Here is a 288,358-nt window from a genome sequence, read left to right as displayed (position 1 = left end):
CCCCAAAGTACAAGACATACAACACAAGCTTCAATTCCTGCATTCTTTTCTTTTTCTCTTACACATTTAGGCAAGTCTGTAAGACACATATTGATGTCACGTATTGCGCGCGGATTATGCACCTGCCTCTTGTACGTCTATGCATGCCGTTATTAAATGCCTAACCATTTCTATGCTAGCTTACCCAACGAGAAAACCGTCCGTCCGTCCGTCCCGTAAGACGACCGCTTTCGATATAGCGCCCGCAGCAGCGAGCGAATTCACCTTCGCGCGGCCTCTCGCTTTAAGGCCAACGAATCAGCGGGAACACAGCGCTCACGGAGCCCTCAGCACACGCCTAACTCTGCCACTGTCGCAGATCGCTTTCAAGACCCACGCCCGTGCGTCTCCCTTCAACGCTAAGCGGCGAGAACACAGAGCGCGATCCTATCAGCAGTCGGCACTTTTTAGTTCGCTTTACTTCACTACGATTCACCTTAATTCAGATTAATTACCCGTAATTACTACTAATTAACGTTGTTATAGCATTTGCTAGCTTCTGTATTACTACAGACGTCACACAAGACGTATATACCATTTGCTGTCGTCTGAGTCGGTGTAACGTAAAACTATTCGGAAGTGATGTTATTCCAAATCTGTACTACCCCTTGATGTTGGGGCCAGATATTTCAGGCCGCGCCCATATTGCCTGTCTGTCAAGCGACATCGGAAATCCTCAAACAACGATACGTCAAACTGACGTTTACGCACTAATTATGCTTAAATATCCCTAACAAACTTGGCAATATCTTGGAATAACTGGAGACTGCCCCGTTCCGTTTGTGATACGAAATGGCTGCCTTCTTGTTGGTGTTAGCGGCGGCAGCTCGGCAGTTTGGGCGTTGGAGAAGGGAGCGCGAGGATGCGTTCGACATGCCAGACGACCTGTCTCGGCGGAACTTTCGCCTGAAGAAAGTAACTGTGCTGTGAATGTGCGACGAAGTGGCGGAGGAGGCGTGCGAGCAACAACAGCGCTGTCGGTCGAGCGAGAAGTGCGTGCGCGTTGCCGTTCTTCGCCACGGGAAGTTCTCGGGCGTCGGTAGGAAGCAAGGAGACGATTGACGTGACCCAGCTTGCGGTCAGCGAATGCGTGCGACGCGTGGCGGAGGCAACAGTTGACGCCAGAACCCACAACAAGTGGGTCCACTTCCTGAGGACGCCGTAAGAGAAGGCGGGCGTGAAAGAATGGTTCCTTCGACGCTGCGGCATTCGCGGCGTCATCGCGCCGAATGGCGAGCAGAAGGCGGAGTTCATGTGGCGCAAGAGGTGTTATGTGCCCTCAGCACCTTGGTCGTTAGTATCGGTGCTCACCTACTAATTTGGCCGTCATAGCAACGCTGTGCTGATGCTGTGCACGCTTTCGTCAGGTTTGTGACGCGGGCATCTGGATTCTTGCCGCAGACGATCTGCGACAGGGGTCGGATCCACGACGGCTACGTCTGGAAGACTACGTGGTCGCGTCGTCAATTACAGGACACATTGCCGAAGCCGGTGGGCGCCTCGTCGGTGAGCAGAAGAAAGAATTGGTACAGTTGAAATTTTAGCCGCCTATAGTAAAGTGTACTCGCGCCTTAACAGAATGTTGAAGTAAAAACATCAAAACTGAGAGCTGGTCGAGTTGGCGAGGATCCATCTTAACAAAAAACCAGCACGAGAAAGACGTGGACAGCAAAAAAAGCGACAAACGCGGACGCCCGTGTATGTCGCCCTTGAAGGCACGTTAAAATTTTCGAATGAATATCAGCGGGAAAATAAGTGACAAACACACATGCGCTGGGCCTTAACCTAATAGTTATTAGGCATATGAAGTTTGAAGTACAGCGCATGTGTCTTGCCACTTTATTTTTTGCGCTGACATTCATTGAACAATGCGGCACCAACTTGCCCGAACAACCACCTTGCTGGATGCTACAAATTGGCATTGAACTATGTACCAACTATTGTTACCTGTGCAGATCAAAACAGCGTCAGGTGTCTAGCCTGTATGTTCTTATGTTACAGTCTCTCTGTAGTAGGCATATGTCGCATAACGCATGCTTCATTCACTCAATCTTGTGCAGGTGATTTAATACCATTTTTATGATCTTGCAGCTGACAGCAGCTATCCTCTCGAACCATGGCTCTTGACTCCAGTCCCAGGCCGTTCTCCCACGCACATTGCAGAAGGTAAATACAACACAGCACACGCTGCCATGCGGTCAGTAGTGGAGCGGTGCATTGGGCTTCTGAAGAGCCGCTTCCGCTGCCGCGTGCCCTCCACTATGAACCGGACTGTGCAGCCAACATCGTTGCAGCGTGTGTAGGGTTGCATAATCTGTGTATTGATGAAGGGGAAAGCTTGTTGGGGGATATCGGTGATGACAGAAGCAAAGCAGCAGTGATGATGACGACGGTTTTCCGTAATTCCAGGTTGGCCATCCCATTGCCATAACGTCGTCATTGTCATACCATTGTTACCCGCCGTGGTTGCTCAGTGGCTATGGTGTCGGGATGCTGAGCACGAGGCTGCGGGATCGAATCCCGGCCGCGGCGGCCGCATTTCGATGAAGGCGAAAACACCCGTGTACTTAGATTTAGGTGCGCGTTAAAGAACCCCAGGTGGTCGAAATTTCCGAAGTCCTCCACTACGGTGTGCCTCAGAAAGTGGTTTTGGCACGTAAACCCCCATAATTTTTCATGCCATTTTTTCATTACAGCATCGTCACCCGTTGTCGCCATGCCGCGTAGTCGTCATACCACCTTCGTCACTATAGCGTCGTCATCTTGTTTTCATCGGGCCGTCGTCGTCATTTCATTGCCACGGTCATCCTCAAGCCGCCGTGGTCGTTCCAGGGTCGTCTTTCCGTCATCGTCATTTCGTCGTCGTCATGCTTGGGATGCGCATGATCAATAGCCACAAGTTGGGTGCTAAGCAGAGCGTTTACCGGGGAAAATTAGTTGCGTGCAGCATGCATGCAAAAATGGTCACTAAACAAGAATAGCGTTCTTCACGAACACCAGTGAAATTTTCGCTTGAACCTATTCTCAAAGCGCGTGGGATGCGCATATGTTTTTTGTTAGCTTGTTGCTATTATCTGAGAGCGGAACGCAATATCGCTTGACAAGGGCAATCTATTCGCCCAACGCACAACTAATGAGGAGCGGTGAGCTGTGGCACGTTTTAATGCAGTCCGTTACGTACACTCGCGGTGTGCGCACACGGAACAAAAGCATAAGCGGGAGCATCACATGCGGCATAAAAGTAAGAATGCATGGGCGCGGTTCGCCGCTTCTGTTCGCGCTCTTCGCAACAGATGCGGCGTTGCCAAGTAATTTCGCTAAGTGGAAGGGCAGGGCCGATCTAACCCCGGGCTCTGCAGAGCGCCCCCTGTCTGTAGGAGACGGTGTCTCCGAACGCTAGATGCTCGGACTCCTAAGTGGACGCAAGCAGCCTGTCATCCGGCTTGCCTGGGCAGCATGTTTGCGCGACTGCTCCATGCATCAGACGGCTCACTGGGAAATTCGCAGACTAGCGCTAGGTTTCACATGCTGCCCTACAGCTGGTGACTCTTGCGTGCGAGCAGCTCGATCTCAACGCACCAACGTGTGGGATTTTTCCCAGGTCTGATCCAGGATGACTAACTTTGACGGGCGAATGTGTAACTTCACACAGCGCAAGAGGGACGAAACACCGAGGAGCTACAGAGGTCAAGCACTGTGTATGACAAGCGCTTGTCCTGTGCATAGTTCTTCGGCTTACGTCCCTCTTGTGCCATCCGAAGTTATGGATCCGAACCAAACAATCCGGTCGTAGTGCCTGTTGGGCTAATATGTGCGTGATGAAAGCGCAAGTTATTCGGCGATGTGAATGTGGCTGCCGACATAACGGCGCTGCTGTTGCCTTTGTGTTGCACCAGAAGAAACAGGTATACGCTGGTTATTACTATTAAAGTGAACCGTGCCTGATGCTTGTTGGCACTTCTGCAGTCTTGCCCGTTAGCTCACGCACAGAAAATAAAGTAATGAAGTGTCCGATAATGAGATCGAACCTCGGTCTGAGTGAAAATAAAGTGAAAATAATAGTTAACTTTACCACTGTCTTTCGCGTCGTGTACTTCTCTGTGCATACATTTCTCCTCACTTTGTCTCCGTGACGTCACTGCGTTGACGTCTCAGAGTATACATAAGGGCTAAACCCCACGAGCGCGATATTGTGCGCGACAGCGACGAGCGACGGCTTCGAGCGACGTATCGGGCCGTCGCTTGAACAGATTCCTCGGTCTTGTCGCGCGATCGCTCGGTTCTGCAAATCTAGAATTCGTCGCTCTTCGCTCGGAAGTGCTATGAGCAACTAGCCAATAGCGCGAAACCGGAACTGGATGTACATCACTCAAGTACTACCGATTGTGACACGGAATGAGCAAACGAGTGAATTTTTATAGTTCGAGGATGAGAACCTACTGGAAGTCCTTCAGAAATATGTTATGCTGCTTTTTACAGTAAAACACGTCAACTTAATTTAATAAAGCACGCGTCACGCTAGTTTCCGCGCCTATATTGCTGCCCTCATACCGGCAACACTGGGGAGACGTCGCTCGACCTCATCGCTCGCATGGGGTACGACTTGTAGGAGACGAGCGAACGCGACAGCCATCTCCATCGCGTCGCTTGTCGCTGTTGCGCGCAAGATCGCTTCCATGGGGTTTATACTTAAGCATGAACTGCCGCTTGCATTTGAGCATATCTTATGAGTTGTGGAGTGAATAAGCGTAAGCATTGCATGTCATTAAATTTGTGACCTCTGTGCTATGTATATGCATAACTATTACACGGGATTCCAAGTTTCATAGGATGACAGTAACAGCAGTGCGCGCATTGCATTTGGTTCTACATAAATTACTTAACCATTTCACGAAATCATCGTTTCACATCGATCCCGATTTGTGCGTTGGATCTGAATAACTTTTCTTTCACTAAGAGCTAGAAGGGCAGTATCATGTTCGACGAAGTTCGACGAGGTTAATCACAAGGTCATGATCACAGGTTGGTAAAGCGAACGGAACGCATTCAGGAAGGAAGGAAAGAAGGAAGGACGGAAGGAGGGAAGCAGGAATAGACAGAAAGGCAGGGAGGTTAGCCAGTTCTCAGAACGCCTGGCTACCCTGTGCTGGCGAAAGGGTTAAGGGGAATAAAAGATAATAGAAAATAGATATTATAAAAAAAGGAAAGAAGAGCAAAAATTTTCCAAAAAAAAAGGAAAAGAGAATACGGCGCTGTTTAAAGTTTGTTTCTAAGACAAGTTCTCCGCAAGAAGCGCAACAACGCTTTCAAAGCCTTCTATGCTGAGGACGGTCTCGGCCAGTGTCCCAGGACCCCTTCCTCCCGAAAAGGGCGTTTATCCAGACTATCTAGCACTCTTGAAAGTTCTTTCCTGGGCGCACTGAAACGGGGACACTCACAGCAAAGGTGGGCCATTGTTTCCTCGCACGCACAGTTATCGCATGTAAGGCTGTTGGCCTTCCGATCCGAAATGAGTATGCATTCGTGAAATCCACGCCAAGCCACAAACGGCACAGAAGCGTCACCTCAGCTGTAGATAGTCCTTACGGAAGACAAAGCCGTACATATGAATTCAAGTTGTGGAGACGAGCGTTAACAAATTCCGTCAAGTTCCACTGTGAAAGTTCACGAACGAACGAAGACCTGTAGCAGCGTCTGTTCAGGATAACGGTATAGCTGCGTAGTGGAGGCCATCATGACCAGATCGGGCGGCCTCATGTGCAGGCATTCAGACTCGCTCACAAAATATACCTTTAGCATGCAACTCACTGAGACTCAGGTTCACCGATGTCTCACTCAAGCGAGCTGACTCGGACCTATACTTATTAAAAACCGAGCAAGCTTGGCTTTCGGATCGACCATCTTTAGCTATCTGGAGATCAGTTGATGCGTCTGTTTTGGTATACTTTAGTTAGTCCTCAGTAAAACAATGCGTGAAATGCTGGTGTTGAAGCCTTTCTCAGCCTCCTCCTCACAGTTTGGTGTTCCTTCCTAATCGCTATCGGCTTGCTGCGAGTGCATGTACTCCAGATGTGCACATTGATGCCGACTAGAATCTGTCGCTCAACACAATTTTGATTTTCTTCAGCCAGACATGCCCTCGTGGAGTGTGCTCGCCGCAAGTCGATAGGGTTTGGAAAGAAAGATACCACTAATCCATCCCTCTTCGCGGGAATACGATGGCACTATGATCCGGTCTAGGACTGAACACAGCAAAGTGAATAGAAACGGCTCAAGATATTCAAGGCGAAAAATTAAATGACACCGGAGCAAGAAAAACAGAAGAGAAGCACTGCAAAGCCGTGGCAGTATTCTCACATCACAAAGTCACATCGTGTCAGCTTTTACTGAAGCATAAAGGGTCCCCTTTGAATATAGAAGTCGTGAATGCCACCATGGACTTTTGCGAAAATATGCTTCAACTCTAAATTGCATAAGTGGTGGGTCAGAACAGCAAAGAAATGAGCGCATATCAGAGAGCGAAAAATAATGGGTCATACGCAAGTATGACCCATGGCCAGGGAAATCGCCAAGAGTTGACAAGCTTAGCGCTGCATTTACGCAAACATTTTCACAAGATTTAGCACCTAGAATACACGACGTGTACGATGATGTATTGGCTCCAGCGACATTCCTCGTTAGACAACTTCTCGTCATCACATCTACAGTGCCTCGCGAAAGGTGTTTATTGTTTTAATGCGAAAGCATTATGTGCCCATCACGCGGAAATCCGTCGGCGTGACCGAAAGATGGTACCAAAAATGGCCGACAGCGCAAAGAGTAAAAACTCTTCAAGAAAGGCTCGTGTTGACGTTAAATTTGTCAGTGAGGTTCCTGTAAACAAAGTAAATTAATACCTTCGAAAAGAAAGTTACTTTACGTTTTGGTCTGGGTGGGAATCAAAACCGGGTCCTCCGGGGTGCGAGACGAGCGCGCTTCCCTGACGTCACGTCGGCTCCACGGATCTGGCTGACTAAAGGTGCGGCCTAGTGCGTGCATCATTAGGCACGTGACGGAGCACACCAAGGGTAGGAGGAGGTGGCGCCACGTCATGGGCGTATAAAATGAGCGCGTTCGTGACGTTCCGGGGTCTGCAAACAGTATAATGCCTTCGCACTCCCACACGTAAGCATTCCTAAGTGTCTCTGCCGATTTTTTTTCTTCTTCGCTTCATTTTTTGGGCGCGCAAATATTTCTGCCTGTTCTTCCGGTGCATTCCGTTTTTTTTTTTTCGTTTTGCGTTCTTCTTGATTTTAATATTTAATTTCTTCTTTCATTGTACAGGGAAAGCACGCCGCATTATTACTTGTTTTACACCTTCAGTGAATGGTTTCTATAGCCATCAGTTACCCCGCACGCCCTTCAGACTGCATCTTGGCTTGTGAAGCCCTGAGCTTGAAGGGCGGACGAAATACAAGGCACTGGGGAAAACTTCACACTTTTCTAACAACTATTTTTTACCTTAACCGTCATGACTGCCACTTCACACTGTTTCCTTGGCTAGAAACACGCGCACCTGTTCGCCTGTAGTGGTCCTCGTAACTGACAACGCACGATGCCACTTTTTCGAGAACCAGCGATATATCTGACAATTTGTTACCCACCGCCATGGCTTCGCGGCTATGGTGTTGCGCTGCTAAGCACGAGGTCGCGGGATCAAATCCCGGCCGTGGCGGCCACATTTAGCTGGAGCAAAAACGCCCGTGTCGCGTGCATTGGGGGCACGTTAAACATCTCCATGCGATCAAATTTAATCCCGAGTTTCCCACTACGATGTGCCTCTTAACCAAATCGTAGTTTTAGCTCGCAATAACCAGGAATGCAATTCAACTGACATTATGCTGTGAAAGCTCACTACTGAAGCTTCGGTGTGTCAGCGGTGCACGCTCATTGGAGCTCTGAATGGTGCCACACTGATAATCTATAGGCAAAATAATATTTCTTGCGTCATTGAGTAAAGATATTTGTGGTTTAAAAATAATGGGGCTTCACCTGCCGAAATCACGATATAATTATGAGGCACGCCACAGTGGGATCACCGGAATAATTTGGACCACCTGAGTTTCTGTAACGTGCGCTTAAATCTTCGCATCTCGCCCCCGTAGAAAGGCGGCAGCCGTGGCCGGGATTTGATCCCGCGACCTCGTGCTTAGCAGCCCCACACCATAGCGACTAAGCAACCAGTGCGGGTTTATTTTCGTTTTTCCAGCTGGCATAGAAGGCATAAGTAATGAACCTGTTCCCACGTTTGTTTTACGCTGGAAGGTCTGTGAAGCTGCACATACAAGCAAGTGTGTGCTGCGGCAAAGCGCACTTCACTCATGTTTGAAACGAGCGTTCGTTTTGCTTTGCATAAGAAGTCGGGGAAATCTGCGCAACTTTCAACACCTACACGTTTGCAAAGCGAACAGTTGCTACACCTGAACGCCGAACCAATTGTTTGTTTTAAAAATGCGTTTTTATAAAATAAGTCTGCAGCTGACAAAATTCAGCTTCAGTTGATGAAGTACTTATGCTTACTCCTTTTTTTTAGCTGCTGGTTTAAGAACGTCACTACTTTTTGAGAGGAGGAAGTGTTTGCATAGTTAACTGCAATATGTGGTATTAGTGTTGTTCCTTGGCCGCGATGATTTTACTTAATACAACCACCTGCATTCTTTTAAAGAAGGCGTATAATGAAGTAAAACAATAATGTTGTCGTGGCAAAGTTTTTATTGCATTGCAACGCTGCGAGTGCAAGAGATGGAAGAAGAGGAGGAAGACGATTGTCCCTGCACCTAGCCGCAGTATTTCAACGGCAATCTTCCCGATTGATTATCCCTGCCCCCCCCCCCCCCCCCCACGCTTCATCTGTAAATAAACACACAATCATCCGTAACAGTTTTGGTGGAATTGCGGGGTATCGATCCCCGTACCTCTGGCACCTCCACAAATACTGTCACGGATGGCTGTGTGTTTATTTACAGATATAGGCTAGCAGAGAACAGTGCACTTTATTATTATTATTATTATTATTATTATTATTATTATTATTATTATTATTATTATTATTATTATTATTATTATTATTATTATTATTATTATTATTATTATTATTATTATTATTATTATTATTATTATTATTATTAAATGGATGTAAGGAGATGACGCCTCGCAGAGGCGCCGGCTGCTCTTCTGTTCCGACGTGTAAGAAAAGAAAAAGGAAAAACACATCACTATACAAAATACAAAGGCACAGCAATGCAAGAACCACTCAAGAGCGAGTTCCCGCAAAGTCGTGGCAAATATAAGCTACACGTTCACAATCTAAGTTCACCAGCTAGAACACTAGCCCAATGCAGTCTGCGTAAAAAAAAAACGAAAAATAAACATTGTCATCACTACAGTGCTTTTCATACACAATAATATAAGAACGTACATTGAACATACAAGAACACATCTCTGAAAGCGTAGGTTCTGTGTTGTCACAGGTGTCGCAAGCGTCGATGCACATGTCTGAATAAGTGTAAATGAGTCGTAAAAGTCAGCTAAAGCGTTCAGTTTCTGAAGCGAAGGATGGAGGTTCGATACACGTTGCGGTACCTTGTTTTCATCAAACGTTTACATTTCATTTTATCATCATCATTACGATCTCACGAGAACAGGTTCTTGTTGCGGACAAAACGTGGCGGCAAAGCTTTCGCGCTTAGTGCATCATTGAAGCTAGTCCGCAAATCATATTCTTCACTATAATTGCCATGGAGACAAGACGATGAGCACTTCTGGCTTCGTGGGCGTGACATGGCTGGCTAGATTTTGAGCGCAGTACGGCATCAACAGCTGTACGCCGTAGCATTATCAGTTCCGATTTAGTCCGCGGATTGGATCGGAGATTCGCTCGGTCGTAAGAACGCCCTTTATCGGTTGGAAGCTGCTTTATTCAAAGCAAGGTTTGGGCTTCGCCTGTGTGTTCAAGCGGTTAATGATTGGTTCCTCGTGACAGGCTATACGGAAGCGTGTCCGCAGTACCGGTCAATCGGGAACGCCAGTGGCCTACGAGACATCGAGCTTGTGGGGCCACAGGCATGAAGTTTTTTACGAAAGATGCGTGGATGGAAATCGGGGGCTATTTGACGTAATAGTTCTGCGGAAACCCGCAAGGTGGACAGAAGTAATTAATAAAGGGAAAATCAAACATTCACCCAATTCTAGTAATTGCTACAAAGGAGACCCATACGGGTTCTTCGAAAGAAAAGCCTCGCAGTTGAAGGAAAATTCGACCCGGGCGAACTTGAACCATCAGAGCGAACCTGGCGGCTAGCTAACCAGGCGGTAGACCCGGCATCGAGTCCCGGACAAGGACGAATTTTTCTTCAACTGGGAGACTTTTCTTTCGAGGAAGCCGCATGCGTTTCCTTTGTAGCAATTACTAGAATTGGGCGGGTGCTACTATATGTGTACACCACGCACGTGACTCATTAGCCATCGGAGGAGTATTATGAGCATTCTACGTATTTCTCCAAAGGTCGTTACCGTAGCCTCAAGGGGCCTTCTTGAAGCCAATTTATCATCAGAAATCTGTTTTGCCACAATGATCGGCCTCATAAATACCTTACAGTTTGTCATTCGACCTCTTCCAGAACATTACATACAGAAATAATCTTTCAGAAATTGTTCGTATTAATCTATGCGCTTGTAACTGCTCATCAGTATGACTTCGTTGTAAATCTTGAGCTGCTTCCAGCGTTAGGTAAACTTTGTTAATCTGACACGCTGCATGATTCCGCCGAAAATAGCAATAAATACAGCCGCAGTGCGATAAATTAACGAAGCCGTGCCAAATCGTATAAAAATACATCCTATCCCATGATTCCCGTGGCGGTTCAATGACTACAATGCCAAATTTCCCTCTGGTGTTCTTAGTATAAAACTTGTGACATCAATTTCCATCTACATTCCTTACTATGGAGCTCGTGTTTGCTGCTGCCGCAAAGACGAAAAAAAAAAAAACTTGTTCAGGAGATTAGCAGGTCGCGAGTGGAAGCAACCAACCCGCAAGGTGGACTCACTCAGTCGGCGTCAACGTCATGCTAGAACTGTTGGTCGGCGCCGCACTCATCTATTGTAATCCCCGCTCGGGATCGGCTTAGATCGGGTGGATGCGCGCGTCGCCCACGGTGTGCGACGCCATGCAATCATTCGAATACGCTTCGGCGTACCTGCGTTTATCCGAAAACTGGAAACGGGCTTTAAGGTGGCTCGGCCGGTGCCTGCTGCACGTGGAACGTCTAGCTGGGCTTTGCGTGTCCTCGTTGCCCGAAGCCAAACTCATCCTGCAGCCCTTTCTTTCTTTCTTTCTTTCTTTCTTTCTTTCTTTCTTTCTTTCTTTCTTTCTTTCTTTCTTTCTTTCTTTCTTTCTTTCTTTCTTTCTTTCTTTCTTTCCCTAAGCTCTGGCTCGACGGCACGCCCAAGAAAACCTTTCATTTTGATTTTATGCTATTTGACGAAAATCTACGATTAAATGCATTTCCTTCCGGAAATACAAAGCGATTTTCCATATTTGCTGGCTTGAACGTTGTCAGCGAACATATAAAGGACCATGCCTGCGTCAGCACATGTCACAAAGTGTTTACTCTGCTGACTCCATGGCTGTTTTGGGTTAAATCTATATCTACTATATGTAAATCTATACATCTACTTAGGGCATGTAGTGACCGGGGCTCCGGATCATGAGACTGAAATAATCAGAAGAATAAGAATGGGCTGGGGCGCGTTTGGCAGACATTCTCAGATCATGAACAGCAGGTTGCCATTATACCTCAAGAGAAAAGTGTATAACAGCTGTGTCTTACCAGTACTCACGTACGGGGCAGAAACCTGGAGGCTTACGAAAAGGGTTCTACTTAAATTGAGGACAACGCAACGAGCTATGGAAAGAAGAATGATGGGTGTAACGTTAAGGGATAAGAAAAGAGCAGATTGGGTGAGGGAACAAACGGGAGTTAACGACATCTTAGTTGAAATCAAGAAAAAGAAATGGGGGTGAGGGGGGGGGGGGCATGGGCAGGACATATAATGAGGGGGGAAGATAACCGATGGTCATTAAGGATTACGGACTGGATTCCAAGGGAAAGGAAGTGCAGCAGGGGGCGGCAGAAAGTTAGGTGGACGGATGAGATTAAGAAGTTTGCAGGGGCAACACGACCGCAATTAGTACATGACCGGGGTAGTTGGAGAAGTATGGGAGAGGCCTTGGTCCTGCAGTGGGCGTAACAAGGCTGATGATGATATATAAACAGTTCAGGGAAGCAACCCCGTATGAAGCTTGTGTCTCTCGTGTATTCCGGGACATGTATCTTTATTACGTATTTCAAGACTTCAACGATTTCATTAAAGGGACACTAAAGTCAAAAATGATTTCTTCTGCATCAGTAAATTACCGTTCTATAACACCAAAAACACCACTCTTACAACGATAAGACGTTTGGTAAGCCAGAAAAAGCGCAAGAACGAAATACGGGTGGCGACGCCTACTTAAGTTTCCGCACCTGGGGGCTGTGACGTCTTGGATTTGGATGACATATTCTAGGGCCTACTAATAATATATAGCGGCACAGATTGACTACATTGTGTTCTAAAGGAAGCAATTATTAAACATGGCAAGTTTCGGAAACCTTTATTCAGCCAACGCGGCCCAAATGCGAAAACATACTTTGGAATCCCTGACGTCACGCTGACGTACTGGCGCTGGGGTTTCGGCGCGAGATTGAAATACTGATACTTGGACCTTCATTTTCTCATCTAATAATCAAACTATCTTTTTGAAATGACTGCCTGCAGGGTTCTCAAACAATGCTTCATTAGTCTAAACTGATTTATTGTTTCGCTTTAGTGTCCCTTTAAGCGTCAGCTCCCGCCCCCCCCCCCCCCCCCAAAAAAAAAGCCTGAAAATTTTCGGCTCCTCGTCAAGCGCGGTGGCTAGGCTTAACCAGGATCCAACTAATAAGGGCCCATCTTAGCTGTCTATAAGACATGCTGCCCAGGAGCGTGAAATGCGTCGAGGCAGCGGGAATGATTAGCTCTCGCAAACTCCGGTCGATGTCGTATAAAGTTCAACCGCTTTCAGAGCCTAGCCTGACGACGTTCGTGGCGTGTCCGTTGGTAACAAGGGAAAGCTTCGCAGAGAATTAGGTTTTGCGGTGATGTTCTTTGAGATGTACCGGCTATGGCGTTCCTCTTGCTGAGCCCGAGGTCACGGGCTCGATTACCGACCGCGACTTCCTCTTTCTACGCGGGGCGGAACGCAAGAAACGCTCGTCCACAGAAAAATTTGTCCAGGTTAATTAAAGAACCACAAGTATTCAGAAACTAACCAGTAGCCCTCCACCACTTTGTCTCTCCCAGCCTTTCACGGTGATCCTATCTCACGTGTTGCTTTCTTTAAACTCATTAGAATAATCTCTCCAGGTACGGTTAACTTTTCTATATCGCTCTAAACTCTATAACGAACCAAGCAAAATATTTTTGAGTTCGAAATTTACGTCGGGTGAAAGGGAGACAACGCTGGTAGAGGAACTTGACCTACTTGGTGCATGTTCGCTGTAGTTGTCATGAATTGCCGGCAGACGCTTCTGTCTCTACCGATTATACACGAACGCACGCACGCACGCGCACGCACGCATGCCTACGCACAAAATGAATAACAAATAATATTTTAAGAAGTAAGCACTATCCACCATGCTTCCGCATATCTTTTTTTTTTTTACTTTTTGCATCAATGACGCGCAGTTCTGTGTATTTGTTCTTAAATGCACTATATAGTATGAAGACGCTGCGTTATGTGGAACCAGCGCTGGCCAGCAGGCGCAACGGCAGTTTGTACGCGCGACTAAAGTACGCTGATGCCGTCCGATAGCGAGGCCACGAAAATGGCACGACATTTTGAACAACAGACGCGCGCCTCTTTCAACGTTCGCTGCATCCCGGCGCACCCACAGCCAAGCTCTATCCGCGGACATGCGCATTGCGAGAAGCGCATATATGCACTCCTACACATTCTGACGCGCCAGTGCCGAGACACGTCAGGAGCCGGGCATAGGAACCGCAAGAAAAGCGGTGGATTCGCTGACGCGAAATCGCAGAACGCGCTGCTGAAAGATTAAAGAAAAGACGACAGACCTATACGCGACCTTGCAGAATCACGGTCCAACTCAGGACGACGACAACGACGACGACAACAACAACTACAACAACAACAAACAACAACAAAGCTTACAGCGAAGCTCTTTCTTTCGTAAAGTGGCAATAAGAACGTATATAGTTTGTGAATATATCACATTGAAACGTTGCCGGCATATAGAGAGGCCTTGTTAAGTAACTTTTACAAATGCAGTTATTTTCCCACACACATTTTACTCCGCCAGAACATCGACCACAATGGTCATAAGCAAGCGTTTTCTGCTACGCTCTTCCCTTTAGCGTCCTGTTTTTGTCCTACTCGCGTGACACTGTTAAAAATCAGGCTGATGGTACTGTTCTATTTGTACTCTGAGAAACATTGCCTTCCCCTCCCTCTCTTTATCTCATTTTTCTATTCCCGCCCCCCTGAGTATGGTAGCCAACCATTTCCGGCTAACATCCCTGCCTTCTCTCTTTGTTTCCTCTTCCTCCTCCTCCTGGGAAACATTGAACATAACGGCAGCATGGTACTCTTGAACGCTTCGTTAAGAAATTTTCTACAAAGGTTGTATTTAACCTACGCAAGTTAAGCATTCACCGATCTTCGCTCACAACGTTCTTTCCGCTTTGACGAAATGTAAACAACGTTCTTCGAAAGGTTCACCGTCGAGTCTCGGAAAGCCAACTTCACGCCTGGTGTAAGGCTTCCAAACGGATTGAAGGCGATTTTTCAATAATTATTTTCAACGCACGTAATTATTATACACGCTTCAAACTTTCTGTAAACGTCAAATATAATGTGGCCCCTATTTTCTCTAAATATGAGATCTCTGCCATTGTTGGTGCCCTCAGGTACGCGGGACAGCTTTGTAAGCGTGCCACATGACTACTCTGAATGGGCCAAAAGCGATGGCGTAGCAATTTTAATTGAATTTCTAATTAACCTACACACTTCAAACTTTGCCAGTACATTGTCCCTTACTTTGCCCACGTTTGCTCAACATATAAACTTCGTGAGTCATCCAGTTCTTTCAGAAAACAGTGAAAACTCGTATATTAAGTTTTTGAACGCTTCCAGTCGCAATAACAGCTTCGCTGTAAATTGATCTACTCGCTCTATGCTGCGTACTTACGGTGCTGCTGTTGGTGCGCGAAGTTTCAGCGCTGGTGGCGCATGAACAACAAAACGATGTCGCCGCGCGAATGTGTGAAGCAGAGCTTGAAGAAGCAAGAAATTGTACACGTGTGATTGTGCAGTTGGCGTCAAAAGTTTACGGACCGCTATGTTTTCCGCTATTTGTTACAGAAGCCAGTAAAACCGTACAGCACTGCGTCGTTCGAGTGTATCAGGTTGGAAGTCGAAATACGGAGCTGTTTGCCCAGGTTGCACAAATAAAAGCTTTCTTTTTCTCACTGTCCGCAAACTTTTGACGACGCCTATACATGCGTGCACGGTCATTGTGTGTGTCTGTGTGTGGCGGAGACCCATGTGTGAGCGCGGAAAATGGCCCTTTCCCTCCTTGTCCTGCACACCTCCCAGCTGCTCGCAGCGCGGAGTCGAATCCAAAGCCGAGATGGCAACGCTTATATTCTTCGTCGTTCGTGCGACGGCACGCCAGCGAGTGGAGCAAGGCCGGTTCTTTCCAGTGACCCCCCCCCCGTCCTTCCGCCCGTTCGTCTTCGTCCCATTGACGGGCCCGCCATTCAGGGCCCGCCCGTGGCTTCCTGCCCTTTTCATTCCTTCTTTTCTCGCGCGTCGACGTGCTGGACCGTCTGCGGCGCCGTGCTCGCGATCGCCGACCGAGCGCGCGTCTCGAGACTTTCTATGGGGCGTCCTGAAAGGGTTTCCTCCTTAGAGGGCATTCAGTGGCGCCGCAACGTATGCGCATGCGATAACAGGCGGCAAACGCCGGACCGCAATTTGTCGTCCTTCTCCGGAGGAGCGCCGGTCGAGTGCAGGCGGTTGCGCTGAAGCGCGCGGTCTGCGGTCAGCCGCGTCCCGAGTTTCTTCTGCGTGTGGAAGACGGGGAACGGCAGCACCGGCAGCTCGGTTTTCTTTCCCCGAACGGTGGAGCACTTGGCCGGCACATTTAATGCAGCACAGTTAATTTCTGTGGTTACTATGTGTGCGTATCTTATACGTTACGAAGTTACGAGAATAATTAAGGGGAGCCAAAGGGCGCCGTTTTTGTCAGTTGCAAACCATATAAAGCCAACTGGCAATGCAGCCACTGAAAGCGTTGGAGAAATGAATGAGGGCTTTTAATTCAACTACCGAAATGAGAAGTAAATGGAAATGAAATTGGACAAAAAGTTAACCTGTCGATTGTGGCATGCGGGAGCCGAAGCCACGTCTTGGGCATTGCGCGTACGATATGCCTCACCGCTGAGCTACCGCGGAAGTCGCGCTCCTGTAAACTGGTTTGGGTATTTGTGTACATGTACGAGATCTGCCCTTGGAGTGATAAACCGCGCCACTCACGCTCATGAATACGGATGTGGAACATCTTTTCAACCGCTGGCGTCACGTATAGTGCATGAACGCTGTCGCGTTCCACTCTTAAAGGCGAAGCTTAATCGTCCTCCAAATTTTGCCACACTCTGAACATACAGAACGCGGCAACGTTTATGGGAATGCAAAACAGGCCCCAGGTAACTAGTTGCGCCGCCTACAAGAGCCACTAATGAACCTTTTATATTAAGAAAACCATGCCGTTGATGAATATACACCTTTGAAATTCTACTTGTGCCCTGCATTTCGGAGGAAAGGTCAAGCATTCGTCAAACAAATAGCCGGCACAGCCAGAGTATCTCTGGTGGTTGTGTAAAATAGGATCTGCGCGATGCCGTTGCTGTTTGCTCGAAGGACCGGAACATTGCGTTCTTTCTTGCTCCGCGTGTGTGCCAACAGGTTACACATACCTTATCTGTGTGATCATCATCGTCAGCCTATCTTATGTCCACTGCAGGACGAAGGCCTCTCCCTGCGATCTCCAATTACCCTGTCTTGCGCCAAGCGGTCCCAACTAGCACCCGCAAATCTATTGATCTTACATATACATACTGGTTTTGTACGCAATGTAAACATTTCTTTCCGAACAGTGAACTCCAAGCAGCACACTTACAGTGAAAACACAGGACTCTCGCTTTGTGATTTTGTTACTTGCTTCACCGTTCGCATTTCTTGCGCAGCTCAGTTGAAAAGCCCGACCTCTAAGATTTCGCGCGATCAAAGCACATCGACAAATCTTTGAGGCAATGTATGCTTTAAGACTATTTCTTAATGTTCACGTACCCGGAAGTGTATCGGAGAATGTATACCGCGAAAGCTTATTAGTTTGGGAGACAGCGCTGCCAGATTGACGGAACCAGAGCGTTTGAAAATGCTGCTCGATTCCTATTGATTTTTTTCATCTTATATGCACTGGCACGTGACACTGGTCTCACTTCTACGCTTTGCGAAGAGAGAAAGCGCTTATGGTGAGGACGAGTGCACCATTTTCTGCATCCATTTAGAGAGCCAAGCTAAACTTTAAGATGAGGTATACTGAGTGCCCATCAAACATAGCAGTGAATAGCCAGCTTTTGCACCGCATATAAGTTCGTTGGTTCGTTCGTCGAGGGTTGCCCTTGTGGCCACTCCTCTCTTGCTGTGTCTTTGTTTCTAGAGCGCTGTACCTTCTGCCCTGCAGCTACAGTAGTCGCCCTGCGTCGCGCCAACATGCGCCAACTCGCACATAGAACACTGTTTCAAGGGTTCAAGCGCCAAGCTAAGCCTTCCTATTTGCTTTGGGATATCCTTTCAGCCACTGACGTCACGTAGTGCATGAACTTAGGAGACGACAACTGGCCACCTGACAACTGTGTGCTCATGCCATCGTGGCCTCAGGAGATATCAAGGCTGTCAAAGTCGAGGCCCCTAAAAGGAACCTGAAGACTAAAAGAAACCGAGAGGTTTGAGAAGCCAACAGACAATAAACGCAAGTAAAGCTCAGTGGAAATTGACTGGCACGTGTAACGTCCCTCGTCTTACGCACTGTTATTACGAGAAGGAGGAGGACGAAGATCGTACTAAGCCGAGAAGAAGTAAATCCAACAAGAAACAAGTCATTTGCGGCGCACTTTCAAGTTTCACCTTTTGGGCGAAGCTGACAATTTTTTTTGTTGCAAAAGCAATCGTACGGACGCTCGAGGAGCGTTTGCGCCGTCGCCGTTGTCGTGCTGTAACGGTATCAACGCCCATATAGGCGGGGCGCCCCGGGGGAGGGTCAGAAAGTCTCCAGAGACGCGCGGTGCATCCGGGTGCAAAAAGCGACGAAACCGCGTGGATGCGCCGTCACGCGGTCTTCAGTCAGCCCTGCGCCAGCCAGGGCGGCGTTCTGGTTTCCACTGCTGGTACGCGCACACAGTGGCGTTCCTGGTGAGCAGCTGTGTGCATAACCACGCCGTAGTGTGGTTATGCCACACTGCATAACCACACTGGTTGGGGCGGCACGGACAGTGAACAAGTTATAACGCTGTCTAGCTGATCCTGTCTTTGGGCGCCGACAAACGCTGACGTCTTTTGCTGGGCCTATTTATTGGCCGCGGGCCCATAAATCGTTGTTGCCTTATCGATCAGGTCGCTCTAAAGCGATTATGAAGTGATTTGCTTCCCGATGTTTGTCGTCACCGTTGAGAAATATGTGCGTTCGCGTTATGCAGGCTTGCTTCTTATAGAGCGGGGCTCCTATTCACAAAAATTCTCTTACGCTATATACTTGTTCGCAAGCACAAATTTCAACCGGTGCTGATGCTGGGCGTATTATTAGCGAAGGCGGTCGGTCGATGACAAATGACACTTACTAAGGAAAGCTCTAATTCTGGTCCCCTATTGGCGAAGCGTTCTTACGCTAGTACTGGTCGCAAGAACACATGCCAGCCAATGACGACGTCGGACATATTGTCAGCGAAGGCAGCTGGCCAATAGCAATCAGCAGCGAAAGGCTTTGTGAATTCGTACCCTGATGCTAAGAGGAGATTAAACCACAGTTGTTTGTTGGCGCTCGACCAGTCAATGTGTCCTGTTCTTGTGCGGTGGTGTGTTTTTCTGCAGGAAATAATTCGAACCTTCCTTAAAGGTTAGTTAGTTAGTTAGTTAGTTAGTTAGTTAGTTAATTAGTTAGTTAGTTAGTTAGTTAGTTAGTTAGTTAGTTAGTTAGTTAGTTAGTTAGTTAGTTAGTTAGTTAGTTAGTTAGTTAGTTAGTTAGTTAGTTAGTTAGTTAGTTAGTTAGTTAGTTAGTTAGTTAGTTAGTTAGTTAGTTAGTTAGTTAGTTACGTTCAGGATGTCACTGCCACAGCCGTAAGTGAAACTCGTGCCCTTGTTGTGCTCGGCAACAGAACGTTGAGCCAACGCGGTGCTTGGAAGGAAAGCGCTAAGTTCTGGAAGTTTAAAAATATTTAAAGTAAGAAATTAGTGCTATTATAGAACGAAACTAATATTGTAGAACGCGATATGTAGTACTGAAATAAGTTCCTTTTAATATATTCTTTAAGGTGAACGAAGTTCTTGAGACTCAACTTCAGAAAAGCTTTGCATCGCAATGAAAAGCACTAGAAGGCCCCAGAATTATAGGTAATTCGATAGTTAGTAATTCGTGCGCAGTCGTGGGAAGTCCCCACTCCCTTGTCACATGTGCATCTCGGAGTCCTCCCTCAAACCGGATCTCCGCTACTCGCGGTGGTCTACATTTATTATTATGTTTCATTTTATTTATTTATTTATTTATTTATTTATTTATTTATTTATTTACTTACTTATTAGCTAACTTATTTTGCTGGCAGGAAATGCCATCAAGTAACAGCGGGAGGGCTAAGAGAAAGAAGTACGATGAATAGTGCTAAAGTTAGGACTGCGCGTAGCACGGAACCCGGAGAAAGCCATTCGATGTGTTCGAAAATACGCAGTTGTGTACAGCGCTCATTATTTTCCCCGTTAAATCAATATCGGGAGGCTGACTCATACTGGCAGGAGAGAGAGCCGAGGAAACGCGCCGTGCTGCTGGCGCGTATACTTTGAGCCAGGACTGTTTCTCGCACGAGGCGGCAGCCTGTACACAGTTTCTCTGGCTGCGTGAATGACTGCGTCAATATATAGTACAGAGTGCAAGTACTCACATGGGGCAAGTGCTTGCGACATATATGCGCAGTAAGTCACGCAGCTGTAAAAGCTACGTAACTGCGAGATATGCAGAAAAGGCTGTCTATTGTAGGCAGCCGTATGACAAGCGTTGTTGCGTGTACGAGCGCTCGCGTGCGTCGGCATCACCTGACTTTTGTCACATGAGAAAACAGGGGCCCTCCGCTATATGGGCAATTCGTTTCTGATGGCACGACATGTTGCGCTTCCTGCGTTTCAGATGTCAGAGAGAGACCGATGCGTTGTCTTTATTTTCGTTGTGCGTTGTCTGGCGCAATTCGCTGTCTATGCACCAGGTAAAAGCACACTGCGCTTTTCTCTGCGTTTTTGCGTGCAGTCTCGTCTTACCATCCAGTGCTGTCCTTTATCGATGGCTCAAACCTACTGTATAGGTGATATGCCAAGAACAATGTGGTATTACAATTTATTTATTTATTTGTTTATTTATTTATCATATTAACTCAGCGTCGTGTGCGAAGTCCAGTGGGTTCCTGGCACAGGAGTTGGACTCCGTCCATGTCCGGTACACCTGTCCGGTAGACCGCTGACCAAATCCCCGCTTGGCCAAAACGGTGTTTCCTGTCTTTCCTGTCCGGCCGAATTTCCGGACTGCATGGTGTCCGAGATGGACATCCGGGATGTCCCCATGAGATGGTGGACATCCACGTGGATCGCCGGAGTCGTGCAAGGAGAGCGTGCTCGAGATATTCGCTTAAATGAAAGAAAATATTACGCAATGAATGTTGCGTGTTACGGTAGTCAGACTTTCATATAAAGAAGAAATAAAGAAGTACTTAAATATAATAATTAGGGTAAATCGAACGATTGAGGTCTCACGCCGATTCTAAATCATTTCTCTTTTAATAATTGGTCTCTTCTGTATTTTAATTTTATAATTTGATCAAGGAGAAATAAATCGCATAACTATGGTACATATTGAAATAAACAGGCAAATATAGAGAATATAGAGTCTTCATTTCTTCTCTTGCTTCAGCTTACTCGGTAAACAAGGACCTATAATAAAAACTTACTTTGCAGCTTGCGGCATAAGTATCTCTCATGCATAAGTGCGCATCTGCACCTTCATAGAACACGGGAGATTTCTGCAACAGTCCGTGAAGTTTGGCATCACATTTTGCTCTAACAGCCGAAAACCCATCTTCGCACCAGCCTGAAATCCCATACGGACATTTGGAAGCTTGTTTGGGTGGCTATTGCACACCTGCCGTATATTATCGATCATGAGTTGGCGTCTTCATGCTTTTGATTTTTTGGGAGGGCCACCCACTGGTGCATTTCACGGGACGAAGTTCTTCATTTTTTTTTTATATGAGGGCGTGGTTCTCCGAGTGAGAACGTGTCTTCATTCGCAGTATGCAGTCACGTGCGCGGAATGCATGCATGCGTTATTTTCACGCTACCGCGACATGAAGCATTCAGTCGCTCTCATTGCTCATTTCATGCATTGCGAATGAATTGTTTTCAAGAGATAAAAGAAAGAGAGAGAAAGAAAAAACAAAGGCAAACATACAGAGTCCTGTGACTTAATCCCTAACCTCAATTACAATGGGTAGCAGTATCAAGAAATTCGAAATAAATGTGCATTTGCGGGTCGCCAGTACTAGTCATTGGCTCGTACAATATTTGTATTTTTTAACGTTAGTTTTCCCTTCGACCTTGCCATTGAATATTACGACAGTTGTGATCAATGTATTAGATCCTTCCTGCTTACTCCATTTGCCATGCACTGAGCCAAGGCGCTATGAGTGAGAAAAATTACTTTAAAAATGCTGATTAACAAACAAAAAGAAAGAAAAAGAACGAAATCGCGGACAACGTGGTGTATTAGTGCTCGAAAAAGTAGTGCCCCGCATTTCTCTTTTTCTACGCTGAAGTAAGGCTAGTAACGTCCAAGCTTACGGTTTCCGGCGTCATTGTCTCCCGCGTGTGTGCGCATTCCATATTTGGAAACCCCTCAACCTCTTTTTGCTGGTTAGCTACCCTACTCCGGGCGACGGGAGAGAGGCAATAGAAAGATGAGATAGAGGGAGGCGAGGGGGAGGAAAGCTGCGGTGAGCTCCCGCACACGCGCGGAGGGCTTGAATGAGTCAAAGACGTTCACGTAGGACGGTTTTCTGGGACCCTGTTGTTGGTCATGGGTTAAGTATTATCAATAGATTCAATGCTCTTAATTAGCGAGCTTGCTTGTTTGACCATTCTTATTCGCTAGTTGAGACCGCGGCGGCTCATCGCTGAATAGACGCCGCTCTTATGACACGGCAGCCTTCCTGGCCACGTGCGCTGGCGTGTTGAAGACGGCTGACTAATCGCTACGATGGCGACCGTCCAGGTGGGCGCAAAGCGTATTCTCTGCCCCATGCCAGTAATTAGAACCGACTTTGTAGAGCGGTACGCAAAGGTGGCGTTATGTGGAAAGAATGAAACATCTTAAATACGGGATCGCTCTTCTGTCTAAAGGGCGTGCTGGGTTTTAGGGAAAACGATCGCATATGACGGTGAATGCCTGACTCCTGTGCAAACTCCCAGAGAGAGTTCCGCGTGACTCCGACTCGAGTTTCCTTGTTTGTGGGGATCCAGTTTTCAAAGGAAATGATATATCTAATCTCGGATATTCTTTCTGGAGGTATATTTATCCGAAACAGTCCCACAGCATGTGCTGTTACGGTTGGCGTGTAGTCCCCCGGGCAAAAGGGATGCTCGACCACCATGCCTAAGCGAAACGAAGAATGGATTCTTAATTTGCTATCGTTGTCTCGGTGGGCTGCTGGTCTGGCTGGCACCCCGCAGTGCTTACAGGACCCTTTGTGTGTGTGCGACTTTAGAAAAACCCTTTCTACGAACTGTCAAGCTCTACAGCAGAACTTCCGCGAACCAACGTCGCCTAGAACAAAGGATAAGCGACCTACGATCCCGGACCTGCCGGTTGATACCTGCGGAGGCGGGCCCGTCCAGGCTCATCTGAGAATGCGGGAGCAGCCGCAAAGCAACAACGGAGACATGCAACCTCACCCAGGAGAGAAGGAGCAGCCGCAAAGCACCGACGGGGACTCAGTGCCTGTCCCGTGGTGTTGACGTGGGCAAGATCCCGCCTACGACTTTAGGGGGCCTATTTAAAGGGCCCCGCAATGGTACTTTTACACTTCATTCTCTTCATCTTATCCTTCACCAACCATTGAATAAACAGTGCAAGTTTCGCACCAGAAATCGTCTCGTCCCTGCCTGGTCGCCACGGGCTACCGGACGCCTGCAGCCTGCCGACAACGCCACGCTACCCAATAGTAACGCCGGTCGAGGTTGAAGAACCAGGCGTCGCAAAAAGTGTCGGCAGAGGTGAGGTACGCTACCCAGGGAGAACGCAACAGGGCCTAGTGGTAGAACAGGTGCCCGTTGTACACCTGGTGCATGCTACTTGTTCGACGGCTTCTGCTTCTCGTCTGCTATCGTGGTCACTGTCGTCGGTCGTGCTAGGCCGGTGTCTCTTACGCGTCCGCCATTTACCGAAGACGTCTCCTGTCAGCGAGGCATCCCAGTCTGGGTCTTATTCATTAGTACTTGAGCACCGCGTGACAGTCTCTCTGATAGTGGATTCTCTTTTGAAGGGATCTTGAGCCTTGAGAGCGCGCTGTCGTTCCTGCCTTGGCACAGTAATTCTTGCTGCGGGTTCGGGGTCGTTGGCGTTGTAGTATCGCTCCCAACGCGACCAATACGGCTATTTCGGTCGCGTTTGGACTAAGCGTAAATAGCGTACCTCGTAAACAGCCTTGTACCTGAGTCTCGCGCAACATTGCAGTCTGTGTTGCAAGTACATGTCGCAGCTCGAGGCGCGACCGATGAAGTACACGCAGGAAATGGGAACGGAAACTGAACTGAAACTAAACGAAGTAGTTATACGCTCGTTCACTGTCATGAAGATCACACGTGTGCCAAATTCCCACGCTCTATGAGGCCCATGAACGGTGGGCACGGTAGACCACATTCTTTTAGCAAACAGCGCGAATAACGGGACGCAGAAAAGAGGCACACGGCACAGGCGCTAGATTAGATTAGACCACATCGTGAGGTATACAGAGCACTCGACGCTGTAAGAATCTCGTTTGCAGCGAACGGAATGCGTTACGAAACGCGAGTGACTCGCGACTTTGGCAAGCACAGCAGTGTAACGCGCTTGTAAGATTTTCAGCACAACTCAAAACGCACTGCGGTTTTCTTTGTCTCTCTTTCTCTCTTTCAGAACTTTGTTTCTTTTTATTCTTTTATTGCTCATATCCTTCGTGCCGCTCGTGCCACCCAGAAAGATTTAAATATACTGCGTCGCGCGTCCTGGCGTCACACCTTCGCTCGTCCGTTGTATGTTGCCCCGGCAACGGACTAGCGCAACCTGCCTGCAGCGTGAGAGCTGTTAAAACCGAGAGTAGGCGGGTGATTGAAAAAGGGTGATTTCTGTCTGAAGACACTTAAGACGTGAGCGGTAAAACAACGACGCCGGCAGAGTTTGTGTGGCGCGATGCGAGAGTTCATTGCACCACACCGCGATTGACTGCCCGGCTCGTAGGTAAGTCGTAGAAAGATATGATAGGCATACGGTGCCCGCCTGCTTCCGTTCCATCTGCTCACTTTATAAAGACAACGGGAATATTTTCTTTCTTTCTTTCTTTCCTTCTTTCTTTCTTTCTTTCTTTCTTTCTTTCTTTCTTTCTTTCTTTCTTTCTTTCTTTCTTTCTTTCTTTCTTTCTTTCTTTCTTGCCACAGTGAAAAGAATTCTAGACGCATTTCTAGGCACTTAGCTGTTATCGCATCACAAAGCCGTGTCGTAACGACAGAAATCGCTGCGATGCTGACGCACGAGCGCTCGGCCTATTTGACCGGCTTTTCTACAACGATAAGGCAGGACGCCTGACGTATTTTGTACTTATGCAGGCTTTATGTATTGTCGACAGTTGTACTGCGATATGACGAAATATGTTCTGCGATACCTTCAGAGGCTGAAGAAAGTTTATGGAGATGGCGAAAGTTTGCATTTATCGAAGAGTTGCGCGAACCTACGGAGGAAAATAAACGGATTCGTGAAAACGAAAGCTTTACGGTTGAGGCAAAAAATATTCTCGTCCGCTTGCGGAACTTGGGACCGCCACCTCTCTGTAGCAGCCGCTCCAGCAGGTGAGCTAATCTGGAGGTTCGCAGTTGAGACGCCGAAGGCTTTGTATGGCTTCGTGGCACTTTCAGATGGATGTCAATTTTACCTTTCGCGATTGGTTGCATCTTCTTAAAAACTTTTTGTGCGCTAACACACAGGGACGAAGAATAGAAGACACACAAGGACGAAGCGCTCGTCCTTGTGTGTCTTCTATTCTTCGTCCCTGTGTGTTTGCGCACAAAAAGTTTTAAAATGAATATTTTCCAACTAGGCCGACTCGCAGTTATTGCATCTTGCCGTCCTTCCTTCTTGGACCACCGTGCATGGTGGCTCTGAGGCTACGACGCTCATTCGCTGAACACGAGGTCGCGGGGTCCGCACCCAGCCTCGCGCTTGCATTTATATAGGGGCGAAATACAGAACGCTCAAGACGGCAAAAATTAATCCGTTGCCCTCCACTACGGCGTTTCTCATTACACCAGTGTTTATTTGTGACGTTAAACATTACGAATAATTCAATACTTCTATTTCCTTCCTGTGAAATATGTGTCTGTACGTGAGTCTCTCAACAAGGACGAAGACGACAATTGCGACGACGTGTAGGATTTCTGCTGGCAAGTGAACGTGGGAACGCACGCATCTTCTGTGTCGCCCTGGGACCTGTCCTCATGGCAGCGTCCAACGCACCTCTCTCCACACCACCTTGAAACGTCTGGGAGCCAAAATTACTGGCACGCTGTCCACATCCATTGCTAGTGCGATCCTCGAAGTGCATCGGCCTTGGCCGTTCATTGTCCTTGCGTGCTACCTGCGCGAATTGGCATCTCGAGATGGGACCCCATAGAGAGGTCTAGGGCACCCCTTGTCCATCCATACTTACGGCCTTGGTCCAGAGCATCCCTCTCGGCTGTGGGAGGTAGATTAGCGCTGCCGCCGGTTACCTACCGGCAAAATGGGTACAGGCGTGCTCCCGGCCCGGCGCTAGTCCATTACGGGACGTCAACGCTTGGAAAAGGGTGTTTCTCCCCAACCCGAGGGCGTCCCCACCTAATAGGTGCTTTGGAATGCCACGTAGGAAATTGCCGTCATGGGAGGGGCCCAAACCTCCAGGTATGCGCGTGCGGGTTGGCCTTTTCTTTTTGTGTGTGTGTGTGTGTCTGTGTTTATGTGCTGTTCTTCACGATAAAAATGTCAGATGTCAGTCGGCACCTCTCCTGCGGTGTACTCCTTTCCGTGTTTTTGTCCTCTTTGTGGCTGTTTCATTTACGAACCTTAAACATAACGGCCAGATGTCAACTTTGCCCTTTCCTTTGTGGGCGCTGTGCTCGCTCTCTCCCTGTCTCCATTTGTCGTACGCCCACTGTAGAATATCAAAGTGGATGGGGTGCTCGATCGTCTGGTTGGCCTTTCCTATGATTGTTTTCCCTCCTCCTTGTGCAACCTTTATGAACAAAAAAAGTTATCTCCCGAGGGTGATCCCTTGTTCATGCCTCTCCTGCCTAGCGACTTATGTTGTTGTTATTTTCGCACCATGAAACAATAAACAACAAATACATCTAGATTGGAGGGAAAAGAAGTAGCGAAGACCTCACGCAATACTTCGAATTCCTCTAAAATAGAACTGAAAAAAAAATAAACAAAACGGCAGAATTCAAAGACAAGGTTCGGGTTTATGTCGATGTGGTACCGCAAGCCAAGTTCGACCTCGTCGCTCGCCTCGCTGCGGAGCTTAGCTCGGAAGCAAGTGTGTGTATGCTATCTCCGAAAAATCTCGGCCCACGTTCCGGGCAGGTTGTAAATCAGCGAGCTATTTCTGCTCGATCAATTTCCCGGGTCGTTCTCTTTTCGATCACGTTACTCGGCGGCGTAGGCAGAGGACGCGCATAGGAAGATGGCTTCCCCTCGCTCAGCAAGCTCACGTACGTTCGCCCTGGAAGTGTCTACAGTATTCACAGCGCACGCCTCTAGTTTCGTTTTGATTTCGGGCGCGGAAACTTGTCGCAGTTTCGCCCAAGGTACATAGGCACTACTTTACTCGCGCAGAGTGAAAAACTTCCCTCGTTCTTTCTGTCCTGTCCAATATCAGTTTATTCGTAGTCGTGGGAATAACGTTGAATATATGGGTAAACAAGAGCTCGGCACCGGTGAACAGAAGGCTTCAGCTGCTTCTTCAGTGGCCTCGATGCTTTTCTTTTTGTTGTTGTTGTTCACTTTGGTCGCATTCAGTCAGCAGTGATTATTTATGTGACCATTTACTTATTCGTTTGTTTATTTTCTCATCCAGTAAACAGTGCGACTGCTACTTACTTATTCGAGGGCTGGCAGTTTGGTGCATAATTCCCGCATTCATACGTAGTACACAAACACACAACGTCATACAAGCATGCGCGGTAACAGGCAACCGGCGTAACGGTCTAGGCCATGGTCCCGGAGAAAAAACTTAAGGACGGCTTCAATGCATGTCACGCACCACGAGCGCTGACGCCAGGTCCAAACACGTGATGCAGTTCAAAGCAGTTTTCGCGTAAATTTAGAGTGCATATAAGAGTATATAGACGCAGCACACGGCGAAACGCAAAGACGAATGAAAGAAAGCTGCCTGGCACGCGCCATAGGTGCGATCTCTTCGCAACCATTTCTTGATAACCCGATCGGTGTGCTGTACTCAGGGAGCCTAAATGGACGCTTTGATGCGCTCTCTGCGGTCTCAACGTTGAGAAGAACGCTTCCCGTGCCTCGCTGATCGATCACGCGTTTATGTTTGGCTCGTTCTGCACATGCGAGGCATTTGCTGGCGACAGGTAAAGTGCGTAATGCCTGTCGCAATAAGCCGCTGCCCTAATAGTTTGTTAAGCTTCTCTTTCAAGTGGAAGGCGAGTGAGTTGAGCAATAGTGCAGATTCCGTAACTATCCTCATTTTTTTTTCTTCTTTTCCCGCACTTCCTACGGATATATAAACCAATTTTGCTGGAAAAATAAAAAAAAAGAAGATAAAGAAAATGATGCCCTTCCACAACACCTTTACTGTCATTTTACCTTCGTCAATCATTATTTAAAATTCTGCCGAACGCATCGTCTATAGGTCCATCACTCACCGGCAATCTTGAGGCAGCACTAGATAAGGTAGGAGGAGGACTCATTGCTTCGCTTTATCATGCGTTTTCTTGCATCCCTTCCTCACTTCTCTATGTGTATATTAATATTTTTTTTCCTACACGCTCGCTTAAAGCGGCGATGTTCCTAGGCGTTGTTCTTCCTTTTCTTCTTCTTTTTTTTTATTGCGCGCATGCATGCAGGTCGACGCAGCATGGTCCTCGGCATGCATGCATGCATGCATGCAGCAGCACTGCGCGCACCGAGACGCCGCCGCGGCTCTTCTCCGCCGCCGTCGGCCCGCCTGGCCTCGGTCCAAGATAAGCGCGGATGCAGGCTATAAAGGCGCCCCGTCCGGAAACTCGCCCGCACGAACTCGGCAGCGGCAGCTTGCCCTCGTGCGTCCTGCGCGTCACATTTCCCTTCGGCTCGTACTCCGCCGCCGTCGCTACCGCCGGGGCTGAACGCCTCGGTGTCCTCGAGGCCATAGAGCTTCTCGAAAAGGTTACACTAGACGGAGCTCTGACGCTGGGATCGTTACTCTAGCGTGGGAACCCCGATTGCAGTTACTTTTAACGATTATTTTTTTTTTTTAAAAACAATCTTACAGTTATTTTCAACGAATCATTAGAGCAACCGCGCCTGTTCCTTTGTTCGTGGCGACTTCACACAAATATGGTAATAAGCAGGTGTTAACTAACTACCCGCCGATTTGTGAAAGCCTCTGACTATTGCAAACTACTCAAATATATAAGTTACAAACATATCCCGGACTACCTGGAATCCAATAGTGTTTTAAATAATTGTCAGCATGGTTTTCGTCGTGGTGTTAGCACCGTAACTCAGCTGGTGGAATTCACGCACGACATAGCTAGAGCACTAGACCTTGGTACACAGGTTGACGCAATTTTCATAGATTTGTCCAAAGCGTTAGAGACTGGGGTTCACCACAAACTACTGTTTAAACTCAGCCTCATCCTAAACTCGTAGATTGGATTGCCAGTTTTCTCTCGACCGTTCCCAATGCGTGCATTAGAATGATTCTGACTCCCCTATCGCTACTGTTCCCTCTGGCGTGTCGCAGGGCACAGTCCTCGACCCATTTCTCTTTTTTCTTTACAATAATGACATGTCACAATATATAGTCGCTAACGTACGTTTCTATGCTGATGATTGCATCATCTACCAAAATACTCGCTCTCCTGAATATCATATTGTTCTTTATGACGCATTCTCACACTGCTGCTCATGGTGTGACACCTGGCAGATGAGTATAAACTTCACCAAAGCCGTTTCTATGACATGCACTAACTCCTTCCCTTTTCTCGTACATTTTCAATAACGTCTTGCTACTAATTGTACCCGAATGTAAGTACCTCGGACTTTTAATCACTCACAATTGATCTTGCAGCAAGCATATTGATCTAATATGTAATAAATCACTAAAAAATCTCGACTATCTCCAAGGCACCCTTCGTGTGGCTCCTCAAGAAACTAAACTGCTAACGTAGAAAACATTATTCCGCGAAATGTTTGAATATGCATCTATATTTGGAACCTTTTTCATAAAGCCCATAGGAAAAAGATTGAGTCTGTACAAACGAAGGCTGTTCGTTTATCTATCGTCGCTACGACAGGGATTTTTCAGCTTCTTTTAACCTCTCTATTCTGAACTTAACCACTCTAAAAAGATGTCGCCACAACAAAATATTAAAGTTCATGCGCACCTTAATTAACTACTTACGCTGTACCCGCCTAGATAAATACATTAAGTTTCCTGAACGTTCCCGTACTTGTAGCTCTCACAGCCTAAATTTCTACCATTGCAATCCACAAGTGACAAGTTTACATTGTTTTGTTTTTCCTCAACAATTAAACGTTGGAATGCGTTGCCCGGAAAAGTTCGTTCTTTGCCCCTGACCATTTCTTTTGTTGTCTGCAATTGACATGTGATGTCATCGCCACTCCTGCTATAACCGAAGATGAGACGTAGTATGTAAAAAAAATAAATAAATAAATAAGTAAATGAAGTTCTTTGACGTTGTTTATTGAGCTTTACCTTTCTCACTTTCTAAGCGTTCACAGTTTTCTAAACGCAGAAATGTCGCGGCTCGCAAGCTCAAACATCGCTAATTATTGCATTTATGACGCAATAATATATTGAAAATGCAATCTATTTGCAAAGTCACAAGGCCGTTTGAAACCAAAGGGATTAAATTTAGGTGAATATGCGTGTACTAACCACCTTTCCCATACCTGGCTGGCCACTTCCGTAGACCTAGTGCCATGCAGAGTTCACTCTAGTATTTATTGTATGAAACTCTATGCTCGAAGCCGCACGTCCTGGAAATGGCAGCCTGCTCGCCTCTTTACTGTTACAATCCCCCTTGTTGCATCCGCTGCCTTAATCTCTCACTTCCTTGTGGCTTGTCCCATATTTCTTTGCAGATGCCCGCTCTCAATCACGGCACTGTCATGACGTCAGCCATGACGTCAAATATCAGAGAGTGTGCTTCGTTTTGCTGCCTCGTTCGCCCGCCAATATTTTTTTGCTTTGTAATCTCAGTGCTGCTTTTTCTTTATCTTCATACGTCGTAGTCGCTTAGACCGCGCCTTCTATATATAGTTGCGAATGGGAAATAACAACGTCAATGTTGATGATAACACTAGCCAGAAATTACCCTCCCCAACGCCTTCACTTCAGAGGGGCTTGAATTTCACTGCTGAAGAACCACGGGGCATCTAAGCGCGTGACTTATGTATTTTCAAGTGGGGACTACGTTTTGAATATTTTGGGCCTCGACGCTTACGACTGTAATAGTAGCCGAAGGTTACTATGCCAAACCTTCAAACAGTCTCCGGTGAACAGCTCTAGTGGGTGGCCTCGTGCGCCATCAGTCGTGGGTTGTTTTCTCCACCCTCCCAAACACCCTCTGCAAAACAAACGGGCCCACTGCGCATAATGAGCGAACACGATTGCAAAATTTGACCATAAGACCTCTGCTAGCTGCAACGTACGTTCAGCATGTAAGCTTTCTAATGGGTAAATAAATGTAAGTTGTGTATTTCGCTATGTCCATTTGTGTACCCTAGTTCCGATACACTTGCAGCACGCGCAAGGCGTTTCACGTACTTCAATATGGCTGCGTCCCTGATACAGTCCGAAATATTTTTTCGATATGCCAACGTTAAAGAGGAAACGACTTATAAGGTGACAACAGTGTACTAATTCTAATTTTGTGTCATTGGGTAAGCTGATTTTACAAAGCCGGTGTTTTGCATTAGAGAACACAGCACTTTGAGAAATATTACGCTTGCTAGCATCAATTTTCTTATGTTTATGGAAAAGAAGCGCCAATGACTTCCTCATACGACAGCCGAAAACAGACTGTGCACAAGTATTCCACCGGAATTTGAGGGAGATGATGGCACCTCAAGAAACATCAGAAAAACCAACATAGACTTTACGTTTACTCCATATTCATATTAACTTTCACATTGCGTCGCTCTTAACGCTTTAATATGTAGCTCAGCGAGCGTGCTCGAAGACAGTTTAACCAGGGAACAAAATTCAAGGAGGGAGGAACCGATCGATCGACGGATTGATTAACTGGATATTTTTGGCTTCTGCTTGGTTCTTGCTGAACAAAGTCTTGCTCAAAAAAAATATCACCAAGAAATTGTGTAGTACATTATAGGTTGACTACAGCGTTAAACGCCTCTACCAACACTGTTCCCTTCCAGGTTTTTCGGTGTTCTTGTATACCTCTACACTATTATTCGTCTAGGCAATCTAACAACTTAAATGAGTGGTGGCTTTTATACCCAGTGCAGATATCTCGCTCCAGCGACCTATGCATCGCCCGACTGCGAAAATGATGTTAGGTAAGTGTGAAGCGTAGTTTATTTGTTATTGAGTAATCCGCATCTCAGAGAGCATGCGCAAGCGCCATGGTGGATGTACTTCCTGCCGCCATTTAGGTTAGCCCCGAGGACAACGGGAACTTATTATAGAGAAAAGGCAGAGAGGTCGGTCTGAGCTATTGCACTCAGGGCTAGAGTTAACATAGAGAATACACTAAGGTTACCAACATCGAATCGTATCGCAAGTCTTGCTCTGGAACACCTGAGATAGAAACTTAATAACACCATTTTCTTTCTTTCTTTCTTTCTTTCTTTCTTTCTTTCTTTCTTTCTTTCTTTCTTTCTTTCTTTCTTTCTTTCTTTCTTTCTTTCTTTCTTTCTTTCTTTCTTATTAAATATTAAATTCAGGAGTTTGACGTGCCAGAACCGCGCATTCATTATAAGGCAGTTTATTAGGCGACACAGGATTAATTTTTAACCGCCTGTAGTTCTTGCTAGGCAACGAGCATAGCATACGAGCGTTCTAGCATTGTGCCCACATCGGAATGCGGCCGCCGCGGCTGGGGTCCAACCCACGACTTCGTGCTCAGCCGCACATCTTTTTTTCTTCTTCTTGTTGACCGAACCAGCACGAGTGGCAGAAACTGTTGAATGCGTCGCTTGGCAGATTGCTTTTATAGCCATAAATGGCATTCTGTCTGATAAGAACATTGCCTACCTGCGGCATTTGCTTCAGCGGCAAGCGTACATGTTCTGTGAGATCGAGTGTATTTGGTAGCAGAGAAAAAATATATATAATCGGGTGAGTAGTATACTATATGAGAAAAAAAATATTACACGCAGAATCTCTTGTGGGAGTTATCTAATTTATGCGCATAAGCATTATCTACTAATCACCTGCTGTTTCGTCGTCGAATGCTGCTGTGTTTGGTATAATTGCGAGCAAACACCGCGAAAGAATCGTGAAACAGCGAAGCGCGGTTGCAACACCGAAATATTAACTGAGACCAGCGTAAGACGATGAAGAAGAGGCGCGTAGTAGCAATGTTCGCTCACGTTATAGATAACTTCCAGGGGATGTGGACGTGACATGAGATGACGAGAGAGATTTTGTAAACGAAGCAAATACATACAACATTTATTCTGCACAACATTTATTGTGTACAATGTTTGTTGTTGTTGTTGTTGTTGTTATTGTTGTTGTTGTTGTTTTTTCAAAACATGACTCGCTGTCTAGATTCTTCTTGTCGCGTTTCTTCTTTATCTTCAAAGTGGATGACGGTGGGTTTGGATGATGATGCTGCTTCGTGTAAGATGAGCACTGGCCGGTGCGTTCTGTAGTACGTGTCGTAATTGAACAGTGTCACGTTCGGTAGAGCTCGTACGTAGACGCGGTCGATGCTGCTGCCTCCTCTCGATGCTAACCGTGATGCACCGTACTCCTGCGACGGCTGCATATGATGCGCCCGCGCGGGCCCCATCTTGAAAGCAATCTGCGATGGGGACAGAGTGCGTCGAGTGCTGATAGCTTCGCGTGCGCTGTGTTCTCGCCGCTTTGTTCGCGTTGAAGCGAGAGGCAGCACGAAGGTGAATTCGCTCGCTACTGCGGGCCCTATCTTAAAAGCCCTATCTTTATGTTGCTCAATACGTGCTACATAAGTGTTTTTTTTTCCCGAGCGTGAAATAAGCTCGCGAATACTCGCATGGTGCCTCGAGCGGCCAGTCGCGCGGCAATTTTGCGTGTATTCACGGGCTTCTTTCACGCTCGAAAAAACACTTTTATGTAGCGCGTATTGAGCGACAGAAAGCTGTATCGGGATTTTTTTTCATGTTGCTCTGCAAGTTTTTCCTTGACACTTTTAATCTAACTATAATCTTTGATAACTTGATTAACTAATTAAGGCTAATTTGTAATTCGGCGGAATGCAAAGAAATAATCTGATTGTCTCCAAGCGACGGCAAACAACATTACCTTGGTTCTGTCCAGCTACGTGGCATTTGCATATATTTAAATATTGGTGCACGATGGTTGGGACACCCTGTATATATCCCACACTTCGCATACATAAAAACACTTTTTTTTCCACTTAGACACTCCTAATGCTAACGCATTAATAATAGTCAGTGTCGCCAAGAACTTGGCGGTGCACACGTGACGATGACGCGCCGAGTCCTGTCTTGTACCGCCACACTGGAGTTTGCGGCGACCCTCTTGCGGATCGATGCGATAGAGGAGGGGGCCTTCAGTTCCGTGAAGTCTCTCTGTCATACGAGGTTGATGCTGTGCATATATCAAAACGTTCAGAAGTGACTAAAGAGTGTCTCTTTCATCACCCTTATCGCGTGCTGGGGAGTCTTCTTCGTTGGTCTGAACTGCAACGGAGTGCGCGCAATATCGTCATCATTTTCGTCGCCTGCAACGCCGAGGTGTCGGGGTAGCCACTGGCGTGAGAGACAGCAAGGCTGTGCGACACTTACTTCTACACGGGTTGCCCCTATAGATAGGTTCATTCAGCGTACGTTACGTATTCTTAAATAACTACGTATCGTGGGTTTCTTCCGTCGTTTTTCAGTGAACAGCTCTCGTAAAAATGTCCCATGTGTATAGAATCTATATAGCTCCACAGCCGGGGCTTATAAGCTACGTGGCTGGTCTTGGGCCCCACGCCGGCGTTACCCTGGCATTCCTGAAGCGCCAATCGGTGGGGCAGCCTTTCGCGTTATTGCCAAAAAATAAAAAAAATAAAGAAGGACCTAAGAGAAAGGAGTCCAAGACCGGTGGGGTAAACCGAGAATGGGATTCCGAGAGCTGCCCCTTTATATCGAGAATGCACTTGGGGAGGGACGTGAGCGTAGTCTGCTCCCGCTGCCTCTCCCTTGTGCGGTCGGGCCGTCTTCGCCAATCGTGTGGTTGCTGAGCGGCAGCAGCTGCCTGCGTCCACATCATACCAAACTCAACGTGAACGAGTTTTTGTTCGATCGCAAGCTTTCTTTCTTTCTTTCTTTCTTTCTTTCTTTCTTTCTTTCTTTCTTTCTTTCTTTCTTTCTTTCTTTCTATCTTTCTTTCTTTCTTTCTTTCTTTCTTTCTTTCTTTCTTTCTTTCTTTCTTTCTTTCTTTCTTTCTTTCATGTATGTAAATAGATTTTGGTGCCTCTTCGAGAGTTGACGTCTCCTCTGCTCTGCCGTGTGATATAAACATAAATGAATTAGAAACACAAGAAACACCCAGAGACGATGAAGTAAGAGCTTAGGGTATGTATACGCGAATAATTTACTAACACCACTTTCAAAAAGTAAGTTGTATCACAAGTTCAGTTCAGCTAGCTTAGATGTAAAAAAAAAAAAAATACTTGGCGACAACTTGACTATAGACTAACAGAAGCGCTCACACGCCAATCATTTTGCTCATCATTGGATTATTCATCGAGCGTTCGTGGCAACATTAACATCTGGGTGACGATGAGTGAAGTGAGAGAGAGATAGATAAAAGCAAGTGAAAGATAGGGAGGTTAACCAGAGCAGTGTATCTCCGGTTGGCGACCCTGTACTGGGGAAGTTGATAACGGCTATGAAAGATGAGAGGGAGAGAGATAAGTATAATGCGCGCTATAAAACTGCCTGTGCGGGCGGTGTCGCACAGTCTTTTAGGCACCGCATGCTCACGCACAATGTCAATAATGTCCCACTAAAACATACAACGTCACACAGTGCACAGTGTATAACGGCTCGCGCTGAAGTCCATGAGGGCCAGTGTCCAAGAATGTTGCTTTCTGTGAGTGGGCGCTCGCCCAGCCGGTATATATAGTGCGGAGGGGAGCGTTGCTCTTTGCTGGACGAAACAATGGAACTCGGAAAGAAGGTGCGCGATCGTTTTGCTGCACCTAAAAATTTACAAATGGGGCTGTTGACCATTCTGATGAAAAAAAGGAGCACGCATTCGAAAATGCTACTCCACGCCGTAGACGGCCTAAAAGGGTGCACTCACGTCGCACGAAGCCGTACGGAAAACGAAGCTGTAAATCTGTATCGAAAGCGCAGGCGCCCGTTGCTAGGACAAAGGATGTCACTGCCTCACGCGCTGCAAATCCTACTCCGCAAGCGATTTTTTTTTACGTAAGGTCATAGAGTGGGTGATTTTCGTACTGTTTAGCTCATTCTGCGTATGTCACCGACGCAAATGCGTCGCAGGCGTGACCACACATGGCGACAGTCGGAGAGTGTCACTCGGTGAAATCTTATTGCCCAAATATTGCGAGACCTATCGTGCGATACGGGGCTAGCGCTGTCACGTGCGTTGAGTTAATATTTAAATTTCTCCCCCTTGTTAGTGGCCGCAACACCGTGATCCTGTCGCTGCGACTATCGGGGCTATCCAGAACCAAAATGTTTACGGAAAAGTGAGTGCGGCATCAGTGCGAATCCCGCCGTCACACACACGCCAGCAGAACAAACAAGCAACAGCTGGCAGCATGCAGACATATGCCGTGCCTATCCTTATGGGGATAATCAGTTGCGTAGGTACAAGAGTTTAGGCTTGAGTTTGAGCTTGAGTTTGAGTTTGAGTTTATTCAACCACATGGCAGGTACATGAAAGTGCACATGGACGTGGTTAGGTGTGATGGGAAAAAAGCTGCATTGAACAGCTTGACTGTTTCAATACGAGCTACAACACGGTGCCCGTGGTCTAAGAGGCCCCATAACAGCATGGCAGGGCCGACGTACAAAAAGGTAAAGAAAAAAAAGAACACCGTTCCAACCGCTATTATTTATTAAACCAATTTTTAGGAGGGGGGGGAGGGGGGTCAGCGCCACCAGGCAGTGGTCCGTGTTGCAGCTGATATTGAACGCGACTGTATACATTTTGATACAAAACCCCAAGGCCTCCAGCACCTACGCTCAAAATAAATGGAGCACTCGTAACTCATTTTCCCATGTTGATTACTTGTCTCATATAAAACTTCCCTATACTTTTTTTGTTATCGTCCACTTTGTCATCATGTTTAGTTATCATACAACTTTTAGTTCTTCCGGTCTGATTGGGCACAATCACAGTAAACCGACTCCGCCAGATGATTCGGGAACTTAACTTTCAAAAGTAAGTTAAATATATAGGACGTGCGATATGGTAAATGGGTTACAAGCTCTTCGACTGGTTGAACGCGAAACACTCCAGGGCCGTAAATTCGTCAACAACACGGAACCAAGTAAATCCTTCGCCTATCTCTCTCTCTCTCTCTCTCTCTCTCTCTCTCCTTTGGAAGCCTGGCTTTCTGCGTAATACAAATATATGTTTGCAAGTATACAAACATGTTTGTTTCGTAAAAGAAGTCCAAAATGGAAAGGTAGTAAAGCGTGCATAAATCCTGTCTTATAGGTCGGGAGAGTGGCCTGGGTGAAGGCCTGTCGCAGGTAGATGGATTAAAAATAACAAACAGCAAACAGTGAGTCAGCATTCTAGACTTCGGTGTGGTCCCTACATCTGTGTAGGTGTAGAGTTCATTTCATCCGCACTTACAACAGCGTTCGTAATTGGTACCTGAGACCCATTAGCAACAGTAACTACCTCGTTTAATTGGTAATGTTTCTAACTCTATCGTTACCCACTGCAGTTATACCAAGGTAGTAAATAGTGCGACTCTATGTAGTAACTGCTACGACATTCTTTTTTTAAAGAGTGTGTGCGTATTGGTACATAAATATCGGTGTGTACGGTATATGTGCCTGTGTACTTACCGTGTCTTCACGTATACAATGTATTTTACGCTGGTGCCGCTGCATGCTGCCGACCCGCTAACGTCGTCAAACTGTGCATTCACACCGATTTCACGCCTTAGAGAGAGAGAGAGAAAGTCATAAGGGAAATGCAGGGAGGTTAACCATGCGGATCCCTATAGGCTACCCTGCAATGGGGAAGCGTGAAGTGCGATCGAAAGAGGAGAAGGAAGAAAGACGGTCACAGTCTCCACTGTTACGCACACAAGCGCTCACCACTGAGTCACTGACAGGCGGTCATACATGCTGGTGCATTTCAAGAAAGGCACGAGCGCCTTTGTGGCCTTGCACATAGCAGACGCGCCAGGCAACGGGCCCAAGATCTTCTCCTCTGCGAGAGGACGGTCGCCTAGGTGTTCTAAAGCTGTACGAAGGGCACTGCTCTCGTCTTTGTATGTAGGGCAGTCACACAGGATATGTTTAGTTGTTTCTTTGACACCACATCTGCTGCAATTGGGATTGTCCGCCATTCCAGTTAGGTATGAGTAGGCGTTTGTGAAAGACACACCAACTCGCAAGCGGCACAGTAGCGTTTCTTCCCGTCAGTTACAGCCAATTAAAAGTTGCAATGTATGCGGGTTCATGGCATATAGGCGCCGGTTGGTGAACTCCGGTGTGTTCCATTTTTTTACAGCAATAATATGGGAAAGACCGCTGAGGTGCTGCGCTGCATCCGTTCTCGACGATGGTATCGAGGTGCTTTCACATACATCATGTGCCTCACGGGAAGCTTTGTCGGCACTTTCATTGCCAGCAATGTTGCAGTGCCCGGGTCGACACTGAAATACAATGTCGTGGCCTCCGTCCACCGCTTGATGGTAGCGTAATCGTATCTCTGCTACCAATTGTTCAAGTACGCTGCGGCGCAGAGATGGTGAGAGTGATTGCAGAGCTACCTTTGAATCACAAAACATAGCCCGGTGATTCGGTAGTTTTTGCTGCACATAGAGCACCCCGTTACAGATGGCGGAAAGTTCGGATCCTGTCGATGTTGTGACGCGGCCGATATTGACCTTCCTGCAGATTGACATCGACGGAATGACTACCGCACCAGTAGATCTGGTTAGAATCGAAGACTTGCCAACTTGTGCCCTGAATCAAGCCGCTCTACATCTACTGCATGACTCGTACTCCAATAGAGTTCAGGTTTATACAGATTTCACGCCAGCGAAATCAAGAAGCTAACGGTGGTAGTGTTGCACAATGGTGATGACGCTAGCTGTATAGGCGGACTTAGTCTCAGAAATTGCCTGCAGTGGCTCCGACCACCTTGAAAACTGTGCACCGGTACACGTTTTAAATTGAGCGTTTAAGATAGATTATTGTGCCAGACAGCGCGAGAAGCTAGTTAACGCCACACCCACTTATTGGATTTGGCTGTAAGGTCAGGATTAGATCCGCCTGTGCTGATAAATAGCTACATGTCGGTTTGCTAGCAGAGAAGCTAGAATTTCATCCCTCGCTTAAATCCCACTTATGCAGTGCAGCATTTCCCTTTGTTCAGCTCAGCCAATGCCACCGTTTTGGTGAGCAGGCGCAGTTCCAGCGTCACCCATACTATAGAGCGGCGTGCGCCACCTGGGATGCCTCTTCGCTCGCACGGAAAACCGTCCATTTCGACCGCCCGATTGCACTACAAATATGTGCGCCATACAAAGGACCAGGCGCAATAGAAGATCGCACGGGCCCAATATTCTACTATCTTTTTTACTCATTCATATTTCTCTCTCTTTTCCTTTTTTTCTCCTTCCTTGTTCAACTACCATTGGTCAGAAACGATGCGGAGCACGCTCGTCTACGCTCAATCGGACGGACGGTCCGGCTCCAACAATGCTCGCCGAGCTCATTCTAGGAGCCGCTTCCTCTTCTATATGGTCTTCCGACATTGTTCCCGTAATACGCACAGCCTGTGGCGGCAGCTTCGGCGGCCTGTGGCATCCCGACGGAGAGGCGAACGTCTCAGCCTCTCTCTCTCTCTCTCTCTCTCTCTCTCTCTCTCTCTCTCTCTCGGTCTCTTCGCACTCGTCTGCGATAAAGGACTCCGACTCTGTGTGCTTCCCAGCTCCCCGAGAATGAATTCAGTGCAGCGCTCTCGGCATTTTCTCAGTTCGAGCGAGGTGTGCTCACAAATTTAATTAAAGCTGTTGAGATGTTTGCCCGTCTGACGTCCCGGCATGCTACTACTAAGTGCTGGGTGAAAGATATCATATACAGAGTGATGGGACAGGCACACAAGAGCTACATATATCCACAGACATGCGCACGCAGTGAACCTGCTCATGTGATCCCGGCTGTTCACAAATGTGTTACAAGCGCTTACGCTGCACGCAATATTCAGACAGTTTTTCTGCACAGGCCAATAAGTTCTCATTTAGTACTGAAAAGGAGAGAGAGAGAGAGAGGGGGGGGACCGTAAGGGAATGTCCGGAAGTCAACCAGACGCACGTCCGGTTTGCTACCCTGCGCACTAGAAAGAGGGTTAAGGGATGATAATGATAAGAGAAAAAAAACACTGTTGAAAAGACATCAACATCGATACTGAAGGTGTCGCTTCGTCCGGTGATGCACATCGAGACTACAGTCACTCACCAAGGAACTATTCCACAAGCACCTGGGTCTCGGGAAAGCTGCCGATAAGCGCGTGCTCACTAACTCCGCTTCAGTACATTCCTGAACCTTGTCCGACAAGATATCTTAGCTACTTTGCTCTACAAACTTCGGGCTAGATCGACCCGTGCCCTCACAACATATACTGTGCTTTTGCGGGCGCGTGCGTCCAGTGTAATGCCTGCAAGCCAGGACGTGGCACATTTTATGCATCACTGCTCGACCTATCAGGTCCATGGACGTATGTCATTCAACGCCCTGAAGTGATGAGGTTAGTCACTTTGAGAGCCCGTCTTATCACCAATGTGGAAAGACGGGTAGCGGTACGATTTCTACTTAGACAAGGCGGGTCAGAGTTGCTCTTCTTAGACGATGGTAGCTGCTGGTAGCTGTTGGTGTTCTTAGTCGGGGGTACTTGGGGCTGGCTCCGTGCTTACGTGACGCGGTGACTCGCACAAAATCGGGTCAGCTCTGCCTAGTATGATCCGAGGGCACGTTTCGCAGCCCCACCAATGCAGCACCTTACGGAAAGCCGAAAAGACAAAAAAAAATCGAAAGTCTGGACGTCATAACCATTACAACTGTGCCGTACGAAGATTCAGCTGTGTCTAAGGAGTAAGACACTTCTGCGTCAATAACCCAAAAAATCACGGAAAGTGGCCAACGAGTAGCGAAGAGTGATTCACGCTGCCGGTGTGGTTCGCGTGCATGTGTGCATGGAGAGCGGGAGTGAGCGAGAGGGGAAAGGCAACGCAGGGAAACTATAGCCAGCGTCTCCTATATAACAGAGTTGGAGAGTAATATTGAGGTCGTGATGTCACGCTTTGGGGGACTGACAAACTACGCAACAAAAGGAGCACGCCACCAACCGCGCAGCCGCGGCTATCGCGTCCACACATCGTCCCGTGCTTTGTTGTTGAAACGTGTTCTTTCTAGCGTTACGTAACGGCACCCGTCTTCGAGGCCTCTTAGCAACCATCCCTGGATGCGCTCTGTGAAAGCGACAGACGCGCAAACGCAGCTTCCTTGGCACATGCGCATGTGGACCCAGAAGGCTACGCTTCGCGGTAGCGGATCTCACGTCGCGCCATGCTAAACCATCAGAGTCGGCGCTGCTGACTATTTCAGTTTGTTAAAGGCAGCAGAAAATCCAGAAATCTCCAAGAAAACATCCTCCTTTGCATAGGCCTTTGTGCATTCGCGCAACTACTTAAAATCTAGGAATCAACCAGCAGCTGCATTCGATTCGGCACACAGGGACGATACAGTGCGGTATATATAGTCGGAACAGCCGGCTGGCGAAGCTGGGCAATTGCACTGCATGCCATTTTCAGACAACCGACCAGCCTTCGTCGAAGCTCAAGGGGACGTTTCCGTCATTCTCTCGTCCGAGTCTGCGAAGGGCGACGCTTTGAGCCGAAGAAGGCGCTATTTGTTCCAAGGTGACCCAGCAAGCACTTCGAGCGCGCTCTCCCAATATCGAGCACAGGACTCGACCGCGACGAACACTTGAATGAAGAAAGAGGCTCCGTCCCCAATAACGTTCCTTTGGTTACCAGGCGCTCCATTCGGATTCCCTGTAGCAGACTTTCTTTCTTTCTTTTTTCTTTCTTTCTTTCATTCTTTCTACTTCATTCACACTACAGTCTCAAGTCATTTAGGAGCCGAGCCTCATTCACGGATTTTGGTCCCGTGTGTTCTCCAACTAAGTGAGACTTTGGTGGTCGCTATACAATTCAGTTGTCACTACGTTTTGCCTCGCAGATCTCTATACTTATTGGTTATTGCTTGAGTATTTGATTCCACCTCTTTTTTACCTTGCGTCTAAGTGTGACATCATGTCCTCCACCACTGGGTTCTCTTGGAATTGTTTCATGATAATTTTTATTTTTTTAGTGAGTTTCATCAATCGTAGTGTTTTAGCTTTAATATAAGTGAGAAGGGGTAGCAGCAGGCAAGTGCTTCCAGCCTCTCCGCCTGATCCCGTAGCTAAATCGGCCTGTCTATCTCTCTACTTGTTTATTATCTACGGTCATGGCTTCTGCCTATGCATTGTAGCGACACGCGAGCGCTTCTAAAATTCTCGGTTTGGCTTTCCTGAATAGAATTGGAAGCCGAGCGCCAATGTATCTCTTTACTCTCACTCGCTTCTCGCTTTTTTTTTTCTTTTCCTTTCCATCGACCCGTCTGTGTGCGATTCCACCCTATCTTTTCTCGGAACTTGTCGCTCTGCCGGCCTAACGTAATTAAATAACGTGTCGGGTGATGTGTTTATTTCTACTCTCCGTTCGCGTTTGCAAAGGTGCTCGTCGAGCCCTCTCGCTCACTTTCATAGATGCTAGATACGCTGAGCGTGTCCTCTCAGTAGGGACGACGATACTTCACAAATATTGAGGCTTTCTTGTCCTTCCTATTCAGACTACTCACTTTAACGCTCCACTGCTACCCACGGACTGTGAGAAATGCCGTTTGGGATGGGGAGGGGGGGTTCTCCGGATGAATTTCGACCACGTGAGGTTATGTAACGGGTACCCAAAGCGCGCTGCATTCCGACCGCATAAGGACACGGCCGCCTTGGCCAGGAATAGAACCTGTGAGCTCCAGCTCAGCAGCAGAAAGCCATAGCTACTTAGCCACCGGGGTGGTTTATAAGAGGCGTCAACATCATGGATGATGCCGTCTATTATTTTCGCTCAGCCAACAATGGATAGCACACAAGACGGCGAGTCGGATATTGAATATCGAGATATTCGGGGTTTGAATGTCAGTCAGAGATCTTACCGTCTTTCAGATTGATCCTAAAATAAAATTTTATATAGCCCGGCAGGGACACCTGTTACAAAGGCTGTTCGCGTCTGACCAACCCGACTTATGCAAAATAAATCATGGAACAATGACTGCTTCGAACCCTGCAGGGCACTATGCGGACAAACAAATAAAGTTAGAAGAAAAGAAAAAGGTTACTGCTCGAGAAACCGGCAGCCACCTTGGGACCAAGAAGCGAACGACGACCACGTATAAATCAAATCGCGACCAGGTCGGGGAGCGGGAGGCATTCACTTAACCGTGGCCCAACTGTAAGCGGTTCGCGTATAAGGCCTTGGGGACAGCGGGTAGGAGAAAAGAAAACAAAAATAAAAAACGACGAAGCAATGAGAACAAGAATGCACAAACGGAGAAACTGTAAGGGGTAAGAGGTGGACTAGATTCTTTCGAGCGCGTACTTCTTTCATTCTTTGTCGCTCTCCTTCGTATTCCCGAAGGCGACACCGCGTCTGCTATACCAACGTCAAGAGAGCCGGAGCAACGTTGGGACCCGAAGAGTTTTGAGTGAAGATCGGTAGCAGCGAGGAGGAGGGGGGGGGGCGCAGCCACAGACACACAGACACACACGCTCCACGTACGCACACAATACTACTGCTGCTGCTGCCGCCACCGGCGGCCTGGGATCGATACGACGACCCCAGGAGACGGGTGTCTGTCTTCCAAATCGCTGTCCCAGCCGGGCACCGTTGCCACGTGACCTCGAGCCCTCTACCCGCCCTCTGCTCCTTCATTTTCCAGGCCCCTTTCACCTCGTGTTTGTCCTTGTGTCCCTAGATATGTGCGTGTGTGTGTGTGTGCTGTCCGTCGCTCGCTTTCTAGCCTCACTGCGAACGAAAAGAAAGCAAGAAAGAAAAAGTCTTTCACAGAGCTCCTCCTCGACCCAGCCTCTTTGGAATCGCTCTCGACTCGAGCACACTCGCGGTATTTGCTCCCTGTTGTTTCGCGCCGACCGTTCGGTGGTCGGTTTCCTTTTGTTTTTCTCTTTCGTCTCTCAGATATCCTTCACCTCTCCTCACTCTCCAGCGAACAACCCCCGCCCCGCTTCCTCTCCCCACGGCCAGCGGCAAATCGCCTCACTTGTCTTCGGTGTACATATCCTCCCCTCTCGCTTTACTTTTCTTTGATTAAATCGAGCACTTCTTTCTCTCTTGACTTTCTCTGTGCGCCATCTTATTTCGTGTCGTTTGACACTGTATATATGGGGCCGCTTGCGCGAAGATCCTCCTCTATACCATTGTTCCTTAATCCTTTTTCTCGCTTCTTCACATTGTTTACGCGTCTTTATGCTTTGTCTGCGCAGTATTAAAGAAGGGCTTTGGAGGTCGGGAAAGGATGGCGCCTCTCTTCGATTAAGTGCGTGTAGGGTATGTGGAGTTAGCCCGACGGCCAGCGCCCGTCCGCTTCATTCTCACGCGTTTTGCACTGTCGCGCCCCCTGCGAAGCGGTGCGGACACAAACGACTTTTTCTTCGTTTGTTGCGCCGGCTGAACTCACCGCAGACAGCTCAGAGTGATTGTCTTTCTGTGCCGCCCATTCGGGCGGCGGGATCATATTAACTGAACCGCTGTGAGCTATTTCTCTGTTCTGTCGGCAGGTTGGAGTTGCTGTGAAAGCGAAATGGGCAGCACGCTTTTATTATTCTCTTTAGTAGGTTAAACAATGTGGTGTTCAAAAAGTGTAGAGCGAAGCGTTCTTGTGGTTGTTATGGTTCCTCATATTGATGCCTGTTTCGCAAGAGGCGCAGTATATGAATTAGTTCAAGTAGATTATTGATGTCACTGTAACCGAGGTGTGCGATGCTGTGTAAAGAAAACTCTTGTGTTCTAAGATGCTCTGTATTGCTTTGGTATTTTACAGCGGTGCTTGTTACGAAAACTCGTAAACAACAAACCTTCAGGGGCCCGGACTTGGGCCTGCAGTATTGAGTTTAAATAAATAAATAAATAAATACATAAATAAATAAATAAGTAAGCAAGCAAACAAATGTTCAGGTTATGACTTCAGATATTCGCTTCCTTGCTTCCAATAGGGTGACATTCCGCACTGTAGATGACATCATACAAAGCGTGACTACATTGTCAACGCGCTACGCTTAAAGCTACTTTAGAAGCAGATAAATAGTATTATATAGACCCGCTTAACCGTAGCTTAAAAAGAAAGTGTGAGACAAAGTGTGGAAAAGAAATAACGTGAATTGCTCCACCGAATAGCCACCAATGTGTGTTCGATCGCATCCTCCCAGAGTGCATCGGAACCTCTTGAAACCGTGGCTAAGAGTAACGGAATCAAATCTAGGGAGTAAGGCGTTTGTGCTGTGGAAGATCCGGAAGCAGCTGTAGGAGCCGCAAGCATGTCATGATGGCCATGTGTTGGACATCACCTATCGGACAACATAACATAATTTGACAGTGTTCAGGACAAAACGCTCCCACTGTGATCTAATGAAAAGCTTTCGCATTTTGACGGAGCAATTACCGGCGTGCTTTGGCGAGGCGGTGTTTCCTGTACTTCTTACGAAGCAAATTCACAGCGAGGAAACAAACGAGGACCGTAAGAACAGCACTTGTCTTCGTTTGCGTTTATTCCGTCCGCGTATGTTTCCGCCCTGTGGATTTCAATCCTGGATCATCAGCGAGCCTTGTCACGTACTTTGTACTAGTGCCTTTTCCCTGTCCTGCACTGAAACTTTCGATTTAAAAAAAAAGGAGTTGCTGTTTATCGCACCTCTCTTCTTGCTCAATATCGCATTTTGATCGCGAAATACAAAATCGCATTTTATCTTTCAGTATAATATTTGGTACCGTTAATTGCCGGGTTAAAAACGCAAATGCGAAGTTACCTTCATCTACGCCCCTTGTGATGACCGGGTCGCACTGCCCCACGAGCAGTGAAAAACCAATCTCGAAGGCCATTCTTCTCCGTATAGCAAACGACGGAAGTCACAAAAGGATTTCATTGCCGTCGCATTTTGTACATCACTTATCACAAGAGGTCTCGACGAAGGCAACTCGCCATACTTTTATTTTTTTCTTGAAAACCAGGCAAGTAACGGTGTCAGGTGTCATATCGAATGACCCGAACCATAAAATGCGATCCTGCTGCGAAATTTTACCAAGAACAAAGCAACGGTAAGCTTAAAATTCTGTTTGTTAACAATTTGTACGGGGGAATTGCGCGGGCATACGCCGCGCTAATTTGTTGTAAACCAATGCACTGCCCATCCAGCAGAAGCCACGACGAATGACTCGCTGAGAGCACATCAAGCACTCCCGTGCGTGTGCACGCAACGCGATCGGCTCCGTCAGCTTCCGCGCACACGCAAGCGCGGCAGTACTTGGGCAGATGTGAAAGTAGGAAAGGGGGAGGGAGTGGGATAAAGTATGCGATCTCGAGAACGGCTTTTCCTGGAACGAGACCAAATGTTTACTCGCCAGAGGACAAGGTCGGCAAAGGATCACGGGCGCCCTTTATCGCGAGTCAGCAGAGCGGCGACGCGGTTGCGCGAGCCACCGTGTTCAGCCTACGCGCAGTGCGCCTAAACGCGTCGCGATGCGGCATCCCCGCGGTACGTGCGATTGCGCAACGCGCACACGACTCGCTTAGTGGCGATGGGGGCACAGATAAGTGCACTCCTTGAAATTTTCGAAGGTAAAGAATCGTTTTCGGTTGCCGGCGTCTTGCTGCAAAAGGCGGCAACGGTGTTTGAATTCAATGAAGAGAGCACAGTTGGGGCGCGATCGGAGATATTTTGTTCGATACGCGTTCTGTTCAGTTGCTGCAACGTCACAGAGTTGCAGTATGCAAAATTTGTGACACCGGGGCGGAGAGAGCAGCCAATCAGGAAGCGGTGACCTCCCCGGAAGTTTACTTGCGTCGTTTGTCGTCTGCTTGCAAACAGTGTACTACAAAACCAAATGTTTCTCGTCTTCCAAGTGAATTAAATCTTTATCTAAAGAAATGTACTTTTTTCTTCTCAAGCACAAACACGTTTTCAAATAGTAGTACGTGTGACTACTGCAATTTATAACTATTAGGTTCTTTGCGTCGTCCCTAGGTGGTGTCGCGCACAGCGAGAAGGAAAAAGAAAAAAAAAAACGACGGGAAGAGTGGCGCACTTTTCAAGAGGCAGCGACAACATCCCAGTGGCTCGCTGGCACCGATGAACTTGTCGATTTCTCTGTACAACCAACGAATTATTTGTTTCGAGAAACAAAAACGACGCCGGAATTCACTTTCTGCCATCTCTTCAAACGCGTTTCGCACCGCCACCCGCTCTCCTCCTTCCTCTAGAAAAGCCAGCGCAACAACCTAAGTTTCCAACGGAAGCGCCATTTTCTAGAATTAAACTATGAATTGGATTCAAACCTGCCATTTCGCAGCCGAAAAGGCCGCCTGCTGGATCCAATCCAATCCACCAGACGCGCCATGCGAAGCCGTATGATCGCTCCAAACTTCTCAACTCCCGTCGCGTTCGGACGAAATGCTCGGTGGGCGGATGATTGACAGGAGCGTGTCGTCATTTTGACGTCACCAAAAACGGGGCGGCGCCCCGCGGCTGGCGACGTCGGCGCGGAGTAGGCCAATCGCGCGCGCCGGTAACCGAACGAACGCGCCGAACAACCATCTCCGATCGCACCCTTGTTATGCGGTCCATGAACGAAACCAACAGAAAGCGCCACCTCCACAAACGTTGACATGGACTACTGTTTGTTTGTTTCGTCCTTTAAAACCTCCTTCGTTTTCTTTCGGCTTATTGCTCATAACCACGTTGGGGGCCTAGCCAAGATTGGGGTGGTCGACAGTGAAAAAATTCCTGTTTTTTTTTTTTTATTGGGATTAGCATGCTTAGGATACGTCAGGCACTTTCCGAGATGTTTCTATGTTAGTCGCTAACCGATTTTTTTGCCATCAACTTGGGGCACGGGGTTGTCCATGGTTTAATGGGCAGAGAGCATCGGGCTCCTGCGCTCAGGGATCCGGGCTCAAAACCAATCACTGGACGAATTCGGGTCACCGAATATGAGTAATTGCTTCACATTATCGGCAAAACTAACTTTTTTAATTTTAGATTCATCGTCACTGTCATGTTATAAAAGCTAGTCTAAAGAGAAACGTCAAATTCATGTTCGCTGAAAGATTTCCCTTTTAACCGCCGCGGTGGCTTAGCGGCTATGGCGCTGCGCTGCTAAGCACGAGGTCACGGGATCAAATCCCGGCCACGGCGGCCGCATTTCGATGGAGGCGAAACGCAAAATCACCTGTGGTCCCGTGCATTGGGGGCACGTTAAAGATCCTCTGGTGGCCAAGAATAATATGGAGACCCCCCACTAGGGCGTACCTCATAATCAAATCGTGGTTTTCGCACGTAAAACCCCAAAATTCGATTCAAGATTGCCATTTCGAAATGTTTGCGTAATGCTTCGGCGAAAAATAACTGGGGAATGCAAAAATCAAATGTGCTTTCGCGAATTTCACGGCCATACCACGCCCCTACGTCGGCACGGTAACATTGCAGATTTAAAGGTGTTCTCGTGATTTTTACCTCCTTTCTCCTGCAAAAGCCCACAAAGAAGGCTGCACTGAGTTTTTGTTTTGAAACACAAGTCAATCCTTTTTTTTTTGTTCAAGCGCATTATTAACTTTTTTCCCGGCACATTGGGCCTGTTGCAAAAATTTCTAGTCACTCTATATCACTCCCTCCTCCACTGCGGGGAATCATAAACTGAAATGCCATAAATTTCACGATGACTTCGCCACCTAGGATTTTACTTTTACCTAAGAATACAGCCTTTATTTAAGCATGTGATTCTCCGGATTTTCCTGCTAAGCATGACGTGACAGAGATGTGGCGGAGCTGCCCAAAATTACGACGAGAGAAAATGAATGGCCGTCCTTTTCGAGTGGCGAAATCCGTCTCGAATGACAAGATCAATCATTTCCTCAGAGTTTTCAAACACTTTCGACCCTAAGATTACTACTTTTCTTAAAAGGAACATTCATTGCTGTCAACTTTACTAAAGGAGAATATTAAAAAAAAATGCCACGCTTCGGTATTAATCAATCTGATGCGCAGCATTTACACGCAGCGAGATGGTAAGGGAACAATTTTCAGCTTGAACTTTACGTCGTAACTGTTTGTTTGTCAATGATGTAATACAGATAGTTCAAAAGCGAGCGAGCGAGCAAGAGAGAGAGATATATATATATAGAGAGAGAGAGAGAGGGAGGGAGGGAGGGAGGGAGGGAGGGAGGGAGGGAGCGGAAAGGCAAGGAGGTTAGCCAGACGCGCGTCCGGATTGCTTCCGTGCCTTGGGGGAAGGGGTTATAGGGATGAAAATATCGAGAGATGAGAAAGAAAGCGCAGTTTCGCGCACATTTGAAGGCTCGCACCGAGTCTACAAACGGTTGCCAAGAGCTGTCGAGTTTAAGTACTGCAATAACGCTTTCGTGGCTTTCTGTGCCATATATAGATGCGTATGGCCATGGTCCAAGAATCTTTATTTCCGAAAGTGGTCCTGAGTCCAGCCAGTTCAATACTGTCCGGAGAGCTTCACCCTCGACCTCGTACTGGAAACAGAGACATAAGATGTGTTCAATCGTTTTTGTATTTCCGCAAGAGTCACTTATTGGCGCATCTCCCATTTCGATGCGGAATGAGTAGGCCTTTGTAAATGCCACCCCAAGCTACAGGCGGCATAATGCTGTCGCCTTAGAGCGGGAAACTTTTTATGGCGCTCGTAGCTTTAGGAATAGATCGAGTCTATGAAGATGACACTTCGGGAGGCTGGGATAACACCAATAGTTTTGTGTCATAGCTTTAGCAAAAAGGCGCGTGTTGACTGATATGTGTTGTGTTATCCCTTAAGGGCTTTTGATGTAGTTCAATATTGGAATAATTATTTACGCCAAAGGTACGCGAAAGACCGGAGCAAGTAAGGAAGTTGTTAGGCTAGGAAGTATGCTATAAAATTGAGTAACGTGCTTTGGCAACAAATTCTCTCAAGATTAACCAGTTTCGTTGGGCTTGTTTCCCGAAGGCATGTTGGTAGCGCTGGTAACGCCTACATTGTCGTGTGCGTTTCTCTTTCTAAGTGTTCGCGTCCTTACTTGCTTTCTCCATCACACTGTTGGTAAAGACTGTGTTTGGTTCGTGTTCAATATTTCTAATATTTCCGCGCCCATGCTGTCAAGTCGAGTGGCTGTCAATGTTTTAGCAGTTAGAGTTTGCACAAATTGAGCGAATGCAAACTGATGAGCTTATGTTAAGTTCTCTCAACTTATCTGCGACCGAAAAGAGATGAACAAGAAGCAATATTCAGATTTACTTTGAACAGTGAAATTCTTCTTGAATTTATCTATTCTTAGGGGCTCCTAACTCTAGTCTCTCTCTATTAGAAGCGTTATATGATTGAGCCCAGAAACCACGCTGCTTAATCTTTTAATGCGCTGTGATTTCTGCGAATAAAACATTTGTCTCAAACAATAAATTTGTTAGTCGTTTGGTCGCGCCACCAAAAAGTGAAATATATTCATTTCTTTATGTTTTAGACGTTTTGCATTTTTCGACAGTATTGCATTTATATATGCCACTTTCTTCCCAACCGTCGAAGCACCCAAATTACTGCGATTCAAACTTCTTTTCTTAGATTCACTTGGATAATAATTCTTAATTGCTTCGTTATCTTACAAGTTGCGCCGCATCCTTACTTTATTTTTTTTTTTCTGAGAGATGTCGTCTGTCACTCGCGACGATCATTTATCGCTGTCAGTTTCATAAGTGCGCAAACAAACGACCACAGAGAGAGAGCACACAAGAAGAGGCGCCGGTCCTTGTGTGCTCTCTCTCTGGGGCCGTTTGTTTTCGCAGATATAAAACTCTTCGCTAATATGCACCAACTCGCCCGACAAGAAGTTCTTCCAAGCTACATTTATTGCTGAGTCGCCTTGCGCTTCAGCCAGAGCTTTGGCCAAGCGCCGCGCACAACAACAAAAAAATAAACAAAAGCGTGGCCACCACGGATCAGTAGGCGCAAAAAAGACGTTAGCCCGGCTGCGAAAATGAGGGGGGGGGGGGGGGGGGCTCGTTGGTCACCACAATGTACAGTAACAAGATCGTCGGTCCGCATTTCAAGCCAAAGGCGCCTCTGTTTATTGGTGGAGAGAAGTCGGGCCCGCCGCGCCGAGCAGTCGATACGCGTCGATATATCGACGGCAGTGGTCGCCGAGTCCCGCTCCGCAGGGAGGCGTCCGATAAGCAGCAACGCCGCCGTGGTGCTTGCTCCTTGGCATCGCCGCGGCTCCCCGACGACCTTGGTTACCTGAGTCGAGAGCGAAGTGTTACGCGGCGATAAGTGGAGGAACGCGGGCAGCTCTCCTCTGCCATCATCGGCCGCTGCAGCGCGCCTCCTGTCGGCAGAGGCAGATTCGAGTAGGTCGTTTTACTCCTACCCGAAAAGAGAGAGGGAAATAAATAAATAAATAAATAAATAAATAAATAAATAAATAAAAGAAGGGACGTTGCGTTATCAGGCCTACACAAAGCTGAGGGCGACTTAAGTCAACGCCAGCGTTAGCTGAGTCTGAGAGAACCATTCAAGCACTGCTGTTGTGTGCTTGCGTGCGTAAATCCGTTCCTTTCCATTCCCCAGCTTCCTCCTCCCCCAGTGTATGGCAGCCGACAAAATTCAACTCGGTCAACCTCCCAGCCCTTACGCGTCCCCCTTTCTCGCGCTCTCTCTTCAATAGCCGCCCGAGTTTACAAATGTGATCTTTAGCTGATGATGTAGTCTTCGCGGTGATTACTCCAGTTCTGCTTAAGTATTACATGACGAATGTTCGAAACTTCGGAAAGGTCTGCCGGCTCCCACGGCGTCCGCTGGTGTAATTTATTGTAGCATTGAGGAGGATTACATTACGGGCTTTTGTATTGAAACACACGCGTTTTAGGGCACTCATCAGTAAGTAGGAGACGCATCGCTTCCTGCAAGCTTTCGCCCTCGACAAGTCTTCTCGCCTGCCTGACGCGATCGTTTGATGATACCTTATAGATGAGACCTTAGCAGGTAATCCTTGCACGTGCACACGTGCTAGTTGGGAAGGTAATTAGTGGAAAACCTAAAGAGTGAATTTTGATAATTTCTCGATTATGCATTTCTACTTTTTGTGCAAGTAATGTCCGCCTCTTCGAGTAGACCATCTCATGGACTTGAATTGTGCTATCTGCCATAGGCAATCCATAAAAATGTTTGAAAGTGTTCGCGGAAACATCCGGTATAAGTGTCAATGAGAAATTTGTAGAGCAACATGAAAAGTTCCCCGTACAGCTTTCTGTTGCTCAATGCGTGCTGCATAAAACTGTTCTTTCGAGCTTGAAAGAAGCCCGCGAATACACACAAAATTTCCGCGCGACTGGCCGCTCGAGGCACTTTTTTTGCATGTATTCGCGGGCGTCTTTCACGCTCGGAAAAACACTTTTATGTAGCACGTATTGAGCAGCAGAAAGCTGCATCGTGGGATTTTCATGCTGCTCCACAATGTTCTCATTGACACTTTTCGTCTAATTATAATATTTCACAAAGAGATAACTGATTAAGAATATTTATGTATTTAAGCGCATTGCAAAAATATACTCCGAGTATCTCTAAGCGACGGCGAACACAACATTATCTTGGTTCGCTCTTACTATGTGGCATTTTCATACTTGTAAATCTTGGTGCATGATAGCTGCTGCACCATATATATATATATATATATATATATATATATATATATATATATATATATATATATATATATATATATATATATATATATGTGTGTGTGTGTGTGTGTGTGTGTGTGTGTGTGTGTGTGTGTGTGTGTGTGTGTGTGTGTGTGTGTGTGTGTGTGTGATTCGTGTTAGTGTGTAAAGCGTGTAAATTTCAATTGTAGTCTAGCGTTTGTGGCGTCTGTGTCCCCTCTTTGTGTCCCGTTTTCTATCGCGCTGGTAAGCGGAATCAATAAACGAAAACAGACGCCTTCACGTTTCCTCGCTCTTCCTGTGCTTGGTGCACAGAACATGGACCACGGGCCTCATTCTCGACCGACAACTTCCGCGAACATAAGCGATTTACTGATCCAGCAGAAGTGCACGTATACAGTTGAAACACCTTCCTGCAGTGCTAATTTGAGCCCACGTAGTTCCCATGTGTATTGACAGCATGCCATTGGCCGTGGTCCGTGCGCTGTGCTGGACACGTTATGCCACGCCGAATGAAAGTTTCTTCTAAAGCTATTGATTAAGAATGCACCCGCAGCTACTCGGCGTTCTCGTGGTTCAATTCGTCCAACAAGCGAAGGTGGTGAAGGAAGTGTGCTTCTCCTGAAGGTGCCTCTTATTGCAGAGAAGCGAGCTCTTACGAACACCTTCTATATAAGCTTTGAGGATACGTGCCGTCTGGCAAGCGCGCGATTTCAGAGACATTGAAGGTATCACGCGAAGGACGCGTGTGCGAGATTTCAGAGCTGATGTCACGATCGACGTTAGCACATTGATAATTAAATATCTCTGGCAGTGGGCCTTTGTCCTTCGGATGACCCAATTACGCTTCGAAGCGTTTATGACAATGACGCAATGTTCGGCGATAAACGGATATTCTCGAGCACGTACGCGAGGCTTCCAGCACGCGGGTGACGCAGTGTCACAGTCCAAACGACGGGTGCTTCCGCCGTCGCGTTTATACATTCGAAACTCCAAATAACCGTGAGGACAGACCCTACTCATACGGAGCTGCTGTATCGTACCTTATCAGTTAGACAGCCTTGGCACTGGCTGGGTCATTGATCCGATTGTTTGCGCTAACATGCTGACACGCGCCGCGCAGTTTCTCCGACGTTTTCCTCCCGCCTGCGCGGACGATTTCGACTATTCCTCCGATCTCCTCACGCATAAACGCGAAAATTCGAGGGGGAAAAAAAGGAAGTGGTAGAAAGGAGGCGATGCCAGTGCTTTCCTCTCAATATCCTGCTCCGCTCATCCTGGCAATAACGGCTCGTCGTCCTCTTTTTCGATATCGCACCACTTTCTTTTTTTTTTAATCGCTTGCTTGCACGACAAAGACCCGGCCGGCGCAGCGAAAAAGCCGGCAGCCGCCGGAAAGGGTCAGTCGAGCGACCTTTTCCTAAGCGGCCCGCGGTGGTACGTCCCTTTCTGCGTTGTGCGCCTCCACTCCTTTCTTCCCTAGTTAATCTTCCTTTCTTTTTTAGTTCCCATCGCGTGGGCAGTTTCTCCCTCCCCCGCCTTCTCCGGCGTCGCGATGGACACGGGCCCGATGGACTGCTGCGCGCGTGGTTGAAATGCCCCGGCGTGCCCGAGGAATTCCCTCATTAAATCTGCAGAATCCGGATGACATCGAGACCCGCGAGAGGAAAAGAAAACGAGCTTCGACCGAAGGACGCTGCTGGCAAGGCGCACTAAGAACGCGAAGTTAAATAATATATAAATAAGTGAAAGGTACGAAGACACGGGAGATTAGAAAGCGAGCGTCGACCATCCGGTGTTGTTCTCTTCGTTTGGCACGGCTCTCCCAGGGCTGCTGGTGCCAATCGCACTGGCAAAGAAGACGGCGAGGAATTCGGGAATTGCGAGACAGCGCTCTGGTATATAGATACGTACCCGTGGCCTAGGTGGACATGCTCTGTATAGCTGTAGAAAGGCGACCATTAGAGAATGGTTTTGTTTCTCCCGTTGGTTCCGTTAGCCGTGGGTTGTATATACCGCTTTGAAAAGGCTCACGCCCATTTTGTATCGCTCATTTTATTTGTATTACTTATCAGTAGACTCCTCATTGTCGTCGTCACCGGCTCTGGCGTGCGCTGTAGAGTCGGAGTACAGTTATCTGCTCCCGCTTGGCAGCCTCCCTTCGTAGTGTAAAAAAAAAAGGAATTTATTTATTGTCGAGTTACATCTACTATTCCCATAGAACTGTGCTTTCCCTGTTCTGGTTCGTTTATGTTTACTAAAAAGTCGTAGCTTCAGAGACTTGATTTATGCGAAACGATTATTTGTTTGTTTTCATGTTCGTGCCGATGCGTCCGCGGAGATGACCTAGTGCCTCACTTGTTTTCGTGTTTACGCGAGTGATATTTTAGATGTGTGAGGACGCGCACACACGCACACACAGCCCCCTTACCCATACTGATGTATATACTGATGCAACTCATCGATGGTGGCACGCGTCCTGCAAAGGGTAGCGCAAGTAGCACTGCCCCAACTTCCTCTCTCTCTCTCTCTCATCTCTCCTCCTTTTCCCGCTGAAGACACCTTTGGGGAGTATTCTGCCAAAGGCGCGAAATTTGCCGCAGCTACGCCTATCGTCCAGCGCTGCCACTACACTCATACCGCTCAGAACAGCTGTCGTTACAACGTGGCTGCACGCAGCTTTTGAAAAGCACAGATGAAACCAAGCCACACCCACTACTCCCGTTCGCCTTGAGTAAAAAGAAAACGTTGCTATTTCAGAAGGCTGTAAAATATTCGGTGCGTCTAATGTTTCACCGCTATACTTTCTAGCGCGTGCCCGCGTCTTCTCTTTGAAGTCGCAGAACATGAACAAAACAACTGAGAACTCTTAGTCAAAAGCGCTTATTTTTTTTTCCTGCTCCAGCTGACTCTAAGCGGAAATTCAGTGTATCCATCTCAATGCGCAAAAGTAAGTGAGAAACTTATCCACAGATGCTCGAAGACGATGAAAAAAAATTTATAAGGAGAGGAGCTTCGTATGGTTTCGTACCGGGGGCACCCCTTTGTGTCCGCGATATTATTCAGTCTTTTCCTGGCGGGGTGAAATGACATCCTCCACGCTGACGTATCGTCTAGCACCTGTCGAACACTCTGTAGTCAGTAGAGCGAGACACAATGGGGGACCAAGAAACGTTGAAACGCCCGGAAAGAATGGTGTAGGGGCCGTGCATCCTTGGCATCAAATTTCACCCGAGGATTCCATCGATCATGGCAACGGAAACGAACGGACGCTTCCCCAGATGACACAGGCGCGCACCGCGGCGACGTTGTTATGCCTCGTGTATACTTCGTCGCGAAGTTCCCTTTGGCAAACTATGATTAGCCGCGGAATAACATGCGGCGCAAGGGGGATCAACGTTGCCGGTTATGCAAATATGTTTGCTCGGGAACGTGCGCCTCGGTGACGATCCGTCCACCTGCCTGTCGTTCAACTTTCTCTGCGCGTGCCGGTATAGTACATTCGAAGCTGGCTCGCTTAAGCGATATGTTTGTTGCACGAAGCGCGACACACGCTGTGGCAAGAAGCGCACCTGTATACTAAGTCCTTCTTTCTTTTTTTCTCCGCACTGAAACAAGCACATGTGTCCCATCTAATGCAATATATCCAGTAACGTCCAATGGGAATTTGGGGCACTGTGATGTAGCGATTCGGTTCGCTCGATAGTATCACTTTCTTATCCGCCACTCACGAATGCTTGATCGTGGTATAAAACAGGCGGAGCGCACTTTCAGACCAATAGTTACAATATTATCGTCCCTGGTTTATATGTGATCTCGTGGGATCATGCGGCGTTACTACATTTGTGGTTGTGGGGCATATCGGGTTTACGTGCATACTAGAAAAAAACAAAACGTGCAGGAACCATTGACGATGATTGTGAATGCAGGAGTACGAACGAAGGTTTTCCTTGCCGAATCTGACCATCGACCAACCACGAAGACGGCCGAAGGAGCTAAATAAAGATGTTCGCTTTAAATAATTTGCGGCGCACACTACAATTAACCACAGGACGTCATAAGCAAAGCGGATCGACGCATCTTGCGGCCTTTGCATGTTGGTCAGGTTTCAGGTTGATTTCTGTTCAGTGGCACAGATCATGCAGCTTATTCTGCCCATGGTGTCGAAGGAACAACAACAGTTTCGTGTCGTTTTATTCATATGAGGCCAGCCTTTGCTTCTCTAGATGACCAATAGCGGAATACACCTCATCTCAATTCACGGAGCAGCTGAATTAACGTTGAATACGTCTATAAGCTTTGCTGAATCACCAAAATAAAGGTTTTTTTTTAGCTGCACTAAACTTCTTCTAAAGTATGCCTATCGCAGGTAGCACAATTCTGACTCTTTCTTTTTTCTCCTCTCGCTCTTTGTCGTCTTTACAATCCCTGTATCACCTACGCCAGCACAGGCTAGCAAAGCGGAAACGCGCCTCTGGTTAACTTCCCTGCCTTTCATTTCTCTCTTTATCTCTCTCTTGATCTAAATTACTCGATAAGGTGGCCATTACTTCTACGAAAAATCAAAATGTTCAATTGGATAATTAACGTAATAGCTCATTAAACCTTTTAGTTAATTGCCTTGCGCTACATACTTCAATGTACGTATTATGCACGCTAAGTTCGCGCGGCGTATGCGCTTGGAACGAGTTAGCTGGACGGCACCAGCTCCGATATTTTCATTTTCAAAGTGTCCGACGAAATGCATTGGCGTTCCAGTTAATCTTTAAAAAACCGCTGTTTTCTGCATTGGAGCACAAGAGTAACTGGAACATCAATGCATTTCGACAGACACTTTGAAAATTAATATCTCGGAACTGGTGCTATCCAGTTAATTTCTTGTTTTCATGTAGAAGTAATGGTCGCCTCATCGAGTAATTTAGACCAAGGGTTAGAATTGTGCTATCTGCCATAAGCAATCTTTAAAAAATTTGGTGCAGATAAAAGAAACACCCTGTGTATGAGACCCTTGGCGGTTGTACATTGTTCTAGGTACACTAGGGTACACTGTTAATTGGAACACTTAACCTGCAATAATTAACCAACCTAACTGAAACAGCTATACTCGTCTTTTCCGCAAAGAAGGGACTGTTCTAATGAACTCGACGTAGAGAGAGAGAGAGAGAGAGAGAGAGAGAGAGAAAACAAGGATAGGAAAGGCAGGGAGGTCAACGAGAAGAGCATCCGGTTTGCTACCCTACACTGGGGGTGGGGGAGAGGGGAATAGAAAGTGGAAACAAAGGAGAAAGTAAGCACTGAGTGCGTGCTGGAGGGACACTATACACAGGGACACTATAAATGGTCTCTTAAGCCGATGCACTTCAAGTATTGCACTAGTGCACGAATTGCTTTTCGAGCCAGGGACGGGTGTGGCCACGGTCGAGTATCTTTGATCGGTGAACGGTCTCGAGTCCAGTCGGTGTAAAGTTGTCCGCGGAGAGAGGCGTTGTAGATTGCAGCGAGGCCATGTACACAATAGGTGCTCGATGGTTTCCTCGCACCCACAGGAGTCGCACATCGGGCTGTCGGTCATTCCCAAACGATAGGAGTATGCGTACAAACTAGACGTACGTAAGCAAAAAGCCTGGGGGAACTTGTGCTGTATCTGAGCGATAAATAGATAAGACACGAATTGCGTGTTCCTTTTAACAGTGAGTCGCACTATGCTTCAGCACTTGCCGTACATGCCGACCACAGTACACCTGCGCCACTGTATGGGACCAACAACGAGCCCACGCAGTGGGCTTTGCTTTTTGTATCCCAGCGGCAATTCATGTTGTCATAACTAAGTGCTGTACCACAAATTTTGTATGCTAGTTGGAGCTACTTTTGTCCCAATGGTTACATATTTACCCGCCATGGTTGCTTAGTGACTATGGTGTTGGGCTGCTAAGCACGAGACCGCGGGATCGAGTCCCGGCCACGGCGGCGCCATTTCGATGGCGGCGAAATGCGAAAACGCCGGTGTACTTATTAATAAAAGGAAAATGAGACATCCACTCAAACGTAGCTAAGTGCTACAAAGAAAACCCATGTGAGCTCCTCGAATGAAAAGTTTCGCAGTTGAAAAATTCGTCCTGTCCCGGGACTCGAACCCGGCACCACCGCCTTTCCGGGGCAGCCGCTCTACCATCTGAGCTAACCACTGTTGCGTACTCCAGGGTTGTGTACCGTACTGCTGCCGAAAAGTAGCGACGCCTGCCTATTCACGCTCGACCGACATTACTTATTGGGTAGGGTGGCGTTGTCGGCGGGCTGCAGGCATCCGATAGATCACGGCGACCAAGCAGGGGCGAGACGATTTCCTAGTGCGAAACTTGTACTGTTTATTCAAAGGTAGTTGAAAGAAAATAAGAAAAGCATGAAGTATGAAGTATGAAGTCTGAAGTATGAAGTCTCAAGTAAGGGGTATATCAAAGTACATTTCGGAGCCCCTTAAATAGCTCTCTACAAGTGTGGGCGGGATCTTGCTTCCATCGATGACACGTGACAGGCACGGAGAGAGGGCCCCTCATCCTGCAATACCAAACACGGGAAGGAGAGGTCGATCCTCTCATCGACGAATCCGGGGAGAAGGTCGGGTGAATGACCCTTCCGGTGCACGTGGGCTCCGGTTCAGAGAAGGTCGGGTGAATGACCCCTCCGGTGCACGTGGGCTCCGGTTCAGAGAAGGTCGGGTAGGGTGAATGACCTCTCCGCCACGTGGTATCAGACGCCAACCCTAACACCACGCAGCTAGCACCTTCTCTCCACTTTGAGGGTTTCCTCAGAACTATTACGTCAAACCTGCGTATTTATATTTAGGTGCACGTTAAGCAACTCTAGGCAGTCCAAATTTCCGGAGACCCCCACTAAGGCGTGCCTCATAATCAGACCGTGGTTTCTGCACGTTACAACCGATAATCTAATTTTTTAAACATATTTGACACATCAGCGCTTTGATAGAGCACACATTCATAGTAGGGTTCGTTACAGCGCAACACAAGACACGGACAAAGGGAAGGTATAAAACGACGACACGGCGCCATGTCGTCGTTTTATACCTTCCTTTTGTCCGTGTCTTGTGTTGCGCTGTAACGAACATTTCTATGAATCCTAACCAACTGGCCCAACTTGCCGTCTTGATAGAGCACACTTTGATTGAAGAACCTATGTAGTGGTCGCAAATTGTTGGAAGGAAATTATGGTGTCTCGCAGGAAGCAAGTTGCTCGGCTTATTAATGGTTTTAGTTCTATTCTTTCTTTTAATCGACGTTTAAGCTTACTATGCCCACGTCTCGAAGAAGAAATGTCCCAAGATGTCCCTACGCTGCATTTTGAGGTAGTCCAGCAGTAGCAACTTCTTGTAGTGTACTGAATAAAGCAACGTCCTCAAATGTTGCTACTGTGAAGCTGGTAATGTCACCTGCATTAGCGGAACTCTAAAACGCGTAAGTGGGCTCATGTCATAGGACAAGATAAAGTATTCTATTGTCCTATGATTACTGCCAGCCGCGGCTTGCGTTAGATAAAGTGCAGTCTCTTCTTGCGCCAGTCGCCAAACGATTAACGTCAGTGTCACATGCTCGGCTGTCCGCGCTCTGCTGTTAAATATAGTCCTAAATTTGTTTCACACCGTCCATTTTGAACCAGTTAGATATGTTCTTTGGTTCCAATAAATACAGTGATTTGAGGCAGAACGTCTAACTCAAATACTAAATACAGCTAAAAACTCTCAGCAGCTACTACACAAATCTGGGAGCGATGCATTCTTTGTCAGACTCGTTTTCAGCCTATCATTTCCCTTTACTCGTGAAATGCTTCGGTAACGAGAACGTGGGCATCCATTACTGGCTGAGGTACTGGCAAACAGACTAGGTTTCCACCAACTCCAGCGCCAGTCTTGTCACCGCGCAGTAACTGTGATGTTTGCCGGAACAAAGAGACGGAAAAAAATAATAGAGAGAGAGAGAGAGAGAGAGAGAGAGAGAGAGAGAGAGAGAGAGAGAGAGAGAGAGAGAGAGAGAGAGAGAGAGAGTCACGTCACTGGGGGTCGCGTATCGCACTGGCACAATCCTCCTTCATCTACACCATAAGAACTTCGTCGTTTCGCTGTGTGCAGCAAGCAAGTCACATCAGTGCCTTGTAGCAAACCAGAAACTCGCATCTGTGTGTGTGTATATATACATATATATATATATATATATATATATATATATATATATATATATATATATATATATATATATATATATATATATATATATATATATATATAGTAATATTTGGGGTTTTACGTGCCAAAACCACTTTCTGATTATGAGGCACGCCGTAGTGGAGGACTCCGGAAATTTTGACCACCTGGGGTTCTTTAACGTGCACCTAAATCTAAGCACACGGCTGTTTTCGCATTTCGCCCCCATCGAAATGCGGCCGCCGTGGCCGGGATTCGATCCCGCGACCTCGTGCTCAGCAGTATATATATATATATATATATATATATATATATATATATATATATATATATATATATATATATATATATATATATATATATATATATATATATATATATAGAGTCATGTCATGAGAAGCCAACGAACACTGACATCAAGGACAACATATGGGAAATTACTTGTGGTTAATAAATGAAATAAAGAAACGATAATTTAATGGAAATTAAAGTGGATGGCAAAACAACTTGCCGCAGGTGGGGTACGTTCCCACAACCTTCGCATTTCGCGTGCGATGCCCTACCAATTAAGCTACCGCGGCGCCATTTCCCCATCCGCTTTCCTTTATCCACTTAAAAATTAATATATATATAATTTAATTATTTAATTAAATTTAATTATATATATATCTATATATCGAGTGCGAAGAACGCGTACGCGAAGCTCTCCGCGCAAGGCGCACGCAGGCATGCGTTGAGAACGAGCTTGTTGAAAGATTGCGTAATGCTTAACCTTGTGGAAAACAGACGCGCACAGCTGAAGTAGAGCGGCTTCCATGTCCCGTCGTATTATCGCGCTCGTCTGCGCCAGTTGTAAAAAATTGATTGATTGATTGATTGATTGATTGATTGATTGATTGATTGATTGATTGATTGATTAATTGATTGATTGATTGATTCTAAAGCGAAATATATGTTAAATAGTATTACTAAATTACGTTTTCAGAATACCGGAAAGGTCACTATTACGTGCGCGGAAGCTATAGGCTTGCCTCCCGCGGCAGTATAGCCAAGTGGCTATGGCTTCGCGCTGCTGAGTACGTGGTTGTGGCGTCGGTCCTGGCCACGGCGGCCGCATATCGATGGGGAAGGAATGCAGTCATGGTCATGTACCATGCACTGTGGGCACGTTCAGAGGGCGACGGGTAGCAACATCTGGTAACACGCTATTTATTTATTTATTTATTTATTTATTTATTTATTTATTTATTTATTTATTTGTTTGTTTGTTTGTTTATTTGTTTATTTGCATACTCCCAAAGTTCGAGGGCATTACAAAGAGGAGTGGTCTAACAATAAATTATTAATCGCAACTTTGAAGGAGGCAGGCCGGGTCTACGGTTGAAGCGATGGAAACTGGAAGATGGTTCCAGTCAGTGCGCGTCTGCGGCAAAAAGAAAAAAAGAAGAAAAATGAAAGAGGCGTGGCAGCTGTTAGTGTGGCGTAACGGAATTTCAACCTTGAGTTTGTGATTGGTCCGCGAGGACACGTAATCTGGAGGGAGCAAAAGATCTTATTTTTTTTAAGTGTGGGGTTAGTGAAATAAATTTTGTGAAAGAGGTTTAAGCCGAATCATTTGAGGCTTGACTGGGAGTGTTGGCGCTGGCTAACACTCCCAGGGTTCGTTCTAGAAGTAACACACAAATACCCCAAAAAGTGGATGGGAAGACGGCGCCGCGGTAGCTCAATTGGTAGAGCATCGCACGCGTAATGCGAAGACGTGGGATCGTTCCCCCACCTGCGGCAAGTTGTTTCTTCATCCACTTAATTTTCAGTTCCATTAATTTATAATTTTTTTATTTCAGTTAGCAAGTACAAGTAATTTCCTTAGTATGACAGAAAGCTGAGCTAGTTGGTAAGGAATCATAATGCAAAGGGGTAAGGCGTGCAGACACGGACACAAGAGTAGAGAAGTGGACAACATGAGCGCCGACTATAGGATAGTCGGCCTTCGTGTTGTCCGCTTCTCTTGTGTCCGTGTCTGCACGCCTTACCCCTTCTTTGCATTATAAGTAATTTCCTCTGTGTTGTCCTTGGTGTCTTTGTTTGTTGGCTTCTTAGAATATGATTAATAAAAATCGGGCCCCTCGGTTAAGCCCCTTTCTTCTCGTTTTCTCAAAACATCGCTTTTGCGGACAAAAGGAACATTTTCTACACAACCGTTGTACTTTCCATACAGATCTTTCGTGAGTTCTTCGGGAATGCTTGTGGCACCTAGTGCACCAAATAAAATACGCTGCCACTAGGGGCGCTATAACGTAAAACTATTCCAAATGTTTCTATTCCTTTTCTTCAATCAGCCCTCCACAATTCGTCAGAAATTTTTCGTACCACCCCGGCTTCGCCTGTCAGTCAAGCGATGTCAGGAAAACCCCTATCTCCTATGACGTGTTCACACTGATTATGCATGATTAAACCGAACAAAATAAATATAGTTAATTCCGGTTGTACGACTTCTTTGACATTGGCCTTCCGCTATTGGGCAAAAATTTTCGCGCTGCGCCCACTACGCCTGTCTGGTCACGTGAGGTCCCAAAAGCGCCAAAACTCACCACGTCAAAGGAATGTGTACGCATTAAAGATGCATTATTATGCCGAACAAAACTATGCTCTTTTTTTTTAACAGTAGAAGACTGCCCCGTTGCGAAAAGTATAGAACGTTGCTGCCCGCCGACCACTATGGCACTGGCTGCTCGAAAATGCCGGGGAGAACGGATTTATTTGCGTATAATAAAAAAGTATTGCGTGGCACTGTAATGTTTACGAACCATTTCGCCACCTATACGACAACTCTCAGACAACTCTAGTTTGGTGAGGATCCGTTTTAGCGGCATTTTTAATCTTCCGTAGCGCGCCCCGGCGATTTTTCGGCCAGCCACCGCAAGTTAAGTAAGGGGAAGCGGACCAATCGCGGACGCCCGTACCACCCTCCTTGTCCGCTTCTCTCCATTCACTGCTCTATAGCTCGGCCCCACCGGAACGCTCGCCACTTCCGCGTGTTCCTCGCCTCTTGTGAGCCAATTAGACGAGAAGAATCCGTCAAAGAAGGCAACGCTATTCGATTTGATAACAAAAACAAAAGTGACCTCCTCTAAACGACGAGGGCAATTAATCGGCCGGTTCAAACAACGCTGCGAGTCACCAGCCATTGTTTGTGTCGGCGGTTACGTAAATTTGACGGCAGGAGATTGGAATAAAAGCAGATTGGAATAGTTTTACCTTACAGGGCGCCAGGAGTTTGTTTATTATTATTATTATTATTATTATTATTATTATTATTATTATTATTATTATTAACCGCTTTTCCTGCGAAACTGGCTTAAAATTTGAGTCTTTCGTATGCAAACTTTTTTTTTGCTATACAATGGTTCAAGCTACAATTATTACTTTGGGTCGCAACAAAGACCAGTGCATAGAAAACTACCAGAAGAACTTGGAGCTCTTTGCCTGCATAAAGATTTTCGAAAAGGTTTCTTCAAGAAAGAAATATACGGCTAAGACTGCGAGAAGAAAACGCCATTTTCCCTCCGGAGGGAGCAAATTGCTTAAAAGTAGCAGTGCGGATGAGTGAGGAGGAATTCCTAGGACTTTGCAAGAGCAGCGCTCGTTTTTTTGTCGTCTCGAGAACAATTCATGTTTCTTTTCGTATTATTTATTTCTTCGCCCAATGCCGGCAAAATTGTAAAATAAACCAAATTTATTCTTCCTTCGTCAAGTGTCAGCAAGCTTCAACACCCAACAACGTCTCTGGACGGAGAGCGTTGGAGGTTTTCGGACACCAACCCGGCAGAAAGCGTTACCCGACAGCTCGGAGGGAACTTCCAACCTCAGAAATCCAACAAGGCATGTGAGTGGTATTCGCAACCCAACATCGTACTAGTTTTTATTATTATTTTTTTTTACCATATCGCACGAAAGAAACAAATGCGTCCTAGAACCTGCAGACACTGCGGCGCAGCAGTCACAGTATCTTTCTTTTATTTTTTTTAACGCACTATGTGTGCGTGTAACATTAACAGCAAAGTACGGATATTGTTTACAAGTTGTCAGAGCAAGTCATACCTTGCTAAACATTTTGAGAGGCCCAAGAAAGCGCTAGAAAGGAAGCCGAGCACGAGACTAGAAATAAGAGTGCAACGAAAGCGAAGCTGCCTTTTGCGGTTCGGGAGGTGAGCGTTACAAAAAAAAAATTATGCAGACCTCACGCACTGTGTGAATCGAGGTAAGCGAAGCTTTCTGTGCTGTTTGTTTTGGTTGGCTATAATTATGTTTAATTTTTTCAGTGTTTAGCGCAATACCACAGAGGTGAGTTGATATTAAACGTTACCTCTTGTTTGGCAGGGTGTTGATGGAAGAGGTAGTCATAAGCGCTTCTGCGCTATGCCAGTGCGGCTTTAGCAATTCCAAATATAAGTGCAACTGAATTTAGAACTACCTCAATGAAAGAACAGAGATATTTCCACGTTAAAAGTGCGACGAAAAAATCGCATGCCTAAATTTCACGTTTTTCTTATAGACAACAAACTGCCCTTCTGCCTTGAATGGATACGTAAAGCCACAGCGATACGGCTAACGAGACACCACCATGTATATTCGTTGGTTCCGTTCAGCACTAAAAACTGTAGTATAGTTCAAATCGCTACATTTCATCTGCCTCGCTCTCTCTCAGAATAGAACAGTAAAACTTGGTCAGCACTAAGTAGCAGGTGACTCTGTTGTATACATAGAACTCCGAGTGGTTAGTCGTTCAGAGAGTCTGTTTGAAAGTTGTAGAAAACGTTTACGCAGATACAGATTGTTTGTTACTGCATGGTCTACATAAGTTTCCTTGTTCAGTTTGGTATGACTGTCGTCCACACTATTGCGGTTGTTTATTTTTGTTGCCACTAACAAATATTTTCTGTACTTTATGCCCTTGCTGCATGGGCCCTTTCGGGGATGCAATATTTTTTTATAAAAAGTATATGAAATAAAAATGTTACCTTGCCGCGCGTTTTCACGTCGTAAGAACATGGCATTTCGATGGAACACGGCCACCGAATAGAAGCGCGCGGTGTGGTTTCTGATCGCACGTCTGTTCGCTATGCGAGATTCGCGTTATGGCGTTGAATAATTTATGAAGTCGGACGCTTTCTCTGGAATGGAAACTGTTCAACGGCGAGTGAGCACTTTTAATGCAGTGACATCAAAACAAGCACTGCCACTATCTTTGACCTGTATTCACAATGACACACACACACACACACACACACACACACACACACACACACACACACACACACACACACACACACACACACACACACATATATATATATATATATATATATATATATATATAGAGAGAGAGAGAGAGAGAGAGAGAGAGATTTCCATAGAAAACACGACGAAGTTCTTATACCAGAACAGTTATACCAAACAATACCAGAAGTTGTTATACAAACGGAGAAGCTTCATAAATTCGTCCCCTGATTCGGATATTTTCCGACAACTTCGCCAACGAGCATTCCTCGCTGCTTTTGTCGGTGAAAATAAATAATCAGGAAAGGCAACCAGAATCCAGAACACCGTCCACACATCGCTGCCGTTCGGACAGTGGGCGCGCACTGCAAGATTATCTCGCTTCGGCAGTCGGACAGCCGTAATCTGTTGAAAAAGACTCCGCGCGGCATCCTGTCGGCTGGAGGTTATTCGGACTGCTGCGTGCGGACTGTATCGGCGGCGGCTTAGCCGAATCTCAGAGCCCACGCGGCCGCGCATGCGCGTATTGCTTCGTATCACCGCCACTGTTCAGCTCGGATGATATGTATACTATATAAGCATGATGAAATGCCCGTCTCCGGAAGGTAGCGATGGTTTCTGGAGAACGCTGGGCGATCACTTGCAGTTGTCTGGACACGTAAACACTCGACGATTTCGCCGTATACCTGTACAGTTTCGTTGATGTCTCGATACATAGGTGCCGGTGGGCGGTATAGGGAGGTCATCCAGACGAGTGTGCGGTTTGCGACCCTGCGTAGGTGTAACCGTCACGATAGCCTAATGGCTATGGCGTTCTGCTGTTAAGCACGATGTCACGAATTCGCTCCCGGTAGCGGCGGACGTATTTCTATAGAGACGAAATGCAAAAGAAAAAGAAAAGAAAAAGAAAACGCCAAGTGTACTTAAATTCTGGTGCACGTTAAAGGACCCCAGGTGGTCAAAACAACGGCGTGCCTCATAGTCATCGTCGTTTTGCGGGGTTATGGTACGAAAAGAGCAAGGAGAGGGATGGAAGAGTTGGCAGAGCAAACGCGTGGGGCTGCCCATAACGCCTGCAACTTTTGTGAGAGACCAATAGCTTTCATGCAGTGAAGTAACGGTTTGCAAGCCTGCGACGCACGGGGCCGCTCCGAGAATCTTTGCCACAGAAAATGGTTTGCGGCCTACAGCCCGCGTTTAAAAAGCAGTCGGAAGAAGGTCGCGTTCGGCGTCATAACGATGACAAAAAACGCAGCACCATGTTCGACTGCCCTCTTCAGAGTTTCACAATTGAGTCACAGATAGGTAGGCCTGTCATTCCGATAAGGAATGTGTATATAGCTTTATCAAGGTCACCCTTAACCAGAGGTGGCACAGCAAATTTGCCTCACTGTGGGAAAGGCACAGAGCTCTGGAGTGCTCTAGCAACCGTGAGCATAAGTCAGCACTGCTGGTACGCCATTTGCGGCAGGATATTTGGTGGGAAGAATTGGGAATCAGAGTCAATGGAGAATATCTTAGTAACTTGCGATTCACTGATGACATTGGCTTGCTTAGTAACTCAGGAGACCAATTGCAATGCGTGCTCACTGACCTGGAGAGGCAAAGCGGAAAAGTGGGTCTAAAATTAATCTGCAGAAAACTGAAGTAATGTTTAACAGTCTCGGAAAAGAACAGCAATTTACAATAGGTAGCGAAGCACGGAAGTAGTAAGGGAATACATCTACTTAGGACAGGTAGTGACTGCGGATCCGGATCATGAGACTGAAATAATAAGAAGAATAAGAATGGGCTGGGGTGCGTTTGGCAGGCATTCTCAGATCATGAACAGCAGGTTGCCATTATCCCTCAAGAGAAAAGTTTATAACAGCTGTGTTTTACCAGTACTCACGTACGGGGCAGAAACCTGGGGGCTTACGAAAAGGGTTCTGCTAAAATTAAGGACGACGCAACGAGCTATGGAAAGAAGAATGATATATGTAACGTTAAGGGATAAGAAAAGAGCAGATTGGGTCAGGCAACAAACGCGAGTTAATGAGATCTTAGTTGAAATCAAGAAAAAGAAATGGGGAGGGGGGGGGGTCAGGACATGTAATAAGGAGGGAAGATAACCGATGGTCATTAAGGGTTACGAACTGGATTCCAAGGGAAAGGAAGCGTAGCAGGGGGCGGCAGAAAGTTAGGTGGGCGGATGAGAATAAGAAGTTTGCAGGGACCACAGGGCCACAATTAGTACATGACCGGGGTTTTCGGAGAAGTATGGGAGAGGCCTTTGCCCTGCTATGGGCGTAACCAGGCTGATTATTATTATTATTATTATTATTATTATTATTATTATTATTATTATTATTATTATTATTATTATTATTATTATTATTATTATTATTATTATTATTATTATTATTTGGTGGCCCCCAGCAGTGAGACTACGCGCGATGGTGCGACTTTAATGGGGGGGGGGGGGGGGGTTAGGTTAGCGGACGCAAGCGGCTTGCGTACGCAAGAACTAGGGGCGATGGTACTGCGCATGCGCAGACACAGACGTAGGAGTCTGCGCATGCGCGGTACCGTGGCCCCTAATTCTTGCGTACGCAAGCCGCTTGCGTCCCCTAATCTAAAACTCTCTAATGACTATACAATGTAGAGAAACACCATTTTTGTCCTTAAACCACGTGACATATTCTCGAGATGCCTTGAAATGGTAACGGCGGGCGTAGTTCCATTGGAACAGAAGGTGTAACATAACGCCGCCTCTTTCGTTTTAGAAAAAAGATGAAAGTAGAAGGGCACGGGCAAGGCTCACCGTCAAGTTATCAAAGTCAACACTGCGATGTTGATGCTCGCAAAATCTTGCGCCCCGTCGCACTCAACAAGACACCGCCGCTTTCTTGGGCGAAAAACGTAAGTGAAGTCCCTTGCCCAATTAATGAGTGATTGAGCCTTGCGGTTCTCACGGATATCGTTGGTCACCGCAATGCACTCAGCATGACTCAGCATAATGATAACCATCTCATTTTGATCGCGACGACCCTGTATTTGTGTTCCGAGCAAAATTGCGCTACTTCATACCTGAACTCCAACCTTTCGAGCCTGTCAGAGGTCAGTATATCGCGTAGAGAATATTGGCAGTTCCGATTCCTGGCATTCGAAGTTGGCAAACGGAGCTCAGAATCATTTTCCTTTGACCCCGTGACTCGAGAATGGGCAGCTTCAGCTAGACTTACAACCTACCTGAGAACCTACAGAAGAAGGACGTTCCACATACGTGCCTGCAACACCTTGTGTTTCCAGAAAACCAGACGCATTTGTGGTTAACATCCCTGCCTTCTCTCTTTATTTCCTCCCCTCCTCCTCCTCATTCTCCTGAAAACATGAAGCCCGCAAAAAAGCTTCATGTTTTCTTCTTACATTTTTCAAGAAACATTGATTTTCTGCACGTGGGGTGAATACGCCAACACCAGCACCACGGCTGTAAAGGAGTACATACTATTCACGCAATCTTGGCGATGCTGCAGAGCTGTTAATTGTCTAATTTTCTTGTTAGGATCATGTGATTAGCACCTAAGTAAAATACGCGCTCGGCTGGTGGTTCGGATACGACGCAAATCCGAGACCATTGCATTCGAGATATTCAGCGCACCGCGGGTGCCGCGTGATCACAGAGGTAGCGTGCCGAGGCAACACCACCTAGATAGCAGAAGGCCTGTTCACTACGCTCCATGACGTCATGTTACTTGGCCCGAAATTTCCATTGCCAAGGCTGGCGTGACGAAAGCGGTGACGTCAAAGTCACTGTTGCTTACTCGGGAGCATCCCCATTAGATTCTATGGCAGTCGGACCAGGTAGCATGACGTCATGGATAGGAGTGCACAGGCCTTGTGCTATCTAGGTGGTGTTGGCCGAGGAGCCGCGCCGGTTCTCAGCGCTCCGAGTTTGACGTCATTTCGGGCGAGTTGTAAAAGCGGCGTTTTCTATTTTCATTTTTCTTTCTTTCAGATTTGGCATGAAAAAAATTCTATTTTTGCGATGTTCTTGCGAAGCGTCCACTCGTATATTATGCGTAAATTTTTCAACTGAATGTGCCGTACATCTACCCTATCTGAAGGTACGTTTTTTGCGCTGTCCAAAATGTATTTGCAGCTGCCCTTTAATATAAGTGTAAGTATTCAAAACCTTGTACTTGAAATGATTCTGGCGACATACTGGTTTCGGACGTTTCCGGTAGCATATAGCCAAATAATCAGCCAGACGACTTCATCGACGACAATGCGGCGAGCGCCCGTCGGCGAGCGTCCCCAGCTTCAGTGGCAATACTCCGCCTTCTGGCTATAGTAGTGGGCCGTCGTTCCGCAGCTGCTGGAATGTTTCATTCGTTCATCCTGCTTTCCCAAACCTCGCCTCTGCGGGTATTCCTCCTTACAAGGCAAGCAAATTCGATGGACAAGTTCTCAGTACTTGTCCTGCGCGCATATTCGACTTAGACGAAATACACTGTGACCATCCCCACAGACGTAGAGTAGGTACAGTAAATACGAATTGGCTTTGTTACGATTGGCTGTGCGACGAGAAAAAGGGGTGCAGGCGGGTGTGTACGTCCATGTGTGTGCATGCGCGCGCACAATCTTTAATTTACATATTGCATTTCGGTGCACTGTGAACGGCTGTTGTGCGTGCGCACGTTTCAGTACTTCTACTTTCCTTTTATTGCGATGACAATTAAGTGGACAGTCCAGGCGAATTTCCGCCGTCGCCGTGATGTTCCGCATAGAGTGCAAGTAACCAGCGGTGGTTGCTCGGTGGCTATGGTGTTGGGATGCTGAGCACGAGGTCGCGGGATCGAATCCCGGCCGCGGCGGCCGCATTACGATGGGGGCGAAATGCGAAAACACCCGTGTACTTAGATTTAGGGTCACGTTAAAGAACCCCAGGTGGTCGAAATTTCCGGAGTCCTCCACTACGGCGTGCCTCATAATCAGAAAGTGGTTTTGGCACGTTAAACCCCATAATTTAATAGAGTGCAAATACGATAGCATCGCCGCCGCGCGCTGTGGGTACGAGTGAAAGCGTGCGAGGGAGCCGAGAAGAATGGTTGCTAGTTTTCGTGCGCGCAAGGGAGCACGCCGTTTTCCAACGCGCGCAAGCCAGCAGGTGGGGAGGGGGGTGAAGTCGTTCTACTACGGCGGTGGCAGCATGTGGTGCGGCTGAGTGCGGCCGCGCGGGCCTCATCTTCAAAGCGATCTGCGGTGGGTATAGAGTCGAGGCGCGCCAAGAGCTGATGGCATCGTGTGCGTTGTGTTCTCGCTGCTTCGTTCGCGTTCCAGCGAGAGGCAGCACAACGGTCAATTCGCTCGCTACTGCGGCCGCGTTTTCTCACTCCAGCGTTTTGACAGCGAGCGTCCGCGGTCATCGAGTGAATTGTGTTCATGTTTGTCTCTGCGGACGTGACACCATGCTTGTTAATTTAGTTAGTAAGCGAACGTTTAGGAGCTTATAGAGCGGATAAAACTGCTTTCCCTACTTGGTATAGATGTGTACTAATTTGCTATCGCAAGCGATACTCCGCCTTTCGAGTGAAACGGCATGCGACATTTTTTGTTAATATACTCTCTTCTTTCTCATAGAGTAGAGTAGCAAGCCGGGTGTAGCCTATAGTTAATCTTCCTGTGTTTCCATTCTCTCTCTCTCTTTTCGGTCTCGGGCGCAGTCCGATATCGGGGGCCATGCTCTCACTAAGGATATATCATCAGCTACATTCGCAGGAACTTCGGATTTTGCCTGTTCTTGACTGCTCCTTCATGTTGATCATAAGTTCACCTATGAGTGGCATGTGAAAAGAAAAAAGAACAGCCAGCCATCCGGATGTTTAACATTTGGTTGAACTCTGATGACACAAGCACCTGTTGCAGGCACCCACCACGGCGTAAAGTAAGCGCTTATTACTGCAGTGATTGAGGTCACGACGACGCTGACGTCACATGCAAACCGGACACCTAGTGACAGCGCAAGATCGCAACAATGACAAGACCGTCCTGCAAAGTGTCTTCTACGCGATTTGACAGGTCCCATAAGCTATAGACGACGTGAACTAGTTCGAGTATAACTTGCTTTGTCTCTTTCTTTTTCACCTTACAGAGCTTATACAGTACCTAATCGCGATGACTAATGACCTAAAGTCCAGGCATTTTCCTCATCGACGGAGTTCCTATCGCATTTCTCACCGGACACGTTGCAGGCATAGACTGGAAATGGCCGTTTCGGAATTGATAGCTCAGCTTCCTTGCACCCTTACGTTCTTTTTTCTTTAATTTATGAATTGTTTGAGGCTATGTTCTGCAGCTTAAAGCAGGTTCATTTCATTTCAGAACGCCGCAGAAAATCACAAGTCTTATCTCCCATATACCTGAGCAAGATGGCGTCTCTCAATACCGCGAGCTCGGCAAAGCGGCGCGATCTTGCGAATCGGCTCGCTATAAAAAAAAAAAGAAAAAAAAAAGAAAAAGAAATGAAGAGAACGACAAAAAAAGAACGTCTTCGCCTTCAATGACTCGCCCGGCGCACTTTGTTGCAATGGCGTTGCACGATCGACGCAACTATTTCTTTCCAGATATTTTCTCACAAGCCGCGAGTCAACGGCAGGTGCGCATGGCATCGGCCACCGCAGTGGCGCCGACAATGTGCGCCGCAACCAGCGCGCCATCAAAAACGAAAACGCCAGAAAAGCAATGCGCGCGCGCGCGTCGATTTTTCATTTGTCAACCGCCGCGTATTGCCGCCCGGGAGGAGGCCGCTTACGGTCGATGCCGGATTAAGAAAAAAAAATATTGAAATAGAAATAAAAACTCGATACTCGCGTATCTCTATGTATGCAACTCTGAAACCTTCCCCTCCACCCTCTTCAATCGTCTTCTGTGCGTTCGGTGCGGAGGTGGACAAGAATTGAAAGAAAACAAGCCGAGAAATCAGAGAACGGAAGAGGGTGTAACTGGATAATAAATGTCGCAACTCCTTCGGTGACGCACACGCCGAGACGGTGGCTTCTTCGGCCAGCTTGTATGTGTTTGTGCGTGCGCGCGTGTGTGTGTGTGTTCGTGTTGCGAGCACAGAGATATCGCCCCATTCTTCGGTCCGAGTCATCCATAATTCAGGACGCGGGCATGGGTCGGTCGGTCCCGTCCGAGTATAGGACCGTCGTTTTCGTTTTACAAAAAAAAAAAAAAAATCGCCTCCGCTTTCTCCTGAAAATTGAAGGCGTGTATACGGGCTTCGAAGGCTTAGCCGTGGCGCGAGCCAGCGAACTCGTGGAAAAAGATAAATTTCAAATTTGGGGTTGAAATTAAAGTGTCGTCTCTCAGAATGCGAGAGCGTTATAACGAGGATATTTAACGACAGTAGTGAATGAAAATATGTTAAGTGAAATACGTTGTTGTTTTTTCTTGCTACGTGGTTATCTGCAGGACAGTTATCATTTGTATTGTTCGCTGAACCTGCAATAGTGTTTGATCGTAACTGTTAATTGCTTTTTTTCGCTGACCTGCGAATAAGTACGGTTCGATATTGGGACCATGCGTTTTACCACGTATTTTTTGTTTATACTTGTTCTATCTAAAAACGTGTGTTTTGCCTGTGTCATTTAAAAATGTAATTGCGGTTATGAGTGCATCTTACTACCCCTCCCGCCGTGCCCCTATGTAGTACACTCGTCAGATGGCTTTGCAGGGGTACTTATAAGAATTGCAAAAAAAAAACTCTATCGGAAAATTGCATTCAATTCTCGAATGTCTGACCTTCGCTTTAGTTGAGTTGTTGAGTTGAGTTGTTGTAGGCTACTGGTGGGATTAGCCTTGCAGTTGCTGCCGGCAATTGATCCACCGTAGCGACACTTAAAATAAACAAATCACATAATCAGACACAGACCTCATAATTACAAATGCTCACTCCTCAGTTCGCCATGTGGAGGCCAAATCCGTGTCCTGTAGGTAATTTAAAAGAAGGCGAGAGACCTCCTTCCTACACAATCGGTTCCCGCGCGGGAAAACAATGTCCTGAACAGAACTGTGAGGAACTCCTGTCTTCTTGAGGGACCCGAATAACACCCTCCTTTCCGCGTTATACACAGTACAGCACATTAGGTAATGTTCTATGTCACCGCACACACCACACGTTGAACATAATGGTGATAACGCCAGGCCAGTCTTATACGTCCACGCAGGGGTACGAGCAGAGCCCGTACGAATGCGGAGCAGTAAAGTAGCTTGGTTTCTTTTGAGACCCTTAGTCACACATAGCTTGTGAGGTGAGCTCACACCCTTTCACACATCCTTCACACCCTTTCTTTTTTTCTATAATAGTGCGAGCCGAACTGTGTGTATTGGTTTCTTAGTTCTAGAAGAATACATTCAACGAACTTACTGGCCGCCGAACACAGCGCAGAATAAAAAAATAGCATGCAACACTTGTTCAGTGCCTTATGTGCAAATCTCAGCCCTCTGAAGATTGTTACAGTGCCTAGAGGACTATACTATTTGTTTTGTGTTTTATTTTATATACATTGCCTTCTATTATTTCGGACAACAATCCCTTGAGTATACATTTGTGCGCCTTTGCGTGTCAGGAATTTTTTAATAATACTAATCAGAAGATCGAAAACGGTCCGTTACAAAGGACACAGAAAGAAGCATCCCACAGCTGACGTCATTCTGGAGACAGTACACATTTCGTTTTTATATACAACGGGGCCGCGAAGAAAGTTGTGAAATATTTAGAAGACAAAATTGAAGCGTTTTCTGAAAATCTTTTGGTAAACTTCGATATAGTTCATGCAGTGAGAGCGAGAGACATTAATGGAAATTGAAATAGCAGTGAAGCCCTGAAAAAAGGTGCCCGAAACTCTGGCTACGACGTTTCTCTTTCTGCGAACGAGGTCGTGGGTTCGACTGCTGTCTGCAGCGGCCGCCCTCCAATGCAGGCGGATTGTAGAAACGATCGTGTGCTTAGCATAGGATGCAAGTTGAGGTACTCCATGTGGTCTGACTTTCGTCTTAAAAATTACGACTTTAACCTTTACAACTTTCCTGAGGGCTACGGAGGATCCTTCTGGATACACACCGGCGCACGTAGAAGACCTCTCCTTGTAGGCTCTCGAGAAGCAGGCGCCTTCGCGCCTGCTTTGCCCGAGCATGATATAAGAATGCGTTCCACGTCTTCTGCCTCCTCCGAAGATCTCCATTTGGGCAGTTAAATTGCGACGATAATAAACCACAAGTGCTTACCGCCTAACCACAACAAACAGTTCATCCTGGGTAACAGTGCAGTAAAAAAGGCCAAAGTCAACTAACAAAGGTATATAACTGCACTAGTTATTCAAGCTTCCTTGTGCTGTCTATGCAGGAAACTGGAGTATCGTATAAGGAATGTACGCGGAAACTGTGGAATCGAAAAAGAAAAACTAACTTCCTCTCGTACAAGCCAATTCGAAAAATACGGGAACGCTAGTAAAATGAGCGTGATTCTATTCTCTCAATGACGCTAGTAAGAATTAAGTCACTTGAATGATTGTCGCACATGAAGACACTTTTCATGCCTGATCTTTCCTCATCCCCTGTTGCTACGCCTGTTTCTCGAACCTCGACCGGCGTTACTATTGGGTAGCGTGGGGTTGTCGGCGGGTTGCAGGCGTCCGGTAGACCATGGCTACTAGGCAGCGACGAGATGTTTTCTAGTGCGAAATTTGCACTGTTTATTCAACGGTTGGTGAAGGATATAGAAGAAGATAATGACTGGGAATTCTACATTGCAGAGCCCCTTAAATAGACCCTCTAACGTCGTAGGCGGGATCTTGCTCACGTCAACATCACGTGACATGCACTGAGCCCCTTCGGGGCTTGGCGGCTGCTACCACTTTCCTAGGCGACGTTGTACTTGCTTGCCTCCACTGGCGGCAACCCGCGGGTCGGGGATCGTAGGCGGCTGATCCCTTTTCCCAGGTTAGGTTGCACGTACTTGCCTCCTCTGGCGGCAACCCACGGAGTCTGGTCGAGGATGGGCGGCTGATCCTTTCTTCTAGACGACGTTGGTCCTCCCCTAGAGGGCCTCCCTTAGAGTCGGACAGTTGGCGGAAAGGGTCTCCCCTTGAGTCACACAGTTTGTGAAAAGGGTTCTGCCCTTGGTCGAACACACACTGCGGGGCGCCCGTCAGACCGGCAACCACTCGAGGCAACCATAGCAAATTAGGAATCTATCTTCCGTTTCGGTTGAGCAGGGTCCTTCGAGCATCCTTTTTGCTCGGGGTGTTACACTCCAACCGTAACACCTTGTACATTTCCCGCCGGTGTAGGCTCTTCGTACGTATCCCTTGGCTGCCTGACTCGATGCGAACCTTCCACTGTGCGCGAAGCTGTGCTTTCTCTGTCTCTCCATCCCCATACCCCCTTTCCCCAATGCAGGGTATCAAACCGGACGTGCGTCTGGTTAACCTCCCTGCCTTTCCTGTCTTCTCTTTCTCTTTATATATCTCTCAGAGGGTGTCAGCTGCACAACAAGGTGCGAGAAGGTTGCGGTATAGCGGGGACCTCAAAAAGAGGCCGTCCTTATAGTTTCGTATTCGATGTTTAGACAAATATATCGGCCTGTAATTCGAGCAAGTGCGGTAAGCGCCTCGTTCTTATCGTTGACATATGGGCCACGATGTAGAAGATATTTATTTCACGAGCGCCATCTGTGAGGCCTCTCTGCTACGAATGCAGGAAAACCCACTCGGCATTCCGGATTCCGAATTCAGTCAAGTACGACAGCGCTCGTTCGGTCAACATATGCACATATCTCAAAACTTTTCCGTTGGCAGCTGCGGCGTTCGGTATCACGTCGCGGATGGGTCGTACTGAATTCGCGATAAAGATGAGCTCGGCTCTTTGTATCTACTCGCGGCTGCGAAGTCGCGCACCGCTGTCTTCGTATTTTACAGGAGGAGAATTGCACGTAAACAACTACGATTCTCTTTGCATCTTTTTTCTTAGCGAGCGCCGCACGAAGGAATCAAGCCAGGAAGGAATTTTTCACTCCGCCCGCCGTGTTTGCAGGTTGCGTTACTGAAATCTTGATTGCAATTTGCTCTGGCAAGCAGAAATGGGTTTTCAGAATCGAATACCGCGGCGCTGAGCACCTCACATTATTCAAACATGGCCCTATGGGGCCTTCCGTAATAGCACCTACAAAGTTCACCAAAAAGAAGGAGTAAGGAATACGTTGCCACTTTGACTGCATCCATGGGTAATATAATGCAATAGCTTCCTGGTGATTCTTGTTCTGGTCTCTGTTTTCACTTTTTCTCTTAGCTCCGGCTCCCGTTCAGTCTTTGCTGTTAGCTGACAATGTTCTTTTTTTTTCTCTTATCTCGTGTCGTTGCCGCTTCGGCTTGCCTATCGTCTGTCGTGCTCTCACTTTCTTTTTTGTTCGGCGCTATAAAGCATGACTGGTCCCTTGAGCCAACAGCTGTAAAGCAGCAGTTTGGCGGGACCCAGAAGACCAATAGAGGGCAATGTATAAGACGGGCGCATATATTTGAAATAAAAAACAAATCATATGTCAATGCGCGCATCAAGAAACATGGTAAAATATTGCCAGAAATCGCGCGCAAGTGCCCAGAAAGAGTGGCAAAGAGTAGCAAGTACGAATCGCAATGATATAATACTGTGAATACATACCGGACCCTTATTCAACATGTCTGCTACAAGTTTAGAAAGGAGCACGAGGACGTAGTCTTTGTGTAGCTGGACTTCCGTGTGACGTATTCCTGCGGCTTCCTTCTTGGCTCTTGGTGGGCGTTTCTCACACTTTGGCAGCGGTAGCAGCCTGTGCGCACGCGCGCACACAAACTACTTGCATCAATCTTTCAGGTCAGTGTCAATTTTCTCGAGTTTCGCTACGATGCATATGTGTCTTCGCTGCTGCCGCTGTCACGGTTGTGCCTAATGCTGATATTGTCGCGTTCTTGCATGAGTCAGTACACACTCCTTTCAATAATCTTCCTGCTACCTGCGTCCAGCGGGTTGTTGTGACATTTGTTGACAATTTTCAGGCGATTTGCACTGCTATGTCTGATCTTGACACCGAGATCTGCTCCTGCTGCACATGTTCGTGCTCAGATAATGAAGGCTTGATCTGTGAAGGGTGTAGCTGTCGCTACCATTTTGGAAAATGTTCCATAGCTCTAAATACATATAAGTCAAAGGGTGAAGTGTGGCGCGAGTCATGGCGATGTCTGACTTGCAAGTCAACAAAGTCGAGAGGTGCTCAGGCTTCCAAATATAATAGTGACGATGTAGAATTCGCATGCTTGTTTCTGACTGTTAATGAAAAATTTGATCGACTATTGATACTTAAGGACACGGTGGAAAACATTGAGGAATCGGTAAAAAATATGTCTAATCCGTAGGATGAAATCCTCAGTCATATCCATCGCCAGGAAAAAGAAATTGCATATATAAAGAACAGAGTACAGAAAATAGAAATGCACGCAGCAAACCTTGAGTCAAATCAAGTCACACGGGAGATTAATGAACTCAAGTGGCACAGTAGAAAGTTAAATCCTGAATTCCACGGCATCCCAGTGTCCCAAGATAAAAACATTTTGCTAAAGGTCAATGAAATAGCTCGAAAAAGCAGTTTGCCTCAATTCACCTACAATGGCATCCTGTCGATTACACAGATTGCGAACTGATCGTGACAGAGTGCCAGGAATTATAGTTCATTTCGCAAAGCATTCACTGAAGGAAAAACTTTTCAGCAAAAGACATGAGCTGAGAGAATTCATGGAACAGTGTTACATTCTTGAGAATTTGACGAAGGCTAACAGAATTTTGCTTGGAACGACGAAAACCTGGGTCAGAAACAATGGCTACAAGTGTACGTGGCGCAAGAATGGAAAAGTATTCATCAGGAAAAAAGGTGGAGACAAGGCAACCATTGTGCAGAATGTTGCCGACTTAGAGAAAATAAAATACTGCCCCTTGCATTCTAAGAGTTACTGCGGGGAATTTCAATTATGGCATCTCCTGATACACAGAACCGCAAGAATTCTAAAGACTGTGTAAACATGAGTGTTTACATTCTACGAAAATGTTCCATTTGAATACACCATCTGCTGTAAATAAATGGACACAATTAGAGGTACTTTTCCATCAGCTAGAATATACATTAGACATTATTATGTTGAGCGGAACGTTGTATGTTGAAAAAAGCAATGTTTTCAGTTTGTATGGGTATCAGAACTTTCCTTTAAGTAGAACAGCTAGCAGAGGAGAAGGTGTATGTCTGATGGTGAAAAGTCAGATTACTTGTGAACTGTTTACCGATTTCTCTCGCATGAACACTGATTATGGATGTTTATCTCTAATTTTCAATCGAACTAGAGTAGGTGTTGTTTATCGACCCCCAAAGGCAATCCTTGAAATTTTTTCCACTTTTCCCGAATCACTCCTGTCCTATGCAGGCGAACATAAATACGACGACATATTGGTAGTAGACTTCAATATAAATATGTTACCAGATACCACTATTAAAGAAGAACTAGAACAGCTAATTCCTTCATTTGGCTGTGGTAACGTTATCACCATTCCTACAAGAATTACGCTCTCATCTTCTTCTTTGCTTGATTTGTTACTAACAAATATACAGCCTTCTCGTTTACAAGTGGGTGTTATGAGCACAGACATCAGCAATCATAATAATATATATCTATGTGTACATAGAAATGCACTAATAACAACAAAAACATAACCGGTGCCCTTTCAAGAAATAACACCTCGCACATTGGAAACTTTCCGACAGAAAGTTCAAAATTTTGACTGGAGCGGAATATTTAAAGAACGCGATCCTGACTACGCATATGATAGGTTTCTAGATCATTTTCTTTCACTATACAACGCTTCATTTCCTCACAAGTGTTTACGAAAATAAAAAAAATTCGTAAGCCATGGATTACACCGGAATTACTAAGCAAGGTTCATATTAAGAATAATATGTTCAAGAAGCTTCTTAAAAGTATTGATGTGGACTTGCTCAGAGTTTATCAAGCGTTTCGGATCAACCTAACGAAAGAAACCTGTAAAGCGAAAGATAAGTATTTCTGCGAGCTCTTTTTTAATGTCAGCGTCAAGGGCAGATATAACATGGAAAAAAACTAAATACAACACTCTAGATCGTTCAGCACATTCGAATAATTTAACAAAAAGTAAGTGAGAATAATGAAAAATGCACGGGGAAAGGATTATCAGATTTATTCAATGATTATTTTGTAAACATCAATACCGGATAAGCTAATGACAACGCTCTGCGTTTCTTGGAGTATTGCAATGATGAAACCTTTTTTCCGAACTCTATAACAACGACAGAGATGATCTGCATATTTTTACAGCTTAACAACAGTGCAAGCAGCGACGCATATGGTATTAAAATAAAACCCGTCAATTACATTATATACCTTTTAGCACCTTGCCTAACACATGTTTTCAACCTCTGTTTAGTAGAATGTGTTTTTCCGAAACAAATGCAAGTCGCAAAGGTAATCGTGTTGCATAAAAAAGGAGAGAAAAAACAATATCGCTAACCAAAAGTCAGTGTCATATTACCAATTTTTTCAAAAGGCTCGGAAAAAGTAATTTTGTCAAGAATGTGTAGCTTTTGCGATAAGCATGAGATAATACATACTGCACAATTTGGCTTCAGGAAAAAGCGCTCAGCAGGTCTCATTCTATTAGAACAGAAGGAGTTCATTTTGAATGCTTTTAAGAAACGACACCTGGCTCTGGGGTCTACGTAGTCTTTACAAAAGCCTTCGACTATCTTAATAACTTCTTATTAAAAAACTAGAAAAGTAGGGATTTCGTGGCAAAGTCTTGGCCCTTCTTCGCTCTTATTTAAGTTGCGGGCACCACTTCATAAATATAAATGGCCACTCATCCGATATAAAGCCAACTTCATCTAGTGTTCCACAGGGAAATATGCTTGGTGCGTTTCTCTTTAACCTGTACGTAAGTGACATGCTGATAAAGCAACAAAACTTGTAATGTACGAAGATGACACTGCTTTGCTCTTCTCCGGCACATCATTATCAGACATTATGAAGAAGGGAAACAGAACATTAATGCAGCTAGGTAAGTGGACTGATTACAATTCACTAAGGATCAGTATTACCAAAACAAAAGCTGTGTTTTTCCGCCGAAAAATAAGGGACGTGATCACTGATACAGTTTTAACATATAATTGTTCAATAATAGACACTGCTAAAACATTAAGATACCTGGAGTAATATTTTCGGAGGCAATGTATTGGGACCACCACAACAGTTATGTTACACAAAAAGTTATCCAGTATCCTAGGAATAACTTACTTTAACAAACAAACTCTCCCCATGAAAGTTCAACTTCTTCTGTATAACTCGCTTTTTCATTCCCATATAACTTACTGTCATATTGTTTGAGGGACTATTATTTCCGCGAACCTACGTATGCTACACTCTCCTCGGGAAAAAAAAATGCTAAGACCAATATATAACGTGGGTTTCGATCATCCCTCAGCACCACTTTTTCGTAAGCATGTTATGTTACATATACCTTATCTATACTCTTATCATCTTACCGTAGCGTACAAATTAGAAATATAAAACAGTAGACACTTTCACGTTCAATTAGCCTGCTTGGGTGCGATGATACACAAACATTCCGTTCGTCAAGCAGAGACTCGGAAAGTAGAATTATGTAAAACTAATCACGCGACACAAATGCTAAGATACAAACTTCCTGAGTTACTAAACTTATGTAACAGTCAAAACGTCGCGTCGGGTAAGTAATCCAGAAAAGAATTGCGTGCTTTCTTTTCAAACTTCTAAATGTTGCTTTGTTTTCATTAGTATGGTGAATTAGTCTCCAATCATGTGCTTACTGCCATAATGTAAGTTGTTTCAGTGTGTTGTTTTGAATGTTTCATTACAATTAAAATTGGTTGTATAGATGTTGATAATGCTGTTTCTTTCTGTTGCTTTTATAGGTCTCTTGCTGTACACGTAATCTTTTGATGTTGATTATGTGCATTTCGGTATGCTCTGCGATTGTCAAAGTATATCTTCAGGGAGGCCGGAGCTTGTCGAGGTGCTTTCCAGCTTTTTCTCCCAGCCTCCCAAATCTTCATGATGTAAAATAAAGGAATTGTTATTATAAATGCGACAGCTGTACGCTACAAGCTTAGGACGCCATTGTATATTGAGACAATACTTCAACCATGGTCGGTTAGTGGTCTTGAAAGAACAGCCTTTATTGCAGTGAAAGATTCTTTTATTAGTAAGGGCATGTGCTCGAAATATGGAGGACAATTTTGTGCGCAATCACTCGTTGCTTTTGTTGTCTTGGCTTTCTTTTTCTTTCTTTCTTCTTGGCCCTGGATATGCCCCGGATATGACCAGGGCCCACGCTTTCCTGGCATGAGGAACGGGCCCCCCAACAGCGAAGAACAGTTCGCTCGCTCAGTAATAAAGGTTCACTCTTCTCTGTAGTGCATGTTAGTGCTTGCGCTTGCTGAAGTCTCCTTTTCTTTTCTTTTTATTACCTGGCCCTTGCGCCAATAAAAACCACACATTCATTCATTCTTTATTTTTATATTGATTTATTCACCTCTAAAGCAAAGTCACATGTTTTTTTATAAGTGAGAACGTCTGCCTGTGGGCGTTCTACTTCTAATTTCCCATGATGCACCTCAGTTAACCCTATACACCTAACAGCGATAGTTGCTGCCATTTGCCTATTTTATTATTTTCCTCAGTCATATGGCGCAACTTTCACTCCATGCACTATGTCTTCTTAATGGAATTCCGGGGCATTACGTGCAAAACCGAAGATTTGATTATGAAGCACACGATATTGGGGTACTTCGCATTAATTACGACCACATGTGGTTCTTTAATGTGCACTTAAATCGAACTGCGCGGGCGTCTCTTGCGTTTCGGCCTCATCGAAATGCTGCGGTTGCTGCCGTCATCGAACCCGCGACCTCATTTTCGCCAGCGCAACACCATGGCCACTAAGCTATACCGCGGCGGGTACTATGCCTGCCGAGCTCAACACGGAAGCCGTTCAGTCTATACTTGTGGAGCCTTCACGCGCGCTCAAGCGCAGAGCGTCGGCATGCCTATTAAGCGCGCGCGTCAAGATTGCCAATCGTAATGCTGCAAGGACAAGCCAAGCTTTCTGTTATCAATAACCTCTATTTCTGATATAGGTTTCTGGGCGGTTATATGCTGCGACGATAAAAAGCTGCACTCCACAAAGTGATCGGACAGCTTTTTCTCAACAATAAACGGAAATACCTGGTCGTTCTCGGTACGGACGTTCACGTGATCTAGACATAAAGGCACGAGTGATGCGCCCAACGCTTCGCCAAGTGTCGGAAGGTTCATAAAGGCTTTTCTCCCAACGTCAGCAAGCGTGTTCAAGTATTCACCTACGATATGCCGTTCTTTCTTCAGCACGTCAATGTTTACGTCACCTATCATACACACTTGACCAGGTGGAAAAGTTAAACGCAACCCATCAACAAAATTTCTGACGCTTTGGTTTAGAGACCTATAGAAAGCGAGCAAAGTGACGGCGAGCTATTTGGGTGAGAATACGAAGCGCTAGCGATTCAGCAGTTGTGATGGTTGTACTATAGGAAGGGCTCGAAATCTAGCAATCTTTGATCAAAGCAGCAGTTCCATCACGACGGCAATCTTTGCGCGCAATAAAAAATGATTGTGATAACCTTGGAGGTAAAACAGAACAATATGCTCTTGCCCAATATTTATTTCAGTTAATGCGAAAACATTAGCTTTGTCATGCACAGCACCTAGTTGGATACAAAATTAATTCCAGTGCTTGCGAATACTGCTCACGTTTACATGAAAACCAGTGAAAGTGCTTCCGCTAACTTTTGAAAAGATATTAGAGAGAGAAGGAAAATCACGGGATTGTTCGCACACAGCCATTAATCAAGTACAAGACTACAACAGACAAACCAAAAAGAAACGGAGCAAAAAGAAAAAAAAAGCGGTCAGGTTAGCTGAGTCAAGCCAGAAGAATCCATTATACGCACCAATCAAGTCACCCTCCCTCTTCCGAGCATAAAATTTGTCATGTTACACCCACACGAACTTCAAATTCACTTCCTTAGCCTTAGGCTTGGTCGACCAGAGGAATTCTCTGTTGCATTTTGTCAAGTTTTCGACTTTGCATCTACATGCTCGACAATGTTCGCCATGTACGTCTCTTTCCCGTTCTTCGGGCATCAATTGGCTTAGTGCAAATGTGCCTTTGCCGCGCGCCTTTCGCATTCTTGGCGCGACGTTCCATGCCTTATCATTTTCGATCTCCACGCTTATTCTGCGCGCTTTTATCGCTCCTTGACGGTTCCACATTACCGCACTCTTTCGGGGCATGCGTTATGACACCGCCTGGGCAGCGTCAACCACGTGGCATAAACGATATTTCCACGCGATTTCAGGACCTTTTATTGCTTTGCGTTCACCACTCAAATAAATTGCCCAAGAGAGCGGCGTTTAATCTCCTTTCTGCACGTTTTATTGCTCGTTGTGTCGTAACGCACGTGCGCTTGCTCACAACGGAGTCCATGTGAGCGATGGCGCAAACCGGTTTCCTTCTCCTCCTCCTGTATGCAGCCTCCTTCGCTATCATTTTTGCTGTCAGCTTTTTCATACAAGCTTTCCCGCGTACCACCCCAAGTAATCGAGTAATTTTATTGGCTCATTCATTCATTCATTCATTCATTCATTTGAAACCAATTCACGGACTGCGATATAGGTCGTGTGAGGGGGCTCCAAGACAATTTTGACCAACTGTGGTTCTTTTAACGATTGCCCGCAGCACCGTATACGCGAGCGTTTTTTTATTCTTTTTTCATGCCGCCGCCCCCGTCGTAATGCAGCCGGGAGTTGAACTCCCGACATCGTGTTCAGCAGCAGAATTTCGTAGCCATAGTATGACTACCCTATGCTGGGGTAAGGGTGTAAGGGGACTAGGAGATAAGAGCAAAGCGATATTACAAAAAAATAAAAAAATAAGGAAGCCCAAAAATTAAATGGAAAAAAAGAAAGGAGAATACGTACACTGCTTAAAGTCCATCTCTGAGACCGCTTCTGCGCAAGAAGCGCAACAACGCTTTCAAAGCCTTCTACGCTGAGGAAGATCTCGACCAGTGTCCCAGGACCCTTTCCTCCGACAAAGGGCGTTTGTCAAGACTATCTAGCACTCCTGAAAGTTCCTTCCTAGGCGCACTGAAGCGGGGACACTCACACAGAAGGTGGGCGATTGTTTCATCGCACCTACAGTTATCGCATGTAGGGCTGTTGGCCATTCCGATCCGAAATGAGTAAGCATTCGTGAAGGCCACGCCAAGCCATAAGCGGTACAGAAGCGCCTCCTCAACTCTAGTCTCGATGGAAGACGTAGCCGTAGATGCGGACTCAAGTTGTGAAGACGAGCGTTGGTAAATTCTGTCGAGTTACACTGTGCAAGTTCACGAATGAATGAACGGAGCCCTGTAGCTGCATCTGTTGTGGATAACGGTATAGCTACACAGTGGATGCCATAATGAGCAGATCAAGTGGCCGTTTCCGTAAGTACATCAATGGCCCGTTATCCACTGATAAACTAGCTGTGTTGCGTTTTTTTTTCTCCATTGCGTGCTGAAAAATTTTCATGTGACTAATTGTTGATTCGGTCCATGACGAAAGATTGACCATGTCTGTAACGGTCCTGCAATTGCGAATTCTAGAGTAGCACGGAGGGCGGCAAGTTCTGCAGCTGTCGATGATGTAAAACGCGATGTCTTGAATTTTATGGTGATGGACTTCGCGGGAATAACCGCTGCTCCTGCAGAGGTTGCAGAAGAAACTGAACCATCCGTGTAAATGTGAAGGTGTCGGCTGTGTTTCTTATGCAGGAGCAGTAATGTGGCTTGTTGTAAAACAAAAATCTACGACTGTGTTTTCTTTTGGATTCCAGGAATGGCTAGGAAGGCCTCGAGGGGATGTAGGCACCACATCGGTAATGGTGGTGTTGCTGCAGGCGTGAAGTTTGAGGGAAGCACTGAACGATGCGAAGCAATAATATCGCTGAAGGCAGAGTGCCGCGTAGGTGTGACTGAATCTGGGCGAAATTCCTGATGTGCATTCTTCGCATCGATGCGAATATGTGTTGTGATTGGGTGATCACGCGCGATGACGACAGTCGCTGCTGAAGATGCACATCTCGAAAGGCGCCAATGCTTATTCTCAGTAATTGAGCTTCAATTGACTGGAGGACGTGTACGTTTGTTCTTCGGGTCCTGCCCCGGATAATGTAACGTATAAAGTTGAAACAATCCTCCTACACATGCACCCCACAATTTTCCCGCAAGAAATCTTAGCGCTTGGGCGATCATGGTGAGTTTCTTTTTCATGTAGGCAATATGTGGCTCCAAGACATATCGCGATCTATTATTACTCCCAGAAAGCGATGGGTCTTCTCATAACTAATAGCCTGTGGATTGATTTTAATGACCTATGGGTCCATCACCTTACGCGTGAAAGCAATCAGTGAGCACTTCTCAGATGACAGCTCTAGTCCTCGTCCTTGAAGCCAGTTTGACGTCAGTGTAGACGCTCTCTGAAGCCTGATGTTCAGTGTAGACGCTCTGTCAACCCTGATGCCCAGATGCAGGTGTCTTCTGCGTATATTAACAGATGCAGGGACCGTGAAAGTACATCAACAAGGTCACTGAGCACAAGGTTAGAGAGGGGGTTCAGGACTCCACCCTGAGGCACATTGCGACAAGTACAATGGTGCGTTGTTGTACCACCTTTTGTTTGTACCAAGAAGGTTCTGCCTTTCAAATAACTGTAAATCCATTGGTAGACACGGCCTCTCAATCCAATGTTCCCCAAGGCATCCAGAATTGCTTCATGCGATACATTATATGTGGCTTTCACGTCTAAGAACATCGCCGCAGATAATCTGTTTAGACATTTTTGTTGCTGTACAGACGAGACAAGGTCGATCACGTTATCTATCGAGGACCGTCTTTGCCGAAAACCGGTCATAGTATCAGGGTATATCGCTGCACTCCAGGTACCACTTTAAACGAGTCAGTACCATGCTCTCCATCACCTTTCCAAAACAGTGCAAGTGCGATGGGGCGGCAGGAGGCCTGGTCCAGGGGAGATTTACCTGATTTGAGCAGAGGAAAGAGGCGGCTGGACTTCCACGAGGGAGGAACCAATCCGTTGCACCACGAGTCGTTGTACATGGTTAGAAGGACACGCCAAGCCGTTTGACGGAGGTTAAACAGAGCCAGGTAAGTGACATCATCAGGTCCAGGCGATGAGGAACGCTTACATGCTGCCAAAGCTTCTTGAAGATCTTCTACAAAGAACAGATTGACCATCCGGTAATCTCTTGACATCGGCTTGTTTCCAAGATTACTCGCAGTGAACGCGGACCACTTACCGGCAACCCACACGCAGAAGTCTTCTGCTACTTCGAGTCGACCTTGGCACTTGAAACTAGGCACTTGAAGGGGCGATGCTGCTGTGGCAATGCTTGTACGCCGCGGACCGTATCTCCGTATTTGAGATAAAGGCTTTTGTGGATCAAGCGACTCGCATAAAGGTTTGCGTCTTAGAGATTGGAGTGCATTGTTTCGACGCCTAATGTTCTTCTGCAGACGTCTAACCTCTCTCAAGTCGTAGATGAGTTTTGTGCGCGTTTATCACCGTTCAGCACGAAGACGGATTGTTCGGAGCCGCTCCAATTCCGCTTCGTATTCGCAAAACTGTGATGAAGGGATAAAAATCACAGGCAGCGTATTGGTTATGCCTTCATGGTTTTCAAATCAGTCAGTCAAGAACTTTATTGAGGTCCTGAGGGGGTTTAAGCCGTTGGAGATCGCACGCGGGGAGCTCCTTGGGCCGAAACCGTAGGCGACGCCCAAGTCGGGACGGGAACGTGGTGACGCTCCGCCAGTTCTTGGGCCCTCTGGACGGCCTTGAGTTGGAGTGGCTTTTGAGGGCTTCTCCCCATTCGGGCTCACTGGAGAGAGGGCCCTTCACGGTTTTCAAGAGAACCTTCATTTTTCCTGACACTGCTTCTCTGTGAGTGACCTGTATTTTGATCGGTCGATGCATGAAGAAACGATGATGTGCGGCTTGCCTAGGCCCTTGATTTTTATACATGGTTACTGCCATGGGTTTCATTGTCCGCAAACCACTGCACCTTGTTACTTAGGCTGCGTGACACAAGCGTTAGGTCGAGGCAGCTGCTATATGTTAGTCGCCGTAATAACCTATGACTTTTGTTGTTTACAAAAAGCAGTTCATGATCTGACGCAAAGGAGGAAACCGGCTTCCCCAACGATCCATCTTCTGGCATTCCCATAATGGGTGATGAGCACTGAAATCGCCGGTGATAATCCACGGCCCAAGTGTCGCTGATATTAGAGCGCTTAATCTCGCAGTGTCAAAACCGTTTGAAGGGGAAACATATACACCTGATAACGTGAAAGTGAGGCTGTATTGAGTTTTACTATCAGTCACACATATTGGTTGTTATCATCAGCTGTTACTGGATGCTCAATATAGGTAAGCTCGCATTGGATATAAACATGACTTCACTGTGACCGTTGCAGGTAGCAGGTTGCAAAGCTTCGTAGTAGGGGTTTGCAAATGACGATAATGGGAAACTGATTCTTAAATAAAAACAAATAAGTGTGAGCTACAGGCTACGCTAGATGGTTGGTTCTTTCCGAGTGGCGTTGCGCAACTCTACTTTGGGGAATGGCACGATTTTTTAAAGAATTTCGAGAAACACACGTTAAGATGAAATCGTTAACTGGAAACATTGAGATTCGGAGTCTACCGGTGCAAATATGAAGTGATCAAATAATAACCAAATCGTCCATTGCCGAAAAATGTGGACCGGAAAGAGAAAACAAAAAAAAACAGCACGAAATTCTTCCAGCTGTCTTTCTTTTCTTTTCACAACTTTCGCTATAGCGCCAGTGTTTGTCACTACATCCTTTACAATACAACTTGTATTGTAAAAAGAAACAATACAGGTTGAAACTTTCTCCACCGCAATGACAGTTTTTGCATCGTAGCGAGCTAGCCGAGCGTTGAGAACGGCCGGCCGCACGCATCGACCGAAAGAAAACCGGGTCGCTGTTGGAGCTGTCAACGGCACGCCGCCATGCCACAGCGTTGGTTCCTTCCAAACTGAGCAGAGAGGAGAGAGAATCGCGCATCTGCTCCCAGACGCCTGATCTTTGCAGCGCCGAGGAGGTGGAGCCTCGGGTTTTATTTCTCACCTCATGGTGAATATGTGTGTGTATGTGTCGGGGGAGGAGGGGGTCGAAAAGAGAGCAAAATAAATACAGACGTCTCCGAATAAACTTTTCACTTAAGCCAGGAAGAAGCGAAATAACAGCTTCAATTGGCGTTTCAGTTGATCTTTTTTTTAAATAAAACTGTTATCGTTACTCACGGGTTTCGATTCTCCGGCTCAGAGCTGCAAGCCGAAACGCCTCGGCTTGTATGCAACTATCCGCTTGAATTTCCGTTCTGTCGTAGCGTGCAAGGGGAGAGCTGTGACACCTGGAGCGAGTCTGCGCGCACCCTACGGCGAACGGTCCGAATTTCGAAATTTGGTGCCGCATTATTTTCTGCCAACAGGAGACTTTGGACTGAGGGCGTATCAGTGGCAGTTTTAAAGATAGCGCGGCAAAAATTGTATAAGACGACGCTACCGGTCATGCATACGTGCAGTATACAGGGTGTCCCAGCTAACTTCAGCCAAAGTTTAAAAATATACAAATGCCACGTAGCCGGACGGAACAAAGGTAATGTGTTTTGCCGTCGCTTGGAGATACTCAGATTATTTTTATGCATTCCCCCTGATTATATAAGTAGTCTTAACGAATTATTCAACTTCTCAAGTATTATAGTTAGATGTAAAGTGTCAATGAGAAAATTGTAGAGCGACATGAGGTACTCCCGATGCAGCTTTCTGTTGCTCAATACGTGCTACATAAAAGTGTGCTACCCGAGCGTGAAAGAAGCTCGCAAATGCACGCAAATTGTCTCGAGCGACCAGTTGCGCGGCAGTTTTGCGAGCATTTGCGGACTTCTTTGTTCACGGCATATGTTGACGGCATATCTCACAATATGAAAAAAATAGGCAAACGAGCTGGCGTTCGGGCTGTTTATTTGTATAACGACCTGTTTATTTATGTATAAACTAGCTGTGTATTTTCCGCTCCAAAACGTATTGGTTTCATGTGTGCCAAGGTGAATGCAGGACATCGGAAAAATAAACAGGTGTGCGAAAAAAAAAAAAACATGGGCAGAAGCTAGTCGCTTGTGTGTTCTGTTCCCTTGTCTTATGGTTCATCATATGTGGCCAAACGGCAGATGTCTGATTGACAGATTGTATGAGCATCGATATAAGTTTGAAAACCAGTGAACTTGGACCCGTAGCGCGTCTTAGCTACGGGTTCAAGTTCGCCATACAGCCGGACAAGGTTCCTGCGTAGTTACTTGCAATGGCCAAGCAAGTTTCCAGGCGAGCCACTACGGAAGAACAGCAGAGGTGCACTTCGAAAGGCGTGGATTTGCTCGCACGCTGTAAGACATCTGTTCGGAAGATTTCTGTAGCTAAAAAAGTTTCTTATTTGAAAGGAGAATCCCTGTCTCTTCTAACCTCCGACAAGGAATGTGGCTTCGTTGTATTGCCGAAAGGAAAAAATTATCTCTAACAAAAGTAAAAAGCAACGCCAAGAAGCTTTGTAAGATCCTGAATTTAACGAAACTGATGACCGCAATAGAATGGGGAAAAAAGTTGAGCCTTGATGCATTCTTCACAGCAAACACACATAAATCTAATTGGCGATTGCGGGTCATAGTCTCAGAAAACTGGTCATGGCAAAAACACGTTTCCTCGTTTCTCCAGCAAACTTTGAGTAGACTACCCGTTGACGACCCGTTTCGCGTGAAGAATTCTGAACACGTCGTAAAATATCTCGCACAGAATGAAAACAAAATGTTATCGGCCTTTTCAGTAGACATAAAATTCTTGTATTACTCAATACCACAAAATGAATTTATGGAATGAGTCGCTGACTGTATCGATAAATTTGGAGCAGTTGCTTTCCAGTACGCTTCTGGAACAACAGTAGGTTCTTTTTTGGAACTGTTGTCCATGTACCTGAAGTCTACGCACATAAAATGGAATGATGACATCTTTCCACAGAAAGGCGGTGTGTGTATAGGTTCGTGTATAGCCCCTGTTTTAAGCGACATCATTTTAGCTTCAAAAGACGGCCTGTTAAAGCAGTGCTTATCAGGGACAAATGTGACACAGATCTTTAGATTTGTGGATGATTTTTTAGTGTTCTTAGATTGTGACAGTCCAGAATTGGCAACCCAGTCATCATTACTATTGTCAGAGTTTAAAACAGCCTTGCATCCTCTAACCCTGACTCACGAGCTTCCGGCCAATAACTGTTTCAGGTTTTTAGATTTGGAAATCACTTTCTCATCGTGTCTTGTTTGCTGGAAGTTCAAGCCTAGGGCTAGCAAACCCATCCTCTCCTTGAATTCAGCTCACTCAAAAGTAATAAATAGAGGCGTCATTCAATTATGCCTAACCAACGCACTTAACAAGTCATGTGAGCATCGGCTGCAAATTAATTTTGTTTATAAGTCAGCCCCATCGAAGGGGCACGTATTATCGTCACCATGTGATCATATCTTTTGCAGAAAAAATTTTCAGACAGCTCAAGAAACCCAACATCGTAGGTTAGGGTCGAGCAGGCTCTTCTGGAACTAGGTTTGCTATCATCCTATATGTTCACGGCATACCTCACAATCTGAAGAAGTAGGCAAACGAGCTCGTGTTCGGATTTTATTTTCCGCTCCGAAACGTCTTGGTTTGATGTACGTGTGCCACGGTGAATGCAGAACAGCGAGAAAATAAACAGGTGCGCGCAAAAAAACATAGGTAGAAGCATGTCGGTTATGTAAAGAAAGTAGCTTATTCTGTTCCCTTGTCGTGCGGTTCATCATATGTTGGCCAAACGGGCAGATGTCTGAATGACAGATTGTGTGAGCATCGATATAAGAGGGAAAACCAGCTCTCAGGTCACATTAGTGCTCATTGTAAGGCTCGAAAGTGCACTCCACATTTTGATAGAACCTGTGTTTTGCATGAACAGAGCAGATGATCAACTAACAAGGCACTTATTGGTAGCGCTTGAGATCAAGAACCGTGGTGATGCTTGTATCAGTGAACCCTCAGTTTCTCTATCGACAAAGGGACTGGCGTACCTTAGGCGCGGCATTTAGAAGCTGTTCTGTATCGTGTTTTCGTTGCGTGATGCAGATGACGGCACTGTTTTTTTCTTGTTTTGGCTATTGGCAGCAGCCATTTATGCCTGCGTCAAGAAATAAAACGCTCAGTTGTTAGTGCACCTACGCGTAGTTGTCCCGTGTCGTCTTCCTTCGCCCGTTGTTTTATTTGGCGCCTTCGTTGTAATCATGGAGTTGCGAGTAACAACAAGTGTGGGGTAACAGTTGTAGAGAAGCCGGCTACATACGCACTGTGTACTTGTTCCCTGCATTCCCTCTCTACATTAAGTAAATCAATAAATGAAATCAAATAAATTATCGATAGCAATCCCTGCCATAATACCAGTAACGTCGCTGTGGTGTGCGCGTGTACGGCGTCCCACCTCTATGACCCCTGCGACTGATAGCTCCAGTGCGATTGTCCTTCTATCTAGCGGGCGTGCATCGTGGCCTCCGAGAGCGGGTGATCTCGCAGGCCACACGTTTGTGCATGCAGCGTTCTGCTCCTGAGCACTGGGCCGCGAGTTTGCGTGCCGCGGCGGCCTCAGCGCGATGGGGTCCGTAAATGCGAGAACACGCGTGTTTTAGGCGCACGTTCTAGGTGTATGTTTAGGTGCACGTTTTGTAAAGAACCTCATGTAGGTGGTCGAAGTGCAATCCGAAGCCACCCACCGCTGCGTCGTCCCCGATCTTTTATTTGTGTTTTTTGTATTTATTAACATATCATAATGTCTGGAGCCTTCAGAGCGCAGCTCTTATAGGCGCCCGTTCCTGCGTGGAGTGTCGGCGTGCCTCGGCATCGTTTCCCGGCGTAACCGAGTGAACGATCACAGCGAGAGATGAAAGCGAACGCGGAGCGCAGTGGGAGATGAAAGAACAGAGCGTGAGGAGGTAAGCAGAGGAGGAGGAGGCTACAGTGAATTCATAATGTGGAAAGCGGGGGAGGAGAGTATCTCGAAAGGTTGAGGAGGAAAGCGGAGTGCCGCACGAGTCGACGAGATGGCGTCATAAAAAAAAAAGGGGGGGGGGGGTTTACGTGTCAGAACTACAATCTGATTATGAGGCACGCCTTAGTGGGGGACCCCAGAGTTGGCGCTGAGCCGTGCTCCCGGAAGGGCTGCAGAAGATAGCGTCAACCTTTCCTTTCTCACCACGAGCCACTTCTCTCTCTCTCACTCTCTCTCCCCAAAAATTTGGACCATAGCATTTGTAATCTGATTGTATGCGCGACGCGAATTGTGTACTATACTTTGTGGAAACCACGCGGACACCAGCGGTTACACTGAAACCTTCGACGAGTCATGTTTAAAAACCGACGCGCTGGACCCGCAGCTCAGGTTTTCAACTATCGCCGACTCTGATCGCCGCTATCGTTGTGCTTGAGTGTTACTTGTTTTGCAATACTTCGGCTCCGTTTGCAGCGTGCCGCACGATATAGTCCGCGCCAGCCAATATATCGCGAAATTAAAACACATTTAGAGAACCGCTCAAATTTCGCATTAAGGAGCATCGTAATCGTTGGTAAATATTTATGATTGGGATAATCAGGACTTCGGTGGTCTATTTTCCCAGAATATCGTCATCTAACACGCGACATCCTAGCTCTGGGGCGTTAAACCTCATAATTTGATTTTATGTTCTGACGCATAGCATGTTATTCATCCCAATATCGATTGATTTCATTCACGATCGCAAGTAGACAATGACGACAGCGCCTTGGTAAGGCCAGTGTTTGTGTACTGGTTTAAAATATTACAGCCTCCCATGCTATAAGCAACTAAGCGACATGAACGCACTGATATGGTTTGGAGACTGGAGCAGCCACTCACGCAACAGCAAAAAAAAAAAAAAAAGAAGAAGAAAAAAGAAAAGAAAAGGAAATAAGAAGAGAAAGAGAGAGAGAGAGGAGGGAGGGAGGAGGGGAGCTCTTTCGCGTGAATACATTCACCGACCATGAAAGACGATAACATCTCTTCCGGATCAAGAGAAAGCAGGAAGCAGTTTAGTATAATGAGATAATAAATCAATAGCCAACATCACGCATAAACATGTTGTCCAGATCGTGCGCGGAGGATAACGCGACCTTTCAAAGCCGTGCCGGCGAACACGACGCCGAAGCTTTTTGAGTGCTGAGAGCTATATATAATAGAAACAGCAGCGAAAGCAATGACAGCTGTATCCGCCATTCAGCAGCAGGGGGGGGGGGGGGGATTTAGGCGGCTCGAATTTAGCTGCTTAGAAATTGAACGACACAAGCGCTTCGCAGAGGCCTTTCCAGCGACATATAGGACGGATCGCAAACAGGAGGCGCGGTATACGCTTGCATGCATACAGCCGGAAGACCAAGATTTCTGTTTTGGTGAGCGAACAGCATCGATTTTCTCACATGCAGCCAGAGCGAATGCGTGGCGCGATTAAAATGTTGAACGGCCAAAGTTCTCGCGGGTTTTGTAAACAGTGCTGCTCTTTTGATGTAATGCGAAAAACAAAACAAAAAAATCATGTGTTCTGTTTTGAATCGTGCATCAGATGGAGTCGGTTTTTCGAGCTATCGAGCGTTCGGTCGCCAGCATGAGGCGTGCGTTGTTCGCTAGGATGAGACGCTGTTGTGCGCGACAGCTTCGCACGATCGGAACGCCACTCACGACGGAAAGGCATTTCCATAAATGTTAAACGAACATGGAACAAAGCTGAGTTGCCTGCTGTTCAGCCTAACGACAACGTTTCTCCGCGCACGCAGTTATTTTGTAAAATCGGCGTACTTGGCCGGGTCTCCGAATTTCGTATTTACGTGCAGGTGCGCGTGCAGACAAGCCTGTAGTAGCTACTTAGATTGTGTTGAGCCTTGCTAGTTAAATATTACGATAAAGGCATGCATGCACTGTTTGTTTATTTTATATCAGGCATAAAAAGAAAGCTTAACCAGCTGTACTTGTTAGCGGTGAGAATATTACTAGCAGGCACGAGGTGTATGTGTAAACGTTTTTCTTTTCTTTTTTTTCTTTTTTTCTCAAACAGTACAGAGCGAAATTACAACTGACTCACTACGCAGGCAACTGCATTTTGCGACTGAATACGTGGTCGTAGGTACAATTCTCGCACGCAGTGACAGTTTTCAGATGGGGTCGGAATGCATCGATTTCCGTGCACAGATTTTTCAATCCACGTTAAGAATTTCCAGAGGCACAAGATTATTCCAATGTCATCCTGTCACACAGGATGACATTCCAATGTCACACAACACACGTAGTATCTCAGATTGATTTGTGGCATGGAGATTGAAAACGCCACGATCAATCACTCACTCGCCTGCTCAGCCAGTCACCTGCCCAATCAATCAATCAATCAATCAATCAATCAATCAATCAATCAATCAATCAATCAATCAATCAATCAATCAATCAATCAATCAATCAAAAAGCACAACCATTCTTGTTCCAGCATCTGTTGTCACCAAGCGCTTGTGGCCTCAGAGAGGGAGAGAGATGAAAGGAAGACAGGGACGTTAGCCAGTCAAGAGTCTGGTTGGCTACCTTGCGCTGGGGGAAGAGAGAAGTGGAATAGAAAGAAGGGGAAAAAGAGAGAGGGGGGCGAGGAGGAGGAGGAGGAGGAGAAGGAGGAGGAAATAGATATAGGGGCAAATTACTGTAGTAATTGCGGGGTAGAATTAGCGCACTACAAAGCAAAAACAGATGCACGAATGTCTTTGTCTTGTCCATGTGTGTTTCTCGTTGTTGTTATCCTCGGCCGGCCCCTCCGGGCTACAATTCCCGCAACAATCAACTGACATCACCAAAACCAACGACGCTTCACACGTACTACTTTGCAAGACGTTTTCTTTTTTTTTCTTTCTTCCATTTAATAAAGGTCAGACGGCCTCTCCGCCGCTCGAAGATAAACCTTAAAAGTCATGGCAGGTGGCAATGCGCGCGGCGAACGTTCCCATTATAATTAATGCCATCTCGTTTCTCCTTTCCTTTTTTCTGGGCACTCGGGCGCTTTTTTGAAATACGCCCTCATCGAAATGCGGCAGCGCTTCCCGCCCGCGTTCGATGAATATCGATCCCGCAGGTGCGAGCGAGTGCACATCACGTACCTCGCGTTTCGATTTCGTTTTGGCCTCTTGCGCGGGTTGGAAGGAAGAGCAAGTATAAATAAATAAATAAATAAATAAATAAATAAATAAATAAATAAATAAATATCAAAGTGCAGACGTCGACCGAAGTTTTCACCCGTCTCTTTCCCAAAACTGCTTCGCTTTTTTTTTTTTTTTTACCTCCCGTGCTGTGTGCAGCTGTTTAGCATGTTCATATATTACCCGCAGTGTGGATACATTTTTCGTATGCTATGTGGGCGTTGCTGCACCTGTATTTGTGTGGCTATTATTGCTCGAGTAACTCCAAACGGGCTTGTATAGTTACTGCCATAATAACAGACTGCGCTGTCCAGCCACGAGCTGTGAAGCCGTGCGTCTAGCCGTTTCAATACTCGACGCATTGACGTTGACACCGCGCTAGGTAATCTCTAGTTGAAAATCAGTGCTTCTTCGTAGCCCGTTAGCGTCAAGCCTGTCCTTGGTGGTTATAGTGCGGAGATTATAACAACAACAGCAAACAAACAAAATTTCGTAAGGTGACAGATTACGCTGTGACACGGATACAAATAAAGTCACGTGTCGTGATGGCGTACGAACCAATGACTTCGAAATATCTCCTCCCTACCCCCTACTTCATCTACAATCAGCTTGAGGAAGTGGGCACGGTTATGTGCTGAGCGGCTTCGATTAGATCGACTACAGGCTCGGATACTGTGCGCTTATTGCTTCGTGAGTATGTGCGAAGATGTGATTCGCGTGAGCGTAATTATTTACTGGATGGCAGGATCTAGTCAAAGGTCAACTCCCTCGCTCTCTTGCTACACTTGGGTTGTATTTCTAATTACATGCAGTGTAAATTGACGCACTATTTTCTACAGAAGAACCGCTCATTTGCATTATTCAAGTATCTGCCCCATCTTTCTACTCACTCTGTGTTTCAGACTGCTGCATTTTAGGAGAGGTTATTAAGTTGATGGATGTTACCTGCTTTAACTGAAAGAGAAAGCATTAGCCCTAATCTGGCGCTGTCTGTCGCGTGAAGAATTTTTTGCTACATATAATTTTCTTTTCTTCCTTCTTTCTCGTTTTCGTTTTCTTACTACGTCGTTCAGTAAGTGTCGCTACTCTTCAGCCAAACATCTATCCTGCGGTTGACCTTTATTGGTAATGACTCTGAGATAATTACAAATTCATGCGTCGATATATCACGTGCAAAGTTCATAGCTGTCATTCACGTTCGAGCGCGCCTCCCGTTGTCTGGCAAAACGTGATGGGTAATAAAACTCCGTACTAACCTGGAAGCACCAATCAACGACACCCGGCTGTCGCAGGTCATGCGTGCCGTGTAATTCGCTATATAGTATTGTCGGTCATAGTCAAAAGTCGAAGATATAAGTACCGCACAAATGGTACAGCTATATAACGCTATGGTTGGTCGTGACAACAAGGTGATGCCTGAAGTTACGCACAATTAGCACAATTAGTGCTATACTGGTTCTACATTTAACCCAGATGTAGCCCTTGGCGGTCAGGTAGGTTATGATCACAAGCCGGTGCCAAAAGTTAGCGCACAGATAGTTCCGCTACACGTAGAACTAGTACTAGAATACAGTTAGAACTAGTACCGTAGGATATCTATCATATGTTTTTTTTTGCTGGGGGGGGGGGGCACATTATTAAATAGAAAAACCAGTTCAATTAAACTGGTTCTACTATAAGCACCATAGTTCGTGGCTAGAAGGTAGGTCGTTCACAACGTGATGGCTGAAGTATACCGCACAGTTAATGCGAGTATATATGGAGTACTATAGCATTTCTGTCATTAGCACTGCTAGAAGTAACGCGACTATCGGCGCACTAGTACAATTAGTACAACTCAGTACAGGATCCCGTAATAGTGATATGCAGGAGCGATACATACAGCGGATTCGGCTTTGTACTGTTGACGGCGGGGAAGAGGGTTGGATGTCTCGGACCTCCGCGAGCGCGTATCGATGTGCCTACGCCCCGAGACTTCGGCATTCATTAAAAAAGTCTAATAACCGCGGAAGGTCAGGATAAATCCATCTGCTATGCGGCTTTGAAAAAGCCAATTTTTTAAAAAGTCGTTGCAGTTAAATTGTCCAAATTTAATATTGCCAGCGTAGCGCCTGCTTGATACTATAGTCGATAAACAAACCTATATATTCATCCCGAGAGGACCAAACACTGAACATTGTTGGTTTCTTTTTTTTTTTTTAGGTCATATTCAGAACAAGAACGAACCACCACAAGCGAAAACACTTTGCGATTCGCGGCGTCACACCGACATACAGGCATTGCGATTTGGGGCTATATGGTTCAGTATGGAAAACAATGGTCTTCGCATTCTCTGCTATAGTAACCAGCCCTTCGTCAAATAAAACAAGTCTGAAAAGACTCTGTTTCGACATTACTAATCTGAAAGCATTTGGTGTAGCTCATTAGCGTCTGGTCTAAAGAAAACATGTATTTTCTTTTTCCTTCAGCATTTCTTTACGTTCTACGCAGTGGTTCTGAGCTGGGCTTCATTAACTTACTTGCGTAATGGCGAAACCGTGCGCACTATACGGCACGGGTGAAAACTTTGCAGCGCACTCTCCTGTCCGTTTTCACCCGATTCTCTTTCGCCACAATTGTATTCTACGTTTCATGATCTTTCTAGGCTGAAGTCAGTTGTTCCCACATTGCCATTACAGGCACGGTTTTATGTTTGGGTTTGTATTTGACTTTGATGATGTGTGCTTTTAGTACGCAAAGAAAGTTGCGCTTTAAAAAAGAAATAATACAAAACTCTTCTGGAGCCAGCCTCAGTAACGTAGTGTAGAAGAAGCAAGGTTTATTTCTCGGTTACTTATATATTTTTTTTTCCCTTTGCTTATTCATGTTCGCATAACTCTGTGCCACCGGTGTGTAGCGCTTCACGTAGGCGCTAAGCGCGATTCTATGCGCGAATAAATAACAGATCGAGCAAAAGTAGTCACGTTTATTCGATTACCATTCCGTTCGTTGCGCGCTACCTATATACAGTATACAGTGTACTCACTGACTTAATCATGGCAGTGGGAGATGCGATACGCCGCTGGGCCGCGTAACCACGTCGAACATTAAGAGGGGATTTTCCGCAGCGCCGCTATATATACGGAAGCTGCACGGCTTGAGGCGTTTGACCTCCTGACTTTTCGTTTTTCGCAGTGGGTTCCGATTCTTCTGCGTCGGCTACGGGCTGATTCGCTATGTAAGTGTCCTCTTCCCGTGGCCACGGGTTCCCGTGACGCTTGGAGTCTTCTGGGTTGCTGAAAGAAGAAGAAATTGGAGAGTGCGGCACGGCTTTCACAGGGGCATCGAATGCAGCGAGGATGCATTCAGTGAAATATGAGCGAAGTGACTCTGCTATCTCGTCGTATAGGCGCGTTTTGTAGCTAAGCATTGTGAGTGATGGGGGGCGAAAGGGGCGTGAATACTCGAGAGGTCTACCAGCTGGAGCTCGCTATTTCGCTGCCATGTAACATTACTCAGAATATAAAAAGGAAGAAAGCAGAAAGAAAAAGGCAGAATTGTCACGTTGTACGAACAATAATAATGACGATGCGTGTTTTGCAACCCTTTTCATAGACGCTTTGAAAAGATGGATTCACCTTCTAAAACATGCGGAAATGTTTCACCTATACACGTCTCGTTTTGATTTACGAAAAATCGGAATAACTTTTTTCTTTTCTTTTTTTTTTCTTTTTTCGTTGTTTCGACTGTCTATACTTGGGAGCCGCTTAGATGGGGCATCTTGCGAGGCGGCTGTATACGCTTGTTTGCAATTCTGGCACCTTGCCCACGCTGGTGGCAAGGGTTACACGACGATAAGGAGGTCTTAAATTTGGCCAACGATTCTTTTAGGAACTGTGCGAACCCGTGACGTGACGCAGCTCCTTGCGTAATCGTATGCGTTCTATCCACTCGTAGTTTGTGTCATTTTGCACCGCAGTGCGTTTCATTGATTACATTACAGCGATAGCTGTTATGGGCTCAATACTTTTGTTGTTTTGATGTCCGCCGATGTCCATCACTATAATCCCTACTTTGGCACAGAATATATATGTATATATATATAGGGGTTTTCTTCAAAGTTCAGCACGCAGGACCCGACGTAACATACACAGGAAAGAGACGACGAACTTTTTGGGAGACTTCTTTTACTTAACGTTTTCGGCTGGTGGACCAGCCTTCGTCAGAGTACAAGTTCGTCGTCTCTTTCCTGTGTATGTATATATATATATATATATGTATATATATATATATATGTGTGTGTGTGTGTGTGTATGTGTGTGTTAGCCGATATTGTTTTCTATATTTTTATTATTTATGCATGGTATTTTTGTGGCGACCTAACATTGTATATGCATTGTATACGCGCTTTAGAAAGACCGAGATATCGCGCATTGTAGAAACTGTATTGTATTGTAATGTATTGTATTGTATTGTATTATATTGTATTGTGTTTTATTGTATTGTATTGTATTGTATTGTATTGTACATTTGCCCCTAGAAGGGAGGCAAGGACAGGCAACTAATGAATCGCGGGCACCAGTCCGGTTAAAATTACGTTTGGAAATACGTATCCTTTAGATGAACAATCGTTCGACTAAACTATGCTAACGAAGGAACAACCCGCTATAAATTAACCATAGAAACGTTACCTGTTAAGATTTGGCTACATAGTATCAAAGGTGCGTTTGTTTCTTGAGCAAATTGCCGTCTCTGCGATGTACCGGAAACGCTAGGGCGTTCTTTTATCGGTTGTAAAGATGCAGTTACTGGTTTCCGATGTGCTGCAAAGCAATCTGAATGTAAAAAAAAAAATTGACTTCGATGAACATACCGTTCCATGTTTGACTGCGTGCGATGAAGGTGGCGTGTCCTTTGATATGTTTTTACTGATTGTACTGTACATTTTATGAAATGCACGATTGGCGGGCGACATTTCTCAGCCACTCTGCCGATGCTACAGCAGTGGAGAATGCCGATCTTGGTGAGTGCGATCGCACTCGCAGATGCCGTGATTGGCTATTCACCCGCTCAACACCTGTGTACTGAAGGGAGCTGGTGTATGTGCCTTCTTCGTCTTCTAGCACGTTGCCTGCGCCCGATTGCGAAGGCGGTGCATGTTGCTGTTGCCTCCTACATGTAATGACAATGATTGCGGCGCTATTATGCGGGTAGCTCAAGTATAAATGTCAGCAAAGCTTAACGAATCCAGCAGTAAGAAGCTAATGAGTTGCTTTAGTAGGCATCAGTGGCTATACGTTCGGATGGGCAAGGGGAGGAAGAAAAGCACACTCTTTCCACTTCACAACCACGAGGCGAAACTACCCCGTGTGAATGCGACCCACATTTATTTCACTTCTCGGAACGAGATGGCTCGCTAGCGTTTGGGAATCTTCACCCCGACAAACACCGCAAGGAACAGTCTGAGACTCACTGCGCGCATTTCGTCAGCTCATCGCGCCACTGATTCAGGTTACGGGCAAAAAAAATTTTTTAACCCTATAGTTAACATAGTAGTATTCGCCGCGAGTTCGCTAAAAGGGGGCATCTTCCTGTGAACTCATGGTGAATGCACATGTGCAATTTACGGCGAAGTGCATATATTATCCGTTATTAATTGTTATTAATTATGCAGTGAAAAGTACTAACCAAAACGGGCACGTTAACACATCTCTGTCCGTGGCGGATGCCGTTTTAAAACAATGCAAATGTGTCTCATCCATGAGGTGACCTAGGAATCGGCTTTGGACGTGGACAGAGAGACGCACATGCGAAGCCGGGTCAGCTGTTGGTCAGCACTCCTGGGCGCGTATACCACGCGACCTAGATAGCGGGAAGCTTTCTCTCATGTTCACAAATAATCTCGCAGTGTGAATAAATGCTGTCGCATTAAAAAATAATCTCAACGACCGAACGCGTGGACGAGTCGATGGTGTTCAAGCGCAGGTAGCTACGGCGGTAGCAGCAGCAACCCGGAAGCAGCAGTACCGAGGGAGCGCGCGGGCGTGCGCTCTGCCTCTGTGCAGCAGGACGCCGCTCTGAACCTTGACATTATCTTTCTCGCCCCGGCGGCTGTGGGCCCGGGCCGGGAGACGACGACGACGCCACGGCTCGGGGTCACCTCTCCTCCGCTCCGGCTCGCAGCCCGGGCGCACCTCCTCCTCACTAGGCCCGGTCCCTTGACATAAGGATGAAGAAGAAGAAGGGAACCGACGACTGAAATAAACCTCCCGCTCCAAGCTGATAAAAAAAAGAAAAGAAATGAGAAAAAAAGAAAACTGCCTCTGCAAACATTGGAGCTTTTCAACTTCTCTCCACTGGGCCACGCTTTTACTTTGTACCTATATTTGCTGATTTTTTCCCTCCGACTATCTGTCTCTCTTCTCTCTTTTGTATTTCTTGAACTGGACGCGCCCCTCAGTGACGCAAACTCTTTAACGGTAGCACTTGGAGCGACGGCATAGTTCCCGCTGTTTTCGGGTGAAAAGAGGGAACGCATGGCGTAAGTTTCTCAAGTGGGGAAGAAGACCCCGGTAGGGAGGCGGGGAAACGGGAGGAGGGGGTGCGGAGGTAGTGGTAGCTCACAGCGGGACGTCACCGCTTAGCGGCGCTGTGTTCAGCGCCGGCCATTCGAAATGGTACTGGTAGGCGGAGGAGACAGCAGCGGACACTCAAAAGGGGGCACTTCGCGGCGGGCGGTGTACGGGAGTGAAACGAAATAAAAGAGGCAGCGCATAAAGCGAAGAAAAGGCCACCGCCGGGTGTCCACAATGGAAAGTAACGGGACCACGAGCGGGATGCAAACACTCACACAAAAGTGCTGCTAAGGGCGGTGAGGAGGGCACGCAGAGCGAACGCAGCGTTCACGTGGCAGCGGCGGTGGTCGCGCGCTTCACCACCGGCGCACGAGATGGCGCCAGCGGAGGCGGCGCGACGAGCTCGTTGAGCGATCGTCGGCGACGGTACGAGCAGCAGCAGCAGCAGCAGGCAGCAGCCACCGCCGCCGTCGCCGCCAGCGCTGCTCTCAGCAAGGGCCGGCGCAAGAGCCACAGAGCTGCGTGGCTGTCCGTAGCGGGAGGGCGACGCTGTTACGTCAGTAGTTGGTGCGCATCGTACTTATACAAGCCTTTCCGCGCAGAGTGATCTCTTCCTGAGGGAGTCATCATGGCGGACAGAGGAAAGGACGACCAGGTAAGTCGCTGCTCGCCTGTCCCACGCCGCGCCGCGCTTCACGCGCCCGGCCGCTGCTGCTCAGCGGCCGGCCCCCCCGCACAACATGGCGGGTGCCCCGGGTCTTTGCTGCTTGTGTTGTTGTTTGACGCCGCCTGCGAGAGCTCGCTCGCGCCCCGCTGGGCGAAGCACTGCGGCGCCGCTCGTCGTCGCCGGCGCAAATGGCGATCGGTGCCTTCGCTCCGTATTGATTTTGCCGGGCCCCCTCGTCGTGCGTGCTGCGGGGGCAAGCCCACCCTTCCGGGGCTGGGGACCGAGTCTGGGGAGGGGCCATTCAAAGTCCCGACCTTTTGTTTTTGCACGCTACGGTTACCAACTGCGCGAGTCACCGGTTTGCCTGCCCTGCCCACCTCGCGAGCGCCGCTACGCTAAGCCGCGATGCCTGCACAGGCCTTGACCGTGGCAGGGCGAAAGTAACCGCAGCAGCCAGCCAGCTTTTCTTTCCGCACGACCACACGACGCGTGTGGGGTGGGGCAGCGCACTGCTTCGTGCAGAGAAAGCGCTGTTAAGGTCACGCGAACCGGTCGCCAAAGTTACCCACGCCGGTTTGCACCTTGCGGCGCGACCGGCAGCCGGTCGCCAGGTTGTGCGGTTGCGCCAGTGCTCATCGGGTTCGTGCGTCGGTGCCTCTCGTCAGGGTACGGACCGCTAACGTGACGTCAGGCAACCAACAAGATCGTCGCCTTCGCACCGCCGATACGAGCGCCGCGGACCCGTGGCCCACTTTGCGCGCCCCTAATGCCGGCAACACTGTAGATGTATGACCCTGGCTCTCCGCGTACCCATGCGGCGGCCGCGCGCTGCGGGTACGGGTTTCTCGGCGCCACTTTGCGAAGGGAGTGGGGTGCTCACTTCTCGTCCTCTGCAGTGGACGTAGTTGTCCGTAGTTAATTCGCCGCTTTCGACGAGCTCCGCTGGGCTTGCTGTGAAACAAACTGGCCGATCTGCGGCGGCATGAAAAGGCGAAGCGCGAAAGGCGTCCGTTATGACCGGAGTCCGCCATTTAAAGATGTCCGCCCGCTACCTGCAGTAGCGAAGAGAGCGAGCGCGGCGGTTCGTTTATCCAAGCGGTAGCTTGCCTCGGGGAGGCATCCTTGCGCGCATTTCCAATCTTGGTGGCCCATGTGCCCGATTAAAGTGACGGCTGCCGCTGCAGGGTGCAGGCCGTGGCTGCCCGCTGCAGCGAATCTCTGAACCGCGGATCTGAGCCGGCCGTGGCCCGCGCCGGCAGTGGCGGCGGCGGCGTCTGTTTCGAAATCAGTTCATCGATTTTTGGCTGCGGTCCAGATCGTGACTCTTAGCTTCTTTTCCTTGACATGAACCCCATTCTTTCTGTTATTGTTTCGCCTCTGGCGATCCGTACCAGTTATATTTCAGCAGTTACCGCGACATTCTAACGTCCCGAGACCTTCTCTTCGAACGCGCGCGCCCCTTGCAACAGAATGGTCGTTGGCGGTTTTCTATACGTTCACTCCATGGTCTGGTCCGCAGGAAGAACGTAATCCTGATACAGCTGCGGCTGTCGGACAACCGCAGCTTTGTAAGCGTTTTGCCATGACCGACAGCGTCACGGCGATCACCGTTTCCTTCTTCAAATGCTGCAGAAATAAGGGACACTTGTGATGCTTCTTCTTGCAGAACTTTCGACACACCTTGGACACGTGGCCACGACTCCTCGAAAGAATTTGAAACTTTTTGATAGCACGGCGAAATTGTTTGCCTTGCAGTCACGGATTACGTCTCCGCTCATCGATCATCGCCCAAGGATACCGCCGCCGCCTCGTCAGAAGGATTTGTCATTCATTCGAGCTGGCGTGGTCGGCGTGATGCCGACCAGCGGCTTATCGCTTCCCATCATCGCCCCAGCACGGATTACATTTCCAGATTGCTGTGGCACGCAGCTGCCCCCCGTTGAGTGCGTGGTTTTCTGTACTCTTTTTACAGTATCTGGAAGAAGCCGGTTATTTCTGGAGCCCAGGACTTGCTGCATCCACGTGTTTCGCTCGGCGCACATGATAGTGCGCATCAATTTTGACTGCGGGAGGCTAGTTTTGATACCGTGCTCATGATCTGACAGTGAAATATAGTCCGATCGATCGAAGCTCTCCCGTTGATGAAGTACACAGTGCTATTACCTGAAGACAGTACCCATAGGACCACAGCCATGCAAGAACGTGCCACTGCATAACGCGGGGTTGACGCTAGACTCTTGAGACCCGCGAATGTGTGCCTCCACGTGAAAACGAACTCATATGCTTAAACAGACGCAGTGACACGTGGAGGTTTCAAAATTGTGCCTGCTTTACGCCTTATCAAAGCCAGTGATCGCTTGATTCTGCAGGCACAACCCTCTTACGCAAACGCTGCGGTCCACTTGTACGATATAACGAGGTCTTAGATAGTACGTGAAGCACCTAGAGCTGTCGTTTACCATAATTCGTTCTCGTCAGCTCATATAGCGCACGGCTGATCTCAGCCTTCACGCGACGACAGTCGCTGCTGGCGATCCTGCGGGCTCTCGTAGTGGGCACTTAATTCGGTTGTGTTGAATCTGATAACAAGAGGCTGATGTGACATACTGATACAGACGGTTCCTCTATCCATATAGAAAACAAGAATGCTCAAATTCTTCCATGTTGCTTCACTGCCTATGTTGTGCCACAGCCACATTCCTAGGGAAACTGTTATGCATAATGTTATGCAAATTGTTATGCTTTTCCAAAAAGCGCAGTTAACATTCCTGCGAAGTAGGTCAGCGTCTATACGGTCATCTAGGGTACAGAAACAGCGTAGAAAGCTCTGCCTGTGGCATTCTTCATTCTACTTCTCTCGACAGCTTGCCGGCATCCAGAGCTGTTTTCAGCGCTCTTGGCCACCATCGCAGCGGATTATCCTTCCTCCAGGGTGCAGCTTATCTGCTTGACCAACTGCTGCGACCAGCTTTGGATCTCGAAACCCAAACATCGGAAACGTACTCCACTGAGATGATCGTGTTTGGATCGCGACACTGGAGCGATCGGATGGGAACTCGGCGCTGACGCCCGTGGTTGTACCTGGGTCGCAAGCCCCAAGGGTAGCGTTGGCCTGGCAGCCTGGGGTACAACTGCAAGCATCCGAAGGTCCCGGCAAAGCATGAGTCGACAGGTAACAACGAAACAACTTGTTTATTTTAACATCGCAAAGAGTTGGCGGTCAGTTTGACCGGAGTAGAGAGACGGGAGAGCACTTCACTCATCAGAAGAAATCGGAGCCCTCCTCTGGCGTCCGGGGGCAGCTGTTTTTATACTCTCGCAGTTGAGGGCAAGAAGGAACCCCTCAAAAGACGAGCACGTGAATGTACAATGGGCTAATGGTGACGCACACTGTCGTAGCGATGCCGTAGCACCATGTCGTGGCGCTGCGCACGATCTCGTAGCACCTGGTCGTGGCGCTGCGCAGCACACTGTCGTGGCGCTGCGCAGCATACTGTCGTGGCGCTGCGCAGCACACTGTCGTGGCGCTGCCGGTCGGACACAATGACTGTAACGAGAAGATGGTCCCTGCTTTGGCATCGCCTGTTTCGGGCACAATGACTGGAACGAGATCCCTGCTTTGGCATCGCCTGTTTCGGGCCCAATAACTGGAAGGAGATCCCTGCTTTGGCCTCGCCTGTTTCGGGCACAATGACTGGAACGAAATCCCTAGGCGGTCGCATCGCCGCAGACGCGCCTGGAAACACCTGGCGATGAGTGTTGCGGTGACGACGATCGGGCCAAAATGTCCGCCGCCCCGCCGCCGTCGCGCCGGCAAAACCACGTGTCGCAGGCGAAACGCAACAGACCGCCCCGCCGGGGAAAGGAGATCCCGATGGACAGGGGACTGCATCCGCTGTCCGGAGGGATGTCGCTCGATGATGCTCATAACCGAAGTCGGGCGTCCCTTGACGTTTCTTGAGCGCAGCGCACAGAGAAGGCCTCGTTCTCTCGTTCAGGTTCGCACGGGACACTGCAAAGTGACTTCGGGAGAGTTCACATTTTTGTTCTCGTTCCCGGCAAGCGTTAGAACTACGCTGAAAACTCAACCGCTCAGTCAGCAAGCACGGCACAACCCTCACTAAGCCCTGCCAGGCTCTTTCCCCTTTTTATACCACTGCCTAGTTCCTTACAGTAGTCTAGCATCACTCAGAACGCGTCCACAAATTGAAAAATTGCACTAGAAAGCATATCATCACTTTGAAACACTAAACAAAAGCAATATGTTAAAAAAAATCCTGCCTCAGGAAGAAAAACATCAGTAACAAACAATTTTGAGGCTGATTCCTACGTTAGGGGCTTCGACTTAAGCCATCGGCGTTACCGTTGAGACTCCCCTTTTTGTAACGCACCTCAAAGGAATATTGTTGTAAAGCGAGGCTCCAGCGCAGGAGGCGGCCATTTTTGGGAGAGATGGTCTGCAGCCATTGGAGAGGGCAGTGATCTGTCTCAATGATAAACCTCGAGCCGGCTAGATAGCATGACAATTTCTGAACGGCCCACACGAGACATGCACACTCTTTCTCGGTGGCGCTATACGCCTGCTCACGACTGGTCAGCTTACGACTAGCATACAGGACGGGGTGTTCTACTTCTCCATTTTCCCGTTGGCACAGTACAACGCCCATGCCTCGCTCACTAGCATCGCACTGAACAATGAACCCTTTTGTATAGTCTGGCGATCGTAGCACAGGCTGGCTTGTTAGGGCACTCTTTAGGGCGCTAAAAGCTCTTTCCTTTGTCTCGTCCCAGACGACTGTTTGAGGCTCTGTCTTTCTTAGAGCATCCGTCAGGGGAGCCGCGATATCAGAGTACCTAGGGATGTACCTCTGATAGTAGCCGGCGACACCTAAGAACGACCGAATATCGGTCTTTGTGCGCGGTTGCGGAAAGTCTCGCACAGCGGCCACTTTTATTTCAGAGGGGCGGCGACGACCCTGACCAATCACGTGACCGAGGTAGACAACCTCGGCCTGTGCTAACTGGCACTTAGGAGCCTTTACTGTCAAGCCTGCTTCGCGCAGGCGGGTTAGCACTGCCCGCAAGTGTGTCATATGCTCAGACCAGGATGCGGAGAATATCGCTACGTCGTCTAGATACGGTAAAGCGAATTCTTGCTGTCCCCGCAACACTTTATCCATGAGACTTGAAAAACAGTATGGCGCGTTCTTCAAACCAAAACTCAACACTTTAGGACGGAATGTTCCCATTGGTGAAATGAACGCCGCATACCTACTAGCCTCTTCTGTAAGTGGAACCTGCCAATAACCCCTGACAAGATCTAGGGTGGAAATAAACTGAGCGCTACTAACTTTCTCAAGGCGCTCCTCGATGTTAGGGATCGGATAAATTTGATCCTTAGTGATGGAATTAAGCCTGCGGTAGTCGACGCAAGGACGAGGTTCCTTGCCCGGTACCTCAACTAAAATCAAAGGGGAGGTATAATCACTCTCACCTGCCTCAATAACACCGAGCTGTAGCATTTTCTTTACCTCAGCCTCCATAATATCGCTCTGGCGGGGTGACACCCGATACGCCTTGGATCGTACTGGCTCTGTGGAGGTAAGTTCTATATCATGAGTAAGTACAGAAGTCCTACCAGGCCTCTCAGAGAACAGACCTTGAAACTCTTGTAATAGCTGGTGTAGTTCGGTTTTCTGCTCAGGCGACAGCGGTGCTTTACTGATAAGGTCACTAATGACTTGACCGGTGTCTTCCCTGTTCGTCACTGAGCCTAGTCCCGGAAGCTCGACCGGAAGCTCTTCAGGAACGTTTACCATCATGCACACCACTGCTTCCCTTTGTCTATAAGGTTTGAGCAGATTACAGTGGTAAACTTGCTGTGCTTTCCGCTTTCCTGGCAGACTTACCACGTAGTTAACGTCCGACAGTTTCTGAACAATTCGCGCTGGGCCCTCCCACTGCACGTCTAGTTTGTTGTTTAGCGATGTGCGCAATATCATGACCTCATCGCCAACCTCAAAACGACGGGCCCTGGCTGTCCGATCATAATAAACCTTGGCCCTCTGCTGGGCCTTTGTCATTGCTTCACCTGACAACTCCTGTGCCCTTCTTAAGCGTTCGAGGAGCTTAAGCACGTACTCCACCACGACTGGGTCGTCGCCCCTACCTTCCCATGATTCTCGAAGCATGCGAAGCGGAGATCGAAGCGAGCGACCGTACACCAGTTCAGCTGGCGAAAACCCCGTAGCCGCATGCGGCGCGGTCCTTAAAGCAAACATCACCCCAGGCAGACACAGCTCCCAGTCAGTTCGATGTTCAAAACACAACGCTCTCAACACGCGCTTCATGACGGAGTGGAGCTTCTCAACGGAATTCGACTGTGGGTGGTACACTGAGCTGTGTAACAGCTTTACCCCACACCTTTCGAGAAAAGTTGTCGTCAAAGCGCTAGTAAACACTGTGCCCTGATCTGATTGAATTTCTGCAGGAAAACCAACTCGCGCAAATATGGACAGTAGTGCATTAACTATCTCAACTGAGCTGAGTTCTTTAAGCGGCACTGCTTCAGGGAACTTTGTCGCTGGGCAGATCACAGTCAAAATGTGTCTGTACCCCGTGGCTGTTACCGGCAGAGGTCCCACTGTATCAATAACGAGCCGTCTAAAAGGCTCCGTAATGATAGGTACCAATTTCAACGGCGCCCTCGATTTGTCCCCTGGTTTGCCCACCCGCTGACAAGTGTCACATGTCCTCACGAAATGGTCTGCGTCCCGAAAACACCCTGGCCAATAGTACTCTTGCAAGAGACGGTCCTTAGTTTTCTTAACTCCTAGGTGTCCGGACCACGAACCCCCATGTGACAAGCGCAACAGATCCTGACGATAGCATTGAGGCACGACCAGCTGGTCGAACTCCACTCCTCGGCGGTCTAGATACTTCCGGTACAGGACTCCACCTCTTTCCACAAAACGCGCAGTTTTCCTGGCGATACCTTCTTTGACATTGCAGCGCACGTTTTCCAGGCTGCCATCCTTTTTTTGCTCGGCTATCAAAGCCGTCCGGCTGACTTTTAGCAACCTATCAAGTCCGTCTGACGTAGGCGCGATGAGCAAATCAGTAGATAGCTCTTCTAACTTTCCCGCGTCGGGATTTTCCTCTCCAGTATCTGGCGCCTTTAACGTTACAGACTCTAGTTTATTCAGTTCGGGCGTGCTCTGAATATCAGCTTGCTGCGCCTCTGACCCTTTTTCGTTGTTTGATAACGTCGGCCCCGCAACTACCGCCTTTGCAGCGAGCTCCCGAACCTTCGATCTGGTTAAGGCCTGAACACTAGCTTCACCAAACAAAAGCCCCTTCTCGCGCAGGAGGTGATCGGACCTGTTTGAAAATAGGTACGGGTACTGGGGTGGCAGCATAGATGACACTGCCGCCTCCGTCTCAAGCGCTCCGAAAGGTCCTTCAATAAGCACTTTTGCTACCGGCAGACACACGCTATGAGCTTCCACGGCTTGCTTGATCCATGCGCACTCGCCCGTGAACATATGGGGTTCTACGTAAGACGGGTGAACTACATCCATCGTAGCTGCGGAATCGCGAAGCACTCGGCACTCTTTCCCGTTTACGAGGAGGTCTCGCATGTAAGGCTCGAGAAGCTTCATGTTCTCGTCCGTGCTGCCTATTGAAAAAAACACAACTTTTGGTGTTGTTTCCGGACACTGCGCCGAAAAGTGACCCGGCTTCTGGCACGTATAACACAAGCGCGCTCGCCTCATCTCGAACCGCTTTCTGCGTTTGGCTGCCGCCGTCTCTTTACGTTTGGTCGGACTGCTTTCGCTCGCATCCGCACCACGCGTGTCCCCCTTTAATCTCATGGGTGTGAACTTCGGCCTCTCAAACTTCGAGCCAAATTCACCCTTTTGACCGTCCTTAGCTCCGCGAGCTCGACGCGTCACAAACTCCTCGGCTAGCTCAGCGGCTTTAGCCACCGTACAAACGTCTGGCCTATCCAAGACCCAGTATCGCACGTTCTCCGGTAACCGACTATAAAACTGTTCTAGCCCGAAGCACTGCAGAACTTTATCGTGGTCACCAAACGCTTTCTCTTCTTTGAGCCACTCCTGCATGTTCGACATAAGCCTATACGCAAACTCTGTATATGACTCACTTTTGCCTTTCTCATTTTCCCGAAACTTCCGACGGAACGCTTCCGCAGACAGCCGGTACTTTTTTAGCAGACTCGATTTTACTTTGTCGAAATCCTCTGCTTCCTCTCTATCCAAGCGAGCGACTACGTCGGCCGCCTCGCCGGGTAACAAAGTGAGCAAGCGCTGTGGCCACGTTTCCCGAGAGAACCCCTGCTTCTCGCACGTTCGCTCAAAGTTAACCAGGAACAAACCAATGTCCTCTCCAAGCTTAAACGGCCGCATCAGGTCAGTCATTTTGAACAATACGCGTTCTCCTGCACCGTGTGCCTGACTTCCATTACGAGCGCGTTCCATCTCTACCTCAAGACGCTTCATTTCCAAAGCGTGTTCGCGCTCTTCTTTTTCTTTCTGCTCTTTAAGTTCGCGCTCCTGTCTTTTTGACCTCTCCTCAATAGTCTCAAGGCATTCCGACAGCTCGTCATCCTCAGCCTCTAACTCAAGAATAGCCTTTATCAGTTCCGGTTTTCTTAGTTTGTCTGAGACATCCAGACCCAACTCTCTTGCAAGCTCCAACAATTTCGGTTTGCGCAACGACTTCAAATCCATGGCTGCTCTGAATGCTGCTTTCTCTACTGCTTACTATTGTCTTGCCGCAAACTAACCCGGCAGCAACGACAACCACAATTACCAGCTCTGTTTCTGACACTAACAAAAAGCCTGGCAAAGCTCAGAAGAAGAAAGTCCCGCACTCACCAAACCTCGCAGGCAGGAATTCCGCGCAGTCGTTCCGCTGCAGGCAACCAGTCGTCACACAGGGCTCGTTGCACTGCTCCCGGATCGTCGTTGAGCTGCTCAGCATACTGTCAACTGCATCTCTTTGCTGCTGGCCTCCGTTGTCGCGATCTCGCCGCTGGCAGACCGTTGTTTGAAGTCGTAGGCGATCTCACCGCTGGCAACCAGATGTTTGGAATCGCGACACTGGAGCGATCGGATGGGAACTCGGCGCTGACGCCCGTGGTTGTACCTGGGTCGCAAGCCCCAAGGGTAGCGTTGGCCTGGCGGCCTGGGGTACAACTGCAAGCATCCGAAGGTCCCGGCAAAGCATGAGTCGACAGGTAACAACGAAACAACTTGTTTATTTTAACATCGCAAAGAGTTGGCGGTCAGTTTGACCGGAGTAGAGAGACGGGAGAGCACTTCACTCATCAGAAGAAATCGGAGCCCTCCTCTGGCGTCCGGGGGCAGCTGTTTTTATACTCTCGCAGTTGAGGGCAAGAAGGAACCCCTCAAAAGACGAGCACGTGAATGTACAATGGGCTAATGGTGACGCACACTGTCGTAGCGATGCCGTAGCACCATGTCGTGGCGCTGCGCACGATCTCGTAGCACCTGGTCGTGGCGCTGCGCAGCACACTGTCGTGGCGCTGCGCAGCATACTGTCGTGGCGCTGCGCAGCACACTGTCGTGGCGCTGCCGGTCGGACACAATGACTGTAACGAGAAGATGGTCCCTGCTTTGGCATCGCCTGTTTCGGGCACAATGACTGGAACGAGATCCCTGCTTTGGCATCGCCTGTTTCGGGCCCAATAACTGGAAGGAGATCCCTGCTTTGGCCTCGCCTGTTTCGGGCACAATGACTGGAACGAAATCCCTAGGCGGTCGCATCGCCGCAGACGCGCCTGGAAACACCTGGCGATGAGTGTTGCGGTGACGACGATCGGGCCAAAATGTCCGCCGCCCCGCCGCCGTCGCGCCGGCAAAACCACGTGTCGCAGGCGAAACGCAACAATCGCGACGTCCGAAATCAGTGCGAGAGACCGTCGTTCGCTATCGAGGAGTATAGGCCTTAACAAAGTAAGATATTTAAGATTTAGAGGAAACTGAAGATATTCGCGACATCCACGCAGTTCACTCTAGTTCGCAGTTATTTTCGCAGTCATTCGAGCTCTGTAACGTGGAAAGTTGGGCTAGTTGGTGAGTGATCATAGTACCTTGCTGGTGAAGCAGCGCACAAACACGGACACAGTGGAGACAAGTAGGAATAGACGACACTCGCTGCGAGTGTCGTCCACTGTGTCCGTGTTTGTGCGCTGCTTCACCAGCAAGGTACTATGATCATTCGAGCTCTCTTTGTTGACGTTATAACTGTGATCTATAAGGTCGTGTGCTCGGACGTCTACCTTGGCTGGTCACCGCGCGCATCGTGTTTGGTATACAGGTACGAATTTCGCACAGCCCTATCGTTGCATCCTGTATCGCCCCCAACTGACGCGGCACCGTGTCTGGTGCTTCAGTTTGGCGTGTCAGTTTCTGCCTGTCCGCACGTCTACACGACCCACTTAAACCGCGAACCTTTCCGCTCCTACGATAAGTCGTAGCGCTTTGTTGGCTGGCGGATGCAAGTCGCGATATTTCGGCTCCCGTTCGAGAGGACTAAAACCGACACGGGCAAGTCTTTCCCCTATTCTCATCTTTATTTCATCGAGTCGAAACTACTTGCCTCGTACACACGTTTAGCGCTGCGACGCAAACTCTGCTGCTCGTTCACTTCTTACACTTATATCGAAGGCCGAGCCTTCTGGGTGCTTGTAATTGTAGCCGAAGGGAAGTATTTTGCGTCCTGGTCTCCTGGTGTGTGAAGGCTGCGTCTATTTACGTGGTGCTTGCTGGATGTTTCGGCAGCGTTGCGATAGGAAAACTTTGCAAATTACGCGTTTTTTGTGCAGATACGAGACATTAAGCTTTTCGCGGGACGGACAGCTCTTGCTGGCGCACTCGCCAACGAATGCTTGCGCATTAAAAACGCTTCACGGGAGCTGCTTGGCGGTGGGACCAGCCAGTCGGTGCGCACTGATCGTCGGTCGTCCTGCTGGCACGCGGGCGCGAATGGATGGATGTTGTTCGGGGAGGAGGAGGGTGGGGAGAGGGCGGAAGTCGCGCATTGCGCGTCTTCCTGTCTCCGGATCGCGTTTCAAAACGGAGCACCTGACGTAGTCCCGCTCTTTTGTCGTCGCTCAGACAATGGCTGCAAAAGCTTGCGCACGCGACCAAACTCCAGCTGGAAAGAGAGAAGGAACAACGCACAGGAAAGGGTGGCACATCAGACTCGCGTGCTGTAGCCGCGGAGCGTGCTGGAGGCTGAAATAATGGCAGTGTTAACTGCGCTTTGTGAACGTAATCTTTTTCACGCTAGAATAGAATCGAGCCTGCTGTTTCGAATGTCTGCGTGGACTGCGCGTCGCCCCGTCGCCAGTGCGACAAAAGCCAGGATCTGGCGATTCATGAATCGCTTCGATTAGCGCGTCGTGTTGGAGGCACCGATTTGAACGCATGCTAAAGATTAGCACGGCAGTGTGTATTAGTCCGTCTGCGGTACATTAGACCGACCGGGGAACGGATTCTCTAGCTGTATGAGCGAAATTAGAGTAAACTAGAAACTTGACGAATAGTCAAGGTTGAGCTACGCAGAATCACGCTGAACAGTCAAGGCTAGGCCGAATACAACTGAAGGGCGGTATAGATGATGTCTTGTCCCACGTGCACATTCTACAACTGACTCATTGTTCCCCTGCCGGGCCCCACCAGTTGACTATAATGAAGCAAATTTAGTACAGCTATAACACTTCGGTCGTGCAGTCGCTTTGCTTGAGCGCATGATCTGAAAGCCGCAGCGATTCCACATTTTCGTCCATTTTTCGTTACAGGAGGGTCACAGCCACGAACACCTTCTGTCAGCGGCTCATAGCTGGTCCAAAATGACGAATGTATTGTCTGTATGTTACAGATCAACGCGATAATGCCGTAACTGTCGTGTATACGTCAACGGACGCCTACATCTAGCCACAGACTTGGGCATGAGAGTTGGGCGCACAGAGATCGTGCGTTCGACGTTTCGAAGGGGGGGGGGGGGAGCACTCAGCGCGCGGAATGATTCCCCAAACGTATTCCGTATGCACCGGCGGCACGCAGTGCAGCCGTCGAGGGAGGCGCCGAGTACACCCGGAACGACAATCCGTCGGCACGCTGTTGCGAAACCGCGCACAGGGGACCACGTGGCGCAGTGCAGGCAGGCCTTCCTCGCACAGGTTCCACCCGTGTACTCAAGCCGTGCATTCCGCCCTTCTATAAGCGAGGGAGAAGCCGCCCGGTGATAACGTTGCAGGGACCACGTGGCGAGAAAGAGCCCGCACAGAAGTGCGCGGTGGTCCCAGGAGTCCTTGAGCGTTTTCTAGCGTGAGGCCCGCTCGTTCCCCACGGAGAAGTCGTTCGCCGAGCTGCATACTGACGACGTCGGGCGGCGGCGGCGACGACGACGACGGCGGCGGCAGCAGTGGCGTCTCGTTCCGCGGCATGCCCTCGGGGCAGTCAGCCCAGCAGGGCAGCCTGTGTGTGTGTGTCAGCTCGCGGCGTGGAAGCGTAACTACATGGAACGCCGCAACTACATGGAACGCATTTCCGACGTATTTTCGGCGCGTCGTCGTCGCCGCGCTGTGCGCACGCTGTAGTGATGTTTTTAATGTGTTGCCGCGGCGCTTTTGGCTTAAACGTTCCCACTCGCATACCCTAACTGCCTAACATAACCCACCCCCCACTCCTCCTCATCCTAGTCTGTTCGTTCTGCATGCCGGAAACCTGCCGCGCACATTTCAGAGGTCGCGTGTTTTAGCATTGGTCACGCAATTATTTTTACTTCGGAGCTTTGTTTCATTCACCACTGTGAAAATGCTGTAAATTTTACACGCGCAAAGCCTCCATTCAATACGAAACTACTTTATTTTTGCTTCTTCCCCCCCTTCCTTCTTTGTACGTAAAGGACAAGCAATGCATGTAATCATCGTGCTTCAAATTGGCGTCTTACGCTCGCAGTTTCCCCCTAATAACTGGCACTTTTTACAGAACGTGAAAAAAAAAATCCAGTTTAGCGGCTACATTTTAAAGCGTTTTATGCTGTTGCAACTAACGTCTCAAGCTGAGCTGTCGATCGGTCGGTTCTGGCGAACAGTCGTGTCCCGAATAACCTGAAAGGGAGCGAAAAATAGCACAAATGAGATCAGAGCTTGGCTGCAGTCGGCTTGCAGTCCCTGAAGTGACGGTTTCTTAATCACACTGTGTCGAAAGAAAATTATAATCGAGGATTTCTTCGTGTTCAGCAAACTCGCACGCAGCGGGCGTGGTCTCGCGCCACATTATTCACCGGGTGTCACCACTTCTGGCAACCTGCGCCCTTCGAGGAACCTTCGAGGAACGCATTTGCGTGAGAACTGTTGGTAACTTCAAAGATCCTTCAAGCGGGCGCTTCTCGCGTCGCATATTAATGCGGGTCCTTGCCACAGGCTCGTTTAAAGGAGAGGGGGATGATAGTGCGCCTGCCATCGACACGACCGTGCATCTCTTAATGGCCCGCGCGCGCTAAAACAGCGTAGAGGTTGAGAGCATGCGGCTGCACAGGACCGGAGTAACAGACATCCATGCGCTACTCATCCAGAACTAGTCTATTTAGCGCTAATTAACCACGCTGCCTGGCTCTAACCACTAGCCAACAGGCTTTCTTATCCCAAGTTGTGTCCCGTATTGCCCTTTTTTTATGTTGTCGGATTACTTGAGCTCGGACATTGACAGGAATCTCTTGTCGCACAACCACTTTTGTAGCAGACTCGTCTGCCCGGCGTTGTTGCTTAGTGGCTTTGGTGTTGCGCTGCTAAGCACGAGGTCGCGGGATCAAATTCCGGCAACGGCGGCCGCATTTCGACGTGGCCGAAATGTAAAAACTACCATGTACTTCGATTTCGGTGCACGTTAAACAACCCCAGGTGGCCAAAATTAATCCGGAATCCCCACTACCGCGTGCCTTATAATCAGGTCAGGGTAATTTTGACCCATAAAACCACATGATTTAATTTTTTTAGTAAGCATACTCGTCACCATGCCGCCACATTTAAAGGCTCATTATACTCTTACAGCGCTAAGAAAGACGAAAACTTAAACACGAAATTCCTCGTAGGTACGGGCTGTACTGAAAAGGCAGCAACAACGAGCACAATGTTGCCTTTCTGGAGAACGCCAAACTCCTCCATGCTATCAAATTCGCCATCTTGTCTGCCCTGATTGGTCTCGAGGGCTGCTACGGCGTCTCTGATTGGCTCAGAATGCCGCTGTTACAGCATTTGACAATATGGCTGAATTTGACGGTGTCCGGACTACCTGCACCCGTCCTGGACATTTCGCATTTGTCTTCGTCTTCCTTAGCGATGCAGTAACCATGTTTCGCAGTACCATTAACCAAACTAACCCAGCGTTCAGGAAGTATTGAAAGCAGACGCGCGAAAACATTGCGCTAATGCTGGACCGTTGACATCACATCTTTTTCTCCTTCCCCTTTCCCCAGTGCAGGATAGCAAACCAGAATATCTTTCTGTTAACCTCCTTGCCTTTCCCACCAGATTTTCTCTCTCTCTCTCTCTCTCATGCAACGAAACCTTGGCCAGGATAATGTAACGATACTATTCCATTTCCGCGCTTCTTCCATGCGCACTCCGACCACGTCATCACCGCGATCGGCCGGTTCAGAACTGTGAATGATACGAAATAGAATCAAGCAGAATAAATATTTACATTATGCCTGCCCTTGTTTCCGCAGACTTAAGCCACTAGCTGATCACCACGGCAGTCGTATCATTATGACGCTGAACGCGAGAGGGCACTTCGATCAAAAATGGAAAGTTCATTGCGCAAGAGGAGTGTGACATCCAATGACGAGAAGTGAGTCAGCAATTCAAAGTGGCACAGGTAACACTGGATTAATAAGGTGAATCTGCCGCCACCGGGGTCGGCGGAGCTGCTAGCCCAATAATGCAGATAGTCCTATTTGCGCGCAACGTAACTTGGCCGTTAGGGAAGAATGCAGCTTTTTGCTGCGTGCTTTAATAGCGTATTGAACGTCACTTTGTCTGACGTCAGGTGCGTGCGCCTATGGCCCAGCGTTACGGGGGGGGGGGGGGGAGCACGCCCCTGCGAACAAATGCCGGCGCATATTGTCGGTCAGCGGAATCTTTCCGTGCATTCTTCCTACGAACGTCATCGACCGCCATACGACGTATATATATAGTTCGACGATTCTCCTCTCCATTGTGAATGTACACCACACTTGACGTCACTTAGTGTGACGACAGGCCGTGTAGTAACGGGATACGCCAGTGTCGTTTGGACAAGGCTCCCGTTCTTTTCCCCCGCTGTTCATCCTCGTCGCCATTCTTGACTGGCTTCTGCTTGGAGAAAGGGAATTAGGGCGGGGGCGGGAGTGGGGGGTCGCTAAGGCGCTGCTTTCGTTTGGTATTTCTTCCTTTTTCTTTAAATTTTTTCTACTCCGCCGCTTTACAAGACCGTACGCCACTCAGAACTCCAGTTGTTGGAGGATGAAGGGGCCGCGGGGGTCTTCGTGATACCCAAGCCACATTTCTGCAGGGCCCTGTCGTCGGTGCAGCGTGGGCATCCGTCGCCATGGGGGTGCTCCATCTCTTTCTCGGCACACTCCGTCTCTCGTTCTACCCAAGCGTGCCGTTTGTGCGTACTCGAATGTACCAGTGCCACCAGTAGCGCGTAGCACTACGGTTCAGTGCGGTCAAGCTCGTCTTCCCCCGCGGTCTCTCGCATTCTAACCCTACCTGGCAGCCCGTCTCCGCTGGTCCGTGACTGCTGTCCTCTGCCATCCCCCACTCAGGGTGACGAGATTCAACGCGCGCGCGCCGGCGTGTGTAGTGACTCAATGTAGAAAAGAAAATCGCGCGCGTACAGTCGTCCACAAAATCTTGTGGGGCGCGGGAGTTAAAAAAAAAAAAAACTTCCCGCTAGGCGCCCGCGTGTCTCTTGCAACAGGCTAGTGCCGGTTAGTCCCTATTCGCTGCAGCCCACGCGGCTACAAGCTATATGTAAAGAACTACTGAGCTACTGTTGGCATTTCATTGCTAGTGCTGCCGCGAAGTGTAACTAAACAGGAAAAGGGGATAACGGTACCAGTGTTCGTCCAGCCAGCGCACGGTCCCTCCAGCGTTTGGACTTACAAACACAATTATCCGTCGTAACAGAGCTGTGCAGGTGTAACCGCTTTCAGTGCAGAATACACGCGGCTTGATGCCCCTCACCTCATGCGCATCCCTTCCATCCTAATTTCATCTTCGTTTGTGACGCCACGAAATGACTCAGTTTCTGTGACTGCGGCGTTCGTAACTTCAACATGAGCTGAGTCCCGAAGTAATCAGAGAGGAAGGAGTAGCGAAACGTGGCTCGCGTCGTTTGGCAACAGCTTGGTCGCTGCGATTCCTCGGTGCTGTTATGCTTCACTAGAGCGTCACACCCTACGCTTGCTTTGTTATCCTCGCAGTGTAGGGGCATTGCATACGGTACGGGCAGTACATGAATACAGAAAAGGAAGAAAAATCACTGCCCAAGCACTCCGTACAGATGGTTAACCAATGAAGCTAAAACGTGCGGCCCCGGTGTTTATCACTAGGTTAATCCCGACGGTTCATTAAATTAGGGCTTGGTAGGCTGGCGGATCCTCGGTACGCAGTTGCTGCTTGCGCTCGGATGTGCGAGGCTGTTCTTGTGCGCGGGCTGCAGCATCGGCACGGCGTAGACGAGGTCGTTCCCGGTTCTGCTCGCGGCGTTGCTGATCGAAAGCTGCCTGCTCCTCAGTAGTACGTATGACGCGTGGAGTACCCATTTCGGAGCGGGAGAGAAACAGCTGCGCGCGCGCTCGGCGGCGACGGAGAGCAACGACGTCACTACTGGCGCAGCCACTCGAGCGCGCCTTTTCTTCCGCGCATGCGCATAGGGTTGCGCCGGAGGAGTTTTCGGCGTACAGGCGACAGACGGACGAATCGGCTAGCCATATACAGCTTCGCTGTAAAAAGAACGAAGTGCTCTTACATTTGCAATGTGTACAACAGCAGAAAACACGAAAGACATGCTACTCCTAAACGTTAATCAAAAGTCAGGGTGGGGGCCCGACAGGTGGAATCCCACTGTGGAATGAAAGTTGGATGAACCGGGGTAAAGTGCCTAAAACACGCTGTACGACATTTCGATAGCCGGACCTATCTTTGTCAAAGGCAGCCTTGTCATCCTTGGTGGGTTACCTTTGTGTTAGTGGCGAGAACGAACCCACGAAGGATGACAAGGTCGCCTTTCACAAGTAGGTCCAGCTAACGAAACGTCGGCCAGCCTGTCTGATGCACGTTGCTCCGGTTCATCGAATTGCTATCCGATACTGATGAACGTTGTTGGCTCAGTCAGCATGCTAGGATATTCTATTTCGTGCTTCGCTTAATTTTAGCTGCTTTTTGCCACCGTGTGAAAGGAAGACCAAGCGACATGGTACGCCATGCTTCTTCTTGGAATCTCATTAAGATTCAACTCAAAACGTTCTGCGAGGGTGCAAATGGCGCCGTTTGCCTAACATCGGCACGTGCCTCTGCCGCTTGCAGGATACTGTGCGCGGCGAGAGAGCGCGCGGCATAATTTATCGTTCAAAGCAATGAAAACTTCGCGAGTATGAAGCCGGCAATTGCCGAAAAGGAAAAAGGTCCACGTGTCCATGCTAGACACCGTGGTCGTCCTTGTGAGCTTGAATTGTAACCCTGTCCACGCAGTGACATTTAGGGCTGTTCGAGTCATTGAGGCGGCTGTCTGGGCAGCAAGTACTCGTTCGTAAATGTCCGCAAATAAATAAATAAATAAATAAATACTCTGTGGTCCCAAGCATAGTCGAAGCAATGCTCATTAATGCCACACAGAAATGCTTACTGGAATTTGCTTATACAGGGATGAGACGCATCAACTCCCTGTCCGAAATACTACCAGTGACAATCTTTAATTTCTGTAGGAAAATTATTTATACTACTTTTGTGCAGTGCACATTTGTCCAAGAAACATCATGTAGACAAACGTACATTCGTCAAGTGTACATTCGTTAAGTAAGCACACAAATGTACATTATAATGTGACAGCGTATAAGAACATAATAGTAATGAATCTTCCTGTACTATACAATGTATACCAGACTAGACAAGCACGCCATGCAAGAAAAATACTAGGCAGGGATAAAACCATGTGGTTATAAGTTCGCGGGAGCAGCGAAGTTTCTCGTAGCTTCAAACATTGTCGCCCCAGTCTGAAACGGAGGAGGGGAAAATTTCGTGAGATTTGCGGGTTCGCGCAATACCTTGCGCGTGGTCCCGGGCGCGGAGTGTGGCGGCGTCGGTGGTGGAGAAACACCGAGTGGCCGTTTTAGTGTGGAATCCGCCGGCCGTTTTCCTCGCATACCGTTTCTAGTTTGTATTTATTTTTTCTCCTTGACGCCCGCAACGAGAGCGTTTCGCTCCTTGGTTTCAGATAGCATGCCGGCCGACGGAAGACGGTCGCGTCGAGAGAGATGCAGCGTTGCGGCGCCTTTATCGTTTTACGACTCGAGACGGCCCGAGAAAAGACCTACAGTTGCGTTTGCGGGTTACTCTTTCAACGAGACGCCTCATACATACGTGCCGTTCGTTTTTTTTATCGTTTGTTCGCGTATAAACTTGCGGCTGTATCTTTCGGCGCTGTCCGTTTGCGTTTCGTTTTTTTTTTTTTATCCTCGTGCAAAGATTGCGCGATGAAAGCGGAGCGCACGAGCAGAAGCTGCATCCGGTTCTTCTTTTTACTCGTTTCGGGTTTGTAATTTTCTCATGTGGTTATCTTTATATTTTTTTGGCGGGGAGGGGGGGATCGGAATTGTGATGCACGCACAAATAATATGAGCGAGATCGATCGTTAAAACCACCCACTTATTTTTTTTTTCGGTGTACGTCTTAATGTTCACAAATTTCTCACCCCCCCCCCCTTTTTTTTTTAGATCGGTGATTTTGACACTGAAAGAAACGCTAATGATTGCTTCCATTCTTCGCCGTTGGATGCCGAGCACCTCGTTAATTCTGTACGTCCCTGCCTACCTATGCAGAGTAGCAGTTAGCACAAGCCGAAATTAGGTTGAACGGTCAACAAGCACATTCAGCCGCCACCGCTGACACAGGGTCGCGGTGATTCAGCACGTCAGTAAAGAGAAAGCGCACGTTTTTGAACGAGCTTAGCGCTTTCCATTGATCCAACGGGAGCGCTGAGGAGCTGCACCTGTCTTCACGCAATCATCAGATCCCGCAATGGTATTAGCCATTGGCGCTTTCGAAGGGGTGAGCGCGGTTGAACAATGGATGATTGAGTTCAACGTCCCGGTGCAACACAGAGGTTACAAGACGCGAGTTAGCAGGAACACTTGTAAGTGCTCCATAAGCACTCTCGCGAGCGGTGGCGCTAGCGCGAGGTGGCGCCACCACCCGCCTCCTTGCCTTTCCCGCCATTCTGGTATATTGGCAAACCGCTTTACCTGTGCTCGCAGACCCAACGCTTGACCCCCTGTCTGCGTTGTTTGACGACAGCTTCAACTCGCTTATCTGTTGCCTGGTTCTTTGAAGCGGGAGAATCGCTCGTTGGTTTTGGCTGCACACGATGGTACCGCCGTTATCCATGCCTTCAAGACATTCTCGCTCTTTCTTGTTTTCTTAGTGAGGTCGCAGTGTTGTGTGCAGGCTTGAATGGACGCGGAAGACCTGAGGGAGAAGAAAAAAAAACAACGTATAGCTCTTCTCGAAAAGTCATCGTCGTTGCGGCTCAATGCGGCACAGGCCGGTTCCAGCCGACCGCAAAGCAGACGTCACGCACGGTTTCGAGAGGAACGAGCACGCCTAGCTTGCACGAGTCGGGCAAGCTAGTAACGGGACAAGTTCGTACCATTGCCGGTGCTAAGAGGACACGAGCGTGGGGAAACACGCGCACAACGAGCACACGTGCAAGGCGGGCGCTGCCGTGTGCCTGCGCTTCGTTCTTTATTTTTTTTCTGTAGCGTTGCGTCCTTGTTCCAGAAAATTTCGGAAAGGCAGAAGACGACGAAGAAGCGCTCGTCCCCAGTCACAGATCGGCTCCGTGGTTGCTAACGGCAGGACGTCCAAGTTGCACTCATGCCCAGTGGTTACCCCCTAAGTGGGGAGGGAGAGAGAGAGGGGGTAGGGCGTGGATCGGAGGAGGGAGAGAAAAGCCGAGGATTCTGACAGTTCACGTGCCCTAGAAGCACGGACAGATCATATGTTGTCGGGCGCTCAAGAAGTAGTTTAACGACTGGAAGATGTAGATAGGTCGGAAATGTAGAGAGCTCAAGTTCGCTGCCTTCGGGTTTTGCGTTGGCGTTCGTGTGTATGTCTGCGCTTTTAAGGGGTATAAGGCCACGCTCGAGGGACCTTGGCATTGGTCAGAGGTCGACCGCCACCCTGTCGCCTCGAAACAGTTCGGATAGTTTTGCCGTGCGTCGTATATCGGCGCACTGCCTGGCGCTGGTGATGTTGGCGCTTATTCGAGATTATCAGTAGAGAGCGCGACGGCGGAGTGACCGCGTGACATGCTGACGGAAATGGGAGTGAGAGTCTTGCTTGAAAGGCCACTTCGCACTTACGCAACTCAATGCATTATCTGATGTCTGGCGCCGTGTACTTGCTCATAGCCGCGGCGGTTTGTTTTGTCTGGACCGGCAGAGACGACGTCACAGCTTTGTGAGATTTCAGCCTTGTACAGTGTTTCTCATGTTCCCGCCGCCTCCCCACCCCCACCACACATTCTTTTTCTTTTTGTTACAGCAAGTTTTCACGTGTTCGGAGCACGCGTATGCACAAATATCGCATAGCGAAAGCGTCCGTAACGAAATACGAGCGCTCTCTGACATGTGCATCGCTTCATAGTTCTGAGCAGCGCATGCTAGCATTGCGCACCGTCTCCTTATCGAGCGTAATATGGCAGTCAGGTTCAGAAGGGTCCTGCAACGGGCAATTCTCGTATCCCTGGCATCGTTATTGCAATCTGCAGCTACTGAACGTTACCAAAATATCACGTGCTGTCGACGTTTACGAAATCCACGCTAATAACCGCTACATATTCGATGGCTGAATGAGGGCCTGCCTGCTTCAGCGGCTCTAGCTGCGGCTGACGCAATGTACTGACGCATGGGACTGTATACGTTGGGGCAGAATTCCCGAGTGATCACTATGCTCCGCCGCGACGGTCGTTTGAAGTGTACAAACTGCACTGCGCTTAGATTCCGATGCGCTTGGAACAGAAACACCCTGATGCTTCGTATCCGTTGCAGCCGGTCATTGCGCGCTGCCTATATGATATCGTGACTTCACACTTAACCGAGTGACGCGAATCTCTGGCGTTATGAATTATGCCTTAGCGTACACAGCGCGGAAAAAAATACCATGGATGCCTTTCTAGACGCTGGCAAATTCCGTCATACTGTCAGTCTGCAATGTGAGCGTTTTAAGCCATCAGAGAGCCCGTATGCAGCAGCGCTGTGGCCCAATCACAGTTGACGAGCTAACGAAATCTACAAAATGGCGGAATCTGATGGTATCCAGAATAGCACCCCCGGCCGCGACGGCTTTCACTTTCATACGAGCTTGTCGCTGCGGCTGCTTCGCGCCGCCAACGGCAGCGGTTTTGATTGTTCAGTGCTGTTGATGTTAATCACTTTCCCACGAATAATTGATGCCCTTCGCAAAACGCGTGACGACAGCTCGTCTCGGTCGTCGTCGCCGCGGCATTCGAGCCGCGCAATGTGGCCGCTTAGTGCTCGCCTCGGTTGAGTACGCCAGCTCTGCGGCCATTGTTCTTCACGGCTGGCGAGACGACGCCTGAGGGAGGGGCGGAAGAAGATGGTTTCCGCGGTGCGTTCAGCGTGACCTCCCTGGATTCCTTCAAGGCCGGCGACTGCTTGATAGCCGACGCGGGCGTTAGTTAGGCGCTTGCGCCGGCCTCTATATAAAGTACCGTGCAGTCAGGATCGCGCCTTGGCAGTTTTAGGACGCCTCCGCTCTCGAATTTGAGACGAGTTCATTGCAGCTGTGCCGAGCTGATTGGGTGTGTGCGCTGGGATATCAGGCCAAGTGAGAATTGCCCGAGTCGTTTTCGCTTAACTTTCAGCGGCTTTCTTGCATAGATCTCGTAGAAATCGCGCAGACATGGTTCCCCTCCGGTGAGAGCGATGTTTCCTGACATCGAGTGTGCTGCACTAAAACATGCTAGCTATAGCCATCCTAATACATTTACTACTGCCGATCTGATCGTTAATAGACAGTTTTAGTATAGCGTACGCTATACCATTGCGTACGCAAAAAAATGGCGGGTCGTCACTGTGTATGCGCTGAACGCTAAACGAAATAGAGGGTATAGCGGGCGTACGCAACGCAAACGAGTTAGCGTTAGCGAATGTAGTGTGCGTGCTTGTACGGTTGAGCATCTTCGAACTGAAACTTTCTAACCGGTGATTTCGTAAGTTCGGTCATCAGGCAATCAACATAGTGATTAGCCGTTGCTTTGGCCGGCGCACTTCAGGGGTCGCGACAAGCGTGGCGCGCCAGGAGTAGCAAATAACTGCAGGTTATCAGGCCATCGTGCTTACATTTACTTCTGAATACAGTGTTTCTGGACAGTGCACGTCTGATCTTGCCCCCTTTCCCGCTGTTTACTGCCGGTTGGCTTGTAGTGGCCAGTGTTCGCCAGTGGCGCTTTTGTCGATGCCACATCTGAAAGGCAAAATGACCACAATTGACCACGACATCATCTCCACGTTGAACTGTCGCGAATATAGACATTAGTCTCATTGTTCTATTGACCAGGAAGTGCGGTGGCATGTACTGCAGTGTGGGAGTATACGTCTTCGCTCGGGTGCGCGCCGGGATGACCAAGCCGCGCAAGCTCGGGCTTCACTGCAAGCAACTAATGGCCGTCGGGCGACGGGGCGGCAGATGTCGACGCCGCCGTCGGAATGGTTTTTTTCCGCGTGCGAGGGCGCGAGAAAGGGACCAGCGTTACCGAGCCTGCCCCGACTGCCCCCGACGCACCCTTGCGACCCTTTCTCTCTGCCCGCCCTGTAATGAGCGCGCAAGCAGGCAGCTCTCGTACTGCGGCACGGTGGTGGTGGTGGTGGTAGGCAGGCGAGCCAGGCGTTGCGCGCGCGCACGGAAAGCGTTTTGCGGAAGCCATTTGCTGCGCCTCCTCGCGCCGTCCCGTCGTCGTAGTCTCCGCCGGCAGCTGACCGGGAAGGGTTCGTGGATTTGCGAACGGCGGCGGCGACGGAAAGGTCGCAGAAATGCAAGGCGTCGTTCGCTGTCGCTTTGACGGCTGATTATGGCCCCCCTGGCGACACAGGCATGGCAGAGCCACGAAGTCGCGCTTTCGAAACTGCCGTGCGTCGCACGGCGCTGATTGAAGGGTATAGAAAAAAAAGGCAAGGAAATGTAGTTTTTCTGGCAGTACTAGCTTGGCAACGTAACCTTTTCTTTTTTTCATATTTTTGATGGGGCACTATACCTCTTCTTAGCACAAAGTGATCCCTTTCATTAACGCAGCGAGAAGGTTGAAGCCTTGCGAGGTCCCTTCCGCATCGTGCGCCGCTTCTTTTTTTTTTTCGAACACGCTCCAAACGTGTTGAGTTTGAACGTAAAGGGTTTCACGTGTGTACAGCAATTCAGGAATGGCGCGTGGCGCAAATAGCAGCTGCTCTAGTGGCAACGCCTGGTGACGCTAGCCTAAGTTATTGCACTTGCTAATCATAACAATAGTTCGAATCTTTTCGAACTAATTACAATAGTTCGAATAGTCAAAAAGCTTCTTATTCGAATTCCTGCGGTGGAGTAGGTCGGTAAATATAGCTAAGTGGTACTTTCGGGGATGTGATCACTTTCGCTAGATTTTGCTAGACTCGGCACCGCGAAAAGCGTGTACGGTTGACGACGTTTCCTGCTGAACTTGTCGCTTCTAATGTTCCTTCGATAGTCTTTCATTCCTAATTGAGTTACATAGGTCTTGAGGCGGTCGGTAACTCCTGACTGCAGGATACCATGAATGTTGCTTGTACGAAACTTTTCGCTCCTTTCCATTTCACGCAGTCTTCATTTTCAGTGTCTCCTAGCTACTCTATCCACTGGTGCTTCCTCGTCGCCGTGTTTAGACTAATGGCTGCGGAAAATCGAATGCGTGGCCAGAAATAACTTTCGCTGTTTGACAAACAAGACATTGGCGCCTTGTCGGACGGAGTGACCGTGACGGGAACTCCGTGTTCGCCTCTGCCTACCGAGTCACGTTGCCTGGAGTGTCCGTGACCCCATCAGGTTGTTAAATTCTTCAAGACGGCCGACGTGTTGCTTCTAACTTCTTAATTACTCGTTGTCTTGAAACAGAGCGTGCACTTGTGTACGATATGCTGTATCGCATTCATCCGACACCTCGTGCGTATAGCGAGACATTGGAATAGTTAGTACTCGTTCATTTTGTAGTGCGCCGAGTACAGCTATCAACCACGAAAGGACACACCAGGCAAGGACGACAGAACGCGTAGTCGTCCTTGTCTGATGTGTCCTTTCATGGCTGTCGTACACGGCACATTACAGGTTGCCTCATGCGTTGCACTTGACACCTAAAGCTCCCACTGCGGTAATCAATCCACGTTGAATTGGGTATGTGATTTTACCGGCTCACAGGGACCGTTCTTAACACTTCTAGACTGGCGGCATATATTTAAACCCCTGCAGTGATTCTAGTTTTGATCATTCGTTCATTCCGAAGTTAGAGGCCTTCCCAACTTGAAAGCGCGGTACACGCTTGCAATAAATAATTTGGGCAGCATGCAAGTTGTGCTGTTTCCCAGACATGTAATAAATATATAAACGTTTTTGGTTCCGGCAAAGATGGTAACATGGATGAGTCTATGTAATAGCGTTAGGAAGTGACCGGAGTTACGGGTATGGATAAAACCTACGGCACATTAGACCCGCATCACCTTCATCCTCACTCGTCTTCGCGTCGTTTGACAATTTTCCCGTCTGTACATCCTCCTCGATGCTCTCTGGCACTCTCAGTAAGCGGGCCTCCTTTTCGATTCCACGAAACCTCATTGCCTGCCCTCCGGACGATTACAAGTGGCGCGTCGTCTTGTGCGACTGGTCCGTCCTGCTTCCCCCCCTCCCCCCGCTTTTCCTGTGCATTTACAGTTTCATTATAAATGCCCGATGATGAAGCGCGGACCCGACCCGGACCGGCCGAGGGAGGAGAGTGGCACCTCGTTGCGTGATCGGGTTGCGCGATGATCAAGAAAACGCGTGCAGTTCTCGATGCCCCGGGGCTGGGAGAGTTTCCCGGCTGCCTGCCGGCCTGCCAGCGACTGAAACAGGCGGAACGCACGAGCACATCGCGGAGCGGAGCACCTTTTATGTGTGTGTGTGTGTGCATGTCTCCGCTCCGCAGCGTAACCCGGAGCGAAGTGCAGAACCTGTTTGCTCTTCCCTATATAGCGTATACACTGCTCGTTACTGAGCCTAGTCTTTCGTTCGTCTTGATGTTGTTTCTTGGAAATGGTGCGCGTGCGCCGTGAGTTTCTGCTTTCTTTCTTTTTTTTTATTAGTGTTGCAGTATTTCGGTAAAACAAGGGTACAAAAGGAAAGTCGTGGCTTTGGGCATCGCAATTGTCTCACCTTAGGACGGAGGCGCATTAACCGTCCCGAAGTAAGGAATGCAGGGAAGAGAGAGCACAGAAGGAAAAGGTGGATGTAGGCTACAGAGAAGATGCGTGTAAAAGGAAAAGGCGTAAAGAAACGCATATACGAAATTCGTGTCAAATAAATGCGTATAAGACGTAACCATAACCCTTTGGGCAGAACGAGTGGATGGAAAATGTGCCTTGAACGACAGCAGTGGCGAATAAGGTGAATTAATATCGCCATTAATAAGTACAAAATGACGACGAAAGAGAGAGAGAGAGGGGATGGTGTCGTGTACTGACGTATGCAGGCACGAGCGTCTTTGTCACATGCAGACGAGACTCTTCTTCAGAGCTTGTGCCGGAGTCTTATTTATAATTTAGTCGTTTTGTAGTTACTGGATTCAGGTTAGTTTCATTGAGCCTTTAGCGAAGCGTGGATCATCGTCAAAACACGAGCGCTGACGCTGCCTTGGACCCGAGTAATCTCTACCAAAGTAATATATAACCACGCTTCGCGTTGCACAACGAAGATGTTCTCTTTCCTCTGCAAGAACTTGTTTCATGGTGTTGTGTGTGAAGAATGTTCAGTCGGCACTGGTCTGGACGGGCATGCTCCGTAGTTGTTGCGTTTACCCGGATCGTGGGCGTCCTCTACGGACGTTTCACGCAGCTGGGTTTTCCTCCGTAGTGGCGGGCATTTAGGGTTGCATCTTAGGTGTGTAACGAGTGGTTGGGCTGGCGTGGCTGCAACCGCGCGTAGCTGTCGTTGCCACAACGCGGATTAGGCGTCAAAAATAAAGTCGCACCGTTGCTCTTTTAGCCAAACACACCTGACGCAACGCGAGAGACGGGTCCTTGGAACACAGCTCGCTGGCATTCTCGCATATACGAAATAAGCGCGCGGTTGCGAGCACGTGTACAACACTTACTGCCCTGGTGACCGCGGCGTTTGCTGTCGGGCCTGACGCGGTCACGTCGAAGAGGTTTTCCGCGGCTAACCCGCTTAACGGAACACGATGGTCGTACTGTTTCGTTTGGTGTATGGCGAGTCGTCTGTTGACGCCTTGGCTGCGTTCCAATGAAACTGCGACGCTTAGCTGCCGAGGTAGTAGTCGTGATTAGTTGTTTGTTATAATGAACAAATATAAAGGAAAGGGAGAGCTAGAGAAGGAAGTTACATCTGGCCGACTGCATTGTAGCTGTCGAGAACGCAGGGAAACATCCAGTTCTGCCTCTAGCCTTTTGTTTTCGACCATGTACCGACCATTGACGAACTGAAATTTCCACCATCATCTGAGAGCAGACATCTTAGATCTGGCGATTAATCAGATCGTAATGTCAGATGGAATTAAATTGGCGAAGTATTGGGTGGTGGCGGGTGGTAGCATCCGTCGAATTCAGCCTGACGATCAAGGCAGGCAATTGCTCTGCCTTCGCGAATGATCATCTGATAGTGATTGCGCTGTGGCATGTTTCCAAATAGGAAAATATAGCTGTTGTTGCCTCCAATGTATGGCGCATCGATGTAGAGGTAGATAACTGGGAAATACTGGTACGCAATCTTGTAGTGGCCTTGAACTTCGTTTTTTTTTTTCTTCGGTTGTACAGCTTGCGTGTCGTACTAATAACAAGTAACAGACGAGTGCTTGAATTAAAGCAAGTTTCGGTACTGCAGTGCTGAATTTATTTACTTTTTGACAGATGTGGGGGGGGGGGGGGGCTGTTGCGTATTCTGTTCCTTGGTTCCATCAGGGCACTTGCAGACGGAAGGGATTTAACGGTTGGTTATTTTGTTATCAGGTGCACATAGACATTTTCCTCTCGCTCGCACGGGAAATAATAAATCGTTAAGTTTGTACTTCGATTAAGCTTTAGAACGACTAACAGCAAGGCGACTGTCTCTTGAGAGGCGGCTATAGAAAAGTCAGTACATTATAGAAAATTTTCATTGATTCCAAAAAAGGAAACAAGCCATGTTCTATAGTTTCCAAGTAATTGCACTTTTCCTTTGATGTCAAATTTGTTCATTGGCACTTGTTTTTTGACTCAAGTTTCTAATTTCATCGGATGCCTGGCCGCTCCCGCACAGTGGGTATGGGCCATATTAAGAGTAACACCAGCCAACTGTATAGAGTGCAGCATGGAGTGCATGTATGTGACAGAGATGCTTCACTTATAGCGATATAAAAACTTAGGGGATGGGCGCGCTGCCAATTATGACGGAATTTCGAACATTCAGACTCGTCAGAATACAGAGTTCAGGTTTTATTTATATTTATATTTATGTAGGAGGGAAAGAGTGAGAAAAGCCAGAACTTCGAAACGACGCATTGCCATTAACACCGTAGAGCGAAATATTTTCTTGTTTTTGGTTTTTCAGAGCTGTGATGCTGAATGACGCCTAATTTATCCTTTTTCGCGAACTTACAAGCGGAACTTAATTATAGGTACGTTAGCGTTATTCACCCGAGTCTCGGTTGAGTCCCACGTAATGGGTATGAGTCACGAGTTAAGAGGGAAGCAATACTATCGAAACAAAGACGAAGTCTACACGCGCCACTTTCATGGAGCGTTGTTTCTCCGCTCCTGGCCAGTGCTTACGTAGGTTGCTCTTGTCCTGTGCGTAAACCAGCGTGTTCTGCATTGGCCGCGAAATGGCTACTGTCCTCTCGGACGCCGACGAACCTTGCGCATCCCAAGGTCGCGGCTGAAGCCCGTCTCATCGAGCGCCTCCGCTATCTCGTGGTCGTCCTCCGGTCACTGCCTCGCCGCCTTCTTCGGAGCACTGTGTCGTGCGCGTGTGTGTCTTCACCGTGTGAAGGTCCGAGAGACGGCGTGTGACTCTGCGATGCCGCGCGCGGCTTCTTGACTCGTGAATGGATCGAATAGCAACTTGAGCTCCCTTATCCTCACATGGCGCCTACCAAAGACGGATCTGCGATTAAGGGAAACAAAAAGCAGGTACGTTGCGTTATTCGCGAAGTCAGCTAAGAAGGTCGTGTTCGGCAGTGGAGTTAGGCTTCATGGCCATGCGGTGATTAATATTACGTCGTCGCGGAGCAAGTAACCGGGCAAAAATAAAAATCGGTGTTCCGTAGTTTCGTCGCTCGCGTGACACTACAGAGGCTGCTGTCATTACGTCTTAGGACGCACAGTCGGCCGCAGAAGTTAAGGGAACGCGTGTTTAGAGACAAATATAAATTTCTGCTCTGTTAAGATTAGAGACAAATATAAATTTCTGCTCTGTTAAGATACGACGCTCCGAACTTAGTTGATCACGGTGTATTTCGAGGCTACGTGCTTATCCTTCCCGTGAAGTCGGCTTCTTCGCATATCCTTTCTCCTGTAACCGCCTGTGCATCAGTATACAATGGTAGCGATTTCCATGACACAATTCTGTTGCCTGGAATATCCTCGTCCCCTGTGTTGAAGCACGCGCAGTGAAAGACTGCGGATTAATTGAGCATCTCTGGCTGGGCACTTCTTTAGAAAACCTTTATAGCACAGAGGAGATGTAAACTATCGAAGTACGCAGCGCGAGTATCAGAAAACAAGGTTGCAGCTAGACCAAAAGAAATTAATCGACTATCGAAAGGTCCGTGTAGTTGTGATCCTGAAATCTGGAGCATTCCAACAGAAAATTCATGAAGTAGTTTCTCTGCCATAGTTCAATGTGTGGCTGTAAGAAGGATTAGTTTGCGTCGAGCGGGAATTCGCGTACGAAGGTCGTATTCAACAACGAAATGACCGTTTTCTCATAACGTATAGTAAGCCTTCGCGCAGAGACTCGCACCTGTCTAGTGGTAACCAGCCAGGTTATATAGAGAATTCCGGACGCAGCCGCTATGCGGAAGCAACATTGGCCAGGAGACGCTACGACAGTTTGAGTGGAACTAAAATATGCTGACACTGTCCTGTAGGGAAGCTTCGAAGATGGCACGACATGTTTAACGATAACAGACGCGCGCCTGTATCAATGTTTGCTGAGCCTGATGTGCGCAGCCAAGTTCTGTCCATGGCCATTCGCGTTGCGTTGAGTGCATGCGCTGCTACGCCGTCGGTCCCTTGTCATGTGAGGAGCCGTGAAAAGGGTCTCAAGATGATCGGTGAATTTGCTGGCACGAAATTACGCTGTGCTACTGGAAACTGTGTCCACCGCTCGCTGTAGACTGTGTTACGGCGCTGCTGATGGCACGAGAAGCTTCTGCGCTGGTTGCCCATAGGTGCAGTGCCACCGCTATTTTTTCTTTCTTTGGTTTATTCGCAAGGCACGGAGTGTCTTGGTCAGATTAAAAATCATGTTACTGTTTTGCGGCTGAAGTCGTCAACTGGCATTCTGCTTCCTTGACCCCGCTTCTGCGCAATGGTGGTCGCTCCTGCTAGAAGTTGGCCAGGATAATGCGTGCGCGTGCACGTTCCTAGAGCGTGGTCGGGCGGAACGGGTTACGTTGCGTGCAACCCACCTGGGTCTTTTATTTACCAACCTTATCTCCAAAGGACAAGTGTGGAGCCGTGAAAGCTAGCCTTCGCTTGTCTCGGCTGCAGCATGCGCCAGCCGATAAAGAGACGTGCCAGACGATAAAAAAAGGCGTTTAGATAGCAAAAAGGCTTGCGTTTCTACTAGGCAGTCTGGATGGCACACGCTTCCATTTAAAACTGTTTCGCAAAGCATCGCAATTCCATTTAAGATGCGCGGGCTGTCGGCCTCCCTCGTGACGTCACGGCTCAGAGCGCACGGTACCGTTATCTTGGTGTTCCGTGGTTCCCATTCACGAAAGATAGGATTGCGCACGCAAACACACGCCTGATAGGGCATTTACATGTTCGCTAACATCGGGTTATTAACGAACTTCGATTGAACATCTTTTTGCAGCGAAGCTGTATATGGCTAGCCGATTCGTCCGTCCGTCAGTCGCTTGTACGCCGAAAATTCCTCCGGTGCAACTCCATGCGCACGCGCAAAAAAAAAAAAGAAAATAGAGAGGCACGTGTTTATGTAACGCCACCTAGATAGCACAAGGCCTGTTTACTCCGATCCATGACGTCATGCTACCTGGCCTGAAATTTTCATTAACAAGGCTGGCGTGATGAACGCGGTGACGTCAAAATCACTGTTGCCTACTTGGGAGCATCCCCATTAGATTCTATAGCAGTCGGGCCAGGTAACATGGCGTCATGGATCGGAGTGAAAATGCCTTGTGTTATCTAGGTGGTGTTGGATTAGCTGCGCCAGTGGTGACGTCGTCACTGTCCGTCGCAGCGGAGCACGCGCGCAGCCGTTTCTCTCCGGCTCCGAAATGGGTAGGTCATGCGTCATACGTGCTCCTTAGGAGCAGGCAACTTTCGATCAGCAGTGCCGCGAGCAGAACCGGAAACGAGCTCGTCTACGCCGTGCCGCTGCTGCAGCCCGGGTACTAGTACAGGATCCTGCTGCCGAGCGCAAGCAGCAACTGCGTACCGAGGATCCGGCTGCCTACGAAGCTGTGGTTTCATGATTGTTGCGAACAAGCTATTGCCTTACAAATGCGGCAATTCGCAATGGTTACGCATGCGGTCAAATGAATAGCTTTGCTGTGTTTGGAAAAACGAGTGCTTGAAAATTTGGAAAGATAAAGCTTAACAAGGAATGTTGGAAGGCGCAAGCGCGAATGTGATGCCGAACCGTGTACTAACCATCGCTCCAATGGTTGCGGAACGATCGCAACGCCACCGTTCCCTCTAGGAATTTTTTATGGAAGCTCTACGACGTAATCCTCCACGCCATGCTTGTCTCGTCTCGGCTTGCGACTTCGTCTGCGTTCACGCGTTTGTTTCGCTTGGGAGTGCCGGTCCATAGCCGAGCCAAGCGAGCCGGTCGGGGACTCCCGTTCTCAACGACGCGTAGCCAGCCGTTATGCAGATTCGCTCGCTCGCGTCGGCCCCGGACCGGTTCCAGCTCTCCTCTTTGCTTTTGTTCTTTTCGCCTCGTCCGCTCTCGGGGCGTCGCCTTGCCGCGTGCTCGCGCTCTCCGACCGACGGCGCTGGCGGTGAACGAACCGGCGGTGCAAAGGCCGACCCTCGCACTTAGCGCTCTGACGTCCTCACGCAAGGTGTCACTCAGTGCGCACTGGCTTGTGTTCCCTTCTTCGGTTCAGGCTGTCAGGTGATACACATCGCCGCGCTTGACTCACCGTTTCGTTTTCTTTTCTTTTTTTAGATGTATTTTGCCTATTCTGATTCAGGCAATAGAGCGTCGATTTTAGTTAGATCGAGGCAGTTCGTCGCCGAATTTGGGCATGTCGCATCCATCTTATAAGCAGAATAACACGTGGGGCTAGTTGATTCATGTTAATCTTGAGAACGCGCCCACTTGAAAGCGCAACACGAATTAGAGACAGACACCGGTTTCGGGTCTTGTGTACATGTTCGCGTCTGTTTCTGTGGTTCGCGCTGCGCATTCGAGTCGGCGCGCCCTCAAAGTTGATATTCTTACAAGGGGCGGGCGCTTCTGCGTTGCCGCGCTGCTGGAGCGCAAAACCGAAAGCGTTAGTGTAGACGCAAAATTATTTTATGTAATGCGCGCATCATGTGAATGAATGACTACCTATTCAGTCAGTGAATGAACGCCAGATGAAAAAATTTGCTGCGGCTTAGCTCAGCTAATCCTGGATATGCTAGGCGAAGGCTTGGTTTAGCCTGGCAAAGTCTTGGTTTCACTTGGTTAACCTTTGACTTAGCTGTAATTATTATACTTAGGTATGCAATCATTGTCACGCCAGGTATGACGGCTGTGTCTAGGCCGGTGGCTAGACATGACGTGATTAGGCTTGGGTAGACACGCATCGTTCGACGGTGCGACGCCTGTTGTGCGACAGGGAAAGCGCAAGTACTAGACATGCGAAGAGACGTCGCGAACATGCGCATCGTCGAAGCACAAATGGACAGGGCGCGAACGCCGTCGGTACATTGATCTCGACGGTGCCACGCCTGTTGCATTCTGGACGCTCTCCAGTGAAGCAGCTCGCTGGGCAATATCCGCGGGGTGGTCAGACGCCGCTTGGCAATGACGGCTCAAAGCCTCCCGCTCCCGTACAACGCTCAAAGACGGCTCGGCCTCGCCCTCATCCGTGGCCAAGCTCGCACTGACTAGGCGAGCGCGGCGCTTCTCGTAGCCAGGCGCGTGACGAGTCACGTGGTCAGGCGGCGACCCAGCTGCGGAGAGCGCATGCGCCAAACCAGCGGCGGCGCCGGAGCTCGGCGCGGCGAGTCTCGTGATGCGTTGCCAAGGTTACGGGGCAGCTGCGGTCAAATAAAGGTCAAATTCGCGGCGACGGTGAGACTCGGCTCGACGAGGTTTGTACACTTTCGCTCTAAAACTACCAAAACAATGGGTTTGAAAGTACAGGGGAGACCAACGCAAGATGTCAAAAGGAGAGCAGTCAATTTTACGCGCGTGCCAAGGCGCCCTAATTTCGAGATTTCAGTGCTGTTTAAGGAACCCGTGCTCTGCAGAATCATTAACGGAGCCCCTCTCTCAGACAAAGTGCGCCTTCGGGATGTAAAACCCGACCAGTGCACGGACGTTTCCTTGTTTATGTCCAAGTGTAAACGTGCTTATTATCAGCTGTGTCGCATAACCTTGCTTCTCGTCCAGATTACAGTGGTACAGTGTCGGTGCTTTTACCACGCCAGGTTTCTCTCCCTTTTTTCTTTTTCTGTTCCGAATGCCTGGCTATCGCTGGGGCTGTTGGTGCTGTTAAAAGTTATCTGTATCTACTGAGCAGTGTCTAGGTGCCCTTGCTCGCAGTCAGTGTCGGTTGAAGGGGAACGAGCAGGCCGGCTTCGTGTTTAATGGCGTGCCTGTTTCGTTGAAGGTGCTTTTTCATTAAACAAAGTTTCATCAGCACTGCTTAAAATTTAAAAGCGAATAACTATTTTACGCGACCTGGCTTTTTGAATTGTGACTAACAGCGTAGCACCGTGTGACTAGCAACATACACGCTAAAGGTACCCTCCTCCGGAAATGGAATTCGAAACGGCCGAGTGGGAGACAAGCATTCTGCCGTGAGGCCAATCCCGCAACTCGTAAAGAAGCACGCGAATTACCATCGAAATTACCCTAAAATTACCCTCAAGTTCTCGGATACGGCGTATTGCGTCACGCCAGAGATCCCAGAGGCCCATGCCTGCTATTTGGAATCGTGCTCCAGCAGAAGCGCTAGCTATCACACAGAAATTCGCTCAAGTCGCAGTTCGACGTCGCGATTTCAGTGTCAGTTTTTAGCGAGTTACGATTATCGCAAAAGTGTGCGATGGAATAAATGCGAGAGTAGGCTATTCGCTGTTTGAAGTGTGCAGTCTGCTACAAGATTGCGCAGATGTGAGATACAAGTTTCTGACACTTTGTTCTACCGCTTACCCATGGCGCCATCTCAACTTCTTGGCGTTAAGATGCAGTGGGCGCGCTTCGCAAGCTTACCTCACTTTATTCGGCCACCGGAATCAATCTTCATTGATGTTACAAAGGAGCAACATAATTGGTTAAGTCAGAAAGGGCTGGTAGAGCAGCTCAAGAGACGTCTTTTCTTTTTCCTTGTCAAGTCCGACGAGTGTGTAGAGAAGCAGGCTGATGATAAGCTAATTACCGGTAGCGCCGCTTCAAGCACATGATTAATAATCCATGATTTCGCTGAACGCGTTCGTGTCCGCTTTGTTGGAGCAAATAAGTCGCTGTATATTTCCCAGCTGTCGCGCTCTAACTCTCACGCGACGCCTCATACAAACTCCTCAATTAGGAAGGCGTCACGAAAGGACGTATCTGTTACGAAATTACCTTTGTAGCGGTTCGCTTGTCTTGTGTTTTAAATGGCGGTATGGGGCGCGACGTCTATAACGAAGGGACCGTTAAAGTGGAAGTTTCGCTGGCTCCGTATTGATAGAACGAAACTGGCGCTCGAAGCGTAGCCGCTATTTACCGAACGCGCTATATCGGCGGCATCGTCCTTCTTGATCGCGTGCTTGTTGAATCTCGTACAGTGCACGCTTTTCGTTTATATTGCCAGTTCCCAAAACGTCCAAACGAGACGGGGGGTTCCCAGGAGAAATGTAAACCCGACTTGACTGAATAGGGAATGTCTCTCCAGCCAGCGTTTCGGTAGTGGGACTTCGCCACAACTTATGTCTTTACGAGCTTTCACGCAGCGCGCGCGCGCCTTTCTTGCGGAGCCTGTAACCCGTTGATCACTTTGCAAAAATCGTGTGGCGCCCAGAGTGGCGCACGCTCAGTTCTCCCCCTCTTGACTGTTCTTCCGAGAAGTTAGCAAAGTCAAAGTGCGTGAAAACGTTTTTCTTTTCTTTTTTACACCGCAGTATTACTTAACCAGCGGGTCGAGCTGGGGCCGCGGGCGTGGCTTTTATTTATCGCTCGGCTTCGCTTGGGGCCGTCCGAGTCTGAATTTATAGTAGGTAATGTTAGGTTGCCCAAGTGGGCAACGCCTGTCAGACGACGACCGCGCATCTTCCGAAGGCCTTTCCTTCCTTCCCCCGTATCCCGGCCCCCATCCGTGCGCGGCGCCTGCGAGGCAGTCGATACAGCGCGTGCGGAAGACCACCTTACCGGTGGGAACGGGGTAGGTTCTTGTCATTAATTTTGCCCCCTTCGCTCGCTGTAAGCGCCTGTAAAGATTGGCCCTGGCAAAAACCCCGACGGCGGTGCATGCTTCGCGGAAATTTCTGCTCGCGCCGCCTGGGAGAAAATTTTCTTCATAAGCTTTCGCGCGAACGCGAGACTCCGTAATGTGCTGAAATTACGCGGGTCATGCCGATGCAACCCCCCCCCCCCCGCCTTTTTTTTTCTTTTTTGTTGGTTTTTCTTTTATCAGCAGAGAGGCAGCTTTATACTAAGATGAACATGCCTCTATTGAAGCGTATTAGACGAGTTACAGGCGCTACATTGCGCCCTGCTGTTGCTGTACAGCGTGTAATTACAGGTAAAAAAATGATTGTCTGCGTATCTCACCCGCGTTATAGGTATATCCAGAACCTAAACGATGGGATTTACGTGACGCGTGGAAAAAAGTGGTCGGGGCTGCTATTCCCTGTTTCGCTCAGGCTGGTCGCATATGGTTTCTGTTCTGCAGCTGTCGAATTCTGACCCACATCTCAGGCTTCTGCACTCTAACGTGCCGCAGGAACGACATATCGCTCAGTGATCAGTACACTTAGAGACGAGGGGTGCAGCTGGCGTCCTACTTAACGCGAACAATTAAGACACCCATTTAGCGATGTCATTCTAGCGAACCCAGGCTTGTGTAAGGAGCTAGAACATCGAAGTCTGGCAGGAAAACGCACTGAACTAGCACTATCAAGACAGCCCAATTGAGCTTTATGTAGGCTTCATGTTCCATACGGGCCTGAACGCTGTGTTCTGTTATTACGTAACACAGCGCAATCGAAGAGCGACATTACCCGCACCCTTCTCCCCTCCGCACCAAGAAAGAAGGAAGAGAGTTCAAGAAAAGACATGCGCTGACGAGCCAGGTTTACTGTAGAAACACGCTGAAGCAAGATGGCAAGGTGGGAGCGTTGGTAAGCATTTATTTTCAACGTTTATCATAGCGCAAACTTTTATTTGCCCTTGTTCGTTTGCGCTTTGGTAAGCGTTCAAAACGAATTCTAAGAAACTCGCCCGTCTTGCTATTTAAGTATGGCATACAGGCGCGGGCCAGATTCTGCGCAGGGGCATTCGCTGGAATCCATCGTCCACGCAGAGCCCGCAGTCTTGGTGCCGGGGTGGCCTGCTGCTTTTAGATTCGCGTCACGACGCCCGCACACCCACCGCGAGTACATACCACAGGTCGTTCGCGAGTCGGAACCGCGTGCCTACGACGGAGCCAGCGCAACGGGCGACCGCTCGACCGCTGTCTTGTCAATAAAAGCTGCGCAACCTCACCCGATGCTCATCGACGCCCCGGTCATCGCACAGATCCATAATGGTTACCGATCCTCGTTCGACCGGCGCCTTTCCGCCGTCGGAGAAAGCATATACAGCGTTGCGTTATGTGCGCGATGCCGCGCGTCGGAGAGGGTACACATATAGGCGCAGTGTTTGCCGGCGCGTCGGCAGTCGCCGAGGTCTCGCTCGAGCCGGTTTGATCCGGACTGCCGCTCCGGTCGGCTCGTTCGCGAGCAGGATAGATAGAGGCGCCCCAGCAGTGTTGATGGGCCCACGTGCGGCATTGCGTGTGTCTTGAGAAAGTGCGAGCGAGCTCTCTCCCTTTCTCGAACCGAGGTGTGGTGCCGTGGTGCTGTGCGTATAGCAATATATATATATATATATATATATATATATATATATATATATATATATATATATATATATATATATATATATATATTGTGTGTGGCCGCGCTCATCAAAGATTGTTGTGGGCGAGACTTAACGAAGACTGTAACTGGCCCATCTGATGCTCGCCCGCTTCCCCAGAAAGCTCGAACGGATCGCGGCGCTGAAAGGTTGAGGTGTCCTCTGCTGAGAGACAGTTAGTGCGCTGCACTTCATCCTACTTTCACCCCCGTCCTTTAAGAAACTCCATTAAAGATGCTGTTTACGAACGCATATGTGTGCGGGGATATTTTGCTGCGCGAGTTGTTTGAGCTTAGTTATGCGCGGTGGATCAGCGTCCATCGGGGTCCTGCAGCTGAGCGCGAAAGTCGTGCGGTCGATTTCCGGAATTGGAAATCTTAAGATGTTCCGCCTTGGTGCGAATGGGTACGGAGCCTTCCGTTACGGTGCCACTTGTGGCCAGGCTGCGTCTTCCCGAGTGAACAATGTCAATATAAGTGGGCTCATGCCAGCGTCACACTGGAAATATCGGCGATTGCTGATCGCTACATCAATGTCATAGAACTTGCCTGGGAATATTCAGTGTGTGTAGTCACGGTTCGACATGGGAAATAACTCGCTGAGTCGCTCCAAGAGGGTGAATTCGCTCCATTCTGCACCACCCGAACGCAAGTGGGATGCGCTCAAACGCAACTCCAGCAGCTAAATAAATAACTGAATAAATAAATCTTATTTCAGCAATAATTGTTAGACAGCATTCAAATGATTGGACAAGTTTGAACAACCATTGAGTGTGCGAGGTTTGGCACCGAGAATTCCCCCGATAGGACATCGGAGCAAACCGTTGGCATTCTCGAGTCGGCGGCAACGACGCAGCAGATGCACAGCATTTTGGGGAAAATTAATTTGTAAGCTTGGCGTGCTGCTGCGCAAAGGACTTGTTGGATTGCGCTGATCGGAGGCAAGCGACGGCAAGCGTCTCCCGATGAGCTCCCTCAGCGGGCTCTTCTTATCCAGCGCTGTATACAGCACCGCGACGAACAATAAGGGTTCGAAGCGGAACTTTTTTGGCGAGTAGTCTTAGTCTTCATTGTTGCAATTCCTCTCTTGCTGCGCGGACAGGGATATGACCCACGCATTCTCGAGAGATCTCGCGTTTGTTGCTGATTATTCTATATCTCCCAACGCGACTGTACCTCCTATTTTCGTCGCGAACCTGTCGTGTTACCTGCCGTGGTGCGACAGTGGTATTGCACCTTTATCTTTTCCTCTCTCTCTCTAGCCGATCGTCGTTGCCATCACGAGCGTAAACTTCCGCCGAAGCTAAGCACGCGGCGGTCGCGGTTCGGTGACTTTCGACGTTCGTAGTTGTATCTGTACACCGCCAGGTTCACCGTCAGTGGAAACCAGTTATTAGTTAGAACGGGAGCGAGGCACTTCCGCTTGGCTCAGGCGGCGCCCGAAAAAATGCCCAAGGTGAATATAATTTTGTTTCCGCCCTCCACAGCCCGTTTGCTTTGGTTTCTTCGTCGACTCAACGCTTCGGTGACTGCCGCGCTGTCCTCGCATCCGCGTCCTTCGTCCCCCCCTATAGGGGGGTCCGGTGTAAAGTTCCTGTCGTCGCAGTTGCACTGTTCGTGTCCTCGCGATGTCGCGTATATGCGCGCTGTTATCGCTGGCTTTCTTTCCTCTCCCTGATTTTGGACGTGGCTTTCGTTTATGAAGGTGCTCGCGGCGAAGTTGTTTCACATTCATTTTTCGCTTTCGCGTAATCGCTTTTCGGGTGGTTAGAATACTCGGCGCCTTTTCTGCTTCGAAACCGTCTTATGGAGGCCGCTCAGTCTGTGCACGTTCTCTCTCTCTCTCTCTCTCTCTCTCTCTCTCTCTCTCTCTCTCTCTCTCTCTCTCTCTCTCTCTCTCTCTCTCTCTCTCTCTCTCTCTCTCTCTCTCTCTCTCGCTCTCTCTCGCTCTCTCGATATATATATATATATATATATATATATATATATATATATATAATTTTGTGTGTGAGAGAGGGGGGAGGGGAGGAGGAGTCAGAGGGGCACTGTGGCCAGTGCGTGGTTGCGTCGGGAAACAAATGGCGTTGTAATAACGTGGACGATGACCTTACTCAAAGGACGTCTTTCGGTGTCCATATTAGCCGTGACAGATAATGGCGCGCTCTACGCGAAGCGCGCCTACAGGCATTTGGCAGAAGCAGACTTTTCGTACCAATCCCTAGAAGCCCGCACCCCCCCCCCCTTCCCTCCTCCAGGGGGCGTTCTGCGATCCTTCGGGTTCCGCCACCGTGCCTTCTCCGATCCGTTCGTATGCTTGTCGCGTCTTCCCCGATTGGCTGAAAAGGTTAAAACATGGCGGAGTTCGACAACTTCCAGAATAGCGCTTCGCCCCAGAAGCACCGCTTGTGTACCGCGAAGACGGGCGGCACGGTCCCGTATGGACCGCGGCCAGGAATACCGGACAGCTGGTGACCCGGCGTCTCGTCGCTTCTTGCGCGCGCGCGCGTCCGCCGGGCCGCACAACAGAGGGACGCGAAGTGGCCGCATCCTTTTCCGCGTTGCCAGCGCGCGAGGCAAGCCATGTACTACCTCCTCGCGAGCGTTCGCCGTCGCGAGAGGCTGTTGCTCGGCCACTCTCAGCTGTACACGGCGAGGGCAACCTTGTCGATGTCGAAAGTGCTGCGCTATAAATGAGGAAGTCTGTGTCGGCTGCCTCTCTCCGCGCCGGGTTACCGCCCATTTTCGGAGCCCTTTGCCGTCGTCCTGTACATATATATATATATACGTATACAGATAGGGTTGTTGATTGCCGGCGCTTGTCTGTTCTGCGGAGCAAAGCTTCGCGCAGGCGTGTATTAAGTGGTGTACTGCGGTGTCGTCGGGTTCCTGCAGCGTAGACGACGTGCTCTCGTCTTGATTGCGTCGGCGCCATTCAGCCGGGTGTTCGTCGTTGGTACACCCGTCGCGGTTTCTTCGTGGCATGCTGACCGCGAGGGTCGAAGGCTCGTTTTTTTTTTTTTTTTTTTTTTCTGCCGCAGGCACGGTATCTAAAAGACGTCCGTATATTATGACTCCGCTGCAGGTTAACGAACCTCGGGGTAGTCAGAATCGACCCGGAGACCTTTGCATAACGTTAAGAACATCTCTTAAGCCAATTGTAGCTTCGGTATGTACGTCACGTACCAGGAAGATATTTCACACGAGGATCGTGCAGTGGTGATTGGACGATGGAGACTTGCAAAGGGCTTATGTAGCCTTGACAAAGAGAAGTCGAAAAGTTGGCGCCGAACTTCGGATATTTTTTCATTGACTCTTATTCTGACACTTGTTTCCTTGACACGTGTAGTTTGATATACGTATGACTGTGTGTGCCCGCATGCGCACGCGTGTACCTGTGGCAACCCGAAGGTTGCAGCCGTGATACCCGACGCGATGTGTGCGCCGTCGATGTCGATGTAAGCATTTCACTCGCCCCTCTGTTCCTATATTGGGTTTTCCCCAGCCCGGCACGTATATCTAATCGCTTCCGACGGTCAGTCCGCGTACGCGTGCGTGTGTGCATGCGCGCGCACTTGTGTTTGTCGCTGTGGCATCTCTTGTTTGTTTGTCTGCCGCACGTCCCAAGATTGCGCGCGTATAACGATGCGCGCGCCCCACCTCCTTTCCCTCTGGAAACTTGTATGAAAACGCAAAAATCACTGTTTCCGGCCCTGCTTGTTTGTGTGTGCGTATATCGCGCTGGAGTGCCTGGTGGCCTGTTCTTTCTGTGACCGAGACGGGTAAGCACCTCTATCGCTGCCTGCCCTGTTGACCGGAAGCTTGTAGACACTTGTGCGCGCGCCCCTCTTGTAGGTCCTGCTTGTCGAACGTTCGCCTGCCGTCGTTCAGGGATGAGCAAATCTCGTCGCTGCTTTGTCTCAAGACTTCCCAACACACGCGTCAGGGGCTTGCCTATAGTTCACTGGCTAATGATGACAATGTCACTAGCGTCAATTGTGCTTATCCTGAGCTACTTTATAGTGGCCCAGCCGAACTCTCGTTTCGTTAGGGCACCTCGACTGTGCACTTGCAGAAGCTCCCAACGCTGCAAAAAAGTAAATGCAGGGATTACGGCAGCGCAGCTCTTTCAACTGAGGCTTTTCAGTTGTTAGACCACTGCTTCTCTAAGACGTTTCGATTACGACTGCATAGCAGAATCCTAGTCGTGAATCGACTACGCAACGCATTCATCGTTTGCAAACGGTTGCCATACAGGTGACGCCCAGGACAGTGAACACTTCAGTACGGCCATGAGGCACTTGTGGTCTCTATCCCGCGTATTCTCAGCTTCTAGCTCTGATTGCAAGCTATGATGTCAGAGCAACTACCCTACCAGTGCGCGTTTTCAACCCAGCATACCGCATATAGAGGAGCGGCAGGCTCTCCTTGTTGGCGCTGAATATGGAGGACGCCGAGATGTTTGCCGGCGTTGCAGCTCCAACGCACTTTCGCAGCTCGCTTCCGCGCGCAGGCTTGCAGGGATTTGCTATTCCCCCCCCAGCCGTGTTCGCCTCCCACCCTTAGCGCCACGGCGTATAGCCTCCGGAAGTTTCTATTTGAGGGGTTGCTCCCCCCATCCCCGCGGTCCGCTTAAATTAGGCGGGTGAGCAAGCTGGCAGGTTGGTGCCTCCCACTTTGTTTCGCCAGTGCCGCGACTTCATCCCTACATGCATTTCTCTCTCTCTCTGTGTTTCTCACACGCACACACCTCTTGTCGGTTTGTTCTGGTCGCTTTCTTTTATCTGGTCCTCAAAGCCCAGCTTGGCTCGTCTGAGTGACGGCTCCTCGCAGAGCTTGAAGTTGTGGCGACGTGCGCACCTTTCTAAGCTTAAGATTCACGCTTGTTAATTCCTTGCGCTTCCGTAGAATTTTTTTTTTTTACTTGCGCATCCGTCGACCGTGCGAACTTCCCTCTGCTGTACGTTTCTTTGCAATCTCCGTTCAAGGGCTGCTCAGCGGTTGAGTCGCTTGAGAATGTGCAATGCCTTTTCTCGTTATCCATGCATCGTCACTCTGCCTCGTCGGCGTGTATAGGAAGCCTCCCGCGTTCCTGCTTCGCGTGTCGGTTGGTTGACGTCGCGCGAGCGCCTTGAATCGCATTGATTCGAATGAACACTTGCGACGCCGATGCGATTGTGTCGATGCGTGTAACCCTCGACATTTGGCACACGCCGACGACGTCGATCGTTTGTTGTACCGCCTCACGAAGTGACCAAGTGACACGCGCAGCTGGCCGGATCTCGCGTGGCTTCGTGACTCAAATTCGCGCGCGGCTGAGTTAGGAATGCGCTTCACCCTCACCGGTCTGTATGGGCGCGTTTAAATCGCCGTATACGAGTCGTTCGAACCGACGGCCCTGTCAGCTCGTGCGCGTTATTGACCTGCGTGAAAGGTCGCACCCATCCGCTCGCGCGACGCGACACCCGGAACGGCAGCTCGTCTCACTCGGCGTTTTGAAGTTTCAAGGTCCCGTTCCGTTTACAGAACATGCCCATATACAGATATACGCATATGTATCTGAAGAATGTTAGCGTCGTTATCAGTAACTATTTCACGAGAAATTACGCAGTCGTCAGCGAAAAGGTGAATATTACAAGAAACCAAAAGAAAAATCAGAAATATATATATATATATATATATATATATATATATAATATTACGCTACGGAATACTTTCAAATCAAATGTGACTACTGGCATAGGTGCCCGGGTGACAGGGCAGAGCAGACCTCGAAACGTAAAAACGACTTCGCCAGTTTGTCAAGACAACTCGTTTCAGCGTTCACGCGGGAAAAGTATTAGTGCTTTTCTGAGGCATCAATTGTGAAATTTGTGAGCGTGTGTGTTAGATGAACACGGCGCATGTAGACATTCATTCATTCATTCATTCATTCATTCATTCATTCATTCATTCATTCATTCATTCTAAGCGCATTTGCATTCTCCCCGGCTCTGCATGAAGTCTCCTGCTTCTTTCGTTATATCTCTTGCTCTCGCTCGCGATGCAAGGAAGGGAAGCACTCGCAATCTCACTGGCCTCTCAGAAACGCTGCATCCTCTTCCGAGACCTCGTTCGATCGCGCTCAGCACGCCAGCAAGGCAGTGGCGTATGCAAACCGCTGCGTCCTCTGCACGCCCGCGCCGCCAATGTCTTCCCCGGTCTCTCGTGGCCTTATTGCTTTAGGTTCGTCGTGTGCGAAACGCGTAGCCCCGGTGTGTTCGACCACCCCTTGGGGAAGGCATCAAGTTACGCGCGGACTGGAGGGGCGGCGAGCCTGTCCGAAATCGAGTTTTCAGCGCGGCGACGGAAACGAGCTTAGTGCGCCCGGCCGTCCAATTTGTTCACGCAGCGTCCCAAGCGAAGAGAAGGGCTTGGTGCTGCAGAGAGCTCGGGAAATTTGTTCTGGTGCTTGTATTTGTTTCTTTTTATTCAGCTATTTCCTCATTACATTCTTCACATCTCATTATCGCGCCTGTGCTTCCCGATTGGCGGATCCCTGCAGCGGAATATAGTTGGCGAATGAATTTTTTACCTGGCATGCTCCTTCATGCATTTTTCGGCATGTTGATGTAGGTTATGGTAGACACTTTCCTCTTGTTTGAACCAGCCGAAGGATTGCTGCATTGCAGGTACTACAATACCCAGCTTCTTGTGATCCTTGCCGATTTTGTTTTGAAAGCTTGCGGGCGCGTAATGGCTTGGAGAGCAAACGTTCGTGCCTGGGCGACGTTCACGTTAACTACGCTGGCGAACCAAAGCGATTGTTGTTTTTGATGCAGCAGAGATACGTACTATATCGGGCCGGGCTATCACCGACGTTGTAGCGCGAAATGCTAGCCATGCTTCAGCATCGAGGGCTGTACAGCTTCTATTTTTGTCGGGCAGCTCGATCGTACACGCGCACAGAAGGCGCGATTTCGCGGTGCCTGCTCATCTTTTGTGCGTGCGTTTCCTCAGCTTCATTAATCTGGTGTTCTGCTGCCGAGCTTGAGGTTCCTTGTTCGATTCTCGACCTCAGCGGTCGTATTTCGATGGCGAGGAAATGTAAAAAAAAAAAAAAAGGAAGACGCTCATTTAGTTAGATTTAAGTGGGTGTTAAAGAACCCCGGGTGTTCAAAATTAATCCGGTGCCTTTGACTACTGCCTCTCTCATAGCCCCAGAGTTGCTTTGGGACGTGAAACCGCACTAACCAATCAATTAGCCAAGCTCCACGAATCGCATAGCGATCAACTCTTTCGTGTTCAGTGCGCCGTGTTCTGTGTGGCGACTCCTTCGACCGTGCAGCACGTGGTCTGATCACAGTATAGCGGACACAGAAATTGAACCGAGTACCAGGCGTTCATCCGATGTGCCACGGGTATACCCGTCCCTGTAGGCTGTCTTTATAGCAGTTGCCGTGGTCGCCTCGGCATGTTGCTGGGCGCTGGCTGTAGCCGTCAACCCTAGCGTGGCGCACTCATTGTGTGCCGCGGCATGTTGTCCTTGGCTTGGGACGCTGACACCGTGGCTAGCGCACCGTGGCGACCTGTTGGGCACGCGCGCTGCCTTGGTCCAAAAGTGTCGCCGCCCACTCGATTGCGTGCAACGACACGAATGCCGCCTGTCACCCTGCCAAGCCTCGCCCAAGGTAAAAAAAAAAAAAAAAATACGCATGTTCTTGTTACAGTTTAACTTGCTCCGGGTACCGTTTTGGCTACATCGTGCACGTCGCAAAGACGAAAGATTTGCTCGGAGAAAAGTAATCCCGATGTTGAAAAGCACTTGGGTATTTTACTCGGCGACGAACTTTGTGAATTGCCCCACCTGCCGCCGAATGTTTTGTGGTTCATTGCTGCAGTTTCCCGCCGCTCTTGACTAACCACATTAGAGAGAACATTGTAGTAGACCCTATCCCCAAGAACATGCACCCCACCCACAATCAAGAGAGAAGAGCAGCGCGTGCCCGCATGTTGCACAAACGCTGCTTCAGAGACCCAGATACATTCTACACGGACGCTAGCCGGTATCCCTCGTCGCCACGTTGCGGGCCCAAATACACACTCGTCGTTGTCAATTAGGGGAACCTGGTAGTCTCTGCCTCCATCCGCGCCACATGCAGCGCAGCAGCAGAAGCAGCAGCAGAGGCAGCAGCGATCGCTCTCGCACTTCGCGACGCCGAGAGCAAGGGAAGGTCCGCCCGCGTCCTTACGGACTCACAAGCGGCGTGTCGTTTATACATGAATGGAACGCTCCCTATACAAGCCATTCGAATCCTGGGTCGCTCACTAGAATGGACCCACGGTATCGTCTGGTGCCCCGGGCACGAAGGCCTGCGGGGAAACGAAGAGGCGGACTGCGCAGCTCGAGGTCTCACTAGCCGAGCGGCAGACCGCACCGTTCTTCAGCCCCTGACAGACCGACGAGCGAACCACGAGTTATTAACGACAGGTCAACGTATACTACAGGACCAACGTCTCGGAAGAACGCAATACGTTCCCCCACACAAAGCTCTCAATAAACTCCAGGCAAGGGACTGGCGCCGCCTGCAAACTAACACATACCCACACTTGTCTCGTCTACACGCAATCTCCCCAGGCAGTTATACGTCCCGGACATGTCTCTGGTGTAGCAACCACACAGCGACACTCCCGCACGTAACACACGAATGTACCGACCGTCCGGGCGACGCAATTTCGCCACGAGTCACAACACACACACTCACTGCGTTGTCTTGGGAGGCGAGACTCTCCGAACTGGACCTGGGAAGCCAACTGGCGACCCTCGACCAGGCCCGGCGAGCTGCGATCGCCAGTGAAGCCCTGTCAGAGGGAACCACCTATGAATAAACCGCGCAACAGTTTCTGCAATAATAAAGTTCATCCTCCTCCTCCTCCTCCTCCCGCCGCGACTATCATTGGGGTGCAAGTAGACATGTAGACTGCGTGCTTTAGAAATCGAACGGCGCGGAACTTCTCTGTTGGCAACGTTCTATAATGGACTAAATGTTCTGCAGCGAGTCTTGTGCCTGAAAGTCTGCTTCGTTTGCATGCACGTCAGTCGCGAGGGAAAGGTGGGTTCTCTCACCTTTCCCCTCGGCGGCCACATTTTTGACCGCGCCGCCTACATCCCCTACGCGCACATGCTCACTGGTAGGTAATACGTGTTTAGGAGAGTGCGGCCAAGTTCTAAATTCTAGCGACCTGTCTTGCATGCACTCGTAAACAGCGGCCACTGTACGGTTTACGCAAGATCCGTGTACGTACGTTTCAAACGCTATAGTTGCACTGCTTCAGCTCCTGAGTTAGGCGTGTTAGCAAAAGAGATCAGGTTGCAGCGCGTTGTTTTGTTTACGTTCGATTCCGCTCGAACCATTGCGATTAGTCCCCCTCTTTCGGCGGAGGGGAGATACCAGCTAAGCAACAATTAAAGCTTGTACTAGGAATCTCCCACAGACGCAATATCAAATATGGATAAAGATTTCCTTGTTTCACTTTTAAATTCAGCCATGCGCTTGCTTTCGGAAGTGCGTTTGTCGGTCAAATTTAGCGTCATCCTAGCCGCCATGTTGGACCAACACGATGAGAAGCTGCGTCCGCGGCGTCTGGCGTGCTGGTTCGGGCACAGACGCAAACTACCTTCCGAACATGGCTCTAACACGGCTTACCCGCGGCGGTGAATATGTTACGCTGACTTCTGTTTGGTTTTCATGTTGGAGGACCAGCATGGTGAGAGCACCTCTTTGGCTAAGAAGCTGCCTACACGGAGCTATCCAAACACGGAGTTGCGGCTTCCTTCCTTCTTTTCTCCCTCTGTTCTTCGTCGAGACTGCGTCGACTGATGGGATTATGCGTCGCTCCTGCACGCCCTTCGTGCGGCCCAGACGGCGCAAAAAATTGGAAATGGAGCAGCCAGCCAGCCAGCAGAGGGAGCCGCCAGGGCCCTGCTGTCCGCGGCTGTTGCTGCTGCTGAGCGGGCTGTTTCGTATAGCGCCGCGAAGACCGACGACGCGACCGGCCTGCGTGCCTGCCTGGCCAGCTAATCCTTGCGTCTCTGGGTCAAGGCTGCCTCTGCTCGCCGGCTACTGCACCGCTTTCTCCTACCTCTCTTTCGTCCCTTCTTCGCGCCCGTCTTTCTATAGTTCGCGGTGCTGTCGCGAGCTCTCCCGTTCGTGTACTCCTGCACTGGTTTTTTTTTTTTTTTTTTTGCTCATCGTTTCGTGAGGGGGCTGGACTGTGAGAAGGATTAGTTTATTAGCCCAGCTTAGTTTGACGCAGCGATAGCTTGCAGAATTCTGGCAACCAGTCGTTGTAAATCTTCCTCCGCCTTTCCTCTGTTTTATCGCGTGCAACGTTGTGTTTAGAATAGAAGGTTCATAATGACTGGCGCAACGCAACCCTTAACCGTACACAATATAATGGCGCTGGGGTGGTTACGCAGGGTGTGGGGACGCGAACTTGGTTTACGCGGACTGACCCATGCGTACACGGGAGTTGATTGACGAAGGCAATTTTGGCGCGGAACCTTAACCGTCTGTACTCTCTGGTGACTGCGGGGGGACGTGACTGTTCCTGATGCGTACGGCATATCTAAAGATAATGAGAAACAGCGGCGGCTCTCCAGTAGGCCCTGTAAATTGTATCCGTGCAAACCTGTCTGTATTGACGCTATTATTGCCCAAGACCCCTAGGGCGCGAGATGTACGAAATTGGCCTCTATTTTCGTCGCTTGTGATGGACCCTTTCTTACCAAAGGAACAGAAATGAAAGTTTTGATGGGGATTCTCTGCCAATTTAAGCTGATTTATGGCTTCTCTTTTGTGTCACCTTAAAGTACGTTTACCATTCATACTCTTCTCAGCAAGCCTCGCAAGGAGACTGCCAGACAGATTTTTTTTTGTTTTTCGTTTTTGCTTACTGAGAGCACTTTCGGCAGCGCTACGCCAGCCAAGAGCGGCGAGACAAATGAAAGAATCATGTTCTACCGGGGTGGTGCGGCGAATGTGGTGCCCTCCGGTCACGCGGCGCGTACTTCATCGCGCGGACCATAACGCTGTCGCGGGGTGACGTATATATACCACGTTTGTACGAGTGCCCCGGCGTGCTCGCATCTTGTAAGCCCGTGTCCCTTTGTATTGCGAGTTTCTATCTCTCTCTCTCTCTCTCTCTCTCTCTCTCTCTCTCTCTCTCTCTCTCTCTCTGTTTTTTCTCTTACCGGACGACTGTGTCTGCTTACTCCACTCAGTGCGAAAACCGAGGTCTTGCGATACAATCTCTCAAGTCGCCCGGACGGTGTTACGGTGTGCCACACGGACGTTTTCCGCCTGCTCCCGGGTGCCTCGTCTCTTCCGTTGTCTTTATCGCGCTTTACTGTATTTCTTTACTTCAGCGTACTGACAATTTCGAGATCTTTTCACTGAGAGATGAGTGTTCCTTGAGAAAAAAAAGAAGAAAGAAGCTTATCGCGTGGATTACATTTCGCAGCTCGCGCTTTGTGGCCGGACACGCGAGCGGGGAGGATAACTTGTGCGTATATAGCCAGCAGGAGAGAAGACGGATGCACTCGAGCGTGGTGTCGCATTTCACGTCTCCTATCGTAACAACTCGGCACTCGGAAAGCTGGGCACACTTTGCTGATACGACGCACAACGGCATCAGTGCTGCGTACTTGAATTGATGCCTCGCTTTTTACAATATTTCTTCCTTGAAATATTCTGTTGACTTTTCTGTTCTTTGTGTCGGCCAGAAGTTGCGAGCTGACAATTTCATTCATTCATTCATTCATTCATTCATTCATTCATTCATTCATTCATTCATTCATTCATTCATTCAATGGGTTTACCGTCTCAAAACAGCGCTGTTGCAACGACACGTGTGAGTGCCGAGTAAATGTTGATGACCTTGGACTCTTTGAAGAGCACCTAAACCTAAGTGCACGAGCTGTTTTGCATTCGGCCGATACAACTTGCGACATCGCGGGGTCTTAGGCGGTCGTCACTCTGGTGCTGTCTGTTGCTACGGTTTTGCTCAATCTTAAAACACTCCACACGGGCGACTCCCCCTCTTTGTAATTCACCCGTACTCTCGCCATGCCATCTCGCCATGCACTGATGGCAGTGGGATGACTACAAAGCCCCGTTTTGTTCCGCCCTCGACGTATTGCGGGCTGCTAGCTGCTGGAATGGTAGCGGCCTTTGTTTTCTATACAGCTCCGTTTCTCTAGTGGAGGAGAAAGCCTGTCTCAAGGCGGCAAATGTCGGTTTCGTCGCGAACACTCCTTTCCCGAGAGTGCGTTCTGGCCGTGCTATAGCTTGCTCCGTGTCGAAAACCCTGGTAAAAGAACGTAACAGAAACAGACGTAGCTGGCGGGGTTCCCGTATTTGCAGACGGGTCACCCGGAATGTCGACGTGTTTCAACGTCTTCGCTGCTGTCTCTCCGCCGAGAACAATCTTATTCCTCGCAGACTTAACGAGCTTGCTGCGGTTGAGAATTCTTGCAGCCTCGGGCGTGTTGGGCTACTTGAAGGCGCGGCTCAGTTTCACCCCTCCGGAATCCCACCGGCGACGACGTTTCGCGCCTTTTCAAATATGCATCTGGGCCTGCGAGTGTGAGAGGGTCATTTTCCTGCCGCCGCGTGTCGTAATGAGCTTGACGGGCGTAGCACAAATGGTGCGTGGCGCCCCCGCGAGCTCTTAGGCGACTCTATTCCGTGGCTTTGCGCGAGGCTCTCTTATGCAAAGCCGGCGCGTGATGAACTTTCGGGGAAGGCCGCAATTCTAATAGGGGAGGTCCGAAGGCGTTTGCGAAGTGAAAGCCATCTTATAACTGCTGTTCGTGCGTCACATTGCCTGGAGAAAGGTCACTATAGGGGTGAAGGGGTTGTGATCGACTGAATGCGGTATGTACTTAGCGCATTTCGGGTCGAAAGCCGTCTCTGGGTTTACAGGAATATTGCAAGGTGAGTGATGTTGTTAGCGCAGAGGGAAACCTGGACAGTCGCTGGCTTATGTTTTCCTGCGAACGTATTCTTCACGCGCTGACCACAAAACGAGCAGGAAAGCCCGTTTTGTATGCGCGATATGCGATGCGCTACTCTCACGCAAACGCTTGCTCGTCGCATTCGCACGATTGCAGCTGTCGAAGTAAAAAAAAAAAAAAAACACTTTGTGCAGCAAGGTAGCAACATCAGCAGTGTCATCACCCCGGTTTCAGTCCTTTCGGGGTGAAGGGCACGTCTTGTATAGATCTCCAATTACCCCTAGCCCGCGTCATCGGGATCTGTAGGCTACATATACGTGTGCAAATTTTCCAACTCTCATCACGTCATCTCGCCTAGATTCGTGCCTCCGTCAAATGCGATTCGCTTCCTCCTTGGGCACCGATTCTGTTCAGTCGTAATGCGCACCGCCGGTTGTCCGCTATACGCGTTGCGTGACCTGCCGCTCTCTACTCAATAATCTTTAGTGAGAGCATTATCTGGCTGGCGTTTAGCTCTCTAGCGCGCGCAGCCGTTTTCCTGCCTCTGCGCGTTACTCCTCTCATCTTGCGCTCCATTCAGGACTGCCTTTCAAGCTTCGTCGAGGAGTGCCGAGGTGCGTACTATAGTTGCCAGCAGTCCTGCACCAAGGGCAGCGTGCTGTCAGCCACACTCGTCCCGTACGCGAAGCGTGGGAATACGCGCGACGACCGGTTGAGAACTGGGTTAAAATCTTGTTTCTGGCGGTTCACGTCACGGAAAACCGGTTGAGCAGAAGAAAGCGGCACGGAGGTTGCTTTTCTGCCATCACACCGTCGTCGCAGCTACCGTCTTTCTGGCGCGCTCGCGCGCCATTCAGGCTTCAGGCTCTCTCTCTCGAGAGAAAGATGGAGAGTGCTGGCACGCGAGGTCCCATGACGACGCCGTAAAAGCGCTATTCAGCAGCCAGCGTTCCGGGGCGCTCGCTTCGAAAGCCCGTTCGTTTCAAAGGCACTTCTTCCCCGCGCCGTAGCTCGGGCTGCAGTAAAAGCGGGCTCGACGCGTGCACGATCACTTGGCTTCGTCGGACAGTAGCTCGGTTGTAGTTCTTGCTGATTTGTTAGCGCCGCCGCCCGTGCAGGAGTCGTATACGAGAATACTAACGGCTGCGAACGAGCGGCGCGTTCTCGTTTGCCAAGGTCCGCAAACAACAACAAAAAGGTGTGGTAAAGCCTTTTTGATTGTTGTTGGCAGAGGCACGCGTCGTCTGAAGCTCGTTTCCGATAACTTACCGCTATAGCGCCGAGTTCACAAACTTTCTAAGCGACATTGGCTTCTTAACCGGTGCTTAGTCAACGCAGCGTTCCACTTTTCCGTGGGAACGATTTACACGCCTTTCTTTTTTTTTTTTTCTGCAGTTCTCGTTTCTGCATATTCTTGAGAACGGCTGTGATGGCGACTCTTTTTCCAGCTCTCCGGAGTACTTCGCACCTTGGTCAGTGTCGTTTTGCTTATACGTCGTTATCGTGCTCTGTGCAGTAACGTGCGCGTACATTTTAGCGGAAGCAGGCCTTGTTTTGGCGCGTGTCCGTGACTGTTGTGGCCAATGCTATAGGCCCTGTGTAACGGCTTTCCTTTGTCGCGAACGTAGTTCCCTTCATGACGGCCTCTTTACCTCTCATTGCTTTGTACGGCGAAAGCAGTCGTGTGAATGTAGTTTTTTTTTTTCCCCCACTTTCTTCTGTCCTAGCGGAAGTCAGTCACGGCCTGCGAGGAACGCGTGCACTTAGTCGACCGCTGACCTCCTCACTGTACGGCATTCCGGCACGTCTCACGCGGCGTTCGCATGCACATATCGTTGAACGGATCAAGCTTAAGGTGCATTGTAGTATTCTCCTACCCATCCCCCTTCTAGAACTCTCTCACCTTTTCCTTATTGGAAGGCGCAGAGTTCGAATATGCGGGCCCCAGGCGACATGTTCTCTTCCGCGCTCTTCTTAACTCAGACACGTTTATTTTAATTTCTTCATCTCATTGTCTTTCTTTTTTCTCGCGACCGTTCTCACGTTTCCTTAGTCACCGTGCCAGTGGAAGGACGCGGAAAAAAAAAAAAAAAGACTACGTGCTTTTCCATCGCGCCCAACGTGATTTCGTGGACTGCTTCCTGCACGGGTTTGTTGTTGTTCCTCGTAGCGGGGTCCTTGTAGTTGTGGTTTGGATTGGTTCATGTATGAAAGCTTCGCCCTTAAAAAAAATAATAAAATGAAGATTTACGTGCCAGAACCACTTACTGATTATGAAGCACGCCGTAGTGGGGAACTCCTGAAGTTTGCACCTAAATCTAAGTACACGGGCGTTCTCGCGTATCGCCCCCATCGACATGCGGCCGCCGTGGCCGGGATTCAAGCCCGCGACCTCGTGCTTAGCAGAACAACGCCATAGCCACTAAGCAACCACGGCGGGTGCTTCGCCCTTTCCGATTTCATCGTAGAAGATACTTGCGCACCTGCTACAAAATTCTACAAAATGGAATAAATCAGTGGGTGCGTTCGTAAAATGGACAGCCGTGTATATAAATCGGTACTCCTGCGATATGAAACTGGTAAAGTGGACTCTTGGTTCCGGTGTTTCTTGGTTCTTTTCGTTTTTCTTCCGATTTTGGGCGGTTATGGGAGGCGACTGCTCTACGGCGAAGGACTCGCCAAGACGTTGTCTGCTTGCTGTATCCCTCACTTGATCTGACTAATACGCGGAAGATACGGAGAGAACGCGATCGTGTATGTGGGTAATAGTATTGAGCTCAAATTATTACGGTCACATTGACCTTAGGTATCTTCGAGGGTTACTCCCTGGCCGACGGCCAACTTAGGTGCGTAAATGTCTGACATTGTCATCGCATTGCTAGTGTAGCCAGTGTTAAACGCGACTTCGGTCATTTGCAGAAACTGATTTACATCTCCCACCGGAACATGTGGTATTAACGTTGGCTTTGACGAGACCCTATAACCGAAAGTTAAGCTCTGCAGCGGTAGCTCTAGTCACGAGTTTCTCCTTCGGGCGCAGGGCTGAACAGAGATCATTCAGATCACCGGGCTTCTGTAGGAGTCGGTTTTCTCTCTGGTGAGCTTCTGTAGAAGGTAGGAAAAAAAATATATATTATCAAGACATATTGTACGTGGGTCGTCGAGTCTCGCGGTCGAAACCTGATTCGCTTTCCGCTCAATTTGGAGCGAAAGTCGTTTTGCCGTTGCTCCATTTCACTTCCCGATTTTCCGTCTCCGCATCCTCGCACCGGAGCGCAGTTCTCTGGTAGGGCGACTCACCGGATAGTATAGCAGTATAGATAGTGATGCTGCTCGGCTTGAGGCTTTTAAACTTCCTAGAGTAAGGAAAGGGGTCTTAAGTGCATGACGACCAGGCAGCGCTATTCGTCGTTTCGATTTCGATATAAAAGCGATGGGCGAAGTGGTGGGTATTTTTCCTTTTCTTTTTTTTTTTTTTTTTTCGTCAGCTCGTTGCGTTCTCGTAATCCGTTATCGTCGGCAGGCACGCGAGAGCGCGGCTAGTTTTCTGTCGCGAAAATCCGCGGGAAATGTGCGAACAAGGGATTCGATCAGCTGCTGCACGCGGCGTACTACCGTGCTGTTTTTATTTTCTTTTATTTTATTTTCATTCTGACGCTTATCTTTCAGTTATTTTCTCTTTTTGCGCAACTGTCGAGTCTTCCATGGCGTCGGCATTACTCGCCTCAATTTGTTGCGGCAGAATTTGTGGCCAAGTCGAGTCTGCATTCGACTTGCTAAATTGTGCGGGAAAGAAAAGGGGTCCACGAAACTTTGAAGAACGAACGAGAGAGACAGAGACAGAGACCAAACGAAGGGACGCAATTTTCGAAGACAGCTTTTTCTTTGTGCCTGTTTAAAAATGTGAGATTTTGGCACTTTTGTAAGCGCAACTTTCTTTTTTTTTTTTCTGAAATGGAAAACAAGGCCTAAATCAGCTTCTATTTCGCTGCTTGTTACCATCCTAGCTGCGAACGTTCAACACACAACTATTTTAAGCTGTCGTAAGGAATCACGCCACCAGCATGAATAATAATGCCGCAACGAAGGAACAGGAAGCGTAGTTTCTTTTTTGTTTTTTTTTTCCCCGACTCTCGTACGAAGCCGATAACAAATATTAATCAAGGCCTCACATTTGCCTAACTTAGCCTGCACACACATGCGCCCTGAGGTGATCCCTTCTCACTCAGCAGAGAAGCATAGCATGCGGTCTCCTCTTTCCCCCCACACACGCACACGCTAGCACATTTTGCTTTTCCTGTATTTCAAATCTCATTTTCGCCTGCGCCTGAACTTATCTGCGCTTCAAAGGAAACTCGGACGAAAAGAACCGGCTTGGGCCCTGGTCGCGCATGCAATATGCACGCGCCCTTCATACCGTATGCTGCGCCACCGAGCACGAGTTGAACGAATCACGCTCCGAGTGTGCTATAGGTGCGGGCTCCAGTACACAAAGGCGCCGTCTCTCGACGTTCTGCCTTATTCGGAGTTCTCGAGTTTGTAAGTTACCGTGATTCGTTACTCGGCCGCGGCTCCTTACCCTGAGGCTCGCTCACCTGTGACCCCTTTTCCGTTCTTCGCTTTTTATTTTCTTTGATTGCTTGCTTCTTATCGTTGTGCCCTCGGTATTTTATTCTTCGTAGTAAACCTTTGTGTTCTTGGTATTCTATTATCATCAGTATCGTTGTTCTCTTGGCATTCTGTTCTCCTTAGTCCCGTGATAAGAGCATCTCGCTCGCGTCTCCTTGGGCTCATGCCTGTTCTGTGCTTCGTTTCCTCGCCGCGTGCTTTGTTTTCGAACAAACTCGCAAGGTCTCCGTACGAATGCAGAGGCGTTGACGTCTGCGCAGTCGAGGCACGAACAATGCGCGATTTCCTTTTCAGGAAGCCAGCTGCTGCTTTGTGTACGTAGTCACGGGCGTCTCTGTTCGTCGTGGAATTTACGCAGCGAGGTTCTCCAGGACGCTGGCTGCGACGTTGTGCTGTGTCGCACGCCTCGGTTCATTGTGCTAAAATAGCCTCCCAAACGAAAAGGAGGGTTCATTCGTGTTCGTATCGTAGGAAACGCTGGCAGCTTCGCCTCCTATAACTCGCACCTGGGACACTCACGCGAGCGTGCCTGAACGAGTTTCTGTATCGATCGATCGGTAATAAACGTGAATGTAAGCGCCTGGGTGCGACGATGTTGATGCACTTTCGCAATATCGGGGTTCCTTTCCGCTTCGCATATTGCCATACCGGCCCCGTTAATGAATTTCTCTTATTTGAATATGTTTGTAGCACCGGATGCCCTTTTGTTGATCGTATACGAATGCATTGATCGCACGCATACGCCCTGTGTTGACGTGACTCGAGAAATAAGCTGTTCGATGGCGGTGTATAGCGTTGGGAAGGAGGCAGCGTGTTTCCTGTTCCCCTCCTCCCCCCTCTCCCCGCTTTCTTGCATACATGTTCGATTTGCATGGCGAGTAATTAGCATGGTCAACACGTACATCGACTGCGGGGATCATGTCTCAGCAGCTGCCATTTGGCGACGCAAAACTTTTTCCAGAGATTCGCATTAAACTGCACAGTAGCGCGTTTTCTGTGCCTCGCAAAATCGATGATGGTATAAAGCCATCTGCGCCTTTCTTTCTTTTATTTTCTTTCACAATTCTTCCTTTCGAACATTTGGATTAGTCCCGCTGTTTCTGTTGACATTTCTCCACTCGCATAGGAAACGGGGCTGGTACAAGCGAATACGAGAGTGCTAAGCGTGGAGGCCTTTTTCTAGCTTCGATTTTTGTGAGCGGAGGTGGGGGGGGGGGGGGGTTCTTCCGTGCACCCTTTCGGGATACCGCTCATTTCTTAGCCTTTTCGACATGTGGGCGGTCCTTGTCGTCTCTGAGTTTTCTTTTTGTTCTTGTACTTGTTTCCTTGCGCGATAAAGAATTCGACCGAGGACACCGCGGATGATCGCTGCGCCTTCGCGGGACCTTCGCGACTTGGCGGTGCATTATTAACAAGTCGCTCATTGATTCTCCGCCATCGATTATTCGCGGCGCTCTGCGAAGTCTTTCGATTTGTATCCGTCTTTATTTCTTTTTTTTTCTACATTGCTGAGCCTGTTTCGTCCTTCGCTCTTACATCTTATTTTAAATGTTTGTTTCCTCATTGCGTGCTAGAATGTTGGCTGAACGAGCGAAAATTTAGCGCTGCTGCTGTTTGCCTTGTCTTGTATGCGCCGCCCGGGTTTCCTTTAAACGAAGTTTCTTAGATGATATCTGCATCGTAAGCTGCTGGCAACTTCTTTTTCTCTGTGACCGCGTCTCCTTAAGGTCGCGTTGACGCGGAAACGTTTTTCTTTTTTTTTTTTTCATGATGGGCTTCCGAAGTACGAGATATCTGTACGTTGATGCACATACACCGTGCACCGTTTGGAGAAAACGGCGTGTGCGAAATTCTCAAGTGCGCTTCCTCGAGCATCTAGTTTGACTCGCACAAGATGGATGACGCAGCCCTTAGAAGCGGAAATAAAGCAGACACGCACTAACTGCGTGGTGTCATCACCTTGCCGCCACGTCGTGCTTACCCGCTGTTAATTTGCGAGCCTGCCTTCGTCTCAATCGCTCTGTGAGCGGGTGGTCGGCGATTTTGTTGGTCAAGCGAAGAGTGCGGAAAAGCTTACTTCCAGTATTTCACATGTCTCCCGGTGGGGCCAATGGAGCCGGAATTTGTTCCGTGAGTAATCAGGGTACGGCGATGGACTCTACTTTAGCTTGGAAAGCTTTAGTTTTTGCCCCCATTACTGCATATCTTTTGCTGCACTTCACAACATTTAGTTGTTTCGCGGTCTGAAAGGGATACAACTATAACGCCCCGAGGCCCACGCCGTCTGTCGACTGAAGCTTCTCCTGCGCTCTATTGCTCGCATAAAGGTCTGTTTGCTTCCAGTCAGCCTTTCGCCTTCTTTCCAAAAACATAAAAAAAAAAAACGAAAACACATGTGGTGCGATGTGACACCTGATAGCAGCCGTAAAAACGTCTGTACTTGGCATGGTTGCGCACGAGCGCAGAGGCTGCAGCAGCCATATCGCTGTTGACCGTCGGGACTTGCTCCGTACAGCCCTGAACGCGCCGTGTCCTGCGCTGGCTCGCTTTTTTTTTTTTATGTGCTTTGCTACTAAGGTATGTGAGATACTGTACGAAAGCACTGCAGCGCTGCCATTATGTGCTTAACACGCCGAAGAACACCGATCTCCAAGCTCCCGTGCGATTGGCCCTTTTCTTTTTATTCTCCAGTGCCGCGCCGGCAGAGATCGAAGGTGATAGAGATCCAAACCGCATCTCAGCGGCGCCGGTGGAGGTCGCATCGTGGCCCCTCGTTAGGAGGCGCGTGTATAAATTACATGGGAGGAGGGTGTCGCTGGTATTCGAAGAGGGGCTTGCTCGCGTGCCGCTGTTGGAGGAGGTCAGGGTGAGGTTGCTGCTGTTGCCGTGTCTAGCAGGAGAGCTCGCCGCGCCCAGTTTTGGGTCAGGGACGCTCGTCTTGGGTTCCCTTTCTGCGGCACTGCTAGGCCGATGTCGAGAGAGTGGCCGCCGTCTCGATACGGAGAAGCAGGCGCGTGCTCTTGAAATTGCGTTGAAGCCGTGGTTATTCTTCACACGCCCTCGTGCCTTGCGTGGTATTGTAGACTGTCTCGAGGCGCTGCGTTCGCAGTTTCTCCCTGCCGCGTCGAATTTTGGCTTTCATGCGTCGTCGTCGTGTCAAGGTCTTGCGGGAGTGAAGGAAAAGGGGTGTCATGCAGTGCCGGGTCATGCGTGTTTTTCGTCCGCTTGTTATTATGAGAGAAGGAAGCCGCACTTGTCGTCTTTTAGCTCTGGTCATCTTTGGCTCCATCCAGCAACGTCAGTACTTGCGCCCTATTCCTTAATAGTAAGCAAACCAGCTGCTGTTTTTCGTGAGGTGATTTAGTCCATCTAAAAAGAAAACGGGGGGCGTTTGCTTCACGCCGTGCCACAGATACTGCTGCTGCTGCTGCTTCGAAATGACTGGCAACCCGCCGTGGTTGCTCAATGCCTATGGTGTTGGGCTGCTGAGCACGAGGTCGCGGGATCGAATCCCGGCTACGGCGACCGCATTTCGATGGGGGCGAAATGCGAAAACACCCGTGTACTTAGATTTAGGTGCACGTTAAAGAACCCCAGGTGGTCGAAATTTCCGTAGTCCCCCACTATACGGCGTGCCTCATAATCAGAAAGTGGTTTTGGCACGTAAAACCCCACAATTTAATTTTTTAATTTCGAAATGACTGGCGACGAAATCTGGAGCAGCCTGGACGCACCAAATTGCAAACGCCCACGATGTTGAATGCAAAGCGGAATAGAGCTTACGTGCGTCCTCCGCTGCGTTGTGTAGCGGCACCAAGATTGCGCTTCATCGCTGCTTACTCCATACCCAAGTGCTAATTGGCTAATTGTTGGACGAGGCACATGCGGTCGCACTGCGCGCGCGTGCCGTATGCAAATCGTCCAGGCTTCGGCGGCGCTTCGGTTGATCGAGTCTTTCGCGACGATTTCGTTCATTGACGTGGCACAAACCTTGTTCCTGTTGCCGTTCTGGCCGGATCACAATTCATATCGGCGTGACGTGCGCGCTACACGTGTCGCACCGTGCGCGCATGGCTCGGCGAATTGCGAGCCTGTTCGGGGAAGACGTCAGCTGCTGGGCATCGGAATTCAGCGTGTCTACGTCTCGCGCATGTATACGCACGGGCTGCCTCGCGTGCGAGTCCTCGTCATCTCTGGTCCTTGCTCAGTGCTCTCCACGCCAGTAGCGACGCCACCAAAGCGGGAGATCAGTCAGCGCACATATAATCACCGTGACAAATTGCCTCGATGCGCATAGTGTAAATCGTTCTTGCAGATGAGACTTATTAGGTGTAGCTGTTGACATTTAAATAATGGCTTTAGTAATAAGCGAACTGGAAAGAAATGCCTTGGCGCAGCTTATGTCTTTGTACGCAACGGTGGGGCGAACTATTAGCGTCTGACTTGCTCCTCGAGTCTAGTTACCTTAACACGAGGAGTCCTTAGACTTGGATAATTCGAAACGCAACGTAGGGTCTCAAAAGTGCCAGCAACTGTTACGATTGCATGGACTCAACAGCGGGCGATAGATACCCATCTGTATGCAAAACATTTACACGATTTTGCGCAGATATTCGAAGGAAGCTGCCGGGCCGGTGATTTGCAATGAACGCTTGTGTTACCCGCATGTGGAGTAAGTTTGCGCCGTATTCTGTTGTTGTTCTTGTTGTGCTCAGTTTCCAAGAGCGCGAACATAACGTTTGAGCGCAGCAGCATGAGGTGTTCCGATCAATCTGGTTTTCCTGCAGAAATGTAAGGCATGTTAACTACCCTCGGCACTGCCGGAATTTCAGCTTCTGGAGACGCCTGCGATGTTATGTAGCTGCAAACAGGCGTGAATTCGCCGCGTCGTACGTGCGACCGTTCCTCCAACGCTGTCCGACGACGCTGGGGGCGCGCCGGGGCTGCCGACTCGGGAGCGAGCTCCGGGGTCCTTCTCCCTCGGCGTCTGTGAGCGCGCCGTCCAAGCCGGCGCTGGGGGCTCTGCTGGTGACTCCGCGCAGCCTCGCTGCCGCTGGTTGTCCCACTTTGCCCTCCCCCCCCCCCTCCTCTTCCATCCCGGTACCCGTCGCGCGCAGCCGATGACGTCAATGGCTGGCCCTCTTTTCGCCGCCGCCGAACACGCTGCGGTTCTCATCCTCCTCATCCATTTCTTTTCGTCGTCTTGAGAGCGCCCTCTTTCTCTCTCTCCCTCTCCTTCAACGCGGCGTCCCGAACGCCAGAGGTCGGCGGGCGCTCGCGCCGAATCCTGGGGCCCCGTATCGACGCGCCCAATAATCGCGGTTCTTTTTCTTCTTCTTCTTTTGCTGTTTGCCGCAGCGGTGAAGCGTCCAGCTCGGTCGGTTTTGCGTTTCCCGCCCGAGGAAGGAGGGTGTGGCGTGTGATGCTGATCTTTCCGATGCAGCTGTGTCAAACTGTACAGTGTGCCACGCGCGCATCTGGTAACACAGCGCTAGAAGCGCGCACTGCCTTACCCCCAGTGTCTGCGTGCGTTGCGGCAAAGCAAACTTCTAGTCGGTATGTGCCGTATTATGTTGGCCCTAACACTGAAAACCTCCTTGCTTTCAGCTATCATTGCTCTCATTTCTGTTCGCAGATAAGCTAACTAGCCTACTTTAAATATCGATAGGTATTTTTTTTTCGCTTGTTTTGTAAAGCGCGCGTTACATTGCTTCGTCTGGCCTGCTTTGTCCACTTTAAAGGTTGCACCATGTATATAAAGTGGCTGGACCATTGTGGGTGTAAAGACGATGGCGCGTTGAATCGCTCAAGTATTATTTTGTTGTTGTTCTGCGCCTTAACTTAGAGTTACCATAATCGTTTCTGGCATATCGCTCAACTCTCGTGGAAAAGACCGAATCTTCGTTAGCGTTCACTGACGCTTTAAACTCGTAACATTTGCAACGCTTGACTCGACCAGCAGCAGCGTGCAGTCAGTCGCAAGTAAATCACATTGCCAAATGGCCTTATTTGCACTGCCGCACACGAGTGTTGGTGCTGGGGGTCTGTGCACACTGTATGCGCCGCATTTCGCATACGTGTTTCGCAGGCCACACTTACGCTCCCCGTTCGCTTCGCCCGGTTCGGCGCTCTCGATCAGTCAGCTTTATTCGCGCACCTGCGCAGCTGCGTGCTTGACTCGCCGTTTCCGTTGCCGCACCTGGAGAAATCGCGCCCGTGCAAAACCGGCTGCGGGCGGTGATTTTCCGTCCTTGGCGAAAACCGGCGCACTGCGTCACACATTACAGTGTGTGTGTATGTGCGTGTGTACGTGTGCGTGTGTGTGTGTGTGTGCACATGCCCAGTGGACGCCCTCCGTTAATTACACGCGTTCTTTCGTCATGTTTATCGCGTTGTCCATTATATATGTATACTTATGCGATAGTGTGAGCAATCGTGGTAAAGCATGGCTAAATTGACAGGATCTGACTGGCTGCGGCGGAGCTGTAAAGAACACAGGACTGCAGGGATGACAAGAGTGGGACCACTATTCACTCGCAGAAGAAAAAAAAAAGAAAATTCCTAGCAAACCACTCGCAGTAGTGATGCACGCATATGCAACTATAGCTGCGTCTATAGACCTTCGAATGTGTCTTGAGGCACCTCGAACACAGAGAACATGCTTCGTACAGTGAAATGCCTCGAGACAAGGTCACTCGTGCGTAACGTTATGTTTTGTACGAATGTACCGCTAGTGACCGTAACGTGTTCTCGGTGACCTCGTTGGGAAAAACAGCGCGGCTACGGACGCACTGCTTTCTGAACATCCACGCCGCGCTTTCGGTGGCGTATATACACTAACTTTTGCTGGTATAAGGTACGAGAATCCTGCTTAAGCGTGATCGGCCACTATAGTAGGAGCATAGTTTTAAGCTCGGTATACCTTCGACGTCAATTAGCAGTCGACCAAACGTATGTATTCGTTTTCAGTGGTCTACGTCTTTAAAACTTTGAGCGCAGTCGCTACGTTTTAAGCTCGGACCTGAAGGCACCAACGTATATAGCGGGCAGACAGCCCTCGACAATGAGGAAACGGGGAAATATCATCACCACGAAGCAATGGCTGACATGTTATGGAATGGCTGTACCGTCTATCTATTCCAGTAATGTTTTTTTATTATTATTACTATTCATTAAACTCAACAGTACAAGTCAAGGCTATAGTGCCTACTTGAACGAGCCAAATGTCTGCCCATTCAGGGCAGCGACGACCGCTGTTTACTATACACAGTTCTGAAGAACATAAATACTCTACGGCGTCGGTTGTAATTAATTTGAACAATACTGGTAGGGCAAAAGATGCGACGATGACGTGCTCGTGGAAACGTACGCGCGCGTGCAGGAACGCGCGCTCCCGCAGTTTCTGACCGTGTGTGCGCGGTATCGCCGTCCTCTGTTGCGTCGCCCTCAAGGCTGCTTCAATCTGTGCCAATAGAAAGCCATAGAAATGGCTGGATGCGCCATGGGCGCTTACTGAGACCGTGTTACGTGCGAGCGTTAAGAGAGATCTATCCATCCTCGCAGTCCCGTCGCGATGTGTGTAGCGAGTACAATCTCGTGTTCCTCTGTCGCGGAAGCTCGCAGCCGGCGATACCTAAATAAATAAATAATAAAAAAAAGTGTGAGCGGCGCGAACTCTTCGAGGTCACGGTGACAGCGATATATACAGCTCGTGGCCTAAGCGGATGACCATTTCTGCTTTGAATGAGCGGATTTGCACTACGTAGTCTCTTTTCCGAGTCGATCTTGCGAAATAACTCTTTCTCCTGTCGTTTGTCGAGTTGTAGGTTTTCTGAGTTTTTAGCAGAAGAAAAGAAAGAAAGAAAGATAGCGTGCGTTTTCCCAATTCGCGATTCCTTTCACACGATCAATTTATAGGTGTGCTGGTATATATTCGTAGCTGTAACTGGAAGCGAGGAGATGCATCGATGAACAGGTATAAGAATCATTTCTCAGTATCAAGTATAGTGTTGGATTACATTACCACTTTTAGAGAGCTTCTTCTTGTTCTTTTTCTCGCCTACTGAACGTTTCTTACAAATTAAGCGTTCTCCAAGGAATATGAAATCAAGGTGTTCCAATCGGAGTGTATCTTTACAATATCAAATATTTGGATCGTTTAAGTTCTTTCGTTGGAAGCAACTATAATTTGCTTGTTAAGGGCTGTTGTTGGACGAGCTTGACACCTGTCTGAATTTGTGATATAGCTATCCACTCATCGGCCAAAATTTAACCTTGCAGCGGTCCTAGCGAACATATCTGTCCCGGGGAAGTAAAAAAAAAAAATACCGAATTTTTTCTATCTTTACATACAGTGACGCAGTCAAGTTAAACATGTCTCATGCCTGAAGCTCATCTGTTGCACCCTTTCTTGTGCGTATTGCGGCGCAGTTAATACGTAAAGGTGCACTTAACTGTGACGCAGAAGCGCCTGAATGTGAGAGAGAGTGAAGACATTATAAAATAAAAATAAAGTCGGAGCCCTCAGTCCAGAAGCTTGCTGGCGCTATTCCTCAGTGACATTGCGGGGAATTAGGCCTGGAAATTTTGGTATAAATGGGCAGTGGCATCATTTAGTTGCTAGGACCTACAGTAAATGGTAAATGTACTAAATGCATCTCCCAGCCCCGTTCTTACGTGCTAGATTTAGCGGGCTGTTTCGCCTAGCTACAGCAGAAGCCACCGGCTTTTTGCTTGGGCAGAAGCGCATGCACGAACAAGCGTGCGTGAAATGCTTTGACGCTCGTTTTGAGAGAGAGCGAGAGCTGTCCGTGAATCGTGCGTGGCCGTGGAGCTTTCCCGCCTTGCAGACCACCATTAGGGACGCCGCGTTGTGTTGAGCGTTCGAGGCGTGCGAAAATGTCGTGCCATGCGCTCCCGCCCCTCTCGGCTTCTTGTATGGTTAGTTCGTTCATGAATTTCCGTTACTTTTGTTAATCTTGTTTTTCTCGCTTCCGATTCCCTTTGGAGAGCTCGGCGGGAATCTGCATGGTGATGCGTGCCTCTCCCATTTCAAGGACGCCCGCGCCCGCTGTCTTGATGATTGGGTTAAGCTTGGCCTGGTTGCGTAGCTCGCCGTCAATCGTGAATGGAGCTCTGTGGAGCCTGCGTATAAACTGATGCACTTGCACTTACGCGACGGTCGCCTGCTCTGCGTTTCATGCCGAGTCCCATGGCCGTCTGCGCGGTTTTAAGGGTGCTTGCGCGTGCAGCGTACGGGCTAGCTTTCTTTAGGACTAGCGAGAATATCGCGCGGCTCAAACTCGTGTGATCGCGGCCACACATCCTGCGCTCGTTCGATCAGTGTACTTATTGCTGAAGTAGTAGTTGACGATGTTGTCGGTTGCAAGCGCTTAAGAGATGACGCGAAGACACTTTATTTTAATAGTAACCAGAACACCGAGCAATATTATTGCCTGCTTAAGTAGAACAGCACCATAGACAAGGCGGCAACATCATTTCGATGCACTGTCTACCGGCCGTGTGTCGCTATCCCTATTTGCCCGAGTCCCTCTCTCCTCGGAGGCCACGAGCGGAATTCGCCGCGGCGCCGTTAGGTGGCGCAGCGTGTCCATATAAAAGCTTGAGAGAGGAGCCTAGCTGCAGTGAACGCCTCATATATGACGCGTTTCGGTGGTACGACGTGTAGCTACATTGCTTTAATGCTAACAGCACTACAATTTCGACATTCGTCGTGAGATGGGTTCTGCCGGATTTCTTTCCTATGCACAGGAAATATTGCGAGGTAGTCTTTGCTGTATCGTTCAAGGAAGCAACACTACGGAACTTGCAGTGTGGTTGCTATATGTCTAGCGCGCTGAAAATCATGAGCGGTATCGATTCCACCTCGAGCTGACACTTTCGGCCTGAACAATGCTCCCAGCTGGCGCGCTGAAATACGGCGGTTTACCGGCGCCCCCTAAATCATGTAAGATCGTTTACTTCTAAGCCCTAACGTCGCACAAGTTGACCGACACTGAAATCATGACGGCCGTAAGCCAACAGTCGCGCCATGCTTGGGGTTCGGGGAGTCTCCTGTGTAGGAGCAAGCTATTTCGCTGTGACGTTATCCATGAACACCGTTGTTAAAAAGAAAACAATGCTTTCTATAAAAGATGATCGGGCGGTGTCTTATTTTTTTTTCACTGGTGTGTTGCGTCAGTGGCGTGTTACGCGACGTTACGACTGGAAGCACCGCATGCCTGGTGTTGCTTAGACGCCGCCGCTTCTACATCGGTTCGTCGGCACGCACGCACCCGCACTACCCACACAAAGGTTGCATATTCCGAGTTGTCCCTTTACAGTACGAGTAAAGTCTTTGTCTCGCTGAGCATTGCCCCATCGGCATCCATTTCGCCTTTGCTTTTTTTACTCGCGTCTGAGCTTGGTAGCGTGCGTCGCTGAAACGACAAGGCAGGAAGTTGGCCATGTCGTCGGATCAATGACATGGAGCCAGTCGCAGCCCTCGCGCGTCCACGCACACACAACTTTGGAAGGAAAGGGGGGAGGGAGGGAGGGTGAGCCCGCCTACTCTCTTCATTGCGGAGACGGCAGTGTGTACAGTGGGCCGTATACGCCTGATCGATCCACCCCTTCTTTTCCGTTTTCGACTTCTCCTCTATCTCGAAGCGGCAGCACGCGACACACCGAGCTCGCCTGCCTGGTCTAGTTATACGTTCGGAGACGCCTTTGTTCCTTTTGCATCTGTAGTACGGTGCAGCGTCCCTGAGTGCCCGTCCCGTAGTGAAGGTGCGTTACCTTGAAACGGAAAGCGACAGTACTACACTCCGCAGTTGCTTTCTGTTGACCGCGAGTTTACAGTGAAGACAACTTGCCTGAGTAACCAAGGGTATATACTACGATCACTAGCCGGACGCACATCTGCATCGCGGTTAAGGAGAAACATAACTCGCAGCTGTTTATTCATTTTTGGGGGTCGCGAAAATTCGTGCTGCTGCTCGACTTCAATTGGAGTGTTAAACGGGGGCACCTGCGTTGGCTCACACATACACCGCCATTTCTCTGTCCCTCATCGCGATGTTCGCCGTGTTCATTTTTTGATCTTCTGTGCGGTATGGCTTTAGTGCGGCTGTGCGAATGTTAACAGAAACTTTGAATGTTGGACCGCGTTCCTGCGAGACGAGATGTGTAATCATATTCCGTTGGAGCGATATAGACACGACAGAATTGAATCGTTTGATAATGAAAGCTGGTGGCGGCTGTTTCTGCGAGCTCTGGTTTCGCAGTGCGCCGAACTTCCGGAGGCCCGTCCAACAAAAACCGTTTGGCGAGTGGGCTTCAGGGTCTTTCCCGCGCGCGAGAAAGTAAAGCAGCGCGCGAATAGACTCTATTCACTCGGATCGATTGAATTGCTTTTCTCCCAGAGTGTATGGGAGAGAACACGGCGAGGCTGTTGCACAGAGAGGACAGAAGCGAAAGTAAACTGTGCGCAAGCATTTCGGGCCGCGCTTTGGCTCCAAGCATGATTTGCCGCCGCCCCCGCAAGCATAAAGACCTCCTCCCCAACTCCCTCCAAGCTCTCTCCCTACGAGCTGTGGGAATTGAGCCCAGAGACCCGCAGGTTTGGGGATTGGGGCCGAAGCTCGACCGCCACACCTTCTGCAGTTGCCGTTTTTTTTTTTCTTTGACCGTTTCCTCCATGGCTATTGCGTGAAAAGAGGCGGGTGTAGGCTGCAATCACGATATCGCCGGGCGCATCCGGCGCAATACGTATAACGTTGGTATATATATATATATATATATATATATATATATATATATATATATATATATATATACCGGCTGCGAGATAGGGAACCGCTCAAGCTGCGCTTTCAATAAGGCAAAGGTCAAGCACAACTATGTTGCCGAAATACTGTCTGCTATCGTTGAGGAGGAACGCGAATTGGTATACACGAACGAGTGTGTAGGCCTGCTATATACGCAACAGAAATGTTCGTGGTGAAGCGTTGCGCCTTCTACCGCGCCGCGGATCACCAAGAAACGCGACGTTCGGTTTGTACCGTTACAGATAATCGCGCTGCTTTACGTGGTTCGAGTCCACTTATGCCTGCAGTAACGACGTTTGTCTTACACTGTCTTCGTTGTGTTCCCACGGCGATTGACTTGTTCATTCATTTCTTATGGGTTGGGAATGTTCACTACAATCACGATACGCCTCCGGTTTCTGCAGAATGCTAAATTAAGTAAATGAAGGATCTCGGTTGTGAAGTGAAACACTTCAGCTCTTTAAAAGGTCGCAGCCAAACGCGGGGCAGTCACTTGAAATTAAATTAATAAAAAAGAGCAATAAAATAAACGTGCATGGCATTCCTCATAGTCTGACGTATCGGCTGTTGAAAAGTGTTCTGCATATAGTATTCACTGGCATTTCATGAACACTTCACGGATAGTCACATTAAGTAGGGCGCAGTGAGATTGTAGTTTGTTTGTTTGTTCTCTAAGTAGGAATGAGGAGTTAGGTGGCAGATCCCTGGCGGCTTTCAAGCGCTCTACGTGGAAGAGATGCGAGGAGAAATCCTCCTTTTATTTTTCGCCCTCCATTTCTGTGACGCGGATCATAAAACCGACTTTTTATAGCCGTCCACCTTTTCTTTCTTTGTTCATCGGGGCCTCTCGCGTTGATGCGGGCGTCATCGCGTGCCCGACTTCATTAGGTGCCGCCACTTCACGGAGGAGGTCTAAATTCGGAAACCCTGCGTCACACGCCGCGTTTGTATTGACTGGTGTTTGGGATCGCGACACTGGCGCGGTCGGTTGGGAACTCGGCGCTGACGCCCGTGGTTGTACCTGGGTCGCAAGCCCCAAGGGTAGCGTTGGCCTGGCGGCCTGGGGTACAACTGGAAGCATCCGAAGGTCCCGGCAAAGCATGAGTCGACTGGTAACAACGAAACAACTTGTTTATTTTAACATCGCAAAGAGTTGGCGGTCAGGTTTGACCGTAGTAGAGAGACGGGAGAGCACTTCACTCAACAGAAGAAATCGGAGCCCTCCCTTTTGGCGTCCGGGGGCAGCTGTTTTTATACTCTCGCAGTTGAGGGCAAGAAGGAACCCCTCAAAAGACGAGCACGTGAATGTACAATGGGCTAATGGTGACGCACACTGTCGTGGCGCTGCGCACGATCTCGTAGCACCCTGTCGTGGCGCTGCGCACGATCTCGTAGCACCCTGTCGTGGCGCTGCGCACGATCTCGTAGCACTCTGTCGTGGCGCTGCGCACGATCTCGTAGCACCCTGTCGTGGCGCTGCCGGTCGGACACAATGACTGTAATGAGAGGCTGGTCCCTGCTTTGGCATCGCCTGTTTCGGGCACAATGACTGGAACGAGATCCCTGCTTTGGCATCGCCTGTTTCGGGCCCAATAACTGGAATGAGATCCCTGCTTTGGCATCGCCTGTTTCGGGCACAATGACTGGAATGCGAGGAGGATCCCTAGGCGGTCGCATCGCCGCAGACGCGCCTGGAAACACCTGGCGATGAGTGTTGCGGCGACGACGATCGGGCCAAAATGTCTGCCGCCCGCCGCAGTCGCGCCGGCAAAACCACGTGTCGCAGGCGAAACGCAACAGACCGCCCCGCCGGGGGAAGGAGATCCCGATGGACAGGGGACTGCATCCGCTGTCCGGAGGGATGTCGCTCGATGATGCTCATAACCGAAGTCGGGCGTCCCTTGACGTTTCTTGAGCGCAGCGCACAGAGAAGGCCTCGTTCTCTCGTTCAGGTTCGCACGGGACACTGCAAAGTGACTTCGGGAGAGTTCACATTTTTGTTCTCGTTCCCGGCAAGCGTTAGAACTACGCTGAAAACTCAACCGCTCAGTCAGCAAGCACGGCACAACCCTCACTAAGCCCTGCCAGGCTCTTTCCCCTTTTTAGACCACTGCCTAGTTCCTTACAGTAGTCTAGCATCACTCAGAACGCGTCCACAAATTGAAAAATTGCACTAGAAAGCATATCATCACTTTGAAACACTAAACAAAAGCAATATGTTAAAAAAAAAATCCTGCCTCAGGAAGAAAAACATCAGTAACAAACAATTTTGAGGCTGATTCCTACGTTAGGGGCTTCGACTTAAGCCATCGGCGTTACCGTTGAGACTCCCCTTTTTGTAACGCACCTCAAAGGAATATTGTTGTAAAGCGAGGCTCCAGCGCAGGAGGCGGCCATTTTTGGGAGAGATGGTCTGCAGCCATTGGAGAGGGCAGTGATCCGTCTCAATGATAAACCTCGAGCCGGCTAGATAGCATGACAATTTCTGAACGGCCCACACGAGACACGCACACTCTTTCTCGGTGGCGCTATACGCCTGCTCACGACTGGTCAGCTTACGACTAGCATACAGGACGGGGTGTTCTACTTCTCCATTTTCCCGTTGGCACAGTACAACGCCCATGCCTCGCTCACTAGCATCGCACTGAACAATGAACCCTTTTGTATAGTCTGGCGATCGTAGCACAGGCTGGCTTGTTAGGGCACTCTTTAGGGCGCTAAAAGCTCTTTCCTTGGTCTCGTCCCAGACGACTGTTTGAGGCTCTGTCTTTCTTAGAGCATCCGTCAGGGGAGCCGCGATATCAGAGTACCTAGGGATGTACCTCTGATAGTAGCCGGCGACACCTAAGAACGACCGAATATCGGTCTTTGTGCGCGGTTGCGGAAAGTCTCGCACAGCGGCCACTTTTATTTCAGAGGGGCGGCGACGACCCTGACCAATCACGTGACCGAGGTAGACAACCTCGGCCTGTGCTATCTGGCACTTAGGAGCCTTGACTGTCAAGCCCGCTTCGCGCAGGCGGGTTAGCACTGCCCGCAAGTGTGTCATATGCTCAGACCAGGATGCGGAGAATATCGCTACGTCGTCTAGATACGGTAAAGCGAATTCTTGCTGTCCCCGCAACACTTTATCCATGAGACTTGAAAAACAGTATGGCGCGTTCTTCAAACCAAAACTCAACACTTTAGGACGGAATGTTCCCATTGGTGAAATGAACGCCGCATACCTACTAGCCTCTTCTGTAAGTGGAACCTGCCAATAACCCCTGACAAGATCTAGGGTGGAAATAAACTGAGCGCTACTAACTTTCTCAAGGCGCTCCTCGATGTTAGGGATCGGAGAAATTTGATCCTTAGTGATGGAATTAAGCCTGCGGTAGTCGACGCAAGGACGAGGTTCCTTGCCCGGTACCTCAACTAAAATCAAAGGGGAGGTATAATCACTCTCACCTGCCTCAATAACACCGAGCTGTAGCATTTTCTTTACCTCAGCCTCCATAATATCGCTCTGGCGGGGTGACACCCGATACGCCTTGGATCGTACTGGCTCTGTGGAGGTAAGTTCTATATCATGAGTAAGTACAGAAGTCCTACCAGGCCTCTCAGAGAACAGACCCTGAAACTCTTGTAATAGCTGGTGTAGTTCGGTTTTCTGCTCGGGCGACAGCGGTGCTTTACTGATAAGGTCACTAATGACTTGACCGGTGTCTTCCCTGTTCGTCACTGAGCCTAGTCCCGGAAGCTCGACTGGAAACTCTTCAGGAACGTTTATCATCATGCACACCACTGCTTCCCGTTGTCTATAAGGTTTGAGCAGATTACAGTGGTAAACTTGCTGTGCTTTCCGCTTTCCTGGCAGACTTACCACGTAGTTAACTTCCGACAGTTTCTGAACAATTCGTGCTGGGCCCTCCCACTGCACGTCTAGTTTGTTGTTTAGCGATGTGCGCAATATCATGACCTCATCGCCAACCTCAAAACGACGGGCCCTGGCTGTCCGATCATAATAAACCTTGGCCCTCTGCTGGGCCTTTGCCATTGCTTCACCTGACAACTCCTGTGCCCTTCTTAAGCGTTCGAGGAGCTTAAGTACGTACTCCACCACGACTGGGTCGTCGCCCCTACCTTCCCACGATTCTCGAAGCATGCGAAGCGGAGATCGAAGCGAGCGACCGTACACCAGTTCAGCTGGCGAAAACCCCGTAGCCGCATGCGGCGCGGTCCTTAAAGCAAACATCACCCCAGGCAGACACAGCTCCCAGTCAGTTTGATGTTCAAAACACAAGGCTCTCAACACGCGCTTCATGACGGAGTGGAGCTTCTCAACGGAATTCGACTGTGGGTGGTACACTGAGCTGTGTAACAGCTTTACCCCACACCTTTCGAGAAAAGTTGTCGTCAAAGCGCTAGTAAACACTGTGCCCTGATCTGATTGGATTTCTGCAGGAAAACCAACTCGCGCAAATATGGACAGTAGTGCATTAACTATCTCAACTGAGCTGAGTTCTTTAAGCGGCACTGCTTCAGGGAACTTTGTCGCTGGGCAGATCACAGTCAAAATGTGTCTGTACCCCGTGGCTGTTACCGGCAGAGGTCCCACAGTATCAATAACGAGCCGTCTAAAAGGCTCCGTAATGATAGGTACCAATTTCAACGGCGCCCTCGATTTGTCCCCTGGTTTGCCCACCCGTTGACAAGTGTCACATGTCCTCACGAAATGGTCTGCGTCCCGAAAACACCCTGGCCAATAGTACTCTTGCAAGAGACGGTCCTTAGTTTTCTTAACTCCTAGGTGTCCGGACCACGAACCCCCGTGTGACAAGCGCAACAGATCCTGACGATAGCATTGAGGCACGACCAGCTGATCGAACTCCACTCCTCTGCGGTCTAGATACTTCCGGTACAGGACTCCCCCTCTTTCCACAAAACGCGCAGTTTTCCTGGCGATACCTTCTTTGACATTGCAGCGCACGTTTTCCAGGCTGCCATCCTTTTTTTGCTCGGCTATCAAAGCCGACCGGCTGACTTTTAGCAACCTATCAAGTCCGTCTGACGTAGGCGCGATGAGCAAATCAGTAGATAGCTCTTCTAACTTTCCCGCGTCGGGCGTTTCCTCTCCAGTATCTGGCGCCTTTAACGTTACAGACTCAAGTCTATTCAGTTCGGGCGTGCTCGGCATATCAGCTTGCTGCGCCTCTGACCCTTTTTCGTTGTTTGATAACGTCGGCCCCGCAACTACCGCCTTTGCAGCGAGCTCCCGAACCTTCGATCTGGTTAAGGCCTGAACACTAGCTTCACCAAACAAAAGCCCCTTCTCGCGCAGGAGGTGATCGGACCTGTTTGAAAATAGGTACGGGTACTGGGGTGGCAGCATAGATGACACTGCCGCCTCTGTCTCAAGCGCTCCGAAAGGTCCTTCAATAAGCACCTTTGCTACTGGCAGACACACGCTATGAGCTTCCACGGCTTGCTTGATCCATGCGCACTCGCCCGTGAACATATGGGGTTCTACGTAAGACGGGTGAACTACATCCATCGTAGCTGCGGAATCGCGAAGCACTCGGCACTCTTTCCCGTTCACGAGGAGGTCTCGCATGTAAGGCTCGAGAAGCTTCATGTTCTCGTCAGTGCTGCCTATTGAAAAAAACACAACTTTTGGTGTTGTTTCCGGACACTGCGCCGAAAAGTGACCCGGCTTCTGGCACGTATAACAAACGCCCGCTCGCCTCATCTCGAACCGCTTTCTGCGTTTGGCTGCCGCCGTCTCTTTACGTCTGGTCGGACTGCTTTCACTCGCATCCGCACTACGCGTGTCCCCCTTTAATCTCATGGGTGTGAACTTCGGCCTCTCAAACTTCGAGCCAAATTCACCCTTTTGACCGTCCTTAGCTCCGCGAGCCCGACGCGTCACAAACTCCTCGGCTAGCTCAGCGGCTCTAGCCACCGTACTCACGTCTGGCCTATCCAAGACCCAGTATCGCACGTTCTCCGGTAACCGACTATAAAACTGTTCTAGCCCGAAGCACTGCAGAACTTTATCGTGGTCACCAAACGCTTTCTCTTCTTTGAGCCACTCCTGCATGTTCGACATAAGCCTATACGCAAACTCTGTATATGACTCACTTCTGCCTTTCTCATTTTCCCGAAACTTCCGACGGAACGCCTCCGCAGACAGCCGGTACTTTTTTAGCAGACTCGATTTTACTTTGTCGAAATCCTCTGCCTCCTCTCTATCCAAGCGAGCGACTACGTCGGCCGCCTCGCCGGGTAACAAAGTGAGCAAGCGCTGTGGCCACGTTTCCCGAGAGAACCCCTGCTTCTCGCACGTTCGCTCAAAGTTAACCAGGAACAAACCAATGTCCTCTCCAAGCTTAAACGGCCGCATTAGGTCAGTCATTTTGAACAATACGCGTTCTCCTGCACCGTGTGCCTGACTTCCATTACGAGCGCGTTCCATCTCTACCTCAAGACGCTTCATTTCCAAAGCGTGTTGACGGTCACGCTCTTGTTGCTCTCGCTCTTTCTGTTCTTTACGTTCACGCTCTTCTTTTTCTTTTGCAGTCTCCCTCTCTTCAATAGTCTCAAGGCATTCCGACAGCTCGTCATCCTCAGCCTCTAACTCAAGAATAGCCTTTAGCAGTTCTGGTTTTCTGAGTTTGTCCGAGACATCCAGACCCAACTCTCTTGCAAGCTCCAACAATTTCGGTTTGCGCAACGACTTCAAATCCATGGCTGCTCTGAATGCTGCTTTCTCTACTGCTTACTATTGTCTTGCCGCAAACTAACCCGGCAGCAACGACAACCACAATTACCAGCTCTGTTTCTGACACTAACAAAAGCCTGGCAAAGCTCAGAAGAAGAAAGTCCCGCACTCACCAAACCTCGCAGGCAGGAATTCCGCGCAGTCGTTCCGCTGCAGGCAACCAGTCGTCACACAGGGCTCGTTGCACTGCTCCCGGATCGTCGTTGAGCTGCTCAGCATACAGTCAACTGCATCTCTTTGCTGCTGGCCTCCGTTGTCGCGATCCCACCGCTGCCACCAGATGTTTGGGATCGCGACACTGGCGCGGTCAGTTGGGAACTCGGCGCTGACGCCCGTGGTTGTACCTGGGTCGCAAGCCCCAAGGGTAGCGTTGGCCTGGCGGCCTGGGGTACAACTGGAAGCATCCGAAGGTCCCGGCAAAGCATGAGTCGACTGGTAACAACGAAACAACTTGTTTATTTTAACATCGCAAAGAGTTGGCGGTCAGGTTTGACCGTAGTAGAGAGACGGGAGAGCACTTCACTCAACAGAAGAAATCGGAGCCCTCCCTTTTGGCGTCCGGGGGCAGCTGTTTTTATACTCTCGCAGTTGAGGGCAAGAAGGAACCCCTCAAAAGACGAGCACGTGAATGTACAATGGGCTAATGGTGACGCACACTGTCGTGGCGCTGCGCACGATCTCGTAGCACCCTGTCGTGGCGCTGCGCACGATCTCGTAGCACCCTGTCGTGGCGCTGCGCACGATCTCGTAGCACTCTGTCGTGGCGCTGCGCACGATCTCGTAGCACCCTGTCGTGGCGCTGCCGGTCGGACACAATGACTGTAATGAGAGGCTGGTCCCTGCTTTGGCATCGCCTGTTTCGGGCACAATGACTGGAACGAGATCCCTGCTTTGGCATCGCCTGTTTCGGGCCCAATAACTGGAATGAGATCCCTGCTTTGGCATCGCCTGTTTCGGGCACAATGACTGGAATGCGAGGAGGATCCCTAGGCGGTCGCATCGCCGCAGACGCGCCTGGAAACACCTGGCGATGAGTGTTGCGGCGACGACGATCGGGCCAAAATGTCTGCCGCCCGCCGCAGTCGCGCCGGCAAAACCACGTGTCGCAGGCGAAACGCAACACTGGCGAAAGGGTTTAAAGGAAAGGGTTTCTAGGTTTCCCTTTTCCTCCGATTTCTCTCCCATCCTTATGTTCCATTTCTCTGGCGGCGCAATTTTTGCTGGCTCGTGGCGTGTTTCCCAGACTGAAACCGTTCAGCCTCCCTCGCGGTGTAAGCGAATCTCGGCAGGTAACTCGAGTATGTTTAGAACGTGAAAACTGTTTAAGTTGGGGATACGCGCCACGTGTGATTGGGTCTGTCATGGGCCTGGGATTTTTTTTTTTTCTCCCTCTTCTATTCGAACGTCTCACGGGTCACCTCTTTCCGGCAGGGTTCCCGCACTTGATAAATGCGCGTGTTAGTCACGCCCTCAGATGCTGAAGGCACGGCAACGAAAATAACCACAGAAGCTGTGGCATTTCCATAAAATGTTCCATTGATTCTTTATATACATACGCTAGAGCTACACCAAGTCCTTCAGCTTTTTGGAAGCGGTCACGTTCATTGAACCTGTGGCAGAAAGCACCCTCTTCCTAAGCCTTCTCAGAAACTGCAAGTATGCTTCACCGCAATGCGTTAATCTTGTGGCAAAGTTTACTTTCAATGTGCCAGTGAGCGGCATGGATATCTGAATATCTGTTGACCATTGCGATTACACCTAAAGCATTACGGAAGACGGAAAAGACGCAGCGATTCCGCTTATGGTACGTAATAAAGCGTCTTTCTCTTCAAACTATAACTGTAACTTTAAGGTAATAAAAAAAATATGGAACGTCACACTGGAAACCCACCGCGAGGACCAACTTTCGCAAAGCGAGAAGTCAGCTTCCCCGCGTGACCAGACGCGACTTTTTTTTTTTTTTTCAGCATATTGTTTTACGGAAGAAAATTAAGAAAAAAGCTTGCTGGCGGGAGTCCATCAGTATTCCCTATTTAGTCACCGCATGCCGCCGTTTGTCGTAGTTCACCGGTCATTCGTCATCGATTCTCTTGTACTTGTTGAGCGTGCCGAGTGTACTGGACCAATCCTGAATTCTCTTTTTTTTTTTCCAGTTATCAATCCTTCAGCGTGCTTCAATTATTCTTTTTCTGCGCTAACGTGCTTTCCTTTGTATTGCAGTTGTAATCTCTGCGGAATTACGCATCTCCTTCCGGCATTTGCATTAACTGGGTCATGCATCTGCATAAAGCCTCCCCGTGGGCAGTTTCAAGTTTTGGTGTCGCGAAAAGAGTGATTCCTTCGCTCTCTCGCGATGGGCTCTCTGTTTTGGTAACGCGCTCTCTTCCTACGTGGTTCAGCGACCGCAGAGCACTCGTTCTCCTTAGCGCAAAGTATCGCGGAGTGACCTTCCAGCTGGGGCAGTTGCGTCCCCATCGTTACCTGCCATATTTACGTACCCGTGTAGCAACACTTTGACTCGCATTAAACTCTGGGATCAGTCTGGAATGTCACGTCGTCGATGGTCCATGTGTTGCTTTGTTGGGATGAGCGCCGTTAGTATTTGAGATGGTACCGTGAAACCGCGATATGATGGGCTTAAAACTGCTCATTCCGCTCGCTAGATGATATACCGTTTCCTTCATATTGGTAAGTTTAAGTACTGATATTTTTCTAGACTAGGGATTTCATATTCAAAAAGAAGCGCTTACGTGCCGTTATGTGCAAATTGCCTCGACCTTGAGTGCAGGGCTGTGAAATAGGTAATATTTCGTCGCAAGAAATAATAATAATAATAATAATAATAATAATAATAATAATAATAATAATAATAATAATAATAATAAACCTGATGAAATTGGCCAGTAGGACGGTAATACAGTGCCGTTTATTCCTTCGTTCCTGCTATACCGACGCCGTATATCCCATAGCGACAGCCAAAGTGTACCGCCAACGGTTGAAACTAAAGCAACGCAACACTACAGTATTCGCGCTGCGCTTATTGTAGCCGAGGTATTTTTTTTTTTTTCGATCGCATCAGATCGCATCATTTTTCGATCGCATCAGTGCCAACGTACACGCGAGCGGCGACCTTAGACGCCCCGACAGGGAAATGTCTACCGGTTCAGAGCGATAACGCCGAAGGTTTCTGCTGTGGCAGTCATTATCTGGTTCCCGTTAGTCACTTTTCTTTTTTTCACTTTTCATCCCGCGCCGCTTCATTTGAGGCCTAGGGCGAGGCCTTACGCCGATGGAACGTGTTCGTTCCAATTCCAACCTGCACGTACGCTGCGGTATATGCACGCTTGCGTTTGTTTTCTGCACGAGCGCGATAATACGACTACGGTCGCTCGCGCAGCTCGCCTGTGCGGGTTCTCCCTGCTGGGAGAAATGGGCCGAGGCCGAAGCGGGCTTCGCTGGTTGGTAGGCCGCGGCTGACAAGGATGAAGGCAGCCGGCCGTGATGGCTTTGACTTGACACCTTTCGAGAGCCCGCTGCCTCTGCAGCGCAGTCTGATTCGTTCGCTAGCTTGTTCAGTTTGCATTGTTGTATTCTAATAGCCAGCTGCGTTAGCTTAGTCGTTTTATCGCACGCCGCGCTTGTTTGTGCCGTTCGATTCAGCGTCCTCAATGACACGCAGGACAAATTCACGCAAGAAGAGTCTCGAGTGGAGGCCAGATACAAGCTGTTGTGTTTTCATAAGATGGACCGAAGCGCAATCGAATGTACTGAAGTTTTGTTATAGAAGTCATTGCCATTCTCGTATGCAGAGTTCTAAATTGTGACGTTGTGGCGCCGTGTTTCCTCCGGATGAATTTGGCCGCCTGGGATTTTTTAATGTCCAGTCACTGCACGGTACACGAGTGTTCTTTGCATTTCTATCCATCGAAATGCGGTCGGGAATCTAGCCCGTGACCTCGAGCTTAGCATGCGCAACGCCACAGCCGCTAAGCCACCTCGGCAGTTCTATACTTTGTGTGCAGCGTGCGGCCCTTCGTCGATCTTCGCGACGACTCGGAGGAGTGATGATTTGTTAAGCAATGAGACGGCACTTGAATGTCGGCAACGAATGGCGAAGTGGATGTGACTGCAGTTCGGCAACAACGCCATATATAGATCCCGAGGGAACGTGTTGAGTGCGTGTTCGTGTGCCAACTGCAAGAACCTATAGACCTTCGGGCACAGGCTGACGCTAGACGAAGCGTGCCGAGGTGATAAGCAAATTCTTGCCTATAGTTCAGGCACATGTGCATACGATATGCTGTATGTAAAAACGAGGGAGAAAAAGATGAGGTAAGGTACCAGTTGCGTGTATTCCCGTGTGCCTCCGCGAGTCACCGGTATACGCCTATACGCCTTGCATTTCTCTGACGAGTTGCCTGTAGCTTTTGTCTGTCGTTCGTACGAATTCTGGATTTCATCGCGCGATATGTACTTCCACATAGGAATTCGTCCATGCTCATGCTACAAGAAGCGGTTGTCGAAATCGCCTTTCATGAAAGCTTAATCTCGTCGTCGCTTGCGATTCGCTCGCTTCGCTTTCTCGTGGGCGGGTACATTATGGTGTGCACCGACGAGTGCTACTTACTTTCCTTCCTTCCTTGAGATGGTGAGTCAAGGGCGAAGTGGCGTTAATATGTAAATAGAGCGCGTTGTACATGATTAAGACGAAGCGAGAGCGTCTGCGCGTTTAATTGGGACTTGTGTGTGTTGTGTTTGTTTTGTGTTTGTGTGTTTGATCACCCGAGTGCTCAGTTTTCGTATCATTTCGGGGAAAACCGCATTAACCTGCATAACTGCAAACGGCATTTCACATTCGTACCTGCGATCGGCCTTTTAGCATTTACTTTGAAAGTAACTTTTAAAGCCGATCTTCCGTTGACCAAATTACACGAAACTAGGTGGACAACACAAATAGATGACCGTTTGTGAGAAGGTTCCTTGGTCCTATACGCAACTAAAAAGCGAAGCCTGGGTGACGTTGAGTTATGCTACAGTAAGTAGAAATTTTGATCTGTAGTATGCCATATGCACTTACTATATGGAACAGTTCGTAGAATTGGTTTCTGTAGCGAAGCCTCCCCCCCCCGCCTACCGCCTCCTTCCTCTCTCCAATTCTGCCGCACTTGTCTACAGCGCGGCAGCTGTACGATCCCCGGTGGGATAGGCACCATTACTAGAGCTTATCTCCAGGACTGCCTTTCATAAATGGCTGCGTCCTGTATTTCAGGCGTCCCCGAGTCAATCGTCAAAGATGTATCGTGCCTTATCTCGTCACGCACCTATTGCTCGTTGAATCTATCGTCTTAGCTGCATGTATGACGGTGTACCTAGCGGTGTTTGACAGGGTCTGCACTGTCGTGTTGTAGTGAAACGTTTATATATAAATAAATAAATTAATTAATTAATAGCATTGTATTGTGTTCCAGCGTAATCATTGAGTCCGTGTCGTAAACTTTCGTGACCTTGCAGAGAAGCGGTCCAAACAATAAAAAATGGTGTAAAATCCGTGACGTCACGCGGGCGTAATCGGCAACGCGATTTGCGCGCGATATTCAAAGCAAGTCAGGCTTAAATATTCCCCGATTGTAATTAGTGGAATATTGCTCTAAAATAAACGCGGATTGAATTTCCTTAAAGTACACTACCAATCAAAGCTGATGTCGTGTTTATCCTTAGAGGCTCTAAGGGGAAGTGCGACAAGTGCCCGAAAGTCGTTCCGTTGGCGACAGACGGCGGGGAGCTTCTCTCCGAAGGAACCGAGCGAAACGTTTGCATTTCTCCTCCTTCGTTATTTTTCTTCGCTAGCTTTCTCGGGCTTATTGGAACCTCGTTCACGTCTCGCCCCGAGAGGCGAGTTCCCGAGGTCCGTTCGTGTTTGGGCCGTTGTTCGGTTTCCGCGCGCAGCTCGAAACCGCTGCCGTCGGCACCTTTTCTTCGCTCTTCTGCGCGCCTCGTTGGCGGCGAGAAGTGTTTGCTTGGCGGGTCGGCCCTCGAGTGTGTAGCTGGTAGTTGTTCGGGTACAGGGGGGCTTTTTTTTTTTTTTTTGTTCTCTTTGGAGCTGGGCATATATACGCATGCAGACGAGGTACACACACTTCGTCCGCGGAGCGGACCTACACTACTAGTCGCGTTTGCCCATTGGTTTCACTAAGTGGAACGTATGTAAAAAAATTTTAAAACGTTTGCACTTGGTGGAATCTTGGTGGAACGAGGTTAGAAGAGTGTGCGCCGATTCACGGCTGTTAACTATTGTCTGCCGTCGATGTGTTTATGACGATTCACGAAAGGATGCAGCCACGAAGTTTTCGACTAAACGCTCGCTCTTCGCGATCCTTCGTCAGCCGTGGGAATGCACGATGGTTAGTACGTGCACTCGTCTTTTTTTTTTTTTTTCGTGCTTGTTGCTCAGTTCAGACGCGTCTCGTTTCGTTGCTTGCATCAAAGCTCCAATTTTTTCTGAATTTACAATCAACACTTTTTTTTTTTTTTTGCTAAGCACACGAAGGCAGTAGGTCTCTGCGCGCGTGCATATAAAAATTGTTGCACTTGAACGCAGTGTTTTGTCGAGTCCGACATCAGTTCGCGATGGTCGCGCGCTGTCCGAAGTCAAAGGTGCCAGGCTTAGGCAAATCCATGTGTACCGACCCATTATTCCGGTGCTGACATAGCCGCTCTGCCTTGCAGCACCCGTAGGCACTGTGGCGTCGCTGTTCGCTCACGCATATTTGCGTAAGAAACTCTTATGGGCTGCACGCGAGAGCGCTGTGCCTGCACGTGCATTAGCGATGGTGTGCTTGATGCGCCGAGGAATCGATTGGGCGTAAGCCTGTTTGCTCATCGGTGGGTCGAGTACAGGACCGTTTACCCCATGCGACGACACCGTTCCGTTGGTGTCGTTCCGTTCAGTCCACGGGTCGAAGGGGATAAGACGCCCCGAGCACGAGCAAAGGAAGCGTGGGTTGGCTGCGCCGGTTATCCATTCCACGGAGTCCACTTCTAGCCTTTTTTTTTTTTTTTTGTCCCCCGATTCGTTCTTGCCTATGCTGGCGTCTCCTGCACGCTGTCGTTTATACGCAGTCCGTGCCTCTAGCGACCACCACACATCTCACACATCTGTGTTGCGGTGGGCGGTTCATTTCCCTCCTTGATGTCCGTCTTGTGTTATTCGGCGCGCGTGCCTTTGCTGACACGCTGCTTGAACACGGCATTCGCTTTCTTTATTATTATTATTATTATTATTATTATTATTATTATTATTATTATTATTATTATTATTATTATTATTATTATTATTATTATTTCACGCATTTCAGCACATTATAGTGCAGTGTTCGCGGCTGCCTCTTACATACGAGCACAACTCCACTCGCCGTCGCTCGATTCCGTTCCGTTCAGAGTCGGGCCTTCGCGACGAGCTGTAGTGATAACTACAGCCTACCGGTGCTTTCATTTCTCGCAAGCGAATGCGTCAAGCCGCCCGAACACGTCTGTCGGCTCTTCCACAGTGCCTGCTATTTGCAGTGCGCGCGTATATATGTGCTCCCCGCCCGGCATTCAGTGTTTACGGACGACCAGATGTGAACATGTTGATCTCGGAAGAGGAAGATTGCGTTTGCTGAACAAGCGACCTTGAGTTTGGCTAAAAATAACAAAGCGTGTTCTGCGCATCTCTCTCCTTCGTTTAGCAAGGCGCCGGTGCAGCCGCTCCGTACAGATATATACCGCTCCTACACTTCCGACAACGGCGGCGGTTTCCATTGCTCCACGCTGTGTCTGCCGTTGTGTATACGATTTTCTATTATTCGCTCAGCTTGTACCCAAGCCTGGAAGTGGTTAAAGAAACAAAAGAAGGCGCATTCCATTTTTTTCCCCACCGTACAAATTGTGCGTGTATTCTCTATTTCTTACCGTGGGCTGTTCCAATCTGGATCTGTCTCAGTAGCGGACGCTTCTGCGTTGGGTTGTGTGGGTGACTGTCAGCTGGCTGGTCTGTCGAAGGAACTAAGCTACCAACCCTTGGAACTTTGCCGTAGTACAGTAAGGCGTATCTCGCCTATGCCTGCAGTCTCCTCTTATCGCTGTGGACGAAGCTTAGGCAAACATCGATCAAATTCATTTACCGCCCGTTATTCCCATCCTATGCTGGCTATATGACCATATAGCTTAAACTCCAGTAGGCTCTTTTTTTAAGAGTTTCACGTAGTAAGTTTAGTAGGAAACTCTGTGCATGTTGCACGGGTCAAGCGCAGAGCCGGGTCACTACATCCCGCCACAATCTTTTTTGGAGTGGCGCGAAAAGTGCGGGGCGCATGAACCAATAAAAAGAAAGAAGCCAACGTGCAGATGCGGTCGGTCCGCAACGTATTAATCCGCGGTTGTTCCACTCGGCTGTAATGTTTATACAAAAGAGGAACGTATTTACGACGCCAGAAAACAGATAAACGTTTATACGGTTTGGCTATATACTAAACCTGTGACGCCGAAGCACGTGGAACAACGTTCTGTTGCTCGCTATATACTCGGGTGAACGTGAAGCTCGTGGCGGCATGCCTTATAGCGCGCCTCGCCCGTAGCGTTCGCTGCACTGCAGATAGGCTTTGAGATGGGAATGCACGTGTTGGTCCCGCATCGAGCGCGCGCGCGCGCCTGCGGCCTCGAGAGCGTGCTGTTAGCGCGTGCTTTAATTTATGCCCGTTCACGGACTAACGACCGCGTTAGGAAGCTACTTCGCGCGCGGGGAGGAAGATCCGTTCGTACCGGGGCTCATCTCCACCGACGCGTTACGACGACGGAGTGGAGCGGGGAGGGATGGTGCCTCGCCGCAGTCTCTCGATACGTGCTGCTCCGAACGTGCCTGCATGCGTCTATCGCGCCATATTTTCGTAGCCGTCCTTTCGCTTGTCCGGATTTTTTCGCGGCTTCTTCGCTCGTTACACGCTCCGTCGTTCAGCGCGCGAACCGAAATCGATCTGCGAGGCCCCGAGCCCTGGGCTTTAGACAAGCTCGTGCGGCAGCGGCGGTGGCCATTTTTAGGCGGCGTCCCCTTCTTTCCTTCTCCGTACGTCTTCTATCTCCCTCTCTCTCTCTCTCTCTCTCTCTCTCTCTCTCTCTCTCTCAACCTCAGAGCTCTTCTCGTGTAGTGCGAGGAGTTCCAAGGACATAACGCGGTGCAGCCAATTTAGTGGACTCGTTTCTTTTGACTAAAACTATTACGTATGTGCCGGAAGAGTATTTGGGCTGTGTTGTTGTACTTGACCTTACATTCTTACTCGTGTTTTCCTTTACGTTGTGCCTTCTTTTCTTTCCTTACAGAAGAATGCGGGTACATTCACAAAGTTTCTGTTGTGAATCGTCCTTGATTACAGCGGTAATTCGGTCTAGTTGGTTTTGCATAAGTATTTGTAAATGGTACCATATCACAGACAAGGTGCGATCGTCGCTGTGTGTGCAGCTAGTGTTTGTCCCGTGTCTGTGATGATCTATGATATATATATATAATATGAGAATAGTTCGTAACGAGAACGCTTAGACCGTCTAATAACTTTGCTTTCAAAATTATGGAGATGCAACACACATGAAGGAATCAACGGGAAGCAACGATGGGCGGCACATGAATTTGACCTTAAAGTCGTCTGTTTTGGCTTCGAGCGACCTTGAGGTTTCTAAAAAGAAAAAAAAAAAGAAAACGGCCGATTACTTGGAAATTTTATAAAATCTAATAAACAGCGCCGCGACAACGTCTGAAACCACAAACGTGGTCAGACTTCTCTCTAGGAACTTTCGTTCGAAAGTTTACGAACTGTTGTGCTGCTGGCGTGTGACGCCACATTCGATTGCCGCCGGAATGCTTCCCGTACCACCGCCAAGCGGAGCAACCGCCGCCGGGCGCTGCATGCGATCGGCTGCCGACGACGCCAGCGCCCCTTCGCGCCCGCGGCGTTCTTCGCGGCAGTGGGGCGTATCCATTCTCCCACTACCGGTTTTCCTAGTTGCTGCCCGCAGCCGTCGCTTTTTCTGTACGCCGTAGGTGACGCTCGCAGACGTGCGTGCGCGTTCTATTCTGCTGTTGTGAAATGTGCTGAAATCTTTCTTCTTTAACTCGGGTACGCAGCTCGACGATGCTTCAGTAGCCGAGTCTGCATTGTTACACTTAGGATTTCGCTTAGATTCCAGTTACTCTTAATCTCGCTCCGCGTACGTTCTGCTATGAGTCGAACTTCTTTTTTTTTTTCGCAAATGTGTGCCACTTAGTTTGCAGAATATGCGTGGGACGAGGTTGTATATTTCCACTTAATGAAGTTTATGTGGAACGGTAGTAAGGGTGAAATGCGGTAACAAAGGCGAGACGCTCGACCGGAGGAAGAGACCCGATTGGTCAGGTCTGATCGTTCCACATAGGTTCCACTTAGTAGTAAGTGGAACATTTTTAAAAGATATTTTCCGCTGAAATGCAACGGCGTTCCGCATAAAATCACGATGCATATGAAACGGCGCTCCAGATATACGATTTTCTTTTCTTTTGTCACATACTCGGACATAGTTCAGGTTTCGCGTGTGCGGAAGAATGTTCCAGATCATAGGTATAGGTGTGTGGAACGTTGTCCCCCTACATATATATTTCGTGATGTTATGTCGTTCTGTTTAATTGGAAAAATACTTTGAAAAAGAAGTTCTACTTATAGCTGGAACCGAAGTGGAACAACATCAAGAATTTACTGTTCGGGACGGATGTTTTCGTCATACATAGGAAACATAGCGTCGGTGATCGCTTGAAAGGAGAGCTAGCTGTCCGCTTGCTTGCGGAGAAAGAAAATACTGCCCGAAGGACGTCCGTAACTCCGCGCGAAATGTGTGCAACCTCACGCGCATGGAGTACCGCGTTTCGCTCGTTGGCGATTCGCTCGTCGGATTCTGTGACAGCGATATAAGCGCAAGTATTTAATGAAGTGCGCGCGGCGGTCGCCTGTCGTTAGAGCGTACGGTAGGGTAAAACTATAATGCTTCTTTGGTCACTCGCTGCAACCGACGCATGCCCTTGGAAATGAAAGCCTACGAACCTGAAGCTCCCTTTCGTCCGCTGTGACGGAGGCATTCGCGAGACGTCCGTGAAAGAGCACGAGTGTGTTGTGGTGCAGTGCGGGCGCGCAACTTTCGTATTCCCTAGAGCTGTTCCTTCCTTCTGGTTCCCCCGTGTGTCTCGCGCGAATCTCGCGTTGCGCTGAAAGCTTGCAGACAAGCAAAACACTGTCGTTTATTAGCAGTTCTTGTGCTTGCAGTTCAGCATTGTCGAGGAGGGATAGTCAGGGAGGTCAGGTTGCAGTCTTAAACAGCTCGATCGAGGCTCTGTCTTCCCTTCTGTGCTGCCTCTCTGTCTGTCTGTCTGTCTGTCTGTCTGTCTGTCTGTCTGTCTGTCTGTCTGTCTGTCTGTCTGTCTGTCTATCTGTCTATCTGTCTATCTGTCTATCTATCTATCTATCTCTTTTTTTTTCGTGTGTGTGTGTGTGTGTGTGTGTGTGTGTGTGTGTGTGTGTGTGTGTGTGTGTGTGTGTGTGTGTGTGTGTGTGTGTGTGTGTGTGTGTGTGTGTGTGTGTGTGTGTGTGTGTGTCGCAATCGTTGATTCCATTTGCGATCACATTCCGCATAGTCTATATGCCACGGAGCTTCATCCGAGAGGTTAAAGTGGGTGCGTCTACTTCGTTTCGTCACAGCGGGATTGGCGAGGTATTTCCCTCCAAGGTACTCGCCCGCTTCCGCAACCTTCGCGTCTCGTTTTAGTTGGCGCGTCAAAATTCCGTTGCTTCGCTCGAAGAAAACAAGATGAAGCTGGAACGAGCGTACCGTTCGCGCGTGAGACCTCTCCAAAACACCTCCTTCCATCAACTCTGTCCCACTAAACATAAGACACCACGACCGAGCCAAGGTGCGCATGTTCTCGTTACTTTTTCTTCGGGGAGGAGAAATACCAACCCTGCGCTGCCTTTTCTCTTTTTTCCTGTTGGGCCGTCTTCAATCGCGGCCCGCATTCCTTCGTGTCTTCAGCGGTTTGCGAGTCTACTGCCGGTTAAGTGCAGCTGTGTGTGTGTGTGCGCCTGTGCGTGTGTCTGGTTGGAGGATTGGCGGCGTCGAGATGTCCGCACGGCTCGGCTGCTATCGCTGATTGCTCCTATCCTCGTCATCGTATTCCATTTTTTTTTTCTTCTTTCATTGTCTCTCCCTCGTTTTGTTGATAAAACGTCGTCCAGCGCGTTCCTTCGCTCAGCTATCGTTTCTTTACGACCACCACCTTGCTCTTTCTTTTTTTTTTCTTTCTTTCGTTTGTTTTCCTTCTACGTCTCAAGGCCGCCGTCTGACCGCACGTCTTGTCTATTCCTCAGAGGGGAGAGGATGGTAGGGCTTTCGACTTTGTCTGTGTGTGGAATTCGGTTACAGTCATGACCGGCGGCATCTGGTGCTTTTAATGCCTTGGCTTCTACCTTTCTTTCTTTCTTTTTTTTTTGGGGGGGGGGGGAATTACAGAAGAACGAATTTTTTTATACACTATCGCGAGCGATGCCTCATTATCCATTTATCGTTTGCTATTGCTCACACTGCAGTAGCTTTAATTTGTAGCGCACTTAGAACTCGAGGTCCTGTTTTGTTAGCTTTGAATTAGATTTATTTTTTAATTTTTATTTTTCTGCTACATCTTTTCTCCTTCGCGACGCGAGTCAGCTGGACGGATGCTTGTTTTCTCGCTCTCTGCATGGCTTGGTGACATATTTACTATCGTATGCTGTTGCAGCAACGAAGGTTTTTGAGCATTCCTAATCTGAATTTTACAGTTTTCTTCAGCGCTCTCCTCCTAAGTACTATCGCGCTCAGTCTGAGCTACTAGGCAAAAACGCGTGGCAAATCGGTCACGTGTCGTAGCTCATACTGAGCACGATAGCACGTGCAATTGTGGCCGTCGCAACAAGCCTGTTCTTTAACGCTGGATGCTGGCGAGAAGAGTGGCTTCGAAACTTCTAACACTTCACTGTTTGTGCTGCGGCGGCATGCTTGCTGGCGTTCAGTGTAAACGCCTTTTTGAAATTACTGCTACGGTGAATAATGAGAATAGAGAACCGAGGGGCCCGAATTTTATTAATCATATCACAAGAAGCCAACAAAGCACGTTTTGTCCAACTTTCCGACTAACGAAGACGTATGGCCGCCAAGAGCTCGAAGAATCCTCGATACATTGAGGTGCTAATACCGAAATGGGATGCTTGCATGACATCCGTGCACTTTCGGCACTACGTGATTTCTGTGCTACAAAAAACCTTATGAGCGCCGCTTTGAGCCCCGCCATACGGTGCTCTACTATTTATTTTTACCAGCCGCCTACTTCCTCCGTTGCCCATCCGCTCTCTCTCCCCGCCCTCTCTCTCCATTCCCCTTCCCCGTGCGGTGCTTTTGAGGTGACATCGCCTGAGAGTCACAACGCGAGACTTATCTCTTCAGCTTTCCGTTTGTCATGCACACACACACATACAAGCACGCACACAAGCACACACACAAGCACACACACAAGCACGCACACAAGACACGCACACACATAGACACGCACGCACGCACACAATTTGCTTCCCTGGGCTCTCCCACCCCACCTTCTCAGATCGCGTGGTGTTGCAGACGCGCGTCGTACTACTTACCGAAGCGTAGTCGATCGATCAGCGACCTCCATTGGCCTCTGGTCGATGCGCGACGTTCCTATATCCTCCTATGACTTCTTGTGCACTGTATTGCTCATTGCCTTCAACACTTCTCAAGAGTAACTGTGAAGCGATTGCGTAACATCATTCCGCGGATACCATGTAAAATGCATGCTGTACAGTATAGAAGTTGTTTAATCCTATTGCCATCGGCCGTTTTAGAAAATCGACAATGATTTTATTTAGTAAGGGAAAGCAATATTTACCATATCAAACTTGAGTAGATGCTTACTTTGTCAACGTACATGGAGATGTTTCATCTGGCATTTAACAGTGATTTAGGTTCTTTTTTTTTTTCGTGAAAGTGCTAGTCACTAACAATGACCTATACTCGAAAGGCGATTATCTCGTTGATCTGTTCTCAGGTTTCAGGAGAATATATATAGCTGCTGATGCCGATGCGCCCGCGAAGAAGCACCTTGCGCGCCTGTGTGGTAATATTGAAGGGCGAGGTTGAAGGGTCTGCCCTAGCTTTCTCCTTGCGATAGGAACACACGGCGACGTCCACTCTTTGTGCGGCCAGTTGTTGCGGCTTGTTTCGTGGCAAAAGCGAATGGCGCGTCGGTAACGTCTTGCATCGTTGGATAGGAAAACAAACAAAAAAAAAAGCAATCTGAAAACTTGTTTGCCCGCTTCGCCTGGGCGTCGTTTCGGAGAAGCGCGGTTAGTTAGGCCTACCTCCCCTCTACGCTGTTTGTGTGGCTATGATCGTCAAGGTTGGGTGCTGCCGCCTCGGCTTTCTTCCTCTGTCGCCGTCGGCTAGGCTTTCCTTTCTATTTCTTTCTGTATTTTTAGCTACTTGTACTTCGTTCCCGTCAATGAGGTTGCCTTCTTTCAGCCTTCACTTCGCTCATTAGTTCGTCTCTCTCTACGGGCGACCCCGTTCTTTGTAGACATTTCTTTCCCTTCGTGTTACCATGCATAAATTAACCTTAGCTGTTGTGTGTGTGCGTCCTAACAGCAAGGCGATCGTGGATGTCTGCAAATGCCGGGACGCGGATTGAGGTCTGTTGCGCGGAACACGACTGTCCATTTAAGTTTCGCAACAAGTTCGTTTGGCATTTTACTATTGGCGGTACCAGAGTCCTTCAATGCTTAAAAGCATTGAAGGACTCGGGCGGTACTTATGCCGCTTGCGGTCGGGGTCAGCTTTTTGACCCAGATAAAGTGTGACTCAACAGATAGCGCAAAAGCAGCGCGCTTTCTGAACACTACGCTTCTCTGTTGGACAGCAGTGGGCAGTATCCACGTAGCAGCGCTATTTCATTCGTAGAGCTTGTGTTGCCAGCCGTACAGGTTCTTTTTTTTTTCTTTTACTGGCCTGTCCGTGGTCAGATGAAGTGGCTCCACCGTTCACTGTTCAGCCGATGACGATATTATCGACAATATATAAATATGCGCTCGAAGCGCAAATTTCTGAATATATTGAGGGCCTTATCTCGATCGTCTGGTATAAGAACACAGGCCCTCAATTTTCACTGTTGGTTGATTTCCTGGAGTTGCAAGGGAAAATAGTTGGGTGCGAAGTTGAGGCTGCTGTCAAGCGATAAACGTGTTCGTGGTATTATTCTCAGTACAGTATATATGTCTGAAAGTTACGAAACTTGCTGAGCACGCGGATTTACCAACTTTTTCTTCATTCGGCTTGCTAAAATAGCGGCAACATAAGAGAGTTTTAGTATAGCGTAAAACGCTTGCGTTAGCGTTAGCGTGCGTCGCAACGCTAACGCAAAGAAAGGCTGCACTGTGCGGCACAAAGTAGTGTTTTAGAATAGCGGAACGAAGAAAAGCGCTAACGTTAACGCAAGCAAATACAGCGCCATCTAGATGTAAAAACACAAAGTACTGGAAAGCCAAATCCACACGAAATGTCGAGCTTATCCAATGCCGAATCCGCAAGTGTGTCCCTAAGTCAAGCTTATCGAAAGCTACAGTCGCTGCGTTAATTACGCATGTAGGTGTTTGGTTGGAGTGTTGTTTTGTCGAGAGTCGCGAAACACACCGATTATTCTTGGCATGCCGCGATCGAGTGTTCTGTGGGACCCATATTACGTGTCCTTTTTAAGTTGGGATGACATAGACGCCCTCATGCTTCGGGAACGAGAGCGACCGCGCAGGTTCTACGTGTCCTCAAGATCCACTCAACATCGAAGCTATTCCGGAGGGGACGTTTCGCCGGCAGTTTCGCTTCCAGAAAGCGGATTTCCCACTTCTTTCAACTTTTTTGCAACGGGCGCCCATCTTGACGTCCGCCCGAATGGGTTCAAGGCGAAAATCTCCGTCAGGAGGTTCATATCGTCGTCGTGGATAAAACGCACACGCATTGTGACCACAGCACCGACCGCACTACTGTATTTTGCCACGGAAAACGTGACATGCATCGGCTTGACATGCGGCTTTACGCCAAGCGAACGAGCGAAACACACTTGGGCGCCATCTCGAGGCGGATACAGCAAACACATTTAGCAAACCCATAGAGTTGTTCTACTAACTCTATGAGCAAACCCTCTCGTTAAGCCTACTGCGCCGCTAATCGAGAACGTATAGCGTAAACAACGCCCATTTGTCACCTGTGCGCCACTGTCGAAGCATCATCACACAAATCTAAAGCAAACACGAGCATTAGTGGGGAACGAATGAGCCTAGCAGTGCAGGCAGACGACTCGATAGATCCGAAGCGGGCTGCTCTCACTTCGACTGGCGCCGCCATCTTGCCGTACGTAAGGCTCCCCTTGCGTGCGTTAGCGTTCACCGCTAAATCTCGAAAATAGCGTACGTACGTAACAGCTCCAGCAGCGTTTACGTATAGCGCATGCGCAGTATGGTGCACGCAACGCTAACGCTAACGCTAACTCTTTGCGTTTGCTGCTTTACGCTATACTAAAACTCTCTATAGTAAAAAAATAAGAAAGAAGGGAAATAGAAAACACTGTCTCTCTTACTTTGCTTCGAAACGTTTTCAAATTCGGTTTGATGTTCACTTGACGCAAACAATGTGAAACAGACGGAGGAGAAAAATAACTTGCTTATCTGATCCTTATCTCGTCAATTATAGCTTTAAAAAAAAAAGCGCTTGCTGCTTTCACGGAGCTTCTATCGTCTTTCATTGCTCCCGTTCTATCCTTAGATTGATTTGCCTCTGCAGGAAGCACCTTCTACTTATGTTTAAAAAAAAGGGGGGGAGGGGGGGCCGCGATTACTTTTTGCGGAAGCGTGCCGTCTCACGTATTCAAATTCGAACGGGCGTGCATGCTCGTTCCGCTGCTTAGCATCACAATGAGGTGCTGGATCGCGTGTCTCGAAAACCCGGCGAGATCGGCACGTCCGCACTGCGCCGACCTTGAGCGTGCGCAAGCGTGTGTGTGGCTGGCGGACGACGGTCAGCCTTTTTCCTCTTGCGTTCCGCACACCTGCACATTTGCGGCCCTCGTTTCTTGGGTTTCGTCTCCTTCTTTTAATCGTGTTGCGCTGAAGAGCGCCTATACTCGCCTTAATAGGAAACGGCGCACGTACGAGCGCTTGTTATCGTTTGCGATGAAAAAAGATTGCCGTACCTGCAGCGGTTGTGGAGCCTCTTCGTGGACGTTCTGCACATGCATTGCGCTTGATAAACCAGTAATCAACCGAGGTGGCGCAGTGACAGGCGTTGCAGTTGCGCGTACGAATCGGCGTATGCGCGTATGTTATGTGCACGTGTGTGCCTGCGTGTTACATTAGTCGTGCGTGTACGGCACAGTGTTTAACCCATGATCCCCCTCGTCTCAGAAAAGTGTCCCCCGGGTAGTTTTCTTTTACTGGTCTGTTTGAAGCCTCCCATTCGGATTTCATCGGCAGACGTTAGTACGTGCGTAACCGTGCGTGCGCGTGTGTGCGCGTGTGTTCGCGTGTGGATTTTCGTGGCAGTGGCTGAAACCCGATCCCCGCACTAACGAAAGCCTGATTACCGAGGCGTTGCTCTCAGCATCCATTGCGTCAAGCGACACACCTGCCTTACCCATGCGACTGCCTCGTTATACGCGGATCATTCCAGTAATTCTTTATCTCTTCCTTTCTTCCTTTCTCGCTGTGTTCAGTTGCAGGCATTGCCCCCCATGTGCTGCATTTTTTTCGTTTTTTTTTCTTTTACCTGCTCGCCTTTAAAATCCGCTCGCGCCGTTGCTGCTGGATGGCTGTGGCAGATGCAATCGGGCCGCATCGAGCAACGTTTTGTCGCATCGTTTGCGACTGTGTGGTCCACTGTTAAAGGGAACAATCCAGTTCGCCGTTCTCACTTTGCTGGCACTGCAGCTCCTATAGTTCCGGCTGAAGTTACGTCAACGCAGTCACGGCACAGATGCGTTTAAAAAGGGGCCAACCCCAAGTCGTCTGCCGCAAAGCCAGGTGTCTGTACCCTCGCCAGCGTGAAAACATCGCGCGTTCTCTCTATGCGCTCGCGTTGTCCCATCAGCCGTAAACCGCACTTTACCTCCGTACTTGGGTGTCCATCGGCGTTGGAATCCCGGATGAGAAAACGCAGTGAGAAAGGCTCTTCGGAAGGAAGAACCTCATGTGGCCAAAAAAATTAATTCGGAGTCACCCGCTACGGTGTGCCTCGTAATATCATATCTTGTTTTTCGCACGTAGAGCTCCACAATTTAATTTTGGCCCTTCGGAAGGTTTCCGATGTGCACGCTGACGATACAGCTTGCCCTTCCTCGAGTCCCATACTGCCCCGTGTAAGAGTAGCGGTTGCCGGAGCCTAATTAAACATTCTCGTCGCAATGCGTGTACTTTTTGATCGGCCGGTTTTCAGGTTCCGTGTAAGCTTTCGGGCGGACGCCGCGGGCGCACCTTCTGTCGTTCTCCTCCCTTTACCTCCGTTACCCAGCCGTACTATTGTTTTATGCAACGTGTACGTTGGGAGAAAAACCAGCCTTAACCCTGCAGCGAACTTTCTCGTATATAGCTTCGAGTCAGGGCAAGAAAAAAAAAATTATAAAGGGCGTACTGAACCGGTTTGTTCCGTGTCCTTTGAGCTGAATCTTGAGCCTATAATGGAAGATGACTCCAGCTATCTTGTTCTTAATCTTTGAGGCTACTCTTCTGGGCGAGGCGTTTTCGTTACTGCCAGGTGCTTCACATATTCGCTTATAATTATGTATAACATTCGCGTATTCCTGATGCCGTTACCTTGCGGGGCTTTTCCACATTTGCTTTTAGAGCGGTGACGAAGGGAGCCGTAAGTAGGGTAGCATTCACCGCAAGTATTGAAACTAGTGTGTTTGGGGGTGATTTCAACCTTTTAAGTTTGTCAGGAGCTGAGAGCGGCGGCGAGGAGAACTTGCTCTAACATGCCCTGTACTGGAGTCTTCTGCTTATCGTGCGCGAATTATACAAGTTCGCTTGGACATTTCTTCAAGTGTTACACATCGTTCTGCTTCAGCCAGGAAGGGCTTGAACGCGCGCCCTGTGTATTTCGCTTTAACGATATTCACACTTGAGCAGAGGTATGCGGACCGCAGGCTAGCATACATATATAACAAGCCCAGCTAAGAGCCCTTCTTCAATACATGTACTGTTCGTAATTCAGACTCGCAAACTGTCATTGGCGAGTGCATTGTTTAAGTTCGCAATGCCAAGCTGGAGCAGCAGTCCTCACTTTCATGTTGCATTCATAGGCGGAGTAGAAAATGGGCTTTGTCGCGGAGTCCGTATACTTTTTTCCAAGGGGAGTACATTCGTGAACGTGTACCACAATCGCGTCGCGCTTCGGTCATACTTGGTCCTTGTGCGACAAGAAAAATCAACATGTCAGCATCGCGTCGCGCTTCCTCTCGATTCTACGCAAGCTCTTCAGACGCTCCATTTCCGCTTGCCGTCCACAAATCTTTCTCCTGAAGCGACGGTGCTGACAGCGAGCATTCGTGCTTCGCTGGGCTGATCCCGACCACGCATGCATGCAGTGCCGCCGATGATAGTAGTGAAATTCGAGATCCGTTTCCTCCTCGCATTGTCGGCACCTACGCGAACGCGCCCATAGACCTGCACGCGAATGGTCGACGATGTCTACTAGACGCCAAAAGAAAAGGAAAAGGAAAGCCTTCACCAGAGCGCGCTAGTAGAATAGCGTGAGAACGAGCCGTCCGTCAACGCCGCCTGTTCCCGCCATGGCGCCCACTCATTTCTCTGTCTGGACTGCATGCGCGCGTGTTGGAATTAAAAACCTGCTGCTGCTGCTGACGCGGCATCTCGTCTGTTTACGACGGGCCTCGCTCGGTCCGTGTTGAGGTTAACCATGCTGTGCCTCGGGCTGCTCTTCAGGGGCCCTGTCCTCGCAACGGCCGGCACTTTTCGAGCTTGTCAGCGGCAGATCCGGCTTCGTCGCCCGCAGCCGCTCGAAGCGTTGTGAATGAAGCCGGTTTTCTCTACTTCTGTTCGTAATTTCTTCTCAGATGTAAGCGTCTGCGGTCTTCTGGAAGAGCGGGTGATTTCCCATTCGTAGAATGATTGTGCCTTCGTGTCGTGTTTCTTTTGTTATTCTCTTGCCGTAGCCGTCGGCATGCGCTGAAGGCTAGCCGTTATGCGATACGTCCCCCCCCCTCTCACTCCTCCATCTTCCAGCCTTAGGTGTTAGCAATCGTACGCCGCAAGCTAGCTGTGCACCTGCATTGTTCGGTTCCTTAGTTCCTCAAATATCTTGGTATCTTAAGGGCATTGCTAACATCAAAAACGGGCTCCTCTGATCAGTCTTATAGTTTAAAGTGAAGGAAATACTCAGTAGTTTGCATTCTTCTCATTCGGAAACTTCTTAACCGTGAAGCGTGTACTTGCGATTAAAACGCCCACGTGCCTTCGTAAGCATCAAGTTCGTAAGTTCGTAGGAGTCCTTGCGAAAGTTTCCGCGTGTGACAAGTAACACTCGGCTTTTTGGGGCGGCTGCGAACTAGCTGTCCGCGTCGCAGTTTAATCATTTATAGCGCGACGGCGTCCGTGTTCGTTTCGCATCGATCAACCTGTGGATACGCCGTTCGGTATATGACTCAAGCAGGCCGTTCCGACGTTCCCTGCATTGTACTCGTAATGTGAGCAAGATAAAGTCGTTGTTAAGAGGCGACATCTGCGGGAAGCGCGATATACACCCTCTGTAGCTGTATTTGCAAGTCGCACGCATACACGCCGCCCAGCGGGCCAAGTTGCACGCAGTGGCCCAAGCCGCTGCAACCGAGCTACCGCGCGCGTTCTAGCTCGACGTTGAGGACGCTCGCGCGCTTTTCGGTTGTGGCGGAGGCGCTCGAAATAACGGAGCCGAGTTTCTATCGTGGGGCCAGTCTGGGCCTAAGTTTAGAACGCTTTGGCTGTCCTTGCGGGTCGCGCTCTGTGGGACCCCCCCTCTCTGCCGTCGCTTCTTCTCCTTCTTTTCTGAGCTCACCAGACTGTGTGTAGTGCGTTTTGGCCGGGAAAACCCACCCAGTCGCGGCGTTAGTGTGTGTGTGTGTGTTCCCTTTGGTACCCAGCGTGGTGTATGACGTAAGCACCTTCTTTGCTACACTCCCGCCGCCCTCCAACCCCTTCTTCTCCCCACTCTTGCACACCAACCCTCCACTTCCCGCGGGACGCTGCTTGCGACTTGTTTCGTTGCTCGACGCGCGCTTCTATTCACCCACTTTTGAAACTGCTTTTGCCGACTGGGTGAGAGGGACGGGACGAAAAAAAAGTAGGGCAATGAATAACTCGTGGCACCGTATGCTCTCGTCATCGTCTAGCTTCCAGTCGTCATGCATGTTCCTTCAAAGTGACCCCCGCGGTGTGTCTGGTCCGCCTGCGTGCGCGGGGTTACCCAAGCAAACGTAAACCAGGCGCGCTTGGTTGTGTTGGTTTGCATGGCTAGACAAGCTTGGTTGCGGAAATAGAAAAAGAACGTTTTGTGGTAGGGGAATAAAAAGGGGGCAGGTTGATGAACCCTCTTTGGGCGTCTAGTCCTGGCTGCCAACTTGCTCCGTCTGGCGCGCATTTTCGGCATCATTGGCTACGTTATAGCCTGGTTCCGCATTATAACGTACATTGCCTGCAATAGTTATTTTGAAGATTAACGTGGAAAGCGATGACGTTAGATGTACATCCTGGGTATAAAATGAAATGCCTGTAGAAGTGCTTGAAAGTGGTTAGGCATATTCTTCTGCCATCGGCTTTCTTGAAAATTGACACCAATTTGATTTAGACCGTCGGGTCAACACGGACCATGAAAATCACCATGGAGATTCGTTCGAAATACCGCGAGTGGACGCGAAAATGTAGGGTGCATCCTCTACATGCCGACTTGTATATCGCGCGATGGTGTTGCACCTATGCATCTGTGCTTAGGCCCGGAAGAACGGTTTTTATGGCAATGAGCATGAGACGGTTACTTCCTCCGCGTGTATGAAGGTGTTGCATTCACCATCTAGCCGTTGTGTTTTTACAAAAAGGCTTTTCGTGTTCGTAACGTCAGGACTGAGTTGGAAAGCGATTATGACCTTGGGCTGTCTTTGAATCTGAGGAGGGTAATATAGTCGATGTCCTGCCACGTGTTTCCTTCTACTCGGCCTTTAAGTCCGGCCGCCCCTCCCCCCTTCCCCCTTTCCGGCTCGGTACTTGTAATTTGTGTCGCGAACCTGCCCTCTCGTTTCTGTGACATGTAAGCGTGCACTTCTCTCAGGCGCATTTGGAGTTCTCCTTCGTTTCAAACCGTTATAATTTCTGCAGAGAGCAGGTTGGCGACGAAGCGTTGGCATTCACTGTACGCCCCCTCGTTATGTAGTTGATGAGAGGTGGGTGAGGTTAGATGGGAACGAGCGCTGCGCAAAATTGACCGCTGACCTGGATGCACGCCGCAGTTAAGGGCTGGCACGGCCCTGTGACCTTTCCGGCTTCGACCTTGCGCAGTCTTCTCGACATATGATGGCCGAACCCGGCGCAGTAGTTTTTTTCGCTGCTGTGGCAGTGAATGGTTGCTCGTTCGGTGCAGCCATGGAAACAGTGAATAGCGAAACACTGTTTTTTTTTTTTTTCGCAGTTTACGCCCATTAGGCTTTTGTTTTCCAATGCTCGGTACATTTTTCGGAAACTCGTTGTGAGAGCATTCGCACATGTTCGCACGCCTATATGTCGGTCATCTTTTATGGCTAACGCTTTTTCTCCATACCCGGCTTACCAGAATGCTAAGCTTTGATATAGCTTAGATTGTGGGATACGTGGAGTGACAAGGAAAGACAGATGTTGTGCATTTTCTGCGGGTGGATTTAGTTGCGAGCACCGTGTAGCTACCGTTCTGAAGAGAAGGCTTTGGTCTTTTCTAGCGAGAAGAGACTAGCACTGTAGCGGCAAGTACAGACAATATCCGTTGGCTGGGTGTGAAAGGGGAACCATCGGTGTTATGATAAAATGCTATTGAAGATGATAAGCGTTAAGAAGCCGGTCAAGTATATGGGCAAACGCTATATGACGTTGTGAAAGTACACTGTCAGGTCCGTGACCGAGTGTATCAAGTAACAGACCTCGACGCTGGCCTATAATTGGCGATACATCATTAAAATTCTGCAAGAACTTACAATGGTTTGTGTCGCTTCATTCTTACATGTACACAATTTGTGTTTGAGATTTAGCAGCGTAACAGTTGCTCAATAATGCTCGAAACTTAGACGACCGAGGAAGTTGAATACCACTGAACATGTCGCGGTGTAGATGGCTAATGAAGCTTGTTTGATAACGTCATTTTCTAAATTAAGACGGGACAATTAAGGTGCGCCAGTGCCACTATCTCGCGCAAAGAGAAACGCACGAAACGACCTGGATACTGTAGCGGCATTGTGTGATTGTCACGGCAGTTTCTTTATTTTCTTCTTTTTTTTCCCCCCGAGGCGTCTCAATGTCGTAACACGAATGACCTTTACCTCGCACTTGAGATACATATGTCACTCTGCGAGCGTAGTGCTCGTTAAATACCTAGGGAAGCGCTCCCTGAATGACGAGAGGGGGTGTGACCTCTTGCGGCTACAGAAGGTTGTGTGGTACGGAACATGGGGTCATATACCGAGTATGTCGTAATAGGCGCCGTTGAAATATGACCGTTTCAGCCAGCTGTTGTGTGATCGTACTATCCGGCGCTCGCTCATGCAGCTGGTGATACGTGGCGCGGTTGGTTTACGACACTCCGGCCCTCCCTTGACATTCGTCTAAAGTACCGGCGGGAGGAAAAGGCAAGCATACGCGCTATAGTCTTTCTGCCATAGCTCCGCGCGGCACCACTTAAGCGCGCGTCAATTTCAGCCGTCGCCGAGTACATCTTTAGACTACAAATGCTTCGAAGAATATAGTGCGCTCTTAATTTATGAGGTTTTACTTGCCAAAATCACGATCTGATTATGAGGCGCCCCGTAGTGGGGCACTCCGGTTTCTGTTGTGTTAGGAAAGCAAGCACTGGGGCTAGGGAACTGCTCGTCGCCTTTTGGTCGTCTCGTAAGTCAGTATAGTCGCACTGTTCCACCGCACTTTTGCGCCTCGACGTACTGCTATGAAGGCAGAGTAGACGTCTCGCTTACCGTGCGCTGGTCTGGTCGCCTCTCGGCGGCTACTCCTCTTTGCCTCGGCGGCTAACCATCGTCCTTGTCGTCTCCTGGCTGTGACCGGCGAGCCTCCGTGTCCCGCATCCCGCGATGGCGTTGCCGCCGCCGGTGGGAGAACGACCCGCGGCTGCAGCTTTCGATAACGGACGCGTGCAAAGCGACGAGGAAAGGTTGGGGCCGGAACACGGTGGCCGGGAAGGCGGCCCGCTATCTCGCCGGCGTCCGGCGTCGAGCTCGCGAGCGGTCTCTGCCTGTACGGCGGTTTCTTCGTGTCGGGGCCCCAATCGCGGTGGGGGCATTCGGTTGGCCGAGTGGAAGTGCGTGTTTTCGGGGTGGCCTTGCCGTAAGAGAAAGTTGTCCGGTGCACGAGGACTTGAAAGCGCGAGAAGGAAAAAGAGAAACAAGAGGGTGAAGCGGGCTCGGTGCAAACAAGGTGGCAGTTAACACGTCCCCCCTTCCCTCCCACAACCCTCCCCCAAAGGCTTCCTCAGACGTAGGCTGTAACGGTACTTGTCGAGAGGAAAAATTCATCCGCCCCGCTGCGAAGAAGTCGGGGGCCCTCGACTTGGTCCGCGCGTTCGTTCCTTCGCTTGCGTCTGTGCGTCTGTGTGCGCGCGCCTACCGACTTCGTTTCGTGCATGGTGTTCGTGCGTGCGTACAGCCTTTTGCATTGGCTCTGTGTCGAGTCTCCCGCTGCGCGCGCCTGTTTGTGCGCGTCCGTGTGGGTGTGCGTTTGTGACGTCTTGCGCAGCAGCCGGCGTTGGGCGAGGAGCGCGTTGATTGTACGAGCGGCGTAGCGGTACGCACGCTGCTCCTGCGTCTGCGCGCACTGAGGTAGCGCTGCAGTTCGGTCGCCCGCGGTGCGTCCCAAGCGACCTGTGCTGCACCGCGCTAGCCGGCCTGCAGAAGTGCGGCGAGCGGCGCCGGATAAGTAACGTCCAGGCCCCTCCAGCCAGCGCTTCGCATCCAGTAGCGAGCCCCCGCGCTGAGGTCTCACGAGTAGCTGAACGAACTCTCGTCTTTGCCTTGGGCCACGTCCCCGAAGAGAATTCGTCATGGTGGTGAGTCTGTCTCTCTGTCTGCCCCCCGATCAGAGGCTTGTTTCTCCTCCTCCAGCGACCGCTGCCTTTTGGCGGTGATTTGTAACGTCCAAGGCGAATCCAGTCCGGAACAAGTGTTGTCTGCCCCCCCCCCCCCTTTCTTTTCTTAGACCACGGAGGGTGCGTTAAGGTTGGAAAGAGTCCTGCTGCCTTCAAGTACCGCATCATGTTGGAAAGCCGCGTAGCTATAGCTGCTGTCAGAGCATGTGAGGATTGCCAGATAGTCCATCTTCGATGATTTCCGTGCCACCTCGTGAAGCAGTGCTTTCTTGTCGCTAACGGTTGTACGTCTTTTCTCTTGTGCCGGAGAACCACTGCACCCTCTTTTACTCTGTGCGGGCTACTTTCGATCAGTCACCCGCGGTCACAGCAGGAAAGTATACCAGCATCGTTTCGGAGCATCGTTGGCAATAGGAACCGTTTGTTGCACCTTAAAAGGTGTCGATGTTTAGGCACACTGTGTGGGCTTCGACCGCGAGGTCATTTCTAACTGGATCAAGAGGCCATTTCTAACTATCGCATTGTCAAGCACTTTCGTTTATTTAATACAAATTTCTTGACGCGTGTTCCTGCAGTATGGTGCGCGTAGTTTTCCTAATTACTTTCGCAGTGCTTACCGTTCGTCTGGTGTAAGTTGCCGGGTGTACCGTGCTTTAAAACTGCGAAGAAAGTGTGCCATTGCTTAAAACGCCCTTTCAGTTTTTCTTTTTTTTTCTTTTCGAACGGCAGCACGCCGGATGCTTGCGAGAACAGCAGTTTTTTGTGTGTGTGTGTGTGTGTGTGTGTGTGTGTGTGTGTGTGTGTGTGTGTGTGTGTGTGTGTGTGTGTGTGTGTGTGTGTGTGTGTGTGTGTGTGTGTGTGTGTGTGTGTGTGTGTGTGTGTTTAAATATGGGGTTTCTAGGAAGGACGATGCACGTGTGATGTACTGCAGCCTAGCAAACAATAGCGCCCGGAAACGCTGCGAATCGCCACCTACATATTGTGTGCGTGACATTTCCTACATATAAAATTAAGAGATAACGCCAGAATCTCCATATATCCTGCAGCGGTTAACGATACAGCTCATGCACCTCTCCACTAGTATAATATGCCCATATAGCTTTGGTCGGTGGGCGTGGGCCTGAACCGGGACAGACGGTGACCTTCAGAGGGGGCACGTACTTTTGTCCCTTGTGACATTTACCTCGCTTTATGGTAGCAGGGTTATAAATAAGGAAGCGTATAGTTGTCCAGTGTTTTGAATATCCGTAAGGGACACAAGTAAAACAAGCTGCATGTCAGGATGGCAGGTAGTTTATCTATTTTTTCTTGAAGAGCTTGCAGCGCAGTAGACGGGGGCATGTACCAAAGGGCGCATTCCCTATCAACGTAACCTTTCTCTTTTTCTAACTAATGTTAGCAGGTGACAGTCAGTGCTTGATCCTCGTCTCCCTCTCGTCGCGCTTGTCGCAAGTTGCCACAGGGAAGTCATTGAACACCTCAAGTTGGCATTCAGAGCGTTGGTCGCGGTTATGCGGGTTCGATTCAGAGCATGCTGTGTCGGTATTCGGATTGTGGGGCGAAACGGAATAAGTTTTCGACCTCCACTATAAGTCAGTGAAATCCCGGCCACGGCGGCCGCATTTCGATGGGGGCGAAATGGGAAAACACCCGTGTACTTAGATTTAGGTGCACGTTAAAGAACCCCAGGTGGTCAAAATTTCCGGAGTCCTCCACTGCGGCGTGCCTCATAATCAGAAAGTGGTTTTGGCACGTAAAACCCCATAATTTAATTTAATTTTTTAATAAGTCAGTGATTCTGCAATACAATGATTCGGGACGGCTTCCGCGATAGCCATGCGTATTGTGGAACCTCAGGTGGAACCTATGGCTCGGGCTCCGAGGAAGTTTTCTTTATTATTATTACTATTTCTGGTGCCTCGCGTGCTGTTCAAACCTTTTTGAGCCATGGATAGGTATACCCTCGATCTGTCATTCAGCAGCGTTACTCCCTAATAGCTTTTGAGCGCAGCTGTTTATCCTACGGGCAACTCTGTGTGTGTACAGGCCCAGCAGCTGCGAGTTCCCGATAATGGCAATTGTTCGTTCGAGTCTGTCGTCACAGCGAGAGCGCTTCTGCGGTTATCTTGATCGTCCGCCCGTACATACCGGTCCCCTCGCTTTGCTTCCTGCTTGAAGCATAACGACTTTCAACTATTGCTATGCGCTTGCCGGATGAATTCCGGAAAAAAAAAAGCACTTGCGAGGAACTTTCCAGCCGCTGTGCAAAAGGCGCGCGTGTCGTTGCTTATATACTTGGTTAGATGGGCTCGCTCAGTGACTCGTGGGCGGGGGTTTTCCGTTTGTCGACTTATGTGCCTGACGCACGCAGTCTGGTTTATCATTTTTTCATTTGCGCAGAAATACTGGTTCGCTGTGTTCCACGGTTACAGGCTGTCGCTTATAGGCGCCCCGCGTCTGGCTCGGCGAATTCGTGTTGGATAATTTCGTAACGTGGCTGTGGCTTTGATTCCAGGATCACAGTGACCGTGTCATGACGGGCACCAGTTGCCAAATACGAAAAGCGGTGAAGCATATGTATAGTAAGCATTGGGACGGCCTGCTAGGAATCGCAAGCGCGAAACAGCAGCTCGGTTATTCAAACCTCTCCGCAGCGACAACGTTGTTCGTTGCCCACTTTGAAAAGAAAATAAAAATATTAAAAAATAAAAAAGTGTCAACACACCTTCAAACAAAGCGACCTTCAAGCAGAGCTGCGACGACATTCGGAGTCCTGGTACGTTATCTTGTACGCTTTCGAAAAGCTGACGTTTGGTTTCGCCTCATGCGATTGTCCAGGCCACGCAGACATCACGGCCTAGGTCAACCTAGGCCAATCGCTTGAGGCGAAACCGAACGTCGGCTTTTCGAATGCGTATACAAGATAGCGGCCGAGTTCGGTAGTCCCGTGATCTAGGGTATATACTGCCGCCAGTTGTTGAGCAAGAACTAATCAAGCACTTTGTAGATCATTGTGATCTTAATCTGCACCGTCCGATACCTTCAACACACATCAAGGTCGCGTCCCTGATCGCGTCCGGCTTTATCAGCGGGCCGTCAGCATCCGCGCAGATCATCAGGCTCCCGTCAGCAGGGGCAACGCGGCCGTTGAGGATCACTCCAGGGCAAGTGTGCCCGCTGCAGCTTGTGCACGCACAGGAGTCCACTTTAGCGCGCAATCTATGGCGTAGCTCATGCAGTCTCGTTATTTGGCGATCCTCATATATGCCGAGTTCTGCCTGTTTCTGAGCGGAGTCAAGAGTGAGTCTCTTTGAATGTGGATTATGGGACTGCATTATCGATCGATCAATTTCGTTGATGTATAGGTGGATCCTGTGCGCGTCTTCATTGACGACAACATTTCGACGACAACTCTTCTGTCACCCACGCTTTTGAAGGCGTGCAAAGTCCTCAGTCAACGCTATACGGTTCACCCGCCGTGATCGCTTATAGTGGCTGTGGTGTTGGGCTTCTAAGCACGAGGTTGCGGGATCAAATCCCGGCCACGGCGGCCGCGTTTCGCTGCGGGCTAAATGCGAAAATACCGGTGCACTAAGATTTAGGTACACGTCACCTGGTGGTCCAAATTGTTCCGGCGCCCCCCCTCCCCTACTACTGCGTGCCTCGTAATCAAATCGGGGTTTTTTGCACGTAAAGCCCCATAGTTTAACGCTCTAAACCGTACCACGTGACGTTCCGTCTCTCGCGCGTCCGCGCGCAGCACTGCTGCTCCGTGTAGTCGTCACTCCCAACTCGCGTGGCTCTCAAGTGGTCGCTCGCTTCGGAAGCCCGAGCATCCTTTGCTTTCCAGATTGCGACTGGCGATAAAAACTAGGCCAGAGTCTAGCGCGTCAATCTCACGACCTGCTGCGAGGGACTTTTCCATTGTGCTTTCCGCTAAGAGGCGCGCTACCTGCGCGGAGTCTCCGCGCGAGAAGCTGCTGTCGTGTGACGATAACGTGCGTGCGTGCGGCGTCGTTGCACAAACGCCATTGGCCTGGTATGTTGTTCGTAACCTCGTTTTGCCGGCGGTGCCCTGACGTCACTGTTACTGTTAAGTGCGCGGCTGGCGAAAGATTTAGCGCAAGTTTGAAATATTCGATTGGTCTTTACTGTGGGAAATGGTCCCAACTTCGTGGTCTCGGAATGGAATCGTAGCGATTTGATGGCTCAAAACGATCCCCGAGACAACGATTATTCTGTACGATCGAAGCAGTGACTGTTTCAAGTTCAATTTATCGAGGTTCTTATCGCAAGGGAATTCGTGGTCTAACACGATTCGTTCCACTTCTTTGGCGTAAGGGGGAAAACAGTTGAGATCTCTTAGTTGTGTTTGGCCGCACTGACAAAGCGTGTTGTGCGCTATTTGATGTGCCAATAAAGATAGCAATGAAGGAGTTATATTTTTGCAGCTCTAACGTCCGAGTCTTGTCGCCAGAACCGTTCAGAGGCAGACCATGCGGTTACCATAAGCAATGCACAGATTCAGGTTTGGCCTATTCAGTTGAGGTACACGTATACTACTTTACACCAGCCACCTTGTAGAATATCAACACAGCGTGCCGGCCGCTTATACGTACAGAGTGGATCTGTTTGAGAAAGTGTGTCGATTAGTTTCACGGCGCAGTTGTTCTTTCAAGATTGAGTACTGGTGAAACGAGCGCGTCTAGGTTGCCTACTGGGATTTCACCTTGTACCCCTCAGGAGGGAGCCGGGAACTCCGCGCTTGCCAAATTTCGCGTCAGCCTTGTATCTCTCGAGACGAAGAAGAGTTGCGTAACCGTCGTTGACCCTATCTCCGCGCTTCTTTCTTTAAACTTCTCGCTGGTGAGCGCGTACAAGCTGCACGGCAAAGTACGAGCTGAAAAAAAGAAAAAACACCGCCGAAGCTAATTACATATTCTCGTCAATGGGAGGGGGGGGGGGCGCCTTGGGATTTTTGCGCAACCTCTATGGCTTATCATTCCTGTACGTTGTCCTTCAGTGCACCGGCCCACAAGGGCGTGGTTGTGCGGCAGCGCAGAGGTCACACAAAGGTCACAAACTATTTAAAATGTAGCCGTCTTTTGTTTTCTTGCTCAGTACTTTGTCTAGCTACCTCTCTTTAATTGCCTCTTCGTTTCTGATTCTCGCTGTCTTGCATTTATAACGTGGTTTCTCCCCTCCATGCCTGTTCCTTTCTTAAGCTGCCTCTATTTTCCTTAATCGCGCCCCTCTCCCCCTTTTCTCCTTTTTCTCGCGTTCATTGACGCCGCGCTTCACGCGAGCTCTTTAACGTCGCTCGATTAATCCCCATCTCCGAGTTCTTAATTACAGTGCGGAAACGTTCTTGCCTGCTTTTCCCTCTACCTTTCCCTCTGAACTTTTACAGACTTCCATGCCAGTCTCCTTCCTTCGTTTCTCGTACATACTCGATGTCGGCAGCGCTTTCGCTTTGCGCCCGCATACACTCGCTTCGCCGCTGTCGAGTTATGGTCTGTGCCGGTTGCGGACGATTTCGAAGGCGCGTCGGAGTTACGCCTGTGCTTGACGACCAGAGCGTTGTACGTATTAAGGTTGTTTCCTAAGCATTGACGTCGTCGCTCAGGCGGCCCAAGCAGTTTTCTTTACAAGTGCGTTTTAACCTCACGTTGCGATTATAGAAAGCTCAAGACGGCGGCCGCACGTCGAGACTAACACGCGATGTATATAGTTAAGAGCGCGCTAAACGCGGTAGATATAAGCTTTGGCTACGTCTTGCTGCTGTTCAGTTACTAAGCACGACCGCATCTATGTTTGCGATTATCGTTACTAAGGGCATAGAGTAAAACCTGATTTGAATGAACTTCAAGAGACGTCCGTAATCATTTTGTCCAAGTGTGAGCTCATAGCTAGTTATCGGCGCAGGGGTCATCGCCATTCCTGAATCCGAAAGATGCGTCCAAGTGATCGACGAAGCGCGGTCACTGTCATGATTACCGTCAGGTGTACCGTGTAACTAAACGTCACAGCTGTGGGCCGTGGCTGCTGCTCTGCTTAACCATGCACTCCTACGCACGTTAGCAGACGTCATGAAATCGCCCATACAAGAGAGAGCGCACCCAGGTGCCAGACAAAACCGACGCGAGCTCTCAAACTGCGACCAATGTATACGGGCGTGGCTCCCAAGGTGGCTGTTCGGTCGTCTTGAGAGATACGACGATGGCTCCCCTCCGCCAACTCCTCCTCGCTCTTTGACTCCGGCGACGACGAAGACGACGACAGCTACTTGCCGCGCTTTGATGGATCGGTGCACACTGGGCGAATAATGCACAATGGGTCTTCGCTGTACCGCTGCTGCTTCTGCCACACGCGGTGACAGGGCGGCAGCGATGTCGACCGCACACTTTCGCTCTGGAAGGCACCCGCTGCTCTGTTTAAAGAGGAGTGCACACAGCTCCCTGCGCCGAGTGTTCGCGCCGCTGCCGAGGCCGTCGCTGTCTTACCGCGTTGTTTCGTCTTCTTTGCCCCGGTACTGCTCGGGGATCAGTGCTTTCGACGTCGTGCGCCCGGCAAACGCTGTCTCGCGTTGGGAACTTCTTCGGGGTGACACTGACTGAATGGGCGGCCTCACCTCATTAGGGTTATGGTCCCATCCCGCCCCTACCAGCAGGCGTCTGTATACTCTTGAACAATGAGTATATGTCTCTCCCTGTCGCCGCAGTTAAGCGTCGGTGTTTCGCAAGCGATTCCTTTCTTTTTTTTCGGTGGCTTCCTCCTTGCAAACGTGGCAGCCTGCAAAATTCTTTCATTGGAAGAAGAAAAAGCAACACAAATTAGCTTTAAAAAAGATTCCGACGATTACGATACTCCATAATGCGAAATTTGAGCGCACATGTTTCATTTTCATTTCGCGATTTATTGGCTGACTGCCTCACTAACCGTGACTCGTGTGCGCGATCCACAGGAGCCACCGCAGGCAGACCTCCGCTCATGCAGCGCTTTGTTTCCATACAGACGACGCGCGCTACTGTGGCTCCATCTCGTAGCCATCGTCGCCGCAAAGCCCGTCGTGCACGGCACTACGCTTTTCTTAATAAATAATAATATTTGGTGTTTTACGTGCCAAAATCGCAATCTGATTATGAGGCACGCCGTAGTGGAGGACTCCGGAAATTTTGACCACCTGGGGTTCTTTAACGTGCACCTAAATCTAAGCACACGGGTGTTTTCGCATTTCGCCCCCATCGAAATGCGGCCGCCGTGGCCGGGATTCGATCCCGTGACCTCGTGCTCAGCAGCCCAACACCATAGCCACTGAGCAACCACGGCGGGTGCACGCTTTTTTTCTCACGCTTTCGCCATACTCTGCTTTCCGCCTCATGCATGGTTCCGCTGCATCCTCCTCCGTTTTCCTGCTCTCTTCGATATCGCTTTTTTCATCTCCCGCTGCGCTCTGCGTTCGTTTTTCATCTTTCGTTTTGCTCGTTCGCTTGGTTACGAGGGACAGCACCAACGCTCGCCGCAGGAACTACGGGCATTAATATGGGCCGCAATATGGGCATGAAGCGCCGACGCGCCGTAAATTAGTAAGCGTTTTGCAAAGGATAGCGGATATATAGCTTACGTCGCTGTACAATTTTATCTGTTTTGAAGAGCGCGAAATTCTGTGCGAGGGAGTCAGCAATCAGCTTTAGCTGACTTTATGTCCGCGAGTACCCAATGCCCTCAGGCAGCGTTCACATCCAGTTCAGCGTACATTCGCTGACGTCTCCGTGACTACAATCGTGGTTATATCGCATCTCGGCGAAATCGCTCTGCGTGCCAAAAAAAGATTAAAAAATCTGCGATCCGAACATTTGCCCCACTTCATTGCCCCAATCGGCAGCCGCAACGCAGGTCTTTCAGATCGCGCGTTCTTTTGACGTGGTCACGAGCGCACTGCGCCAGGTTAGTAGTTCAATACCCTGCGATAACCCCGTTCGCCGGTGTGACGCGATGTGAGCGGCTTCCCGCCACTTGACTCCGTTTCTTCGACAACGGCGACAGTGCTGATGAAAAGGGTTTCTCTTAACGGCCTGCCTATATTGCTCTAGATCGATTGTCGCTCATCGCTACTCCTGAGAGATAACGCCCGCCCCGTTTGAACAGCGGTGCACTTATTGTATCGGGTTGCGTTCAGTTCAGGTCAAGAGTCGGGGGGGTTCGTACTTTGAGCTCGTACCGTCCAATCTATAACTTGCTTACCGAGTATTCTATATATGCTAAGCAAAAGCATGTATTGTGAAGTCCGTATTTAAAGCTTTCTTTCTTTGCAGCGTAACTGTAGCCAAGTGAAGTCAACTGTCTAAAGAAAGCAGCGGCTTAACGTTCTGAACGGTGCGCTGAAGCACTGAATTTGTGCGTTTGGCCTTTCGCATGATTTTACCTGGTGTAGAGAGAATCTTGATGATTTGGCGCCCTAATCGATACGCGGTCTGTGTCACTTCCGAGCCCACCCGTACATGTTGCAACCGCTGAACTGTTAATTCATTACAAGCAGTTTATTGTGATATCTTTACGAACCTACAGACTTCTAACGTTCCAGGAGTACTTTGGAACGCCTCGAGTATGGTGTGTGTGTTTTTTTTCCCTTAATCATTCAGAAGTCCAGCAATGCCGTCAGTTTTCCTTTGGCTGTCGGCGCTTAATGACATTCATCTGTGTGAAATTTGAGGGGGACGCTGAACAGGAGTGGTAGGTTACGCCACGCATAATAGTTAGGCTGTTGCGAAAGCAAACCGGTTTCCTTACCTGGAGCGGAATCTTGAGAAGCCAGAAGAGGCTAAAAAAACTAAAGTCGATGGCGACGCTGTCTTGAAGTTCCTGCTCTGCAGCTCGCCGTGAGTTCTTGAATTTTGACAGCGTAAATACAGGACTGTTGTATAGTTAATAGTTTATCAGTAAAGAGCCACTACATTGCGCTCTAAATGAATCGAGGACCTTAACGAGTACTTTTCCTCTGTCAAAATGGTCAAATATATTTTTACGGAGGCAAACGAAACGAACGCTCTTTTTTAAAATGGCGAACCGGAGAAATATCGTACTGCTTGCGCACCTCATCGTTTGTCGATGTCATGACGATGATGGTTACGCACATCTGTGGCGTCCAACTGACTTAACGGCGCTAAGATTTCTACGCTAAATTCACAGGGGACTGGTGGCCTTCATTCTCCCGAATATAATAATTTTCTTTTCTCACCCAAGTGAAGGAAATCATTGGTATGTAAGAATAGCAATCCAAGCGGATTCGGTGTTGTGTTTAGGCGGTAACCTCTCTGATGCGGTAACAGTATAGTTTACATTTACGCAAACGTAACAATTCTGACGGACATAGACGACCCGACGCACTTCGGAGCGGTTACGCATTACAGGAAGCTTTCTGAACCCTGGATTAGTACGTTGCCCCTACACATAACCGCAGTCACTGACGTACTCGACATGCTGCTGCTGCTGCTGCTGCCTTGAGCGTCCTTTCGATCTCTTCTCTCGGCGGCTTCTTGTCACGTGCCATAGTCGTGTTGTTCTCGCGTTTGAACGATCGAGCTCGCATCCGCAGGTGCCACCATGGTTTCGTCGCTCGTCTCTTTGTTTTTTTGTATGCGCAGGCGCTGTTCGTGCGACTTCTTCCTCGCCGCATTCCGATCCTTTTCGGTTGCATTGTATGCTCGCTTCTTTCCTTCTCTCACTTTGTTGTTCTCTCCGTCCTCGCGATGCAGGCGCCGAGATTATATAGTGCCGGGGTAACGTAAACCACCGCATGTGCGCTCGCGTCCCGTTGGTGCTTTCTCCTCTTCCTCGCTCGTCGCAAGTTGTCGTCTGTTTGATGTCTCTCGCATAAAGCACAGCGGCAGGTTCTCGAGGCCTCGGCGAGTCCCCTGTATCCGCCGTTGGCTGTGCAGGATATGCAGTCCGAGAAGGTACGCCACAACGGGCTATATATGTGCGCCGTTCTTTTTCTTCACCTCGCCTGCCGCCGATATTCTTTCGTTTCCGTCCTTTGTTATGCGAACGCTGTACTTGGGTTTTCTGTTATGTACTGTGCTGTACCCAAGAACGCTGTACTGTTCTTGAGTTTTCGCACGGAGCGGCATGCAGCCCAGACGCGGTAAATTTGCCGTTCATACAGCTGAAATCCGTTGCTTGTGCTTACCGATTATAAGCGGCTGTACACTAAATGCCGCGCGTTTATGCCGACTCGCGAAGTGCTATCGGTGCGCCGTTACGAACGACGCCTCGCCGAAAATGGGAGTTGTAACATCGGCGCTGTTCCACATTTTCTTGCCTGACGCTTTCGTCTCAGCCGTAGTCATTGTTTCCTCTCTCGTCACGCACTAGAGATGAGCTAATGCGAGGCCTGTCGCTACGTGAGCTTCACTGCCGCTGTTGCGACCGCCACATCCTATAGGTTCAGTTTACCGCTTATATCTATAGCAACCCTGCCACGACTGTGAACGGTTCCGAAATTTGACGCCGATGACGAAGGTGATTGTGGTCTGCCCTTTGCGACGGGTGGCCACTGCGCAGTGTTCTGATGTCACGCGAATGCAGCGACATCTGTTAGTGAGGTTTTCAGCTTGCAGGTTTACCCTAAACTGTCCCCATGCGCACACTATGGGTCCTCCTCACTAACTGTACATGCACATGGCGGCATCTGTCGTTTGTATGCCGTATCCTTACCGCGAATAATGATGGCCCTATTAAAAGAAATAAGCGTGTTCTTTGCATTGCTGGCCGCTGCTTAGACATACTCTAGAATGCCAGTGTACGTACACGGGTGCATACAGGCGTTTGGCACCTGTTGACTTGATTTCTTTCGTTTACACCCGACCTGTAAATCCATGACGCGTCCTTCGGCTGGCTCGCACCTCTAATCTGCATCTGCTGTTTTTTTTTTTTCTTCACTGGAGGCCTGTTTTGCGCAAGCGTCCTTCGTACGTGCAGGCATGCGCTGCCATGGCCCCGAGTTCATTGCTGTTGCAGATGAGCAACCGGGCACGAATGGGTGGAATTCTGTCGAGCCGCGTGCGAAATCCTCTGTTGCTGCGGCGATGCTACGGCTGCGCCTTCGCGTTCGTGACGTCAGTATGCTATATCACGGCCGCTGCTCGCGACACGATGGAAGACGATCGCGTGCGTCAGCTATCGAGGATTTACGCACGCGATCTGCGCGTGATCGGGTGTTTGGGAAACGCAAACACGCTGTAAACTCGTTTATCAGCGAAATCGTCCGATTCCGAAACACTCGCGCAATAATCGCGTCATTGCTTTCCCAAGCATTGAAGAAGTGCATAGGGGAGACGTCGCCGGTGAGCTGAAGCTTTCTGGACTGAACATTTCAGTCCAAGCGGGCTCCTGTGCAGGATACCCCCTGCCCCTCCTGTAATGGAAGGATGAGACGTGTCTACTCCACGGCCGCACGCTTGCTCGCCGGTGTCAGCTGAACGTACTTTCTTAGATATACTTCGTACTTCATTAGATATAGTGGACAGGCAAGTGGTTTAATGTAAGGGCATGGAAGACTTACATATACTAGTTGATATGTGTACTTTAATGCGCGTATATGAAACAGCGCGAAACATTCAGGCACTACATGGGGACACGTGTGCATGGTCTGACGAAAGTTTCCAGCGCGAATCGAGCTGCCACTTTATCCTTGTTTCGAGGAATGTCAGCAGTACAGCGTCAGGCTGTTAGTTCGTGAGCGACGGTTGTGATTACAGAGCTAAAACCACTTCAACCGAGCCAGGCCGCATGCATTCTGATCAGCCACCGAATAACACAGCATGTAACCCGCTGTGTCAAACCGCTAGGTCGCGGATTCAGTTACGGATGGCGTCGCAACGGATCGAGGCAGAATGCAAGAACCATTTTGTACTGAGAAATGTATGCGGTATGTATTACCACGCGTACGCTGTTCAGCGTTTCGACGGTAACAGTCTTTTTCACCGGATTTCGAGCTCTCCCAATACAGGGATAGACCCTTAACTCGCACCTTTGACGATTACTGATTCTTCATCCTGACTACAACGTGACAATATCAGTGAATCCACGTGATCCAAAACCAGCCCGCAACCGCATATCCCTGGTTGTTTGTAACTTCGAGTAGTTGTATAACACCGCGTCTATTATATACATATATGGGTGCTCGGGAACGCTGCTGTACCTCCGCCGTTGCGTTCTGCCGAGTATAATCGCGAATGAAGTTGCACGGATGGATGGATGGATGGCGGCTATACCCTTTGTAACGGGCGGCGGCTGGCGCCACCTAGCCTTTTGCTCTCCCTCCTATTTTTTTTTCTTTCTTTATATCCTCCTCTCACCACGTGAGAACATCGCACCACGTGTGCTTGTTGCCAGCGCAGGAAGCGTGCAATGAGCTCAGCCGAGCCTTCCGCTGCTCGCTTGCTTCCACCTTGCTTCAACCACGGAGCGCTCCCGCGTCTGCCGTCAGCGTCGCCGCCGCATGGCTTCCGTTATCGCAAGGCGCGTTTCTTCGAAGCAAGCCCCGCTTCCCCGTCGTGCCTTTTTCCACGTCTGAAAGGAACGCTGACTTTTCAGAGCGATCGGCAAGAAGTCCCGGCGCTAGATCCTTGCCGAGTTTGCTATATATATATATATATATATATATATATAATATAATGTACTGCAACCAGCGTAACAGCGACTATTTTCGGCGGCGTAGTCCGTGTGGAATCGAATGAGCCGCTCGCACTCTTTACACTCTTTTGTTTGATGCAGGGCGCCTTCCTCGTCAATATGCGCACTATAAAGATGGCCTATATACACATCATATGGTTTCTTTGGCGTAGGGCACACGTTCACACGTCAACAATAACGAAAGCATGCGCGCACGCAAGCCGCTGTGTGTGACGCAACAGCGGCAAGGCTAGCAGGAGAGGTCGCCACTCCTTACTCAGCCTGATTAGATTTCTCATTCGACCGACTGATCGAATAAGCGTGCCCCCCCCCTCCGACCCCCCCGGTCTTGTTCCTGTGTACTTTTTTTTTTCCCCAGCACGTAACGGAATAGTCGGTACGAAAAAGAAAAAGGCAAATCCCCAGGCAATAGAATCCGCAGCGCGTGCATTCACACACACACACTCACCGGAGCCGAGGGCAGTGGTATATAGTGCAGGGACTCCGACAGCAGCAGCACTCTCCGATGATTAAATTCGCAGCAGCTCGGCGTCGCCCAGCCGATCGGCGCGCTCATTTGGCACAACCCGCCATTAGAGACCGGAGACCTGTGCCCGCTCTGACGTTTCCAATGTATAGTTGCATGCAGCATAAGGTCTGCTATGCGATCGGCGCTCTCGCTCCAGCTCGTGATGACGCATATAGTTGCCAACACGTGCATTTGTATAAGCTTATAAGCTCTCGAGCGTGGTATATAGTAACTCCAATGCTCACAACTCGCTTCTATAGCACTGGACACTCACCATGTGAAAGAGGCATGTTTAAAATGGACACTACCCGAAATTCAGCTAATCTGTGCGGAATGATTACGAAGGTAGAGTGAGAGATACGTGCAGACACGCACACGCGCGCGCACACCGCACGCTGGACAGTACGTTGCCGTTCACACCGCATGCAGTGTGTACTACGTTCTGAGGATTTCTTCCGGTGTGTCGGTCTCCCTTTCGTCCGTTTATTTTTCTCGCGTTGTACGCCTTCGAATGAAGTCAATTTCAAGGCCACACAAAGTTTCAAAGCATCGCTCCAACTCCGCTATTTATAGCCGGGAGCGGTGTGCTTATAGACGTTGTCGTCCGCCGCTGATTGGACGGACCGCGCGGCTCAGTGCGGCTGTGGCCTTCGTAGCGTAGTGCGCGGAATTTGCATTACCGGAGAAACAATGTATGTCGAAGCAGCAGCAGCAGCAGCACCGCCATGGCGCGCTCAGCAGGCCGTGCGCGTCGTGTGCCTTGCTGCAAAAATTCCGCTCGCATTTCCCTCGGTTGGCGCGGCTCATTTGTCGGGCGACCGTGCGCGGTGCGTTTTCTTTTCTGCGTGTGCCGCTGGCTCCACCGCCAGGCAAGGCAGGCCATCGATATTCATTGCTTTCCGGCAGCACGCGTACGGCGCCCCGCCTGCGTTGCGGCGTAGCATCATTTCCGTCGAATGAGGTTTGTGGTGGAGCCTGTGGCGGCAAACTGTTCAGACAAGCGGCCTCTGTAGCCGACCCGTCTCAGAATGTATACGCGTCGAAGTCGCGACTGCGCCGACATAGGCAGCAGCAAGAACGTGGCACAGCAAAAATAAAGAAAAAATAATAACTTGGCCGTCCTTGCTGTATCTTGTCTCTGTTGATGTCTATTCCCGCGTAATTTTGTACCAACCGGTCCCAGTGCACACCTTCCTAAAGGGGAGACTGCTTAACGAATTTTATTTGCAAGATAAAGAAAACAATTTCGCATCGCCGAACTTTTCGACCAATACCTTTAGTGACAAATTTAGTGACAAGTCTGTTTCGCTACTGCAGGCCCATTAGTGCACCTGCACAGCACTGCAACGCGCATTGTTGGTTTCGCTGACGAGCCAGCTTCCTATCCGTTGCTTCTTTGCGTGCGCGTGCGTTAGCTTGTGTTTGCGTTGCTGACCTGTCGCGATCCGTGTCGCTGAGCTGATTGTCAATGGAGCCAAGCCAGTACTGGCACGATGAACGCTCCGTTCCTTTTTAAAGCAAACACACATTGCGTACCCTTATTGCGAGCCAATAGACTCGTGATTGCGCGTATTGGTTGATCCTACAACTCAATTTTGAGACCAATCATTTGCTCTTCCTTCCACGCATTGAGATGGTGTTTTCGCGAATGGTAGTATTGGTACAGATTCTACACTGCTCGCTGTTTATATACCCCATATTATCGGCATTAGCTCCCAGTCCTCTTCGATCGCGAAAATTGCTTCTGTGCCCCCTCGATAGGGCACCTTTTTTCCTGCCAAGTTTCAGTCGAATATGAGCGACCTGAATCTGTCTGTGCGCTCGTTGAGGCTCTCCTGCCTCTAGGATGTCGACCAATCTTAATAACCGCCTTGGTGACTCAGTTGCTATGGCGTTCGGCTGCTGAGCAAGATATCGTGGGTTCGAATGCCGGCCATCGCGGCGGCAGCGGAATGCTGTCGAGAAACTCCCGTGCACGCGGATCTAATTATCTGTTAACGTACCCCGAGTGGTGAACATGAATTCAGTCATCCACCGTGCTATCTTCCATCTATCGCGCACGTTGTAAAACTTAAGCCGTACGAGGCGCCCCCTATAACAAGCGAAGGTTGGTGCTCTGGTCCCATGGGTTAGTGCCACGAGACAGTGAAGGGGCTGCTACTGTCGGTCGGGCGATCTACGAAGAAGTGGCCAGAGGCACTCAAGATTCTTGCATCCGTCGCCGCAGCTTGTGGCTGTTGTAATCTTGCATATGGTTCTAATTGGTAAATGCACGCTCTTCCCGTGACGATATAGTCAGCTGGGCGCAGCTTTGGAGTGCGCCCAGTTTCTTTCTCACTTGTGTGCGTAGTAGAATCTCACTTGCTTCAAAAGTCCTTGTCAGTTGTACTGCTTAGTTGGTCTTCCCCTCCTCCCCCCCTCCCCACATTTTCTGTAAGATAAAATGATAAAATAACAGTAGCTTCATAACTTTAGTTTCTTGCCCTCACCCCGAAGATACAAGCGTGGTGTGGAGGAGGAGGAATCGGAGTATACGGGGTGTGGTGCAGTCGGGCGTATTCGTTATCGGAGGCGTGAAATACCTTTGCGGCGAAGCCGCGAGCATGCGACGCCAGCGAGGCACACGAAGAGGTCGTTCCGCAGATTCATGCGAAACGCGACGTCGACTGGAGAAGCGGTCGTTTCTTATCGGCGCCCACTACACTATATAGCAGCTGATAAGGAGGCGCTAGGACAGTGACAACGTCCGCGATGCGTGCCGCTCTACTTTGCATGGCGACTCCGCAGAACGCCGCGACGGCCGCTACGCTGTTGCGTCACTAGGTGTGCCTTATATGGCCTGCGCTATAAGACATGTTGCTCGGCCGTAGTTGCTTCTGCGTCGTGAATGAGTAATTTTTTTTCATTCGGGAAAGATGGCTTCTCCTGTTTCTCTGGCGCGAAATTCATCCCCGAGTTCATTTACCTATACTGTACATCGTACGGACGCTCCCTGTGCTGTAACGTCTTTTCGGGCTTTAGCTGTATTTTTTCATTGAATTCTCTGGTTTTACATGTCAAAGACCACGACCCGAATATGAGGCATGCCGTAGTGGAGCACTGCGTATTAATTTTGACCACCAAGGGGATCCTTTAAAGTACCCCGTGTGCGCGGGACACAGCCATTTCTGCATTTCGCGCCCATCGAAATGCGGCCGGGATTCGATCCCGCGACTTCGTGCTTAGCAGCGCAACGCTCTAGCCGCTAAGCCACCGCGGCGGGTCTAGTCGTTTCTGCGTAGGGATTGAACTAACCAAATTGTTCTTCGCGTGCGTTTTGGTGCAGTTATTAAGAAGGGATAGTGTGGAGTTTACCTACGTACCACAGGATATCTATTCACCTTCAGGATGTATTTTAGGCGATGTGGGATTGTTTAATTCCCAGAATGTATGCAGGCACGCAGTGAAAAAACAGGCTAATTAACGCAGCTTGACTGAGCCAGGCCTGGCAGTTCGGCAAAAGTAGACGTGCTTACTCGTGCGCAAATAGTACACAATGCTTATGTCTACAGCGTATGTCAGTCTTCGCGAGCACAGCTTAAGCGTATTTTCGCTTTCCTTGTAGGCGTACACTCTATCGCAGCAAAGGCCAGGCTGTCGTTGCTAGCAAGGGTTTTCGTGCACTTACTGTTCTGCGACATGGAGTATTTGTAGAGTTCTTCTACTGTGATAGAGCATTGCAGGTGTTCGTATTCTTACTTGTTTCCAGGAGAGCTGTGCGTAACAATCATTGGCACTTGTGTGCTGAATGCCACTGAAATCGGCGCTTGCATGTTCCGGTTAAGTCTGGCGGCGTCAGTAAGCGCATCGCTTTGTCGAACGCATGCGCCACCATAGATCGCCCTCGTACATAGTGCGTGTAGGCGGTAACAGAAATTGCATAATGGAAGTGTTTGGGCACAAAAGGTACGTTTATTGCAGTCGCTGAATACGTGTTGTTTAACTCCCGCTCGCTGTGCTCGGATTTTTTGTTGTTCACCCGAGTTCCGAGATATATATATTTTTTTTTTCGCTCTTAAATTGCGACGAGGGAGCTTTGCAGTCACAACCCACCCACCCTGCTCCCTCCGCGGGCGCGTTACACCTCACCCTCCGCGCCGGCGCTCTCTCCCTAATTCCTTTCGTCTACCTGCGCAACTTGTGCAATGCCTCCTGTTCTGAGGACGATTAGATTGTATGTGTGTTGCACTGCGGTCACTCTTGAGAGGTTTGTGCGAACGATGTCTCCATTCTCGGTGTGACGTATTTTCTTCCACTCGATGTGTTCGACGAAGAGATGAAATGGGAGGGGGGTAGGAAGGAGGGAGGGAGGGAGGGGGAAAGAAACTCGGGGTTGTTGGTTGCTCTGTAATCGGAGGCGAGGAGGGGACTTGCGCTTGGGCGAGGCTGATAGCGGAGATGGGAGTCGGGATGTACAGCCGAGTCCTGCCGACGACGTCGTCTGCTCCGTCTGTCGATAAGAGGTTGGGGGGGGGGGGGGGGCGCAATATCTTCTCCTCCTTCCCATCTGCCCGCCACCGCCGTGCTTCTTCTGGAGGGGGACACCGGCGGCCTCTCGAGCGCTTCAAAGAGCGGGTCGCCGTCTTCGCCGGCGCTTAGAACGGTCGCGACCTCGCGGCCGCCATCATCACTCACTCATCGTCGCGGAAGCCCTGGAAGTTTGTGTTCGCGTCCCTGTGGACACCGTGCGTGTCTGGTGCGCGTGGTTTCCTTCTGCTGCGGTTGGTGTTTGTTCGGGACTCGAGGGAACAAGGCTCCGTTGCTGGTTTTATAGGAACGTAACACGGGAAGAAACATGGCCGACGACAAGGTATATACGCACCGTTTGTACTGTGTGTCGCCGTTTGGCGAGTGTTTGCGCTGTTCGCAGAAGAGCTTCGCAGGCTTGACGGGCAGAGGATCCGCCAGTGTGGACGATGTCGGAACGCGCGCCGTATTAGCAACGACGACATACAGACGGCACAGGTGTGTGCGTCTCGGAAAAAAAAAAAGAAAAAGGGAAACGACAGGATGTTCTTTCGTAACTCGGCTGTAACGTCTTTATTGCAGAGATGTTTCTTGGCACGTGCACGGACATACCGAAGAATGCCCTTATCTGTGCGTGCGTGTTTTTTTATCAACTGCAGGTGCTGTGAAGGCGACTGCACACGCTCGCTTAATTATTTCCGCGCTGTACGAAGCTCAGGTGATATGCAATAGCCTGTTTTCTAATGACTAGCGCTCGCGACGCTTTAATCTTCAATGTCCTCTATTACCTGCAGGTCAGGATGGTGCGCGAAAACGGTGGTTTAAATGTCGCTGTTCTCACCTCCCTCCCCCCCCCTCGCGACCTAACCCAACCCTTCTTCCTTTTTTTTTTTTTTTTAATTTCCACCTATTTATCACAAGGGGCGCACTACCGTCGGGTGCCTCGCCACCGGACACGCCTTTTCTTCAGCGCAAGAGAAATCTGCCCCCGTTTCGGTTGCACGGCAGACCGTGTGATACGCGCTGCTGATAAATATGGCGGAGGTTTGTGTGCGTATCTTTAGCCGCCATGTTTAGCAGGGTTGCGTTTCTTTTTTCGGATATGCTTGCGTCTCGCTCTGCTTCCATACGGGACGAAGCTCATGAATATGGGTTTTAGGTTTCGTGCTCCTCGTCGGTGCAATCCTTAAATGCCGCACATAACACCAAAGGAAACAGCCGCTCACCGAACATTGTATATAACTTACTGAGCTGCCTTCCCTTTTTTTACGTTCGCTATGTCGGTTATCTCGATCCCGGCCGCGGCGGCCACATTTCGATGGGGGCGAAATGCAATAACTCCTATGTGCCGTGCATGAGGTGCACGTTAAAGAAAACCAGGCGAACGAAAGTCATCCGGAGTCCGCCCCAATTACCGCGTGCCTCATAAACATATCGTGATTTTGGCACATGAAACCCCGGATTTCTTTCTTTCTTTTTTTTTCCGGTTATCTTGATCAGCCGTCGAGATGCTTTTGCGCTGCTTCAGTTTCGCTGCTTCATGTAGGATCCTCAGTGAGCTCGGCTGCATAGGCTTTATTTCGCCTCCTTGGCTGCTGATTTGTGTGAACCGGACTTCGGCAAGCTTGCTACCCTGGGTTCGGATGCTCGTGGTCCACCGCCTTCGAGATGTGAGTCACCTACTCGGTGACTCTATCTATCTCGGTCGCCTTCCTGCAGTTTAACAGTTGCTCATTGATGTACGAGCATAATGCACTCCAAGTCGATAGTCGCGTTCGCGTAGACAAGCCGCACCAATATTGAGGCTTATCGTGGTCAGGTGCTCGCCTGCGAAATTTCACTGATAGGGTTTATTGACAGCGTCATATCACGCAGTTAGTTTACAATCTTATGAATTTATGCCTGTATACACTTGCATATATGCTCAAAAGTACGTAGCTTTAACTACTCTCATTTGGTGAGAAAAATTAATTATGGTGAGAACGCTCGTGCACCGAGCTTTGAATGCACGTTGAAGATGCACCAGAGTGATCAAAATTACTCCGGGTTCCATTTATTGCGGCGTCGCTCACATTCATGTGTTGTGCACTACTGTCTAAATTACAGCATTAGTAACAGTCACACTGTCGACTCACGTCAACAAAACTTTTGAGGCGAGTTCGCCCGCAGGAAGGGATGCCATCTTGTCTGCGACATCCTGCCCTGCGGGGATGCCTGCTTTTAGAGTTTTGTCGGTGTGCGTCGTCAGTTTGTGCATGCTTGTCCTGTTGTGAACGAAGAATTAAGCGCTGTCCGACGCCTATAATCAAGGTACACCGCCAGCACTCATTGACCAAACCTGGCGGCTTACGGGAAAGCCTTGTAAGGAAACTAGAGTCGGCTGTGGGCATAGCACTTAACGGTCTGGTCGGAAGCTTTATACCGACATTTGAGGCTATAAACTATCCTTGCTCTGTACTAATGAAATGTGCTGTTTCTCGCTGCCTTTTCGAAGCACATTGCTCAGTCCATTGTCTTTCTTGCTTTAACTGCTTGAATTGTGTGACGCCTTCCATGACCGCGAGATGGCGAGGTTCTTCGACCGTGTTACACGTTAAATTGTTTTTCCTGCGGGTCATCTTTATTCGCCGTCCTAGCATCGGCGTTTGCGGGAAACCATCCCAATTCTTGCACGAAATGCTACAATGCTACAGGGCGAATTTGCGCACTCGATCAAGCAACGCCGCAGCAGCTCGAGGTGGGTCTTCTTTAGCGTGACCTAGTTTCGGCCCTCAAGCCGCCTGTTATGGCGGTGCTTTACCCCTGGGAACCGAGGCAACGGAAAAGAAAGCGAAAACCAACAATAATACAATACAGGTCACTCTCGGACGTCGCGATGGGCGATGCTGGATAAAATTACGCTCGCGTAGCGGGCAAGCTGGCGCTAATTGTGTTAATCTGCTAGGGGACAAAAAAAAAAAAAACGAAAGCCTTCGTCTGTCGCGGGTGCGGTGATGCGCACAGTGCACAGACCAAGTGGTGAGAGTGAGAGATGGTGTCCCGTCGTTCTGGGCCGACAGCGGCGCTGGCGAACGTTCGCCCTCTGCGCGCCGCGGCGACCGGGCCGGTGGTGCGGTACAGAACCCCGAGGACCCCCCCCCCCCCCCCGTACCCAAACCTCTTCGTGCCTCAGTACTGCCGTGCAAGGCCGGCGCCGCGGCTGCTTATTGATCGCGCAGAGGGGCCGGCCGCTCCCCGTTTCTCCTCCTCCTCCTCGGCAGCCGCCGTCTCGCCTCTTTTCGCGCCAGTAGACGCCGGAGACCGCGGGCGAGGACTGCGGGCGCCAAGTGGTAGAGGTGAAGAAAGCCGGAGCTGATGTGAGTGGAGGAGGGTAACAACGGTAGTATACCGCACTGCGCGACTACCCTCGCGGGGGGCAGACGGTTGGGCGGTACAGTGATGGCCTATAACCACTGTATTGTCGCCTACCTGTACCGTGTACCGCTACGTGCGTGTGAGTTCGCGACCGCCGCAGTGTGGCGGTGCAACCCCGGCCGTCCCGCTGCTACTGCTGCCGCGTGTGTGCATTGCACAAAGAGTGGTGGTGGGACCGCTCCGGTTTTGAACAGAGTATTCGCAGAGGTATAATGAGGGAGGTGGATTTCCTCATAAGCTGCAACAAAAGTATTAGCGAGACTTTGTCGGTTTAGTCGCAAATGCAGTACGCAACGGAAACTGTGACGAGGGGTGTATCACCCCTCTCTCTCTCTCTCTCTCTCTCTCTGGTGACGCGCTTCGGCTGCGCTATTGTATAAGCTTGCGCGTACTGGTCGGAACGCGCGGGATTTCGAAGTATTGTATTGTTCTGAGCTCCTAGTTTGGTCTCAGCTTCTGTATCCGCTATGAAAACGCGTAACTAAACGTGTTCGGCAGCCACACCATTGTTTTACTTAGGCTAGCACTATTGGACTGACATACCACATCAGCATTAGCTGTAAACCTCACGTGCTGGGAAGCTGGGATCAGAATATCGGTATGAAGCGTTCGAAATCGTGCAAGGGCATGCTGGGAACGCTCCCCCCTTTCCCCTCTCTTGAGAAAAAAAAAATTCCTGGCTGCGCCATTGCAAATGATGATTTTGCATCGTTGTTCACGTGCTTATAAATTATTGTTCTTTAATGCTTCTCAAGCTTTCTGCGAGTCTCAGCTAAGCGTACCTTGTTGCATTGCAGGCGCATTTGACGCGGTCTTCATGTTTTCGCAACATTTTGCATTATCTGTGCCAGTTTCTTTTATAGTGGAGAGAAGACCGAGGAGCTAAAAGGCATCGGGTCTTGGCTAGTGTTCCATACTATGCCATACGCACACGTAGATAGGGGTTGACGTCAAGTCTGTTAAGTGCGGGGCGCACTCAGATAGAGCTATCTCGTTCAAGTGTCATCCACAATGGAAGGATGGAAGCTGGGTCCGATGTTGCCTCGCCCGTAGCCTTACGTAATCGTCGAACCTCTTCTCGAAGTTTGGTTCGGCGATGCCGCTGTTTGGCCCGCGGCCTGACTTTGATTATAGTCGGCGTCAACCTAAGAAGGCCGTGTTCTAACATACACCGCTGTACAACTCGGAGAAGAATTTCGCAGTCCAATTGCGTTCGCTCTGTTTTCGTGGCTTGAAGGCGGAGGCGAGCTTCTGTCAATATCGCCGTCTCTGGGTAAATGTGTTTCGGTGGGCAGAGAGCAGGTACAGCGCTGTTTTGTGGGCGGAGTCCATGAATACTGAACTCTTAAAGGGACACTAAAGAGAAAAATGATTTCTTCTGCGTCAGTAAATTACCTTTCTACGGCAGCAAAAGCACCACTCTTACCACAATAAGACGCTTGGTAAACGAGAAAAAGCGCAAGAAAGGACGGGTGGCGACGCCTCTTTGAAGTTCCCGCACCTGGTCGCTGTGACGTCATGGATTTTGATCGCATCTTCTAGGGCCTACTCACTTATACAGCGGTACAGATCGACTACATTGTGTTCTAAAGGAACCAAATATTAATAGCAAGTTTCGGGAACCTTTACTTAGCCAACGCGGCCCATATGCGAAAACATACTTTGGAATCCCTGACGTCACATTGAGGTACCGGCGTCGGGGTTTCGGCGCGAAATTCAAGTACCGATACTTCGACCTTCATTTTCTCATCTAATACTCAAACTATTATTTTGAAATGACTGCCTGCAGAGTTCTCAAACAATGCTTTATTAGCCTAAACTGATTTATTGCTTCGCTTTAGTGTCCCTTTAATTTGTCACCGGCTGCATGTCACATGGCAAGCTTTGCAACAATGTTCTACTAGTCTAAGTTAACGTTGTTGACCTTTCCCTTACAAAATTGTTATAGAGATGGTGTTGCTTTTTTGCTGCATTCAGATTCCGTAATCTTCCTCTGGAAATGCAATTGAATGGGATGGGGGGGGGCATGACTCTTGCAAGGTTTGGTGTACCTTGAAGTTCGTCAGTCGACGAAGCCCCTTAGATTATTATTATTATTATTATTATTATTATTATTATTATTATTATTATTATTATTATTATTATTATTCGTCAAAAGGCGATATGATCAATCCATATTTTTTTATCATTTACGCTTCTTTTGTCGGGCTTGCCTTCAAGAAAAGGGCATGCTTGCTTGCTCGCCTTCTGATCGTTGCAACGATGTCGTTCAGGGCCGCCTTCCTGAAGTGCGCGTCTGTGCTTCATGTCTGTGCAGTATGGACGAAGCGACAGCTACCGGGTTGCAGTTAACCCGAGGGTTCCAGATGACGGCCGGACACCAGACGGGCGGCCTAGGGCTCGGCGGAAGGCAACAAAGAAGGAACAGGACTTGGATGACCTCAAGCAGGAAGTGCACATGGTGAGTCACTCCTTTGCTTCTTCGCGTGCCGGGGATGTCGTCAGTATGCGTTGCACTATGTATGCACTGTCCCGCGTCGACCAAGCCTTGTGTGACGACCTGCACCACTAAAGCAGCCTGCTGTGGTGCGGCGGAAATGACGGTGCCGTCCGGCTATCGCTTAAGCGACCGCGTTCGTCTGCGTTGTAGTCGTTAACGGGGACGGCTGAGGAATGCGCAGTCGCCGGTTTCGTTGGTCACGACATGTCGTGCGGAAAGACTCGTTATAGGCCGCAGTTGGCGATGAGTATCATTTGGGATATCCTCTTGCGAAACAGCTTTCGCGCCGCTTACGATGGTCTAGAGTAAAAGGAGGGAGTTAAGTGTTTATAAACAGTTGGATTTACCTTTTTGAGGCCAGAGCTTGGACGATTACAAAAAAAAATTGGCCGACGATTACGCTCCTTGGTAATGCGATCTTTGAGCGCCGCGGCTGCCTTATTTCAACAGGCAAACCCATAAAGAACACGCAGTGTCGAACGGAGGCGGTTCTGCGTTTCGGATTGGGCAGCACACAGCGCGATCCGCCGCTATCGAGCCGGCGCTCCGGCATAGCGCCATAATGGGTCACCGCCGCGGAGAGGGGGTGGGTGGGTGGGATTAGCAATAATTGTTTTTTCTGAGGTGGGGTGAGGAAACGGGGAGAAAACAGGGGTACTGAGTAGAGGTCACACACTCATTCACTCACAGACAGGCCTCAATGTGGCAGCACAAGGTTAAGGCGCGAAGTAGAAGTAAGGGGACGAAACGGTATAACTGTCTTTCAAGTCACCGCAACGACACTGCGCCAGGTAAGGGGAGATATAGGGCAAGAGTGGAGACGGGATAACAGGCAGGCGCAAGCACTGCCAGAGGCGACAAATTCCACTGAGGAACGCGCCCCGCAAACGGGCAAGCGAGAGACACGGCTGACAGCCGTACAGCCACGCGACGCGGAGACGGAGGAGCGGAAAGCCGTGCATCACGCGTGAGGCGGCAAGGAGCGCCCGTCGCCGGCACCGCGGCGGTGCCGCGACAGCGAGAGAAGGGACGGCGAGGGCGGAGTGGACGGTAGCGGCGAGAGTCACCGCAACGGCGTTGCGCGGAGGAAGGTGGCGAGAGGAATGGCGAGAACATGCGATGCTGCTTTGGAGGACAAGGGGAGGGCAAGGCTCGCGCCGTGCGCGAGAGATGGCGCCAGGAGCGCACGCAGCTAGTAGGGCAGCACGCTGGTCCCGGCTATGGAGCTGGTTACGGCGAGGCACAACGGCGAGGGCGACGCGAAACGCGGGAACGAGCGCCAAAGAGCTGCGCTTTAAAAGTGAGAGAAAAAAAAGATGGATCGGAATAATGATAGGTGTAAAGAGACGGGAAGATGGCAGTACGGTCGACTCTATGGCAAATGGACATAGCATGCTATCTAGCTAAACCGGGTTGGTGTTGGAGTATGCAATGTTTCACTGCACTACTTGCTATGCAGTGAAGATAAGCCGTTTTTGTCGAAGCCACGATGTTGGTGGCGTCGTTCACTTACCGTAGCAGTGCCGTGATGACGTTCGCTTTACCATTTGGTTCGAGTGAATATGGTACTCGAAGTTTGATTATATTGTTTTCTGACTTGATAATGTCTTTCTTAACGTTATGTCCTCTTAATTTTCAGGATGAGCACAAAATCCCCATCGAAGAACTTTACGCACGACTTGGCACAAATCCAGCCACAGTGAGTATTATTTTTTTTTCGCTCCATGAAAAACTTGAATCTTCACAGCTGTGAAGTATATCGTCGCCACAAGTGCAAATGCAATTTTAATGTAAGAGCAGCTTGCTGCATGCTTCTGATCTCTGCTGGAAGATTTCTACGTGCGTACCAGTACCTTTAATATTACTTTAATTTAATGATATATCATATTAAATGTATACCAGCAGCAATATTTCCCAAATACTTCCTGCTGAATCGATGAAGCGTTCTTGTCACTTATCATTGCTGTAAGGAAATGTAAAAAGATACGGGATTATTTTTGTATGCAGCACGTAGCGATGTAAGGAGATTAATACAGTTAACTAGCATTTAACGTGAATTTTCACTTTGACGTTATAATTTAACTGTAAACGTTAAACATAACATAGTTACATTTTTGTTGACGTAGCGAAGCCACCAGAAGCGAGACAGCCTCATATTACAAGCAAGGATGTTGCCATTAGTTTGAGAAACTGGCAAAGCATTTAGAGAAACTGCCGAACGCTTCGCCAAAACTTGTCGACATGCGTAGCGCTTCAAGTCTCCAAATTTGGCGCGTCTTTTTTATGCTTGGTACTGACTTTAACAGCCACAGATTTTCTGTCAAGATTCTGGAAAAAGAAAGTAAAAGTCGGATACAAACGCAGTCTTTATTTATTTTTTTTCTTTACCTAGACTTCTCAGCAACTCAAACCGATGCCTATGGCCCGACATGGCCAAGTTGCGCCTTTCTAGCTTTCTTATTCCTCCCCCTCCCTCCCCCCCCCACACACAAAGGAGTATTATTTTGTTTTAATGAAGTTTGTATGCAATGGTGTGCGCGTGCATTCTCAAGTTTTATTATTATTATTCTTATTAAATGCTTGCTGCGGGACTGTTTACATAAGTATGCACAGCGTTCTTTGATGCGCGTTTAATTCGTTTTGTTCTTTACTCCCACAGGGCCTCACATCACAACAAGCTAGGGAAATTCTTGAAAGGGATGGCCCAAACTCTTTAACGCCCCCTAAGAAAACGCCAGAATGGGTCAAATTCTGTAAGAACCTCTTTGGAGGTTTCTCCTTACTACTGTGGATCGGCGCGGCACTCTGCTTCATCGCGTATTCCATCCAGGCAGGCACGTTCGAGGAACCGCCCGACGATAATGTGAGTATTTAGGCGTCAACTGTACCCTGTTACAAGGCTTTCCGATATGACATTTTTCTTTTTTTTTTTCACAATGGTTGTAAGTCTTCATCGGATTCTTTGAACCGATCCGTGTGTTGTGGTGTCTCAAGCGTGCCCTTGGGAATAAAGAATGACAGCACAGTAGCAGAAAAAAAGAAGGCATTTATTGCTTCTTTTATGTACCAATACCCCCTAGCCGAATTACAACTAATGGAACATGTCGATAGGCTCCGACGAATCCAGGAAGTTAGACTCGCTGCGACAGGATAGCGAGCAAACATGTTTGCACCTGCTAGGACACCAATGCCAAAGCCCGTCGCAGGTGAAGTCTCGCGAACGGAGCGAACAAGACTTCACGTAGTGAACGCACAAGCAAACGACAATGCGCCCGTGGGATGATCATGCTAAGCGTACTGTCGAGCGCGTGCCGAGCTCCCGCGGCCGAAAGAGAAGACTGCTTCCTCACCGCCCGAGTGTCTCGTGGTCAGGTGACGTTAGCAGCTGATCACGGCGGCATCTCGAAACTACCGATGCCGCACGTGCTACGCGGGCATGCCGGGTTTGAGAAGGCACGAGAGCCGTGCGGGGATAGCAACCTCGGAGGATGCGAGAGTGTCTAGCGTCCCCACGGCATAGTTTATCGTCAGCTGGACAGTGTTGCTGTACATTTGGTTTCGCGAAGTGCACGTGTGTGCGAAGGTGAAGCCCCGCCTACGTTAAACGGACTTGCGCTTTACCGTCTGCGCGCGTGTCGTAAGGTGAAGCTAACTTCGTGTGTATTGAACTTGTGAAAGGGTCCTGTAGGATTCTTATCCTGTACAAACCGATGTCTTTAGTAGCAGCACTGCAGTTTGAAGCCACATAAATGTACAGGCACATTAACTTCGCAATTGTACTACCATGTTGATACGGTAGTCCGAACCTTGAGCACTGCAGAGCTGTTCTGATAGTTCGCTCAAATCTGCTTTCTCCTCCCACCATGGATTGACGAGTTTTCACTGTCATCATTATAGGACAGTGCTGCTTAACAACGACTTTAAATAATTTTTCTATTTGTGTTGGGGATACCACCTAATCAAATTGAGTCTGTGCACCTCAAAGCTTGTGGATGCTGCACTTTTATCCCTTAGTAGCCAAAGGTGTGGCAGGCTTCACAGCCTACCTAACCTGGGAGGACATTCGCATACATACCTTGACATCATAATTGCATTAGTACATCAGCTCAGCTCATGGAGTTACATATCAGGGCTTGTTTAGCCTGTTAGGCCTGTTAGTGTCACTGTAGTAGCATCACAGCAGAATACATATAAGAGAAGGTTAAGACAGGTTACATTGTCATTAGCGGTTATTGTATTTGATGAACAAGTTCTGCACCAAATTTTTGAGGTTGGCTACATTTACTTTGCTCCGCGTAAGAATTTGTCGCAATGTTCAGATACCTCATCACAATCTGGAAGTTAACTGCGTTGCTGTCCTTCCTGCATCTATGTATGCCTAACTCAACAGGTCAAGTTTTTATGATAGAATTGACCTGATTGTATCACATGCAGCCTGTATCGACTTTGAGCACAAGAATTACTACTTTTGATTGCTATAATTCAAAATTCAAAAGCTCTTCCTGATATCATAAACATAGTACAGTTAAACCTTGATATAACGAAATTCTCGATATAACAAAGGATATAACTTTTCATAACCTCGTGTCCGTAGAACACCATGTATTTAGAACCTCAGTATAACGAAGTGTGCTTGTATGCGATTTCAATGTAACAAAATTTCACTGCTGCCACAAAAGAATGCCGAGACAATAGATTGGATGCAGATGGTCAAATCATTGAACTACAAGTGGCTGCTTGCAAACGCACCTCTCAAATCGCCAAATCGCGTGTCACGCGACAAGAGCGACCACCGAATTGGAGCCGCATCATGTTCCCTATAAAGTCAAGTGCGAAAAGATCCAAACGCTCCGTGCGCTGTTAAAAGTTTGAGAGGGTGAGACATGAAAGACGCCTTCCGGCGCTAGCAAAGGCAAACAGGCGGAGGGGAAAGAGCTGGCGCTTGCAGTAACCCGATCAAGCGCATGCACGAGGGGCGTGTCTGTGCACAGCTGTAAGCGCAGCTGAGCACATACGCAGCCGTGCACCCTGCCTTAGATATAATCTGCCTCATGTGCAAAGAGTGGACATGTATAGAGGGCATGGCACCTTGTAAACTGTCTTCTGGCGTGTTATGTATTAGAGGTTGCGTAATGTTGAGTTTTGGCAACCCGACCGACCCATTGGAGCGAGACGCAGACAAAGCATTCGCTCCCCACTGCCAGCACTTTTCCTGATAGTGTCGTCCCAGTGCTGGCGACGCTGTCAGCCAGGGAGGCGGAGTGCATGCGAAAGCATGGCTGGCTTCACTTAATTCATACCAGTACCACCGATGGGAAGAGATCATCAACGTGCATTGCATAAAACAGTATCATTCATCACAGACTCCCAAATATATTAAAATGAATTGTTTTCAAATTTGCTTTTTTCGATTGCCCAATAATTCGGAAAATTCTGCAGCCCCTTTCCGTGTAAGAAAACTCGAACGGCGACTACTTATTTGCGATTTTTCAGTACAACAAAATTTCGATATAACGAAGCAAATTGCTGATTTCACCGACTCCGTTATATCAAGGTTTAACTGTATATTCAGACATGTCTTTCTTTTTTTCAGTTGTACCTGGGCGCAGTATTGGCCATTGTAGTTATTGTGACAGGTTGTTTCTCCTACTATCAAGAAGCCAGGAGTTCAAAAATTATGGAGTCTTTCAAGAATATGGTTCCGCAGGTGGGTGCTCTTCAAGTGTTCTTTGCCTTCGGTACATACCCACTCCCCCATAAGTTGCATCATTACAAAAAATAGCATTGTTTAGACCTTGTTTTACGGTTTAATGTCTACTGGAGCAGCAGCATGTTTTACACAAAATACTGTAATCGGGTATAAAACAAGTGAAACCCCACAGTCAAGCCTTCTTCGCAGTGCACAGTCTTGCATGACATTAGTAGGATGTTGGCAAGATACAATTATGCCCACGTAACTTTGTCATGCGGTAGAGCATTCTTGCTTAAATGCTATTATTTACGCATAGTCACTTTGAAATTTAATACTATGCAGCTCAGCACTTGCTCACGAATGTATGGCCCTGCAGAACACGTTTCTGTGCAGCTGTATGTCACCCCACACAATTGTTAGTGCAAAGCATAGCTCCATATAACATGGCTATGTTTGTTCATTGCTGCTCTCTTTCAAAGCATGGATGGCAATACAAGTCGCATTGCTGAGAAGCTGCATCTTAAGGTGAAGTTCACATATAACTCGCTTGCCCACCTTGTTTGTGCTCACCAATTTATGGTGCGAGTAATTGGCACAGAAGCACAGTATCTACATTGCCTTATGCATTATGTTATAGCTATGCCTGAGCAGAGTGATGTTACTTTGATAATAGAACAGTGCATGTCCTGTCTATTTTCTTTGTCTCTCCCATTGTCAGGTATAGAGCTATGAACCTGCATTAACTTGCCTTAAAGAAAATGTTTTATGTGTTTCCAAGTTGGCATCATCTATTGGCGAAGCCTAACATGTTGGGAACCTAGTAGCAGCACACAAAGGTTGTTGGTAAGTTGTTAACTTCGACTTCGCCCGGCCATCTGCTAGCTGCCTGGTTAGCTGAGAAGGTAGAGCGGCTGCCCCGGAAAGGTGGTGGTCCCGGGTTTGAGTCCTGGGCCAGGACAAATTTTTCTTCAAATATGAGGCTTTTCTTTCGAGGAACCGTATGGGTTTCCTTTGTAGCAATTCGTGTACGAATTGTACGATTGGGTGGATGTCTCAGTTTCCCTTTATTAAGGCCAAAGGAGAATGGAAGACAAGGCACGGGCATCCACTATCCTTCCACCTTTTTTTTTATCTCTGATGTGCTGCTACTAGACTCTCAAAGCGTACCAACTCATGCAGCTCTTGGTTCTTCTGCAAAACTAACCTGGTCTCATGTGTTTTCCCAATTTCTTCTCCAGTATGCCGTAGTGATCCGTGATGGACAGAAGTTACACCTTCCTGCTGAGGAGGTAGTGGTGGGAGATGTATGTGAAGTAAAAGGTGGTGACCGTATTCCTGCTGACTTGCGGGTCATCCAAGGACAAGGCTTCAAAGTGGACAATTCGTCCTTGACCGGAGAGTCTGAGCCCCAGACGCGCTCGGCAGAGCTTACGAACGAAAATCCGCTGGAAACGAGGAACTTGGCATTCTTTTCTACCAACTGTGTTGAAGGTGGGCATGCAACGAGCTTTGCTACTTACTTTGTAACTGTTATTGAAGTAATTGAAATTTTTTAGGCCCTTGGTGGTGGTCAGATGGCTTGGCTTCACACGAGTTGTCATAGTCTTTCCCCTTCTGCTTCATGCTTGTGGCAGCACTCTGTTGTTGCATATTTTTCTATTTGACTTTAGATTAGTGTTTTCATGTTGTCCTTCTCTCTGACCTTCTCTCTGAAAAGTGTCTCAGTTTGTTTACATAGTGTGACAGTGCACATTGTGTAAAGATTGTGACTTCGTGATTGTGATTTCTAGCCTCTGACAGTTTCGAGTGCATGGTTAAGTTAGTTATATTAATGTCTTCTTGCTTTTGTGTTGTTAATGCAACACTGCCCTGGCACTGCTGCGATAAATTTGGCATTGATCAAGTGTTATGCTAAAATTCCAGTGTTGCTTGTTATTGTGGATAAGGTAGATAACTGGGGTTGCCTAAAATTTTGCTTCTGAGTAAAACGTCCTTCGCACAGGGTGTACTCAGTGTCTCCCTATGCAATATTTATTAGCCTTGTATAGCAAGGCTCTACAAGTGAAGGACATGGCTTATGGAAGGCATCCTAGGTAACTGAAAAGAACTTCAATGAGCAGTGTGATGTCAGCACACTGCGATTCTCGCATTTCTCATGTAGCTTCTCCACAAGCTACCACCCTTCATATTAACAATGACAAGATATTGCAGCTCACCTTGATGTGAAAGTTTGAAAATTACTGCAAAGTGGCTATGCTGCTGCTTTTAGCAGGTGACCTTCTATCACAGTCAAATTTCCGGCGTGTCCTCCTGTTGACCAGAATGTTGTAGGTTTAATCATCAATCACAGTAGCCACTGCGCGAGAGCAGTGAATGCACAGATGTTTTGGAACTTGGATTTAAATGCGCGTTAGAGAACCTGAGAGGGTCAAAATTGATCTTGAGCCCCCCCACTGCATCACTCTTCATGTCCAGACTGTGGACATAGAACCTCAGTGATTATTATTACGGTTTCTTGATAACTCATTCCTTGTGCAGGTACGGGTATGGGCGTGGTCATAAACACTGGTGACCGGACTGTTATGGGCCGAATTGCGAACCTGGCCTCTGGCCTTGAGATGGGCGAGACGCCCATTGCCAGGGAGATTGCCCACTTCATCCACCTCATCACTGGAGTGGCAGTGTTCCTGGGAGTAACCTTCTTCGTGATTGCCTTCATCTTGGGCTACCACTGGCTAGATGCCGTCATCTTCCTTATTGGCATCATTGTGGCCAATGTGCCCGAAGGTCTCCTGGCCACTGTCACCGTGAGTGAACATGCTTTTGGCTTTACCCTTTTCATTTGCTTATTTCTGGCTTTAACTTGTATAAATCATATTCCATAGCTGCAGTCTATTTCCAGAGTCATGGCCGACACTTTACTTTCCTTAATCAGTTGCCACTCCACCTTCACTTGTTTGACTTACAGCCAATATTAATGCACAGTGTATATGGCAAAATGTTACCCACTGCCATTACTTTAGCTTCGGCCAAGCCTTGTTGTAACGAAGCCACATCCAACATGAAAATACCTTAATAATATCCAAGATTCATTATAAGCATGTATTTATTTTTTATTTATTTATTTATTTGAGTACCCTAAGGGCCCATTAGGGCATTACATAGGGGGGGACGAAAAAGTTCAAGCATGAGTGAAATCTGTACAATGTAAATATATGAAGGCATTAGGAACCATAAAAAACATCTAGTAGAAGCAAACAAAAAAAAGAAAGAAAGAAAGAAAAGGGTAACGAAATTTATACAATGTTTAGTAGTGTGAAACACGCATAAGAACCTAGAATGTGATGCAAACAATCAGTACCCATCGGAACACGATGGGTACTCAAATCAAATAAACGTTTACGTAAACAATGTGCTGATAGGAGCCAGAAACATTTTGTTAGCTTCGTTATATGATAATTCATCATAACTGGGTTTACTATATCAAAATTTGACTGTACATATTACATTTGTAATAACGGCCAAGCCTCGTTATTGTACAGTTCTTCCATAACTTTTCTTCTTTTTTACTCCAGAAGAGTGTCCTGCCTATTTCAATATTTGAGGGTCCTGTATCTGGGAGACAAAGCCTTGAAACATGAAGAAATTGTTGCACTGGTCAGACTAACTGCGAACACCGCATCATGCAGGTGTGTCTCACCCTTACTGCCAAGCGAATGGCCGCCAAAAACTGCCTCGTGAAGAACTTGGAAGCCGTAGAGACCCTTGGGTCAACCTCAACCATCTGCTCCGACAAGACTGGCACCCTGACACAGAATCGAATGACTGTTGCCCACATGTGGTTCGACAACCAGATCATTGAAGCTGACACCACAGAAGATCAATCCGGTGTGTTTATATACATGCCTGAATTGTCTTTTCTTTTTTTACTTGCTTGTACACACACATTTTCGTGTGTGTACAAACATGTATGCACACAAATGTGTGCGTACATGTTTGTGTGTGTGTGTGTATGTAAATGTATGTCTTATACAGACACACACGTAAGCAATCAAAGTAATGTTGTTAGGGCCTGCAGGTGTTCTCTTCTTTTTCTATCTCTCCTGCTGCTTTACCATTCCTACATTTTGTGTTTGTGGGGATGCTCAACTTTCTGACGTCCCTTGGCATCCGTTCTCCTCGCATAACACTTGTATTGCTTGAGCTTTGTCTTCCCCACACAGCTCTTGCATTTGGCATTCAGCTTCCCTGCATGACACAGTAGTAGTAGTAGTAGTAGTAGTAGTAGTAGTAGTAGTAGTAGTAGTAGTAGTAGTAGTAGTAGTAATTACTAGCTAGTCATATTAAGTAATTCCAGGCAGTTGAAACAAATTTTTAGCCCCCCATTACAGGTCTTTCACGGCCCGCATGCTTCTTTGAGACATTTAAACCCCATAATTTCGTTTCTCTGGCACCATTTTCTCCTAACCCCTTTTCTGTTGTCTGCTGGGTGCAGGAGTCCAGTACGACAGGACCTCCGCTGAATGGAAGGCTCTTGCCCGCAACTGCTGCCTCTGTAGCAGGGCAGAGTTCAAGGCAGGCCAGGAGAATGTCCCCATCCTCAAGAGAGAGTGTGCAGGTGATGCTTCGGAGTCCGCCATTCTCAAGTGCATGGAGCTTGCTATAGGCAACGTAGCTGCCTACAGACAGCGCAACCCTAAAGTCTGCGAGATCCCCTTCAATTCAACCAACAAGTACCACGTAAGTATCACTGGTTCATATTTCGGAAATTAACAGCGCAAAAGAGACAAGGACGAAGGAAAAGAACAGGACACTGGCACTGACTCACAACTGAAGTTTATTTTGAGGAAAGCTGTATTAATATAGTCGCCGACCCTTTATTTGTACCTCACGGGGACTGCAAAAATGTCTGAATCAACAGGTGTCCGAAAAAGCAGATTAAGAAAAAAAAACTAAATCCTTTATTTCCATGCACGTATTCACGCTTGGCAGTAGACTTAAAAAAATTGTGAATGCGCCGTGGCACGCTGTTCTGTTTACGCGCAATCAGATAAGCCTGAATCTCTGAGAGGGTCGTACGGTCACTATAGGCAGCTGAAAGCAGAGTCACTGCTTGTACACACTCTGCATGCAGCGGCAGCGTAGCACATGGTGCGTGATCTTCCGACTCAGTCATCATCTGGCGGTGCAGCAGAAACCTGACGAATGATCTCGCCGTCGTAGAGTTCTACGCATGTCAGTACAGCAGTGTCAGCACCTGTGAAACTGTCAATTGAGACGCTGTCCGGAATCGCAATGCAACCACTGCGCAGGTCTCGGCAGAACATTTTCGGTGTCAGTAGTGAGCACATCGGAAGGTGACAAATTCTAGGCCTCCCGGCACCCGCTTGCTGGCATTCCTCAGCGCAGTCTGCGCAGGCACTGTCGGCGCCATTAGACACTTGACGCGATGTTTCCATATGCCGCGTTGGATCACCGCAGCCTCGACACAGCACACAAAGCAAACGCCACGACGCCGTCATGCTGACACCAGTCGCACAAACGAAAACCGTGGCCTACTCACAGTGTCGTGCAAGAAGGAAGAAACAAATCGGTTGCTGCATTGTCTTGACATGGCTTACTAAGCCGAGACCGGAACTGCTGTAGCCACTCTGTCGAACCAGGCAGAAACGATGATAATGAGCGGGGATTTGCAGTAGCGCCACTTCATGGGGCAGCAAGGAGGCTCTGTTCAAAACAAAAATGGCGTTCAGCAAGTCTAACCATGCACTGGTCAGTCGGTGCATGGTTCGATCCAGTTGGCTCAAGGAGTGTCTGAAAAATAGGACGAGAGGTTACAAGGTGTCCGAACTTTTGGCAGTTATACATTATGGTCTATGGGGAGAATGGCGGTGCCACGAAGCAGACCGAATGATCGAGCATGTCCGAACTTTTGGAGTCCAAAAAATCAGTCGGCGACTGTACACAGGCCAACACACGCCAGTATGTCAACAACTAAGCGACTATGCATGCACTAAATTACTAAAAAGGAATTGAGATATTTGGAAGAAAGAGTTTCACGGTAGACTGTTGTTAAGTTTGATAGGGAAGTTTTCTATTGGGTTTGTTTTTTTATGTTTTGAAACACTGGTTTTATTCATTAATGATGCACTCATGTTTTCCATGTGTGTTTCGACAAGTCACCGGGATTGCTCTTAATGTGAATATACAGTCTCTTAGTTGTTAACATGTTGGCCCGTGCTGGCCTTTGTATATAAGTGTGACTTTTCTCAGAGGAAACTTCAGTTGTGAGTCAGTGCCAGTGTCGTATTCATTTTGTTCGTCCTTGTCTCTTTTGTGGTGTTAATTTCCGAAATATGAATCATCACCAAGTTTCTCTTCTAGTATCACTCTATTTTTTTCCTCTACGTCATTAGCATTGCATAACAGATTTTACCTTCCTGTGGGAATTATAGGCACCATTCTTGAATGTAATATATTTTTTCCACCCTCTTGTGTTCAGTATTTGTTCTGTTTCCTTCGTGCATACATTGCAGTCAGTGCAGTGCACCTGTTAGTTCGCAGTCACTGCTGGATCAGTGTGCTTGTTCTGCATCCTGTTTTCATGCTGCCTTTTCATGATTGCTTACCTCTTATACTTGGTGACAATAACCCAAGAATTCAGTATAAGCTTCACTCACAAAACCAAGCTACACCTGTACACACTCCAAGACGTAGTTCCTAATTTACACCGATTTCTAAAGACGTGCACCTCCACTGTGATGTCACCAAAATGGGCAAATGTAATTGAATGGTATATCTGTGAAAATTCTCCTTGAGTTGTACACCAATATCAGTTGGACAGCGGTGCATTTGCCACTGTATTATCAGGTTGTCACTGACTACAGCTCACCTTTGTGTTTTCCTACACTTTGCTGACCCTTGATGTTTGAAGGGGGTACGGGGATCTTTCTGCCAGGCATGAAGTTGTAGATTCATTGACATGCTGGCAAAGCGCTGACGGTTTCAGCAGTTTGTTTGCTTTCACATTTGGCAGGTACATATCTTTGCAAATTGTTGTAGGTGCCCAACCAATTACATTTTTTTGAACAAAAAGTCGTGCAGGCTTTCCTCCAAATCCCTATCCTTGGCAGCTGCTTTCCAGCAGCCAAATCGTATGAAAATATCTAATGGACTCCATTTGGAGGCAGCCTGAAACTATCTGCTTTCGTGTCTCTCGAAGCCTTGTAAAAACTGGCATGTAAAACTAATTTGTTAATCTCCCAGATTCTCCCAGATTTGTTTGCTTACACTTTGTTTAAAAGAATGTGGCCAAAGCCAGAAGGCAAGCTCAGCAAGTTTGCGGTGCGTTTCATCACTGACAGGACAATGTTGTTGTACTTACATTTCCTGACCTGAAGATTTCTTGCTCAAAACAGCTGGATTTTTGCAGTGCTTTTCTTAATTGAATATTCTAAATTCACAGTATTGGCCATTGCATTGTCACGCAGGTAACTGTGCATGAGACTGAAGAACCTGATGACCCGAGTTACATCCTGTTAATGAAGGGTGCCCCTGAGCGCATTCTCGACCGCTGCTCCACCATCTTCATCGGTGGAAAGGAGAAAGTACTCGACGATGAGATGAAGGAAGCCTTTAACAATGCCTATTTGGAACTGGGAGGCCTTGGAGAGCGTGTCATTGGTGAGTTGTCTGTGCGAGACCTTTCGTAAGTGGCATAGGTGGACAGTTTCTTGAATTACAGTGGAACCCCGTTCATACGTTTTTCACCAGACCGAGGAAAAAAAACGTAACAGCCGGGAAAACGCATCAGTGAGGAATGCTCTGAAAATGAATGAAAAAAGTGCAGCTTCAACTATAGACAATTTATTTCCACAGAGTGCGCTTAGAACTTAAAAAAGTCTAGAATGGTGGCTTGCCGTTTCTTTCGCCCGCTAGAAATCGCCGCACGATTCTCAATAGCCTGGAAGGCCGCATTGCTGTCAGCGTTGCTGTGAGGTGCGACGTACCTGCGGAGAAGGTCCAGAGCCGCGACGGCTTCTCCAAAGCTAGGATTTGGCAACTCCCCAGCATCATGTGGCTCGTGCTCCTCGTCGTCACCGCGCCACGACAATGGCAACGGACAAAGGAACATCCGCGGGAAATTTTGCCCTCTTTGGCATAATCATGCTAATGTGCAAACGATTGTTTAGTATTGCTGTAGAGCACGCGTGTCCGAGCAGCCCGGTTGCGCGCAGCGTGGTTTCGCAAGAAATTTAAACAAGAGAGGAGAGCTGGCCCGCTAGGTGGAGCAACGCCATGAGCAACGCCAACTTCCGGCTTCCCTTTAGCTATAGCTTCACAAAGAGTGACGTCAGGGCCTCTCCTGAGTTTCCTTCCTTTGTGAGTCGACCCGTCCAAATTGTATACTAACTCTATGCGTCCAACAAACTATGCGGCATAGAGTTTCTCACTACATTACCAAGAGGGAAAACTGGTGCTTTTGTGCTGTCGTATGCATGGGAATGCCGGTATATTGTGACTTCGGATTGGCATCGTTCTCGGAGAGACAGCAAACGTTGAAGACGCGCTTGGCAAGTACCATTCCGTCTGTCACAATGATTCATTTTCTACTAAAACAGCACGTGAAAAGCTATTTTAGGTTTATTATTACGCGAAAACATGTTTTGTTTAACTATGAGAACTTGTTATTGCGTGTACGACTATATGTTACGTAAAAAGTATCAGCGGGACGCTAAAGTTGGAGGACAGACGACAAGGTTCGCGCTCGCTTTGAAACAGTTAGTCGTCTGTTCTTGCTTTTCTTCGCTTGGTCATGCATTGTAGGTGAGTAAAGATGTAATATGCATGAATGGAAACATTTTATGAAGATTTTACTTTGAGAACGCGTTATTTGTGTAGCCATATCCACGTTTTAGACGAAGCCTCTTACAACACCAGCCAACACGAGCCTCGCAGACACATATACCGTCATTGCCATGATGGCACGGTGCCCCCTTTAAGAAACTCCCATAGACGGTGGCGCCAGATTTTTTTTACAGTGAGAAACTCTATGCCATGCGGTGACCGTAATCACAGTGATGATAGTGAGAGCATTTTTTACGAATGGCCACCTAGTGGCGGCCTCTCGAACTGGCGTGCGGCTTCTTGCAGCCAGTTCCATAGCCAAGCTCGGCCAAGCCCTGTCAAAACTCGTCAAAAGCCAAAATGGCGGTTGGAGCGCGTTGCCTAATTTAGCACAGGCGGGTTCGGGTTGCGACGCATCATGCGGGAACGTTTTCACAGCTACTACGTAACAGCGAGGTTCCTTATACATTGGATCCTATGAAAGCTAGGCCGGGACCGGGTGAAAACGACGTAGCAGCCGGGAAAACGCAGCAGTGAGGAACGTAACAGCGGGGTTCTACTGTATTAGGCTGAAAGGATTACATATGATAATCCATAATTTCTATCTCTTGCATCATATTAAAACAGCGAGCTCTTTGCTCAAGAAAAATGTGTGAAACTATACTTACATTACCGGTAAACTTAACCAAAAGTTCTCCCTCTTGGGCGAGTTTGAAGAGGTTTATTTAAAATTTTACCAGTAGTAAGCATTCTGTGCGAGACTGGGACTCGTATTGTTGCTGTAGTGTTTAAGCACATGTGACACAGTTTGCAACATTCCTTTTCTCTTCTCCTTCAAAAGAAAGCCAGTTTCTAAATGTGCCTTCTAATTCGATGACACACACAAAAAAGTCGCAATTTTGCTTGAAAGGCGAAGCATCGATTGCGATAGCAAATTAGTAGACAGCTATATGAAGTAAGGATAGTAGTTTTATTGACCATGTTAGCTTGTAAACATTCGTCTGCCAACTAAATTAACAAGCATGGTCTCATGCAAGCACAAGCAAACACGAACACATCTCACTCGATGACCGCGGAAGCTCTGTCAAAACACTGGAGGGAAGTGCGGCAGCAGCTGCGAATGAATTGACCTTCGTGCTGCCTCTCGCTTACATTGCGAACTAAGCGGTGAAAACACAGCGCACACAAAGCTATTGGCAGTCTGCATGCACTCTGTCCCCATTGCAGTCATCTTCAAGATAGCGCCCACGTGGCCGCGCCATATGCAGCAGCCGGCGGCTTAGAACCCCCGCACTCTCTTCTCCCACTGGTGCCTTGCACACAATGGAAGATGGTGTGCTTCCTCCCCACTTTCCTTCCCTTGTGCCTGTGAGATTGAGCCACTATCATCGGCTCACCTTTGCACGCTTTCTCTCGCAAATACTGCATGTGGCACGCAGTGACAGTGTTATCACTTTTGGAATTATATGGCACCACCAAGGCAACGACATCAGAAAAGCACCTAGAGTGTTCATATAATTACTATTGCAATAAAAGTGTGACCATCTTTACACTGCAGGTACATTCTAAAAAGAAGGCTTGCAATTTTAGAGAGCGTAGTTGTATTCATTTATACGAGTAATGTGTGGGTTTTCCTAGAGAACTTGCGAAGAATTTACTTGAATGCTAGCACCCACTCAAGACTACAACTTTTGCGTTTTGTGTTCTCTTCAACCAGGCTTCTGCGACTACAAGCTGCCGACAGACAAGTACCCGCCAGGATATCCATTTGATGCCGATGAACAGAACTTCCCACTCACTGGACTTCGTTTTCTTGGTCTCATCTCCATGATTGACCCGCCACGTGCTGCTGTGCCTGATGCTGTTGCCAAATGCCGGAGTGCCGGCATCAAGGCATGTCCAAACATGCCTGCTCACTTTAGAAAAGTATATTTCAGTCAGATAAGTAGTTCATTGCAAGCAGTTGCACAATATAGTTTATTTGAATAAATGAAGAGCTCTTATGACTGCAGGCATTGCTTGACAGTGGTAGAGCAAATTGGCATGGTAAACATTGTCTTCTCTGTTCAGCGTCGAACAAAAGAAATGCTCTTTAAAATATAAGATTATCAGGTTCTGTATGACAATAAACATTAAGAAGCAAATAGTGATTACTTCTTACCTCTTTTCCAGTGTGACTGCAAATTTTTGACTAGCTTACTTTTTTTTGTTACTGAGGGCAAGGATGAAGTGTAATGTAACTGTATTGAAGCAAAATTAATCAAATTAGTACCCTTCATGCAGCCCATGAGTAACATAGAGCACAAAACACTTGTTACAACTGCCTTGTGCTGTGTGCAGCCATGCAGATGACTGTTTCTTTTAACTTGTTCAGATCATACTATTAAACATTCCATTGCATTTAGCTCAGATTTAGTTTAGTGGTCCCTTTTCGATTACAATTGTCACATAAATTTTATCTTCAGTGTGAACTGACCTGTCTATGTAGTGCTTGGCAGTCCATTTGGTACATTTAACATCTATGGTTATTCAACTGATTTTGCTTCACCTTGCTAGTGGCAGTATCAGTGTTTTACTGTATCCTAATAGCACATTTGAATGGTCGTTCCGAGTGGGCTGTCAGAGCACTCTAATGGTCATGTAAAATGACTATGAAGCTGTATTACACTAAGAACTTAGGAGCATTATTCTGGCTTTGTTAAAGCTATAGGAGCGTTCTTATTGTCAGGTTAATTGTACTGCTATGAGATTAGGGAGCTGAAATGAGAGAGCCATCGCTGTTGGACAACCTTTCAAGCTTTGCAGGAGTTTTGCTAAACAACCAGTTAAATGTGCCACAGGATCAACTTTTCATTACTTAACTGATCCCCTCACCCCTTCTCTGCATCTACAAAACAGGTTATCATGGTGACTGGTGACCACCCGATCACTGCCAAAGCCATCGCCAAGGCTGTTGGAATCATTTCCGAGGGTAATGAAACCGTGGAGGATATTGCACAGCGACTGAATGTGCCCGTTGAGGAAGTAAACCCGCGGGACGCCAAGGCGGCTGTAATCCACGGCTCGGAACTGAGAGACATCAGCCCTGAACAGTTGGACGACATTCTGCGCCACCACACCGAAATCGTCTTCGCCCGAACCTCGCCCCAGCAGAAGCTCATCATTGTGGAGGGCTGCCAACGCCTGGGAGCCATTGTGGCCGTGACTGGGGATGGCGTTAACGACTCGCCTGCCCTCAAGAAGGCCGACATTGGCAAGTCATTGTGTTGCCATTACGTGTGACAATGTGCAATTCACTGTGCAGAATGCAGTATTGTAAATGAAAGGACAGTGTAAGGCATAGCATTGCGAGACAGCTGAGAGCAGTATGGATTTGGAGAACAAGTGCTACTTGGCACTCTGGACAAAATTGAGTGGAAGTGGGTTTACAAGGACATATGGTATCAATAAATCTGATAACAGGTTATCTGATGTGATAGTGTAACTAAATGGGTTAGATTTCATTAACCTTAGTACTGAAGCACTCAGCAGCGCTCTAGTACTTCAACGCCAGAGTAACTATTAATGGATGCTGATAACATCAATGATGGTATTAAGTGATGAGAAATAAAAATGTGTGTTAGAGGAACTGGTGTAGGTCAGAGCTGTGTTATCAACCAAGACTAATTATACTAAACTTCCCTATTATTTTGGGTTGTCAACACCAAGTGCACGTGCAATGCTGCCATATCAGTGTGCATAAACATCATATTGCTTGTGCAATATAGTAGGGTATATATTAGGAAAGATTGGTAGATCTTGAAGTAAGAACCAACATTATTAACCTCCTTGCTTTTAAGTTTCTCATTCATCTGTACTTACTATAGCCATGTAACATTGCATATCCTAGTGTTTACAAGGTATCAAGTTCGTAGGGGTATAAAAGTTGGAAAATTCTATTATTTCTTCACATTTTTGCAATATCTTACTTTAAGTAAAATATTGTGCGTACAAGCTAAGGGACGTTAAATTAAGTCCACTTTTATAGATCATATGCCATATTTATGTTAAAACATTTGATCAGAGCTTATGTTCTTGCAGTTCCACTTTCTTAATTTTTGTTTTGTAGCCTTTTTATATGTTTGAACATCATTGCTGGTCCCTTCCCTCCCACTGCCCCCTTACAAAAATTCTGTGTAATGCAAGGCAGCACATTAAATTTGTTTTTGTTTTTTACTTTTTCAGGTGTCGCCATGGGTATTTCTGGGAGTGACGTGAGTAAGCAGGCAGCAGACATGATCCTTTTGGACGACAACTTTGCCTCCATTGTCACCGGTGTTGAAGAAGGTTGGTAGCTCGTGCCACTTCAATGAGAAGCTATGTTCTCTTTGAGCGGCTGTCTGAAGTTGCGTAGCTTTTGTGTTCTCTCGCTTACTTACTTGCATTTAGGGTTCTTTGCTTTCTTAATTTGTTTAGGAGTGTTTTTTTATATGTGGGAGGGTGTTCTGCAGAATTTATCTTCTTTCCATAAGAATCTGAGTTTATCAGGGTTTTCTTTTGGGATGCTATGAAATTCAGGCCTTATTTTTTTTTTTTTCGTTTTAGTGTTATGTATCTTTTCTTTTTGCCCATGCCCCAAAAACAAAACAGCCTTGACAGGAAAAAAAACAGAAGCATTGTAACTGCAGGGATGGTTTAGTCAACATTTACAATAACAGAAGGTTTTATTGTTATTACAATTTACAGTAATATACACTGGCATATTTACCCACGTTGGTATGTGTAACTGAAGTGTGCTCATTCCAATCTACGGAACAAAGCATTGAGAGCGCCCTTTAAAAGTTTGCTTTGGATACAGGAAAATCCAGTAGGTCTAGCACAAGTATATGAAAGGACGGGCCATTTCTGGACATGAATCCTCCAAGAAACTAGGGAATTTAACGATCTGTGCAGCAGTATGCACCTGATATTCAGAGAACCTTCTTGCCACCTAGGTATACTGTCGGGTCCTAATGGTAAAATGGCAGAAACTGCTCATAAGTGTCGAACGCTGCTGGCAGTTCCGCCTTCATGTTTCGGTTCACAATGTGAGCACAGTGCCAGAATATTTCGGTGCTATGGTGCAAGTCGGGAGAAATGTTTCGCTGTACAGCACAGCTCCACATTTCTGCAACAGCAGCATGGCATTCTGGGTCTGCACAAAGGTTGTCACAAGTGCATCGTCCCATTGACTTGGCCGCACCTGCTGGCGCTTGGCAAGGAAACATATACACATCCTATAAGGCAGTGTACTTGGCTCCCTAATTATTGAGAGCAGTTTGTTTTAATATTTCTCGAGGAACCTCAGCATGAAGAGTACATTGTGTGAAGAGCTTGTTGTTGCAACGAACGCCTTCAGCTTCTCTTAAATTTCCTTTGTGAATGCAGTCGGGGCACAGTCACGTGGTCATAACAGAAGAGCCTACAATTCTGATTTTTTCAGGAAAATTCGACTAGTCATTTTTTTTACCAACAGCTGTTTTTTTGGATTTTATCAAATGATTTTGACAATGGTACAGCTAAACCTCGATATAACGTAGTTGGTAAAAGTGGCAATTTGCTTTGTTATATCGAACTTTCGTTCCATTGATATTCCACCTTTTATACAGATAAGTACAGTCACCAATCGATTTTTTTTTTTTTACATGGAAAGATGCCGCATAATTTCCCGAATTATCGGGCAATCGCAAAAAAGCAAATTTGAATGGAAAAACAATTCGTTTTGATAAATTTGGCAATCAGTGACGATTGATGCGGTTTTGTGCCACATACGTTGACGATATCTTCTCGTATATCATACTGACCACAAATAAAGACTGGGACAGCAGAAGAGAACACAAAAGTGACACAGGCAGTACCGCCCGTGTCACTTGTATCGTTCTTGTGTTCTCTCCTGCTGTCCCCGTCTTTACTTGGAGTCAATATGGTGTGCAGTAAACACCAACTAGGCCAAACTGAACTTCTTCTGATATCTTCTCGGCAGTACGAATTAAGCAAAGCCAGCCACGCCTTCACATGCACTGTGTCCCCGTGGCCGATAGCATGGCCCACACTGGGACGACGCTATCAAAAAAAGTGCCGGCAGCAGAGAGTGAATGCTTCATCTGCCTCTCGCTCCAACGGGTCACTGAAACTTGAGATTACGCAACCTCTAATAATAAACGCGTGGTAAGACAGCTTGCATGGTGCCACACCGTCTCGGCACGCCCACCCCTTTGCATATGTGGCAGATTGCCTCTAAAGCAAGGTTCACGGCTGCGTATGCACACTGTCATGCTTACAGCCATGCGCAGACATGGCCGAGATGCGCGCCAACTTGCCTCCCACTCTATATCCACTCCCCCGTTCCTTCACGCGGGTTTGATCGCGTTACCGCCACCTCACTCCCCTCCCCCTCTTTCCCTTTGCTCGCACCTAAAGCACAGAGTGTGCGGGGCATGATAGATTCTTGTCGCACTTGGACTTTTACAGAACCTTATGTGGCTCCCCTTCAGCTGTCGCTCTTGTCACGCGGTTCGCGATTTGGGAGGTTCGTTTGCAAACAGCTGCTTGTAATTCAATCATTCGACCATCTGCATCATCAGAAGTTTCCATTTATTGTCTCGGCATTCCTTTGCAGTGGCGGTGAAATTTCGTTATATTGATATGGCATACAAACGCACTTTGTTATATTGAAGTTCTAAATACATGGTGTTCTATGGGCAAGAGGTTATGAAAAGTTCAATACTTCATTAAATCAAGAGTTTCATTACATTGAAGTTCTTTATATCAAAGTTTAACTGTACTTGTAAGCCACATCTGATAGCCATAGTACAAGAATATGCAGCCTTTGATAGCAGAGCTGTTGCCATCTTGCTGTACACCCTTTGTGTTTGTGACGCTGAAGCATATACTGTAGGTTGTCCCAGCCATCATACACCGAGTTTCTTTCTTTAAGACAAAACATTTCGTATGAAGCAAACAGACTGTACATTGTTAAGATCAACCTGAAGAAGCCTTTGGTATATTTCGGTGTTCTCCTTAATTTACTTGGAATAGTCAAATAACCTTCTCATTCATGCATTTCCTGCAAGTATATCAGTACTATGTTTTTGAACACATATGAAAATAGAAGTTTCATTTGTTTGCGACTCGCTATCTTTTGTGTGGCATGGGGTTTTTCTTTCTTTCTTTCTTTTTTTTTTTCATATTCACAAACTTCCAATTTTGGGACCAGTGTCTCACCTTTTTCTCTCCATTTCTATTTCTCTTGCCTGCAGGTCGCCTGATCTTTGACAACCTGAAGAAGTCCATTGCATACACTCTTACCAGTAATATTCCTGAAATCAGTCCTTTCCTGTTGTTCATCTTGGCTGATGTGCCCTTGCCTTTGGGAACAGTGACCATCCTCTGCATTGACTTGGGAACAGACATGGTGAGCCAGCATGCCAGTGTCATTGTCTCACGCAGAGAAAGCAAAACCTTTGCTGTCAATTTTTTTCAGAGACCCTTTTGATGTAAACAAAGAAGCCGTTATAAATTTAGCATAGACTTGTTGCTTAATTAATCGTTTTTGCAGTTTATACTTCGGGCACACCCTGTATAGATTGTCGCATCTATTCTGGCTGCGGGATTTTTTCATTTACTAAAGCTTTGATCAGTGCGAGGTAACAAGTTCAATATCCCGCATTTGTGGTTGCATTCCGGTAGGGTTGGAATGCATTTAGTTCTGTGTAGCTTGGGCAGCGAAAATTACTCGAGTCATTTATCGAAGCTTTCCTCATAGCCCATGGCACAGCGTGGGGATGTAAATGTTTGTGAATTAAAATTTTGACACATGGTATCAGCACCATAATTTCTATAGCATCCAATGCATGTTGTCATTCCCATGCCCTAAACGTAGTTTGATGCCCATGATCTAAACTTCTTCTTTATAGTACTAGCATCTTTAAAGTCGGTGAGAAATACATAGCCTTGCATAGGTGTGGTATTACATTCAGTCCCAACTCCAGATGTGCATTAACTTGAGTAAATTAAAGTTGTTATTTCCTGTTACTATAACAAAATGTTTGAAGAAAGAAGTATATAGCCTTTTGTAAAGGCCCTGTATGATTGTGTGTCAACTCTAGGTATACATTTACTTGATTAAATTGGTTAACTAGGCTAGGTTAACTTGGTTAGGATAGGTTTAAGTGCTTGATTTGAATTTTTTTTTTTCTCATTATGACTCTGTCATGTTTGAAGCAAGAAGCATAGCTGTTTGCAAGTGTCTCATTCAGTGCCGACCCTAGGTGCGAGTTAACTTGCTTCTGGTGCCACCTGCATTTCTTGGAGCACAGCTGTTGTTGTCGTACGTTTGTGCAGCTGCAGGGCTATTTCTGCTGAGTGTTCTTGATGTCATCAGTGTCATTTTGCAGGTGTTTGTCCTGGTGTGTATGTGTTTGTGTGTGTGTGTGTGTGTCTCTAGCAAGCATGTGCAAAAAGTGTGCTGGCAGGTTCTGTTAAATAAATCTCGTAGCCTAAGTGAAATTATTGTTTATCTTTTTATTAGCTTATATAATTAACTTTAGAGCTTGCATGCTCACTGCGTATATTTTGCATTCATGGCCATACTTGGCAACTGTTGCCTTGCTCATTTGTGGTGTAGTTCAGTTTAAATCTAAAACGTTCAGTTTAAGAATCTATAATGTTGCACATGACAGCTGAGCTACCATTCAAAGATCACTTAAATACAATTGCTCATTCTTTTGTGTTTTATCATTTGGGTGTCTATCTAAGATGTTGTTTCTGTCTACTGAAACAGTGCCTGGATGATGTATCTTCTATCATACATCAACCAAATCATAAGGCTATTGGCACTTACACCTGTGCAAATTTATGGAGACAGCAATACTTTTTAGGGGTATTATAAGGCAACAGTATACGGTACAACCTCGTTGATATGTACATACCTTGCTCATAAGTAATTCTGGTTTAATATAGCCGCGAGGAATCTCCTGCCCTGTCGCCATTGAACTTAATGTAGCACATTGCTTAAGCCGCAGTTGTTTAATGCATGCCAAGCAGTTAGTGAGTAGTATTTGCTTCTTTTTTTTTTTTTTTTGTGCGTACAAGCGTCAAATCGAGAAATGTGCACGCAGACCATAGATAGGCGAAATTGCAGTGCCCAGACCTTTCCCACATTGAGGTTGCCATGGATAGTGATGTGAAAACGTGGTAGCCGTTACATGTTTCCTACTGCCATAGCTTCTAGCGCCTCCATGCTGTCTTCATGGATAACTACGTGGATGATGGCCCTTCTATATTTGAAGCAGCTAGTTCGTTGATTGTCGTGAGGGCACTCAGAGAGAAGTAGAGCCTGATGGAGAAGTTGGCTTGCAGCCTTGAGATTGAGGATACCATCATCACTGCAAAGTCGCTGCAGCAGCAAGTGAAAATCAGATTTATTGTTGTCTGCTCGCACATAAAGCTTGTCTGCATATGTGTTTGAGTGAGAATTAAAACTTTCTTCTTTGGCCGACAGGTCTATAGTTGTTCATCTTCCATTGTTGGTTAATTAGTACATCACTTGGTGCGTACCTGATCCATGTACCCCACCGACTGTCTATTAACGAGTTTTTACTCTAATTTCATGGGACGCTACCTGTTGCTTACTAAAGCACCATATTATTTTATTTTATTGTATAGTGCTGCTAAGCTTGACTTGTGCAACAACCATGTGGAATTTGTATTATAGACACCTAAAATACTGCCTGCATTGTATTTTTTTTAATTAAGGACTCTGCAATAAAGAAATGTGCCATTTATGGACACAATACAGTAGAATATGCATGAGGTTCTAGGTTCAGCTCCTAGACACCACTGCTGCAGAATCTGAAAAACCTTTGTGCATTTAGCTTTACATGTGCATTAAAGAAACCTTTTGAAATACAAGTGAATCCCATGACATCTGTTATTGTGTGCGTGTTTTAACTCTGTCAATAAATCAGTACAATAATTACTGACTTGTACACAATAGGCAATTATCATAGATTTCAGCGGTTCCTAGGCTTCAGGCTCTGTGCACTTGTGCTAGTAACAAAAACAGAAGCCTGCCACACTCGTACTTGGCTAAATGTGAGTTAAAAGATTTGAGGCTGTCAAAATTTATCCACAGCTTTTTATTAGAGCCATTGTTCCTATTCATCTCTGTCATGTCTTATGCAACTTTTGTGTGCTTCTATGCCATCTGCTGCTGCTTGGTTCATGAGTTTCGGGGGAAAAGATTTAGAGCGTGTGTATGGCCTTTCTGTTCCTGTCCCAGGTTCCTGCCATTTCGCTGGCTTATGAAAAATCCGAATCTGACATTATGAAACGAAGACCGCGTGATCCTGCCCACGATAAGCTAGTGAATGAGAGGTAACAATTCTACAGCCAGCACGGAAGTCCTGTTAAGCACTTTTGAACATTGTGTTCTTCTCCTGCACTATCATTGGTTCCCAAATCTTCTCTCTTTTTTTCGTTTCTTTCTCGTACTCGGTCTCTGATGCGATTGAGTCCCAATTTTCGTGCAGTTACCATCCTTGATTTTTCGGGGAGAACCATGGGCAAAGCTCTTCTCTCACAGTAGGCAGATGATCCTGCTAAAGTCCCCAGCTTGTTTTCTAAAACCAGACTGAGCTATCTTTCAGCAATGAAAAGTGAGCAGTACTGACTAAATTCATATGCTCGTAGTATCCGCAATTTAGACATTGAGAGCTTGATGCTGCATTGAGGCTGTGGTTTATGTTGAATTTTAACACTGTGCTATATTGCAGTAGTGTAAAATCAAGTGGAAGTTGCACGACGACAGGTCAACGTCCTTTTATGCATCTTATTGCATCATCCACAAAAGCAGCTGTACTTGTTTCCTTTCTTTGCCCTGGTTCTCTCCCTAATCGCTTTGATATTTCGGTCAAGTCACTCCACAAGGTGTCCACTTCTGTTGGAACAGCAAATGAAGACGTGTACCAGAAGGTAAAGCTCGACAACTGTGGTCTTGAGGTCTTTTTCTGCTACTTGCACTGAAATTTTTGGTTATCCTTGTTACCCCTTGCCTGCTATTCTACGCAGTGTCATGCTCAGTTTTATTTGTCACTCTTCACATCACGGACTCATCCCTCTTTCCTTATAGCAAAGTTTGGCTTTGTTCTCAGCCATCTTCATTCTCTTGCTTTACACAGTGTCAGGCAGATCAGCCATCAGGTTGGACCTTCTGTTATACAATATTCTTTCACTTTTTGTTTCCTTGTTTCCTTATCTTTGGTGTTGGCCTCTCAGCTGATGGGCATAAATTTGCTTATGCCGTTAGCCATCAGGTTGCACCTTCTGTTACACCATATTCTTTCACTTTTTGTTTCCTTATCCTTGGTTTTGGCCTCTCGGCTAACGGGCACAACTTTGTTTATGCCGTTGGCTTCAGCGTCGTCCTTTGTTTAACCAGTGTTTATTCAGTCTTCCCATGATCCTTTGTTCTTTGTGGGGCTTAATTTTTGTTCTGACATTGTTCTTTTTTTTTTTGTTTTTTTGCCAGTGGTCATATTGTTCAGTTCCACCTGTCTTTGTCCTACCCATTGTCATCATCATCAGCCCTAATGAACCCCACTGCAGGGCAAACGCCTCTTCCAAATATCTCCTGTAGCCACCATTTCCTGTGATGGTGGGCTCAAACTGGCTTTAAATTTTGTGACATCCCTGCTGGATTCAGCATCTCGGTTCACTTTGATTGAAGAACAAAGTATTTGAGTGCACAGAATGCAGCACATACTTCTCTACGTAAGGTGCTGTTAACACAACACAGATGTGCTGAGCTTCTGTGATGGAACATAGATTTGATCATTTAGTTACTTCAACTTAATAGAACTAAAACCAATCATCAGGAAACGTGACATTTTGCTTTTGCAATGACATTACTTTAATGCTGCCAAAGGTAAGTACTTTACTAGTGACTTGCTTGGAAAATTTTGCTTTGTGCCAACGTGCAAATCTTGCCAATGGCCTGATGGAATGTTTTGAGGTCTCCCTCTCTTGGCTTAGAAAAAAGCCATTATGTTGACGTAGACCAGCTGTAATCTTGCTTCTCTAGTGCAGAGCCCAATTTGTCAAATTATGTAGTGTGGTCACTCGAGGTGTTCATACGCGCATGCACTTTGTGCTTACTGACAGTACTCGGGCACACTGAGCAGCATTTGTAAGTTGCTGTACAAGCAAAATGTTTCAAGCAGAGTGCTTCTGCAAGACAAGAATGTCTTGAGCTGGTGGCACCCCTGCATGTTTTGTCATTTCTCATGCCTGATAGCCTGTTGCTCTTTTAAGTTTGTTTGTTTGTGGCCTTGTGTGTGTTTGCACCAATGGTCTCTTTTCGTTGTTATTGCACAGCTTTGCATTTAACGACTGCACAGCAGCTGGTGCCATATTGTTTCAGCCGCACACTTTTCTTTCTTTCATTTGGTTATTCCCATTTTACGTTCTTTCTTTCCATGCACTGTGGTACAGTGTCTTTCATGTTTGGACCAACAACTTCTGAAAAATTCCTTCGTGCTATTTGCACTGACATCTCGCACATCTAATTTATGCATTCCAGTCTTTCTTTGTATAGCAATGCACCTGGTGCATCATGTCTGGTTCTTTCAGTGCAAACGGTGGGCCATTTGAACTGTTGTCTGTAAATCTTGCCCTCGAAAAAGCCAAGTTCAGCCAGCATAGCAGACTGGCATTCCACAAGGTGGAATAACTAGGCAATTCTGCTAGCTATAGCAACACCACTTATCTCATCTTTCTGATCTTGCTCTTCTAACAGCCATATTCAGATAACAGCAGCTTTAGAAACACAAAGCAGATAATGAATGCATTACTAGGCAGAACACTCGCCTTATGAGATTACAACAGGCAACCTGTAGACACAAAAGTATAATGCTGTTGGCCTGAACATGTAATTCACTGTATGACCCATCATGCAATATTGCCCCCCTACCATTCCTTTTATTTTCTTTTGCATTCTCCCCAACACATTTTTTTAGGTGCCTGCCATTTCCCTTGCATATGAGATGGCAGAGAGTGACATTATGAAGCGTCAGCCCCGTGACCCGGCCAAGGACAAACTTGTGAACGAAAGGTGGGGGTTTTCTAATCATTGATCACCTCTGTGTATTCCTCATTTCTCTTGGCTTTGTCAAAACCTGCCTGTTATTTTTGTTAAAAACGAAATCTTGCACAAAGATGTGCGCTTGCAAGGAGCCAAGTGAGTACTAAAGCCTTTCATTTATTATGCATGGATTGTTGCTGTTGTAGCATTGGTAAAAATCTTTCGCATTAGAGAACAGTGCTTCTGTGGTCCTTTCTGAAAGAAATTTCACAATGAAAGTATGGATGGCATAACGTTAAAATCACATGCAATTGATCCAGAGACTGCCTGCTTTTCTTGCTCCACTAATATTTCACATGGGAGCATAATGCTGGGAAGCCAAAAAATGAATTCATCTGCGACGTCAAAGAGGCATTGATGTTTGTTATTAATCATTAGCATATGAGACTACAAAGTTGTATGCATAGAACATATCGTTAGTTAAAAATTAATGTCCATGGCCCTTAATTATTGTTTGACATTTTAATTCAGTTAAAAATATGTCATATGATTACCTAAGTGTTCAGATCCTGCAGTGGCTAGCTTGTTTTACAATTTATTATTATTAATTGCATTCTTCTTAATTGCTGTCCTTGGCATCTGAAGAAACATAACTATCATATATATTTTATGTGTTTACTCCTACTGTGCATATGCTGAGAAGTGCTAATCATTGTAAACTAATGACTTGCAAGTTGCATTATGCTTTGTGAGGATAGCGTTTGTTAATGTTTTTGACCTGTCAGTTTCCCAGTGATTAAAACTCTCTCTGCTATTCAAGTACGTGGTTATCATGGGACTATATCAGTAAACACATAATTGTCATCCAACAAGCTGGCAAGAGATTTGGTCTAGATATAACAGTTCAGATGTCTTGTTTCCTTTTCAGTCATGGTAGGTTGATCCAGCTGACCACTGAACATCTTTTTTCTTTTTTTATGTCAGGCTGATCTCTATCTCGTACGGTCAGATCGGAATGATGCAAGCCGCAGCTGGATTTTTCGTTTACTTCGTGATCATGGGCGAAAATGGCTTCTGGCCAAGCAAACTGCTTGGTATACGCAAGCACTGGGATTCCAAAGCAGTCAACGACCTCATGGACTCATACGGCCAAGAATGGGTCAGTAACTGCTGCTCATGTAGAATTATACTATTCTTCAAATCCGCAAGGCTTAGAGCTTCGGGTCTGTAGTTGTTATATCTGGAGATGCGATAGCAGTACCTAATAAGGAATAACCTGAATACATTATGTACTATTACTTTATAGCAAAAGGCTGTTCTTTTTTATAAAAAATGCAAACCATGTCAGCTTACTGGCTGTTGCGTTGTGCTGGTGAGCTCAAGGACATGGGTTCAATCCTGGCCCTGGTGGCTGTACTTCAGTGGGGGTTAAACACACAAACACTCGTGGTACTTAGATTTAGGTCCATGTTAAAGAAGCCTGCGTGGTCAAAGTATAATTCCGAGTCCCTCAATACAGCGTGCCTCATCATCATATCACAGTTTGGCACGTAACAACCCAGAATTTAATATTGGAAAACATAGCAGACTTTGTCAGAAGTGAATATTTTACATTGTCACTTCAGAATCAGTTTTGAAAATGGTCGAAGTGGGTGTGCATTATTAATCTACAAGGGGTCGCACAAGGAATGTCAATTGAATTCTTCCCCTACCATGGGTAAAATAGGTGTTTTTTGTAGGTTATGCCAAATGTTTGTTTTTTTTTCGGAATAAACTGTTGCACTCAATATTTTATGTAATACGTAAACAAAAAGTATAATGAATGCATGTTTCATGCACAGTAGTTTTATTAACGAGACATATATCATAAAAAAGATATAAATTTCGAGGATCAAGAATGTGGGATAAAATTGAATGAGGTTCGTACAGACACGCTTGTACCTACTAAGAAAAATATGCAACAAAAATTATGAGGTTTACAAAATGTATTGCTCTCTAATAGGCACCATCTCCGAAAAGATCAAAATTTTTAATTGAATAGGTATTCCACTACAAAAATTTAACTGCAAGCATTACAGTTGGGCATGTCGGGCTGCAGCCGTCGAAGTTCTGGGCTGATTTCCGTCCTCGCTATCAGAGTCAACGTCCAACGAAAAGGCAACATCCTCATATTCGCTGCTGCTTGATTTATCGATAAAATCTGCCGCACACACAGTGGAGTCTCAAGGCCTGCGATCCTTCGAAGCGGGTGCACCGCCACCGGAGGCTACCATTTTTGCTTTCAACTTTGACAATCGCGAAATTTCGGAGCTCGTTCAAAAATCACCGCCTGGTGGGAAGAAAGTGAACTGCTTAGAAAACAGATATAGTTCTCCTCCTTTATGTCCACTAGTGCAGCGTGTCCGTGAACAGTGCAGAAGGTCTCAAAAGCGGCATTTCAAACCAATGCCCAATGGGCATAGTACGGAAAGGATTAAGAGTCAATGGGCATATTGTAGTAGGATGTAGGATGGTTTCATCAATACTTACAGCTGCCTCGTTAACTATGTCATTTATGGCTTTCTTTTCTTGCATGCTCTTCCTCAAAATGCAGACATACAAGAACCGCAAGACCCTGGAATATACCTGCCACACAGCATTCTTTGTGTCTATCGTTATTGTGCAATGGGCTGACTTGATCATCTGTAAGACAAGGAGGAACTCTATTGTCCACCAAGGAATGAAGTAAGCTTTCTTTCTGCTTGCATTAATTCGCATGTGCATTTATTTTAGCATTGTTTGCTAATTAGGGAGATAAAAAGAGGCTTCTTCACATGCTGTTTCATTGACCCTAGAATTGGCAGAGATACCTAGCATATAAGACAGGTCTGGAGGTGCACTTTGAATTGTGTATTAAAGAGTATTCCGAAATATCCCATGCACAAAACCAGATTGACAAAAAAGCAGGAACAGTGCTAGTTTTACCTCTCTGTTTGCCTGTGCCTTGGATTGTTGTTCACTGTGAGATAGTTTATAGTCATCCAGTCAGCAAGAACAACATAGAAGAAAATTCAATCAAATTGGTCCATGCTTGCTACCATTTCATGCTCAGTTACCACAATATGACTTGTATGAAGTGTTCTCAGTTACAGTTGGAAGAACGATGCATTGTGTTGGTTCAGTATCTTGGTAACATCGGTGTATATTTTGTGGCTGTACTTCAGTCCAGTAATAACACTACAGCGATATGTGATGTAATTTGAGGAACCCATGCCAAGAATCCTAGATGGCTGCGTTTAAGCTCACAAAAGGCCATGCAAAATCGCAAAATACTTTATACGTATGTGTCTTCGTATACAGGTGCAAGCTGTGTACTCGCAAACACACACACAATTTACTTTTGAAATTAGCATGTCAAGACATATACGAGCAACTCTCGAGGCTTTAGCCAAATTCGTTGGACCAATTGAAAGTTATACTGGTATTTTTGTTAGATGTGGACTGTTGCTGCTGTTAAAATGATGCGATCTTTCTTTCAGAAACCATGTCTTGAACTTTGGATTAGTTTTTGAGACTGCCTTAGCTGCATTCCTCTCATACTGCCCAGGCATGGACAAAGGTCTCAGGATGTACCCGCTGAAGTAAGCAATTTTGTATTTTAAAAACTGTGACCACCTATATACCACTGATGTTGATTGTTAATAACTCACTGCGTTCAATTATTACCACCGACCTAATTCCAAATATGTCTTGCTCTAAGTTCTCTGTGACGTGCAACATTGTTCAACTGCCTATAAATCTTTACTGTGCTCTCTGCAACTTATAAATCACAGATTTTGCGTTGTACCTGTGTCTCACTTTTCCAGACTTCCTTTTCTTTCTCTTTCTTTCTTTTCTTTTATTTTTTTCTCCAGCCCAAATAGCCTCAGCACAGATAGATTTTATACAGTGTAGCATAACTTAAAACCTAGGCAGACATAGCATAATTGCAGTGTACAGGTACCGATGGAAACTTCTTTTCTGTAGCATTTATTAACAACGACAACCAGTGCTGTGGCTTACTTGGTTGAACACTGCGTGCAGTGTGCATAAGTCATGGGCATCACATAGTGGCCTTCTTTGTTCTCCCTCTTCTTTTTTTTCTCTTTGTTAAATTTACCTGCAACCTGTAAAGCAGTGTGCACAATTTTCTACTTCACTTAATTAAAGCAAAACCTTGCAGTAGTTTGCTTGGTTTCTTGAGTGACTGCTGGCTTTTCTTACTATTTATGTGGTGTGGCATTACTTTGCCTATTGCGCCACATGATACCTCTTAACATGGCAGTTTAATTCTGTGGTCATTAATTAAATGGGAACATTCACCAAGTAAGTCTTTGTTTATCAATGCCACTAGTATACATAATGCCATGTGGTCAGCTTAAAATACATTCTGGGAAGATAAGCCTGACAAGTTGGGGCCAAGGAGCTCGAAAACTTGTACAGAATCTTATATTAAATCTTGACGGGTACCCCTTTCTTTGAGATTGGACTGGTAATACTGTAGTAGGCTGCAAGGCAAATGCTCTAAAGCCGCCACACGGCCTCCAAAAGCAAATGTCTCCAGAGCCATCAAAGGGTCCACTAACACTGACATATTTTGCTAAGGTGCATCTTAACCTGCATGGTTTACTGAATCATACAGGGCGATCTCTCATGCCTGCTTTGAGTATGTTGTAAGCAATGTGAAGATGGTACTTCCAGAATCCAAGTGTTATGCCAGGTGCACTGAATTGGGGTTCGCTGCTTTGTGTAACATGGCTGTTGCTAAGAAGCAACAAATGGCAGGCTGAAAAACTACCTCTCCATTGTATGGTCATGTCATCATATGACTATGCAGTTATGATGTATTTGCGATCATCTTGATTGGACACTTGCTACCTGTTAGTAACAAACAGTTGTAGCTGTACCTGCTCCTTTTGCATTTATTTGGCAATTTGTCGTAGCTTATTGTATTGGTGCTTCGGCAATCCCTAATGTGGTTTCATTCCCCTTTTTTTGCTTTTGTTCCTTTCACCAGAATCAACTGGTGGTTACCTGCACTGCCATTTTCCCTCCTGATCTTCGTGTACGATGAGATTCGTCGCTACATTCTGCGCCGCAACCCAGGAGGATGGATCGAGATGGAGACCTACTACTGAACATTGCCCACGCATAGTCTTCTTATCTCTCTCTCTTCAACAGACCTTCTTCGTTTCACACTTTATATATTTTTTTTTCAACGAACCTTCGTTTTACCATCGCATTTTTTCTTTTGAGAAAAACAAACGAAAGTGGGGTGGGGGGCTGCCCTGCCCCCTCCCTTCCTGGTATGGACGGGAAAAAAAAAAACTCTGTACCAAGCCAACCAACAAAAGCTGGCACAAGCGCGGCACACTTTTCGCGTTAGTAGCCTTAGTGTTGTTGTTGCTAGAAGGCGAGAAGGAGAGAGAGAGGGGAGGAGGGAAGTATTTGCTGCACCTTCGTAGTTTGAGACGCTTGGGGGAAGCTGCTGCGGGAAGGAGGGATAGAGAGAGATAGAAGGAACTGAATGAGAAAGGGAGGGAAGGAAAAAGGAAAAGGAACTGCGCCGAGGCACAAGTGCTGTGTGCGGTAGCTGCAGACGAAGTGCGGGGAGGACCGAAGCTGCAGCCGTCTCCACACCACTGCACATGGAGGAAGGGAAGATGGGAGGCGTAGAAACCGGCCACATGCCATGGCCATCCTCGGCCGCGCTTCAAAGATCGGCGCACAAGGAAGTGCCCCTTTTCGGTCGTCTCGTCGAGACCGCCACCACTTGCTGCAGTAACTGCCACCTCCCAACCAACTGCCGCCGCGCCCTGTTCAACGATCACCAGAAGAGAAGGTTGGGGGAGAGGTGTAGGGGAGAGAACACTGCACCGAGCGCGTCCAACCTTTTCCATTCTTCCTTTTTCCTCCCTTTTAACCGCTGCCAGTCCCTTACTTCACCACAGCTGTTCCCACCAGCCTTTTCTTTCTTTCTTTGGTGTCTCATCTCTGTCTGAAACTAGTGTCTCACAACGGAGAGTGCTTTTCTTTCTTTTTTATTTTTTGGTGTAGATACTGTTTTTTCCTCATGATATCACTACTATAATTATTTCAATCGTTTTCTCTTGCCTTTTTTTTTTTTTTCTTTGCTGACGGGTGTGTAACGTACCAGTGCTCTTATACTGCTACTACTACTACTGCATCATCCCATTATCAGGTTTTTTTTTTTTTTCTTCCTTTTCCTCTTTGTGTGTCGTGTACCATACAAATTTTACCCTGCCCTCACATTGTTTGTTGTTTCTTTTCTTGTGGGGTATTTGCATGAAGTGGTCGGTACAAGAGAAAATAAGTTGCATAAAGGCAAGATAAAATGGACGACTAAGGGAAGAAAAAATAGCTTTGCATTCACTTGAGGCAAGCTATGTTGGAGGAAGAATGGGGGAGAGGGTTTGGGTGTATTGTTTCGTTTTAGAGAGCTTTTGAGCGTGGTGTTCTTAGTTGCAAAGTTGCATCAGCAATTACCGCAGCAGGAACCCTGAACGTAAACACTAGCGAGTGAGTTCACGTGCAAGTCGGAGTGAACATTCCACATTTGCCTCTCCCAGTTTGTTTTTTGTTGTTCACTGTTTTGCTGCCACTCCCCGAGCCACTTTCCCTTTGCCATCACACCTCTTTCCTCCTTTCCCACTGCCATTCTTTGGTCCCTTGTCACCACTCTCATCACCTTGAGATGCTTGCAAAAGAGAACCTCCACACACAGGTATATACACGCAACCAACCAATGTGTGTTAGTTCTCTAACGTGCTCTTATTTTTTCTTTTGCTGCTACTTGAAACATGCAGTCATTTTTTTTTTTTTTGCATTACAGCATTTTATCTCTATTTTCTTAGAGTTGTGAGAATGTTTCTTGAAATTTTGTTCACAAGGTGAAGTAGCTTTTGGCCTAAGGAAGAGATAGGAGAAGGCTAATTTCTCCTCCTGTGTCGTAGGAGAGAGTCACACCAGATCAGAGACAACAATGATGTTGTTCATGACCGGTACCCGGTGCAGCTAGGTAAAGAAAAAAAATATCCTTCGACATTTTGGTAGCGTGTATTGTAGAGAATTCATACAACTCTAGGTATAAATGGTGAGAGACATAGAAACACATGCCACCGTCGAGGTTATTGTTGCTATTGCTAACCGTTACACCTTTCCCCTTTTCTCTTTGCTGCTTGTTTATGTTGGCTCTGTCTGATGCGGCAGGTTGTGTAACAGGTAGATTGTACCATTCTGAGCAGAGTTTTTTGTCTGGGAAAGATTGTCTATGATGGCCACGCCTGGTCCCTTGTTGGTTTCTCGTTACGTACATGTACTATTGCATTTCGCTAGTGTAACGCTTATTTTTTTCTGCTTGTGCTTTGTCATGGTTTCCATTTAAATGGCAAAAAAAAGAAAATACATTGTTTCTTGCACACTCTGAAGCAAGGGCAGAATTGGTGAGCCACGTGTGTTGAGGCTTCAGGGATTACTTTTCTCGGCCAGTTTGTGCATGGCACTGTGGACTGTTCTGCTGCTCTATTGAGGCGATTGGCCCGGAAGCCCGGTTTCCTTCGTAAGTCTTAATGTTTGTTTCACGCGGAAACTGGCTTGGCGCTGAAATTTGATTGAAATGAAAAAAAAAAATAAAAAAAAAATAAAGGAAATGGAGAAGGGGTGAAATGTCCAGGAGTGGCCTCCGTATGTGGGAAGGAGCCTAGGTCACTGCAATTTGCATGTAGTGCTTCCTTTTTCTTCATTATGCCGAGCATCTTTATATGCTTTGCCACAACATTATTTTTGGCTCCCTTTTAGTGTTGTGCTACATCTTAGGTGCATCACGTCCTTGTAAAATTTTTTTTAAATGTAGTTTTGTTTAGTCCAAAGCAAGCACTGTGCTTGTTCGGCCTCGCATGTAAACAGCAAGAAAACAACTGAGGTGTCTTGAAAATCAAAACGAGTATCAAGGATGCAGTTTACAAGACAGACTTCCGTTTCAATTAGTCCAGTGTAGTCCAACTTGCATGTGTTGTGTGGCGAATTGATATGCAGCGTCGGCTGTGCATTCAGTTCTTTGTTGGTTTGGTATCACTTACGCATTTGTTTCTGTTGCCCCATTGTCTTTGCACGAGGCATTTCTTTTAGTGGGAGTTTTCTTTTCCTGTGCCGCGAGTACCACCATTTCACAATGAAGTTGTATAGAATTCAGAAATGTTGCTCTATAGAAAGCTGTAAAGAAACACATGCTATATATTATACATAACATATAAATACGTACCAATTGCATTTTTTTTTTTTTGACTGTCATATAACTTGCCACATGAAAGCCTTTTCTTCCTTTTTTTTTTTCCTTCTTGCGTTCTCGTTTTTGCATTTGATGGGGCGAAGGAAAACAGCAGGTGCAGATAAGGAAACTTCCTTTCTTGGCTCTGCGTGTGCAATGAAATGATGATGGTACAAAGAAAAAAAATTGTGCGAGGACGGAATATTTTTACGGACACTTATATCTAGCACGCATTTTTATTGTATGGAGAAGTGGAGTAGCTGGTTCGAGGAATAAAACGAAATGAAATGTTTTTTGTTCATTTTTTTTCTGTTCACCCCTCTTTGTCAGTGCGTGGGGGAAAGGGGGAAAACATGTATCATATACATAATGGAGAAACATAACTGGCACACAAACTTATCGGCTGCTGTGTGTGTTTGCAACGCATTTGGGAGTCCTATCTACATGCGGTGCTACAACTACTTGAAGAAAACAGCAGGACGACGACACTTGCGGGAGAGGGAAAATAAAAACAGCTCGTTGTTCCTTAAAAGAGCGCAAGAACAGGAATGTGTGAAAATTTTGCGCTCGAGCACTGTATGAGCTAAAGTCATCCCCAAAAGCATTGTCGATGTCTTAGTTACGGTGCTTAGCCTCTAGAGTACTGCCGTTCATGGGAGGGAACCGAAACAGATGCCTCAACAAGGCAGCTAGCTGCTGCTGCTGCTTGACCTTTCTTTTGTTTTTTCTCCTATAATTTTGCACTGAAATTGGATCTTTCAAGCAATATTTTCCTTGGCCCTTAAAGGTTGCTCTTTGTGGTGCTGCTTGCCTCTTTGTCTCCATTTGCTCGTGCTGACTTGCTGGACCACCGTCAATATAGCACAGCGTACGCCATTTGGGGGCACCGAGAACATCCCGGCTCATTATGGCAAGGAACACTTGGTTGATTGATGGATATTGTTTGTTGGCACAATGGCAAAGAACACTTGTGCTAGCTTTGAAGAGGCCACATCATTCCTGTTAATGGAGTCACTTGGAACAGTGCGAAGACTGCATAGAAATAGGCATCATTCAAGACGTTCCAAGTGACAGTCTGTGTTTAGAGGTTGATGGCTGCGAATGTGTTAATTGTATCAAGCCAGTTTGTATACAAAAATGCAAGCCATCAAGAGCAATCCTTAAGGGACCCCCTGTTCATTTTGAAAACGGGCATGTGCCTGTTTAACTCTGTCGTAGCGCTGGGGCAGTGAATGCCAAGTGCTAGGCTATCCTATGTCCGACGGCATGTTTCCGCTGTTAGGCTCAATGTTGGCTCGTAACGAGTCTGCTCGTCCTGGTTCTCTGTGCAGCCTTGAGGTGGCACTCCGTATCGCATCCCTCCCTTCTCGTGGCACCAAAGTACATTGGAGTGCCACAATGTGTTTTACCATGCCACACAGTTAAGAAAGGGGAAAAAATATGTTGGTTTTAAGGCAGCACGACTGATTGGGCATGGTGTGGGGGGGGTGGGGGGTGGAGAGGGCAATACGTTATATGCTGTCGACTGAAGGAATGATTTACGCTCACAACTCAAAGCGAGTCCTTGGCTTAATTCTGGATGTGCTTGTGGAAGAATACTGTTTACGTGCGCAAGTGTTTCTGAAACTTTGCAACCATAGGACAATAAAAAAAAAGGCTATTCAGGTGAACGAGGCTGTTTACTGTTGCACTATAGCTACAATAAAACATTTTTGTTTAATGGAAAGAATGTGTTCATAGTTATGTTTACAGATATGTTTAATAAAAAGCCCTTGACAAAAAAAAAACGCTAAGACCATCGGCTTTTTAGTTTGTCTCTTTCAAAGGCGCTGTACATTTGGGTGAGCACAAAAGCGATATAAAAGCGATGACGAGAAAGGAAACCTTTGAAAAGACAAAGCGCGATACTATTACAGTGGTTCTTTGTTGTTCTTATCGGGTACTATCGTCATCTTCCTTACTGGGAACACGCGAGCGCACGAGATAACCTCGTCGACCGTGCTCCTCGCGGTGGCATGCGAGGTCAAAAGAAGAGTGGTGCCGTTCCTTCCGACTACACCCCCTGCTTGTGTCCTGCCTTGTGCGTTGATACAGTTGATGCTTCTCGTGAGTCGATAACAGAAAAGTCTGACAGGGCGCCGATCATATGCTACCGGTACTCGAAGTGAACTCCGGTGTCAAGTCTTGTACGTCCATCTCAAATTCGAACGAAACCGTTCTTATTCGTGGGTGTTCCACACACAAAAAAAAATAATTGCGAGATAAACCACTCTTGTGACGAGGGTGCGAGCACATTAAGAACGGTACCCTTCTACAACTTTCCGCGCAACGTGACAGGTGATTTGCCCCGCGCTCACGGCTTCCCTTTCGTCTGAAGAAAAGAAAAAACGTGTACACTATCGCGAAGCTTTTTCTGAACACGAAGGTAACGAGTTCAGAAAAAAAAAATAGATTTTGGGAACCAGCTGAGACACCGGTAGTGAAACTGCCACTGTTTGTGGCTGAGCAGGCCGCTATTTCTGAGGGCAGTTCCTGGGCAGTGCTTGCGATGTCATGAGCGCTAATTTGAACATGCATGTGAGGTGAGCTTAGAGATTGTACGGATCTGTGCGCGAACAGCGTGCTGGGTTCTATTGATCATTATAATACGATCATTATAATCTCTCAACACATTCTGGCCAGTTGTCAGTCACTTTTTAACAGTTCGCCTTGTCAAGGCCTTTCCTAATGCAGTCATTTTGGAAATTTGTACTTACTACCTTGTTGGTCCGTGCTTGTAGCTCAATATGTAAAGTCGACGGCCGCGCTGCGTGGTTGCTTTCGAGGTTTGATGCTCCATATACGAAGCACGAGATCACTCAATATGTAGTAATATTGGTTTGAGATCGGAGATATCAGTGTGTAAGTTGTGTCAAACCAGCGATATCAAACGCGAATAGAAGCTGGAGTGCGAGCGCAAAGTTGATGGCTGCACTAAGTCACGCGAGGGACCGAGCTGAGTAAACGTTGGTAGTCGCGTGATAACACGGAAGCTTTCTGAGACATTGGAAACACTGTAGTGTTCAGGCGAACCATTTTGATAGGAAGCGCTACCGTTAATTTGTTTCGCCCTGTGTAGGTGTGTTCAACAGGGTGGCATTCTCGATTGTCGGCGTCTTGGAAGTGACTCGGCTGCTGCCCACTTCACGGTGGCAACTTTGTGCTGGAGAACGGGGAAATAGTCCTGCGTCATCTGCCCACATAAAATCAAACTGCACTGATGTGTGATGATGCTAGTTTATGGTCTCGTTTATCAATATTAGGAAAAGACTTGGCCTAGCTTCCCAGTTCCAGCTGACTGTGCTGTTTTTTATAGGTTTTCTTCTCTTTTGAAGGATTGTCACCTTCGATAGGAACACACTTTGCCCTATTTTTCAGCGCGCCTTATTCTTATAGCAGGGAACGTGAGGCGACGTACTCGACAAGACTATAGGCAGTCATGTCTTAGCGTTGAAAATGACTTTCGTCCAGTGCAGGCCGCCGATCGAACGAGTACACATCTAGCCGCGGTTTAACTACCTAGCAATGCTTTAGAACGGACGTATTACACGATCGCAACTATTGTGACGGTGGGCGAAAAAGTGGCTTCGCTTGAGTTTTTCAATACACTCGAACCTCGTTATAACGAAACGGGATATAACGAAATAATGGATGTAACGAAGTAAATGAAATTCCCCTTGAAATCCCCTAGAGATCCACGTAGTTAATACCTGGTTTTAACGAAGTGAAATTGTCCTGCCAGTGGATATAACGGGAAAATTTGTGGACGCCGTCTTCAACCCAAACGCACATCCCGGCTAGCCTAGGGACAAACGCGTACGAAACGAGCAAGGAAAGTCCTCCGGCGTAGTACCTAAGCAAAGACAAATATTCAAGGAGCAAAAGCCCCCAGATTTTCTCTGTCGCACGCGCTCGTACTTGCGCCTGCGCACGAACGTCGGTCGGCGTTTCTGCGCAGCACTCGTCGTAATGCTGTGTGGCCACGTGCTTCTTGACAACGACGAGCTAATTGGAACGCGGACGCGAAAGACCATCAAAGGCTTATCTGAATCGAGAGGCCGTCGCGTCAGGTGTTAAGTCGCATGTTGCCCACGCCGGAGTTTCTTTTTTTTTTTTCGAATTTCATTGCATGCGGGGCCGCAAAGCCGTCTTATTTCCATACTTACAATTGTGCATCCCGTTGATTATATATTGCAGTAACTGACGGTAACGGATATAGCGGCACCCCCTTCAATTTCCTTATATTGAGGATCGAGTGTATTACATTGCTCGAATGTGATCGTTTTAATCTCGCAAGAACCACCTTCTTTACTAAGCGAGAGAGAGAGAAAACTATGTCCTTGATGGGGTTGAGGGGTGGCTGGGGTTGGGAGACTAACCCCCAGTCGCCCCCTTCCTCAGACGGCGGACCGTCCTTGCTTTCTGGCGGCGTCTTCGGCCATCCGGACGGCCCAGAGCTGCTCCCCTGGGTCCAAGGTCGTTCTGCACAGTTACGTGACTAGAAACGTTAATCCTTTTCCTGTTTTCGCTCGAGCTTGGCTTTGTAGCCCGCAAGCAAGTTTTGCCACACCACCAGTGTGGTAGGCGGCGAAGCACGCTTGCGGGTGCAGTGCGACTTCGTGATTAAGTAATCGTGATTGGACAGTCCGCTCACTTCGTGCTCTACATTCAGGGGAAGTCATACAGACCTTAACACGCAGCATGTGGAGGCACCCAGACAATATCGACCGGGTCTGGGAGTGGCTGTGCGGGAATGAAAGAGCACGCACCGTGCTCAACGCACACCAACGTTGTACACAAACCAGCCGGTTCTATAACCGTTGCAACACACGCACTGGGGCCTACGACACCGAAGGAGCGGCTGGTAGACGCCTTCCCAAACAATAGGCAGTGAGCAGGCTGGACGGCAAGCTTGTGAGGAAATCTAAAAGGCGAGAGTTGACCCTGTACGGAGGGCGGCGGGGGGAGGGCAATTAAGTTTAATTCTGGTTCTTCGCCAAACGACATCGTGTAGCTTCGTCATTTTGTAAAACATAATGCTGTAGTTTGTAATCAGCCTCATTCCAAACTTTGGCGCGTGTCTGATGATAAGGAACTGGTAGAAAGGTCAAGCGTTGTTTAATTGAAAAGAGACGCGTGCTGGAGAGGTGCTCGTACAATTTGCCGGAAATTCATGGCGTTCGCGCGTACTAGTCCTTGCTGCCTCGACTATCGTGTACGGGCACGCATACGGTTCCTTGAACTTCATTTCGAGGGAAAAATAAGGAAAATAAACACCGCTATCCGTTAACGCAGTAGCCTTGCAATAAATCTACGTGGTGTCTTCCACCATGCACTGCTGCTGAACCGCCTCCTGTCGTGAAAAAACAAAACCTTAAATTTGTATAGCAAGCATGTAGTGAATATGTTTTTGGTATATATAGATTAGAAGTGCGTCACATTTCAAGTGCTTTCATTTTCAATTGCTTATATAGGACCAGTATAGTATGCCGCATATCGTCAAAATTATGTGCTTACATTAAATAATCACGATACATTACGCTGCACGACCAATTTTATGTCTAGTATACGGTCGTGGCGCACGCAAAGAATTAAAGAAAGTCGTATACGAAAGATATACGTACGACACAAACGCGCATGTCCTCCGAATGATTAATTAATGCATGTCATTTCGCGCTGCATGCAGTTATACCAACTCGTCCGGCAGACAGCATTATTAGTATTTTTACAGCAACGCTTTGCTTGTGTGCACCCATCGTGGCGTGTGTCCGCTTTCGAGGACATCAGAATGGAGCTTGGTCTCTCAGTGTGCCGAACCGCCGTTCACGTTTCCAACGCTACCGCCGCTTTTGCTAGTCGGCGAAAACCTGTATGGCGGTGATCGAGTTAGTTCTACCTACAGGGGGAACGACGCCGTAGCTGGAGCAGATATCAACAGATGGCAGCAGGAGGTCGGCAACTACCGTATTTAATCGATAGGCTCCCTAGCCTATTGATTGAAAGGCAAATAACGAACGTAATCTCGATTCGGACGACGTCCTCTGAGATCGCAGAGCAGGCCGCAATAGCGATGGCCTTATTGGACGACAAGAGGACATCAATCTACAGTGACTCGATATCAGCTGTTGGGGCATTTGCCAAAGGAACCATATCCGAGCTGGCCCTAGGGATACTAGGAAGCAAGGATATCAAGCCACACACATTGATCTAGTTTCCAGCCCGCATGGGACAAATCGAGGGTGCCCCGCCCAACCTCAATGAGTCGGCACACGGAGCTGAGCGAGGGATCCTCAACCGCGTAGCTACCGGGCAGCGTGACGCCAGGGGTACTGACAATGGGGACTCTCCTTCCTCGTACACCGAAATTACTAAGCACTTTTACTTGGCTCGGAGGATCTACCGCCTCCCACATTGCAAACTCAATAGACCTCAGGCTTTGACACTAAGGCTTCTACAGACGGGGACATACCCAACCCCCTACTTCATCACAAAATGTACCCCGAAATTCAGACAACAAATGCATGTGCACTATGCAATGACTTAGCGAATTTACCTCACATGCTCTGGCGATGTCCCGCGTTACGCAGCGATGAAAGCAACACTACTTCACGCTGGGATGCGGTCCTACACAGTCCCAACCTCGAAGAACAGTTATGGGCTGTCCAACGGGCCCGCGACGCGGCGGAGGGGCTCGGCCTCTCTGTCCCGACGTGGGAGCAGCCCGCTGCGTGCTAGTGCGCGCCCTAAAGGACCCTAATAAAGTTTTTCATCCATCCATCCATCTATCCATCCCTAGCCTATACACTAACTCTAGGCAACGTGCCTGATTTAACTGCGAGGCAGCGCATCCACAATAAATGATACGCACTGGTCAGTGAGGCTACGACCGTGGAACATTGGATGCTGAGCGGAATTGAGCAACGGCGTAACCAACCTTTTCTTTTAAAGCGAAGCTTTCTTTGCCTTTTCTTCGACTTTCCCACTGCTGCTGCTGCTGCTGCTGTTTGACACACCGCGTCGGGGGGTGGTTGACAGGAGCGTGGAAGAGAGGAAAGGCGACGCGAGCAACTTGTTTGGACCCCGACCGCGTCGAATGTGCACTATACACTCGGGAGCTCCCTCTTGACAGCTGTTATTATCCGCTACCACGCTCAAAAGCATTGCGGCAACTGCAGCCCTTCCCTTTCTACTAACGTGCCAGTTTAGAGGGGACGTAGATAAAACTGCAGAGAGGAGGGAGGAGAAGAGGCAGTTCCCATACAGGGGGGGGGGGGGTGGGGGAGGAGACGTGAGAAGACAAAGAAACCCTAGCGGTTGCGGGGAAACTGGATAAGCTTAAGTTCAAGGTACGGTAAAGTACGTTCCTGATATTTCTGAAAAATAAACACCGTGCAAATATGCCAAGCGGACAAATTACGCAGGGCTGCATAAGCAGAGCCGCATTAGCTACGATAGTTTAGCGCTAACTTTGTGGCTATGGCATTGCTTGAGGTCGCACATTTGATCCCGACCGCGGCAGCCGCATTTCGACGGGGGCGAAATAGAAAATGCATGTGCACTTAGATTTCGGGAAACTTTAAGTACCATCACGGTGGTAAAATTAGTCCGGAGTCCGCCACTACGGCGTGCCTCGTAATCCGATTGTGGTTTTGGCACGTACAGCCCCATAATCCAATTCAACTTTAATACTTCTGCCACGATACGATGTGTCATGTGAGGCAATGACAGTGCTCATCCCTCTTAGAGGTTATGAAATGGCTCACAACAACGCCTCAAGCAAACACCTCTCCCTGTGCGTTCTGCGTACTACGCAGACAAACAGCAGTGGTGCACGCAAGGTAACGTTTAACATCAACTCACCACTCTCGTGTTAGATTAAACGTTGAAGATATTAAGTTTTCGCCGTCAACATCACCGCTAGTTATCGTCAGTCAAAGCAACCAGCACAGAAAGCTTTGCATACATCGAATGCCACACTGCGTGGGATCTGCATAACTTATTTTTCTCTCTCGTCATACTCTGACTTACGGCTATGGCTTATAACGTAAAATGATAGGCGCGGCATTAGATGCACGTATATGGCAGCACCGATTAGCGAACGCGGGTAGATTATTTCAGCGGCATCATCTTGGTGGGGCTGTACTTGGTTCATCCTGAAAGCAAGTTGAAGCAACGCAGTTAAGCAAGTACAAAACAAAGCCTACCCGCCGTGGTTGCTCAGTGGCTATGGTGTTGGGCTGCTGAGCACGAGGTCGCGGGATCGAATCCCGGCCATGGCGGCCGCATTTCGATGGGGGCGAAATGCGAAAACACCCGTGTACTTAGATTTAGGTGCACGTTAAAGAACCCCAGGTGGTCAAAATTTCCGGAGTCCTCCACTACGGCGTGCCTCATAATCAGAAAGTGGTTTTGGCACGTAAAACCCCATAATTAAAAAAAAAAAAGCCTGAGCAGAGGTTATCAAAACGCATGACGTCACGGCGACGTCGTGCGGCAACTTCGAATCGTCGTAGCTGTACCTAGCTTTCGTTTTCCCGGCTTTTTCTGGATTAACAAGCCTCCTCTAAAGGTGGAAGTGGCTAAAGGTGGAATTCGCTAATACAGCTCCTGTTATTCTTGTTTCGTGCCTCCTTAAATAACGTGAGTGGTATGGGAATTTTCAAGTTCGTCTATAGTGTCCGTGCCGGTGAAGAATAAACCGTGAATTTGCCAGCAGGATGCAGGGTGCTTCTACTTATCGAATATATTTACATAACAGATGATGACAGGCTAGCTTTCTGCGCTTAGCACGGCTAAAAAAAAAGAAAAACAAAGGAAAAGAAAACACGTGTATGATTTTCTTATTTTATCTTTCATTGACCTTTGCTTTTCTTTCATTTTTCCCCTTCTTTCGTGTTTTTTTTTTTTTTTTGTATAGTACCAGTGGTCGGTGGTGGCCTAGCTATAAAAAGGCGCAGACCAAATAACGCGTGCTCTAGTGCAACCGCGTTGAGGGAGAGGCGGGAAGGGGGGGCACGCTGTAGGTCGTTCGTTCGTTCGGGCTATTCGCTAATTAGATTGACAGTCATCGTCGACGGTTTCGGCACATTATTTTCGCAAAGTGTTATTGTTATTTTTTTTTTTTTTTTTAGTACGAACACGGACAGTGCATCATAAACCAGCACCATAACGAACGAAGTTAAGTAGGGAGTGTGCGAATATTCCAATTTCGGACAGTGGTGTATTTGATTCCGTCTTCGAACCGAATAGTCGGCATTCCGAGTATATTGCGCATAATATTCGAATAGTTCAAGTACTGTAGTGTGACGAATAAAACATAGTATTGTAGCAGGAGTGGGATCAATTTTATCCTGCTGCCATAGTATACATAAGCACGAGAAGTTGCGTATTAAAGCACGCTACAAATGATTCATGTAGCTAAACTTATCATTTAAAGCGCGATCATTCTCACAATACGAATGATCCCATACATGCGAACTAACTGCGTATTTGTTTCGGATGTTACGAAAATAAACTTACTAGCATTGTGCATACTAGAATATAAGATTGTTTTATGCGAATGGTGAAAACGACCGTTTTTTATTAGAAAAATATTCAAAATTCGAATAGTATTTGATTCGGTGCCAAAATTACCGTCCGCACACAGCGAACGCATGACGCAGAGAACTTCATGCCAATAATTTTCAATCATTCGTTAGGAGTGGATCACTATTGGGCAGCCTACGTACGAATTTGTTGTCTCGGTTTAGTCAAAGAAATTTATTATTTGAAGGTTAGCGCCATGGTTTTGCCCCTTTCAAGCAATGTGCAGTGCTGTAGCATCACACTTCTCTTTTTCAACGAACTCAAGGCTCTACGTGCATTTTGTGACGTGCTGTTTTTTTTTTTTCTTCATTACTGTCACTGCCACGGTGCACCAGATAACTGAAAAGCTGTTGTTTCTCACTTACAAGCTCATGAATTTATATATATATATATATATATATATATATATATATATATATATATATATATATATATATATATATATATATATATATATATATATATATATATAAACGAGATGAAAGGGGGTTAACCGAGGGGCCCGGAGTGGTGGGGCTGGCTAACACTCCCAGGGTTCTACTAGGACACATAAATATCCAAGAAAGTGGAGGGAGAAACGGCGCCGTGGTAGCTCAATTGGTAGAGCATCGCACGCGAAATGCGAAGGTTGTGGGTTCGGTTCCCACCTGCGGCAAGTTGTTTTTTCATCCACTTGAATTTTCATTAATTTATCGTTTCTTTATTTCATTTATTAAGCACAAGTAATTTCCCCTATGTTGTCCTTGGTGGCAGTGTTTGTTGGCTTCTTATGATATATATATATATATATATATATTTAAAAAATAAAATTATGGGGTTTTAAGTGCCAAAACCACTTTCTGATTATGAGGCACGCCGTAGTGGAGGACTCCGGGAAGTTCGACCACCTGGGGTTCTTTAACGTGCACCTAAATCTAAGTACACGGGTGTTTTCGCCCCCATCGAAATGCGGCCGCCGTGGCCGGGATTCGATCTCGCCACCTCGTGCTCAGCAACCTAACACCATAGCCACTGAGCAACCACGGCGGGTCATATATATATATATGTATATATAGTGTCCCAACAGTCATGCATCAAGTGATTGAGTGAGTGAAAACTTTATTAGAGGTCCGGCGAGTACGCTAACTCGTCGCGCACTCGGCTAGTCCCACGTCGGGACCGGCAGGTCTAGCCCACCCGTCGCAGGCACGCCAGACAGCCAGAATTTGCTTGCCTAGAGCGCGGCTACACAGAAGCGAGTCCCACTCCTCCTTGCTGAACTTGGGGTATCCCGTCCCGCACTCCCAGAACATGTGGGTTAGAGTGGAGGTCTGCCCGCGGGACTGGCAGGCGTCGTCGCGATACAGATCGGGGTAAACTTCGTGTAGAACGACCAGACACGGATATGTGCCGGTCTGTAACAGTTTAAGAGAAACGGCTTGCGCCCTATTTAACTTGGGGTGAGCGAGTGGAAAGACCCTTCTAGACATGCAGAAGAATTTCATAACCTTGTTGTGAGTAGCGGGAGCGTCCCTGTGGCCGCAGTGGGGAGGGGAGTCGGCGCTCCTTACAGAGGAAGCGCGGTCGGTGAGTTCGCGCGCAGCCTCGTGAGCAGACTCAATGAAATTCGGGGAAGCACTCTATACGTGAGCGGGAAATCAGTGAATAGAATGATGCGAGGGAGCATACGGACTCGAGACGTTAAGAAGACGATTAGCTTGCTCGGCGACGCAACCCGTCTGAAAAGCCCTAACTGCCGTTTTGGAATTTGGAATCGCTATAGATCTCTGCATCGTACGTACATGATATTCTTCCGATCATGCACCAAGATTTAAATATGTCACGTAGCTGGACAGAACCAAACTAATGTTGTTTGCTGTCGCTTGAATATATCCAGGTTACCTTTTCAATCTGCCTAATTACATAATTAGCCTTAAATAATTAATCATCTTCTCAAATATTATTAGAAAGAAACTGTCAATGAGAAAACTGTAGAGCAACACGAAACACTCCAGATACAGCTTTCTGTTACTCAATATGTGCTACATAAAAGTTTTTCCGAGCGTGAAAGAAGCCCGCGAGAGAGAGAGAGAGTAAACTTAATAGAAAAGAGCACATGAACGTAGGTAGCTCTGCAGTGGGTGGTCCCCTCAGTCCAGGAGTCCAGAGGCCTTGACTGCCCTTCTTGCTCGGTTGACCAGGTTGAGCTGGTCCGACGAGTCTGAGCTGCACAGCGCTGGACAGCGCCGGGTGTGTTGAGGGTGTGAGCTGTGGTGTGCTTGCGCAAGCCCCTACCATGTGGTAAAGCGTTGCGCATTGGTCGCAGTGTGGGCATTTATAGGAATACAGCGCAGGGTGCATGCCGGGGTAGAGACTGAAGTGAGGATATGGGTTTGTTTGGAGTTTCCGCCATATTACGGATCCCTCTCACGTCAGAGCATTATGAGGCGGTTGGCAGTGTTCTTCGTGAAAGGCGATTGTGTTGTAGGATGTGCGTGCAGGTTAATAGTTTGGGGTGGAACTGCTCGGCGTGACCCTCTCGCGGCTTATAGTGTGCGCGTGCTCGGGCGTAGGCGTGTGCCTGCTGATTGCCGCGTAAGGATTCATGTCCCGGAGTCCACACGACTTGTATGTATGGCGGGAGCTGGTGCGCCCCAATCAATGTGCGGTGGGCGGCCGTGGAAATCTTGGCCCTGGAAAAATTTCTGCATGCCGTCTGAGAGTCCTTCAGAACTATGACGCACTCCCAGTGCGGTCTCTTTGTGATGGCTAACACTACAGCTAGTTCATCTGCCTCCGCAGCGCTCGCTCTGGAAACCGACGACGCATTTATTTCGAATACACGCAAAACTGCCGCTAGACTGGCCGCTCGAGGCACTTTGCGTGTATTCGCGGGCTTCTTTCATGTTCGGAAAAACGCTTTTATGTAGTACATATTGAGCAACGGAAAGCTGTGTCGGGAGTTTTTCATGTCGCTCTACAATGTTCTCATTGATAATAATATCATCGCTGATGATATTACCCTGTTCATCTTTAATTGCCACATCTTGGCTTGTCCTATCTCGCTTTCTCGCTTTATAATTTCGAATATCCCTTATTTTATCCTACTTGATCAGTTTTGACAGTTCCGCGAATTCTATCTTATCTCCTGAGTTAGACACTTTCATTCTTTGTCGTTTCTTTATTAGATCCTTTGTTACTTGGGAGAGCTTGCCTACTGGTTTCCTTGGTGCTTTACCTCCCACTTCAATTGCTGCCTCTGAAGCCAGCCTAGTTACGGTTTCATTCATAACCTCTATGTCATCTTCATCTCTCTGTTCTAAGGCTGCATATATGTTTGCAAGTACAGCCTGAATTGGTCTGCTTTTACCCTTACTGCGTCTAGGTTGGCCTGTTTCTCCCTAACATATTGTATACTCTTTCTCTCTTCAAATTGAGGTTTCTCCCTAACATATTGTATACTCTTTCTCTCTTCAAATTGAGGTTAATCCTAGACCTCACCAAGCTATGATCACTGCGCTTTACCCTACCTATCAATTCTATTTCCTGCACTATGCTGGGATCGGTAGAAAGTATGAAATCAATTTCATTTCTTCTTTCACCATTAGGGGTTTTCCAGGTCCACTTTCTGTTGCTACGCTTTCTGATGAAGGTGTTCATTGTTCGAAGCTTACTCCTTTCCGCGAATTCTACCAGCATCTCTCCTTTAGCGTTCCTAGAATCGACGCCGTAGTTGCCAATTGCTTGTTGCTCCTTATCTGGAAGACCTCTACAGCGGAGGACACGGCCGTTAGTCAGCACTGTATAAGCCTCACCAGTTCTTCTAATCTCACTAAGGCGAACGATATCCCAAACAATGCCTGCCAGTTCCTCAAAGAGCCCTGCTAAGACAGCTTCACTCGACAGAGTTGGGTTGTTAAAGGTTGTTAAAGGGCTGGCACGGCGCGACACAGCGCACCTGAGGGAGCTGCTTCTCCTGCGCAGCGTAACCTTTGGTTGCATACACAGTAACTCAATGCGCAGCAGAACCAGCAGCTCCATCGCATGCGTCGCACAATGCTTGCGTGACGACGAGCACCGCCGCCGACGTTTGCATGGCGTCACACCTCTATGGCGCGCGAGGTGAGACCGAAGGAACACCGTCAGCGTTCGTAGATTAAAACAGTGGCGGCAAGCTAACCGAAGCGCTTTGAATAAATGCGTGCGCATAACCCAAAAGTTGCCACTTATTTTCACCGAATATGAGAACATGGTGTAACTTATACGTATATAGAGTTCCCCCGGGACACTGGGAAATATAGCGTGAAATGGGGCCGTGTAACGCTTTTGAGCACTTCTAAGGGTTCCTTTTTTTATTTTACGAAAGCTGTAATTCATCCACGCGCATTTAACTTGGCGCGCAGATTTGCCATATGCCTGCCCCCCCCCCCCTGCAACCCCCCGCCCTCGCCCACATCCACTAAATTTGATATCGGCGGCATTTGTTGTTATGCCAGAGAGATAAAACTTTATTATGTCCTTGATGGGGTTAAGGGGTGGCGGGGGTCGGGAGACTAACCCGCAATCCCTCCCTTCCTCAGACGGCGGCCAGTCCTTGCTTTCCGGCGGCGTCTTCGGCCATCCGGACGGCCCAGAGCTCCTCCTCTGGGTCCAAGCTGAGCAGCAATGTCTGCCACTGCTCGGCCGTACTAATGATGCGTGTGTTAGTGCGGGAGGTGTTGGTGGGTGAGGCTTTGGGGCATTGCCAGATAATATGATCGAGGTCAGCGCGGGCCTTGCACGCTTTGCAGAGGGGGGGGTATGCATCGGAGTACATGCGGTTGTAAAGCACGGGGTTCGGAAAAGTTCGTGTCTGAAGGAGTCGCCAAGTGGTGGATTGAGACTTATTCAGTGTTTTGTGTGCTGGGGGTAGCGTAACCGCGCTCTGCGGTAGTGCAGGAGAATTTCTCTGAACGTAATCATTCGGTCCCGCGCGTGACCGCGATGCAGAACAGAGGGCTGGTCGGGATCGGAAGACGCAGGTGAAGGATGATGCGCCTGGTGTGCGAGAGCTCGGGCGGCATCGTGGGCGGCTTCGTTTCCAGTCAGACTCGAGTGACCAGGGGCCCAGATGATCTGCACGCGGCGTTGCCTAGGGGGAGGAGTGCCAGAGAGAATCTTCTGCGCTTGGGGTGCTATCAGTCCTCTTGCGTAGTTACGAATGGCCGTTTTTGAATCGCTGATGATGCAGTGTGCATTGGTAGCCGCGTAGGCCAAAGCGATGGCCGTTTCTTCTCCTACTTCGGGTTGCGTGGCGAATATTGATGCGGCCGCGGAGAGGCGGTACTGCGAACCCGCGACTGCGACGACCGCCATGGCGTTTTGGATGGGGTACTCTGCTGCGTCCACGTAGTTTACGTCAGCGGCTTGGTCGTAGCGCTTTTGTAGTTGTTTAGCTCTTTCTGCACGTCGCTACGAATTCTGTTCAGGGTGCATATTGCGAGATATGGGCGGGATAACTAGCTGAGCACGAATGTTTGGAGGGATGGGTACTTTTGGTCCGAATTGGGTGGTGTAGGTTATGCCTAGGGTGCCTAGAATGTGCCTGCCCGTGGTGGAATTGGCGAGTCGTTCGTATTGGCTAATACGGTGCGCTTAAATAAGCTCGTCTATGGTGTTATGAATGCCGAGGGCGTCCAGTTTCTCGTTAGAGGTGGTGATGGGAAGATGTAGGGCTTGTTTATAGGCCCTCTTGATCATGGTATTGAGTTTGAGCTTGTCAGTTGCATTGAGGCTAAGGTACGGGGCGACATAGGTGATTCTGCTCAGGGCGTAGGCGGTTACCAGGCGTATAAGGTTGCTTTCTTTCATGCCGTGATGTCGATTTCCGATTCGTGCAATGAGGCGAGTGGTTTGGTGTACATGTTTATCTAATTGCTTGAGTATCTCCGTGTTTCTTCCGTTTTGTTGGATGCGTAAGCCGTAAGGATGCGTAAGGATACGAATGCTAGGTACTGTAGGTATGCGTTGCTGGTGCACGTGGAGTTCTATCTCGGGTGGGTGAGGGTCTGGACGTCGACCTCCCCAATTAGGCTTGTACAGAAGGAGCTCCGATTTCTGTGGGGAACACGCCAGGCCGCGCGGTTCTACGTATGCAACGACCTCGTTGATGACTTGCTGCAGCGTGTCTTGGATGTTCCCGTCGCTGCCCCCGGTGACCCACAGGGTGATATCGTCTGCGTAGAGGCTATGCTTGAGGTTGGGTATGCTAGCTAATGCAGGCGGTAGTCCGAGCAAGGCCACGTTAAACAGAAAAGGGGATAGAACCGATCCTTGCGGCGTGCCTTTGCTGCCGAAGTAAATTGGGGACTGCAACCCTCCGATGGTAATGGTGGCCGTGCGACCTGTAAGAAAATTCTTCACGTAGTTATATGTTCGATGTCCAACCTGGAGTTGTGCCAGTTGGTTTAGTATGGCCGCATGCGTGACGTTATCGAAGGCCTTGGTTAGGTCTAGCCCCAAGATGGCTCTGGTGTCCAGCCTGGAGCTTTTGTCGCCATCGATAATTTGGTGCTTGAGCTGAAGCATGATATCTTGAGCAGAAAGTTTCGGGCGGAAGCCAACCATGGTATTGGGGAAGAACTCGTTGTCGCTCATATGTCTGTGTAAGCGTGTGAGGATGACGTGTTCGAGGACCATTCCGATACATGAAGTCAGGGAGATAGGGCGGAGGTTTTCGAGTAGGAGGCGCTTCCCGGGTTTGGGAATCATAATAATTTTGGCTTCTTTCCATCGTGAGGGGAGGTTTCCAGTTTCCCAGTATGTGTTAAAATAAGCTGTGAGGGCTATTATAGAATCCTCATCTAGGTTGCGAAGCATTTTATTAGTAATGCCATGAGGTCCCGTGGCTGAGTTAGGGCGAAGTGCGAGGATGGCTTCACGTACTTCTGCTGCTTGTATGGGCGCGTCCAGGTGGTCGTTAGCGGTGCCTGTTTATGCTGGAGCGGGTGTACAGTAGGTTGAGGTCCTATGTATCGGTCTATCAATTCTTGAAGAACTTGTGCGTCCGTGCCCGGATGGGTGTGAATAATTTTTTGCAAGTTGTGCTGTTGTTTGTTCTTGCTGTTGGCCGGATCGAGGAGGCAACGGAGGATATTCCACGTTTTGGGCAGGTTTGGTTGCCGCTCCATGCTGTCGCATGTGCTGTGCCTATTTTGACGAGTAAGTTGTTGTGCATAGTCTTCGATGTGAAGGGTGAGAGTACTAATACGTTTTTTGAGCGTGCGGTTGAGCTTGTTGTGTTTGTATCTGCGTTGCAGACTGGCGAAAGCTTCCCACATATGCAGTAACTTGCTATCTGCCTCCTGCAGATTGGCTTCCTCAGGCACCAATTTAATGGCTTCGCTCGTGTCTTGCAGCAAGGATGCGACCCAATCATCGAAAGGGGGTTGGGTACCCGAGAAAGAGGTGAGGGCTCTGGCCTGCCGGAAAGCGTCCCAGTTCGTTATGCGGAGTTGACGGCCCTTAGGCTTTCGCGGGCCCGCTCGAACTGTTGTTTGGATTAAATAGTGGTCGCTGCCCAAGTTGTCTTGTGTGTTGATCCAGTCTGCTTGTGGAATTCGTTTTGCGAATGTCAAGTCCGGAGTAGTGTCTCTGCTAACGCTGTTTCCCATACGAGTGGGAAAAGTTGGATCCGTGACAAGAGTAAGACCTAGATTCTGTCCGTCAAGCCATAGTTGTCTTCCCTTTCGGCGGTCCATTGGGTATCCCCATGCCACCGCAGGGGCGTTTAGGTCCCCTACGATGAGCAGGGGGGCTCCCCTAGCTACTTGATCTGCTTTGGTGAAAAGTCGTAGAAACCTATGTTGTTCTTTGGGGCTGCTGTACACATTGAGGATGAAGAGGCTCTGTTGCTTGCGCCTTGCAGACGGGATGATCTCCAGAAAAATGTGGGCTGCTGTATCAATGCCTATGTGATGCTGTATAACCGGAATGTTTCGCTTAACTAGTGTGGTTACTTGGGGTCTGCGGTTATCATCACAAACTGCGGTGTATGCCGCGTATCCCGACAGCTTAGCCGCTTCTCCGGTCTCTTGTAATGCCAGAGCAGCGTGCTAAATTTGGCGCCACTCGTAAAACACTCTTAAACGCTCCACAGTACTTGCACACGTTATTCATTGCAAAGGCCGCAGTTAAGCCACATATTTTGAACATTGCCTACGCGTCACTGATAACGTGATTCATATTTAGAGCAAATATAAATAAGGTACCTTATTTAGGTCACCGAGGGTACCGGGGAAACCACCTATGAACCTTGCATATAACGCATAAAAATAGGGAATAATGATGGTTCAGTAGTTATTTACAACGCTTGCAATTAAGCCAGGAGCGTGAAATTTTCGCCGTACATTACAATTATCATGCCCTACATATTCATTGAATCTGAATGCGGTGTCGTGTGCAGTTGTGTTATATGACTAAATATTGCCGATAACGTCAGTAGATCATGTCTCTGACACGCTTGAATAAGTAGTCTTCTACAAAAACTGTAATGACCTTACACAGATTAAACATTTATCGTTCGTCGCTCATAACATTCTTCCTAGCTACTTCAACAAAATATAAACATTTCTCGCATAGTTCACCGAGGAGGCCGGGAAATCCACACGCCTCGCCTAGTGCATGGAAAGTGGGAGAAAACGAGTATTGATTAATAATTTTTAAGCACATAATTAACCTACACACTTCGAAATTTCGGTATGCGTCACCCGTATAGTGGCCCCCATTTCCTCTAAATATAAAATCTCTGCCATTTTTTATCCTGCCAGGGAAGCGGCGGAAACTTTGCAAGCGTTTCATATAACGCCTCTAAACAAGGCAAAAGTGGCAGTTTAGCAATAATCCTTTCAGCCTCTACTTAACCCACACTTCGAAATTTGCCTGCATGCCGCCTCTAAGATTTCTCACATTTACTCAAAATATACACTTAGTGAGTCATATATATATACATATATATATATATATATATATATATATATATATATATATATATATATATATATATATATATATATATATATATATATATATATATATATATATATATATATATACACACACACACACACACCTTTTTCGGGAAACCGCAAAAACAGATTTATGACCTTTTTGAGCCCTGTAGCCACACTAACAGCTTCGGTGTAAAAGAAGGGGATGGGAGGGAACTGTAATTATGATTAAGTGAATCAGAGGATTCGAAAGCAAAAGTCGTGGTTATCCAGTATTGCAGAAAACATTACCTTGGTTGCATCAACATATTGTTGCCGCGGGTAAAGTACTGGAGCAAGAAAAAGTGTCCGAGAGTGCAATGTGTGTATAGAGACGTCTTGCCGCGTGGTCGGTTCTTTGTATGGCGTGCTTCATCATCGCCGCAGGGGCGTCTGCGACTCTGTAGGCGTTTGGTGCGTTGCGACACCACGGACCCGAGCACATGGGGGTCGGGCCCCTCTGCACCTACAGCGTTGCGTGGTTTAGCCGCCTCCGGGGCAAAGGGTAGCCTGGTGGTTCACGCGAAGTACTTGCACCTAAAAGGTGCATCTCGGCTGTGGCGGCACGACACTTCATTTCGTTTCATTTCATTCGACCTGCTCGACCTGCCCGTCTTCTCACAGAAGGCCCTCCCAGTAGTCCCGTGACAACAGGAAATCGCCAGTCGCCCTTTTCCTGTCTCTTTCTTTACCCGTTCATGAACGGGTCAAGAGCGGGTCAATAAGAGCGGGAAGGGCACCTTACGCTTTTATTCGCTTACCTGTCCAATCTCCTACTTCTTCTCTTAGCTCTTCGCTTACGAATTTCCTGGCGGCTAGCATTAGCCTTGCATGGGATAACCGATGTTGTTATGACATGGTTCATTATAACAGTATTATGCAGTGACGTACGAGGAGAAAATTCCTTCGCTTTCATATAATTCCTAGTAAGAAGATAGGGTGGTCTATCAATCATTGTGCTTGTCCTTCCATGGTGATTAAACGTCTTCATGAGGCAGCAAGACCAGGGTACAAGGCTACAAAACTGCCAAATTACCTCATTCTCAAAGCTGGTGGCAAAGTGGAGTACAAAAAGTTATTCAAACTAGTGACCTTTGGGATGCCCCAATTAAATCACTCCGCATCATTCAGGCAGCTCTATTCATGGCATGATATATCGGAAGTAGATTTCATAGAACTCATGAGGTGGAAATGCTGGAGGGTTGTAAAGACCAGAATGTTACTGATGTTACAATTGATAAAATACGGAGCGGTAACGAAGGAATTCCAACCAAGCGCTTACGAAAACCAGCGTATCGAGTTATGAATTAGGTGCTGACGACAACAATGAACAGACTGGACATCACCAAGCCAGTCAAAAGACCACAGTATAATAGTTACCGCAGCAAAAAAAATAATAATATTTTAAAGAAATTCGTTTTCAGTTGCTGGATAGCCAAGCAAAATAAGATATATACACTGCTGATAGAGCAGTCAGTCGAGCCCTCAAGGTTTAGATTACAAGTCCAGCGCTGCACAAGCCATCAACTCACGAGCCCATCAGCACCGCGTGCGTTTAGGTAAGCTCAGTGAACGATGGCGGCGCTTTATATCCAAGGATGGGAATGCAAACAAATATTTTTTATTCAAATGTGGAACTCGAAGAAAAACGATGGCCATGGTGATAACGGTATAGGTGCGAATGGACAAACTATACATAAATTGGGAATGCGTTGACGGCGGTGAGGCATTCGGGTGCTTGTGTGACAATGGCGGCAGTTGTTGAGAACAGCGAGAACAGGAAGCACCTCAAGGAATGAGAGTGAGGTCGATATCGGGGATGTTCTGCAGCTCTGACGTCAAAACAGAGACATGCCCGCATGAGGCGCCAGATATACTATACCCTGCCGGTCTAACAGAAGCGCTTTGGCATGGCTTGGTTCAGCATGCCTGCTATGTCATCCATGCGCAAATGACGTGAATTTCAAGCAAATTTCGGGTAATCTCCGCACGTAAAATACGGAATGCATATAAAATCATGAGAATATATAAATTTCGAAGGGAGAACGCTGCCCGAAATTTAAGCCTACAAAGCATGTGCAGCTTGCAGCGTAAGACTATACTTCGACGTTATCTCGTCGCGCACCCGCTATATATAGTCATAAAGTCAACAATTATTTCGTGTCCACTTTGGTCCACTTTGATGATGTGTGTTTACTATAGGAGTGCGGATGTCGCAGTTGGTATACAATTATACAGTCTTCAATATCATCATTATAATCATCATCAATGACACCGACGATGTTAATTCGAGTACGCTCTAACGACGATAGAGTGACGACGACGATGAGAAGCACTACACGTTCATCAGACGTGACAACGCCACTTCGGGCTTATCTAGCAGATTGTGGCACTCGGTGTACAAATATATGTACTATGCGCGTATAGTTATTTTATGCCTGCGTTCTGCGTTTGCGCTTCATGCGGAATACACGGCCATTCATTTCGGTTTTCTCGCCGTCAAAACACCTCAGACAGAAGGCTGCAGCATAGCTTCGAGCGCTCAGCGTCCGTGACTCTTAAGCGCAGTGACAGTGACGGAAACGTGACCCAGAGACAAAAAGAAAGGTACTGGCCACAGAACAAGACTATAGTCAATTAAAGACGTTATAGGCAAACAAGCACAGCGACAGAGAACCCTGTAAGCCGCGCACACTGCGAAGGCCGCCCAACCACTTACGGGCCAGGCCACATCCGAACACTAATAGGCGCTTCAGGCGACGGGCAGACCATTCGAGATAACCTCTACATACTCGACGCGACCGGGACCACCGCGTCGGCGTCCTCCCGGCCTTGCGCTAGAGTTCGCTGATGCGCGACTCTTGATCCCGTGGCCATTAATTAATGGCGAGTGAGCCCCGGTGTGCCGCCGCGCGACTCCGCTTATTGCTCGCCGGATGCGCAATGACAGCGTCTGCACGAGGCAGCCTTGCGCAGGAAGTCGTTTGGGGCCTTCGAAAAGAGCTTGGCTCGCATTGCAGAATCGTAGGAGTGTGCATTACACATAGGCCTCGTCACTTTGGCGCGTGAAGGAGTGGCGTGTCATTGTGCGCGCAAATGCCAATGTGCGAGTGCTTCCGCAGTGAAATGCATATGCGCGCGGCCAATTAGCATATGTGAATGTGCGGTTCTTGGTGCGCGTTTGTGAGGGGCCACAGCGCGATTGGTGTACGTAGGCTACAGCATCGCCGGAAAAAGCGTCGGCGAATGAGAGACTTGCTATGCCGGCATCGACCGACCCGAGAAACTACTCAAACTTGGACAGCCCTCTTTACAGTAAACATTATCCCGAGTCCCCTACAATGCTCGCGACCTTGAACAAATGATTTAACCCGACAAAGCCGAAACACCATTCCACATCAAGGAAAATGGGTAGAACTTGATCAACTTTATTTCTTTCTGGCCATGAAGAGTGCCGTAGTACCAAAAAAAAAGGGGGGGGGGGGAATTTATAGAAATGTCATTTGAGATAGGCATTATTTTTCGTAGTAGTTAATTAATTATTAAATGTTTTGCTGAGTTCCGCATTTGAAACTTCTCTCCAGCGTGTGAAGAACGCTACTATGTCTGTTTTTAAATATGTACCTTGAATTTTACTGTGTCTTTTGCTTTACCTCAAGCATAGCGCACGTTCAAGTCGCGCGCCTTGCTTATCTCGAGCACAGCGCACACAGCGCATACATCGCGCTGAACACGAGTCAAACACAGTAGACTGAAGAAGCTACGCATCAACCACGCTGAGCAACGCGCGCTCACACGGGAGTGTTCACGGCCGATTTTGTGGTATGAATCTGAGTGGTGCGTGGTGAGGAGAAACGAACAGAGGTGCTTAGGCAGCAGACCTCCGAAGAAGCAATAATGCGGTAAGCTGCGTAGGAGAACGGCGCTCTATATGCAGCAAATCAATGCCGGGCATCAGCGTCAGGCAAGGTCCGCGCAAGCGCCTCGAAAGTTTCGCGTTCTCGCGGTTTCGACACAGGTGTCAGATGTGCTTAAACTTTTTTTTTTGCATTCCGTCCCCGTCGGTTCGCGGCTGTAACTTCCCAGAACAGAACCTGTGACCTCGCGAGCTCAGCGGTGGGACGCCATAAACGCTGCGTCACTGGGGCTGGGGGATTGGGAGCAGCGATGGCTGATTGATGAAACCAGTCTATGCATGGACTGTGCGGAGCGCGCTTCGCCGCCAAGGGAACCAAGCTGACGGCGAGGAAGACGACGCGAGGGCGACGAACTGACGAAAAAAGTTCCTTAGAGGGACCTCTTCGCGTTCTTGGATTAGTTCTCTTTCGGGCTTGCTATCACTTGGGGCCTCGACTCTCGGGCACAGCGACAGGAAGGTTTTCTGTCATACAGGACTTTCTTTTACATTCAATGAAATTAAGTTTCTAAATTCTGATCTTAATATACTTTCTGCGACAGATTTAGTTTGATTTGTGTTATGCTGATTTATTTTCTGAATTGTTCCTTCATTTTCCCTTATTACGTACTTTCCAACTTCTGTTTCTTCTGATTCTAAAGTAGCTATTCTAAACTCGTTAAATTTATTTTGTGTTTTATGTATTATAATCTATTGTTTTTAGCTATACACTATGCTTGGCCAATATTCCAATGCGGATATCCCCTCATACCACCCTCCCGCCTTACACCCTCTCCCCTTTAGAAGAACCCCACCTATATATACTGTGGCGAGGAAAGCATAGGTCGCCTTCAAGAAGACAAGTCCACTTGTCGAAACGTTGGCTCCTGCTTTCACCTTGTTCACGTTTTGCTCAGTGCGGATATGAGTCACTGCAATATAAGGACATCTAAATCTTCATCTAGTGTTCTTGTCAACTCTCTCTCTTTCTCATTCACTCCAAAGCTGTACCTTACAGCATTGCGCATTCTGCAGCGTCCCGTAGGGAGGAGTGTTAAGCCTCAATTTGTTCAGCGTAATCGTCATCGGCCGTGCGGAATTTTTGCCTAACACAGCACACCTTTCGATATGTGCCGATGACAACTGCCTTCGAACTCCAACGGGTAGCAACCGGCACATCACACTGTCTCCGAACTCAAAGACTGACTTTGTCCACGCAAACCCATATGCTGTCTCCATCAGCGGCCGGATTGTCACTTGGGAAAAGAGTAATTGGTTTTTGAGTGTAGTAATCAAGCTAGATCTTTCCTAGAACCCCCACTGCACGTATCTAAAAAAAGAGAGATTGTCATCTATTTCGCATGTATTGAGATTTATGTATGTGCGGCAATACCTGGGGTACACATGTACGCTTTATGCTTAACCCATTAGGGCCCAGTCTATTTTTCAAAGCACAACATCATTATCATTTGTAAATACCTAAAGAAAAAATTGGCAGTGGCTTAGCTCGGCTATGGCAGAATAAACGTATTGCTAGTCCAGGTTAGTCTGGTTGTCCAGCTGTGTTGCGGCGGTTAGCCAGTCGTTCGGCGCGCTGTTCGTCTGTTTCCTGGGCGATTCGTTTCCTCTTCATCTCGTTCCGATGTCCATTCCAGGCGTCATCCTGCTTATCAGAAGTGTCGCCATCCATACTGCCGCCTCAACTGTGGTTGCGGCGCACGCGAGCTCTCCTTTTCAATCCTCCGACATGTTATCAGGCATGCGACGCAGCTGGCGAAGCGAGCGAAGGCGAACGCAACGACGAGGAACGCGGTGTGACGTCATGTGCCTCCTCGGAGCACGGCCACGGCGAAATCGAAAGTTCGCGGCCAGTAAAGCTTTCGCTTTAAAAAAAAAATTCCGTAGTATGCAGTTTTGCTGTGAAGAGTCCCGCCAGAACGACCACGTAGGAGGTGCTTTTTTTTTTTTTTTCGTAATGGCATGGATGTTTTTGATCTATGAATCGCCAAACTAGGAGAAGTGCTGAATATAGCAGCTATACTGTTATGAGGGCAACATATTATTTTTTATAATGCTTGGTAATTACTTCTCGGAGCTGATTTTTTGTGTCTAAGATTTAGAAAGGAATGCCGCAAAATTTTAATGCGTGACATTGCATACACAATGCATCTTTATAGCGTAGCAAGTAAATGAATGGTGGTGTGTTTCCTAAAGTGCGCTGGGCCTATGTGTATGCTAGAAGGGCTTGCTTGTTACCATAGCTCATATGATATGGCTTCTTACCTGACGAGAAGTACTCGAACAAGGAGTGTCGCTTCAAGCCATTGTTTCGACAAAGGGTACCTGTCTTAGTCCTTTGAACTGTCTTGTTTGGCTGCCTATCAACGGAAGATGACAGAACAAGTTTGCCCCTTCCTTTGTAGTTTTGTCTTGTCTGGTCCCTTACCTGTATTTTGGAATTTTGTTTTTGGTTACAAACAATTCAGCGATGGTTGCAGGAATAAGAGAGATAATAGCGATCACATGAACATCGTTATTTTTTCTCTCGGCTCTTGTCGCCGACAAAAATGACAATCCTGCTGCCTTCACATTATATGAGTAGGGAACAATTTTACAGTAAATCTTGATAAATAGAAAAATATTCAGATCTTCATTGAGCACCATAGTATTAAGGGATCCCCGGCTTCTCGGTGCAGCCTTGCTGTGTAATGGCCGGCGGTGGCTGTTCAATGCCTGCTTGCTCCCGATTCAGAATAC

The 288,358-nt window shown here is 48.2% G+C and overlaps 2 protein-coding genes and 1 non-coding gene across 9 annotated transcripts; 2 read left to right on the top strand and 1 right to left on the bottom strand.

The window, feature by feature from the left end:
* Window positions 1-62,888: 62,888 nt before the first annotated feature.
* LOC142582750 (uncharacterized) lies at window positions 62,889-203,295 on the bottom strand. Of its 4 annotated transcripts, XR_012828476.1 has the most exons (5): window positions 202,387-202,843; window positions 124,301-124,523; window positions 103,523-103,712; window positions 100,542-100,791; window positions 62,889-63,104 (listed from the first exon to the last, which is right to left on the bottom strand). XR_012828476.1 is itself a non-coding variant. In XM_075692768.1 (4 exons), exons 2-4 carry the CDS (start codon window positions 124,440-124,442, stop codon window positions 63,056-63,058), a joined length of 381 nt encoding a protein of 126 aa, XP_075548883.1. In that variant the 5' UTR covers window positions 124,443-124,523; window positions 202,387-202,842; the 3' UTR covers window positions 62,896-63,055. The 4 variants fall into 4 exon arrangements, 2 of the variants coding, with proteins under 2 accessions (XP_075548883.1, XP_075548882.1); XM_075692768.1 differs by lacking the exon at window positions 100,542-100,791 and having other exon boundaries at window positions 62,896-63,104; window positions 202,387-202,842; XM_075692767.1 differs by lacking the exon at window positions 62,889-63,104 and having other exon boundaries at window positions 100,445-100,791.
* TRNAT-CGU (transfer RNA threonine (anticodon CGU)) lies at window positions 63,394-63,466 on the top strand. The gene has a single exon. It is a non-coding gene; the product is annotated as a tRNA-Thr (tRNA).
* Atpalpha (sodium/potassium-transporting ATPase subunit alpha) lies at window positions 104,528-263,369 on the top strand. 4 transcript variants are annotated; one of them, XM_075692763.1, is made up of 19 exons: window positions 104,528-104,725; window positions 226,952-227,095; window positions 228,774-228,833; window positions 229,794-229,997; window positions 232,728-232,841; window positions 234,065-234,317; window positions 235,365-235,633; window positions 236,516-236,714; window positions 237,322-237,566; window positions 240,317-240,509; window positions 243,391-243,566; window positions 244,572-244,926; window positions 245,898-245,999; window positions 248,951-249,105; window positions 254,708-254,802; window positions 255,757-255,931; window positions 257,366-257,496; window positions 258,291-258,392; window positions 259,808-263,369. In XM_075692763.1, the coding sequence occupies exons 1-19, from the start codon at window positions 104,699-104,701 to the stop codon at window positions 259,926-259,928; spliced, it is 3,120 nt and encodes a 1,039-aa protein (XP_075548878.1). In that variant the 5' UTR covers window positions 104,528-104,698; the 3' UTR covers window positions 259,929-263,369. The 4 variants fall into 4 exon arrangements, with proteins under 4 accessions (XP_075548878.1, XP_075548881.1, XP_075548880.1 ...); XM_075692766.1 differs by lacking the exon at window positions 104,528-104,725 and adding an exon at window positions 203,293-203,471; XM_075692765.1 differs by lacking the exon at window positions 104,528-104,725 and adding an exon at window positions 213,437-213,466.
* Window positions 263,370-288,358: the final 24,989 nt, after the last annotated feature.

This window comes from Dermacentor variabilis, chromosome 5 (genome assembly GCF_050947875.1).
Source record: "Dermacentor variabilis isolate Ectoservices chromosome 5, ASM5094787v1, whole genome shotgun sequence".
NCBI classification, from domain to species: Eukaryota; Metazoa; Arthropoda; class Arachnida; order Ixodida; family Ixodidae; genus Dermacentor; species Dermacentor variabilis.
The sequence above is the reverse complement of the archived record's forward strand: the minus strand, read 5'-3'. Positions and strand labels throughout refer to the sequence as shown.

Excerpts from the sequence above, each read along its gene's own strand:
- LOC142582750 (XM_075692767.1), bottom strand. The coding sequence starts at position 124,442 with ATGGATAACGGCGGTACCATCGTGTGCAGCCAAAACCAACGAGCGATT. Across the intron at positions 103,713-124,300 it reads CGTTGGGTCTGCGAGCACAG|GGACCGGGCCTAGTGAGGAG; the intron begins GTAAAGCGGTTT and ends CCTTATGTCAAG. Across the intron at positions 100,792-103,522 it reads CACGCCCGCGCGCTCCCTCG|CAACCCAGAAGACTCCAAGC; the intron begins GTACTGCTGCTT and ends TTCTTCTTTCAG.
- Atpalpha (XM_075692763.1), top strand. The coding sequence starts at position 104,699 with ATGGCGGACAGAGGAAAGGACGACCAG. Across the intron at positions 228,834-229,793 it reads TTGGCACAAATCCAGCCACA|GGCCTCACATCACAACAAGC; the intron begins GTGAGTATTATT and ends TTACTCCCACAG. Across the intron at positions 249,106-254,707 it reads TTGACTTGGGAACAGACATG|GTGCCTGCCATTTCCCTTGC; the intron begins GTGAGCCAGCAT and ends ACATTTTTTTAG.